This window comes from Vidua chalybeata, chromosome 2 (assembly GCF_026979565.1).
Source record: "Vidua chalybeata isolate OUT-0048 chromosome 2, bVidCha1 merged haplotype, whole genome shotgun sequence".
NCBI lineage: Eukaryota > Metazoa > Chordata > Aves > Passeriformes > Viduidae > Vidua > Vidua chalybeata.
The window spans coordinates 3,058,987-3,331,557 of record NC_071531.1 but is presented as its reverse complement, the minus strand read 5'-3'; the positions used below and the strand labels follow the sequence as shown (position 1 = coordinate 3,331,557).

Sequence of the window (272,571 nt, the reverse complement as noted above, 5' to 3'; positions counted from 1 at the left end):
CTGACTTCAATCTCTTTCAGCTGGAGCAGAGGACACTGAGGGCAGAGCTCCCCGGGATCTGCAGCTCCTCCCGAGGGACAGCTCTGAGCTCTGCTCTGGTACAGGGACAGCACCCAGGGAGCAGCTGGAGCTGGGCCAGGAGGGATTTAGGTTGGGCTTTAGGGAAAGGTCCTTCCCCCAGAGGGTGCTGGCACTGCCCAGGCTCCCCAGGGAATGGGCACGGCCCCGAGGCTGCCAGAGCTCCAGGAGCCTTTGGACACTGCCAGGGATGCCCAGGGATTGTTGGGGGGCCTGGACAGGGCCAGGAGCTGGACTTTGATATTCCTTGTGGGTCCCTTCCAACTCAGGATATTCTGTGATTAACCCCTCACCTCCCAGAGCAAACTCCCAGTTCTCTTTTCCCCCTCGTTGACTTTGGTCTGTGGAACGAGCTGTGCAAGCCAAGTGCTGGGTAGTGGCAGAACTCATGGCACCGAAAGTGAGAACGGAGTCATTTCTAATCACTTGATTCCTTTTGGCAAGTGACTGCCGTGATTTCACCCATGGATCCCTCTTACTGCATGTTCAGTGCATAGACACAGCCTCACAAAAAGCACAGCAGTGACTCTCGTTGTGGTCAGTGAATAAGAATATCCCTGTTTACACAATATTTTGAAATTCATTCCGGGCAGGTGCTGCGTGTTGGGACCTGAGGGAGCTGGGGTTGTTAAGCCTGGAGAAAAGGAAGCTCAGGGGGACCTTCTGGCTCTGCACAGCTCCCTGAGAGGAGGGGACAGCCATGGGGAATCAGACTCTGGTCCCAGGGAGTGAGAGACAGGACAAGAGGAAATGGCCTCAGGCTGTCCCAGGGGAGGCAGAGTTGGACATCAGGCATCAGGAGGAATTTCTGCACTGAAGGGCTGTTAAGCTTTGAAGGTTTGGAGTCCACATCCCTGGAGGTGTCCAAGGAAGGCTGGATGTGGCACGCAGTGCTCTGGGCTGGGTGACAAGGTGGGGATGGGTCAATGACTTTGGAGGTCTTTCCCAACTAAATGATTCTGGGCTTCTGCTGGAATGTGTGTTTTTAAGTTTGAAGAGTGAGGGAGAAGTTGGTGGCTTCTCTCCTGACCCAAGCAAAAATTCAGGAGTAGAGCATTGTAGTCAGGAGCAGTCACCCTACTCCATGTTGAGGATTTCAGCCTGAAGTGTCTCGAGCGAAAATTCATCCATTGAGTGACTTTGACTAAAATAACCCTTATGTCAGACCTACATCCTGTTTAATTGACCTCCTCTCCTGCTGGAAGGCTGTTCAGGCCTATCCATCAAGAAATCCAACCCTACTCCCACAGAAGTAGGAAGAGCGAAGGCCGTGCGAGGTTGAGCTGTGAGTGGATGAGTAGATGGTTGTGTCCACTGGTGCCTGCATTGGTAGGCTTGGGAAACTGCCTGTGTTTCATTCACTGCCATCTCTGGGAAGCTCTGTTCTATCCTAGCCAAGCTGGCTGTCTTTCTGCTGTTACTTCCCCAGGGGCACAGTGTCAAATTAGTCACTTTTACAAGAGCGGGGAGCTTTATAGCAGCCCCAACATACGTTCTCTAGAACACTGACAAGATAAATTCACTTTATACAAATACGAGCAGCAGTTGCTCTATCTGTCCTGGTTGCTTTTTCTTTTTTTACAATGGAGCAGGTGCAATGCCTGTATCTGTTATCAGAATCTAATATGGTTTGAGCAAACAAGGAATTGCTCACGTTGTCTAGGTGTTGCACACAGTCCATTAGTCACCCCGTCTAGTGCTTATCACAATTCAAAAAAACAACATTTGGGATGAGTCATTAAGATTCATTAAAGAATATCTTTGTCACAGCAGCAAATGAGGGAGAAGTATGGAAGGGATGGGCGGGGGTATGTTTAATATTTGTGGAGAACATAAGACATATGCTGTGTACCAAGATCTTGGGAACAATCCTGGCTTCACAGGCTATTATTAGCAGAGCATAAAGTGAACTTAGTCGTGTTGATCAACTCTAGGAAGCAAATTCTGTATTTGGAGTGTGAAATAATTCACTCTTTTGGGGAGGGCTGGGTTATAGGGTGTGATATCCCACACCAGTGTCCAGCTGGGGCCAACCCCTAAGTCTTGTTCCACCCTGTGTGCAGCTCTGTCAGTGTCAGAAGCCCCGGAGCACTGTGGTCCCCTTGCCTTGCTCATGTTCCCAGCAGAACAGACATTCCTGCAGGGTGTGACAGGGCCACTCCTGTGGCCACATGTCCCTGTCCTGTCCACTGTGGCCACCTGGTCCTGTGTGAAGCTCAGATGCTGCAACCACTCAGCAGGAGTTTAGTGACACAGAGGACTGATGGCACTGGCCAGCAAACACTCTGAGGGGGACGGGCTGTGCCAGGCTGGCATAAAACAAGGGGAAATCATTTCCTTAACCCATGAGAATCTGCTGGACCTTAGGCATTAGGGCTTTTTCCTCCCCTAGGAACAATAAAGTCAGTCTCAAAAAAAAAACCAAAAACAAAAAACCTTTGTGAATTGTATTTTGAAATAAACCCCAACAAACAAAGTAAACCCAAGCTGTGATTGATCAAACCCTTGTATTCTTTTTGCCCTTTTTAATCTTATTTTATTTTTTTAAAACATGTTTTCACTTTGAGTTGTCCTTTTTTTACAACCAGCGGGTTTTGGTGGAGCCCTGGACACACCAAGCAAAGGGAGGGAGCGCTGCAAGCAGTTCCTCTCCACACAGATCTCCATGTAGAGTCTTCCCCACTGGCATGAATTCCCCTCTGTGGGCCAGATGTGCCTTTCTCCTCACAGAACATGAGTGTTTCCATAGCTGAGCTGTCCTGCTGACAGCACCGAGATTTCTGGAGTCGCTGCTGACTGCCAGGTGTGAAGTGGATTGCTCTCTGGCCTGGGGCAGATAAGCAGCCACAGGACTTTGTTGCTGCTTTTCCCAGCATTGGAAATCTTTTAATTAGGAGAGAAAAAAACTGTCCACATTGTTTCTTTCTTTCCTGTAGTGCAGTCTCCTTCCTTTGTCTCAGTGCAATCTGGTTTTCTTAACGTGGCTGATCCAGAAAGTAAGCTGGGGGTTGCCCAGAAGTCTTTAAATGAGAATATAGATTTTACTGTGATCTTTATGGCAATAATTCAGTTTCTTTTTTATCAATGTGATAAGTGATTGCCACTCACATCCCAGCTTTCACTCTGCATGGAAATTGAACTTTGGAAGCAATACACTCTCAGGTCCTGTGCAGGGGAGCTCTGCTGATTCCCATTGGATTTCTTTAAGCAGAGCCTGTATTGCTTTTAGTGCTTCTGAGGAAACGCAGGAAAAACTGGAGTTGTGTGGAGCTTTTATCTCAGGGGAACACTTTGGCCAGGCAGGAAAGAAATTGAACAGATTTTTAAAGATAGGGATTTTGATCTCACCTTCTTTAAATTCCTTCTGTGCTTTCCAATTAACCTGGCATTCTGGGAACCCACACCCAGCATGTGCCAGGGTTTATGGCTGGCAATTATCCTTAAATACCCATTCCCTGGACTTGGACCCTCTGTCTCTTCCCAATGTTTTTGCCGTTTGCAGCCTTACCTCAAGCTGGTTGAGCTTCTGCTGCATCTCCCAGACACCAAACACATTTGGGGCAGAGTTGTGAATTACAGAATCCCAGGATCCCCGGGGCTGGAAAAGCCCTCCCAGCCCATGGAGTCCCAGCTGTGCCCCATGCCCACCTTGTCCCCAGCCCAGAGCTCTGAGTGCCACCTCCAGGGGACACCTGCAGGGATGGGCACTGCAAAGCTCCCTGGGCAGCCCCTGCCAAGGCCTGAGCAGCCTTTCCATGGGGAAATTCCTGCTGCTGGCCAAGCTGAGCCTGCCCTGGCCCAGCCTGAGGCCGTTCCCTCTCCTCCTGTCCCTGTTCCCTGGGAGCAGAGCCCGACCCCCCCGGCTGTCCCCTCCTGGCAGGAGCTGTGCAGAGCCACAAGGTCCCCCTGAACCTCCTTTTCTCCAGGCTCAGCCCCTTCCCAGCTCCCTCAGGAATTCTCCAGCCCCTTCCCAGCTCCCTTCCCTGCCCTGGACACGCTCCAGCCCCTCCAGGTCTCTCCTGCAGGACCAGAACTGGACACAGCCCTCGAGGGGCCTCTCAGAGCCAGCACAGAGGGACAGATGATACTTCCAGAATGGGACTTGCTGGACTCTAACCCATAAAGCCCAGCATTGATCTCGTAACACCATCTTGAAATAAAAAAAAAAACAAAAAACAACCAACCAACCAACAAAACAAAAAAACCCAAAAAACCTACCAAACAAGAAAAACCCCTGGAGGATTACGTAGAAAATGCCCCACAAACCCTTAGTAATGCATTGGCTTCCCACAGCTGATATTCTGACACTAAAACCTTCCCTCACCTTCCTCAGGTCTCTGTATCCTGTGTCGTTACATGCTCCAGTGGAGAGTTTAGTTGCTGAGGAAGAGGTGAAGGGATTTTAAATGAACACACTCCACTCCTTTTGCTGTTCTCAGGCATACTGAAAACACCTAAAGGAATTTAGTTTTTCTAGGATATTCCCTTCTCCCACCTCTGCATGTATTACCTTGAAAGAAGCACGTCCCTAAAGAAAAAGTTTGTTTACCAAGTGATTATTCCAGAGATTCTTGTTTTCTCTGCAAGGATGTGTTTTAGCTTGGATTGAACTTAAGGAAATGGGAGTCACGGAGTCACTCAGCTTTTTTTTTTTCTTCTGGCTTCCTTTTTCCCCCAAACAACTGGAAACAGGAGTCATGGAGTCACTCAGCCTTTTTTTTTTTTTTTTTTCCTTTCTTCTGGCTTCCTGTTCCCCCAAACAACTTTTGAACCATTTGGTCAATTTTAACCAAAGCTGGGAAGGATCTCCTGTTCTGAGGGAAATAAAGTTCTTACACATCTCAGAAATAAGAGGCAGCAGAGCAGATAAAAGACACCAGACCTTGTGCCCCCACAGAGATAAAGGCAAGAAACATGGGGTCGACTGTATTTGTTTCCAGAGAATCACACAAGAAATAAATGCTGTTAACAGGAACCTTTGATCAGGGCTCACATCTTACCAGGCTTGAGATAAGAATTTGTGTGTTATTAGAGGTGAGATAAGGCCCTCCAAGACTCAAGGCTTGGGAGAGCAGCATCATTTGTTCTCCTGCTGGCAGAAGGACGTGCTGCTGTGGTGAGGTGCAATATTTACCTCAGTTCAGTGGTTGCTCACCCCTCCTTGGGCTCTGCCTGAGCCAGTTCTCCCGTGGGGATGTTTGCTGGGGTATGACAGACCTTGTGTTGCTGTCTCAGTGCTGCCTGGAGAGCACAACCATGAGGATCAGCCTGAAATCCACTCCAAGCCTACAAGTGGTGGGGCCGGGTGACTCCCAGGCTTCACGAGGAGATGGCAGAGGGAAACATTCCTAGAATCACAGAAGTGGGGAATTATGGAACAGCTTAGGTTGAAAAGTCTTTTATTGTCATCAAGTCTTTTATTGTCTTATTGTCATCAATAAAATTGCCCTGCCATGGCAGGGACACCTTCCACTGCTCCAAGCCCCAGTGTCCAACCTGGCCTTGGGCACTGCCAGGGATCCAGGGGCAGCCCCAGCTGCTCTGGGCACCCTGTGCCAGGGCCTCCCCAATCTTACAATGAAGAGTTTTTTCCAAATATCTAATCCAGCTCTGCCCTCCTTCATCTTGAGCCCACTCCCCCTTGTCCTGTCACGACGAGCCCCGATGAAAAGCCTTTCCCCACAGGAGGTAAGTGATGACTGAACGTCCTGACTGTCTGAAGGCTACTCCAGTTCCATTAATGAGCGAGCTGGCAGCTTCACTTGGGAGCCCATTTGGCAAATGGCCACTGCTATCGATGCTTGGGTTTGCCAGATCTTACCAGGAATGAGTGATCAGGCGTGGAAAATGGGCACCCATCCATCCCTGGGGAGTGAATCACACACCTTATTTCAGGAATCTCATTAATGCCTTCTTGTTGATTTTTTATTCCTTTTTTTTTATTCCTTTTTTCCCCTTTTCCCCCCCTTTTTCCCCCCTTCTTAGTCCTTTTTTTTTTTTTTAAGGCTGGGATTAAACATTTGAGATGGTCATTTTTGTTTGGATTTAGATGTTTATTAGTTTTTATTTATGTTATAGTGATATAAGTTGTGAGTTTTAGAGTATTTTATTAATAAACTATAAAATGGAGTTGGTTTTTTTAAATAAGGTTTTTAAGGATAAATTGTTTAATTAAGAAATGATATTTCAAATTATTTTTATTTTTAATTTAATAATTAATTATTTGTGGTTTGTAATGTGGATTTTTTTGTTTAATTATACAATATTATTTAAATTTATGAAGAAGAAGGTGAAGAAGACAGTAAAGAAGGATTAGTTTTTGTTTTAACTTTTTTACTTTTTAATATATATTATTCTAATTTAAAACTTTTAATTTTAATGTTTTTATTATGTAATATTGTATATTTTTATTTAAATTATATATTTATAATTTTAGTTTTATTATATAATTTTGGAAGTTTTTTTAATGGTTTTAGGTTAAATGTAGTGTTTTCTTGGACATTAGTGTTTGTTAGTATAAAAAGTCTAACATTCTCAGCAACAAGGGTTCCAACACCTTCTTTTACTTTTTTTTTTTTATATATATTACAGTAATATATATTGCTGAAAATAATATATATTATGTAAGTAATGTGAGGACCTCATGCTTGACCATCCCAGTGGGAAAAGGGACACTTTTCTCCCTCCTAAATGCCACCAGTTTCCCATGTTTCTGGTATTTCAGTATGGATGGTCCATCACTTATTTCTACGCTATTTTCCATGCCCGTTAGTGGTGGCACAGGAGATGCATCCAGTTTTGTGATATTTGGGACACTCATCATGCAGGTGATGATCTCAGGCACGAGCTTAGTTAGCACTGTTGAACTTGGGACCTGCACATCTTTTGTCTCCGGGCTTCCAAAAAGAAAACGTCCCTGCTTATCTCTCTGACATCTTTTGTAAACAGCGAATTCAAGAGCAAACTTTGTAAAGCTCTTAACCCTAATCTTCCCTATAAGCTCCAGAGGTCGAATTACCAATTATGCCCTGTGTTTTCTTTGTGCTCTGCAGCTCAGTTTTCATGCTTGAGGACACTGTGAGGCTTTTAGGTCGGGCTTTACCCAAGGAAAGCAATCCCTTCCTTTTCCAAGGACCTGCCACGGAGTTTAAAAAGGCAGGGGAGTGAAAGAATAGGTGTACTTGGTGCCACATAAGTGGCAGGTTTTGAGCCAAGGTTTACAGGAGAGGAGAATTAATTAGTAGAGAACATCAGCCTGCTGTCTGACTCCCTTATTTAAACCCATTTTCTGTGCCCTCCACAAGAAACCCAGTGGATCATCAGCTGCTTTGCATTTTTCAGGCAGGAGAAGCAGCGAAGTCCTGCAGGAGTGCAGTGTGGGAGCAGGTGGGGAGGTGCAAAAGCAGGGATGGAGGAAGGATTGAGTCTCCTGAGTCACGTTCCCTGGTAAGGGCTGGAATCCTGTGGCTGATGTGATGTAAAACCTTGGGGAAAACGGTGTTGGAGGGACAAACCACACAGGTGACTTCAGTGGCAGCGTTTGCAGCTCAGCTCTGAGGGAAGGCTTGAAGGTGGGAGAGACTGGAACAGTCCAAAGGGAAGAGAAATTTGGAGAATTGTGTCTCCTGTTCTTCATCTGTGGGATAGTGGTGGTTTAAAGCCCAGCAACAGTTTCTGGCAGCCTGTTTCCCTGTGTTGCTCCCTGCTGGATTCCTGGTTAATTCAAATTTCTCTTTCCCTGAGGACTCTGACAAGGTCCCTCTCCTCTACCCAGTTGTTCATTTTCAGTAGAGGTGGGAACATAATTCATTCCTGACCTCCTGTCGTCTGCCAAATGGGACTGCAGTTGGGTAAGGGATAAAACTTTATTGTAGGAAAACAGCCAATCATGAGATATAGCATGATCACATATTTCCTTATAAAAATGTGTTTAAAATAGCAAAATATCAGAATCAAGTCAACAGCTTTTAAACATCTGTTGAATGCACTTTAGTGAGTCACATGCTGTATGTTTAACTTAAAAATACAGCATATTTAACCTTTTTTTTTTTTTTTTTTTTTAGCTAAAAACATTTCGACACGGCTTTTGGTGAACCAAAAATGGAGAGAAAAGCTCCGAGAATAAATGTATCATGCTGTTGGCTGATATTTTGGTTTCCTTCCTGGGACAACAAACTATTTCCACCCCAGGAATGACTTCTCTGGGTGATGGTGTTAATTCTGCAGAGCAGGTGGCCAAAGAGACAGTTTGAATATTTGATAGCACACACCGAGGTGTTTGGATGAGCTGGTCATTTAAAAACAAAATCAAGAGGCATGCATCTCTAGGGAATAGTAAACAAAGTTGGAGTCATTCCTAATTATTGGGATACAGCTCTGTCATCAGCTCCTTCTCCAGATACTATTATTTATAGAAATAATTATTATGCAGCATTTAAATTTGGGATGCGCACGGTTCTTTAATTGGGGGCTGAACTTGTGTTTGGCGATCTGGATTCCTAGCCTTACTCATCTGTCTATCATTTATAAAGATTATATATCTGAAACGTGACCTGTACGTAATTATAATTAATTAAGTCGCCAGCAGTATGCTGAAAAACTTGCATTTAAATCAGGGGTTGAATAATTAAGGCAATTAGTAGAACTGACTGTTTGCAATATGGCTTCTTGAAAATGTGGAATAATTGCTAATCTTCTAGGCAGAGAAGGACAGAACACCAGCCTGGTATTTAATTCTGTAAATACAAATTAGGTGAGGTGGTGCAAGTATGGAATTCCTTTTTTTTTTGCCCAAATTTCAAGAGGTCATAAACTGGCTGAGTGACACACAGCCCAACGGATTATTTCAGGGCACGGTAAGTTCAGGGCGTCCAGATGAATCCTCAAGCTATTAAAAAGTTCCCTTCTCTTGGCTTTCATAATTTTTGTTTATAATCCTTAATTTGTGTGGCCGGGAGAGTAACAGTCCTGCTTCCTCACCCCGCTGTGCCACCGGTGCGTGTCCCTATGGATTTGTCCGAGCTCCAGGCTTCCCTGAGCCAGCTCCCTGTTGATTATTTACCCCAGGAAGGAGTGAGGGGATGGGACACCCACGCTGGGCGAACTCAGCCCTCGGTCACCGCCGGAGCCGGCACGCCACGTGTGGGAGAAATCAGCCCGAGCGTGGAGAAACCAGAGCCGGCCTCCCCAGCCCTGCCCGGTGGCATTCCAGCCGCAGGGAGATGGCCTGGATAGGGCTGGCTGCCTGCAGGAGCCGGGCGCTGGCATCAGGTGTGCCAGCAGCCGGGGAAAGGCGGGCGGGTGACTCAGGGCACGGCTCGGTGGGAAGGTGTCCAAGGCAGCCTGGCAGGGCAGAGCTGGCCCGCCTGCCTCAGCGCCGTCGGGATGCTGTCACGGGCGATGCTATCGGCGTCTTTCCCAATCCAGGAGCTGGGAAGATGTGTCATGATAGCCACCAGTATCAATGGGGTGCTTTGATAAAAGGAGGGCTGTGGGGACACCAAGCCCTCCTCTCATGGAGGGGTCTCATGGAGGGCTGGGGTTCTTTCCTGTTCTTTTTTCTTTTTTTTTTTTTTTTTTTTTTTTTTTCCCATCCTGCTGCTTTTAGTGCTTCCAACTTCTCCTCTCTCTGTGCCTGAGGCATAACTTGGATTAGTGGATTTGTGTCTGTGTTGTCGGGGTGTGTGTGACATCCACGAGGTGAGCTCGCTGTCGAACAGTCTGGATTTTACACACATTTTTGATGTCTTTTTAAAGCCCTGTTGAGCTTGTGGTAGTGGGGACCATGCTACAAGACAAGTTGGTTCAACTATTTAATTGAAAGCTCAGTTAATTAATTTATAGCTTTTAAATTTTTTTCAGCTTTGGTGTTTATACCCCAAGAAAGTTGACAGAATATTGCCAAATTTTCCTCTCAGGAACACATATGCATTTTCCAGAACTTGGATAATTGCTCTCTAAGTTTTTCCTGTGTCTGGGGTTTTTTTGTTTGTTTGTTTTTGTTCTTTTCTCAAATCCCATTTGAATGAGGCACTCCAACACTGTGGCTTGTGTGGAATTTTTGCATGGTTTAACACTGGGCACATGCAGCAAACCATCTCCCTGCCTCAGGGCTTTGCCCAAGCAGGGTTTGTGCCTTTAAAGCAAAGAGAGTGATTCAATGTCCTGTAGGTGACAGGGACAGCTCCTAACAAGTCTGGAGGTATTTTTAGAACTTGATAAAATGACACTTCATAAAACACCGACCAGGCAGCTCGAAAGAGGAAATAAGAGTGAAGAGACTTTGGGAAAACATTACTGTATTTTTAATTATCAGCCCTTTTGATGTTGTCAGCCCATACCTTAAGCAAGGGGAATAATTGTTTAACTTCCTTCCTATTTAATGCGGTCATTTTGTGGCTCAGAGGCACGGCTTTTGCTCCTGAGTTACCCTTTACAGCTGTGGCCAGCCTTGGGGATGCTGTTTTGGGCCACACAGCTGCCCTGGCAGTGGTGTCTGCCAGGGAACAGGGACAGGACAAGAGCAAAGGGCCTCAGGCTGTGCCAGGGGAGGCTCAGGTTGGACAGCAGCAAGAATTTCTTAATGGAAAAGGTAGTCAAGCATTAAAAGGGGCTGCCCAGGGAGGTTTGGAGTCCCCATCCTTGGAGGTGTCCAAGGAAAGGCTGGAAACCCATGTTCTCCTCGTGGAATCCACTGGAATTTTATCTTTCTGGGACTGAAATATTCCCATTTATGGTATCGACACATAAATACCTGTATGCTGAGCTGGGGAGGGACCTGCTCCTAAACCCCCTGCTCCTGAAGGAACACCTTTCTCAAGGCAAAACAGAAGTCCAATTTTGTGGAAATAAATCAGTGCAAATGGGAATAGGATCTTGGGGTGTTGGGCTGCTGAAATCTACAGAAAGGCACAGGTGTAAATTTAAAGCAAGATTTCATCATCTTCTACACTGAATACTCAAAACAGCTGAGTCTGCCTATTCTGAATTGGTGTCTCCACTGAATTTTGCCAGTCCACACCAGTTCAAGTTCTGGCCCTGTGGATGAAGTCTAAATTTATTAAATGTATTGCTTTTTTTTTTTTTTTTTTTTTTTTTTTTTTACATCACTTACACTCACAAAGAAAGGAAAGAATTAAAATTCTTTCAGCTGAAACTTTTGCTTCTTCGTGAATTAAACTTGCTGAGAAGACCAGGAAAATATGATGTTCCCTGCTCAGTATGGCAACTTGCAGGTCACCACAGGGAGAGAATATGATACTCAGCAGATTCCCTTTAGGATGTGAGGTTTTCCAGTGTCTAAAGGAGCTTGGATAAATCCAGAAGTTCGTTTTCCCTTCCTGTTGACTGCAGGAAGGATGCTCTGAGGTTCTGACTCCATGTGAAATGCTCGGTCAGGGAGATTCACACTCATCCCCAGAGCTCTGTGGAGCTTCAGCAGAAAGGATAAAAGTTCCTTATGTGAGTGTAAGCAGCTTGCTCAGAGAGGGAATTCAACTCCTGGAAGAAAGCTGGGGAATGGTGGCCTGCAAGATGGCTCAGAGAATTTACCTGGATGCAGCTTCCCTTATCCACACATCCATCCTGGAGAAACAGAGATATTCTGGGGTTACAAACCCAGTGGTGCAGATATGCCACTCCACAAAGATCCCAGGTGTGGCAGAAGAATTTCCAGGGAGCAGAGTGGTCACTTTTATGGACCCTCTGTGTTCTTCAAGAAGTGTAAAGGGGCTGCAGCAGTGGCAGAAGATGGACTCTGACTTAAATTAAGGAATCATCCCCAAACTAGGAAAGGCCCAGCATCCCAGCAGAGCAGCGTGGCTGCCTCAGTTCTCCTTCATGATCAACAGTGAAGCTCTGGGATGACAGGAAAACACAGACTGGGAATAAAGGCTAGGAGAAGGTTGCCTGTTTTGAGAGAGACTTCCACATTTCTTGCAGCTTTCCCTTTTCCCAGGGATGCAGTGAAGGGCATCTGCCACAGGAAAGCTGTAACCCCTGGAGAATTCCTCCTGATTCCAATAAAATCCAGCCTGAGCACGCACATCTCTGTATTTGCAAACAATCTCAGCACATCTCTTCTTTGGGATCCACCCAAGCTGCACTTTACTCAAATGCTGTTCTGTTCCTGCTGCCTGATGCAGTCCATCACACTTTTTCTGCATTTCACTTGTTTTGATTGTCACCAGAGAATTTTCACTGAGCCAGTTTTTTGTTGTTGTGATGGCTGGTGAATATTGTGTTGGGGGAAAAATAAAAGCTGAAGTGGAAATTTTCTAATCAATGTTCTTTGTTGTTTGCAGTCTGGATGAAGACAATGCAGACGAGTGAGTCAGTGTAAGTGGTGTCTGATGCTCTGAAAGAAAAACTCCTTATATAAACACCTGAGTGATCTGATGAAATTTTCTACACGTATTCATGATAAATGAATTTTTAAAATACTAATTAAAGGCCTAAGAAATCTTTGGAAACCCTCTTTCAGTGCCACAATTCTAGAGGAATACATCTTTGGAATACATCTAGGTTGGTTTTTCTTTTTTCCTTTTTCCAATTTGGAAACAAATTTTAAAGCTGTGTGTGAGCACGCTTAGCTATGTGGAACTGGATTTAGAACAGTAATCCTGGCAATGGTTTTCCTTACCCTTTAAAATGCATATTTTCCATTAAGCAGTGTGGCTAATGAGTGTTGCTATTTGTAATGAAGCCTTTTTTTCCAGGTTAGCAGTGAATCACTTCAGGCTGTGACCTTATCTGATCTTGCATGTTCAAGAGGGCTGAGTCTAATCAATAATTGGTGAGGTTTCATCACGAGCCCGTGGGTGCTGCCGGAAGCAGTTTGGTGATTAAGGAGTTGACACTCTTGCCACTCTCAACCATTCATGAAACTCTGTCCCATCCAAGCCCTGGCAGGACTCTGCAGCCTTTTGGAAAACTGAGATTTTCCCTGCTCAGCCCTCATCACTATCCCGTGGTGGTTTTTATGTCGCACTATCCATCCAGGCAGTCCTGGCCAAATTCCAGTGCTGATAATTGTTTTCTGCCCATCTTCCTTCCATTTCAATTTAGACTGCTGCTCTCCTCTGTTCCCTAAGCCAAGGTGTTAAACTGCTGGGATGATTGCTTCCCAGGCCAGCGCTGGGAATGCTGCCCGGCACAGGGTGGGTGCAGCTCTGCTGCCTCTCAGCTTTATCAGGTGTTTTTTCAGCTTCTCAAAGGGCTCCCTCTGCGAACAACTGATAATGTCCTGTGGAAACATCTGGACGGGGTCAGCTCTTCAGCTTCCTGGGCTGGAAAGACTTCAGCTATTGAGGTGCACAGATGTAGTGTGAGCTGCAGTTTGATGTTTGGATCACAGACAAAACTCGTGCTTTTTCTGTCCTCTGACAGCCCCTGGGAATTATTAGTGTTGGCGTTAAAGTGCTCTGTCAAACGCAGAGGGGATGTCTGAATGCCTTTCTTGTTTGTTTGTTTTCCAAATGTGTAAAGGCAGCCTGGAAAGCTCCCGGTGTTTGTTGTTGGTGGCATTCCCTGAATGCCTGCGTCCCCCCTGCTCATCCTGGAGGAACAGAGGGGGTTTAGCAGCTGATCTCCTGCCCCACAGCTTCTGTTTCAGTGCTGCCCCTCCAGGAGCAGAGAGCACCCAGGACATTTCTCTGAGCCAACAAGGAATTGGGAGCTGGAAGAGGGAAAGGGCTTGATATTCCTGGTATTTCTGGGAATCGCAGACTCACTTCCCAACCAGCAATCCGTGCTGCTGGAATGAGCATTAGGTTTTGGAAATATCAGTGTTACACCTCCCCCTGGGTAGAGCAGTCAGGCCACAGAAATCATTCTGACGGTTTCTGTGGGTCCTGGGAGAGGCCAGTTCCAGTCCCCACTCCTCCTTTCCCAGTTCAGCTGCTGGTTTTGCCTGGGTTGGTTCTTTGCGGCAGGAAAATTCGAAGGGGTAGGAGGAGAGACTGGTTTGCTGGAGCTGGAGCTGCTCAGACAAAGCCAGAGCAAAACAAACTCATCTGAATGAGACTGGTTCAGGATGATGTGAGGGGTTTTAATTTCTGTGGGGAAAATAGGAATCCTAAACCCCTGGCTGAAGCCTGGGCTGTGGATGCACTCCTTGTCCTGCCTGCAGTTCTGCCAAGCAGAGCTCATCAATGCTTTCCCCATCCAAAATTATCCCTCCCTGCATCTCCTGGAGGACCTGTTCCTTGGCCAGGGGTGGGGATGGGAGGGCTAAAACCAGTTTTAGTCAAAATGAGCAGGTCACCTTGCACAACACACAGGAGGTCTTTGCTAAGTGGAGTCATGAAGTCCTCAAGGAAGGTCTACCTCACTCTCCAAGAGCTTCAACAAGTTTCACATCGAGTTTGGTGACCGGACAATTTTATGCCTTAACTTTCCTTGCAGATGAGCTCTACAAGGCAGATTGAAGCTGTTTCAGGGGAGGTTTAGGCTGGAGATCAGGGTGTTCTTTCCCCAGAGGGTGCTGGCACTGCCCAGGCTCCCCAGAGAATGGGCACGGCCCCGAGGCTGTCAGAGCTCCAGGAGCCTTTGGACACTGCCAGGGGTGCCCAGGGTGGGGTTGTTGGGGGTCTGGGCAGGGCCAGGGGTGGCACTGGGGGATCCCTGTGGGTCCTTCCCAACTCAGGATATCCCAGGATTCCATGATAGGTTCTGTGGCCACCCCCTTGCTGGCTGTGCTGGGTGGATTGACATCCTCAGCCTCCCAATTCCTCCCTACAGGGCCATCCTGCTGGGCCTGTTTGGGCACACGTTGTTTTTGTGGGGTATTGTCACCCAGAATGTCCCAATGGAAATTTTTGTCCCCGTGTCCTGTGTACCACACAAACACATGGGGACAAGCAGACCCTACCCATAAGAGCTGTAAATAATGAAGCCAGAGAAAGGTCATGGCTGTGTCTGAATGAAAAACTGAGGCTAAGAGGGTGAGGGATGAGCCTGGACCTCCTTCCAGTACCCCACAGAAGCCCTCCATCATTGCTACCCCAAATCTGAAAATGCTCAAATCCCTGAACTGGTCCCCAACACTCAGGACCAGTTATTTCCTGGTCCGAAATCTCCTGTAGTTTGAAGTCATGGCTTTATTTTTAGACCATCAACAGCACCTCAGCCGTAATTACACTCGTACCAATCAAGCATGTGGCAACACTCATGGGTGTCTGAGTAGTCCTGCAGTGTAAGGATTAATTTATGGGGTTGGAAAAGGTGGAATGGCAGGTGTTGCACAGGAGCTGACACTGAGGTTCCACCTGCCCCATAAAGCTCCTCAAAGGTGATGTCCCAAGAGAAGAGAGCAGCAACAGCAGGCACTTGGTCCAGGGTCGTTTTTCACCCTCTCCTTTCAGAGGATCTTCCAGCCCTGACCATATCTCAGCCCTAAGTCACGTCAGGAAGCACATTTTTAATGCTGCCTTATTAGAGAGTCAGAGGCATTTGTGGGATTGGTGTGGGAGTACAAAATTGTTTTCTGATGAGGAATTGAGTCGAGGTTTGTTGGCGTCTCGTGTAGTGGCTGTTTATGTGTAAACTTGAAACCAAACCAAGCAAAAGGAGTGAAACCATCCAAGGCCTAAAATGTCATCTGGCAGCGAGGAAAGGCTGCAAATACCAGATTAGGAGAGCCCAGAACCAGCTGGCTCCTGTTCATGCTGAAGTGACTGCTCACCAGACATTCCAAAGCTGGCCATAAAGCCTTTCTAAGCTCACTCTGGTCACTGCTACTCATTTCAGGATCACTGGCAAGCATGAAGGGGGCTTCTGTTTAGCTGTGGGAAAAGAAGGCAGGGAAAACAGCACCAAGTCCATAGTTTTAGTGTCCTTTCTCCTGTGGTTCACAGCACAGACCACAGTCCGGCTCCATCTGGAGCCAGCTCCAAGGGTTTTGCTGGTTTTCAGCAGGACCAGGGTGAAACCAAAGTGTAATGACAAGTCACAAAGGCTGCAATAAAGCCATGCTCCCTGAGAAAGCAGCTGTGGTGGTTTAGGAGGTCCTTGCCTCTCCCACCCCTCGGACAGAGGCTCCTGCTCCCAGAATGGTGCCAGCAGAAGGGAATGTGGGACCATGCTCTGCTTCACAACCTTCACATCACCCCTCTTTCCTGGGAAACAAGCCCAGGCTGTGGCCAGCTCCAGCAGCAGGGTGAGCCAGCCCGATGGGGTGATAAGAAACCCACAACACCGGGGCTTGTCAGAGCCCATTCCGGAGCCTGTCATTATCCATTGTTCCCTGTATTGAAAGCAGTTGTGCCTATTGCATGTCCCCATACTTCAAAAAAATCAGACCTGGAACACAAAGTCTGGGGTTTTTTTTTGCTTGGGAAGTGTTTCTTTTTATACATTCAAACCCAGGAGGAGGCTTTGTTGCTGCCGCAGCAGCAATCTCCTGACACACTCACCGCAAGTTTCGTTCTGAATAAAGCTAATCTCACACTAAAAACGTAACCCTTTGAGGCCTGGGGGCAAGCACCACATGTGAAATCGTCTCAACTGTCATGTGGAAGGATGAGTTTTAAAAGCCACCCTTGAGAGATTATCATTAAACCGAGCCTTGCGCAAGGCTGGACTCGGAGGGATCGGTGTTTGCACATCTGTGGTTTCTGTGACCTTGACAGAGTTCTTTCCCAGTATAAGTAAAATCAGAAGTGGAACTTGCAACAACAAGCAAATGTGGTTTTGCACTGTATTCCAGGCAAATTAGTGATGTCATGGCTGCTGTGTGCTGTAGTTCTGTCTCCTTTAAGGCCTTTTTTTTTTTTTTAATCTTGATGCTAATGTGGCTTAGAATTTCTTCAGCTAGAGAAGTCACAGCTCTTGGCATCCTGCCCCACAACATTTACCTGGAGCTCTTGCAACCTTCTGTGACATCAGTTTTACTGTTGAGGGTGTAATTGATCTTATCCATTCTTGAACATGCTCATTATAGCATTCATTGTGGTTCTTTTCCAACACTGGAACATGTCATCTATGCAATATCCACCTCCATGTACTTTCTTTATTTGTATGGGGGTTATTTTTCTAGGGGTTATAGAGTTTTTTTGATCCTCACAAGGTTTGAGGATCAGAACAGACCAGGGCAAGGAAATTAAAAAAAAAAAAAAAAAGAAATATTAAGGAAGAACTGCAGGCTGTGTTGTCTTTGTGAACTTAGCAGACTGAGTAGGTTTTTTGTGTGTTTCTTCTTTTCTAGTGATGCTGGTACCAGATGGCTGATTTACAAGTCAAAAACTTCAAGCATCCAGTAGTTCAGCCTCTTACTTCCAGAAGCCCTTGATGGATTATGCTAATGTGGCCCATGGAAATTCTCTTTGGATGAGAGACTGTGGGGTGGAGGCACTGAGAGATGTGTCTTGGTGCTCCTTTATGAGCTCTGCTGTGGGTCCCCTCCTGGTCCTTGGAAGTCCAGCAGCCATGGAAAACCTGAGGAGGTGTGTGGAATGTTCAGCAGACTATCTATAGGAAAATAGAATCCACTTTGCTCGTGGTTTAGGGTGAGTGCACACAGAGGAAGAGGGGATTTTCCTCCACTTCTCTCCAGGAATTTGAGACATGGTTTCATTTTTCTTACAGTTAAGCACATTCAGTAAACAGCATAACCATCACAACTGAAGTAATACCTCATCAAATGCTGTGAAAAGGATGAAGACATTTAGATGACACATAAATACACTGAGTTTTCAGCCATGGTGTACAGTGAACTACTTTCAATGGAAAATCAAGGCTTTCAAAGCCATTCATTTAACGTTTCCATTTTAACACTTCCTCAAAGTCAATTGCAGCAGAGAACATGCAGCTCAGTTTGCTTCCTCAAACCACAACACAAAATACTCCAGAACTTCTCCTGTGAAGCAACAAGATCCCTCCAGGATAAAAATGCAAATTTTTTGTCCTACCACCAATGACACGGCTTAAGGGCTTTTCCAGTTTGCTGTCAAAGAAAAGATATGTCTTCATTGCTGATTAAATGCACTGCAATTAACAAAAGTTTCGTTTGGTTCGACATTCTCCCCTCCCAAGTTTTGATAATGTGGATGAATAGTGTGGATAAAACAGCCCCTCCTTGAAATAAAATGTGGGCAGCTCAGTACAGCCTGGTCCTGAACTTAAGGGTGGCTGTGCTGAGGATGCTGAGGGGTTCATCCCAGGGGTCTCTGCAGGAATTTGACTCATTTTGTGAATTTTACAGTTGTATTATCTCAGCACACAGGGGAGCTGGGGGAAGTCAATAATCATGGACTTATAGAATCCCAGAATGGTTTGGGTTGGAAGGGACCTTAAAGCTCATCCAGTGCCACCCCTGCCATGGCAGGGACACCTTCCACTGTCCCAGGCTGCTCCAGCCCCAGTGTCCAACCTGGCCTTGGGCACTGCCAGGGATCCAGGGGCAGCCCCAGCTGCTCTGGGAATTCCATCCCAGCCCCTGCCCACCCTGCCAGGGAACAATTCCCAATTCCCAATCTCCCATCCAGCCCTGCCCTCTGGCACTGGGAGCCATTCCCTGGCTCCTGTCCCTGCATCCCCTGGAAATTGTCTCTCTCCAGCTTTCCTGGGGCTCCTCCAGGCCCTGCAATGCCACACTGAGCTCAGCCCAAAGCTTCTCCTGTGCAGGTGAACAATGCCAGCTGTGCCAGCCTTTCCTCCCAGCAGAGCTGCTCCAGCCCTCTGCTCATCCTGGAGCCTCCTCTGGGCTCTCTGCAGCAGCTCCATGACCAGTTGCAACCAAAAAGAAGAAGAAATTGTCCTGTGAGCAGTTGAGAATGTATTAATCAAAGCTTCAGCCTGTATTTCTTTTGGCTAAGATTAGTTTAAAAGGTAAAAAATGCGAATGAAGATCTTTATATCTCAGTGGGTCTCAACCAAAAGGCACCAAGTTCTGCAGCAAGGACAATCCCTGAGTATTTCTTTCCAAATTATTTATTTTTGTTTTATTTATTAAGTGCTTCACTGGAATTCCCTTTATAATCAGATTTTAGGGGAATAATAGTATATGATAGGGGGAATGATAGTATATTAGTAGTAGTGAGAAGAAACCAACCTAAGCAACCTCCCATCCTGTCCTTTAGAAGTAAAAATTAAAAATAAAGTCCACCAATAGCAGTTTGTTCTTTGGTAAGGGGCTAATGGGACACAGGACTTGGCATGCTGGAACAGCCACTGGAATGAAGATATTGTCATAAAACCCACTAAATCTTGACTTCATTAAAACCTGTTTAATAGGACCGACATTTTTTCCTGGCTAAAATTTCTAAAGTTATGTAATAAACTCAGTGTGCCTGATCCTCCAGGGTTATTTCCACACTCTATTAGCAGGCTATAGCAGGTTTTTAAAATATGCAGCACGGTGTGGTGTGTACCTGGGAAGAAGGAACAGAAAGTTCTTTCAGAGATTGTATGTACATATGTCTGTAGGCTGCATGAGCTTGCCTAAACAACTCACACCACTATTGAGAGGATCTTGGCAAAAACAAGAGAAAAAGAGATTCAGAGAGTTACATAACAGGCATGCATCTCTTTCCTTCTTGAGCAATGGCTGCTTCCACTTAACAAATGATATTTGAAGCACTCCATAAAAAGTGCTAACAAATTAAATTCCCGTGGCCTCTTCAGGAATGGAACTGGTTACGTGAGGGATGGTGAGATGCTGCCTTCAGTTGTTTAATCTTCTGGGTAATCCCAGATATTTGCATTCCTGGAGATTTCAAAATTTGTATCTTTAAATGTTTAGTTGCAAAAGGTGGATACAGGAAGCGTTAAGTTAGGAGGAAAAGTGAAAGGACAAATATTACTCATTTTTTTCAAGCTGAGACAGATCTGTACTGTAACTTTTAGGAGCAATCCTACTGAAAGTCCCCCCAAACACTCCTGACCATGGGAAAAAAATCCTGTATTTCTGGATGTATGTGGATATTTCAGAATTTTGGGCTGGCCAGATGATCAGACCTGATCACAGGATGGGTAGGTGGAGATGGTGGTGCCACTGCTCCAGCCTGACCACCTTCCCCTGGGCACTGTACTCACTTTGGGAGGTTTTTGCCTCTTATTCCTTTACCCTCAGATGCAGCAAACCCAAGATTCTTGGTAAAAACTGCAGAATTGGAAAGAAATTTCCTGAATGCTCAGAGAAATTTTTCACTGAGTTGACCAAAGGATGTTTAGGATTCAAATTCCTGAGTGCTGAACGTTTTGACCAAAGCATTTGGTGCCTTGTAGAAGAGAAACTCCAAACTCCACTGCAAGGGGACAAGGAGCAGCCACTTGCCTGGCCCAAATGTGTGCAGGGACGCCCAGAGCAGGCTGCAAGGAGGGACAGGCACATCCTCACATTTCCTGCAGCTCATCCTCCCCACTCCTGGCAGTCCCTGCACGGGGACTTCCTGGCCCAGAGGCCGGATTTGTGTTTCTGTGTTTTACAGCTCACCCTGGACTTTTCTTGCATGAACTGGGCTGAGTTTCCAGTTGTATTTCTGGCTCCTGTGACATCCGATGGTAAAGGATCCCCCAGTTGTGCTTTTTGAAGAAGTGTGTGTGTGTGTGTGTGTGTGTGTGTCTTTTAAACTATTTCCTCTTCCCTCCACATCTTGCAGAGTGAGAAACAAAGGACAAACATCCTGGTTTTGCCCCCTCCCAGTCACTCAGGTCACGCTGCCACACTCCAATTACTCTGTCTTGTGCAAACCAAGGGCTTCCCATCTCCTGAGAGCTCTTTTTACCCCATTTGCAGTAAAGCTGAACTTCTCAGTTCTCCTGTTGCAAAACCAAAGTTGTGGGTGTGTTTATATTTATATTATTTACATTAATACACAGATAATTATTATTAATATATAATATATCAATATAACATATAACTAATATATGAACATTAATATATTAATAATATATAATTATTAATATAATTAGGAATCACTAATATTAATATAATAGAGAATATATTAATATCTTATTAATATATAATATGAATTAAGATATATAACATATTAATACATCAAATATACCACAACATCTATAACATATATATGGCACATAGCATATATAAAAATTATGCCTATATAATATGAAAATCATGCCTATATAATATAAAAATATAATATATCAATTAACATTTCGTTCAAATATTAATTATTTGAAATATTAATTATTTCAATATTTATTATTTACAATTATTAATATTTCAATATTAATTATTTACATTAACATGCCCTGTTTTGTATTACCACAGTAGCCATGCTACATTTCAATGGAGCTGTACTTTTTTTTTGGTCTGTGTCATTTTTTCCTCCTGATCATGTAAACTCTCTCTGCTTTTTTAAGAACCACCTCGGAATAACAGCTCTGAAATTCAAGGCAGGCTTGAAGGGAGTCTCTCTTTTATGTGCTGAGTTTGCTCCTCTCCAGCCAAGACAAGAAAGCTCTGGGAGAGAAGTGCTTTGTCCAGAGGAGAAGAAATCTCTTCTATCCCTTTCCCACAGTTAAGAAACAGCTTTTGTTGAATTATGAGTGAAGCCACTTACATAATCTATGGTCAGAAAGCTGAGCTGGCATGTTTTTGGGTGACTGGAAGCTGAACAAAAAGAAAAATATCGAAATTTCCCAGCTGACCCCAAAACAAAAACCGCCCATTAGGTTGGCACTTACTGCACATCTGCTGAGTAATTTGTTTTTTTACTGACTGCTCACACTGAGATTATCTTCATGTAGCTGTCAGGCATTTGAGGATGGGTTTTCTTGTGGAAGATGCATCAGTGTCACAGCTCTCATGTCTGGAAATAAGTCATTTTGGGTTGGAAGGGACCTTAAAGATCATCCAGTGCCACCCCTGCCATGGCAGGGACACCTCCCACTGTGCCAGGCTGCTCCAAGCCCCAGTGTCCAACCTGGCCTTGGGCACTGCCAGGGATCCAGGGGCAGCCCCAGCTGCTCTGGGCACCCTGTGCCAGGGCATCATCACCCTCACAGGGAAGAATTCCTTCATATATCTAACCAAAATTTCCCCTATTTCAGTTTGAAGCTGTTCTCCCTTGCCCTGTCACTCCAGTTCCTGATGAATTGTCCCTCTTCAGCTTCCCTGCAGCCCCTTCAGACCCTGGAAGTCTCCACAAAATCTTTTCTTCTCCCAGCTGAACATCCCCAGCTCTCCCATCCTGTCTCCACTGGGCAGGTGTTCCAGTTCCCTCATCAAGTTTGGAATTGCTCCATCAGTTCCGTGCCCTGAGTTGGGAACACCAGGACTTTATGCCATGTTCCAGGTGGGGTCTCACCAGAGGAATGTCTTACATCCCCAAATGCCTTTTCCCAGCTCTCCACAGAGACGTGTTCTGCTTCCTTCCCTCTGACACCCCAGTTTTGCTCTGCCTATGTTTTGGAGGAGCTTTGCTTGGCTCTGCTGGATGCCAACTACTGGGCATTTATTTATTTATTTATTTATTCATTTATTTATTTCTGTTTTTAGGTCATGCCTAACAGCCTTGAGGAACTTTTCCGGATGCATGTTCTAAATGTATAATCCTGGTCTTCTGTGTACCTTGTGATGTGCCAGCAGCTTCCTGAGCTTCTGGAAGCAATCCCTGGGTCAGCCAGTGTGACTGTGTGGGATGGACAGGACAAGCTGCATCCTACAGGACACCCAGCAAAGATTTCCCAGCTTTTCTCCATTTCAGAAGAGATGGGATGCAGGAACCTCCTCCTCGCTCATGAGCTGCCCTCAGCAGCACCTCAGTGAGCTCCCTCAAAAGGCCACCAAAGTCTGGCACTATGTGATGTTTGTACAAACACACTGGAAGCTTTTGGTTTGTGCAAGTGAAGACTTATGTCATAACTGCAAGAAAAATCATTATGACAGAAGCTGGGAGAACAGTTTCAGTGGGATTCATTCAGAGCCTTGTGTGGGACTATTCCCAGGCTATAAATTTACCTATTCCTTAGGAAACTTTGCCCTGAAAAGGCCTTCAGTTCCAAGCTTTCCACTGTGCTGTTGGACATCTCAGGACACCAATGCCATAATTGTGTGTGCAGTGCATTTGCCTGACAAAAAGGTGCAAACCTCATTTCCTTACTGGTTGAAATTTGGAAACCACTGAGCTGTTTTAATGGAGCATCACCTAATTCACTGTTACCCTCCACATGAATCTTTGCCATCATTCTTCCTCTCCTCCTCTCCTTTCTCGTTCCCTCCCCCATCCCCAAACTCCCTTACTTGCAATTACAGTCTTTTTTAGTGAGGAGCAATGGCTTTTTAATTTTCCCCCCGAAATGGAAGTGTGCAATTATTATGCAAAGCAGCTATCTTTTAATTTCCCAAAATTTCCGGTGTACACTGTAATCAGTCATTTTCCTCTGTACGTTTTACTGTCTGAAATTGTAAGCCTGGAACATTAGAAAACTATAATAAATAATTCAGTGATTTCCTTTCAGCTTCATATTCTACTTTGCTGAATACGTTTGGAGGTGTAAATATCTCTCTGGAGGGGGATAATTTTAAGTTTAGTTTTCTAATTTGATTAAGGAAGCGGCGCCTGCCTGTTTCCTCCACAGGCAGGGTATGAGTGCACCAGGGAGATATTTGGATATCTGTGTAGGTGTGTTTAATACATCCCTCCTAATTGTATTTCCTTTTCACTAAATAAGAAAAGTTGTAAGGCAATGGGATTAATCCTCCCATATTCCTCCACCTCCTTTTTTTTTTTTTTTTCTTGGTTTAATTTCTTGTTCCTCACAGACAGAATCCCAGATTTGGAAAAGATTTTGATTGAGTCCCAGCTGTGCCCCATGCCCACCTTGTCCCCAGCCCAGAGCTCTGAGTGCCACCTCCAGGGGACACCTGCAGGGATGGGCACTGCAAAGCTCCCTGGGCAGCCCCTGCCAAGGCCTGAGCAGCCTTTCCATGGGGAAATTCCTGCTGCTGGCCACCTTTCCCTGGTGCAAAACATGTACAGTCTGTTCTCTCCATCTCATGGGTGAAGGAAGGACCATCTTACATGAACGAGTCTTCAATAAACAAAACTTTCAAACCTTCAGTTTCCATAGGGGGTTGTGGCTAGCAAAGAGCTGCAGCAAATGAACAGGTTTCACTTAGCAGCTCTCAGGAAATATTTCAACATATTTTGCAGAGGTGAATGTGATAATTCATTAGTACAAAATGGCCATGTGTTATGTGAGAGGAGAGAGAAAACAGTGCAGGGCTACGCAGAAGTACAGGTGGCCTTAAAATTGTGATTTTTTTGAGGTTTTTTTTTTTTTTTTTTTTTTTTTTTTTTTTGCTTATGTAAGCTAAGGGTTCTTCTATTTGTTTTCAAAATGTCTGAGATGAATTTGCTTTATCTTTCCAAGCTCTTCCTTGAAACCAGGAGAGCTCTAATTGAGGCCTTCCAGGACCTACAAGAACCTGGAGAGGGAATATTTACAAGGGCCTGGAGTGGCAGGAGTTTAAGATGAAGGAAGAAAGATTTTAATGTGAGATTAGGAAGAAATTTTTCCCTGGCAGGGTGGGCAGGGGTTGGGATGGAATTCCCAGAGCAGCTGGGGCTGCCCCTGGATCCCTGGCAGTGCCCAAGGCCAGGTTGGACACTGGGGCTTGGAGCAGCCTGGGGCAGTGGAAGGTGTCCCTGCCATGGCAGGGGTGGGATGAGATGATCTTTAAGGTCCCTTCCAACCCAAAGCAGTCCATGACTCTTGGATTCTATGAAAAAAAAACATGTAGAGAAAGCCTAAATTAGAACATTTAGGAAAATGCTCCACTACTCCTGCAGGTTGAATATTTTTTTCCTATTAATCTCTAGGTATCACTGTGCTTTTTTGTCTCTCCACAGGCTGTCGGGTGCTGTTTCCAGCCCTTTCCTTTCCTCAGCAGGTATGGATGTGCTGTGGCATTATTTAAAATTAAATCCTTCCGAGTAGCTTTGGTGAGGAACCTGGACCTGCTCGAGGTGTGCTGCGAGCATCCTTGTCAGGAGCTCCTGAATCCAGGGGAGCTCCTGAGTCCAGGGGGGCTCCTGAATCCAGGGGAGCTCCTGAATCCAGGGGAGCTCCTGAATCCAGGGGGGCTCCTGAATCCAGGGGAGCTCCTGAATCCAGGAGATTTCAGCTCAGTGTCTGGACACCCCTGGTGTCTAAGGGGGAGATAAAGGCAAAGAGAAGAGGCAGTGCTTGGAGCAGGGGGCACCAAGAAATTTTAAATCAATTTGTGGGACCGAATCCTATCTGAAGGAGGGAGGGTGTAGCAGTGTGGAGGAAGGTTTAGGTGGGTTTGAATTCTTTGTGTGCCAGCCCTTTGGCAAGGACTGGGTCACTCCACAGCTTCTGGCAGGTTCTTGAACCTGTGCTCCGAGGGAGGAACTTCCTCAAGGCCTCACCCCTCATCTCCCCTCTCACAAACCTTTGGTTCTGCACAGCACCACAACCAGACAGGCAAAAGCACCGTGAAAAAATGCAAGTGGAGCATTCTTGGCATGACTTGGCATGTGGGAGCAGAGAGATGGGGAGCTTGATAGGCTTCCAGACGTGCTCTGCAGACTGAAGAAGTGCAAGAAGCTGGATAAGCATCTGAACTTTTGTGTGTTTATCTGAACTGAACTCGAACTCCGAGCCACTTCAGAGTTTGCCTAGCAGTGGCTAGTAATTACTAGAAAGCTTGTTAAAATTGGAAAGTAATCTCAATAATGAATCAATCCACAGAAGGACATAAACAAACCCCCTCATTTAAAGTGTGCTGGCACAGGAGTTGGGAACAGACATTTCTTTCAGCGGACAGTCAAGAAAAACCTTTGAAAAAAGCAAAATATTACAAATTCTCCTCTGCTTTAAAAACTGTTGGGAGATTGCAGCTTAAAAAAACCTAAAAATGAAAACAAAAGAGAAGATTTGATAAACACAGAGGTGACAGGTCTGATTCCAGTCCTTTGTAAGTCAGCAGCATAACTATGGAGTTACCTGTGGGAGTGATGTGAAGGCAGAATGGGATCAGACTGTGCCGGACACTTCTTAAGGTGGAGTTACATTATCAAAACACAGGCAGTGAGTGCAGGCTCATTACTGTGAAAAATGTGTTTAGGATCCTGTCTGGGAATGATATGGTCGGCTTTCTCAGTAAAAGGCATTGTTTAATGAAATAAATAAAGCCTTTCTGGTTATGCAGGCTTAGTTGTCATTTACAACCTCTTTAGTGATGTTAAACTTTAACGTGATAAGAGCGTGGTGGGGAGCAGAGAGAGCAGTTTCCACCCACAAGGATAAATATTGATCTGGGTGATAAAGAAGAACAAACATTCTGATGAAGTGGTAGGAAAGAAACTGAACCTGATATGGGAGGGTTGTTTGGGCAGTAAAGGAAAGTTAGTCTTTCAACTCAGAACAGGGAAGGGCAAGGGGATGGCTTATCACAGAGTTGTTTACAGGATAAGAAAGTTTCTGCCTTCAAGCTGTAATATTTGCCCATACACAAACAAAGAGATGATGACCAGGGTGAAGTTCTGGTGGCAGGGGAAGAAGTGGCAGCTTTGCTGCTGACTCGAGGAGGGGCAGGTGTTTATAGCTGGAGGGCTGTGCAGGGGCTCTGATGCTCTGGGCAGGTCTCTTTTTTTGTCAGCAAAAGTGCTTCTTTAGGTCCCTCCTTGGCCAATGTCTGCTCAAAACCAAGCCTGCAGTTCTCAGCTCCACTGAACCTGAGGCTGATGATTAGTCTGACACTTCAGAAAATTTGAATTTTCTAATTACAACAAGGCTCTTTTTTAGGGGGAGTTGGTGGTTTTTTTTTTGGTTTTTTTTTTTGTTTTTTTTTAATTTAAAAAATTGATTTCAACTGAACCTATCCCTTTTGACACCTCACCTAGAAGGAGCACCTTGCTGCTGGGCCCCCTCTGCTTTGGTGAGTTTCACGTGAGAGAGCTTGGCTGGGGCTGGGAGCAGGGAGGGTGACACGTCCTGCATCACAGGGTCATGTCCCTTGTCACATGGCATGGCCAGACAGCACTAATTTCTGGGAGGTGAAGACAAATGAAAGCCTTGATTTACATGAGCCTCTAGTGACAGAGGACAAGAGGGAAATGCGTTCAAACTGACAGAAAGTAGGGTGAGATGGGATATTAGGAACAAATCCTTCCCTGGCAGGGTGGGCAGGGGCTGGGATGGAATTCCCAGAGCAGCTGTGGCTGCCCCTGGATCCCTGGCAGTGCCCAAGGCCAGGCTGGACACTGGGGCTTGGAGCAGCCTGGGACAGTGGAAGGTGTCCCTGCCATGGCAGAGGGTGGCACTGGATGATTTTTAAGGTCCCTTCCAACCCAAACCATTCTGTGCTTCCATACTTGATTTAGAGCCCCAAAACTCCTTCCAGGTGGGTCTGTGGGTTGAACTCCTGGGCCAGAAGCAGCCAGAGTGATTTGTGCTCTCAAAAGGAATTAAGGCACCCACCACACCTTTGGTGCTGAGGCACACGGGTGCTTGGACAAACACACACAGGTGGGATGGACAGCAGTGGGAAGGGATTGCTGTCACCAAAAGCAGTGTCCTTGATATCTGTGTCAGAGTTAGTCACCCAGGCTCCACCTGCACTCAGTGGGGAGGTTCAGACACCTGGAGGACGTGATTCAGCTCCTTCTGCAGGTCAGGGCCAGGGCAGATGGAGCAGCTCCTGCTCCCTGCTGTCCCCTGGCAGGGAGCAGGGCCTGGCTGATGCTCTCTGGGCAGGTATCTCACAGGTGGGTCACAGGAAATCCCTGCCTTTGTTTTGCCTTCCCAGTCACTTAGGAAATGTACAACACACTCGCGGGGCCAAATAAACAAAGCTCTGGTGTGGCATTTTCCAGGTGTAAACTCTCTGAGCTCCTCCTGTCTTATTGTGTGATTTTCTAACCAAAACCATCACATTTCCTAATCATTCTCTCTCATCAGGTCTGGCTTTGTACTGCTCACTACAGCGTGTGTGACAGTGACAAGCCCCTAGACACGATGTCCACATCTGTTTTTGGTACAGGTCCCCTAAGAGGGGGTTACACTCTCCTATTCCCATCATATTTTAGACCTCATATGCCTTAATCCATTTTTCTTTCATGTATAATCCTAAACACTTAATGTTGCCTCCTCTGCCTCCTGGCTTTTAGGAAGGACCGAGGGAGGATAAAACTTTTGGAATAGCTCTGAGCTGTCCCCAGCAGCTCCACTGGATTTTCTCCCTCCCTCCCTCTTTATATGAGCAGTTATGAGTCTGTGGGAGAGGCAAGAAAGCTCCTCTGACCTTTGCCTGTTAACTTTTGCCTCCTCCACATGATGCAGAGAGGTTTTCCAGCTCAGTCCAGCTACCAAGAGCTTTCTGACAGTCAATAAATCACACCACAGCCTCTTATCTTGATTGGAGCTTCTGCTGGTTACTGTCAGATTCTTATTGCAAATATTTAATGTTGCTATTGCATTAAAAGAGGTTTTAGTCACTGCCATGTGTGACTCCAGGGCAAGGCTGGGGGCACTTTTATGCCTTTTAAATGAATTTGTGTGGGGATAATAATACATGTGCCTTCCAGAAGAGCGTTTCCTTCCTGAAGATGATGGATTGGAGAGGGAAATGGTGGTTTGGAATCAGTAGATCTCTATATGGAAAACAAGCTAAGCAGTATTTGGCTTTGATGGGATTAACTGGAAGAGTTTATTTGTGATGGAAGTTATGGCTCCTGCCAGTTTTAAAATTAAGATTTTTTTTCATACCTGTTTAAAAATCAGTCAAAAAGGTACAGAATAAAATGATCACTTCTCATTCCACTTCTGACCTCTGCCTTAGATGAGCCTCATTCGTTCTTCATCTTTCAGGTTTCTAAATAATTTCTTTTAGGTTTATAAACAATGCCACAGCACATCCATACCTGCTGAGGAAATGAAAGGGCTGGAAACAGCACCCTACAGCCTGTGGAGAGTCCAAAAAAGCACAGTGATATCTAGAGATTAATAGGAAAAAAAAATTAAACCTGCAGGACTAATGGAGCATTTTCCAAAATGTTCTAATTTAGGCTTTCTTTGTATGTTTTTTTTTTCATAGAATCCAAGAGTCATGGACTGGTTTGGGTTGGAAGGCACCTTAAAGATCATCTCATCCCACCCCTGCCATGGCAGGGACACCTCCCACTGTGCCAGGCTGCTCCAGCCCCAGTGTCCAACCTGGCCCTGGGCACTGCCAGGGATCCAGGGGCAGCCCCAGCTGCTCTGGGCACCCTGTGCCAGGGCCTCCAGGTTTGTCCCTCCCAGAGAGACACCACGGGCACGAGGGCACTTTGGAAATGTCTCATCTCTGTCCTGGCTGCCAGCAGGAACATCAGAGTGAAGATGGATGTAGGATCAAGATTGTCAAATCTAGGCTTGCTTAGAGCCCTCCTTTGGGATTAGTGACCTATATCTGGAATGAAAAGGGATCATAATAACACACTTAAAGAACCTTCGGGCCAAGGGAGCTGAGCTGGTGTGTCAGGGGAGGCAGGGCTGTGCCCCAGGCTGTGTGTGAGGGGCTCAGCTGCATTCAGGTCTGCCAGTGCTGCCAAAGTGGGAAAGGATGACCCTCAAAGAGCTGCCAGATTTGTCTGTCAGGGCATCAAACTCATCCATTCACACTGGGATTGCATCCTCTGTCAGTCCCTGAGTCGTCATTTGGCATGAGGCTGCTGATCCAGCATGAAGTTTGCTGTCTTCCCCACTGTCCAGGACCACATGCAGCTTTCCCACACACAAACTTTTTAATTAGAGGTCTGTATTTTTTTTTTCCCCCCCAGACATCTTGAATGACTTTGTCTTGGCCTCCTTCACACTTTCAGTGCTCAGCCAGAAAGCAGCTCTTGGGAGCAGCCTCTGCTCCCTCAGCACAACCACCTACTTGTTCCCCTTTGGTTTCTCAGCGAGCTTTATCTTTCCATTTTTGCCTCTAATTTATCAACACTGAGAGCCTGCCTGGCTTTGGCAGCCTTTCCTGTAACGAGGCAGCTCACAAAAAGCTGTGTCACAACCTGGCTTGTTCTTGTCAGTGGCTTTTATCTTCCCTCTGCAGTTGCTGCTGCAGCTCCACTTTTTATTTTTGCTGTAGTTATTCTCGCTGGTTTTAGCTGAGGTTGCTTTCTGTGGTAGCTGGAGGATGATTTAACTCTGCTGAAGCCTGGCAATGATGGTACATAATAGCAGCATGTATTTTTAATCTAGATTCGGTTTCTATGTTTTACAGCACCAGGGAGAGTTTGGTTTTGTGTCTGAGGTGCCACTAAAAGATGTGTACGATTTCCTGAGTGTTGATGACTTCAGTGAATTATCCCAGCTCTGTTTTAGAGCTGTTGCTTAGGGACTTTTAGTATTTTAGTATTTATGTACAAAGCTAGCCAAAAACCAGTCTTCTCTCCTAATTCACAAAAAAAAAAAAAAAATCATTCTAAGTTTGGATTTGCATCTAGAGAGGGCAGAATTGATTCTTCTCCCTCTCTGAAATCTCTGATAAATCAGTGAAAAATGTGCCATGTGCAGCTGCATTGCAAGGATGGCACTTTGGCAAAGCTGCTCAGCATTGCCAGGGCTTCAGGGAGTCATCAAAGAATCCTTGTTCCCAGTGGCCACGGAGCTCTGTCATTTTAAAGAATCCTGACTCCAAGGAGGACAGGCCAGGAATTGTGATGCTGATGAAAACCCTTGGAACCAGAGGCTGAGCGAACACGGTGTTTCAGGCTGAGCAAACCAGCGCTTTCCTGAGGGTCTCTCCACATTGTGGCACTGCTCTGGAACCCTAAGGGTGAATTGGGCCCTGCCTGGGGATGCAATTCTGTGCTAAGACTGCACTCCAGACAGATGTGGTGAAATAAAGCCTGAAGAAATTTATTTATCTTGTTGTGAGCTCCCGAAAGCCCCGGATCGCCTGATTTTGAGGCAGTTCAGTGCTGGGTGTGTTCTGCACTGTGCTGGGATGAAGCACCAGGGATCTGGGGGCTGTCTGGGGGCATCTTCTGAGGCTTTGCAGACTCTGTTTCACACGTGGGCCTGTGGAGTGGGTCCATTGCAACAGTTTGTTTGGTGATGGCTGAAGATCATTTTGGCTCCAGGCAGGGTGAGCCTGCTGTCCCTGGGCTCTCCCAGCACCGTCCCAGTGCTCTCTGCAGGAGGAATGCTGCTCCCTGCCTGGCACAGGGGCAAGGACCCTTTGGCAAGCTTGATGCTTGTCAGGATCATTTACTGGGCACTCAACCAGAGTTTGCTTCATCTGCTCTGATCTGTGTGGGGAGGGAGCTTGGCCTGGCAGAGAGGAAAACTTCACTCAGAGGAAACAGCACTGAAACATTTTAAGAGGAAACTCTGTCGAGGTTGTTATTCCATTTTGTATCACAGCACATAGATTATCCTGAGTTATACGCTGTGGTAAGAGGAGGAAGGCAATGACCAAATCCAGGAAAAGAAATTACTTTTTTTTTTTTTTTTTTTTGTATTGCTGATAAACCAAAATTAGCAAGCGATAGTGGGTCTGAAAGAGAGAGATCTGGTGCTCCTCTTGTCAGCACTTACAGAAGAAGCCTGGCAGGGTGCAGCCAGTGATCTCCCCTGGGGGCAGATCCTGCTCCTGCCAGCAGTGAGAGCATAGGGAATCCTTCAGGGCAGATCAGACAGGTGAGCAGGCTTGGCTGACAGAGCAAAGCTTGGTTTAATTCTGTGATTAAACACAGGTTGGAAGGGACCACATATTCCTAAATATCCTCATTGCAGTCCTAGCAAGGAGAAGTCACCATCCCTGGAAGTGCTACAAAAATGTGTGGATGTGGCACTTGAGGACATGGTTTAATGGTGAATGTGGTGGTGCTGCTGGGTTGAGGGTTATTTGATGTTTGATGTTATTAATTGTTGATTTGTTGGTTTGATGTTATTAAAAGTCTTTCTCAACCTTAAGAATTTTATGATTCTATGAAAAGGACCAGAGCCCTCTGTGATTCTTCCTTATGGGCTCCTATTTTCATCAGATCACTGCTGGGAAAGAGAAAAGATGTGGCAGAGAAATTAAGGAGATGGAAAAAAAAATCAATCAAAGGGGTTGGACTTGACAGCCTTGGAGGCTTTTTCTAACCTAAATGATTCTGGGATTCTGTGAAATGAGTCAGACACAAAAAGGGCTTAACCTGTGCATTAAGTCAGAGGGGTTTGGGTGGTGCCTTGCTGCACAAGGAGCTCTGCAGGGGTTGGCTGCAGGACATCCCTGAGGTCTGAGGATGTGAATTCCTCACTTTGCCCCAGTTTGGTGATGGTGATGCCTTGTGAAGGCTGAGCTAGAGCAGAGGCTGGGCAGAGCTAAAGAATAAAGCAGGGATTTATGAAAAGGATCTCCTCCATGGATCCACCTTGGGCAGCAGCAGAGCCCAGCCAGGGCTGCAGCCAAGAGGAACCAAAATGGTCCCAAAATGCACGAGCGCTCCCGGGGGCTCTCACTGGGATCAGCTCTGCTCCATTTGCACCTTGCAGTTCATTGTCCCATTCCAGCTTTAGCCCAGGCACTCCCATCCTGCTTGTTTTTCTCTCTCCAGCCCACGCTGTTTGTGCTCCCGGGGCTGAGATTTGGATCATTTGTCCTTGGTGCCCAGCTGGAGAAGGAATTGTTTTGTCTCCTGCTCTGTGAACAGAGCTCACCATCCCATAATATGAAGCCCAGACCCACACACTAAAGCAGCACAGAATGTGAAAAATAGAAAAGCCAAAACCTGAGGCATCACTGGAGCATCTCCTGATGGGTCCTGTTGAGTGCTCTGGCTCAGTGAGCAGTACAATATCAGAGTAAGTGGAACCTATTTCCCTCCTGCTCTGCCAGCCTGATAAAGCCTCACTGAATTTATTTTCCCTACATTGAGCAAGGATAAGCCATCAAACAAGAGGAACCAAGTGGGAATGAGTAACACTTTGAAGTGTGCAAAAGTGAGCTCATGTCCCCATGAGGAGGGGTATTTGTCTCTGTTTTTCTTTACTTCACTGGGAAACCAGAAGTAATTTTTTTTTTCTGAGAAAAGCAAGAAGCAAACCATGGTTATATTTCCTCCTTTTTGTTTCCTCAAGGAAGCACTTAGTCAGTCTGATTATTCACTGTGAGACATATCCTCAGCTTTCTTTGCATTCTAGGAAGGAAAATCTAACAAAGAAATAAATAAAATGTGTGTTCGTGTGTTCGTGTACGTAGACAGACACACACACACATATCTATATATAATTTTTTTCAAATTTGTGATCTTTCCTTCATCTTGGTTCAGAGCATTTTCATTTCACAGAGGGAACTGAAAACAGCAATAATTTTACTTCTTGCAAATCTAAGGCAAGGTAACTTCCCATGTGGCCATTAGTCCAGGATTAAAAAAAAAAAAAAAAAAAAAAAAGGTGGCCCTCTGGAGTTTGGTTATTTTCAAAGCAGTGAATAGTGGTGATTTTGCAATAAAAAAAAGTAACTTTATGTAATTGAGAAAAATTATATATTTATATAAAAATGCCTATATTTATATATTGATATTAGTCCTGACATTGGTCTCATATCTCAGTAGCTGAAATGTCACATGTTGAAATCTGTGTAACCTCAAACAGGCTGTTGCTGTTACTAAACTTCAAATTGTGTTTGGCAACCCAACTTTTGACATTTCAACATGAGAAAGGCCATGGAAATTTTGACTGTATGGTTTTCTTCATGATTAAAGCAAAAAAAAAAAAAAAAAAAAAAAAAAAAAAAAAAAAAAAAACCAAAAAAACCAAAAAAACAGAAAGGAAAGGAAGATTTTGTATTCATTTTTAATCTGGACCGTTTTTCAAATCAGAATGGTTTCTTTTTACTGCAGCTTTTGATTTTACTACTTCCCTCCCCTTCTTCCCATTCTGAGGAGCTATTGCTAAAAACAATGTTTTGCTTGAAAATGACAATTTTTCTCAAGGTAGTTGAAGGAGGAGAAGAGCAGCCACTGCTGCGAGTGGATGAGGGCTTGGTCCTCAAACACTTTGGCACACAAGCAACTCGAGATATCTAAGCAGCCACATCAAAAAGTCTCATAAAGTTCTTTATATGAACAAGTGTTTGCAGGATCATTGGTGTAGTCCTGAGTTCTCTCATGTTGCCCCATCTGTAAAGCAGCAATGGTGCAGGATTGGTTTGGAAAGCACTCTGAAATCAATTGATTTAAAGCAGTAGTTGTGAATTTGGCATTTGTTGATGTCAGGAACGCTGGCCAACAACAATTGGTATTTTCCATTTTCCACAAGAATGATGAAATAGAAAATTTCAGAGATTAACCTGGGAAAGAGAGAAACAGTTCTTAAAAAGGAACAATCCTAAAAAGTGCTGCGAGAAGGAAGGTCAAAAACATCTGTTGAGGAATGGTGAAAAATGCAATTAAAGGAGGAAAAAATTATTAAGAAACTCTGTTGTTAGCCAGGGAATTTGGGTAGGGTGATGTCCAGAGGGCTTCATGCTTCCTTTTTCCCTCCAACAGCAGAGCACCCATTGTGCCTTCAGACATATTTTGGGGTTGATTTTCCCTGTAAACCAGGAATGGTTCTACCCCTGCACACAAATTCACACTTCTGTGAAAAGTCAGGCCCTGAACTTTTTGGTGTGACCTTAAAGGGGAAATATTGGCCACAAAGGCCAGCAGAGCAGTCAGACTTTCCTCCTGAATTTGTGACATTTGTGCTTTAGTTTGATGTTGAGCTCAGTGCTTCGTGTCTGATTTATTTTGATATATTTTTATATATTTTCAGATCCATGTGCTGGTCTTACTGGTGTGATGAGCGAGGTCATCCACTGGGATCCTCCCCTGCTATTTGAGGGTTTGGCTATTGTTTTGAAAGCTTTTTAAAAGATGCCATAGGACACTCTTGCTCTGTTTCTATTCACACACTGTTCATTCAGCTAAAGGTTTGGCAATTCATTTATGTTTAGCCATCACTTATGCAAAGATCTCTCATCAATTAAAATATGCAGTGGTGTAAAACGTTGTTACCCTGTTTATTGTTATTTTTTATAAATTATTTATTCAGTTATTTTATAGTTTTTCCCTATTTATACTGCCCTCATGATAGCAAGTGCTTATAGTGCCACCGTCTGGTTGAGCCACTTGCTGTCTCCACGCTCAGATTTTATCTCTAAATGAACTTTTTCCCATTACTACTAGAAAATCCAAGCCAGTTTTGTGCTATTTCTAACACCCCTTTCTCTTGTTTTCAGCTGTTGAGATCAAAAATTTCAAGACAGCAGCTAAAATGACTGGCACTTGAGAAGGATTTAATCACCGTTATAGGGCATGAATAATTTAATTTTTTCACTTTGAAAACTGTGATTATTCATCTATGCTAATAATTCAGGATAGAGTTCTGAGTTTTTAAATTGGTCTGTGTTTTGATCTTTATTTAATATCCTGGGGATATAGTTTAGGGATGATGATGGTGGTGCTGGGGTGATGGTGGGACTGGCTGATCTTGCAGATCTTTTCCAATCCTGATGATTCTGTGATGCAAAATTCTTCTGTGTGTATTTAGCCACTCCAAAAATGTCCTATTTTCCCCTGTGCTTCACGGATTCAGTTGAACAGGGCAATGAAATTACTGCAGATGATTTTTTTTAATTTTATTTTTGACTTTCCAGTCTGATCCTGCAGCTGTAAAAGACACATTAATGATGATTATGGGACTAAGCCTGCAAAATAAGAAAATGGTGTTTGTGACACCATTCAGTCAGATGGGTCTGACAGATCAGGGAAGCTCTGTACAGATGATTTGGGGGCAGTGAGTGTCCAAACAGGCTGGGCTCCTTTGTAATTCCATTTATTTTGGGACGTGTTTGCCATCCTGTGGGCACCACAAACACGATGCAATTGGTAAAGGCCAGGTCTGTGCCTGCGTGCTGGAATCCACCTGCTGCCAGCAGGGATTTCAGCTGGCCTGGGGTTTCAGTCTCAGCACTGGATTTGAGGATTTCCCTGCTGGTATCACCTCCAATCCAGCTTCACCAGATGCCTGAAGTCACCCAGGGTCCCTCCAGCAGCTGGGGGTGGTTGGTCCACAATGCTCAGGGAAGTTGTGGGGGCACAAAAGTGACTTCAAACCCACCTTTGTCCTGTGGCCAAGAGGGAAAACACTGCCTGCTGCTTTCTTGGGCTCTGCCTTCACCTTTGGAGAGCCTCGAGGAGGAGACAAACGCAGGAGCAGGTGCTTGCTCAGCCTGCAGTCCATCCCTTTGACCCCCTCTCCTTTGTGAATAATTCCTCTGGAGGGTCCTGCTGGATAGCTTGGTTCTCCTGTGGGACGGGTTGGCAATGTTCTGCTGCCTCTCCCACAGCTGGGAAAAGCATTTAAGGGGTTGCTTGAACCTTCTGGTTTTTGCACAGAGGTGAGCACCAGAGGACACAAAGCCAGGGATGTGACCTGAAGTCCTTCATGGGGTTCCTTCTCAACAGCCACGTTGTGCAGGTGCCACAAGCAATTACCCATTTTATAGGATACTTGAGTGAAACGTTTTCAGAGGGGGAGATGTGGGTAATCTCTGGGCCCCGAGGAGTTGTTCCATTTTTAATTGTGTGTTTTAGGGTCTGTGGGGCTCTGATATTTCAAGTTCAGTGCAAACAGCGAGCACACTGCCATCATTGTGTTCCCCAGCTCAGGGCTTGTGGCTGAATTACCTCATGATAGGCTTTTAAAGTCTTTTGGCCTCCTTCTTGGCCTCATATTTCAACACAGCACGTGAAAGGGATGAAGAATGAGCTAAAACTCGCTCCTGATTGTTGCAGAGTTATGAGCTATTTTATTTTTCATCCCATGTGTTTCTCTGCAACCTCTGGCTTTGCTGCAGCAATCCAGGCCAGGTGAAGACGGTGCAGAGGAAGGGAGCTTCCCCTCTGATGTCAGCACTTTCACTTATTTACCTTCCCCTAAAAAGGTGGAGTTTTGCTTCCGTTTGCTGCAAACAAAGGGAAGGTCCCTTCCCCGGGGTCCCTCTCTGCTCTGCAGGATCTGTTTGCAAAGTGTGGCCCACACGTTCCCCTGGAAAGAAAATTCCTCCTGACATTTCCCTCGCTGCACAAAAGGCTTTGCACTGCTTAATGCCAGTCAGTTTTTCACCCCAGAAATATTTTCCCCAGGCTGCAGTCCCTGGGCTGTGCCTGTGCTGGTGTCTCCTCCTTCAGCCAAGAGATGCCAAGGGCTGGGGATCACCCACAGCACTCAAAACCTGCCAGAGCTGGCGCCACCAGGGGCTACAGTGGATCAGCCATGGCCTTTTCAGCTTTTAAGGAGATTTTGGGCTGCCTAGGATTCCCTGGTTACGATTGTTCAGGAAAGAAAAGGGAAACGGAGCTCCAGAGCATGACTGAGACCTCTCCAGACACAGCCTGTCCCAGGCAGGGTTTACAAACGGTGCCAGAGGAGGGTGACTGGTGTGAATGGTGCCACATCCAGCTGGAGGACAGTCACAAGTGGGATTCCCCCAGGTTTGGTACCTTTACCAATGATCTGGATGAGGAGATCAGGTACAGCCTCAGTAAATAAATGGATAAAACGAATGTGGGCAGCAGTGTGGATGTGCTGGAGGGCAGGAAGGCTCTGCAGAGAGATCTGGGCACTCTGCATCCATGGGCTGAGGCCAACGCTGTGGGGATCAACAGGGCCAAGTGCCAGGTCCTGCACTTGGCTCAGCTTGGCCAGCAGCAGGAATTTCCCCATGGAAAGGCTGCTCAGGCCTTGGCAGGGGCTGCCCAGGGAGCTTTGCAGTGCCCATCCCCTGCAGGTGTCCCCTGGAGGTGGCACTGAGTGCTCTGGGCTGGGGACACGGTGGGCACGGGGCACAGCTGGGACTGCATGGGCTGGGAGGGCTTTTCCAGCCCCAGGGATTCTGGGATTCCATGATTCTGAGCAGAGCAGAAGGTGGGTGCCTCCCTGGGTTTCCCAGTGCACCCCACAGGCAGGAGCAGTGCTGGTGCCAGCAGGGGTGCAGGGGGTGGCAGGGCAGGGTTCAGGGAAGGACAGAAAGCAGCTCCAGGCTCAGCCCCTTCCCAGCTCCCTCAGGAATTCTCCAACCCCTTCCCAGCTCCCTTCCCTGCCCTGGACACGCTCCAGCCCCTCCAGGTCTCTCCTGCAGGACCAGAACTGGGCACAGCCCTCGAGGGGCCTCTCAGAGCCAGCCCAGAGGGACAATCCCTGCCCTGCTCCTGCTGGACACACAATTCCTCACCCAGCCCTTCTGCCAGTGGCCTCTTGCCCCCCTGGGCACCCCTGGGCTCGTGTCCAGCCCCTGGCACCAGCACCCCCAGGGCCTTTCCCAGCTTTCCAGCCCCTCTGCCCCAGTGGGAATGAACAGATGAGATCTGAGACCTCACTCCACAGTTAAGGTCTGGAAGGGTTGGGGTCTTCACAGAATCTGTGAAGAGCTAATTTAATATGGAAAAAAGAATAATTCTGTAAGAAGCTCTTGCAGCAGAAGACATTTCTACTGGGGGGTCAGTACAAACTCTGTAGCCCGTTCTCTGTAGCACAGGTCAGTCCAAATGCAAAAGAGAAGGTGGCTACATGGAGCTAGAAAACTTTGTTCCATGCTGTCATCTGGAAGTGGTTGAAAGCAAAGTACATAAAGATGAGGAGAGGATGAGAGACTTTGCTTCTGTTGGGTAATTAAAGGGGGAAAAAGCCTCATCACCATAAAAAGCAATGAGATAAATCCTGTCACAAAGAAGTTTGTTGCTGTGGTTATAAAAGTGTTCTCCTTTCACAGAAAGAAGCTCATATGTCTAGGATCAAGTGTGATCAGAGCTTAACTCCACAAAGAAAATAAAACCACAAAAACTACAGCAATCATAGAGGAAGAGTGGAGGAAGAGATAAAGGAGAACACAGGAACGAGATGTGGGTAATTTGTAACTTGGTATCGCGTTCAGAAAAAGATTTGGAGAGCCTGTGTCCTCCCAAAGGGGCTTTGGCATATCATTAAAACCTTTAACGTTGTCCTGACAACTCCTCTATTGCTTGTATGGAGCTGACTGATAAGGCAATATTCTTAACTTTAGCACTGCTGTCTTAAAAATTCCTCAAGACAAATGTAGTTGAGCTTGAGATGGATGGGGAGAAAAAATTCCTGGACCTCCTGAAATGCTTATTTTTAAAACACTGCAGCCAGGAATTCTTAAAAAAGCATTAAGAGAGCCTACAGCTTTTCTCCCTTTCCCACTTTTGTTGCTGGACAACATTTAATCAGATTTTTTTTTTTTCCCTGCAAAACCTGCAGGGAAAGAGCTGAGTGAGACAGAGAGAGCCTCGCTGGTGACTCGGGGTCTGGCTGTGCTGCCTTCAGCGGGGCTGCCGCTGTTGCTCGCTGGTTTTCAGCATGAGTGATGGTGTCACTGTGAGCCCATCAATTCTGGGTCGTTTGTAAAGTGCCTGTCACAACGTTATCTAAAGAGCAGTGGCACTTTGGAGACCGTTCTGGGCTGCTCAGGAGGGGAAGCTCCTCAATCTGCCTTTGCAATGAAGCTCTGCTCCAGAGCACTGTGCTCCTTTACAGTGTCACATTATCCTCATCTCAGGAGGAATTTCTGCATGGAAGGGGTCGTTAGACATTGGAAGGAGCTGCCCAGGGAGGTTTGGAGTGCCCATCCCTGGAGGTGTCCAAGGAAGGCCTGGAGGTGGCACTCAGAGCTCTGGGCTGGGTGACAAAGTGGGCACTGGGCACAGATTGGCCTCAATAACCCTGGAGGACTTTCCCAGCCTCAATGATTCGTGACTGTTGTGCCCATGATGTCCCTGGTTGTACAAACTCATGAGAAAAGAGTTCATTTATCACTTCCCAGTTTTTCTTTCCCATGAGAGGATTCATGGCAGAAAAGCTCCCCCAGCCTGGTGAGCACATGTGTGGAGTTACCTGAGCAATTAAATGAAGGCACTCGTGTGAGTGGTGCACGTGGGATATTCTTTGAAGATGTTCTGTGATCAAAGCAGAGAAAGGAAATAAAAATGAGAATGTTTGCTAAATATTGAATAAATTAAACATGAGGGTAGGTACTGCAACGAAAAGGTAGAACATGTGTTTGTGGGGAAAGGCTCTATCCACTTCATATCCATGATTAAATATTTTCTGTTGTCCCGTTCACATTCCTTCCTGTTGTTCCTGGTGGGGAAACGAGAGGATAAAGGAGGCTGAGACATAAGGGGCTTTGTGGGCAACTCTATGATTTATTGTGTGATTTCTGGGCCAGTGTCAGATTTCTTTTATCTCCCTCAGGAAGAGCAGAATTAAGAGGGCTGACAGGGCAGTATTGTACAGGGATGCAGGCACCAGGGTGGGCAGGTGGCAAGACCTTGTAAAGTATAAACCACTTATCTCTGAAGTTCCAGAATAGCAGTAAAAGAATCATACAATGGTTTGGGTTGGATCTGAAAAATCATCCAGTGCCACCCCTGCCAGAGCAGGGACACCTTCCATTGTCCCAGGCTGCTCCAGCCTGGCCTTGGGCACTGCCAGGGATCCAGGGGCAGCCCCAGCTGCTCTGGGCACCCTGTGCCAGGGCCTGCCCACCCTCACAGGGAACAAGTTAAAAGGGAGAGGTAAAAATCAAGATAGGTTAAGTTGGAAATTAACAGTTTAACCTTTCAATACAGTAACCATCAGTTTCTAAGCCCTTACAACTTACTTATTAAGCTTTCTGTGGATTGGAAATTAGGTTTTCATCTCTGTCCACCAGTTACAGACTTAGCAGTAGTTTAGTTCTTAATGTTCAGTCCTCACATATTGTGGAGTGAAATACACTGTGGAATAAAAACACTCAGCCCTCTGGTCACAGTTTCCATCTATTGTGAAGAAGCTCCCTTACAGAGGTGGGAAAAGATTTTTCCCAGGTTATAACTGGGAATGCAGCAGCACAAACCCCAGTAAACTGCAGATCAGATATTCAGTGTCAGAAAGGGAAAAAAAAACAGCCTGGTCTTTTGACTCACTCCAGTGTTCTGTCTAACTGTGATAAGGTGCTAGTCTTGTTTTAACTACTACTGGGCAGCCAGCAGCTCTTCACAGGAAGAACAATATTATGTGACATTTCTTAAAATATGCGATGACAAGTTTAGAGAAAAATATGATACTTGACTGTGCATGGATATGAAGTTGTGGTCTTGCTCAAATCAGTGATTCTACAATGTCACAGTGAATCTGAGTGTGTGTGTAAGAGAAACTCAGTAGTTAATTTTCCAAAGTCGTTCCTTCTGGTTTCTTTTAATTAAATCCAAATTCACCTTCAGATGTCAGTCTGTAAAATTCTGAACTAGGCTGTCTGTTAGGCCACCATAAATAAATTCAAAAAGGCTAAACTTTTGAGTACATTTTATAATCACAACCATAACTGCCTGATTGCTGTGACTGTTACTCATGAAAGATGCAAAGGTGTGCTTCTGCTCCTCAGAAATAAGGTGATGATTGTGCTGATCAGATTTTCAGATGCATGACATGCAGTGAAAGAAGAAAACACCTTTGTTTCTTTTTTCATCAGCTACTTTCTGGATAGGAGGGGCTTCCCACCTTCTAACGTGACCCCGTTTGGTTTCACTCCATCACATTTCTCAGTATGTGACAGAGGGAAGGCCTTCAGAATTCTCCTGAACATTAATGTCTGTTGCCTCTTCTGACTAATCAGGGAGTTTTCAGATTTACTAATAATTTCTCTTTTAGGCCGCCCCATTGATTTCAAACAAGTTTCCCCTAAAGGTGTCCTTGATTTCTAGGTATCTTTTTTTCTTTTTTTCTTTTTTTTTTTTTTTTTTAATGCTAGAACACTCAGACCTGGGATCCTAATCCATTAGAGATTGTGAGGGGCTTGAGAGAAGCACTGGGTGTCCAGCCAGGCTTTGTTTCCATCTACACCACCACAGCATTACAGACTCAAAGCACCTCAATAAAGTTTTAAGTTATTAAGCTATAATCTTCCTAAATACAAAGTGATGTCTCTAATGATGCCATCTAAAGCTTATTATCCAAAATGAATGTGCTTTTCAACCCACCTGTTTTTCTTTTTTAACTAAATAACTTTGCATTAGTGGGGTTAAACTTGAAAACTTCAAGAAATCCATCAGCTGTTTTTCTCAGAAGCTGCTCAGGGTGCCCTGAAATCTGGTCATTGTGGACTCTCAAAACAATTGTGCTTTGTTCTGTGTTAATTTCCTCATACATTTGCAGAATTATGTAAGAAATGTGAAGGATGAGATCTTTGTCTCCCTCAATGTGCGTTCCCACGGATGGCAGAAATTGTCCTATGTTCTGTTAATGAATTTTGTATTACCTGCAAGCCCTGTGATGTCTGCACAAGTGCTCTTAACCCTATTCAAGAAATTTCAAAGAATGAAAGCAACACTTCCTTATAGATTATATTGAGCAGAGAGTTATTAACACCTTTTAATTGTAAATCCTGTATTTCTTGGAAGAAATAGATCCCTCCACTGGGTCATGGAAAGACAAGTTGCTCTGGAAAACAGTAGTTTGGATATGGTGTTTCTTTCTGTTTTGATTCAAATGCCTGTGAGAACATTTATTCCTTCAATGACAGGTTGACACACAGGAAACATTTAATCATAAATACATGTTGTGTCTTTGAAACCTCAGTGCAATCTCAAACATTTATTACACAGTGGGTTACAAGACACACCGTGTTCTAATTTAAATTAATGTTATCCCTATCATACCATTTTAAAAGATGCTCTAAATAGGGGAACAAACCTGTTCTTTAGGGTCTCTGGGATGGGTATGGCTTTGGAGCATCTGACAGGAGAGGCTGGGAGGGCTGGAACTGCTCAGCCTGGAGGAGGGAAAGCCCAGGGGGATCTTATCCATGTGTATAAATTCCTGGTGGAGGATGACCCCAAAAGATGGAGTTCAATATTCCTCAGTGGTGCCCAGCGAAAGGACAATAGGCAAAGGGCATAATCTGAAATAAAGGGAATTCAACTTGAACATAAAAAAACTTTTACTGTTGTGGGGAAGTGTAACATTCACATTCTCTGGACAGAGAGACATAATTCTGTCCCTCAGGAGAAGCACAGAGAGAAGAAGAGAAAACAATCTTTATCTCAGCTCCTTTGTTTTCCCCATGTGGAATGTGGTGTGGAGATTGTTCACCTGCAGTGATTGCTGGGTTGGATTCTGGTGAAGGTTGTTTGGGCTCAGTGACCAATGGATCCAGCTGTGGCTCGGGCTCTCAGCAGAGTCACAAGTTTGAGTTAGTTAGAGAGGTAAGTAAGAAGTAAGTGTGTAGAATGGGATAGTCTCTCTTTAAAAAGTATATTAATGTAATATGGTATAGTTTTAATAAAGCTGTCCTTCAGCCTCCTGATCTGGAGCCAGACATCAGCATTTCTTCCCTGTGCCGGGGTCTGCTGCATTTTTACTGTAGGGAATAACTCTGGGAACAGGTTGCCCTGGGAGATTTTGGACTTTCCCTCCTTGAAGATGCTCAAAATCAAACTGGCTGACCAGGAACTCCCCTTCCTCCAACAGCTTCACTTATTAGAGGGGAGGAGCTTTTGGGTTTTGAGTTGTGTTTTCCATATTCTGTCCCTGTAAGCAGATTCCTGGCACACACCTGGGAACACTGCACTGGGGCACACTCTGAGCTTCGTGTGCTTTGTTCAGACACCAGGCAGCCTTTGCTTGCATTCTAGATGACATTCCTGTGTGCTTGATATTTTCTGGTCCAGAATTTCCAGTTCCAGAGCAGCTGCGTTAAGCAGCTAATTCCCTTTTCCTTGTTACCTCCATCTATGAATAATCTCAGCCTCAAGAATGGAAACATTCAGTATTTTCCCTAATGCAGCCCTCTCATTCAATCCAGATTAGAGTCCACTCCTCCACTGCTTATTTTAAGGTATAGCAGAGGGAAAAAAAAACCCCAAATAGAAAATAAGAGAGTGTTTGTTTAAGCATGTGGCATATTTTGTGCAGAGATTTTAATTCATGCAGAAGAATTCTTAAAGACTTCTTTGTTATTAAGGTAGAGCCTGAACAGTTTCCATGTCCTCAGTCTTGTTCCCTGAGCCTCTCATCTCAGTTACTTACTGGGAGTACAAGATCTTTTCACTGACAGAACTGGAATTTTTTTTCTTCTCATCTCACCTGCCAGGAGCAGCCTTAGCCCACGCCACAGTGTCTTGCTTTTTTTGATGCCATGCTTTGACTTCAGCAAAATATCTGCTCATGGGACTCTCCAGTCTGTCCTTCAGCTTTTTTTTTTCTCTCTTTCTATTTGTCTGATTGTGTGAAACAGAGAACAAAGAGACTGTCTGAGTCACCAGGTTTTGCCTGATGTTGCAGAAAGATTGAGACCCACCTAGAAACTACATTTCCAGCTCAGCTTCCATCCCAGAGCTGAATAAGAATTTATTGAAGATGGTTAGTAATTTCATTCCCTGGTTAAATTTACTTGTGGCCAGTTTGTGTTTGTTTTCTCTTTTGACAACTCTATTCTTTGCTTCAGGAGCTCAAATACCTCCCTAATTTACTTGTAGAAGGCACTTTTCTCCCTAGATCGAATTTTGTTGGAGTAAACAAACCAAACTCTTCCATTTTCCTGGGTGAAAATCCTTTTCTTTTTTTTTTTTTTTTTTTTTTTTTTTACCATCTAAGTGGCCATTCTCCACATCTGCTCATGTTTGGATGTTTTGAAGCAACATTTGCAGTATCAAGATCTTAATACAAACATGGGGGCATTAATATTCACTCTGTACTGGCAGGACCTTCTGTTTGGATTTGTCTCTTTCTGAGCTGTATCACAACGTTGGGTTTGGGGAATTTAATTTTCTTTCCTCCCTCTCATTTTCAGCTGGGAGCTGCTCCACATTTATGCCAGTTCTGTGGATATTTCTTGGATATTTGAGAGGACTGGGAAAATGTGTGACTTCTGGTTCCCTATATTGTGATCTTTTCTGGAGCCAAGCTGAGTTTGGAGAGACCCTTATATTTAACTTAAGAAAAGCCAAGTAGGATCAAGTTTGAAGCCAGTTTGTGAATCCTTAGCTCTTCATAATCCTCTGCAGACATGGATTCAGTTGGATATTTCAAAATAGCTCAGCAATTATAGGCATAATTTTTATGAACTATCTTAGCTTTTAAACACAGTCATTCAAGTGACAGAGCTCAGAACTGTTATTTTAAAAGGCCTTTTAGACATTCTTGGCCACTTTATTTGTCATGACTGTTGTTGGAATGCTTATCCTTAGCAGCCCAGAGCTTTGGCCTTTAACTAATGCTGAAATAGTCATGGTTCTGACCCAAAAGATCTGCTCTGAGCTCAGCTCCTGTTGCTGCTAAAGGCTGAAATAAATCAGGTGGAGCCTAGATTGGGTGTGACACAGGAGTGGAGAGTGCAGGAGCAATGGTGGCAAAAGAAAATCTTACCTATCCCCACTGGAAACTGAGAGGAAAATTTATCAGGGAGAAATGTAAGCAAAATAAATCAGCTTCAGCACAAAAGAAAAAAAAAAAAAAGGCAGAATAAAATACTTATAATCTCCTTGTAAATGTGAGAGAGGAGAACTTCAGACACGGAGTCACTGCTGACGTCCTGCACTCCTGACGGGGGAATAATCCCACCGATAAGGGATTCCTCAGCAGCTTAATGGTGCAAGTAAAGTAAAGAAAAAAAATGAACTGAAACAAGAAACAGCATGGGATAGATGTCCAACCCTGGAAAGGCTGGGAGTCTCCGAGCACTGCCAAGATTTCTGGTTAGCCAGGCTGAGATGTAAACTCGGTGTCACACGAGTGACCGCGCGGTGACCGCGTGACGGAGCACACGGGGGGCAGATGCTGCACAGCAGCACAGCCACTTTCCATGGATTTCTCCTCAATCCATGGCTGTGTCTTGCGTGTTGCAGCTCTGCAAGAATCATTCAGGGATCCCCCAGGCGTCCGGAATGGCAGTTCTGGGAAGTGGGGCAGTGATGAGTTACGCAGCGTTTCTGTGACAGCAACGGGGCCAAAAAATCCCTCCTGGCAGGGCACGGAGGGGGAAGAGGTGCTTTCTGCACTTTTGTTCTAGGTTTCATTCTCTCTCTGCCCTGGCAACTTGTGATCTGATCAATCTGCAGAACAGGAGCTGGAGGTTTGCCCTCCTTGGTTTCTTCAGTGTGTTGGACATTTTGGGCAGCAGAATATTCTCCCAGCAGCTGGGCTAAGGGGTGTGGCATCATTCCTGAGGGCTAGAACTGAAGAACAAACAGTGATCTCTTCATTTTGTCTCTATGTTTTTATATAAGAGGTTGTATCAGACTGAATTTCATTTTTATGTTACTATCTATCAAATAATTTTATGGGACTATTCTGCAGTGGGATGGTGTTTTGCCATTTAAAATTCAGGAACACAATAAAGGCTCCACACAACTTCCCAGTGGAGTCATCAGCACCAGCAAGAGAAGATAATCCTGTGTATGCTGTCTCTGTAGGATTCATTTTCACTTTTGGACACATTGAAATATTTATTCACAGCTCAGCCTCATGAATTTGAACTATGTAACTTAAAGAAATTAGAAAACATCCTATGTTTATGCAAATTGTGATAGGCTGGCTTTTAATTTCTATTTTTAAAAGTATCATCCTAGCAGTGTGTGTGTAAAATACTGAAAATGGATTTAGGAAATTAGAAATGAAAAGGAAATTTTCTGGTTTTGGCAGGTACATTTCACCTGAGGAGCTGTCAATTGGATAAATGTGTTCTGTGTATCATGAAACTGAAGCACAATGGAGTAAATGATACTCAGATGTGATAAATTATATTCTCAACATCTTTGTAAAATGTGTTGAAGACTCAGTTAGTTAAAATAAAAAAGAAAAATTATCAGTGTACAAAAGACTATAAAGAATAAGGAAGGAAAATACTTAATCCCAAACAATACTTGTCTGAGGAGGAGAAATATAAATGGAGTGATAATCAGGGAATCATAGAGTGGTTTGGGTTGGAAAGGACCTTGAAGATCATCTCATTTCACCCTCTGCCATGGGCAGGGAACCTTCCTCTAAACCAGGTTCCTCAAAGCCCTATCCAGCCTGGCCTTGAACATTTCCAGGGATTGGGAGTTTCCCAACCTGGTGGGAAATTTTCACTATTTAAAAATATTACCCAATTTCAAAATATTGCCCAATTTTATAAAGGAGTTTCTGGCTGCTGGTCTATCTCACATTTTTGTGGACACATTATGTGGATAAATCTGCATAACTTCTGATCAATAAAGTCAGAGAAAGTGGATGTGTCTGATAGGACAAGGTGGAAGTTTCAGCTGTTCTCGCCATCACTAAGCCCGTGAACATTTTTGTAAAATTACTCAATTTGGTCAAGACATGATGAAAACTTCTCCCACCATCCTGTTGCAAGTCCTTGGATTGTCCCTGTGTAGGGGACACAGCAGATATGTGGTGTTTGGTGTGTGAGAAAGGCCAGTGCCACACCAGGGACTCAGCAAAGCCTCTGGAATGGTGCTAAAGCTGCATCTGGCCCTTTACTAGCCTAAGGAACTAAAAAAAAATGGCAAGAATTCTTCAAGGAATTACAACATTCAAAGGCTGAGTCCCACTTGGTATGCCTTTAAAACTCCTACTCCAACTCCTCCCTATCTTGAGGATGTGTGGGAAGGATCTTTCCAGGCCAACAACATTCCCCCTGTCAAAAAAACACCCAACAAAACCCAAGCAGCTTTGCTGAGGATGACTTCCCATCCTGTTCTGTGAGCCTCTCACTCAGCAGAGCCCTCTGGTACCTGCTGAAATGCATCCCTGGTGACTCCAAAATGTGCTTTAAGGAGCAAGGGACCAGCCCTGCCTGCACTTTTGGGATGCTCAGGCTCCCCCTCCACAAGGCCAGGGAGAGAGGACAGTGGGAGGGAGAGCGGTTCCCTGCTGCAGGACTCACCTCAGCAGCCACCCTTGGTTTTGTTCCAAAACCCCACCAACACCCAGAGCAAAAGCAGGAGGTGAAGCTGCCCTGGTGCTGGTTCACAGAATCCCAGAATCACTGGGTTGGAAGAGACCTTCAAAATCATCGAGTCCAACCCAGCCCCAACACCTCAACTCAACCCTGGCACCCAGTGCCACATCCAGGCTTTTTTTAATCCTTTTTTTTAATCTTTCCTCATGGATGGAGGGGCAGCCTCCAGCCCTGGAGTCACTGCAGATCCAAGCTGGGAGATGTGTCACACTCCAATCTGTTCAACTTGGCTCCACAGGAGCTGTGGCACCCGTCAGCTTTTCCACCACCCCTCAGATCCCTGGCTGTCACACGAATCCCCTTTTAAATCCAAACCTGTGATTGACTCCTACATGTTTTTTTCCCTCTCTTGGAGCAGCCAAGCAGCATCCTGCTCAGCTGAAAGCTATTCAGCTCCCTCCACAGTGTGAGGGAAGCTCGTGGCCTTTCTTGCTGGTGGTGGCCAAATATGTGTGTAATGTGCTTATTCCTCTCCAGCCCACACAGAGAGAGACCCTGCTCCTCTCCTGAACTTGGGTGTAACACGTTCCCTCCACCATCGGCCAGACCAGCTCCAGACTAATATTTTCTGTTCACTTAATTACCACAGGACAAGTGCTGTACCCCCGTGGAAATTTGCCACTTGAAAAAGTGCCTAAAAATATATCCTGCAGTAAAAGTTTCTCTGTGTGATTGAGCGTGCACGCGGCCTGTGCTGCGCAGAGGGATTCCCAAAAACAAACGGTTCGCCGGAGCCTTTGGCAAGGCCTCGCTGGGTTTTTAACAGTTTATCTGCTTGTGTGTTATTTACTAAGGGCAGGAGTTACTCCAGAGTTGCCATTTAAACTGAAAATTCCAAAAGCCTGCAAGGATGAGGGGCCGTAAAGGTGAAAAGAGGAGGATGAGGTGAGGCAAAGAGTTTTGTTCCCGAGGGGAATAATGTTCCAGGGGTTAGGATATGGTGCTTGGACTATGAAAATTGGGCTCAATTCCTGCTTTTGCCTCAGCCTTCATGAACTCTGTGGGTACCTCACTGCTGGAGTGTGACCACCTCTGTGCCAGGGGACCTGGTGCACGGACCACAAGGAATGAGAGAATTTTGGAGCAAAGTCAATGTGAGACCATCCCAGGCTGCCACTGCTGAGCAGAAGGTCATACTACTGCTATGAATCACAGAATTAGGGAATTACAGAATCACAGAATGGCTTCAGTTGAAAGGGATCTTAAAGATCAGCTGGTTTCACCCCTCTGCCATGGCAGGGACACCTTCCAGTGCCCCAGGCTGCTCCAAGCCCCAGTGTCCAACCTGGCCTTGGGCACTGCCAGGGATCCAGGGGCAGCCACAGCTGCTCTGGGCACTCTGTGCCAGGGCCTCACCACCCTCATAGTAAAGAATTTCTTCCTAATATTTAATCTAATCCTACTCTCTTTCTCTTTCTCTCCCCCCTCCTTGTCCTGTCCCTGCATCCCCTGGAAATTGTCTCTCTCCAGCTTTCCTGGGGCTCCTCCAGGCCCTGCAAGGCCACCCTGAGCTCAGCCCAAAGCTTCTCCTGTGCAGGTGAACAATGCCAGCTGTGCCAGCCTTTCCTCCCAGCAGAGCTGCTCCAGCCCTCTGCTCATCCTGGAGCCTCCTCTGGGCTCTCTGCAGCAGCTCCAGCTCCTCCCTGTGCTGGGACAGGGCTGGGGCAGCTCTGCAGGTGGGCTCTCACCTCTGGGGGCACAGGGGCACAATCCCCATCCCTTTCCTGCTGCCCAGGCTGTGGGATCAGCCCAGGGCAGGGTTGGTTTCTGGGCTCCAGCACACATGGCTGTCCTGCTCTAAAGACAAAAAGAATTTCACTCTCCAAACCAGCGCTGAGGCCCCGTTCCAGAGCAGGTCTGGGAGTGGGATCACACCTTTTGACAGCCTCAAGCTGCTGGATTAGTCTGAGCCGTGTGTTAACCTGCCCTGCAGGAACTCTGTGTGTGTGCAGCACTGGAGGGGGGGTCCCAGCCCCGCTGGGGAGGGGGGTCCCGCTGAACGCACGGCTCAGCTCCCAGCAAGCGCTGCCTGCTGCACTTGATGGCTTGCAGATTTCTCTGAGAGAATATTGTGTAGCTGGCAAAAGAAAACACAAGAAAGGAAGGAAGCAGCATGGATTTCAGCCCTTTTACTGTTTGCCTTGTCTTTTCCCAAGCAGGCAAAGGCATCTCGCCGTGCCAAAGACCCGACGCGGCGTAAGGACGAAACATCACTTGGATCCCTTGATCACAGAGCAAATTTCAGTGTAGACCTTTGTATTTCCTCTTCAGACAGACTGGTGCAGATTGAAGGGCATAAGAGCAGCTGTGTGAAAGCAAGAGCACCCCCCTGCAGAAGCAGGTTCCCGTAAAATCTCTCCTGGTGTGCATCGTCTCCGAGCTGGATTCCTCTGAAGACAAGAAAGGACCATTGCAATTGCACCCTCTGAGACAAATTAACACAATTCCACCCTGTGCTCGTACAAGACTCTCAGTTCTGTGATCTGCCAGGGCTGCAGTGCAGTTAACCTCGGGAGCAGGGTTTTATAAAGGTGCTAACTGGTGTTTCACAGTGCCCCTGCGGTGTTTCGTTTTCATACGAGGCCCTCTTTGGAGGAATGCTGTGTGAGCATTTACTGCAGTTCCAGGGGCTGTTTGATCAGCCAGAATGGGTCCTCTGGGCAGCATTTTGGAAAAATAATATTTAAGAATTGCACTTTATAAAAATTCCGAGGATGTATATCCTGAATTGTCGAACGTCAGCACAATGCTGGTTTGAGAAACATTCTTGTCCTCACTTTAAATTGTGACAAAAGAACACAGAAATTAGAAGGAAACCCAACTGCACAACTTAATACAGTGACAATTTTTAACAGGGTTCCCACAGTTTTCTATATACCATGGAACTAGGATTTTGAGGTGGGCTGTTTTTATTTTATTTTATTTTATTTTATTTTATTTTATTTTATTTTATTTTATTTTATTTTATTTTATTTTATTTTATTTTATTTTATTTTATTTTATTTTATTTTATTTTATTTTATTTTATTTTATTTTATTTTATTTTATTTTATCCAAATGCACCTTCCTTCCAGAATGAAGTGTATCAGGCTTTTATAAGTAGCCACTGCCAGGGAGGAATTGTGTCTTCCTGCAGGGTATATCCATATGGAGATTTTGGAAAGGATTCACAAAAAAGACCCTGTTTGTGTTGAACCCCCAGCCTGCCTCACAGCTCAGTGCTGTCACTTCCCATGGGGGATGCACAAATGGAATCCTGCAGGAGTCTGGGCAGTTTGGATCATGTTCCACAGAAATTCAGAAGTCCCCACTTTCTTTTCTTTGGCTGTGGAGTTGCCACAGGGCAGGGAGAAAGGAGAAACTGTGTCCATGACTCCCAACTGCATTCAGTGAAGCTCTTAAAGGTTTGGGGGTTTTCCCCCCAGGTTTCAATGGTTTGGGGTTTTCCCCCTCAGGTTTTAAAGGTCTGCCTTTGGTGTCCTGGCTGTATTCCAGCTTGTGTGATCTTTCCTCCTGACCTACAGCCCTTCTTCAGTTTCAGCTAAATAAGCTATTCCTCATTTTCTGTCTGTTTACCTTTGCTGCATCCTGTTAGGGACTCCATCTGTGAGGTGTGGAGCCCTCCTGGGATATCCCAAATGCAAAAAAGGTAGCAAAAGCCTTTGGTTCCAGTAAATGTTACCAAAAATTTTCCTTGTTTTGAAGCTGGAAGAATAATGGGACAAAAATTTGAGTAGGGGTGTCCTCTGCTCGCTGTTAACCTGTGCTCCTCTGGGCTGATGGGAAATTTTATCCCAAATTGCAGAGGTGGCATTAGTAAAAAAAGGATTTTCTTAGGAGAAGTTTTGGTGGCAACAGCCTGCAAAGAGTTAAGCGGGTTTTTTCTGTCATTCCAAAATTGCCAGTGACCTCAGGCACTGACCTTTCCTTGGGCTTTGCTGGTAGCAGGCAGCTTTCCCAGCCAAGGGGATTTAGGTCCTGAGCCTGCTGCTGCTCTCCCTCTGGCTGATGATCTGCTCCCTCGCTCTGGTGGGCTCCGTGCCATGAGCAGTGTGGATCCCTCTGCTCTGGGCTGTCACTCCCTGGCCTTTGCAAAGGCCACTGCTCCTTCCTAACCCTCAGGTCTCCTGAACAAGCCTTTAGGTGGAGATTAAACCAGTTTTCCTGCTGAAATACTCACCGCTTTTCCCTTCTGCCTCATGCTTGAAGCTCTGTATGGTGCTATTTCTTCTGCCCTTTTTTCATTCGTTTGATTGGGTTTTTATCATTTTTTGTCCTCCAGCCTGCAGTTAGGTCAGTGTCAGGACTTTGTTAGCAGAGAGGCCTCAGTTGCCCAAAACATCCTCACTGGCCAGGAGCTCCATTTAAGCTCAGCCTGGGCTTCAGATCATCTGGATTCAAGATTTTCCTTGTTCTTTGGATGGGTCTCTCCCAGCAGATGTTGGGCCTCTCAGATTTTGGGAAAGTCTTCATACAGAAGCCATTTATTTTAAGACTTCCAGGATTAATCCATGGTGCTAACCTCAGATCCAGGGTCTTGCAGTCTGTAGGCACAATTCCAGGGAATCACTGATCACCAGTGCAGGACAGATCCCTGTTTGCTACTGTCACAGGTGTTGGAGCAACCTCCTGGGAGAGGTGACCCTGAGGATGTGACCTGAAAGCAACAAGGATGATAATTAAGCTTAATATCCTAAAAAAACCTCACCAGCTTTGTTATCTCTTGAAGTCACTGTAAATTGCAAACATCTCTGAGAGAGGAATAACCTGTTTCACATTGAGGTACAAATCTCCTGGAATGATCTGTCGGAAAGGAAACCAATGGAAAAAACATTCTGGATAAAATACATGGTTGAATATCTAAGGTGACTTCATCCTCTGATCCCTAAAATAAAAATAAATAACCAGTAAAAGCCACACAACCTGTGATTCCCACAGGGAGAGAAATATGGGACAACTTCTACTTTAGATTTGTTACCCAGGGCTGAAAAGGTTCAGGTGTCATGGTGAGATTTCTAAGGTACTTCATCAGAGATGTGGGAGCACGGTGTTCTAAATGTTTTCATCATCAAGAGATTGAGGTTATTCTATTATCTAATAAAAATTATAGATAAATACATTTATTATTATAGTGATATTTGTCTAAAATCTCAAAAAAAATCTGGTTTAAGACATTCATTTTAGGGTTGACAGGAAGAGCACATTGAGATACATGCTCGTGGATCTCAAAGAATATAGAATCATTGGTTTTGATTATATCGTATAATAATTGTATCTGATCCAGATCAGTAATAGACGTGCTTGTTAACAATTTTTGAAGCCTAAACAAAATGAGTAAGGCAAGTACTTAGCCCACCATCATAATGAACATCATTGCTCTTATTGGTAGTGATAAGACATAAGAGATGAAATAGAAAATTTCCTGTCCCATCTCCCAAACCTTTAATGAGATTCCTCCAAGCCAAATTCACTAAAGTGTGTTTTCACAAATGGAGACAAAAATTTTGTGGGTGGGGACACCAAATTCAAAAGAAGATCCCCTTTCTTGTGCCAAGGATATCATGGTAAAGAGAATACCTGTGACAACGTGACCTTGAAGTTTCATTTCTGATCCAGAAAAGCTTCATCAAGGTCTTCTGGCACCTAAATCCTGTTGAGCTAATTTCAAGTTAGGCATGTAAATATTTGGAATGGTCAGGGCCCAAATTTACGTTTGTTTGCAACTCTGATGTCTTCTGCATTTATACAAAATCTCTCAGTACAAAATTCAGTCTTTGCGAGTGAGGAGTGGCTGGGAAGGAATGGTCCAATGCAGTGAGGGTGAGACACCTGAGTGAACAGAAAGCTGACACTGATATTAAGATTATCTAATCATCAGCCTCACCTCTTGCCACCAGACACAGCTGCAGACAAAGCAAATTTTCGCATTTTTTTCATAAGAATTCAAAATTTATTAGTAATTTCTAGATGGTAACGCAGTAAACACTTACTACAGACCAGGAATCTTGAAAGTAACTTATAAGAAGAATTTCCCTCCATCAAAATCTTGTCCAGCTGATCCTGAGCTAGGAAATGCCCAAATCTGGAGGGTCTGTTTTCAGTTTCAGCCCCTTCTGCTAAGCAGACAACCAAGGGTTGGACGATATTTTTGGAAAAGACGTTGTTTAAAGCTGGCTGCAGCAAGAAATTAAACAAATAACTCTGATAATGGGAATAACCTCCAAGACAGTGCATTTTGTGGTGACCAGAGCACTTTAGAATAATTTACTATTGCATGAAGTGATGCAGCTGGTAAAATATTCCTCTCTTCCATATGGAGAGAGAGGGATGGCCGCAGGAAGCAGCTCTAGAAAGCCGTTTGCGTTCCCCTGTGGCTTGTTTTGCTAAATCAGTTGCAGCAAAAGGAGCCGCTCCAAATGGTGCATTTTTCCTGCCTTGGTTTGTCTTGTACTTGTTCAATAAAGCAGATTCCAGAAAATACAGGGTTGTATAATTTTTAATAAGATTTGTTAAAAATAGCGTGGCTGTGGCGAGAGGAATGACCAGAGGAAGCGATTTGTTTCCTGCCATCATTCCTCCCCCCTTCACCGGCGAGCACAAAATATTCACTTGATTTAAAATTCATCACAAGCAGCCAGAGGGTAGCAGGGCTACCACAACCCTCATAAATTACACCCAAGGCTGACCCTTCTGGAAGAGGAGGCCTTGCTGTGCTGAAGGACTCTCAGAGTTTGGTGCTGCTGCCTCCGACCGCAGCGGGACACAAAATACACTGCGGGGAAATACCCAGAGGAGCAGAGGCCAGCCTGGGTCTGTCCATCCATCCACTCCAAACCTCTGCAGAGGCTTAAGCTGGGAAGGAAGCCCTTGCCCACAATGGTTCCTGCCTGTCCTAAACGGGAACAGCCTTGATGTGGTCGTGGCTCCCACTTGTACCCACATCCCAGCTCCTCCACGGCAAACCTGGCTCCCTGGAGGGTCTGGCAGAGCCCCCATCCTTCCCTCCTGCAGGAGAGCTGCCCCTGGCCAGAGCAGAATGGTTTCCAACTCAAATTCTGCCCCATCTATTTCTTGTGTGGGTGATATTTCTCATGGACTCCATCAGGCCCAGGCTGTGCAAACAGCAAAGCACTTTTTTTTTTTTTTTTGCCCAGCCATAAAAGGGAGAATCCGAGGAAGGTCCTGCAGAGCACGGTGATGAAATAATCAGCACAACAACCCATATTCCAACTGGGAGTAGCTGGATTAGTGCAGCTCTTCCCCCTGACCTGGGGAAGCTTAGTCCCATGTCCAGAAAAGATCATATTTTCTTCTGAAAGACTTTTCTGCGTGTCACTTTTGCCAGATAGCTTGGCCAGTTGCTCCGTGCTTAGTCCGTTTTAACAATAACAACAGCAACAAAACTTTACAAGATGTTCTTTCCTCTTTGTCTGGAAGGATTAACAGTTCAGCCAAGGTCTGACTGGCCGCTGGCTCCAAGAGGGAAGGACTCAAAGGCACTCTGAGGGAATAGTCACATGGAGAGCCTGGCTACCAGAGAGGGCTTTGGGGATTGTTTTTTATTCTGTGCTCACCCAGACTGGCACTGAGGGCAGGATTGGGCATTTCTGCTCTTGGAGGAGCTTGTTCTGGTCAGTCTTCTAGGAAAAGTAAAGTCTGGGAGGCAGATGGACATATTGATGTTTCCCCATGAAAAATCCACTTCCATGGGTCTCGTTAGCTGGATTGAAATGGCAAATCTTTGGAAATAGCTTGGAAAACTGTTTTATCCCTTGGAGAAGTCACAAAATCACAGAACCACAGAGTCACAAAGTATTTAGAGTTGAAGGCACCTCTGGAGATGATCTAGTCCAAGCCCTATTCGTATCCCGTCTTTGAGCATTTGTGTTTAAGCTAAAAAGAAGAGCAGATGCCATCCAAAGAGATGGAAACAAAAGCATAACTCCATCAAACTTATCTCTGGATTCTTTTAACCCATCACTGGCAGGAGTGGGGCAGAACAGGAGCCATCAGCCCTGAGCCACGAGGTCAGGAGGAGGCGATGACAGGAGAGCTCCATGCTCAAACAACACAATAAATGAGATTATTTTTTCCCCCCCTCTCCTTTGTCCATGAGAAAGGAGAAACTTCTCTTTTAAACATCTCCTAGGCAGGATATAAACACACAACCTCAGGGCCATAGGTGCTGCAAATACCCAGGCATCTGCTTGTCTTTGCTCCCATGGGATGTTCCCCTTGGAGGTCTAAACCCCAAACCATTTGCTCCCAGCACACAAGCAGATGAGCCTGTGGATCAACCCAAACTTCCAAGGAAAGCTGGCTGAAGTGGTTCATGAGGAGTCAGGATTAGGCCCTCATTCCTCCTGCTTACATGCTGGATTTTCACCTTTCGTGCTCCTGCATCACAACCTCCTGCTAAATTTAGAAAGCCTTTTTTAGAAGTTGTTTTATGAACACACACACACGCACACAATAATTACATTGCAAAAAAAAACACACAAAAGGAAAAAAAAAAAACCTGCAGGCTTTAGAAATGCCATTTTTGAGGCGTTCCAACTATGTACGACTGGCTCAGTTACTGGCTCGCAGTTGCCATCTGAACATCTATTTTTCCAAGCATTTAAGAAAAGTGATGTGTACATTTTTCATGTGTAATTAGGCAGCGTAATGTGATCTCTTTCTGCAGTCAAGCTGCCATGTGCCGTAGCCTCACTGAATAGCTTCCAGATTTCAACCCAATCTCTTCTGTCTAGACTCTACGTTGCTATTTTTTTCCCTTTTTTTTTTTTTCTTTTTTTTTTTTTTCCCTCTTGCCTAGCTTAGAGCAGACTCCAATATAAAATGCCAAAACCAGAAGGTTTTGTCCCTCTTTCTCATAAAGACGTGGGACAGATCTGGGAGGCCCCGCTGAGAGCTGAGTCCCAGACTTTTTCATAAGACATGTGTCGTCTGAATCTGACATTAAAGATTGTGCAGGCATTTCAACAGGTCATGCACACGCGGGGGGAAAAAAAATGCCCAAAAATATGGTTTTCATTAAGAAAGTGAGTATTTTTAGAGAGGTGTGGTTCAGTTCAGATGAAAAGGGAAGAAAGAAAAATGAAAGCGGCGCAAGAGATCCCCAACTGCAACATTATTTATATTGCTGTTGAAATGCAGTGTGTTCTCTTTATAAAGCTGCTTTTGGGAGTGAAATAATAGAGACCCTGCCAGAACCAGGTGCATATCGTGGAGTTTGTTTATAATCCAAGTTAAAGGAGAGCAGATTTATACCAGAAAGAACTCTCCAAGGGGATCTTGGAGTTTAAGTGTCCTGTCTTAATCTATACATTACCTCCTCAACAAAGCAGTTGTCTTGAAGCGAAGCATAAAATACAGTTTCAATGAATTCACAGATAATTCCAGGGAATTTTATCTGGTGTGATATAGTTTCAGACTGCTTATTCTGTTCCCAGCTTTTTATTTGACTCTTAAGTTGTTTTATTTCTGCATCAAGAGGATGAAAAAGATCAGAGAGGGCTCGTTTCCACAGAAAGATGCTTTTGTACAATATAAGCAAAAAAAAAAAAAAAGCAAGGCTTTCCCAGGCTTGCAATTCCACCACCTTGTCCTGGGATTTGCTGCAGTTTGCACACACTTTTTCTACAGAAAAAGCTCTTGTTTTAGTCCAGAAACAGCTGTGCAAATTTCCCTCCACTTTTCTCATTCTTTTTTCTAAATCTTATCTTTTCATCTCTCCTGTTCTAACACCACACTTTATGTTTTCCTTTTGCTCTCCAGAAAATGGCTATTGTCCCACTGAGAACATGTCCTTCTGCCTGCTTTTGTGTGAATGGCAAATTGGTTGGAAAAACAGGAACACTTTCACTCCTTTCTGAAGGGAAGCATGCAGCATTTGCTAAAAATTCCCATGCTTCTGCAGAACCAACTGTTCTCTCCATTAAAAAAAAAACATCCACCTACTTGAGCAAACTTTTCAATACATTAGCCCAATTTTTCATTATGGTAAACTTTGAAATGGTTGAAATGTTGGAAATAATGGTGCAAATGTTTTCTCAAATTTGAAAAAGGGAAACTAAACCAAAAAGCTGCCTGAATCAAAATGGGGCTCTCCTTGAAATTCCAGATGATGACAGCAGAAAGTGCAATAATTCGATCACAGAATCACAGAGTGGTTTGAGTTGGAAGGGACCTTAAAGATCATCTTGTTCCAACTCCCCTGCCATGGGCAGGGACACCTTCCACTATCCCAGGTTGCCTAGAGCACTATTCAACTTTTTCTTGGTGACTGTGAAAGGCTTGCAATTACATTTTGAATAAAATTATTCTTTTTACATTTAAGTAAAAAAAAAAAAAATCTCTTGTCCTGATCTCTAAACTGATCACAGGAAGTGGTTTTCCTCCTTCTGCTCCACAGAATCACACCGTCAGTTAGGTTTGAAAAGACCTCTAAAATCATTGAGTCCATCCTATTGGCAAGGACTCACTTCACTAAAATAGGGATTTTCTGAGCTGTAAATCAGGCCAGAATTTTGACACGGAGGCTGAGGTGAGTGTTTGCAAGCTCCACATCACCACTAACAGCTATTTCACAGTGTGTCTCTCCAAGAATGTATTGATTTCCTAAATCTTTAAGCCAGATGGGACCAATTATCATAATCTATTCTGCTGAATGGTAGCAAAGATTTCTTACAGTTGTTTTGTGTCGCTGTCTTAGCATCATCTGCTGCCCTTTTCTTGACATTCCTCTTGGTATTTTCAAGAATGTGGAGGGGCCTTGCCCTGATCTTGATCCCACTCATGAGTGTCACCAAATGTGCATGACCAAGATCACCTCCAAGTCTTTCTTCAGCCTTCCTGCAAAACCATCATGGCCTTGGGAATCCACCACCCTTCAGGAGCCACACACACATCCCCATGTCCAGCTCTGCTACGTGTGTAGTTTGACATAAAATAAATCAGATCTTGGTTTGAATAACTTAACCTCATGTTTTGAAGGCCATGGAAATGTTGGGGCAAGTCCAGAGGAGGCCATGAGTTTGATAAGGAGTTGATAAGGAGCAGCTCCCCTGTGGAGATAGGATGGAAGAGTTGGGGCTGTCTAGTCTGGAGAAGAGAAGGAGAAGGTTGTGTGGAGACCTCAGAGCAACTTCCAGGGTCTGAAGGGGCTACAGGGAAGCTGGAGAGGGACAATTCATCAGGAACTGGAGTGACAGGGCAAGGGGGAGTGACTTCAAACTGAAAGAGGGGAATTTGGGTCAGATATTGGAAGAAATTCCTCCCTGTGAGGGTGGGCAGGCCCTGGCACAGGGTGCCCAGAGCAGCTGTGGTTGCCCCTGGATCCCTGGCAGTGCCCAAGGCCAGGTTGGACACTGGGGCTTGGAGCAGCCTGGGACAGTGGAAGATGTCCCTGCCATGGCTGGGGTGGAATATAATGAGCCTTAATGTCCCTTCCAACCTTTCTGTGATTTTATGATTTTATTTTGCTCTAAACCACAGTGTCAGAAGCAGATTTCAGGGTGAGATGTGTTTTGAATACTTTGGTTTTTGCAATAAATGCTGCCTGTGAGGCTGGTCTTGTCTTGACCTACAAGCATCTTTCAATGTTCTCCAGTGAGTTCAAGAGCTCAGATACAAAAACAAGGAAACCACATTTCTTTGTGGGATAATCCAAAGCTTTCTGGGGCTTTGAGTCAAAAACCAGCAGCATTCAGCATGTAATTTTTTTAATCTGTGACAGAACAAACAGACTTCACTTAATCCAGTCCAAAGTGCTGCCCTGAATGAAACATCTTCATTTTTTATCACCTCTGAAAAAAACGTGAAACAGAGAATGAGTCAAGGCTGGAAAAGCCCTCCAAGATCTCGAGTCCCAGCTGTGCCCTTGTCACCCAGCCCAGAGCACCGAGTGCCACGTCCAGCTGTGCAAACTGGCCATGACTGAGCCTGGGGACATGCAGGACACGTGCCACCAGCCAGGCAGCCATGGGGACCTCCAGGTGCTGCCTGTGAAGATCAACCACGGCACCTGCGTCCCCTCACCCCTGCACCTGCTGCCACTGCAGAGCTGCCACCCTCTGCTCCAGGCTGCTGGTTTAGCAGCTGGAAGCAGGGGTGGCTCATGCAGAGGGGTGACTCAGTGGCACATCTCCAGCCGAGTCACCTTCTGCAGCCGCCTCTCCCTTCCTGCCGGGCCAGCACAGAGCTCTCTGCGCTGAGGCACCTGCGCAGCCAGCTCTGCCCTGCCTGCAGACACACAAATGGCATTTCTCGGCCGTCCCTGGGACTTGTTTGCACCGCTGCCGCGAGGTAGGTGTGGGAAACAACGCGTGTTTGTGTGGCTGCGTTGGTGCGTGCAGAGCTGCAGCTGTGGAAAATCAAGTTTTTCCCATTCGTGTATCACGGAGGTTTTTGGAGCTTCAGGTCCTGGGGGAGGCTGGGTTTCTGCCTCTGACTATAATTTCAGGCGTTTCTCTGGTGCATGACACAGGCAACGAAGAAATGCTGTGGAAAACTTGTGAGAATTAGCCAAATAAAAGATAAAATGGTGTGATCATATACGGGAATAGCTGAAAAATGATTAATATAGAGAAATATCACCTTTCTTAGAGCTGTGTTTTGATGAAGATCTGTTAACAAAGCTGGATTTACTGCACTGCAGGTACTTGTGTGTGAACAACAGCAATTCCACAGACCTGAAGGGTAAATAGAAGTTTTTTCCAGGTGCCATGACAAATAGAGAAAGCAGAGAAGCAGACTAATGTAAAGAAGAGAGAGATGATCGTTCACAAGTTTAAATCCCGTAAAAATGAAGCTTCTCTGGATATTAATTCTGCATTTGATTACATCTGCATTGAGCTATGGCCTCCTCAGGGATCACCATGCACCATGGAATCCAAGGGAATGCAAAAATGTAAATATATAAGAAAATAATGAGCAAGTAACTTCATGTGTTTACACTTATGAATTGCTTTCTCTTGAAGTGTAAACATTTTATTTTTGGTCAGGCTTGTCTTCATCCATTATTCATCAGCTATTTTTTTACTCTGACAGAGCTCATTTCGATATACTGGTTATATTATTCACCAGTAAATATTTTCAAAATTATGACATTTTGCCATCTACCCTAACTTTGACTTCCTTTTTTTTTTTCTTTTTTTAATACTTCTACCTTTAACTTTCTTATTTTTAATTTTTGCCATGTGGCTGGAGAACTTTGCAGTTCTTACAAAGATGCTCCACTCAGCCTTTCTGTATTGATTTACTGTGTGAGATATTCCTTGAATCTCAGCAGTGATGCCAAGAAATGCCCCTTTGGAGAGAGGAAGGAAAATGCTTTGGTCAAAATAGGAAAAAACACAAATTCTGTTCCCCAAGCCCAAACTGAGAATGAGTGAGGAGTTACAGAAATTTGCACAGAGAGTTTATTTCACCATTATTCCAGTTTGCCTTTGGACAAATATGCAGCTTTGTCTCTTTTGGGACTTATTTGCCAAAATACAGGGAAAAAACCGAAGAGTTTCACCTATTTTGAAGAGTCAAGATATTTAGGAGGGATTTAGGTAAGCATCCCATCTCTCCAATCACTCAGATCAGACCTTTGGCATTTTAAATTTTTTTCCATCATTTCTTGTAGCCTCACAAAACCCCTCCTGAATTCATGGGAATTTCAAGTGTTCCCTGGACCTTCCCTGCCAACATATTGTTTTTTGAACTCAGCTATCAGTGTAAGCAGAAAAAAAAAAAAACAACCCTGAAATCTAAACAAATTATCTAATTTTCCTTTTAGCCCATTGCTTGGGGAAGAGTGTGAATTGTTGCAAATTGACACAGCAGTCCTGAACAGGCATTGATGCTGAATATCCTGGTGATCAATATCCCCTTCACCCAACCACGTTATCTAACCAGATACTTACACAGATAAGTTCCAAATTAAATCCTTTCTTTTGCCACTTCAGAGCTTTTAAATAGAAATGATCTTTCCTTCCATAATTAAAAGTGTTTCTCTCATAGGAGGGACACCAGAGTCTTTTCAGAGATTGCCAAAATGATATTGAGGTGCCCAGTCTGGGACTAAAACAAATCCATGAGTGCTGTAAAAAGCCATAATTTCTGCTCCTTGAAAAAGAATTTCCTGTTCATATCCAGGCAACAGGAGGTGTCTGTATAACTGCCTATCTCTCCTGAATTAAATGTCATTTTTACATAAGGGAACCTTCATTAGTGAATGTCACCCACACCTGTGAGAGGTAATATTTATAAAGGTGCCCCCTTTTTGTTGCCTGACTTGTTCATCCTAAATGGTATTTTCATAGGTAAAATGTTAATCCTTTCTGATCCTAATGAGAAAATCAGGAATTGCATCTTGCCAGTGGGGAAAAAACCAAAATAACCTGTGCTCTACTCCTGTTGTTTTGTATTAAAAGAAATAAATATCATTCATATATCTCGTTTCATTGATAACAACAAAGATGATTAATGTTCTGAAATTGGCATTATTATCCTTATTTTTTCAGTTTTTTCAAGTTAATTGGTTGTTTAACCTGGGAAAAAGGAGGCTTAGGGAGGACCATATTGCTTTCTACAACCACCTGAAAGGTTGTAGCCAGGTAGGGCTTGGTCTTTTCTCCCAGGTGACAAGTGACAGGACAAGAGAAAACAGCTTCAGGTTGCACCATGGGAAGCTTAGGGTGATATTAGGGAAAATTTCTTCACTGAGAGGGTGGCCAAGCATGGGAATGGGCTGTGCAGGCAATTGCTGGAATTGCTGGCCATGGAAATCTGCAAAAACCATGTGGATGTGGCACTTGGGGACGTGGTTTAGTGGTGAACACAGCAGCAGCTGAAAACCATAGCCAGTTCTGTATCCTTTACGTGCTTCAGTCCCTAGTTCAGCAATTAAGACTCAAAATTATCTGAGGCTGTGCCACTTGCTAAGTAAGTTTCTTCCACTGCTCTGGGAGAAATATGGGAAAAGCGCCGGTTATGGGATTTTTTCTTGATCTAGATGTGACAATTTGTTTGATTTTTATCGCTTGTTTCAAACTCGCATTTTGAAAATTGTGTTTAAAGAGATGGAAAATGACGTGACCACTTTTTTTTCTTTCCCCACGACACTCCTGAGCAAGAGGCAGCGCTCAAAGACCCACCTGCTCTGAAATGTCCTCTTTCTTCCTGAGAGAAAGCTCCAGGAACGAGCCTCTGGGGTGGATCTTGTCCCTGCACAGGACATCGAGGTCAGCTCTGGGGACAACTGCTGTGACTGAGCAACTGGCTGGGAGCAAAGAGCTGCAGGGCCATGGGAGCTGGGGCTGGTGGCAGGAAGGTGGCACAGCAAGGGGTGCTCCAGCCTCACAGAATTCACAGAATCCCAGAATCCCTGGGTTGGAAGAGACCTTCAAAATCATCGAGTCCAACCCAGCCCCAACACCTCAACTCAGCCCTGGCACCCAGTGCCACATCCAGGCTTTGTTAAACACACCCAGGGATGGTGACTGCACCACCTCCCCGGGCAGCCACTCCACAACTTTATCACCTTTCTGTAAAAACTTTTTCCTGATATCCAACCTGTATTTCCCTTGGTGCAGCTCGAGGCTGTGTGCTCTGGTTCTGTCAGTGCTGCCTGGAGAAAGAGATTGACCCCACTTGACCACAAGCACCTGGCTGGCCCTTCCTCCCTTTCCTGCTTCGTGTTCCCACTGCTTGCATTCTGCAGGAGCACTGGCTGAATATTTCAGTCACACAGATACGGCTTGAAAGGCCAGAAGATTGGGGTTTTTGGGCATGGGGTGACAATGTGGAGCCACTTTCCACGTGGGAGCCCAGCAGCTCAGCTGTCCTCTGTGCTGGTCACTGGTGGGGCTGCCAGCCTGTCCCCAGCCCCTGGGAGTGCCTGAACTCTGAAGGTGATGCAGAACATGGAGCCATGGGAATTCACTGAGAGCTGGACACGACCCCCACTGGCTTTGCTGCAGCTCCTCCATGCAAACACAACATTTTGGGGGCCCTGCCCTGGGTTCCATTCCTGCAGCCACACCTGGGTGTAGCATGAAGCTGTCAGCTCGCTCAGTGTCCCTCTCTCTGCTGTTTTATCTCATTTAACAGGAATTATGCATCACACTTTGGAGAATTTGTGGCCATCGTGTTACTGAGAGCTGCTGTGTGCACTGCGCAAAGATTTGGGGTGCAGGATTTCCCTCCCCAGCCCATCCTGCCCTCCTGTTCCCATCCTGCCAGGCATTTTCTGGCTCCAGGAACATCCTTGCTGGAGTCTGTAACCACCACACTCCTCTCGACCAGGAGTTTCTAACCACAGCTCCACTGGGCAAGCCTGGTGCCACCAGCACCTCGTAAGGATGAAACTGCTGCTGCCTGCAGTTTGTTTTGGGGATCAACTGATTTGGGGCTGTCTCCTGCTGGATTTATGTTCTCTGAAGAGTTAAGTACATTAGTGTGGGTAATCTCACTCCATTACCTTCTATAAAACTGAATCTATGATTTCCTCCCTGGTGAGCATTTACCACAGTGAAATAGGCTACTATTTTCATATTTAACTCATTGGTAACTCATAAAATCAGCTCAAGTTGTCTGCCCCAAAGAGCAGAAGCTGGGGCAAGATGGAGGGTCAGAGCTTTTACAAGACCTGCAGTGCCAGGGCAGTGCTCTCAGCATCGCCCTCACATCCCTATCCCATCCCTCCCCCTGCTCCTTTGAAATCCACAAAAATCAGAAATTTATAAGGCTTCTTAAAAATCCGAGATGAAGCAATTAAAACTCCAGACTGGAGGATGTGAACCTTTAAAGGCCCTTTGCAGAATATCAAAAGAATGAGAGGATTATATTTAGCAGGTGTGACAGCCCACGCAGGACATTTCATTGTGAAAGGAGCTGACATGAACCAGGAACCGATACTTAAATTAATATAAAACATCTTGGGGGAAAGGTGTTTTCTTTTCTTTTTTAAGCATTGGGAAATCACAATGCTTTCTGGCTTCTTCAAAAGCGAGAGGTCCAAATATACAGGAGTCATCTGGCATGTAAAAATAAAAAGTCTGGGGAGGGGACACACACATAAAAATGCTTTGGATGAGGTTGGGAGGAGAATGTTGAGGGCCAGGGGGCCAAGAAACACCATTGTGAATTTTCCTGTCCTGCCTCACCTGGCGCTTGCAGATCCAAGGATTTTCCCTGGGACAGGGTGCCCTGTCTGGCTCCTGGCACTGCATCAGCATCCCCTGTCCTGCCACCTCTCCTCGTCCCTTCCCTGGAGACACAACCCTTCATTACAGGGGTGCTTTACTCTGCACACTCCTCTTTCTATTCCTATCACACCCTACCAAGCCTTGGAGTGGAAAACTTGACTCAGGAGTTTTGTGGGGAGGCGTCGGCGACTTTCGTGCTTCATTCACTGCTGAGCGTTCCTAATTTTAGCCGAGCTGCTCCGTTCTGATTTTCCAAAGCTGCGGATTTAACGTCCAGAAGCTCGGCTTGTTTTCACGCCCACTCGCTGAGGGCCACACCAGTGATGCTGCCCATCCACAGCAGGGGAGGCTGCGGGGAAGGTGGGGTGGGTGACAATACTGTCCCCAACTCTGAGCAGGAGATCTCAGGAGATCTCCATAGGTGGGTGCTGCAGTAGCAGAGGGCACTCAGTGCCACTTTTGGGGGTATTTTGCCTCTTCACTCTGCTCATTCAAGCACTAGGTGGTCGCTTGGGACCTTTGGGTTCTTAGTCATCCAAAAAACCACACATTGGGGTGAAAAGCCCATCTTTCTTTGGGGCTGCCCCAAGGGAGGGAGGTGTGTGGTTGCCTGGATGTGCGCTATCAGGTACTCTTTGGCACAGAAAGAGTTAAAGGTCCTCGGCACCCACCAGCCCTGGTCTAGGCAGTGTCTAAAATCAGTCCTAGACCAGCTTTATTTTTTCCTTAAAAACAGGAAATGGAGCCCTGAAGGCTTTTTAACTGGAGAGGGAGAGTGAGGAGGGGGTATACTCGCTCTGCCCATACCCAGCCCTGAGCCTGACCCAGACTTGGGGGTCTCTGTGTGTGATTTTTTTATTCCTTCTCCCTTCCCCCCCCCCCTATTATTTTGGCAGACTTTTTGGAATGTCTGGGAGCTAAGGGCTTTGCTTCATGGAGCAGAATTCTGAAGCAAGAAAAAGAGAAAGTTATAGACTAAACCACAGAAATGTAAACATGTCTGCAGCTAAAATAACTCCACTTTCATTGAAAACACTCCTCGCTTACAATCAGACTTCTGTGTGCTATGCTCAATAAAACTGCATGCTAATGGCAACCAATTAATACATTATGTAGTCCCGCTTTAAAAACTGAGACGCTTTTAATTATTTTTCATAATTTTTTTTTAATTACTATTTTTAATTAAGGGACTACTGGGTTTTCTGCTGCGGAGGCCGGTGCCGGGCGCTGACCGCTGGCGGAGAGCGGCGGGCGATGCCCGGCGGTGCGGCGGGGGCCGAGGCGTGCCCGGGGAAGGTCGGGGCGAGGCGGCGGCGGCGGGGACGAGCGGAGCCCCGGTAAGGAGCCCCGGGGCCGCCGGCGGGAGGGACGGGATGGGACACGGACAAGGGACAGCGACGGGACGGGGCGCACCGCCCGCTTCCCCCGTGGGTTTCCTCCGTGCGAGGTGAGTGCGGATGGCACCGCCGGGTTGGGTCCCCTCTCCATCACCCCTGGGAGATGGGGCTGCAGCTTCGGCCGGACCAGCCTCCTCTGCTTCCCCCCCCCCCCCCCCCGCCCCACCGCCCCCGCTCCCCTTTTATTCCCGAGCATCCCGTTATTCCTCCCGCTGCCCTCCTCGCCCGCGCTGCCACCTGGTTTAGGGGCCAGGCTGGGATTCCCGTCGGGTCCCCGCCACAACCGCGCGCTTCTTCTCGCCCTTTCAAACGCGCTCCTGTTCCCCGCGCCGGGGGACGAAGCGGCCCCGCCGGGCCGGGCCGGGCCGAGCCGGGCCCCGCGTCCTCCCCCCCGCGGGTCCCGCTCACCTCCAGCTCCGCCCGGCCCCTGCCGCCCCCCCCCGGGCGCAGCCGGGGGAGGACGCGGGCACCGGGGGCGGGGGTCCCGCAGCGCCCCGGGCGCGGGGCCGCCCCGACGGCGGCGGGGGAGCCGGGCAGCGCCGGCAGCGGCGGCGGCGGCCGCGCTCGGCGATTGGAGAGAGGAAGAGGCGCCCGGAGCCGGGGGCCAGCGCGATGGGCTGAGCCCGTCCCGACTGAAGTGACTCACCGCAGTCGGCAACGCCGCCGTCCCCTGCCCGCTCCCTCACTCCCTCCCGAGCTCCCGCCGCTGGCGGCCGCTGCCTTCCCCCGTCCCGTCCCGTCCCGCCCCGTCCCCCCTCCCCGGCAGCCCGGACTGACCCCGGCCCAGCCCGGTAAGTACTTTCCCTCCGGGGCAGCGGTGGGGCGGGGGCGGCGAGCGGAGCGCCGGCCGTCGGGGCGGGAGCGGCGGGGAGATGGGCGAGGGACCGGCCGGGCGAGTGACCGGCCGGGGACAGGGACCGGGCGGGGCTCGGTGACCCCGAGGGCGGCACAGGGACCGGCCGGGTGTCCCCTGGCTGGAGCGGGGCAGCCCCGAGGGCTCGGCAGCCGCAGCCGCGCATCCTCTGCGCGAAGCGAGCCCGAGTTGCTCTAAGTTCGGAAGGATTAACGCGGTTTGTCTTGGGGCTGGCCGCTGGATTTTCGGGCAGAAACGATATTGCGTTCCCCCTCGCCATCACTTTCCCCGCCTCTGGATCGTAATAGCAGCGTTGGTGCCGTTGTAATTCTTTCAGCAATTCATCATTCAATTAACTAATAGCTCTATGGCTTTTCAAAAGCAGCTCTTGCACGTAGGAAAACCTTTAATTACCTACGTGGCTGAGGGGAGTCATGGTTGGGTTTGGTACTTTTCAGAGTAAGGGATACGCGGGGCTCTGTTTTGGTGTCCAGATGACTTCGCTGAGGAGTTTGGAGTGCACGTAATTGTATTTACAAAAGCTGGAGTTGCAAGTTCTGGCTAACATAAACTTCCATTCATTGCTGCCGCTGCTGAGAGCCCACGGTGCGAGGAAATGGCTCGTTCTTTAATGAAGTTTTTTATTTGTGTTCTAAGTGTCGTTCTGTGAATTAACTCTGAAGTAAGAGTTTGGAAATTACATTCTGCCCCGTTCTGCCCATGTAATTTTGAGTCCATTAGGAAAACCAGGATAGGTCTATGAACTGCACATGGAGAAATGTCACATTCCTTTGGTTTAACCCTTTAAGCACTTCCCTGGTTTCACTGAAACAAGTGAAGCAGGCAAAGACAGCTTCTCACTGGGGTATGAAATGTAAACTTTTGTCAGGATACATATGTGTGATTTCAGGCACACCTGAATTGATAGGAAAATCAAAGAAGAGAAATAGATTATTTGATAGATTCTCAATTAGAAGTAAATAAGTAAAGGACCTAGCCATACCTCATATGGGACGAATATATTTCTATGTTGATTACCTGATCTATTTCTTAAAGGGCATTTATAAAAACAAAAATACGGTACATTGGAATAGCAACACCAGTCCTTATTTTCTCTTTCGTATGCATATGTGGGGCAAACAATGGCAAATGCTTTGAAAAAGTTTGCAAGAAAAAAATCTACCAGCTCCAAGAACATTTCAGGGTTTAGGGCTTTGAACAGCATCTGTCCCCACCTCCCACAATTTAGTTCCAAAGTTAAACAAATCATATAGTAGTGGATAGAGTTACATGTTACAGGAATTTTATAAATGATCTGTCAGGGTAAGTCCTAGGTGTGATTAGTCGGACTTTTTGCTCCTGAGGTGTTGCTCCCTTTGGGTTGTCATTTCTGTAGCATTTGGTTCTTAGAGATAGATTCTAATAGACATGTATATATTACGCATGTTCTCTTTCTGATGGCTTTTAAACAGTAGTGCCTGTGGGGTTCTCTCTCTCTTTCTTTTAAATGAATCTGAGCTCTTTGTAAGGCATTAAAGAAATCTGGGTGTGTGAGTCCAGTGAGGACTCACAATGATGGCAACCATGAGCTTAAATCCCAGATTGCTGCAGAATTGGGAGCTGTGTCTGTCATCTCGAGGATGCTGGTTTGTTTGTCCTTTTCTGTCTGGAGCACCAGTTTGGATCCCACTGTTGTCGGTGTTCGAATGACAATTCTGCACAAGAGCCTGCCCTGTGAAAGTGTCTTTGCTACCTGCTCTGCTGTGGGAAGTTTATTTTCTGTGCATGCACAGAGCTGTGTAAACAAACAGAAAACCCTGGGACGACTGTGGCAGTGCCGTTGGTTTGAACAACACCCCATGAACAGAATACCTGGCTGCTGATGAGGCAAATCCTTTCCCACTGCTCTTTCTGCAGACCCCCAGTGCTGTGCTGTCACAGCGTGAGGCTCATGGCACCGCTCTCCCTCTGCAGGGTGTTTAATTTTGATGGCTTCGCTGTGATCCCTGAACACAGTGGTTCCTCCTCCCGTGAGGATCAAAAAACACGGGAGAAGCTTTTGCGGTGCTGATGGCATCTGGAAGCCCCAAAACATTACACATTACATTTAATTTCCTCGCCTGTGCTTTACCAAATGCTCCAGGAGTTACAAGCAGGTAACAACAAAATAATTTTAAATGGTTGGGTCAAAACAAACCCTTTCCCTTGAATATCCATTGCATTGGGGTTTTGTTCCACTATCAGGAAACTTGCCATTTTCTTTTAAGTGAATAGTTATTTTTTTTTTTCAGGAAAAGGCAGCCGTAAGGGCAAAACTGTACTTCTTTGAATCATGTGAGCAGCTCTGTGGAAATCTGTGTCCCGAACTCGAGGTGGAAGTTGTTGACAGGGGGTAAGGTTGGAAAGGGCCCTTTGGGCCTGATCCATATCATCTGAGGTCAGCGGGGCAGGCTTAGCCCTGAGTGCCTAAAGCTGCCCGCTGGTTTTCTGTGCAGCTGGGAAGGGATGCCAGGGATTAGTGTATGCTTTGTATGGCACTTTTCCTATACAGTTGATTTTAAATGGTTCTGTTTAAGGAAAAAAAAAAAAAAAGTTCACATGGGGTGAATATATTTTCGGCCTGAATTATAATGTTGTTTGTCTTGGGCTGGAAGAATTACCTTTTGTGCGATAACACCACACTGGTTTTCATTATACCCACAACTGGCTGCTCTCACAGCCACTGGAATATTTTTTACTTCCCAGGGTGGTTCTGGCCATGCCCTTTTTGACACGCAAGTTTCCCAGGAAAATCAAGCATTTTGTCTTTTTGGCTGAAAGTTTGAGTTCAAAAAATTTGTATCGATTTGTCATTTTGGAAGATAGCGGTGTCTAATCTAATCTATTTCCTTCACAGTGTAGTTAACTAGTGTAGGTAGAAAACTGGCAGTCTAAAATTACTTTGCTAAATTTAAATGTAAGTAAAAAGCAGGCAATAGGAAAAAAATTAAAGGGTATATCTAAATATGGAGTTGCGGCCATATCTGTTATATTTAAACTGCATTTTAACCTCTTCTATTTATATTCAGTGGTCTGTGTATAATGTGGAGGGGTTAATTGAATTCAAGAAACAGCAACTTCACAATGAAACCCAAAGAGTTTATTCTGCTGTGGACACAGTACACATCCTTGTTAATTCATGATTTATCAAAAGTAAAATGTGTGCAGCGAGGTATTTTTGTGTTGTTTGAGAGCAAAAATGAGACTTGATCTAAAGTAAGCATGAAGGGATTTGCAACACGCCTGCTTTTCCCGCACTGCTGTGGCAGGAGGATCTCCTGCTGCCTTGGGTGTCACTTTTCCTTGTGTGGAGTGTGAGATTCCACCACAGCAATTATTTTCCCCAACTTAACCCCGCTCAGAAATGCCCCTTTTTCATTTAGAAAGCTGCCATGGTAAGTGGATTGTCCTTGCACGCTGCTTGCATCAGCAGCAATCCCTCCTTGGCACAGCTTCATTCCAACAAGGAAAAAACCATTATTCCAGGAACAAAATACATAGTTATTTTTGTTTGATAATGCATCACATAAATATTAATCGTCTGCCCAAAGGAAAAACAATAAACACGTGTTTTCATTTTAGCTGGAGATACAACCAGCTTTGAGAGGGGATGGTTGAAAACCCAGGGCCTCGAGCTGTAGCCATGCAACTCTGGCTGACCACAGTGGGTTGGGGAGTGGTTGCTGTGCACAGGTGAGGGTTTGGTTTTGTTTGAGGCCTTGTGTGTTGATTCATTTTAAAATTTAACACATGATACAACACCCAGGTGCTTATTAAAGGGTCTTGGCAGCAGCGTTGTGTGGCAGACACATTCTTCTCTCTCTCAGGATTTTTTCAAAGAGGAGCACAGGGAGAAGAAAGAGAAAACAATTTCTATTTCTGCTCCTTGTTTTTCCCATGTAAAATGTGTTTGGAGAATTGTTTACCTAGAGTGACTGCTTGATTAAATTCTAGTGAAGATTGTTTGAACCTAATAGCCAATCAAATCCATCTGTGTCTAGACTCTCGAGAGAAAGTCATAAGTTAGTTAGATATAGTAGTTAAAAAAAGTAAGTATGTAGTTTTAGTATCTCCTTTAAATAGTGTACTAATGTATTATAGTATAGTTATAATAAAGAAATCATTCAACCTTCTAAACTAAAGTCAAACATCATCATTTCTTCCCCCCACGTTCACCTACATTTACAATAGCGTTGCTTCCAGCCTTCGGAAAGATGCCATGCTCGTGCTTGGGCATTGGTGGGATATTCCACCTCTTCCAGGTGCTTCTCCTGCCAGCAAATCTTGCCTTCAAGTGGTGTTTCAGGCCTCCTGAATTTGCCTGTAGCTGGGAACCCCGCTCACCTAATTAGTGCTGATTGGGGAGAGCAAGGCTGGCTTGATGGTGAGCACGGCGGCCCCGCGCGAGGCCGGTTCCGCAGAAGCCACCTCAAGTCAAATGTGGTTTCAATCAGCTCCGCTCAGACACCCAGGTTCCTCCAGGGGGTCCCTAATGAAACAGCCTTGTTTGCTTTTCCTTTTCACCTCGCCGGGGCACGGCAGCGGGGGGAAAGGCCTGACGGAGCTCGCACCGCCACGGCGGCGGAAAATTTGGGGCGCTGGGCTGAACGGGGCAGCACAAAGGCGTTGGGGCTGCAGGGGCTGGGAACTGGGAACTGGGAATGCTGTAGGTTGTGGGAATTGGGAATGCTACACAGGCTGGGAATTGGGAATGCTACACAGGCTGGGAATTGGGAATGCTGCAGAGGCTGGGAATGCTGCAGGGGCTGGGAATTGGGAATGCTACACAGGCTGGGAATTGGGAATGTTGCAGGGACTGGGAACTGGGAATGGTGCAGGGACTGGGAATTAGGAATGATGCAGGGGCTGGGAACTGGGAATGCTGCAGGGACTGGGAACTGGGAATGGTGCAGGGACTGGGAATTAGGAATGATGCACAGGTTGGGAATTGGGAAAGTTGCAGGGACTGGGAGCTGGGAAAGTTGCAGTGTCTGGGAATTGGGAATGCTGCACAGGCTGGGAACTGGAAATGTTGCAGGGACTGGGAATTGGGAAAGTTGCAGGGACTGGGAGCTGGGAATGCTGCAGGGGCTGGGAGCTGGGAATGCTGCACAGAGTGGGAATTGGGAAAGTTGCAGGGACTGGGAGTTGGGAATTCTGCAGGGACTGGGAGCTGGGAATTCTGCAGGGACTGGGAGTTGGGAATGCTGCACGGAGTGGGAATTGGGAATGCTGCAGGGGCTGGGAGCTGGGAATGCTGCCTGTGGCCAGCACTCAGCTCCTGCCCTGAGGAGAGCAGAGCGGGTCACAGCCCTGGCTGGAGCACAGGCACCCCGGCCAGGCTGTGCAGGTGTAAGTGGCTCAGGGGAAGGTTTCTCTCCTGCCATCCCAAACGCATTGCCTGCTGAATTAGCATCTTTTCCTCCTGCTTTTTACTGTCTGCTACAAGTGGTTGGTAAGGGTTTCTTTTTTTTTTTTTTTTTTTTTTTTTACTATTATGCTGTTAAAACATGCATTGATTTATCAGCTCTTCAGGTAGTTTCATTTTTCTGGTTCTGGGAGCGTTGGCATAGGAGGAGCAGCTTTTGCTGCCCTGTAGACGACTTAAAACAAAATGTTTTGTGAAATCTGATTGATTTCTTCTAATTTTTGAGGAGTGTAGGCTTCCCACTTCCATAATTTTTGCATTGAGTTGATTACTTTTGTTTTACTTTCTCAAGTATGGATATACATGGTATATTTGACCTGATTTGACTGAAAAAAAAATCTTTCAACAAATCACGTTTATTTTAATACTTAATAGTTGTAATGCATGCAGTGTGTGATTTTAATGCAATTAAATGTACATGTAAAAATCAGGGATTTAGAAAACTGCCCAATGTATCTCTTTCTGTAAATTAAACAAGAAAAAAATGACAAACAATTTTATGGTTTCTATTTTTCTGTGTAAGTAGAAAAGGGTTTTATACAGAAGGAAGTCTTGTAGTTATGCAGAAGGAAAGGCTTCTTAGCAAAATTCCGTTTTCTGAGGAGGCTTTGTCAGTTCTGAATAAACCCTGCAATAAATTTAAACCTGGTGGTTTAAAATTCTGTTTATAAAACGGACTGCTCTCTATAGAGTTCACAAATTATACACAAAGGATTAACTACTAAAGTAACATAAAGATGTTGCATTGCAGCATGCACTGAGACTAAGCTGAAAAATCTGCTTGGAAAAGCAGCTGATCTGCAGGACTTGCAAAGCAGACATGGGAAAAGTTCTCCATCATTTCTCTAAAGAACTGCTGTTGCTGTTCCATTGATTGTTCTGATTGTAGTTGGTTCTTCAAAGACTTAGAGAAGGGGTTTTTATACACAGGCTTGTGCAAAAATTTGCATTAAAAACAGGTTTGGAAATGGAAAAAAAAAAAAAGAAAGGTTTTATTACCACATTAAGATAAAGAAATCAAGATCTAGTTTAGTCCTGGTTGATATCTTGTGCCTTTTCTTAAATTTCATTACATTTGCCCAGGATGTGAAGCGGGGAATTCAGGCTGGTGCTCTTTTGCTGCATTTAGAAGTTCTCTGGTATTTTTATGTATTTATAGCAAACAGTCTGTAGCAGCCTCTGTATCTCTTGCAACCAAGACCAGCCAAATCATCTGTCACCAATATGTGTGTCAACATCCTGACACCACAGAGGGCACTGTCTTTTGTAGGCACCTCCAAGGCTTCATTTCAGCAGAGCAATTCATCACCCTCTTGAAATGAAGAGCTTGAAAAAACCTGAACCTGGCCTCTTCCTTCTTCCGTGCACAGAAGTCAGTTCTAAGTGACGAGACTGAAAAATGGCTTTAGGAGGGTAGGATTCACCTCACCTCGCTGTAGCCATCCAAAAATCCAGGATCTGGCTGACAGCAGTTGTGTAAATTCCAGCCTGGCCAGAGGACAGGTTAATCTTGCCAATCTGAGACAGTGATGCTCGTTTGGGAAAGGCACTGAAGGTGCAGAAGATGGTCCAGCAGCTTGGGTAGGAATTGAGGTTGCAGGACTGGGTATTTTGGCTTTGACGTGGCTGGCATGGAGTGCCCTGAATTCTGCATCCAGAGACAAATCCAGCCTTCCAGCAGCTGATCCTAGGGAAGCTGAGGGAAAAAAAAATGTAAGTAAAATATAGCAGAGAGACCAGACAAATAATACAGTCTGAGTGGAAATTATTATTATTGCTTATTTTTTATTTTAGTTTTAAAGTTTAATTTTAAGTAAACATAACAGATTAATTTTTACTGTCGAGCTTCTTTTTTGTTTAGAAATAGAAACATCAGAAATAGCAACAGAAAACCTTTTATGTTTTCTGCACTGCTTTCTTAACTTTCTTGAAAAACTGAGTAAGAAAACATTAGCCATCATTTCAGCTTCAGAATAAGACAGGAATGGATTAATGCTGCTGCCTTTTTCTTAGGGGTCTGTCCTGCTCATGAAGGAAATAGTAACAACCATTTAAAGTGACTTTTTTTTAGGTTGGTCCAACTGTACAGATGACAGCCTTGGGTCTATACTTTACTTAAATCTCTTGAAGCACAGCTATGGAAGGCTCATTTTGGACAGGCCATGAGCTTTTTTGCTTGTCAGGGGCAGTTTTTAGCCCCTTGATGACAGTGGTCCCTGCAAGGAGCGCAGCTGAGCTGCAGAGCTGCAGCCACAGCAGCTCTGCATGGAGCCAGTGGGGAAGGAGGGGCGAGCTCCGTGTTTGTTATTTGCTCGTGATTTCCATGACAGTTTACAGGAGACAGAGTTGTAACCAAATGTGAGCCCAGGGAGCTCGGCCTGTGGTCTGTCTGCAGAGCAGGAATGTGGGATGGGGGGGTCAGGATCAGGCTGTTGGAGGATGCAGGAGCCAAGGTGAAGGGAATTTGGGCAGCCCTCCACTCGTGTCACTCTGGGCTAACACCTCCCTGTGTGATGTGGCGTTTGTGGCACTGCGGTGGGGCACTGCCCCCTCAGCCACCCACAGGGGCACGTCCAGCCCTCCGTTCCGCCCCTTGAGCTCATCGTGACAGGTTTAGGTCCAAGATAGGATTTATATAACTCCCTCTTTGCTGTGTTGGTTCCGCAGGACTAGAGAGGAGTAAGAAGTACTAAAAATCTATTTTGGTCACTAAAGTAAGCAGACATGACTCAGAATACTCACTGGGAACAGATCTGCTGGATGAAAAGGTGCCATTTTTACATAGTCACTTTTCTGACTGTGCCCTTTAAACTCTTACAAAAATAGAATCCTTTCTCTGGGACTTCTTTTGGAAGGCAGGAACGGGAGTGACAGCGAGGCCGCTCGCTGCGCTCCAGCTCCTGCTTCAGAACCAGACAAACCGTGCATGTTTTGTGAGGCGAACGTAACATGTGTTTAACACCGGGAGGAGCAGAAAGAAGGCATTTGAAATTTCTGGGGAGGGGATTTGGGCTTGGATAATTTTACCACTTGCAGTGGAGAAGCGTGATCCCTCGTTCCTGCCTGTTACGCTTGGATGAATTCCGGCCAGCGCTCTGCGCCGGTTTCTGACATCCTCGCGTCCCTGCAGGAGCAGGTTTGGATCAGTGGGCTCGTCTGGAGCACGGAGAGGCTCCGTTTGACCACTGCCTCTGGTTCCTCTTGGGCTGAGTGGCCTCAGCTAAAAATGAGCCTGAAACCACACTGACGTAATCCGTGTTTATGGACCTGCGAGGAAACAAATCATCGCTGGCAACCAGAGCCCCAGTCTGCTTGTCCCTCACACGAGGGGCGAGTTCCTCCTGCACTGGTGAGCCCAGTGCCCCTCCAGCTCCTGGGGAGGCTGGTGGAGCCCTGTCCAGCCAGATCCCCAGCACTGTCGACTCTCATCTGCATTCCTTGGAAAGGATCAGCAAGCCAAGTCATTTCACAAAAAGTCACTCCCAGCTAAGTAGGTGATACTGAATTTTTGAACTCCTCTCGTCTCTTTCTCGTTTTTAATGGTTTGGTAGGAAGCTGGAGCCTGGCTGGTGCATGGAAACTCTAAACCAGTGGTGTAAGCTGGGTGTTTGACAGTCCTGTTGTTCTCCTTTGGAGCACTGCTCTCTTGAAAAGAAAAACAACGAGCCTGTTTTAACGTATTTACCACTTTCAGTTGGTTTTACATGGAAAAACAACACCAACCCATAAATTCCTCTTCCTCCTCTGTTCCAGAATAACTCGTGAAAGAGTTTGAAAACTCTGAATTTCTGTTCAGTGGATGAAATCTTGTCCTTAATGAAGTGGCTGAAACTTCTCTGCTGGCTTTCAAGAGGGCAAAGCTCTTCAACTGAAGTGTTTCTTCCTCATGATTCCTCTGGGGTTGGAAAGCCCTGGAAATATTCTCATTGCTGATTCCCTAAAGCCTTAATTGCCCCCAGTTACTACAGCATTTAAAGGCACGGTCTTTTTCACACAGGAAGCAGCCACTGCTTTTTCTCTTGATAAAATTTCCCTTGTATGAGCTCAGAGAATTTCCACTTTCTCTGTGTGGGCTCATCTTTCATAGAGGAAGAAACATGGGTCATATGCCTACAGGTCTCAGAACTCCCTCCTGCTCCATCTCTGGCCTCCTCCCAGACCTTGGCAGGCAGGAGTCAGTGAAGATTTTCTGTCAAGGTCTCCGGTCGTAATTCCTCGCCGGACCCAGTAGCTTCCTCTTGCTGGGGAATCCCACATTTTCTGGTTTAAATTTGAAAGGTGTTTTGGATATGATGACATTTACAGCCAAAGCACATCACCTCTAATATTGTCTCCTTCTCTTGAAGGAAGTCAGGTGATTTCAACAGGCAGGGAAAGGGAGGAAAAGCCCAGCTTGCTTGTGGGACACACAGGATTGTCACTAACCCGGCACTGAGCGGCCCTGGGGGTGCTCCTCCCTTCTCAGCCCCACTTGTGTTGTCTGAAGGGAAACTTTCAACTCCAGTGTTTGAGTAGAGCTGGTTTAGACACTTTCCGTGCTACAGAAACACAGAATCAGTAAGGTTGGAAACTTCGAAAATCATCAAGTCCAACCTGGGACCCATCCCCACCTTGTCCCCAGCCCAGAGCTCTGAGTGCCACCTCCAGGGGACACCTGCAGGGATGGGCACTGCAAAGCTCCCTGGGCAGCCCCTGCCAAGGCCTGAGCAGCCTTTCCATGGGGAAATTCCTGCTGCTGGCCAAGCTGAGCCTGCCCTGGCCCAGCCTGAGGCCGTTCCCTCTCCTCCTGTCCCTGTTCCCTGGGAGCAGAGCCCGACCCCCCCGGCTGTCCCCTCCTGGCAGGAGCTGTGCAGAGCCACAAGGTCCCCCCTGAGCCTCCTTTTCTTCAGGCTCAGTCCCTTCCCAGCTCCCTCAGGAATTCTCCAGCCCCTTCCCAGCTCCCTTCCCTGCCCTGGACACGCTCCAGCCCCTCCAGGTCTCTCCTGCAGGACCAGAACTGGACACAGCCCTCGAGGGGCCTCTCAGAGCCAGCCCAGAGGGACAATCCCTGCCCTGCTCCTGCTGGATACACAATTCCTCATCCAGGGACAGAGGGAATGAATGAGGCACTTGGCTTCTAGGTGAACTAAGTGTTACTGTTGTAGTGCTGTAATTACAAGGGTTTTAAATTAGGTATTGACAGCAGTTGAGAGCTGGTTCTCCACTGTGCTGCTGGCAAGCACTGAGATGTGTACCTGCTCCTAAGGGGAGCAGGCTGTGAGAATAACTCATTAACCAGTTACTCCATGGTGCTCTTACTCCCCATATGGTGTGAGGGCTGCTGGGGGTCTGGAAGACATTAAGACGTGGTCTGAGAAAGGGCTTGCACAGGAAAGGCAACAAATAACCCCACAGAGCCAGATCCCCATTCCCACACTGCTGCCAGGTACGTGCCCGTGTCACCCTGAGCCAGGGAGCTGTGCTGGGATCCAATTCCCTCTCCCTCCTGGGGTGAGCCCAGATAGCTGAACTGTGAGTGATGGCACGTGAGGGGAACCTTTGCTTGGCCACATCCACGTGGAGCAATCCCTTTACTGTTAAGGAGGGTGAATATTTGCCTCTTCTTCCATGTGCTTTTTCTGCACGGGATGGGCTGAGGGATGCTGTTACACATCCGTGTTTCCAGAGGTAATGAATGCTACGGGGAAGCGGACGGCGGTGAGCCCATTTCCTTCACAGTGGGAGGAAAGTAGTAATTCAGGAGACCATTAAACATTAGAAATACCTCTGCGAGGTCCCTACAAAGACACACTCCATTTAGATTAAAGTCCCATAGGGCCAATTACCTGGGAAGAACATAAGAACTTAAACAAAAGCCGAGTTAGGTATGCTGCCCACCAATGGCTTCGAGCAAGAATGGATGTGGTGAGGAAACACTCGTGTGTGTTGTGAAAGTGAGAACACTGAGAGTAGGTCTGTGTAATAACCCACTTTTACTGTTCCCCCAGGATCAGCGTGCACAGGAAATATCTGTGGCATGCTTGCTTTTCCTGGAGATGACAGCAACCCTTTGGCAACCACTTTGTTTGATACTTTTCAAAACGCTGGGCTGTTGTTTTATGAATGCGTTCTGACTTTTTGGCTGCCAGAGCCTTTGTGCTTGGCTTTCTACCCTTCCTAAAGTTGCCCATTCCCATTCCAACCCTGGATACTTCTCCATGAGTGCTCTTAGGTAGCTGTGATGATGCCTCTGTTTTTCTCCATGTCGCTGTTGGGATGGGGCTTGAAAAAAAAGGGAAGCCAACAGAAGTCCCTTAAGATCCTTGTGTGAAAATAACCTCTCTGGCCTGTGCTTGCCTGTGTGGGTGACTCTGGACTCCTGGAGATGGAGTATCCAGGCAACTTCGTTTCTGTGAATGTTTCCTAAGAGTGGGCTGAGTATTTTGCACAAGATTACAAGGCAGAGTTTGATCCCAGCACTTGGGTTAAAACCTGCCTTTGCTTCGGCTGCTAGACCCTGATTTTATTTGAACATTTAGCTATTTACAGTTAGACCTGAGCACCAGAGTGCACTGATCCTTCAGGCAAGGGATTTTGAAAATGAGTCAGTTTTAAGACAGTGGAGCAACATGTTCCTTAAAGTGTTTACTGATGCAAATTGCTGCCTGGTCTTGAAATGGCCTCCTCCCTTTAACATCATAAAAGAGCCCTCTTAAGAGAAGACACAATAAACAGTCTGAGGTCTAATAAGTGAACAAGCAAGGCTGAAAGGTTTTAAAATACTGCTTGCTTAAATAAGAGTCATTAACATTGTAACTGATAATGAGAAAAATGCTCATGCCATTAGTGGTTTACCACTTTGGTTCTGAGAGGATAAAAACAGCTTCATAAAAGAGACCGCAGCCTGTCCATTTTCAGCCTCAGTGCAGGGCGAACGCTTCAGGAAAAATACAAACCCCATAATTTAAAATAATAATTTAGCAGTTGTGTTTGGGAAGCATGCTCGAAATGCCTTTTGAACACAGGAGAGTGTAGTGTTGTGTGAGCCCCGGCACTGGGTGTCCTTGCCTTGGTGCCATGGTGGGACATTGGCTCATCCACCTGCTGGGAGCAGTGCAGGAGCAGCCTCTGCCTTCCTTTGGTATCCCCATCTGCATGGGGAAAGCTGAATTTGCATTTTGCAAAGTAGTAAAGTACCTCAGTAGGTACATGAGGCCATCCTGGGGTCCTTCCTGCAGTGGCCTTGCCGTTTCCTGCTGCAGAACTAGGGAAGTTTTTGGCAAGTGGTGAAATTTCAGACCCAGCTTGGCTTGCTGGTGGAGGGAATAAAAGGTGCTGGCTGTGGGAGGCCTCAGGGCACTGCTGGGACTTGGTGGCTGAGGAGCAGTGGCAGCAGCAGTGGTGGGACCTTGTTTAACTTGACCACCTGGGACAGGTGATCTCTTCTTTAAGGATGGTTCCTTCTTCTTCTGCACCTCTTCCTCCTCTGGGCCCTGTCTCCTGCTCCGTGTGTGGGGCCTTGTGATGACCTCAGCCAGGACTTCGACAGTCACAGAATGAATGAGTTGAGTTGGAAGGAACCTTAAAGATCATCTTGTTCCAACCCCCAAGAAAGCCTGGTGTTTCGTCCGGGCAAAGCAAAGTTTGGGATTCAGAGTGCTGCATTCCTTGTCTTTAGTAAGGAACTAGAAACGAGGCCAGGAGGAGGCTGAAATGTGTTCTCAGACTATCTCTGGTTGTAAATCCAACCGCCCTGGGTTTTACCGATGCCTCCTGCAGCCCCGCTGCATCGAGCACGGGCTTTGCTCTTACGTAAGGACGGAAAGTTCCCCCAGCTCCCCCCATGAAAGTGACTGCTGTGCCTTATTCAAAATGAGAACTCAATCGAGGCAGGAGCACAGCTGGGCGAATGACAAGAGAAACACAGCGGTGCCAGGGTGAATTTTTATGGAAATGCTCTCTGAATAGTATTTCCATGAAAAGACAACTTACTTGCAGATGGAGGCTGCATTGCATGAAGGAGAGTGTGTTGTACCACACCCTGAATCTGTCAAGGTCTATAAACTTTTCACATATTTTAAGTACAGGCAACAGAGAGGCAATATTTAAGACACAAAGGTTTTCTTCTTTATGTCAGTGTAATTATGTTATCCCCAAAGGAAGAAAACGTAAGCCAGGGGAAAATAAAAAGGGAAGTTTGTAGAAGAAAACATTTCAAATATAAAGTAAAGGTCAAATATAATTTGAACTAGAAAGTAAATTGATCTACGAGAAAGGACACTTTTCAGGATCATGGAAAGATCCTAATTTGACATTTCAACAGCATCCTAGAGATAGCAATGATAGGTCTTTGTCAGGGGGTGTGGTGGTCCTTTTAGAGAAGGGGCATGAGTGGCTTAAAAACTGCAAAAACTTTGCCCTGTTGATGGCAACGGCACTTTTCTTATTCACATCACCAGAAAAAAAGATGAGAGGAACTGTATAAAAAGCAAGACATGAAGGATGGTTGATATTCAGAAGGTGGAAGAGGGGAAAAAACCTGAGCCCAATCTTGAAACTGCCACACTTGGATTTACTTAAACACCTTTCTTTGAGTTGTGGCCTTCTCAAGGGGTTGGTTTCCAAACTGCCTGACTGATTTCATTGCAGATTTTGTGACTATCAGCAGAGCTTCTCCAAAAGGTGACTTTTTGCCGGAGCCTTCCCCGGATTGGGGTGACTCCGGATGGTGGTAAAGTCTCTCCTCCAACCCGTGCCTTCAAAGAAAGACTCAGTAGTCTTCAGTCGTCCGGTCTCAAGGCAGTTTATTGCATGTTATCTCAAGGCACACAGACTCCCTGACATTGTCCCTGACTCTGTCTGTCCCCGTCTCTGGCTGTCCCCGTCTCCGGCTGTCCCCGTCTCCCCTCCCCGAGGGGCTGGTGCCATCTTTTATATCACACATTACGTATTAGGTGTTTATAGTTTTTCCCCAATGCCTACTACCTATGTTGAACAGTGGCTTTCTACTCTAAACCAATCTGTGAGTGCCAACACCACCAAGAACATGGGGAATAGGAAGAAGAAAGAAGGAGGACAGGGCACGCCCAAATCCCTCCATCTTAGAACCTCTGACCCCCGTGTACAAAACTCAGACCCCCCTGTACAAGGCCTAAAACCCCCCTGTACAGCACTCAAAAATCCTACCTTTCACTTTGTGACTACTTCTATTATAATATCTAAACTTTTGTGATTTCTTGTTCTTCCTGCAAGGTTGGTAAATTGTTCCATGGGTCAAGCTCAAGACCACAGGGGTCCCTGGCCGCCTGCCAGGGCCTCAGAGGCTTCTGCCCTGGGCCCAGAACATCCAAGAGTGTCTGAGGGACACCTTGGGTTCCGACAACTTTTGAAATTAGTTAATTTCCCATTGTTTCTGGGACTTTTTCATGTCATACCAATCAAGTTTGAAATGTGCTGAGAGAGAAGTTCTTGAGACAGCCTTGGATTTTTTTTTCAGCCTTTTCCTGCGTGTAGCTTTCTGAAATAAATGGGAATGCATTTTTTAATTTATCATAGCTTATAACTTGATGTCAGGGCTGTTGTAAGAATAATAATCAAGGGTTGTTATACTGACTTGATTGTTTACATTTCCTTTTGGCACTGCCAGTGATACGCCAGAGGTAATAACACTAAACATACTCCTCTGTCATCCTCCCAAAACTTGTCACCACATGAGAGGATGACTGTGCCTGTGTTTTAAAGCTGAAGGCATTTGTCAGATCCCATAATGGCTTCAGAAAGGTCTGCAGTGGAGATGCCACTACTAGGAAAACTTGGCTCTGGGAGCTGGGAGTAGAGATGAGTGACAGCCTTTCTTAAACTGCTGGATTTGAGAAAATGGGAAAAACAAACCAAGAAGGAATCTCAGCAGGGGACTGTGAGTTTGTGAGCGGATTTGGTGGTGGCACAGCGGAGTCAGGAGATGGGCTCTGTAAGGGGCTGTTGCTCCCTCATTCTCATGTCAGTCTGTTCCCTGCATCCCAGTCAGACACGGAGTTGGGGATCCGCAGTTTTTGAGGAATTGGCAGTGAAATGACCAGGAATCACCTGCCAGCAGCACCTGGGAGCACATCCCCCTTGCTCAGTGGCAGTGGGACGTGTCCTTGCTGCTCTCCCTGAGCCCCCCAAACCCATCTAATAAATGCAATAAGCCAGGCAAAGGCATCAGTAGCAAGTGCTGACACGGGGGGAACACCCCTGGGGATGGAGCAGGGGATCCTGTTACCCCTGTCCAGCTGCACAGAATGGATGTTAACCCCTTCAAAGCTCTCCTGGTGAGCAGAGAAAGGCAGGAAAGTGCTGCTGACGTCCCTGAGGTTTGGCTTTAAAAGGTTTGTGTCAGCACAGAAGGGCCACAGGGAAGCCCAAGTGGCTCAGCAGATCTTGGGGATGGCCAAGGGTGGTGAGGACAGGGCTGGGTTCAATCTGCCACAGGCAAAAACTGTTGGGGCTGTGATTTCATGCCCTTACAGCCTTGATTTCCAGCCTGCTCTTCAGCTGGGGCTCTTCATCATCTCTCATGTCCTTACAGGCACATCTTGCTACAAGAAGCAAGTCAGTTCTTCTCCTAAAAAGAAGAAAAATCCATTTGCATCAATGCAGGACTGCCTTCTGTCTCTGCTGAACCCCACACACCCACAAACGTTGTCCTGCACCACTTACTTTGCACGAGAAAAGGGGATATTACATCTCCAGGTTATTTCCCCAGTACTTTTATTGTTCAGCCCACTACAGGAAGGGTTCAGGGAGTATATCCAGAAAGATGTTTTTGTTCCCCCACCATGGGTTTCAGTCCCAAGACTGCCAATTAAATTATCCCATAAATCCTCCATTATAGGTAGTAAAACCTAATTTTAGATTTCCTGCCCGCTCTAGTGTCCTGCCTGATTACTACCAGTTGGAGAGAGGCTCAACTTGTTAAGCAGACAATTGCAGTGAATTGACTGTTTCTTTCTGTGCCACATGTGGAGACCTTTTTAATATCTGGCATTTGGTCATAATTCTCCCTGGTTATTTTCTACCTTTTAGTAGCTCAAACGTTGGAGGTTTTTTTGTTGGGTTGTTTTTTTGTTGGGCTTTTTTTTTTTTTTTGGGTTGAAAAATAGACATCTGCAATTTATTCTGTTGTCAAAATGTTTGTGAGGGAAAAGCTTGCTATGCTGTAGATAAGGAACAATGTTATTCTGACTTCACCACTAAAATATTAATAGTTTAAAATAATTTTTTATATAATTCTGTCTAAAAGCACTATGTTAATAGAGCTAACACACTTCTGTGTAAGCTGAAAATGTCTCAGATTATCTAAATATTGTTTCATTCTTGTTCAAATACAAATACATTATTTAGCTGTGGTGCTGATTTTCTTGAGGGCAACTTCTGCTAATCAAATTATTATAAAAGAGCATTCATTTTAAATGCAATCTTACTAAAAATGCATATTTTACTCTGGGTATAGATGACTTCTTTGCTTGGTATTTTTCTTCCTAAGATTTAGTGAGGGCAACTAATAGATAAATTTGTCACAAAAAGTGGGTTTATCATGTGAATAAGGTGTAGGTGCCTTGGTCTTTGGACAGAAAGACATTTGTGTTTGAATATCCTTTTGTCTCTGAGATTGACATAGATTCATGAATCTGTGAGGAAAATTGGAGCCTAAAACACTACAAAAATTCATATTATTATTTTTTTTTTTTGTAACTTTGCTAGACTTGTTGTTAACCTTGTAAAATTCCTGGCCAAATCACAGCTGTGGATACTGTGGAGGCACCTGTGGATATCTTGTACCTCCACAAAGCACTGCCTGTATTTCCTGCTTGGATAAACTGGTGATGTTTTAACAACTCTGTGTCAGACAGGAAGGTGTGTGACAGTCAGGAAAGGACTTTTCCATCTCCAGAGTATGGTGGCAGGAAGATTAATTCAAGATACTGGGTGTGTATAATCTTAGAGGTGTTTGCAAGAGGGAAAAGTATTGCTAAGAGACCTCATAGAAGGAGCAAATGCTGCTTCTCGTAGAATCATGGAATGGTTTGTGTTGGAAAGGACCTTAAAAATCATCCAATTCCCCCCCTGCCATGGCAGGGACACTTTCCACTGCCCCAGGCTGCTCCAGCCCCAGTGTCCAACCTGGCCTTGGGCACTGCCAGGGATCCAGGGGCAGCCCCAGCTGCTCTGGGCACCCTGTGCCAGGGCCTGCCCACCCTCACAGGGGACAATTTTTTCCTGATATCCAAACTAACCCTACTCTCTGTCAGCTTACAGCCATTCATATCATCTCACACTAAAGTAACACAGGGGCTGGACCAGGAATTTGCTTGAGGTCCAGCTTTATTGATCTGTCACCTTTAGAATCATAGGATAATTAAGGTTGGATAAGACCTCCAAGATCAAGTCCAGCTGCTAACCCAGCACCACAAAACCAAGTGCCACCTTGCTGAACACTTCCAGGGATGGTTGTTCCACCATCCTGTTCCCATGCCTGACCACCTTTTCAGTGAAGAATTTTATTTCCTAATATCCAATCTAAACCTTTGCAGGTGTAACTTGAGGCCTTTTCCTCTTGTCCTGCTTAAGTCCTTGCCTTGCCCAGCTAAACTTCAGCTGAACCTGCTGGTGACAGCCCCAGCACGTGGTGGTGGTGCTCAGAGGGTGGCAGGAATTTGTCACTTAGGAAGTGTCCTTGCTGATGGGCAGGACTGTGGGCACAGAAAGGGTTTTGTTCAGGTGGGCAAATCCATGTTTTCTAGTGATTTGTGAGCTGCAAAAGGAATCAGCCCCTTTCAGCAGTGCTGCCCTGTGTGGATTCTCTGGTGTGCTGCTTTTCAGCTTTCCCCCTCAGCAGGGCACCAACTCTATTTGCTTGCCTCACCCAGCTGTTTGCTCCCCTCAGTCTTGATGGAATATAATCTTTTCAAGTCTATTAAACCCACTTAAATTTGGGCAAAACCAGGCAATGATTCCTAAGCTGATGGAAGAAAAGGTCAAGGAACACTCCTGTGTGTGGCATCTCAAGTCTCGTTCCTTGAAGAATGAGGCTAAAAATGGAACCCTTGTGTTCTCCTTGCTAAAGGGATCTTCTCCACCTCGCTTTGTTTATTGTACTGTGTCTCAGTGTGGGAAGATTATCATTTCTTGAGTGGTGCCTGAAGCACTGTATAAAAAATAAAACAGACACAAAACTAACAAAGAATGGAGGAAAGGAATTTAGGCCTCCCAGTCACAGCACTGTGCCTGTAATGGTTGATGAAATATTATGTGCATGTTTTCAGTTGTGTTATTTGTCCAGTTTAGGAACCTGGAAATATGAGGAATGATCACATCCATGCTCAGGACAGAGAACAGGCAGAAATTAGGAAAAAATCTATGCTTTCTGTACAAGTTAAGTGCAAGAGTGACAGGCAGGGCCTTTTGGGGTGCAGAGCTCTGGGAAATGCTGCTGAGCTGCTTGGGTGTAGGTGACATTAGGAATCAGCAGAATTGTGCTGAAAAATCAAAATTTCAGATCCCCAAAGACAGTGCCTATAAAAGAAGCCTTGAAATGACTTTAATGCATGACTTTAGACATGTTTACTTTAATGCATGTGAATTTAATGCATGTTTGTTGTACTCTAAATTACCAATTTAGATGTAGCAAGAACTCTAGGATCATAGAATGTTTTGGGTTGCAAGGATCCTTAAAGATCATCTCATTCCACCCCCTGCCATGGCAGGGACACCTCCCACTGTCCCAGGCTGCTCCCAGCCCCAGTGTCCAGCCTGGCCTTGGGCACTGCCAGGGATCCAGGGGCAGCCACAGCTGCTCTGGGCACCTGTGCCAGGGCCTGTCTACCCTCACAGGGAACAATTCCTTCCAATATCTGACCCAAATTTCCCCTCTTTCAGTTTGAAGCCATTTCCCCTTGTCTTGTCACTCCAGTTCCTGATGAATTGTCCCTCTCCAGCTTCCCCATATCCCCTTCAGACCTTGGAAGCTGCTCTGAGGTCTCCACACAACCTTCTCTTCTCCAGGCTGAACAGCCCCAACTTTCCCATCCTGTCTCCATAGGGAAGGTGTTCCTTTTCAACCCTTTATCAACCTCATGGCCCTTTCTGGGACTTGTTCCAACATTTCCACGTCCTTATGAAGGACACCAGAATGACCCTTCTTATGAAAGACATGGAAAAAATGAACACAATTTGATCCCCATCCCAGTAAGGCTGAGAGTTCTACACTGATTGATTGCACTGGGCACTTTCGTACTTATCTCATTTAAAAATATTTGCTTTTTACACCGAGCTGAGAATTTTGCTGAATATCCAATATCTTGCATGGGAATGCTCTTAATTCCAGGTATCCGGCTTCAGAATTTGAACAAGGCTTGTGTCAAGCCTGTGCTGTCTTGAATATGCTACTGTTACCAGGAAAAAGTCTCTCTGGTATGCTAAGAACAGGGGACATGCTGGGGTTTGCAATTTTAGCATTACAGATTCTTTATTATTAATAGATTAGCGGGGATTTTTCCAAAGACTCCTATGAGTCAGAAGAGTTCCTGTTACTAAATTTCATATATTCATTTATTTATACAACTATACATGTGGCCTTATGGTCTTTTCAGCCCCGAAAGAGCCAATGTACTGTAAGTGTAAATGCAGTTTATTGAGTCCTGGAAATCATAAATATCTCCTTTAACATCTGATTTATCTTGAACTATGTGCATTGAAAGAAGTGTCTCAGCATTAGGAAAGAAGGGGCATTTGCTGCTCTTTTGGACAGCCCGGGTATTCATACCTAGAGCAAAACTTTGGCAGAGAGTGGTTGGAATTAAGCTGTCACCACCAGGCCAATTTTACTTTATATTCTATGAGGTTATATGAGTTTTATAGGTTCATTTATTTTCCTGATTAACAGTCCAGTCCTGCTCCTGACAACGTCTCCCAGTTTTTTTTTCATTCCTGTGGCTTCCCCAAGACGAGCAGAAGAGATAAAGTCTTGGGCAGGGGGAAATGTGAGGAGAGGAATTTCAAGGGAGGAAATTCGCTCTCCCAACATAAATTTGCCTGGACTTGGTGACAACGTTCTGGGTTTGTACCATGGAGAAATTGTCCAGCCAGATCTCAGCAATGCAAGACGTCAGTGTACAAGGGAGCCAGCTCCAGACAGCGCCTCGTGGAGCCTCTGCCATGCTGGTAAATCATGGAATTATGGAAAGGTTTGGCTTGGAAGGACCTTAAACATCATCCAGGTCCATCCCCCTGCCAAGGCCAGGGACACCTTCACTAGACCAGGTTGCTCAGAGCCTCATGCAACCTGACCTTGAAAAAAATCAGTATATATCAGATATATCAGAGATATATATCTGATATATCATATCAGATGATATATATATAATATTTTATATATAAAGATAATGATATTATCTTTTTGTTTCCTTGCTGTCTCACCAGTACAGAAGTGAAATAACTGGTAGATACTGTTTTCTTGGAAACTAAAGCTGATTAGGGAATGCCTCTATTTTATTTCCTTCAACAATAATAAAATAGAGAGAATTGAGAACATTCTCAATAATTGAATGACTGTAATAGAGTGTTCTCAACAAAATGATATGCTGTGCTTCATTTTCCAGAAATGAAGGTGGTACATCAAGACATGCAGGTGATGGTGATAAAGCTGAGGAGAATTTACCATAAAAGTGTAAAATGCAATGACAATATAAAAAAAAAAAATCAGATGAAAATATATCTTGGGTTAAAATGATCAACTAACCTGGGCCTGCCATGAAATATTCCAAGATAGGATTTAAAAGGTCATAGGGTCATAATAACCTTTGGGCAGCCTGGGCATCCCAGACTGTGTGTGCTGCTGTCACTTTATCCCTGCAGTGAACTGAAGACTGGCACAAAGCAGGATATTAGTTATACTCCTTGATTTTCTGACAAAACATGATGTTTTATTCTGCTTTTCTTTTGCCATTATCTCTTCTTCTTTCCTGTGGAGAGCAACATCTCAGAAACAAGCGGTGTCCTTGCCTGTACATTCCCTCATATATATGAAGCTTTTTTCTTCTATTTGCCTTTTACCTGATGACTGTGTTAGAGGCAGCCTGTGTCCTGAGGGAATGTTAGATGAGCAGGAAAACTGGCTATGAAATTACTCCCAGAGTGATTTTTTTTTTCCCCAGTGATTATGGAAGATAACATCGTTGCATGGTGGGTGCACTGATTACCTGTTAATTTGTATGAGTGTGTGCAGGAAGAGCTTTTTGGCTCGTGGGGCATCACCTGTGCTGGTTTCCAACAAGCTTATGGTACCCCAGGTCTTGTTTTAAACCTGTAGTTCTGAATCCTTTGACACTCAGTTACCACAAGTGTCCCATTTTTACCACAAGTGTCTCATTTTTCCATAGTTGGGAAGAGAAGGGGGAGTATTTACAAGTGTAGGAAATTCTTTGTAAAGAGTTCTTGCTCCTAAGACCAAATGATTTTTAAATTAATTTCATTTGTTTCACAGACACTGTGGCTGTCTATAATTGTGCTTTAAAACACTTAGAGTAGTAGTTTTTTTTTGTTTTTTTTTTGTTTTTTTTTTTAATAAATTTAATCATAGGGTGGAAAAGTCTGTAGCTCCATGGTGGAAATACCTGGGAAATAGGATGTATCCATTCTAGTCTCTGCTAGGATTTTAACATCATCTGCTTCCATCTTGCTCACTTTTGATTTTAGAGGATGGGAGTGTGCTTGTATTTTTTAGGTAAATATCTTTGGTTGGATTGTCCTGCCTCAAAGCCAAACTCCAGAAAGAATTCCTTGGACTCTACAGGAGTGATCCCACAGTTTGCAATGGAAGATTTGCTGTTTATCCCCATGGAAGGGATTTTAAGCTAAGGCAATGCAAACTAAGCTGCAGAACAATTGCAGCTCCCAAGAAACTTTTATGTTGAGGCCAGTACCCATTTTTATCCCCAGTGTGAGGAACAGAAGGCATCAATTAAATTCATTTTACTTAGGGCTGAAAGTTCATGTGCAGACCCTTCCTCCAGTTAACAGCATGACTGGAGAGGAGAAAGTGTACTTTGCAGCCATACCTTAAATATTCATCTCCTTAAATGCCACTTCATTTTTTTCTTTATATTCCATGGCAAGAATTCCATGGGGAGAGAGGTTTCTAGATTAGGGAGAGAAGCTGCCCAAATGCAGCTATGATCCAAGCTGGGGATTTGGTTACTGTTTTAAAATTCTTTTTCTCCCCCCATTTAGTAGCTGTGATCCTGGCAGGGATGTGGGGCTTTGTGGCAGATGGTTGTTATACACACTGAAAGGACTGTATACTTCCAATATGCTCCATAAGCCATTAAATGCTGTAAAAGCCTGGCAGACTTTATAGTTTGCATCCTGCCATTAGAGTTCCCTCTGAAGTCTGTCAGAGGGATGTAATTCCACTCTAATTAAAGCTATTCCCCTTTTCCAAATGTGAAGCCCGCTTAATTAATGACTAATTGTTTCACAAATATAAACGAGACCTAATTGTTCCTTACCCCCTGACTACATGCCCTGCTTACTCCCAGAGCTGCTGTGAAGGTGTTCTATCTCCATTAAACTCCCCCTGGAGCCAGTGGAAAAGGGAAGATATTTGGAGCATGCCATTTTTCTGTGGATGGTGAGCATGGTCTCCCTGAGGGGGGATTTTTGTGGGTCCCCAGCTGCCCTCCAGGCCTCAGAAGTGGGATGAAGATTGTCAAATCCTCGTGCTTTGTGCAATTCTGGAAAGACCAGCTCGTCTCCTCCTGCCTTTCTGCCAGGAGAGGGGGAAAAAGGATATTGGGAGCAGCAAGATGGAATTAATGGAGGATCTGTAATATCTGAGACTGAGGCAGGTACCTGCTCCAAGCAGATCTGTGAGGTGTGAGCTGCTTGAATTATACACAACCCATTGTGGAAACACTCTTAAAAGTGAACTTCCAAGTTGCTTTGTTACAAAATCGTGCCACATTGCAGCTGCAATCATCAGACAGTGAGTGGAAGTGACAGTACTGATTTGTTCTTATCATCCCAACTCTACTTCATTAGCACAGGGATAAGTCAAAGCTTGGAGTGGTGAGGACAGTAATTTACTTTCTTATTTCTACTGAAAAGGCAGAGTCACTGCTGTTAGAGATTGAGGATTGACTTTTATACACACCTGGAACATAAAAAAGGGGAAGAAATTTGATCTGCATTTAAAGGAAATATTTTGCATCACTGAGTTAAATTCTTTGAAGTTGAATCTTGCTTTATTCCTTCTTTTAGGGTTGCCTTTGTTTAAGGGACAGCAGGACTGACATTACTGAAAACATAAATCTTTATCTACATGCTAACGTGCCTAATAAAAGATCTTTATTAGTGACATACCTGAGTTTTTCTAACAGTTAATAACTTCAGGGAACCCAAAATGAAGTTTTAGAGCTGCACCAGGGCTTTGAATCCTGCTAAAGCTGTGATCATACATTAGTTCTGACATGTCAAATCAGTGGTTTGAAGAATTGCTGAGGCCACCATGGCCACATGCCAATTTTTTTAATTTGGATGGCAAAAAGATATTTTAAGATGTAGGTGATAGGAGATACCTGTTTGGCCCTCAGAAATGGAACATAGCCTAATTAACTATTTTAATGGTTCATATGCTCTTGAAATAATGCCTTCACTTGTAACACCACACACATGTGCAGATGTACCCACAGAGAGGGACATTAAATCTCATTTTTTAGCTGTTCCAAATTGCTACAACAGTCAGGTAGTAGCCAGTGTAGCAGTGAGGAAAGAGGTCAAAAACATGAATGAAAAAAGCCCAAATTTTGCAGAATAGACAAAAAAAATTACTATTACTACCATCCTTGGCTGTGTATATACTGGGGAGGTGCAGAGAAGACAGAACTACACTTCTCTCAGAGGAGAGCAACAAAGTCCAAAGGGCTGCAGTTTAACTGACAACAGTGGAACTGTGACCAGGAATAAGAATAAAAACCAGATTGCTCTTAAGGGTGGCCACAGCTGGAACAGGTGGCCAGAGCAGTGGTGTAATTAATAGAATCACCACAGAATCATGGAATGGTTTGGGTTGGAAGAGACCCTAAAAATCATCCAGTGCCACCCCTGCCATGGCAGGGACACCTCCCACTGTCCCAGGCTGCTCCAATGTCCAACCTGGCCTTGGAATTCTATTCCAGCCTCTCCCCACCCTCCCAGGGAGGAATTTCTTCCTAATTCCCCATCTAACCCCCCTGTGTGACAGCTTGAAGCCATTCCTCCTTGTTCTGTCACTACTGGTGCTGTTGGAACGGGTCAGAACGACCACAGGAGGGGTTTGGAATTAAAAAATGCTGAATCATTTTTGGATTAAACATTTCTCAGCTCTCATGGAGTATAGGGATGGGAGTGAGACCTGGAAATTGATAATGTTTTAGACATCAAAAGCGAAAAAAAAAAAGTGAGCAGTTCCTAGGCAATAATGAGAACTGGGGAAATGTCCTTCCTAGGTATAGTGGGAGCTGGGGAAATATCTAAGTGAGGGCAACAGGAAACAGGAATGGGAATTACTTGTAGTATTAAAACATACTGATTGATCTTGCTTACAATTGCATCTTTGGGGAAGAGGGGCTGAAACACAACAAAAAATGCAAGGATGTACTTTTTTTTTTTTTTCTAAACTCAAACTCTGCAGTCAGGTTTAGAACCACCATAAAATCCCAACATTATTATGTGTCTATGTCTCATATTTTCTTGTAGTAGGAGAATTTGAGATGGGATCTGTTGCTTTGGAGGGAGAGTACAAAGGAAACATGTTGATTATGAAAGTAGTGGAAGAATCTAAACTATTTCAGGTTGGGTCTGTTGTGACAAGGAATCCAGTACCTGGCTGGACCAAAATAAAGGGTGGATGACCAGCTTGGGGTGCAGTGTCTTGTATTCCTGTGGCAAAATTCCCATGCGGTGTCACAGCCCTCAAATATCATCCTAAAAACACCATTTTCATGGGGCAAGGCATTATTTGGGTTTTCCCTGCTAAAGGAACAGTTGGAATGTTTCCTGCCTCCAAAACATCCCTCTATTTCGGCTGGTCCTGGGAATTAGTGATTTTCTGCAGCAGAACTCCTGGCTGGAAGAATTGCTGCTTCCTTCCAGGCATGGACCCCTTCAGAATGGGTGAAACACGTGTGTGTGCCCGTGCAGTGGTTGGAGTCTGATCCTTAGTGGCTGGAATCTGTGCTAGTTTTGCTCTTTGACAGCAGTGGGATGGAGCCCTGTGCTTGTTGGGTGTTTTTGTGAGCCCTCTTGGAAGGCACTGATTGTCAATAAATGGAGCAAGGTCAGAAACTCTGGCCCTGTTTCTGCAGCAATGGATCAGCCCATCTGCAGGCCGTATGTCAATAAAAACAGCTAATTACAGAACAACTAAATATAAAAGGCCCCACTGCTTAAGAAAACCCTCCTGTATCCCATTCCTGAGCTTCCTATTACATCTATGGAAAGTCTGGATAGTATTTGGTCCATTAAACCCTGATTTTGAATTCAAGCTAAGCAAGAAGGAAACTGCAGCCTTTTTCTTGCAAAGTTCTATTCATTCTTGCACAGAGAAGTTGGAGAAGCTGTGGATATTCCATTCCTGGAAGTGCCCAAGGCCAGGCTGGACAGGGCTTGGAGCAGCCTGGGATAGTGGAAGGTGTCCCTACCCATGGCAGGGGATGGAATTGGATGAACTTTAAGGTCCTTCCAGCCCAAACCATTCTGGGATTCTGTGATTCTATGTCTTTAGACTTTACAACTATTCCCATTTGATTTGGGGGAACTGCTTCTAAATGGTTGCATCTATATCTCTTTTCCATGCTGGGACCTTCCCAGGTTCTGCTGGAAAAAGGGGACTGAAACCTGCCTTAACCCTGGAATCACTTTTCTCCTCCAGCTGGAAATAAAACACATAGTAATTATAGTTAATAAAATAGTTAATATTTCTTTTTCACTTATCCACATGCAAACCCCTCTGTGCTGTTTCTGCTGCCGTTTTTTTTTTTGCTGCAGTTTTTTTCCCTGCTGTCAGTTCAGGTTGGGTGAACTAAATACATTCCTCTTCCTTCTGTTTTTAGTGTGTGAGGAGGAACAAAGGCATTTCCTTTGCCATATATATAGAAATAATGAGGGTTTTTTTCAGTGTGATTTTTTTTTCTTTGAATTTCTAAGTCAAGCTTGCATTTTTGCTTAAAAATTTGCTTTTTAGATTCAGTAATGCATTACAAATTTAATACTACTGCTTTACACTCACTATTAGCAAGTACATTTAGATCCTTAAAATATTATTTTTCTAAACACTGGACTTCACAGTTTCATGGGTGACAGGTCCATGTTTCATCTAGCAAAGTATTTCAAAATCCAGATGCTGAAAATGAGCATAAAATTATGCATTCAGTCAGTATAAGCTATTTATAGACATTCTTCAAATGCATTAGAAATAGAAAAATAAAAACAAATCCATGGAGGTCACAAATCAAAGCATTATTGGAGATGACTTATATCCTTCCAAGGTACTTTTCTTGCTAAGGATGTGGCATATTTCTATTTTTGTAATGCATTAACATTTTTTATTGATAAAGTGAGATTCAAGCTGTCGTGGAGGTGCCAGTCTTTCTGATCTGTATATTTCAACAGTTTTTGCAGGTCAACACTTAATGGAAGTCACTTATTTCTTAAATGCCTTGTGTTTATACAGCTGTTCTGTTTTTTGGTTTTTTTTTTTCCTTCTGCTTTCCAACATCAGAATTGAAAGTGCCACAAGTAAAAAGAGAAATTTAAGAAAAAAAAAAAAAGCATTTTGTGCCAAAGATGTACAAAAGGAGTAACAAAGCATTTAGTAACAGAAAGGAGGATTAGTCTGAGGAACTTCAGAGGGTGTTCAGTTTTGTTCTGTGGTCAGATGATTATTTCCACTGGAAGCTGGCTGTATTTACTAATATTCTGAAGAAGGATCACCACAAGTATTTACACTTTGTCTTAAGAATACTTTAAGGAAAAAAAAAATGGTGCTGCCAGTCATTTTGTTTGTGTTAATGTTCCCTGTGAAGGGTGGAGCTTCAAAACAACAGAAGAAACCTGTAGAGGGATTGTGAAGGAGCTTCCATGCTTCTGTCTTGTTAATCCTTCCACAGAGGACTTTTCATCCCTCCTGATACCCCACAAACCATCCCTGTCCTTCTGCCAGTGCAGGGGACACCCAGAGCTGCCTGGAGGAGGGAAGCAAGTGCCACAAATACTTTTGGAAACAAAGCTGTGCTGGAGGATGCCTCAGCCAAGTGTTGTTTCACTTTCACTGAGTGTCCTTAGCTGTGCTGATGCCTCAGGTTTGAGCTTTTCTATGTTTCACATTCTGTGCTGCTTTAGTGTGCAGTTCTGAGCTTCATATTATGGGATGGTGAGCTCTGTTCACAGAGCAGGGAGACAAAACAATTCCTGCTCCAGCTGGGCACCAAGGACAAATGATCCAAAGCTCAGGCCCAGGAGCACAAACAGCGTGGGCTGGAGAGAGAAAAACAAGCAGGATGGGAGTGCCTGGGCTAAAGCTGGAATGGGACAATGAACTGCAAGGTGCAAATGGAGCAGAGCTGATCCCAGTGAGAGCCCCCGGGAGCGCTCGTGCATTTTGGGACCATTTTGGTTCCTCTTGGCTGCAGCCCTGGCTGGGCTCTGGTGCTGCCCAAGGTGGATCCATGGAGGAGATCCTTTTCATAAATCCCTGCTTTATTCCTTAACTCTATTCTAGGTCAGCCTTCACAGGGCTTCAGTGCCAGGCTTCTTTTCAGGAAAGTTTCCTCACATGGGACAATTTTCACACTCCATGGAGCAGCTTAGGTCCAGCTTAACTTCTTTTCTTTTAGGTCATGGCTGGGGTGTGCAGGTCAAGGCTGGGAAACAACATCAGTTTATCGTGGTGTCTTGGAAAGGTGTGGGTTGGAAGGGACTGTAAAGATCACCCTGTTCCAACCCCCCGCCATGGGCAGGGACATTTTTTATAGATCAGATTTCTCCAAGGCCCTGGCCTTGAACACTTCCAGAAATGGACCTTTCTTGGGACAGATTCCAAGGTGTTCACTGGAGCTGCCTCATGGGTCACTCCTCCAGGATAAGCTCTGCACTTTGCAGCCCCTGGACCAACAAAAGTGACTCCATAAGCAGAGGAAAAAAAATTATATATATATATATATTTTTTTTTTTTCATTAAAACAGTGATTTTCCTCATTAGAATGAGAAGCATCCCCAGAAACCAGGGGGAAGAAAAAGGAGAACAACTTTCCAGGGCAGATTACAGAAACATTTGTTGCATCCCTAAAAGTGAGCGCTTGCATGCAACAGATTCAGTGCCAGTACATTCTGTTCCTGAACAACATATACATTTCTTGAATATGACAACTGAAGAAATTTATTGAAAGCAGAGAAAATGTTAACTATTTTTTTTTTTCCATTCTTGTGTGTTTCTAAACTGTCATTATACTTTAGGTCTCCCTAAAATTAATTGAAGATTCTCCAGTTTTTAGACACTGTTTTTCATTGTAACAATTCAGGACTTTTCTGGGTTTGACAGAACTGTTGGATGATCTGCAGTAAATAATATACAGGTCTAATGTACTCAGTAATTACTGAAAGTGCATGTGTATGTAATTTCTAATTATGCAAATTTAATCAAGTACTTATCCTTGAAAAAGCTGTGAGGTGTTCACACAGTTATTCATGACTTTTTCTAATTACTACTCTTTGCTTTTTAAGTCTGTGCCATCAACTTGTACTCCATGCTTAAATGTGGTTGAAAGTATGAATAGCTGCATGTGCTGTGAAAGTTGTCCTGATTCTGTACTCCCATTTTCCATGGGATTATTAGAAACAGATCTTCTGTGAACAAAATTAAAACTAGAGGCAGAGGTATCTGACAGCTAGAGAGCCTCTAGAGGATCTAGTCCAATCTTCTGTACATCAGCTGCGTTTCAGGTTCACAGAGGAACCTTCCTTGTCTGGAAAATTCAGCAATCAGGATCACAAGGCCTGCATTTGCCAATCCAGTAATCTTTTTTTTAAAAAGTGGCCCTGAAGTCCAACAAGCACAAGCCAAGGAAGGTTGAAGGAGCTGATAACACGCACCATGGGATGGTGATAAGAGACCCCACCTGCAGAGCTGCCCCAGCCCTGTCCCAGCCCAGGGAGGAGCTGGAGCTGCTGCAGAGAGCCCAGAGGAGGCTCCAGGATGAGCAGAGGGCTGGAGCAGCTCTGCTGGGAGGAAAGGCTGGCACAGCTGGCATTGTTCACCTGCACAGGAGAAGCTTTGGGCTGAGCTCAGGGTGGCCTTGCAGGGCCTGGAGGAGCCCCAGGAAAGCTGGAGAGAGACAATTTCCAGGGGATGCAGGGACAGGAGCCAGGGAATGGCTCCCAGTGCCAGAGGGCAGGGCTGGATGGAAGATTGGGAATTGGGAATTGTTCCCTGGCAGGGTGGGCAGGGGCTGGGATGGAATTCCCAGAGCAGCTGGGGCTGCCCCTGGATCCCTGGCAGTGCCCAAGGCCAGATTGGACACTGGGGCTTGGAACAGCCTGGGACAGTGGGAGGTGTCCCTGCCATGGCAGGGGTGGCACTGGGTGATTTTTCAGATCCCTTCTAACCCCAACCATTCTGTGATTCCATGAGTCTGTATGTAATTTGTTACTATTGAATTGGATCTTGTTGTTTCACTTTCTAAAACATTTTTATTTGCATTTAACTTTCAAAAGGAGGTAGGAGTTTTCCTTATCTCGAGGTAATTATTCATTATTTTGCAAACAAAATAATGTGTTTGTGTGTATCTTTCCTCAGATGTAATTTTAAGTGCAGCACCAGGTAAAATGTTTGAAACAAGTTTGGGCTTTAACCAGTGGAATGAATGTAAATTAGAAACTGCTCTTTGTCACTGTATATCTCCCCTGATGTCATCCTGCTTTTCCACAATGGGATATTTTTCTTTGGAAAGTGATATTTCTGTAGAGAACTAAGGTCCATAATTACAACCTGCAGTCAGGAATAACGTGGTGGTTACCCCATGGTCTTTAGGGCTGACTGGTGCACACCTTCAGCTGAGCTGGGACTTGAGCTGAGTTTGAATAATTAAACACAGAAATCTGCCAGGGCAGCTCTAGCATGGGACAGAAAGGTGGGAAATCTGACTGGATCTCAGAACTGTGCTGGTGACCTTTGTGATTTTGCACTTGGAAGGGCACAAAGTCTTGAATTCTTGCCCTTGGCATCCCATGTGTGTGTCCAAGTATCCTGCAACAGGATAAGCATCAGGGAGTAATCATTATCAAACATCCCTGCCTGGAATTAAGACACACAGTCAAAATCTTGAGCTGTGGAAAGTGGTTGGTGCAGTTAAATGTGTCAGACGTGACTCAAAAGTCTCCTTCCTTTCTGAAGATATTACTTCATTCATGTTAACCACATTTGTAAGTGGCCTGGGCTGAAGAGATAGAGTTTGGGGAATTCCAACCTCTTTTATATGCAGTTGGGAGTTTCAGGAATTGCTGCTCTGCATTCCACATTGATATATAATCCTCATTATGGCTTTGAATAAGAACATGGTAATTCGCCAGAAAAATAAATAAAACAAGTTATTGGTCAGAGGCGTACTATATAGGGAGTACTAATAAAACCAAATATTTTTGGCTGTAGTTTAAAGTTCCTACTGTAAATGAGCTAATTTAGGGCCATATCCTGCCCTGAGATCATGGGCTGGAATGTGAGATAAGCAGTAGCTGCACAGGCACTTTTGGGTGGCAGCACAGAAATGTGCCATCTCCATCCTTCAAGCGGGAGGACAGGGAATTTCTGTAGGAGAACTGACCCTTCCAAGAACAATGTACTCAGTAGAAAATCCATGTTCAGTGTCGGTGAACTGCTGCAAGGCCAGAGACAGACACAGATGGCAGAGACATGTTCCCAGATTGCTGCATCCCTTTGTCCCCACAGACTTTAGGGACATGGGAGCAGTGCTGTTAGTGCAGAGCCAGCTAAACCCTGGCCATCTGTGCTTTTCCAGCAGGTGCTGATGGTGGCTTGTCCCTCAGTTACTGACTTGCTTAGGGTGATATTCCAGTTGTGGTGTCATGGTCAGCTTGAGCCCACAGCTGCTTCAGCAGGGGCAGGTCTTACCTGCCTGCAGCCCTGAGCTCCCTCCTGCCTTGTCCTGAGGTCTCCAGGGCCACCAGGAATCTCTGCATTCCAGCTGGAAGGGAATCCCACCAGAAGAGGGGTTTGCTGCCAGTTTGACCAGTATTGGTGACCTGAGTGACAGAAATAGTGTTAACCTTGTGTGAGGGACAGAACTTGTCAGCATGGCCATGAAAACAAATCCTCGGGAGCTTTTCAGAAGGTGGGCTGGGTGGGGGAAGTTTTCCTTATTTCCAGAAAAAAAAATCTAAAAAACAAACAAAAATTTAAAAAAGAAAAAGGAGATTTAGAATCTCTTCTATGAAGACACACTGAGAAAGTTGGAGCTGTTCAGCCTGGAGAAGGGAAAACTCCAGGGTTAAGAGCACCTTCCAGTGCCTAAAGGAGCTCCAAGAGAGCTGCACAGGGACTTTTCACAAAGGGCATTGGGGGACAGGACACAGGGAATGGCTTCCCACTGCCAGAGAGTGGGGTTAGATGGGATATCAGGAAAAAATTCTTCCCTGTGAGGGTGGGCAGGCCCTGGCACAGGGTGCCCAGAGCAGCTGTGGCTGCCCCTGGATCCCTGGCAGTGCCCAAGGCCAGGTTGGACACTGGGGCTGGAGCAGCCTGGGACAGTGGGAGGTGTCCCTGCCATGGCTGGGTGGCACTGGGTGGGCTTTAGGGTCTCTTCCAACCCAAATTGTTCTATGAGTCCGTGATAACTTCTGGAGGTGTTTCTTGAAAGTGAAAAATCTGACAATTTATTTTGCTGCCAGAATTGAGACCAGCCCCACTCAGCTTTTATTTCTCCCACTGATTTTCTTAAAAAAATTATGCCATGTAATAAAAAAAATCCCTCATCCAAACTATCAGGGAATGCCATTCGAAAATTGCCAGAGTTACACTTCTGTTTAAATTGCTCTGAAGAACTAAGCACATCAGACAGTGCAGAGCACAACCAGTGGGTTCTGTTCTGCGAGGTCAGAGTGAGTACAAAAAGTTATGGAAAAAAGTTGAAGAAACCTCCTGGCTTGGCACATCTTTTTGTATTTTGGTTTTCTTGTCCTTTACTGTTTTATTTGTGGTATTCACTTGCAATCAAATCTTACCCTAACAGCAAATACTGACTGCATGTGAACAGTAGCATTTCTTGAGGATGCATTTCTTGAGGATGCATTTCTTGATCTTTATTGTTGATTTTATTGTTGAGGCTGTTAAAACGCTGAGAGGTTACAGTGAAACGAGAAATTAAAAAAAAACCCAAAAATTGAAGTGGTTATACCCAGCCACAAGTTAAACATAAAAGCTTTGAGCTCGTGTCGTGCAGCTCTGCTGTATCATAGCTCCCTGCCAGTGGAAGAGTTGTGGTGTATCACACTTATCTGCTTTACAAATGTGAATTATAAACATTTCTGTGGCGTTTCTTCTCTAGGCACTGCTAGAGTCTGCACTTGGAGCCATTTTTTCCAGAAATCCATGCCTGCAGGCACCGAGGGGCTGGGGCTGCCTCAGCCCCTCCTGGGGCAACCCTTGGCTTCTTGGCAAGCCCCAGGTGCCAGCAGGAGCTGCAGCACCTTCTTCTAAACCTGGAAATATTAGAGAAGGGAAGGCACAAACTTACAGTACCATGCTGGGCAGGAAAGTTATTTTGTTTGCTTAGCACTTCCCAAATTGCAGGCTTGTAAGGCTCCTGAGTTTTGCCCACATCAAGAAAGGCAGGGTGGGTGACTTATTTATTTCAGTTTATTTCAGTAGATGAGGATTTCACCTCTTACTTCTTATTCCTGTTAAAGAACTTCATTAAAAAAATAATAACAATGTAATAATTTCAGTAAAACCCTATGGTTTGAATAAAGCAGCAGCACAGGGGAAATAAGTGCACTCCAGTTTTCTCTTGGTGCATCCTTGGATGTGTAGGCTGCTTCTAAAGTGCAGCAAGCCTAAATTTGGTTTAAATTCACTACACGAGGGTTCCCATCATAACTGGAATTATTTTAGGGATCCAGAAAGGCTGAAAATCACATGCAGCATATTTATCTACCTAAGAAGTGCAGCTCTAACCTGCAGCATCAGGAGCTTATGCTGTTTCTTCACGTCACTGAGAGCAGGTTTATAATGCTCTGCCTTTGGAATATCCCAGCCTTTCTCTCTGGTACACACTGTTTGACCTGGTGGGACCTAAGCACACAGGAAGAGATTTCCTGACAAAAACAATCCATCAAGGGACGTCTCAAAAGTTTTCCAACAGCTGAAAAACATCAGTTCTTTAAAAGTATGTGACCAGTCCAGTTGCATGACAGTGTGAGGAGCATGAAAGTCCTGCAGGCACTGATTTGGGATATTCTGCATAGCTGCTCAGGGATTCACCTCCTGTGAGTAATGGTAAACATCCCAAGTCATGCTGGTAGAAGTTTGGTGTGATGCCAGTGTGGTTATTCACCACAGCAGAGTGTGCACCCCTGTGTGTGTGTGCCAGTCCCAGTGCTGGCTGCCTGCCACAGGAAGGGGGGCTTTGTGTTTGATTATTCTGTCAGTGCCACTCAGAGCTGTTCTCCTGTCTGCTATTCACTTCTCAGGCAGCAGGAATACAGGATTCCTTGGAGAGAGCCTGCAGGCAGAGCTGTGTCTCCCAGGCAGCCTGTGCTTGGATCCCCATTTAATCTTGTCCTTGCTTTCAGAGCGCCAGGAGTCGGGCCCAGCCATTCTGGCACCTCGTTTGCTGTTGATTAAACATCAGCCAGAACTGTTCATCAGCCAGAATCGGTGACAACTGTGGCTGTATTCTGATTGTTATTCCCTGTGCAGACAAATACTTCTAGCTTGGGTAAAAAAAAGGCTAAAGAGGGTAAAAAGAGGCTCATGGGAGCCTCTGCAATTCCCTGACAGGAGGGTGCAGCCAGAGCAGGGTCAGGCTCTGCTCCCAGGGAACAGGGACAGAACAAGAGGAAACAGCCTCAAGCTGTGCCAGGTGAGGCTCAGATTGGACACCAGGAGGAATTTCCCCATGGAAGGGGTGCTCAGGCCTTGGAAAGAGCTGCTCAGGAAGGTTTGGAGTGCCCATCCCTAGAGGTGTCCCAGGAAGGGCTGGAGGTGGCACTCAGTGCTCTGGGACAAGGTGGGCATTGGACGTAGCTTGGCCTCAATGACCTTGCAGGGCTTTTCCAGCCTCAGTGATGCTGTTATTTGTGATTTGGGCCACGTTCATTCCTGGCAAAGAGCAGCACAGGCCGTGTTTCTGTTTGCTGCAGCCCCGCTCTGCTCCACGGGGGCGTCGCGTTGTCGGAGTTCGGCCTGGAGCCCTTTTCTGTCAGCCTCGCTCACTGCCCGGTCATCCCTTTGGTGCAGGGTTTAGGACACATCAAGAAGAACCTGCTGAGGTTTTTAGGTGGGCACAGCATGCCAAGTCACTGAAAATGCACCTAATGTGAGAAAATGCACGAGAGAGGTTTGTATTCAGCCCCCATACAAAGGGCATGTTCAGCCTCAGTAAGTTGGCAATGTATGTGTCCATTAAAAAGTTTGATCCTCTTGATACATCTCTAGAAAAGAAAGAACAGTGCAGTCACATCTGGTGAGCTGTAGATGTACATGATTCCCCAACCCTTTGATGTATTTACAGACCTCCCCAAATGTGTGCTCAGAAAGACAACAGGTTCCAGAGCTTATCCATCTCCTCCTGCGTGGGGTAGCACTGGTACAGCCAGCTCTGGCTGGTTTTGTACAAGAATTTGTTTCTATCTTGATATTTTAATCTGTCCTGAGCATCAGAGGGGAATTCACATCTCCTGTCTCAAATATTGCTACTTCTCATTAGTGGCATCCTTCTGTGTGACACTTTGGGTGTGACAGAGGATGGAAACCAGTGCCAAAAACCTGTGCTGCTAAAGGTGGATTAGTAAATCTTGACTCAGGATGCCAGGAGGAAAACCTGCTCTGTGGCTACAAATTTATCCTCCTATAGAATCACAGAATGGTTTGGGTTGGAAAGGATCAACTCATTGCACCCCTGCTACATGCAGGGACACCTTCCACTATCCCAGGTTGCTCTGTCTTGTCCAGGATATCCTTCCAGGATAACCCTAAATCAGGAAGGCTGTTAAGCATGTGTTTAACTTTCAGTTTGTGTTGTAATATCCTTGTTCCAGTTTCCTGGAGAGAGATGTCTCAGCACACCAGGTTTTAGTTTTGGCTCTTGTTTAGAGTCCTGCTAATTTAGGGGATGCAGGGCAAACCCTATAGCCACAAGCAGAGCCTGTCACAGACCATCCAGCACAGACATGACCAGCATGAAATTTGGGGTGGGGGTGGAGGAGGGTCTGGCAATAGTTACCATCTGCTTCAGCAAGTTAGTACCAAATGTCTGGAAACTTCTGATTCCAGCCTGTAAAGGTGGAGCCGAAATAATGAAAATTGTATTTCTGTTTGGAACGAGCAAGGAAAACTGTCAGAGATTTTTTTTTTTTAGCCATGATTTCCAGAGGTGAAAAGATAAAAATCATATATTTTGCATACAAGGACTTATCCCACTTTAGAGTACCAAGACTGGAATATCCAGGTGAGAAGGAAGAATACACTGACAAAGGTTGAGTTTAAAGCAGAATTCCCACTTTTAAGTTCATAACAGTACAAGGGAAAAGTCAAATGTCCAGAGCCGTTGCATACTCATTTTTCCAACTCCTATTGGACAACATTTGCTTGTCTTTGATTCCCATTCCTTGTGGTGCAGAGTTGGCAACTGGTTTGCAAATGCTCTCTGTCATCTTCTCTTCCATAAAGGATCCATCTTATGGGGAAAAGATGTGAAATGAGTGGTCTGGAATAGCTCAAACAATTTCTCTTTAACTCTGAGAGCTTCAAGACTGAGCTCTGAGAGAAAGATCTGGTTTGAGTGTCACAGGGTATTTTTGGGGATGGAGCTCAACATGTATTTTCTAAGCTTAGGTGCTGTTGGAAGTTGAGCAAAGGCTTTAGAGAGACCAAAATAAATCTGGGTGTGGCGCAAATCCCCTTTCCTGGGTGGGCTTCTGTAACTGGGGGCGAGGTGCAGTTGTGGCATCACAGTGCTGGGAGTATAAAAACACTGAAAGCATGATCTAACGCTGGATTCAAAATGCTTTTCTGCCCAGTTTATGTGAAACTTCGCAGTTTCCAGAACTGTGTGTGATGTTTCGAAAGCTTCAAATATGAATCCCATAAATCCAGTGAGGATGTGGCAGGCATGGATTTACTGGGGAAGGGAGGGAATTAAAAGCACATCAGTGCTGTTGGTGTTTCTGTCTGACTTCAATCTGAGCAAAGTTGCTGGTGAAATTTTGCTTTTACTGAAAAAGCATCTCTTGCTTTTGAAGTTCTGTGGAAAGAAAAATCTTCATTTAAAACCATGACGTCAGTATCCCATTTGATAATCCCCAGATAGCTGGGAAAAGTGGACAAAATGGGAATTTGGCTTGTTTAGGGATTCCTTTAATAGGCCTTCAAATGAAATACTTTATTTTCATGGATTTGAAGGGGGAGAAGTTGGCTTTTTAAAGGAGTAAAGGGGAAGTGTGCAAAAATCTAAACGGCAATACCTTTAATTGCTCTGTTTAGTGCAATTTATGCAAATTATGCTTGAATAGTTCATAGATGGTCCCCTCTGTTCACTGTCTCTGGGGCAAGCTGCAGCTCAGTGTTAGCCAGGCAATATTTACCTAAATCAATAGGTAAAAATGCAATTTGATTTTCAAGTTAGTGTAAATGTGAGAGCAGATAATGAAATAAAAGAGCTGATGCTGAGGAAAATTACTCTTTCCCTGATAGTGCCTTGCTGCTTTAAAAGCTGAGTTCAACATCATGGGCAGAAGGAAATCTCTTGTGTGAAAAATGGAATTTTCCAGTCTTTTAAGGGAGAACGGAGAAAAAGACAAGATTACTTTAAATGATGCTCATATTCCCACATTTTTCCACATTTTCTGATTTTTTGGATGCATTTATCCCAATTTATTAGCAGTTATTTGGTGTTCAAGTTACTGAGTAGTACTCCACATTGTTTACATTAAAAGCTGTTGTTATTTTAAAGAGCTTTAATGGTTTTCCACCCCCTACACATGCAAACAAATGCACCCCACCTGCCCCAGCCCCTCTGCACTCCATTACTGGACATGGATAAAGGATTCCAGAACATCCCTGCTCTGAAGTGCTGTTAATTGAGGGTCTGGACCAGATTTGCAGCTCTTGTAAATGGGCACAGCTTCAGTGAAATGGTGCTTTTTTTCTATCAGCTGCAGATCTGTCCCAGTCCTGCTGTGTGTTTCTAAATTGGGAAGAATGGCTTGTGGAAATCTCTGATATCTTGGGTGGATAATGGGGCTGGGCAGGGCAGAGCATGTCCCAAGCTCTTATTTTGGGAAAACTGTACATTGCAAATAAAGAGCATTTTTCCATGAAAATTTCAGGGCTGAGTGTTTTCTCCTGCATGAAATAAATCCTCAACAGACCCTATGGAAGCAGAAGTGGCTTAGAGCTTCAGCTTGTGCTGAGTCTCGAGGAGGTCTGGGGAAGGAAAGATGCTTATCAGTCTATTAAAGGAGATTTCTATTGAAAATAAACATTTGAAGTACAATGATATGCCTTTTGTTTCTCTGGTTATGCAGCTGCTTTGGGATCTGAGCTCCTGGTGAACACGTTGGCCTGTTAAAGGACATGATTCAGACTGTCCCCGATCCAGCAGCTCACATCAAGGTTAGTTTCCTGTTTATTGTGAGTCCTCAGATGTTTGGAGAGCCATAAAATTAGAGAATATCTACACATACCACAGCTTTTCTTGCATGTTTATAAATTGTGCTACTGCCCAACATGGGCTTTTTTATTCCTCAATATTTACGTGCTGTTGTCTGAGTCAGCCCTGCAGTCTTTGTTGCTGACACCTGTGTGATCTGCTCTGAAGCACATGGATATTTTAAAGATAACTTTTTCTAAAATTAACCTTCCTTGATCATCCTTTAATATTTGGTGTGTTTGATAAAATGTACCTCCTTGAAAAATACTGGATTTCTATGTCCCTGATTCTGCTCCACGACATCCAGTGGCAAACATTAAATTCAACTGCAGAAGGAAAATGAACTTAATGCAAAAATTCAGATCCAAACAAGCATCTCTTACATATATTCATTGCAACATTTAAAACACCTTAAAACCAGAATTGGTGTGCTGTGTTTCAGAAGGAAATGTTTGGTTTTACTGTATTATGAATATTATTATTAATATTATTACTGTGGTTTTCTTATCCTTCTTTATGGAACCTTTGAGACCTGGCAGATGCAGCTATTGCAGAGAACAAGTAATTTTAGGGAATTGCACATAAATTTCATCAGGAACTGGAGTGATAGGACAAATAGTCATGGGTTCAGACTGAAAGAGGAGAAATTTAGGTTGGATGTAAGGAAGAAATTCCTCCCTGTGAGGATGGGCAGGCACAGGCTGTGGATGCCCCTGGATCCTGGAATTGTCCAAGGCCAGGTTGGACATTGGGGCTTGGGACAGTGGAAAGTGTCCCTGCCCATGGCAGGGGTGGCACTGGATGACTTTTAAGGACCCTTTCATTCTTTCTGACTGCCTTTCTGTCTGGTTTTCTTTGAAGTTGTATTTTCTGCAACTCCTTTCATGGAGTTTCTCCTCAGCTGGCTGCCATCTACCAGTCAGCAACTCGCTGTAGAAAAAGCTCCACTGTACAACTTATTTTTAACTGAAGCATAGAATAAAAATGAAATATTATTTTAAACAACTCCCTTTTTCTGTAAAACTCAGTGAATGAAAGAATCTCTCTCTCTCTATCCCTCTGTGTTGTTTTTGGGTCGTGTTTAGTTACTAGGATGAGTTGCAGTAGTGGGAGAGCTCGTTCTTTCCCCCTCTCCAGGTTTTCCAGACCCAGCACTTCCACAGCCTTCTGGTCCTTAGTTGTTTTTGTGGAAAGAGCAGAAAAACAAATCCTCCTCCCTCAAAAAACTGATGTTTTGCCTCAATGTTGGTTACAACCAGTAACACTTGAAAACACTGAAGGGGATTTAGTATCTCTTCATGCTGTTTAAATGCCCACAGCAGCAGAAATAACATAAAGAATAACTCGGTTCCATGCTTTCTGCCAAAACTGGTGCCCAGAGAAGGTTTTTGTAACCACAGGAGTTAGTGGGAGAGGGCAAGGCTGGGTATGAAAGTATCTTATTACAGCAAGAGAGCTGCATAAAAATCTCTGTAATGGTGTGTTCAAGGGAAATGGAGGAGCCTGTTCTCAGCAGAGCATCACCCCAAAGTTGCTGTTTTATTGAGAAAGGGTGTGAGGAAGGCAATTACTTTAATGCTGTGTTTGGGACAGGAAAGCTGGCCAACTCCACTTCAAATCCTTCTGATTTCTGTTTATGTCATTAGGGCCTGCTGTGGTCTAAACACATTCTTTGGAAAGCAGCCATGGATGCTCGGGTCATTTCGGCTTTAAAAGTGGACATAGCTGCATTCTTTAAAATAAAAAAAAGGGATAAAGTGGTGCAGGGGATGTGGGAAAGCCACACTCTTTGGTGGGGTGGGCTTTTCTGTCTGCACTGGTCACAGCTCTGGTGCTCCCAGCATGGGAAGGACATGGAAACAAGTCCAGAGGAAGTTGATAAGAGAGATTGGAGCACCTATGGAGACAGGATGAGAGGGTTGGGATTTTTCAGCTTGGAGAGGAGAAGGTTTTGTGGAGCCTTCACAGCCCCTTCCATTGACTGGAGGGGCTGCAGGGAATCCAGAGAGGAACAATTCATCAGGAACTGGAGTGACAGGAAAAGGGGACAGCTCCAAACTGGACCAGAGGAAATTTAGGTGACGATATCAGGAAAAAATTAATTCCTGTGAGGGTGAGCAGGCCCTGGCACAGGGTGCCCAGAGCAGCTGGGGCTGCCCCTGGATCCCTGGCAGTGCCCAAGGCCAGGTTGGACACTGGGGCTAGAGCAGCCTGGGACAGTGGGAGGTGTCCCTGCCATGGCAGGGGTGGGAATGGATGATTTTTAAGGTCTCTTCCAACCCAAACCATTCCATGATTTTATGATTTAATGATCTCTCATTGGTGTTATGATGCAGAAGGGACAAAGTGGGTTCATGACAATCATCCTTGATAAGGTTTTGTTTAATTAACTGTATTCTGTCACATGGTGGTGTTTCTTTACATCCTTCAACAAGCAGACACAGCCTCATCCATGCACATTTAGAGCTGGAACTTTGAAAATTCACCTTCTGGGAAGTGTCTGGATTCTTAAGATTTGGCAGATTTCAAGATGTAAGTTTTATGCCTGAACATGTGCAGAAAAATAATGCAAAATGTACAAGAACATGGCAAGATGAATACTCAGAGATGTCTTTTTTTTTTTCAGAAATGGGGATTTCATGTGCATCATGTGAGTTTTGTCTGTTCTGTTTTGAAATCAGCCTTTTCTGGTGCCAGAATGAAAATGTACCAAATCTCAATGTTCTTGTGCTCCATCCCTGAATGGGATAAGAGCTGGATTCTTACCCAGGATTGCCCATTCTGCACCCAGGTAGATCCTGTCCAATTTTGGGAATGTTTGGACAGCCTCAAAGTGCGTGTCCTCCTTCTGTTTGGGCAGCTTCATTCCAGAGATATCAAAGCTTAAGCTTTGCATTTTTCAGCTTGAGTGAAGCATCTGACATTGATCTGGTGACCCTGTGGCTCCCTAATGTGTAATTTCACCTGAGTCACGACCTTGTGTTCGGTCCAAGCGCAAAGGAAAGAAACATTTGATGCGGACAAGAAAAAGGATGGATGTTCTCAGATTTTCATTCCCAGTTCAGCAAAATATGGGGAATTCTGACCCTGATCTTTGGGCAGCTTCACACATTGAGTGCCTGTAAGAGAAGTGAAATAAATAAACCTTCTCACACTGATAAAATGGTGGTTTTGTATAGGCAAGACTGTTGTTTACACATATTTAATGTGATTTTTTTGTTGTTCTGTTATCATTGAACTCCAGTTCTTACAACCATAGTCAGAGAAAAACTCCAAAATGCTGCCCAAGATTTGCATATTTTGTTTTTAGGGATTTATGCTTTGTAAATGCTGACCTTTAAATAAGCCTTGTATTTTTTAATGGGTTAAATTCTGGTTTCAAAAGAGGTCAGTTGTTTGTTTGACTTTAGTTAGCTTGTGCCATCACTGTGAGGGGATTTTGTGGAACCAATTCTCAAAAAAACAATTTACTGCTGTTCCTTTGGGCCTCACTGGGAGAGAAGAATCCAAGGCATGGTGTAGGTAAAAAAAAAGACTGTATTTATCAGTAATGGTGTCTATCCTGGGACAATGGGTGTGATTTTCATTGAATCAAGGCTGCTGGAAGGTTTGGTCAGTTCACATTTAGTTGGTCTGATTTTTCTGTTCTTTGGTGATGATTTTGAGATGTGGGATGAAGAGTTTGGTGAATGGCAGCAGCTCTGGTTTTTCATTGCAGAAGGTGAAGAATGGGAACAATTTACACCCTAGACAGCTTAATCAAAGGGGACATTCTTGATAAAAAATACTCCAAGGGCATCAAACATTTCAAGCCAAGCTCAGCTGGTCTGTGTCTCTACAACCTCATTTATCCTGTGGATGTAACTGAGGTTGTTGCCTCTGAATCTGTCAGTTGTGGGTTATCAAATCTGGAAGCTGTTCCTGATACTACAATGAATGAAAACCTGGTTTCTTAGAGGAAATAAAAGAACTATTCCATAGCAGTTTCTAAAAACCACTCCTGAATTTAGCACTTCTCTGCTGGGATTGTGGTGGCAAATCCACATTTCCATGCAGAGCATCCCATATTGTTGCTGGAAGTATCACAAAACCTGACCTCAGAACTCCTTTTTTGGGCAAAGAATATGTTGGATTTCAAATTGTGGCAGTGTAGAGATGCTGCTGGATGTACCTAATCTGTTGTGTTATGGTTAAATTTGACTTTTTTTTCTTTTTTTTTATTTTGAAGTTGTATTATTTGTTAAGGAGTATATTCTGGGTCTGATATAATCTATTATTTTTCCTGGAATTGTAGAGTCTCTAAATAGGATCCAAGAGTTTGTTATGCTGGGAGTTTTGTATGCACAGTACAGTCTCTGCCTGAACAGGCTGGGGGGACAAGAAGGGAAGGACAACAGAATTATTATTATTATTATTATTATTATCATCCTCCAGGATAAGGAGGATAAAGCCTGGCTTTTACCTCCACCTCTTTTTGGGGTCTTGCCTGAGCCAGAAGCCTGGTCCTTGTGGATTCTTTGCATGGCTAAAGCACTTCTTTCATTGCTTATGAAGTGATATTTGGGCAGCTCAGCTGGGAGTGAGAGCATGGAAATCCGAGCCGAGGATACAAAGAGCTTGGCCCAAAGCCCCACGTGAGGGAAACTGAGACCCGCTGCAGCCTGCATGAGGAGGTGATCCATGTGGAGCATGGAGTTCTGCTGAATCACAGCCTGCCACCAGGTGATAACACACTCCTATCCCTTCCAGAAAATATGGAATGTCTGCTCCTGAGAGCAGCTGACTAATGAGCCAACCCTCCAGGTGTGAATCAGTGATGACCCCATGGGCAGAAGTCCTGCAGGGGCCTCTCGCTGGGAGAAGGTGCCTTCAGCCTCAAGGCATGGAGGTGAACAAGCTCCTGGATGTTACCTGGGCTGCAAATTGGTGCCTGGCAGCTCAGGGATAACTGCTGCCTGCTTCATGATAGATGTGGAAAGGTTTTAGTGTCAGCAGCCCCCAAAGCTGAACAGTTGTAGCTCCATCCCCTTTTCTTACCTCTCACTGTGGACTTCATTCATTATTCTGGTGAAACTTTAAAAGCTCTTCCTCTGTTTTAGCACTGACAGGGTAAAACCACACTTCGAGTTTCACTGTTCTTCTTTCTCATTGTGCCGGATTAGAGCCCCTAAATCTTGTTTGAATCACCACAGCTTACTCTGTGTCCTCAGAAAATAAAATTTACCATGGATGAGTTTATACACAGTGTTTACCGTGGATGTGGGTGGCACTCCTCCCTTCTCGTGCTCATTCAGAGCTCCCACACTGCCAGGATTCAGATCTGCTGTTCCATTTCCCTCCTGTGTCAGCACACATCAGTTACCTGTAATAATGCCAGAATCACTACTGGATTTGAACTCTAGCATCCCCTCCTAGGCAGAAATTGTGATTCACTTCTCAGCAGCTTAAAATTCTGGATGCTAACCAAATGATTGCCATAGAGTTCCAGTGAGTAAATTCTTCCTGCCTTTTTTTTTTTTTTTTTTTCTTTGCTCTTGAGCTCTACCTCTTCTGTCTGCCTGAGCAAATACCTCCTTGCTAAAGGAAAAGAGAGATAATGGCTTCTGTGTGCTATAATTGATGAACTTTCAGCAATTCGGAGCAAATCCAAGATTGCTGCCAAGAACCAGATGGAAAACAGTGTTAATGACATGTTCAAAGAAGAGTATGTTATTTTGATAGGGATGGTCTAGAGACTTTAATCTCTATTGTTATAGGGACTAATGGCATGGATAATTCCTTAAGTGGGGCCATTTTTAAACAAAAATTATCTTCTTCATAAGCAGGAAAGAGCAAACTAAAGAGTACCAAATGCATTTTAAGAGCTCTGGCTGATAGATGTGCTTTACACGAACCCTTTGTTACATGGAGTCAGACGTGTTTAAATCTCATTTCTGCAGTCTGCCAGACAGTTAAAAAAGTCTGGACATTTCCACTGGTGGTGGGTAGAAATCATAAAATGGATGGTTCTGGAAAGCAGAGCCAGGGTGGGAAGCTGAGGGTGGGGAGATGCTACGAGAAGAAGTTGGGAAAGATGGACAGGACAAACTGGAACAGGAACAAAACTGGTTATATGTTGGGGACCCTGAGAAAGAAGATCCTCCTGTTCCTATTGCTCTGCTCTAGAGCCTGGAGTGGCACTGAGGGCTCCCCATTCTCAGCCTGTAAAGGTCTCTCAAGCCCACTGCCAAAATATTTGTCCCCTCTTCCTTAAGTCCTGCCCACCCTGGCATATGGGGTCAGCAAATCCATGAGCCCAAGTGTCCAGTGCTGTTTTGTGCCTCCAAGGCTGTAATTTTTGTGTGTGGCTTCATGGAGATCGCTGAAGGGAAAGGGTGCAAGGAAGTCTGGCTCTGGAGCAGCCTTGGGACTCTCTAAAGGACTGTGTCCTTCTTCCTTGAAAGCTGGTTACAGAAACCACCTGCCCTGGACTGTCTTTGCACAGGTCTGCAGAGCAAATGCTAAAGATGTGTGGAGATGATCTCTGAGCAAGTCAGATTACTGTTTAATAGACACTGCATTTGTATTTTGCCTTCATCTGGCCACAAATATCCCAAGCAATGGGTCATTTTTCACCTTTCCTGAGGGATGATTCCCTGTGACTCGTATTCAGCTACTCTGTAGGGATTCAAACTCCTTAATTTCACACTGACTTTGCTCCTCCTCACCCTCCTAAAGAGGGAGATTTATAGGGTGAGCTGAGGGGAGGTTGCCAAGCACATCAGTTCTGCTCAGGGTCCATTTTGGGTGGTGGGGATCAGGCAGCTTTGCCCCTCAACTCTGCATCCAGCCCTGCTTTCAGCTGTCCTGGTTGTTTGGTCACAAATGTGGTCATAAATGACCACTTTGTTACACTTCTGGTAATGCCTTGTAGGGCTGAAAGGCATTTTCCAGGAGCTGCTGCTCCAGCAGCCCAGACAGCGATAAATGATTCCCTTGGACTTGGTGATGTGCTTCTTCTGTTCAAAAATGAATCTCTTGTCTCCCTCACTTTCTCTGCTCCTCCTCTCTCTCTTCCCTCCCTTTTTAGAAAATCTCATATTTCAACTTGTTCTAAGCCACATCCTCTTTAAATCTCAATTTTTGCTTCATTATTTCCTATCCATGTTCTTATATCCTCAAGACCTTTTTAGATTATTTCCCCAATCCTGTTGGTGTCCCAAAGCTGACTTTGGGGTGCAGTATCTTTGGCTGATGTGTTGTTTTATCCTCTTCTTTAGATTGTTAATACAGACATTACCTCATAAACAGTTATGGGCATTTGATTAGATACCTTTCACCAGCTTGCTATTTTATCATTTGCCATAAGTCTTTCCCTGTTGTTCTGTAGGATATTTTCGGGCTCCCAGTGTTCTTTCCCAAGACAATTCAAATTCTTGTTGTGGAAAATCTTCCTTGGCTCAAGTCAGTAGGGAATATTTGGATATTTCCATACACGTTTAATTAGAAAGAAAAACTGATTCTGTGTAATATGTGTTTTCCTGGTGCAATTCTGTTTATTTATCAAAAAAGTATATCTTGTCCTCACCTAGAAGAGCAGGAAGGGTAACTGCTGTGCCCCTAAAATCCCGTGTCTGTGTGGCCAGTGAGTTCTGTTCCCAAGAGGCTCTATAGTACTTTCTTCACTACCATGTCCTCCTCAGAATTTCAGCTTTTTGCTGCCTAATAACCTGTAAACCCCAAGTGTTGCCCTCCAGATTTACAGCAGTATTTAAATTCAACTCATATGGGTGACTTTTGCTGTAAGATATAAAATCCCAGAATGTTTTGGGTTGGAAAGGACCTTAAAAATCATCCAGTGCCACCCCTGCCATGGCAGGGACACCTCCCCCTGTCCCAGGCTGCTCCAGCCCCAGTGTCCAACAGTGTCCAAGCTGGTCTTGGGCACTGCCAGGGATCCAGGGGCAGCCCCAGCTGCTCTGGGCACCCTGTGCCAGAGCCTCACTGCCCTCACAAGGAAGAATTTTTTCCTAATATCCCATCTGACCCTACTCTTCTACATCTCTAGGCCCATGCTTCTGCTGCTTCCATTGTTTTTTTGTTTTTTTTTTTTTTTTTTTTTTTTTGTGACACGAAAGGGATCAATTTCTTCTGCTGCTGAGGCTTAAAAGAGTGTTTGGCATGTGTGTTGTATATTCCATATCATCTGTGATTGCCTTGGATCAAAGAGATAAACTTGCTGGCAGTCATTATCACCTCCTTGAACAGCAGTAAATGTTTGGTCGGACGCTGTAACCTGCTATTGCAAATTCAAATTACACTGGGAGGGAGGGAGGTAAATCTGAGGTGTGCTGTGAGCCTTCCAGGGTGGGCTGACACAGGTTTCTATCCATCCTCACTTGGTCACATAGAGAGATTTTCCAAGATCCCAGAAAGCTGGCATGTCAAGACTGTGAATGATGTGGCAGAAATCCTGGCACAGGTTACCCAGAGAAGCTGTGGCTGCCCAGTTCTTGGAAATACCCAAGGCCAGGTTGGATGGGGCTTGGAGTTGCTGGGATAGTGAAAAGTGTGGTTGATAGTGAAAAGGGGTGGTTGGAACTGGATGGTCTTTAAGGTCCCTTCCTTCCCAACCCCACTTTGAGCAGTATCTGAGGTCCCTTTTTAAAGAAAGGGGGAGACCTGTATTAGGAAAGGGTTAATTTCCCTTGGGAAGAACCTGTGTCTTTCCCCTCTTTCCATGGTGAAGTTATATTAAGCACAGGGGGACTTGTGTTTAGCTCTTTGTTAGATGGAGTGTTCAGCCTGGAGAGGAGCTCCAGCTGAGAGGGGCCTCAGCCCTGGCTGTCCCTGTGTGTCCCTGTGTGTCCCTGTGTGTCCCAGTCTGTCCCAGTCTGTCCCTGTGTGTCTGTCCCAGTCTATCCCAGTCTGTCCCTGTCTGTCCCTGTGTGCAGGAGGGCAGAGCAGCCCCAGGCTCTGCTCCAGGCCCAGCAATGGCCCCAGAGCCACGGGCAGGGGCTGAGCCCAGCAATTCCTGCACAGGAGGCACAACTTCTGCCCTGGGCAGTGCCCAGCCCTGAGCAGAGCCCAGAGAGGCTCTGGGGTCTCTTCCCTGGGATATTCCAGAGCCATCTGGACACAGCCCTGTGCCCTGGGCTCTGGGATGGCCCTGCTGGAGCAGGGAGGTGGCACCAGTGACCCTCTGTGGTCCCTTCCAGCCTGACCCATCCTGTGGGACACAGCTGGCACACATGTCCAGGTCTGGGACAACAGAGCTTCCCTGCCCAACAGCTGGACTAAAAGGCCCTCAAAATGAACTCAGAATGAACAGAAAAATGGCTTAGAAACCCAAGTGGAGGCCAACTGAGGATTCAGTTAAGGGAAGCCACTGACTCCTAAGTTAAAGCTTCAGAAAATCTCTCCAGCTCCCCCAGAGCTGTCCCAGAACTGCAGCCAGCCAGCTCACAGTGCCTCAGCCATGGCAGAGATGTTATTAACTGAGACAGAGAAAAATATACTTTCAGTTATTACATGCTAATAAAGCACAAACTAAACAAATTTAGGCAACAGGAGCAATTATGCCATTAAACATTTAACTGCAAGATTGATTTTTAAATTACTAATAATCTAAACCAAAGCGTGCACACACACAAAGAGGAAGGGGGAGGGAGGGGGAGGAAGGTAATTTTACCAATTGAATCTAATCAGGGCCTCAGTTCAAACGTGTGGCTATAAATGTCAAAATATGTAAGATCTGATGCAAGAGCAGAAGTGGAACCAGGATGGATGAGCTTTCCTCACTTGACCAGATTCTTCTGGCTGGGAGGAAGTTAAACACATGGGGTGGGGAAACTTGGGGAGCTGGGTTATCTCCACACCTCTCTTTGGATACTGCTCTGTGTTCCTTTTGGAATGGGCAGGGAGCAGTGAACTGAGGCACAAACTGTGGGCTCAGCCTCGTGCTTGCCTGAGCCCTTCCACATTCTGCTGCTGTCACCTGCAGAGCAGGATGAGCTGGATCACTCCTGAACTGGGAGGGAATGGAAAAATTCCCATCTTCACCTGGAAAAAACCTGTTTTTTGTTCCTGGGCTGCAGCAGAAGGTGGGTTTGAAGATCAAGGTGAGACACTCTCACAGCTCCAGGGTTGTATTTGTTTTCAGAGTTTATGGCAGGGCTGCTCCCTTCGAAAAAGGATAAATCTTAATCAAATAAAACTGATGTGCTGCCATATTTACCCAGTCTCACTGGTTGTCCTACATCATGTTTTAGCATATAAGTTACATGACAGAGTTATCCAGGGGTTGCCAGCTGACACAGAAACAAACCCTCATGTTAAATTGCCTGCAGATGTCCTCTTCCAACTCCTGTAAGGAACTTCTACCAGTTCTCTCCCCCCCCCCCCTTTTTTTTTTTTTTTTTTTTTGTGTTAAATAAAAGCAGCAGAAGAAGGGGAAAACAATCTCAGTTGAATCTCTGTGCTGGTGCCTCTGTTTGCAGGACAGGAAGCCTTTAGAAGACAATGCAATTTATAGGCAGGCGCAACAAAAATCCCTGTAAGGATTTCCATGAGCCTTAGTGGACCAAACGAGTCGTGGTTCTTTTGAAGGCTGGAGCTGACTGAATAATGCCAAGTCTAAGGCTGCCAAGGTGGGCTTTTCAAAAGATACAAACCTGAGGAGGTGAGAAGATCTTTATGTTCTGTTGGCTGTAATTTATCTGATTACTAGAATTTATGGTTAGAGTTTCAACCAGGCATGCCTTTTGTTTGGATATTAATCTAAAGAAATCAGGATTTTATCTGATGGATTTAAATTCTTGCTCTGTTTGGCAGAAATCCCACGTAAGGTTGTGACATTCTTGAAAACATTCACTGTTTTCATTTGCATAATTAGGAATCTTTGTTTTGTTTTCATTGTATGAATTTAGTGGAGTTTGTGAACTTTTTGCCTGGCTGTCTCTCTTGGTCGGGGAAATCACAGAATGTTGTTTCTTTTCCCTGGCTGGAGGAGTATGGGCTATTTATGCTTAGTTTTAAAATAGACTTTTCTGTGAGTGCTTGCACTGCTCTTTGCAGTGGGATATTTCTGGAGGATCAGCCTGGCCAAAAGCAGTTGCGAAAGGTTAGAGGAGAGCAGAGCTCCCGTTTAAACACCTACGTGGAGGAGCAGCCCTTCAAAAGCTGGGAGTGCCAAACAACTCCCACTTGGAACAATGGGAGCTGCTGAGTGCCGACAGCTTCCGAAAATCTGCCCTCACGTGGCTTCAAAAGGAGATTAATTAGCAAGTCCAGCTATTTTTTTTTTCCTGGTCTTACTTAATTCTGCATGGTGAATATTGCACTTGAAGTGTGCTCAGCAGTGGCAGGTGGTGGACGTTTCTCCTGGGAAGGTGTAGTTCCAGGTGGGTTGGGAGGCAGGCAGGGAGCTGGGCAGGTGTTTCCAGAGTTTTTTTTTCAGGAGAACTTCAGCCTTGAACTTTCAGGAGTGTTGAACTTTGCTGGGCAGGTAGTAGGAAAGCCCTGGGGAGCTCCCTCTGTAACAACCCCACATGGATTTTTTTTTTTTTCCATAGTTTTCCCATTTGTCTTAAACTGCTTCGGAAGTGACATAAATGAAACCAGAAAAGGCCTCTCCGGCATTACTGAAATAGGGATGTCCAGATGGGAAATTACAGTAATATCACTTGTGCATTCAGACTTCACGTCCTGTGCAACTTCCATGTCTGGGCAAAGGAGATAAATTTGCTCTCTGGAGCTACACGTGTGTTTCTCTCTTTTGATTAAGCCTGAAACACATTCCTCTTCCCTTTCTGTGATCATGGAGTGAGGTCTGCAGGAAAAATAGGATTAGAAATTCATGTTTTGGGGGCTGTGTTTCCAAACTAAGTTATCCTTCTGGCTTTCTGTAATGTATTTTCTTTTTTAATTATATTTATCACAAATCACCAGCCATTTTTCATTAATGCAAACCAAGAGCAACAAGAGTGTGCTAAAACGAAGGAGGATTACTTCTGAAAATCAAATAATGAGTTGTGGTTATTGTTGCTTTTCAAACATGGCAAGCAGGTTGGCGACCAATATGTTTGCAAACGACCTAAGTCTTCCCTTCCAGTGGTAATCCGTATTCTTTTGAAAAGCTAATAAAAGTGGTGTATGAAAGAAATTCCTGGGGCACTGCAGAACTCACCCTCCTAGGGAGAGAGCCAGATGTGCTGGTTAATAACCTTGCAGGCATTCAAAGCCAGGGCAGTAACTTGGTATCACCTAAGCCAGACCTTGTGTGTTGGTGCAAGGCAATATCACATCCTGGTCACATTCGCAGCAGAGAGCTGCAAGACATGTGGAGCCTTATTAAAGGAAGGGTGGAAAAAAAAATGAGGAAAAGAAAAGGAGGGGACAGGCAGAAGGAGAGGGAGACAATGTGTCTGTCCTGAGAAGCAGCAAAGGAGCAAACACACTGCTCCACATGTCTGTCAGCCTGGATTCTGCTCTCCAGATGTTGGGGTGGATCCTATGGCAGGGACTATGAAGGAAAAAAGGATTTTAAAAGAAATCACATTTCAGGGGTGAAATTAACCTCTCCAGGTTTTGCAAAATGCAGCCACTCAGTGTGATTTTTCAGAAGCGCTTTAGCGAAATAACGAATTTTAGATTTAATGGTTTTTACAGGCTTGCTTGGCAGCGCCTCCTCCAAACACAAATGTTTGTGTGCGAAACTTGTCAGTGGCTTTTAGAACCAACATGCCTCAGAGTGAAAAGCACATTAAAGCTGTTCTCAGACCAGTCCTACTGAACTGAAAATTGTTTGTGGCGGGGGTCCCAAAATCTGATGGATCTTTCTCAAGGCTCAATCTCTCCGAATCAAACCCTCTGAGAGCTTTGGCCATCACATCAAAACGGTGCTTGTGCATAACAAAAACATCTATATTTGCAGTGGCAATCAGAGTACATCAGCGTCAAGTTAAGATTTTTTAAAAAAACGCCAAATTTGCTTTCCCAGGCGCGGCAGAAAAATAAATCACTTATGGCGTTTATGGTATATTTGTAATCCGAAACTGGCGGCTTCGTGTTACCGGGCACGACGTGTGCGGCAGATAAACAAACACTGCACCAAAAAAAAGACAAGTCCCAGCTTTGTCTGCCTGACACTTCACCTCTGTGACCAGGATCCCACAACCAGGGCCACATGTGCCTTTCTGCTGAGCTCGTGTTTAGGTTGAGCCAGGCTCAACCCTGGGCTGGTCCTCGTGGCAGGACTGGGGTGTTCCACGGGACACCAGGGACAAGGTTTGGGACTGGCCAGCCGTGGCCATTGTGAAGGGAAAGGGGGAACTCCTGTGGGTAAATATTTATGTGAATGCGTTAAACAATGTGATTGTTCTTGTCTGAAGATCTTTCACAAGGCCCAGGAATGCAACACCAATGTGAAAAGATGGTGATACACAAATATTACCAAATGTCACGTTCATGACATACAGAGTCATTGCTTTCAGCTGTTGCAGGAGTGTGGATATATGAAAACTCCAATCATGGATTTGCAATCATGTTGCAAATAGAAATGAGGCAATTTTATGTCAATATTAGGACAGAGCACTCTGGAAGCAGTCTGGATGTTTTCATACATAATCATGGCTTCAGTAAAATTGTATATTTACAGAGACAGCTGGTGTGCCTTTTCCCGAGCTGGAATAGGATCAGCTGAGTAGGGCTTGTGATAAATCTCAGTTTGTAGTTTTGGTAAAAGCCAGAATCACAGATAGAGATTTCTTAGTGGTATTTTGCTGTTGAATACCATCTTGACTCTGTTGGGAATCCCAAAAATGAGTGCACCTCGGCAGTCCTTTCTCGCATCCACCACACAAAGTGCATGGGGAGGTGCAGCACCATTTAACCAGGGTGAAAATAATATTTTCCTTCCTGATACAGCCAGGTGGCATCTCCAGGTGTGCCCCACACACCTCAGATGATGTGAGGGCTGCTGGGGCTCCGTGGGTGAGAGCTTTCCAGGCTGAGCTTTCCATCATCACACACTGGAGTTTGTCACAGGGAGAGCCTTGGAGCTGGCCGGGTGTGATTCATCCCTCCCAGCAAGGCCTCTGAGGCAATCTGACATGATTCGGACTGATATCATTAATTAATGAGGGCTGGAAATTATTCTTAGACACTGGATTGAGTATTGGGTAGGGAAGCCTATGAAAGGGCTCTTTGATTTTGGAAATTTCCTACAGCACTGTCAAATCTGCTAACAAAATTAAATCATCTGCCAACTTTCCAAGTTAAGGAGCACATCCCTTCTGAAATCTTGACTGAGTCTCCTCGGTGCCTTCTTGGGATCAAGGGATTTTGGGATTTATATTCATGCCAAACGAAAATGATAGATAGCTTCCAAAAACCAGTCTTATTAAATCTACCAGGCAGGCTTTGGAGAAAGCATTTCTGTTGGTTTGCTGTAACACAGATTTGATCCTCCCCCACCTTTGTTTTTGGCTGTGCTTGGTTTAATGTGCTCAGGATAGAAAGGAACCAAATCCCAGAGTTTTTGTGGAGTTGGGAGTTGGTCACTGCTTCATGCCTGAGCAGTGTGACCTGCAGCCCCCCACCATGTGCTCATACAGCTCAAACAACTCCCAAATTTAATGGGGTTTCTGTTTGGAATCATAAAACATGCTCCAAAGCAAATGTAGGGAGCAGATCTCCTTGCTACCAGTGCTCCCACCTTCGGTGCTGGTGCTGCTCTTCTCTCTTGCAAGTGCTTTTCCTGCTTCTTTTCCTGACTGGCTGCTCCCTGAATGGACCCTGCAGGTGTCCAGAATTAGCCTTTGCAGGCCTCTGGCAGCAGATTTATAAATAAAATGCTGTCATTTCAACCCAGCCCCGGCAGGGCTGGGAGCGCAGGAAGCGCCGTGCACATGTGGGGCGGTCACACATGGATCCCATTGCAGCCCTAATAACGCTGGGATGGGGGGAGAGGGCTGAGGGCTGCTGCCAGGTCAGCTCCCTCCCTGCTTCATCTGTCTCCAGGATGGTGACTGTGTCACCAAGAGTCCTTCTGGAACAAGGTTTGGACCTAGGGGTGCTGGTGCCAGGGGCTGGACACGAGCCCAGGGGTGCCCAGGGGGGCAAGAGGCCACTGGCAGCAGGGCTGGGTGAGGAATTGTGTGTCCAGCAGGAGCAGGGCAGGGATTGTCCCTCTGGGCTGGCTCTGAGAGGCCCCTCGAGGGCTGTGTCCAGTTCTGGTCCTGCAGGAGAGACCTGGAGGGGCTGGAGTGTGTCCAGGGCAGGGAAGGGAGCTGGGAAGGGGCTGGAGAATTCCTGAGGGAGCTGGGAAGGGGCTGAGCCTGGAGAAAAGGAGGCTCAGGGGGGACCTTGTGGCTCTGCACAGCTCCTGCCAGGAGGGGACAGCCAGGGGGGGTCGGGCTCTGCTCCCAGGGAACAGGGACAGGAGGAGAGGGAACGGCCTCAGGCTGGGCCAGGGCAGGCTCAGCTTGGCCAGCAGCAGGAATTTCCCCATGGAAAGGCTGCTCAGGCCTTGGTAGGGGCTGCCCAGGGAGCTTTGGAGACCCAAGGAACACCTGGATGTGGCACTCAGTGCTCTGTTTGCCAAGGTGGGGATCTTCACAGGTTGGGCTTGATGATTTTGGAGGTGTTTCCCTCTGTGAGTGATTCTACGGTTCCATGATTCCGCGCTGTGGATCAGGTTTGTCTCTCAGCTGTAGCACATTGTGCTCACTCTCTGGGATACGTGTGCCTGCACACACACACAGCTGGGAGCAGAGCAGCAGCCACCTCAGCTGAATAAAGCATGAGAATGTTCACTGCTTGGGAGAAAAAACAGATCTGTTACAAATTGCGCTAATTATAAAGAGCCTTGGCGTGGTACCGTACATTGGGCAGCAGAAAGACCCGAGTTATTTGGATCCCCCATTTGGTTTGGTGTGGCTCACATCCATGAACCAGACTCTAATCTCCAGTTCTGGCTGCTGGAGGGAGGAGTTTTTTTAGGGATGTGTGTGACTTTCTGTAGATATCTGCTCTAGAGGCGCCCTTAAAGCATTTTGCTTCTGTTGCCAGGATCAACAGACGAAGTGCTGGAACAAACTGATAAATTAAATAGCAACAAGTTACCCAGACCTAATGGTATTAATCCAGGAGTTTTGAAAGGCTTGAAGAATGAAGTGCCTGAGCTGCTCACAACACAAATGTATGGACTCAGGGGAAGTGGGGAACTTAAGTGTGACAGTCTTTGTACTTAACTTCTAAAAACAAACACAAGAGCAGAGCTGGGAAGCACCTCTAAGCCTTACTGCAGGGCAAAAATAACACCTAACCAGTCGCAATAATAAACAATGGCAAAGTATAAATACACCTCCTCCATCAACCATATGAAATGGGATGTATTTTCTAAAGGAAAATTGGAAGTCTTTGTTGTAGCGCATTTCTTAGGTCGCACAAAAAAAAAAAAGCCGATTTGAAAGAACGGGTTTATTTTTTAAAAAAACAGCTCAAAAAGCTTTCTTGTCAAAAGAAAAAGTGACATTTGGTCAGCCATTAAAAATGGATAGGAAAGAAACAAGAAAAAATAGCAAGGAAAAGCCATGAAAAAAATAGTCAAAACTAATTTTTCAGGCTGGTACTCAAGATCAGTAGCAGAGTGTCTCAAATCGCATCCTAAATCTGGCGTTGTTAATCCATTTGGTAATGAGCTGGAAAACAGGAAGTGAGACCCCAATCAGACTGGAGATTATATCCATGGTCATGTATTTTTTAGGTTATTCAGGACAAACTGAAGGAAATGTTTCACCAAGCCAAGCAGAAAGCGCTGTGCTCTGACAAATCCATCTGAGAAAGTGATGTAAAAAAAAACCTGTGCCATTGAATAGCTATCACTGCAATTAAAAATCACTGAAAAGCATTTTGAGACACTGCATTAATCTTCTCCCATGCTGAAAACTGGTCTCTGGCTCTCTGTTTATCAGGTTCTAATTTATAGTGAAATATGAACCTGCATCCTATGACAACCATTTCTCTTTGATAACCATCTTAAAAGTTTTTCTGCACAAAGTCCTAAGCTTGTGGTACACTTGTATTCTGTCTGGGCCAGGCAGTGATCCATGTGGTGCAGTGGCTGACAAATGACGGGGGTGGTAATTAATACCATAATCAGCTTTTGGAGCGGCTGTGATGGAGTAAAAATGCTTGGGGGGGGTTGATTTGTATTAGAATCACACAATCAAAAAATGGGTAAAGGGAAGGCCTACAGTGGGTCACTGGTGTCACCTCCCTGCTCCAGCAGGGTCACCCAGAGCCCAGGGCACAGGGCTGTGTCCAGATGGCTCTGGAATATCCCAGGGAGGAGAGCCCAGAGCCTCTCTGGGCTCTGCTCAGGGCTGGGCACTGCCCAGGGCAGAAGTTGTGCCTCCTGTGCAGGGAATTGCTGGGCTCAGCCCCTGCCCGTGGCTCAGGGGCCATTGCTGGGCCTGGAGCAGAGCCTGGGGCTGCTCTGCCCTCCTGCACACAGGGACACACTGGGACAGTCAGGGACACACAGGGACAGCCAGGGCTGAGGCCCCTCTCAGCTGGGGCTCCTCTCCAGGCTGAACAGATTCCAGAAAGAAATAAATGAAATATAAAAACGAAACACAGAAGAGTAGGTGGTCAGTGATGTATTAGAAATCCATTTTGTAAGTCTCTCCTGGCCAAGGAAATGTCACTTGTTCAGTGACTGTGACAATAAAGGTCTCTGGCCATACCATCCTTGGATAAATGCTTAGAGGGAACCTCGTGGTTAGCTGTGGTCTCTGCAAGTTGTGTTAGGCAGTGAAATTTCTACTCAGGTTCCATGCCTACATTTGCTTGGAACTGGGCACTGGGAAGGGACTGATGATCCCTCTGGCCTGGGAGAACAGTGTGGAGCAGGAGGGATCCGTGGGAGCACCACCTTGAGCACATGGGTGCCTTCAGGCACAGCCTCAGACATTCGCTGCAGGGTGAGGGGATGGTGTGGTCCCTGTCCCTCGAGGAAGCCTTTTCCTTTCCAGAGGAGACTGCCAAGGCCTGGCTGTGACCTGAGGTGTGGACAACGCCGTGTTTTGTTGAGCCTGGCCTAAACCCACTGCTAAATAAGCACCTGCCTGCTGAGCTGGATTTAAACCGGTGGTGTGGATGTCCCAGTTCCTGTTTACAGCTTCCTCAGCTCTCAGATATATCAGCACTTGGGGAGCTGCATAAAGCACTGGCCACATGCTTCATTCAGAGTTTCCATCAGTACCAGCTGAGCAGAGGGAGCCAAGCTGATTTCTCAGTTATGTCAGTGAGATCCCAGGGTGCCGTGAGCTCCCTTGGATCAGGAGCTGCACTGCCTGCCCAGGGCTGTGTGCTTTGTAGGATGTGTTTTGTGCCTTCCCATCTCTGATTATTTCTGCTTCCTGGTGTCCTGCAGGTGAGGCCAGTGAAGCCCTGCTCTGAATTCCATGCCATGACTGTCACAGAATCCCAAATTACTTGAGATTGGAAGGGATCTCTGGAGATGATCTGATGCCTTGTGAAGGCTGACCTAGAACAGAGACTAGGCAGAGCTAAAGAATAAAGTAGGGATTTATTAAGAGGCTTCAACAGATCCACCTTGGGCAGTACAACCCAAAACAGCCACAAAAATGGATGACCAGTCACAGGGTCTCTCACTTTTATATAAATTGTGCTCCATTTGCACCTTGCAGTTCATTGTCCCATTCCAGCTTTAGCCCATGCACTCCCATCCTGCTTGTTTTTCTCTCTCCAGCCCTTGGGCCTGAGCTTTGGATCATTTGTCCTTGGTGCCCAGCTGGAGAAGGAATTGTTTTGTCTCCCTGCTCTGTGAACAGAGCTCACCATCCCATAATATGAAGTCCAGACCCACACACTAAAGCAGCACAGAGAATGTGAAAAATATAAAAGCTCAAACCTGAGGCATCACATCCAGTCCAACCCCCTGCCAAGGCAGGGTCACCTGGAGCAGGTGACACAGGAAGGTGTCCAGTTGGGTTTGGAATGTCTTCAGAGGGAGACTTTCCTCCATAGAAAGAAATTCTTCTTCATGCTGAGGAGGAACTTCTTCAATTTTAGTTCATGGCCAGGGCTCCTTGTCCTGTCACTGGGCACCACTGGAAAGAGACTTTATGTCTTTAGGATCAAGATCCATCTCCCCTAACTCTGAGAGCTAAACCTGTCTTGAGAGCTCATAGAAATTTTGGCATATCCTGAGGGTATTTAATCCCATTTTAAAATAGACTTCAATGGAGCCTAGGCAATAATTTTAATCTAGATGTTGAATTTTTGGGCAGCTAAGGTAAAGATAATCTCACTAAAGGATTTGCATACATCGCTGTTTCTTGATTCTGTAGTGGAAAGGACCATTCACAGCCTTGAAGAGTTCCCTTAAACGTAAAATAAAATTTGTATGCCAGCTTTATAACCATGAATCAGATGGAATAAAAGTTGTGCCAAATATGCTTCAAACAGCTGTCTTGGGTAGTTTTAGCATCCAGTTAAAGGTGTCAGAGGTACAGGGATTAGCAATTTGGATTTACAAATTACTACTTTCTTTTTTTTTTAATGTTTTCTGTGTGAGATAGGAGGGACAAAGTCTCTCATGTGACTGTGATATTTTAAAGTTTCATCATTCCCTTCTGTATATTAATTTTCTTTTTATCAGTACTTGTAGAATTACATATAATTAAAAAAATATATTTAATCCTGTCTCTTTAGGAGCTCAGTGAAATGTTTTGCTTTAACATTTTGTGTCTGCTTGCCTCTCCCTAAAAATTAAATAATTTTATCTTTATTTTTTCTCCGTGACAGACAATGTCCTTTAAAATAGGTCCAGGTGCACAACCCTCCAACCATGGTATCATTCCTAGCTAGGATCCTCGTGCCTCTGGCAGGTTTTAGCTTTTCCTGACAAGGAGGTACTTTATTCCTGGCCATTTGCACCATATGGTGAAGAGCTGCTGCTTTTATCTTGAAGCAATCCCTGAGTGCTTTTCAGACAATTTTTATAGGAGTCCCTTCACTCATGGCTGAAGCGGAGCCAGTGCTGGGGGAGGATGTGGCAACCACTCAGAGGAAATGGTTGCCAGGTCCCTACAGCCCCTGGAAAAGTCTGCAGCACTTCTGGAAAACTGGGACCACTCTGCAAATTGTTGGTAATTGTGATGGTTGGTCACAGGAGGCCAGGCCCTCAGTGTGAATAAACAAGGTATGAATAAACTGCAGCCCAGGCAGGCTCCTCACCCTTCTCACTTCAGGATGAGGGGAAGACAAAACAGGTTTGGTCTTGGCTTATCCTTGCAGCCAACACCAGGTGGAGGTAACAACCCAGGTGGGCTCTGTTCCATAGAAATAAGGAATATTCTGAGCTGGAAGGGACCCACAAGGATCACCCAGTCCCACCCCTGTCCCTGCCCAGACCCCCAACAACCCCACCCTGGGCATCCCTGGCAGCGCTGTCCAAAGGCTCCTGGAGCTCTGGCAGCCTCGGGGCCGTGCCCATTCCCTGGGCAGTGCCAGCACCCTCTGGTGAAGAACCTTTCCCTAAAACCCAACCTAAATCTGCCCTGGTCCAGCTCCCTCGGTGCTGTCCCTGTCCCAGAGATTGGAGCTGTCCTCAGGAGGAGCTGCAGATCCCAGGGAGCTCTGCCCTCAGTGTCCTCTGCTCCAGCTGGGCAGACCAAGTGACCTCAGCCTCTCTCCTCTCCTCAGTTGTTCTTCAGACAGATGCACATCTCTACCTGCTGCCTATTCCATCCTGAGCTCTCCCTCTGCTTCAGTCACCTGCTGTGCAGTGAGGAGATGGCACCTGGCCAGCAAAGGAGGCAGAAGCATTTTCCCACTTCATGCATCCTTTAGGAGGATGAATTTATCAGGGAAGGAGATGCCACATAGATGCAGAAGTTAAAAACAAAGAACAACCAGAAACACTTCTGAGGTAAACAATACAAAATCACTGGATGGAGGAGGTTGGGAAGGCCTACAGTGGGTCACTGGTGCCACCTCCCTGCTCCAGCAGGGTCACCCAGAGCCCAGGGCACAGGGCTGTGTCCAGATGGCTCTGGAATATCCCAGGGAGGAGAGCCCAGAGCCTCTCTGGGCTCTGCTCAGGGCTGGGCACTGCCCAGGGCAGAAGTTGTGCCTCCTGTGCAGGGAATTGCTGGGCTCAGCCCCTGCCCGTGGCTCTGGGGCCATTGCTTGGCACCACCAAGAAGAGCCTGGTGCATCCTCTTGTCACCCTCTTGGATGCCCAGTGCTAGAGATCAAAGCTTCCTGGCATAATTTAAGATAAATCAAGTTAATAATTTTCCTTTGTGAAAGTTTCTGAAAGGAATTTCTTTTTTCATGCCCCTCTGAAAATCTATGGGATGTTTGAGTCAGGGCTGTCGGGTCAATCCTGGCATCCATTGCCCTTCACAGCAGAAGGAAATCTCAATCTGAAGAAATGAACCAGCAGCTTCAAAATGATGGGTTTTGTCTTTAAAGGGTGCAAATTCTCCTGATCTTATAAGTACATGCCTTAAGTAGAGGCTTTCCAAGACAGGTTTAATGGGAACACTGGGATCTGGTACTGCAGAACTTCCCACAGCGTCAGCTGGGCTTTTCTGAAAAAATATGATAAAAATGAGGGCTGTGAGAGCCTGGGTGGAGCTGTGTGAGAGAGAGTGTGTGGCAGACAGCATTTTTCCAGGAAACTGGACAGTGGGCCTGTGATTTCAGATGCTTTACTAGTTCCTGATGAGCAAACCAGGCTGGGTGAGGCTCAGATAACGCCTGTCCCCACTGTTACAGACTTTCATGTGGTTTAGATATAGAGCATTTAAACTGTTTTGGATGAGAGACTTTAATGAGAAGGCAGTTTTGGAAGTGCTGGCTGTAATAGCAGCACTGTTAATATTACTGGTTTTGGCATGGCAGACATGAGAAAAGTATTTTTAGAGCCAGACATCTGAGAGGCTTGACAGGGGGTAGCATCTTTCTCTCTGTCTTGCTCTGCATGTGGCTGTAGCTTGAAACCATTATTCCCTCTGGGCCAGCAAACAGTTTTGGCTAAAAATTGCCTTGGATGTGGGAGACAAGGATCAGCTTCACACATGTGGGCAGAGCCCACACATCTCATTCCTCCCTCTTCCAGAGATAAGCTGTGAGGGAGTTTCCTGAAATATTTCACTAGACGGAGCAGAGGAAACGTTTTTTGAAGGGAGAGGTGCTTTAAAGAAAGGAAAGAATCTGTAATTACATAACTTTCATTGCTGTTCATTGATTTTCAGGTAGCAAATCAGTAGAAATCCATCCTCAAATCGTCTGTTGGCTGCTTTACTCCAAAGCATAAACATGTTTTCTTATCCATTCTGTATATTTATATTCGGGAGCAAAACTCTCTAAGAAATATCTTTGAAGTTTTTTGGGTTTTTTTTCTAAGAAGCAAAAAATTATAAATCCTTTAAAGAGACTGAGGATATGAAATTGCTGTTTCAAAGGTAGATATTAATGAACCCACTGTCAGGAAAGCAATGCAAGGTATTAAACTTCCCTGCTTTTAAGAGTTCTGCTCTCTGAAGGGAATAAATTTGAAGTAATGTAGGAGAATTACCTTGAAAGCTGGGATGATTGTGAAAGCTTCTTCCCACCTTGATGATGATGGTTGGTGCAACATCCATGGGTACCAGGTCTCAAAGGTGAAATTTTGCAGCACGTTCCAGATGGACAGAGCTGCAGACATTGTGGATGTGGCTTCTGGTTCAGGGCTTTGCAATAGAGGTTTACCAACAGGAAATGAGGAAAAAGCATAATTTTTTAAGAGCTGTGTGAGACCTCTTTTTTTCTGCCTGAAACTAGATATTAGACTGATATATGGACTGATATATGAATAGAAATAATTTTGTTTTCTGACTGAAGCTTGGTAGCCCCTTTTGAAATCTGGGCAAGCCTGAACTTCACATCTGAGTAGGTGGCTCCAGAAGGAGCCAGTCTGACCAGCCTGGAGCTTTCAGATAACCAGCACAAGCAGAAATATTTCCCCTAAACTCAGCTTTAGCCTGGTAGGCCAAAATATCTCCAAACTGACAGAAGTAGTTTAGTTTCGACACTGAGGCTGTTTTGAAATCTTGCCTTGCTCACACACACGTGCAGTTTGGCTGCTATTTATCACTTTAAATTGTCCCCTATCAAATATGAAAAGTGTTATGGGTAGCTGGGATGAAGTGCAGGCTCTGAAGAAGACAGTGATGAAACTCCCCTGGCTTTAACAAAGACAGGATTTAACCCTCACCCTCTTTTTTTTTTTTTTTTTTTTTTTTTTTTAGCTCTCTGTATATACTCGTATTGGTGCTGAACTGTATCACTCCTTGTTATTTTATTTTGGCAGGCTTCAATGCAAGATAATAGCATGTGTTTTTAAAAGTCAAGTTGCTAGCTTTGTAAAAGGAAATTAAATATTCACTTCTAAGCATATTTAGTCTATTAAAAAAAACCAAAAAGGAGGTAATAGAGTCATTCAGGGGAGATGACAAGATAAACTGGTGCATAGAGCTCTTAAGGCCAAGTGTTTGAGTATATTGTAGCAAGCTGTTTAAGTTCTAAATATTGTCTTTTTTTTCTTCCATAATTATCCATGGACATGGAGTTATTTCCGGCATATTTGTACAGATATATACAGATATTATTTTGAAATAATTCACACATTGAATCTGTCCATTCATAGCTTGAGCAATCCCCAGCCTAAATTCACTAAGTTGATTTAAAAACCTGTACTCAAACTGTGGGACTGGTGATCTCCCTGCATTTCCTGTAGTAGATTTTATTACTGGATGATCGAAATGGTCCAAGTTACAGGCCAGAAACAAATCCAGCAGGGCTCATTTTGGAATCATTCTGTGCAGAACTCCCACAAATAAATACTCAGTGAAAAATCACTTGTGTCCTCAGCCTGCAAAGCATCACAGCCTTGCCATAATTTCACGTCAGTCACTTCAAAACATGCCACATCAAAAACTAAAAATATTTACTTTTTTTACAACAGTAGAGCATACGGATTGGCTGTACTTATTTTGGAAGGCTGAGGTAGCACACAGGCTGGTAATTCCTTTTCTGTATGGAGTTATAAATACAGTCACTAATTGTGCCACATTTCAAAGGAGTGTGTAGAAAATTCTCCTAAATTTTTACTAGCAGTGTTTATTTACTCTTGAAGATAAGTGATTAAAAATCAGCTTGTGAAGTGTCAGAAATGCCAAACGGTAAATATTTTTTTTTTCAGTATGCAAATACTTGCGTGCATATTTTGACACATAATGATAAAGCATTAATGTGAGGAATACATTATACAAAACCATGATAATCACCAAGGTTCTGTAACATCTGTAACCAAAATCCAGCATGTGTAAACTTTGTTAAATTAGTAATGATGTAGTTTGACATATAGGAGGCTTGGGAGGTTTGGATGAAAAGCGTTAACCCTGGCACTTGAGATTTGTTTGTTTGTTTGTTTGTTTTTGAGGGGTTTTTTGTTTGTTTTTTAAAGAAAATGTATACACAAATTAATATATCTTAGGGGTTTTTTTGTTAGGTTTCATTTCACCTGCCTTCAGACATCTGTAATGTCTGCATTTAAACTATTTATCTGAGGCTCTCTTTGGGGAATCATAGTCCTTGAGGTGGGAAGAGCCCTCCAGGATCATCCAGTGCCACCCCAGCCCCACCAGCATCACACCAAACCCTGTCCCCAAGGCCACATCCAGACTCCTCTGGGACAATTCCAGTGACTCCAAACCTCCCTGGGCAGCTCATCCCAAGGCCTGACCACTCTGCCAGGGAAATTTTCTTTCCCAATCTCCACCCTGAGCCTCCCCTGGTGCCATTTGAGGCCATTTCCTCTCCTCCTGTCCCTTGGGACACGGCAGCAGAGCCCGACCCCCCTGGCTGTCCCCTCCTGTCAGGAGCTGTGCAGAGCCACAAGGTCCCTCTGAGCCTCCTTTTTTCCAGGCTCAGCCCCTTCCCAGCTCCATCAGCCTCTCCTCATCAGATTCATGTTTCACCCCTTCCCCTGCTCCATTCCCTTCTCTGGACATATTCCAACTTCTCAATGACCTTTTTTTCTGAAGTGAGGGACTTTCCTCCTCCAGTGGGAGAGAACCTGACATTTCTAAGGACAAAAATAACTGAAAGCAGTTGCTGCAAACGACCCAGGAAACCGGATTCCTACAGGACACACCCTCCTGATTCCCTGCACAGATGCTCTGGCAGTGGTTTTCCCCTGTTTTTTCCCCACCTGCAGGGGTGGGAGGCCTTTGGGAGGAGGGCAGGGTTGTCCCGGGGCGGTGGCCCTGGAGAAGCGGAGCTGTCCAGCACCTCCAGCTCCTCAGGGCAGGGCTGCTGCTCCAAGAGGGGACAGGAGAAACTTTCACCATTCTCCCAGCAAACACTTCCCTGCTCCACAGCTGCTCCCAGCATCGCTTTTGAAGCCTCCCTGTTGGCGGGGGCTCGGGGGGCACCGCGCGTGGCTGACATCATCCACAAATGTTCAACACAAGTGGAGCTGGGCCGGCGGAAGCTCTGCTTTGGAAGATGCTCTTGGAAGGCTGCAGCCTTCAAAGCTGGCTCCCGAGCCCTGCCCTGTGATACACGGCCTTTGTTTTGCATAAATGTTTGTTTTAATGAGGTAGCGCAACGCAGATCGTCCAAATGAAAAACATGTGATGCACCCTAGGCAAGAGAAAGGCAATAACTACACAGATTTTTGAGGGGGGCTAGTCATACCACAGGCTACCATTATAACTGAAAAAACAACAAGAATTTTAATATAGCTGTCTGGCCAAATATATTAATTTAAATTGAATGGCTTTTTCTGATATTATAGCTGTGAGGCACAATGTTCTACTGGCAGGCATCTTCAAAACCTTTTTTAGAAGATTTGCTTCAAATTATTTCTGTGCACCAGATCTTGATGGTATGTGCATTTCGGAGTCTGACCAAAGGGGGAAAAGAAAGCTTTTGATTAAATCAATGACCTTTCCTGGAGGTTGAAAGAAATGGAGATTGTAATACAAAAAGCTGCCTCCTCCAACAGTGTTTTCTTCAAAACATTTACTCTGAGCTCTCCTCCATTAACTTTGCCCTAAGTTTTTCACAAATGTTTGTATCCTTGTGCCAGCACAGAAATATTATTTCCCACCTGCAAATCCTTTAAAATAAATTTTAGTAATTTCCGTGATTATTTCCCCAAATAATTTCCGGACCACCAGTTTCCATTCTTTGCCAGAGAACCCTGCTGTGTTTCTCCAAAACCTGGCAAAACTGGTTTCCCTCAGCTAATTGGATCTCTTGGCAGACTAGAGACATTTTCCTGCCTGCTCGGAGAAGAAAAGTGTGATCATTTCTTAATTATTTTCCGAATTGATTTCACTTGATAAAAAGTAGCATCGACTTATCCCGGCAAATATCTTTGAACTTTGTAATTATTCCATGAAGCAAAGCTCTGGGAAGCCACTGAAGCTGAGAACAACGTGGAGCATCCTTCCCCAGTGGTTGATGTTCATGAAAGTTGAGTCTCACAAGGAGACCAGAACCTTGTAGAATATTAGGTTGCCTATTACTGGATTAGAATACAAAGCCATCACAAATTTCACCAAAAGACAGAGGCTCGATAACAGCTCCTGTGTGGAGCTGCTGGAGGAGAAACTTCGCTTTTGTGCTCACCTGGGTGGTTTCATTTGCACTTGGGCTGGGACAACCCACAGACAGCCCTGACACATCTTGGAGGAGCCTCTCAGTGTTTCTTCTCACACTGTCAGGGGTGGATTTTGGTTCTCTGCAGCCCAAGTTTTCTTCGAGAGCAAAAGAAATCTGAAGTGACCCTTTTTAGGGAACACACTACTGTTCTGGTTTTTTTGGGTTGGTTTTCTTTTTTTTTTTTTGGCCTGTGGATGTTTGATATACCATAAATCATAGAATCCCAGAATAGTTGGGGTTGGAAGGGACCTCAAAGCCCATCCAGTGCCACCCCTGCCATGGCAGGGACACCTCCCACTGTGCCAGGCTGCTCCAGCCCCAGTGTCCAACCTGGCCTTGGGCACTGCCAGGGATCCAGGGGCAGCCACAGCTGCTCTGGGAATTCCATCCCAGCCCCTGCCCACCCTGCCAGGAAACAATTCCTAATTCCCAATATCCCATCCTTAATCTTAAGGCAGTTCTCTAATTACTAATTCCCTAATGACTATTTCCTGTTTTCATATGCAATTTTTGATGAATTTGTCTACTTAACCTGAATGTTTATCTGAATTTCCAACCCTACCATTGGAGTGTTTGAAGTTTTTCTTCTGAATACATGCACTTGATTACTTGAAGCTCAGAGTTTTGGAGGACTCAGTGCTGTGGTTCAACTGACAGGGTGGTGTTCAAAGGCTGGACTTTATCATGGAGATTTTTTCCCAGCCTTAATGATTCTTTGATTCCACATCCAAGCCTTCATTGAATTTGAGCATTTCCCAGAAAAAAAAAAGTTCTAGTTTATAAGCATGGCTCTTATGGAACAGAGATGATTTTTCTTTTATCTGTGCCCCCAGGTGTAATTCTCCCAGGGCTGGACCTGGAGAGGTGCTGGTAGTCCCTCACGACTTTGGGTGGGAGACTATTTTTCTTCTAGTCCTGCTCCTCATTTTCTGGAAACTTTCTGTATAATAATTAACATTTTATTAGCTCCCCATCTGAGATTTTCGTTTCGTCCACTGATTCCTGCAGTTCCATGTATTTCTACCTGCATTTACCTACCAATCTTGGATTCAGGAAGCAGCCAAAGCACATGCTTGACTTTGAGGATAAGCTTAAAATTCACCAAGTGTCTTGGTTTGAAAAGACAGGTGTCTGCTAAGGAAAGCAGGAGCCTCCCTGGAAATGGAAAATGTAAAGCCCCTCCTCTGAACTATTACAATTTTGACATTAAAGCACTCTCAGGCAAAGATATGGGAGTAGGAATAACAGTTCTTTACTAGGAAAGTTAAAAATACAAATGCAGTAGTACAAAAGACCCCCAGAAACAGCAACAACAACAACAACAACAACAACAAAAAAACCAAAAAAAAAAAAAAAAACCAAAAAAAAAAAACCAAACCAACCCTGCCAGAGTCGGAACATGCCCTGGCAGCCTGTGGGTCAGGGAGGTGGCAGCAGTGCCATTCCATGGTGGCTCAGCCCTCCTGCAGTGCCAGCTGTGCTTCTGCTGGAGCAGGATCCTGGACAAGTCTGGAGTTTTCCTCTGAAGCTCCAGGGCTGCTGGAGATGGGCCTGGGCTCCCTCTGGGAATGCAGTGGGGAAGAAAGCTGCTCCTCTGGGAACGCAGTGGGGCAGAAAGCTGCTCCTCTGGGAATGCAGTGGGGCAGAAAGCTGCTCCTCTGGGAATGCAGTGGGCAGAGGCTGCTGTGGTGTTCCCCAGGTCAGATTGTATCCAGGTAGGAATGCTTGGCTCCTCCCCTGGGCAGAGCATCTCCCCATGGGATGATGGAATTTTCTCAGCCATGCAGGGACACTCACTGGCCATGAACAGGAGATAATTAATAATTGATGGCCCATGAACAGAAGAGATCTCCTGGAGGGAGGATTGGCTGTGGGAGAGATAAAGAAAAAACTGCCCAGGGAACAGCAGAGAACTGCCCCAGCTCTGACAGATGGGGACAGAACACACAACCCCCATTTCCAACCTAAGACACCAAGTGCAGTGGGGTTTGAGCATCTGCTTAGAGTGAAATCTAAAATTAAATGTCCTTCCTGAATAAAGATGTTCTCCTGAGTCAGCCCCTGCGTGCACTGCCTTAGAATAGGCCCTGGCTGTCCCCCGAGTGTGTCAGACACGCCGGATGCTCTCAGAAGTGGTTGATCTGATGAAAGAATTCATCTCCGAGTCATAAAGAAACCACAAGTTTCCTTCACTTTCTGTCTGCTGCTTTGATATCGTTGGTCAGCAGTTCTCCTCTAAAACCATCCCCCAGTGAAGTCCCGTTCCTAATAATCCGTTTTATGCAGCCTGATTTACCCACGGCATGAAGATGTTTGTCACCCTGCTGTATCTTCTGTATCCCCTTCCTTGGATATTCTAAATATTTGGGAAAGGAGGGTCTTCCCAGGGAATCTCCATGTAATTGAAGCCTGAAATAACACGGTGATTAGAGCATGGATTTTTGTGTATCATTTCCATAAGGTACTTTAGTGCATGGGATTAATTTTAATAAATTAATTTTAATCTGGAGGCGTTCCAATCTAAAAACGGTTGAGTAACTTAAAATAGATAAATAAATTAATAATTTTTTTTTAAAGTGTAGAAAAAAAGGCACCTGACTCAATAAGAAAATTAACCTGAGGGAGAAAATCCCTTCAAATGAGCCTTCACCTCTAGCAGCTGAACATTTTGTTAAGAGCTGAACACATGAAAATCATCTTTGTAATTGAAGAGTCAATTGTTTTGAGTTCTTTTGTACAGTATTTAGATTAATAACATAAATCACCACATATGATTTTGGATATTCATGGTGCACAGCGTTCTGTGGTTTGGTATAGGAAGCTTGAAAAAGCAATGTTTACCAACCTTACTTGAACTAACTCATATAATCTTATTTGTTGCCCCTGCAGTTCTTCTTTTAAAGGACAATTTCTGGAATGACAGCTGAGTAACATCAGCCTTGCTGTAACTTTTCTGTGTTTTTTTATATTCCTATTAGAAGCTCAAGCCAGAAAAAATACCCCAGTTTTTGGCAGTTGATTAGAACCACTGAGTCTCATTTTTGACTCTGCAATTATATGGTTCTGTGTCAAATAAGGCATTCCAAATTCTTTCCTTGTGGAGAGAGCTGTGTGGCTGGCAGTGTCTCCACGGACTTGCTTGGATCCTACTTGTGATGTTGGCAGATGCTTTGGTTCTGCACATGCTTGGCTTGAACAAAGCCTGCACAAACACGGCTTGGAGAGAAAATGCACTCCTTCATCACTTTATTCCCGTGTGCTGTTGATATTCCAACAGCAAACAAAGCTTCCCTGACCCCCAGGCCTGGGGCTGCTGATCTGCAGGACCTGGGGTAAGTTTGGGATTGGAGGTTCTGATTCAGGAAAGTGTCTGAGAAAGTGTCATATTGTCGTTCTGGTGTTTGCAATTCCTTCTGTCCCACTTCTCCCAGGAGAATTGAGGATCAGGGGGGAGGCTGAGCTCTGGAGGGAGGTACTGAGTGGTGAATCTTCTCCTGGCACTGCTGTGTTGGAAGGACAGGGATGCAGATGATCCCAGTGCTGAGCCTGAGCATGTCCTGGGCTACTGTGGGCAAAGGATTGGGGGTTTCCTCCTTGAAACCTTTGAGAATCATCCTCTTTCCTTCCTTTGAGAATCATCCTCTTTCCTTCTTTTGCTTTCACCCTGAAAACCAAGTGTGGAAACCACTTAAAAGTACCAACTCAAGGGAATGCTTGGCATTTTCAAAGCCTGTGTTATTTTTTTTTCGGGCCCAGCAAGTTTGTCCTGAGCTAACAAATGTCTTCAGCTGTCCCCAAAACCATTCTTTGGTAAATAACTGCATTGCCCATAAATAAATATGGTTTCACTGAGCTGTGATGGAAGAGAGGCAAGTGGTGAGAGGTCCTGGAGGGTCTGGAACCTTGGAAGGGTAGGAGCTCTGTGAGTGTTCAGGTGTTAAACCACCTGGCCACCCTAAATACCTGTGTCTACTTGGCAAAATAGGCTGATATGCTGAGAAACTCCTGGGGCTGCCCTGGCTCTATCAGTAGTGTCAGCAGCTCAGGGTGGAAGGTCAGTTTTCCACATCAGGCATGAAAGTCCAGGTTTTCTGAAATTTTTCTGCATTTTTTTCACCTGCTGTTTAAATCACCTGAAGCTCTGATGGCAGTGATAAATCTCACAGGTGACTGACTCATACTGGACATAAAACCAGTGGCTTCAATAATTTGTACATGTGGGGTGTGAAGGAACCTAACCAGGCTTGGTAACAGCTACAATGAAACATCTCATAAAAAGTGAAAATTAAAAAAAAAAATAATGCCCCAAACCTGTGAAACCACATCCATAAATTTGTTCCTTACATTTTATGTAGTCTTCACTGAACTCAGTGAGAATGTAGCGTTGTGTAAAGATAAGCCAGCTGTGAGTCTTTGCAGGACTGGAGTTCATGCCTGTGGTGTTGTTTTCAAACCCAAAATGAGATCATTAGGAAGAAATCCAGCAGTTACAGTCACCAAGTGACACATCGCAGGTACCAGCAGTGTCCTTTGTTGAACCTAGGAACTGAAAAGCTATGAAATATTACCACTCAACTGAAACATAAATCTCAGTTACTTTAAAGTCTAAGGAAATTTTTTCTACTTTTTCTTTCCTGTTCTCTTTTTTTTTTAAAGTGCCAGATCATAAAAGTAAAATGACGATGGCAGGAGTAACATTATTTCGGTCCTCCTACCATAACCTACTGGCCACTTACAAACCAAAATGGGTTGGGTTGGAAGGGACCTCACAGCCCATCCAGTGCCACCCCTGCCATGGCAGGGACACCTCCCACTGTCCCAGGCTGCTCCAGCCCCAGTGTCCAACCTGGCCTTGGGCACTGCCAGGGATCCAGGGGCAGCCACAGCTGCTCTGGGAATTCCATCCCAGCCCCTGCCCACCCTGCCAGGGAACAATTCCCAATTCCCAATCTCCCATCCAGCCCTCCTCTCTGGCAGTGGGAGCCATTCCCTGTGTCCTGTCCCTGCATCCCCTGGAAATTGTCTCTCTCCAGCTTTCCTGGGGCTCCTCCAGGCCCTGCAAGGCCACCCTGAGCTCAGCCCAAAGCTTCTCCTGTGCAGGTGAACAATCCAGATTCTCCCAGCTTTTCCTCCTCTCTTGGTTGCTAAAAGGGAATTGTGTAGGATGCTGGTTACAACTTCATGGGGGAAAAGAGGATCAACCCTCCATCAAGATTCTCACATCTTGCTGAAGGGACAGTCTGGGACAGACTTTTCCTCAAGGACATGCTGTCCAGATTTCCACTGCTCCTCTTGGGAAAATGCAGTAGGAATTTAGATCCAAATGTTTTAAGCAGTCTCTTCTGTAGACCAGTCGCTGTCCTGCGGTATGAGAAATTCTGGGCTAATTCTGGAGTGAGTGAAATCAAGTGATTCAAAGTCAGATCCAGAGAGGATCATTTGAAAATCCACCTTTCAGTTGAAAATAGAGATGCAGACACAGCATGCAGGTGCCTGCCACGAAAAATTTGGCATTTTCTAGGGCCAGGCCCAAAACACAAATCCTGTCAGAGTAAGTGCCCCATTCCGTGGAATCATGCTGCATACAGAATTTAATTCCTTTTCTACTGGATCCCAGCTAATTGTGAGTGGTTGTTGGGAAAGTCACGGGCTACCAAGGTAATTCAACACACATGTCGTAGCAAGCTTTTCACACATGTCTGGCAAGCCTCTCACAGTAGGAGAAGGCTTTAGGGATTCTTTCCCCAGCCTTAAATCGTGCATTAAATCCTATCAATTATTGGTTCCCTCCTTGTTTTCACTTCTGCTCATTTTTTGTTATTGCGCAGCACTTTTTTTTTTTTGCCTTGTAGCACGATTAACTTAGAGCCCTCTGAAACTCAGAATTTCCAGAAAACTGGAATATTTTGTGTCACCTGGTTGAATTCCCAGTGGGTTGAAACTTTACTCCCATTGGAGCAAAAGAAGTTTTGCCAATCATGTTGGTGGAAGCAGGACATTGTCTTTCTTTTCATTAATATGTATTTATTTCTTGATACTATATTCTTATTCTATATTTATTTATTAAAACACTGAGTGACCTACTAAGTGCTTTAGATATGGGTAAAAAGGTTGTGGTGATGATGACAAATCCCAGGTCTGTAAAAGCTCTGAGTTAGATTTAACTTGGCAATTAACTATATTCAGTGTTCTTTTTCTAAGTGCCCACAGTTTTTATCCATTAAAGTAAATGAGTAGTCCCCAGGAGAAAATATTTTCGTTTATCATTGCCAAGTCCTTTGATTTCACTGTAGTACTTTAAAGATAATAATCTCATTTTCTTATATGCTGTTGGAAATGTCTTTCTCTAGACGTACTGAGGTTTGAAAATACAGAAATCAGATCAGGTAGGACTTAATGTGGAATTTCTTGTGTGTTTGGAATAGTTGGTATTTGACACCAGGCCTTACAGATCCAATGTGATCAGCATTTTAATTTAATTTTGTAACTATTATAAAACCATGTAGCTAAGCAGTATTAGTTAAAAGTGAATTTTTAACTTTTTTTAAATTTTTTTACCTCACAGGGCATATGGTATTAGTGGGTCTTAGCAAGAGACAGAAATATCAGAAAGTTACAGAAATGTGTGAATTTTATCCTTTTTGGATCACATAGCCTGGTCTTGGGAATATTCCTAGAAGATGTAACATCACACTTCCCAAATGCTTAATTTCTAATGAGTTCATTGAATCTTATGGCAAAACAGAGAATTTCCCTTTGGTGGAGCTGTCTAAGTGGAAAGAGGCTGATTGACACTGAGGAAAAACACTTGATGCGAAATCCATTTTTTTTTCTGTTTTTCAAATATTTAAACTACACCTGAATTCACAATTAGCATAAAGGTGTTTCACAGTCCTGAGGGTTTCTGTTTCTGTCTGCTGGAGTGGGGATGGGCTTGTCCCTGAGTGTGGGCACGGACCTCAAGGTGCTCAAAGAGTGGCAGATTTCAGTTTTTAAGAATGATCTGGATTAGCCCTGGTCTTTCGGGGTCACTGAGTTTCAAACACTGATATTCCACATCTGTTTCTTGTTCACAGCCACTAACAAAGAAGTACAATATCAAGAGAGTCCCAAACAGCAGAGTGTGAGAGACACTTTAATAGGTTCCATTCTTGATGAAAATCTTGGAGCAGCCTCACTAATACAGGGTAGAAATCCAATATTCCAGACATATTTGCTGTGTGAAGTGGCCATCAATCCAGGGATGGGAGGACTTTGAAGGACACTGACAAATAACCACTTCAAACCATTGTGTAGTTCAGCTAAAATTACCTAAAACATTTGGAAGAAAGTGAGGAAAAATGTTGGCCTTTGCCCTAGAGGTTGCTTCTTTTTTCCGTGCAGAGAAGTTGTTTTTTTTTTTTTTTTTAAGTCTTTTGGTTTGGTGTTTTATCTTGTTTTGAGGATTTTTTTTTTTGTGTGTGTCCTGCATTATCATTGTCACTTAACCGTCTTTAAATTAGCATCAAACATAAAGGTTTTCATATATATTTCATATTTCACAAAGGTTTTCATCAAATATAAAGGTTTTCATATCAGTGGCAACTTTGAGCTGAAAATTTCAGTGCACTTTAATTTATCAATTAATTAATCAATCCACACAACACCCCTTTGGCATTTAGTGGTACAACTTGATATTTCAGAGGTAGGAAATTAAGGAAGAAAGGAAGGAAAGTTTAGGTGAGATTCAGCTCATATAAGCAGAGTTATCCAAAAGCTGAGAGTAGCAGAGGCTCCCTTTGTAGGGAAGAGAAGAGAAATACTTTAAAGGTGCAATTCATCTCATCTTTTTCAAGTAGCAGTTGTAGGTGAGATTGAACAAAATTATGAAGGTGGTTGTGTTGGGAATTGCAGAAATTTTGGAGAACTAGGGTAGTACTGACATCTGCATTTAAAGCCCTTCAAGTGTGATGAAGTGAATCCCACTTTGGCAGAGAGGATTTCAATTCCCTATCTGCAAATGAGTGTCTGCACTTCCCTGTTATGAAAGATGTGCATTGATTGTTGAAAATAATTCCAGTGTCATCTAAACAAAGCTTCTGCTTCATTTCCCAGCTCTGTGGTGTTTGTTTCATGTAGCCACTAAAGCTGGTCTCCAGAAAAGGTGGGCAAGCAGCGGTGTAGCCACCAAAAATATTTTGGCTGGTGAAATCTTAGGTAGCTTGAGGCACAGATAAAGAGTTGGTAAATGAAGTACTTTGATTTTCACTTGGAAAACTTCCAGGGTTTCTTTTCTGTAAAGCTTTTTTCCGTGGGAAAACAACCCATTCTTGTCTGCTGTTATTTCATGAAGCAATGTTAAATAAAAAAGGTGTCCCCAAGTCAGGTTCTCTCACATGTTTTCAGTTCTGCCAGTGAGTGAATTCATTGTGAGAGGAAGGAAGGTGGGGATGGGGGAAAATTCATGGAGGGATTGATGGTCCACATGGTTTGGAGCAGCTGAAGGGAAGCAAAAGTGGGAATGCACTAAGGACAACCAGCCCTGAGTGCAGGGTGATGGGGGGTGCCAGGGCAGCAGGAAAAATCCTTTTTTAAAGTATTCTCTTTACTGAAAGACATCAGTGCTGACTTGGGAAAGAGCTGTTCGTTGCCTGCAGTGGAGGATGCTCCTTTCCAGGGGCAGGGAGCACCATCTAGTGACCACAGGGCTGCCCACAGGGCAAGGAACAGGGAAAGGCATGGGGACATTCCCTGCTCCTCCTCTGTGCTTCCAGGGAGGGAATTGAGAGGCACAAAAGCTTGGAAGCAGTGCTGGAGGAGAAGATGCTTTTTGTGGGATGCAAGTTGTGTCGTCCCCGTGATCAGGTAGTGATAATTATTTTAATTACGTGCCTTTATGGGCTGGTGATGTCCATGTGGTGTTTGGATTTTGGGGAATGTGAGTGCCTGACTCTACTCACAGTGCCTTCCTCCTGGAGCTGACCTCCATCCCAGAGCTGGATCCCATTTATCCCAGGATGGAGTTTGTCCTGTGCCCTCAGACCTGGTGCTGCATCAAAGCCACTCAGACATGGGAAGAAGAGGTCCCTGCAGCAGCCCCAAGGGCACAACATTCCCAGGGTCAGGGGAACAGAACCCATCATCCCTGAGCTGCTGATCCTGCAGCCCCATACTGGAATTGCTTTCTCTCCCGGGCACATGTTTGTTTCACTGTTAAAACCCTGGTTGTGAGAACTTCCTTTGTGGTGAGGGAAGATTTTACCCCTCTGTGAGCAGATTCACTGATATTTTCATCAGAGCCCATGGAAAACTGGGAATTAGAGGGAATCAGTCCAGCTGAAGGGCTTGGTAAGAGTGTACTTGACCCTCACACAGCAAACTGGGCATGGCCAGACCGATTTTAGGAGCTGCATTTAAGCAAAATGCTGAATTTTTTTGAGAGGATAGAGACCTTTACGTGTCTTCATGTGCCATGAAGTAGCAGTAACTTGCTTGGACTTCTTAAAATCTGCTTCCAAAAACTGCAGTGCAAATTCTTTTATTGTGCTCCAGTTTTTTTGCTTTGTAGCCTTGTTCTACTTAGAGGAGAGTGTCCTTTTTACCTGGAAGGTTGGTGAGAGGAAGAAAACTCAATTCTTTCCTCTGCTGTCTTCTCTTTTACTACCCTCATCTCAGACACGGTATGTACCATACCAAGCACACCATAAAGGTGAATGTGTCTCCAGTTTTCCAACTACTTACCCAAAGATTTTTGTACAGTTGAAGGGATGAAGGTCACCTTATTACCATAGAAGTGTGTGTCTCTAATCTCTTGGTCAGCCCAGAGCAGAGTTCTTGCTTTACCTCCTTGACAGCAACAAGGATTACAGATCCATTTACACAGGGAATATTGCAATGCATTTCCTTCATGTTTCATGGAATCCTGGAATGGTTTGGATTGGAAGGGATCTTAAAGATCTTCTAATTCCAACTCCCTGCCATGGCAGGGACACCTTCCACTGTCCCAGGCTGCTCCAAGCCCCAGTGTCCAACCTGGCCTTGGGCACTGCCAGGGATCCAGGGGCAGCCACAGCTGCTCTGGGAATTCTATTCCAGGGCCTGCCCACCCTCCCAGGGAATAATTCCTTCCCAGCATCCCATCTAAACCTGCTCTCAGTTTGAAGCCATTCCCTGTGTCCTGTCACTCCATGTCCGTGTGACAAGTCACTCTCAGCTGAACCCATGTAAAATGCATTTTAGGTGTTTAGGTGAGTACACACATACTGAGCATATTTCTAGAACACCCTAGAAAGGATGAAACAAGCAAAGCAACTTTTCTATTTGGAATTTCATCTTCTTCATTTAGGACTGAGTCTGATAATTTTTTTTTTGCATGATCAAACCCAATCTTCAGGTTGTGTCCAGGGCTATTGTAAAATGCAGGTCAACCTGGTGCAAAGAAATGCTGATGTCTGACTCCAGTTCAGAAGACTGAATGATTTCTTTATTATAACTATGCTATAATACATTAATATACTATTTAAAGGAGATACTAAAACTACAAACCTACTTTTCTCACTACCATATCTAACTCACAACTTGTGACCCTCTCTGAGAGTGCAGCCACAGGTGGGTTGGATTGGCCACCAGGCTCAAACAATCCTCACCAGAATCCAACCAAGCAATCACCCCAGGGAAACAATTCTCCAAACACATTCCACATGGGGAAAACAAGGAGCAGAAATAGAAATTGTTTTCTCTTTCTTCTCTCTGTGCTCCTCTATGAAAAAATCCTGAGAGGGAGAAGACACACAGGGCCCTGTTGGTTTAGCAGGCTTAGATCAGCAGAGGTTGGATCCTTCATCTCCAGTTTGGAAAGATCTTCTCTTAAGAGGGAACTCTTGAGTCCTAAAGGTAGAAATCACTTCAATCAGAGTTTAAGGGTGTTCAGGAAAGAGTTTAAGCACAGCTGTAACTCTAAAGTATGTGCAACTGCCCTGCTTTGATCAAAACACTGAAGCACGTGTTCAGTGTTAACACATGCTGGGGAATTTTACTGCTCCGTAGTTTCCAGATGCAGGCTGAAGGTAGGAGAATATTCCAGCTGAAAGGAGGCAGGAAAAATTAGGGTGACAAGCTTCAGAGAGAAATTAGAGGCGAGCATTAGGTGACTTGTGTGGATTTTTTTTCCTGTTTTTATTCTGTTTGTGACCAAGTTTTTCAAGCTCACAGACTGTTGTTTCAGAGAATAACACAGAGTTGCCTAACAAAACAAAAGCATTTTTTCTTTCTATTTAACTTTAAAAAGATCAGAAAAGAGAAAAAAATTATAGAAGTGTTTGTACTCTTTTTCTTTTGCAACTGGATGATGGTGATTTGATAACCCAATATTTTCCTTGCCTCACAGTACTGAGGCTCTGCTTACAATTGGATCAGCCTCAGCGTAAGCACTCAGAAATCTGCCTGTGGGTATTAGTTTGAAAGTCAAATAAACTTCACTGGATTCTTTGGCACAGAATGTGTACCAGCTTAAAATGGCAAAATCCTTACTGGGCTGTGGGCTCTGTAAAACTTATATAATAATAATAGAGCCCAGCAGTTCTCCTTATGCTTCCAAAATCCTTGTGTAAACCAAGAGGAGGTTTGTGTATATGGAGGTGGGATGGAGAAGAATCATTACTAAAAACTGCTTGTGAATGAATTTGTTAGATCCTCTCCACTGGGGAGCTGGAACTGATACTTGCAACCTCTTGATATATTGGAGGAAAAACCAAAATATCAGGGGCTTAACTGGAGTGGAAGTCACCCAACTGAAACATTATACAATGCTTTGAAATTTCTAGAGAAAGGTTCTAATCTTTTGGCTGTCTTGCTCATTGTTTGGAGATGAAAAGGGAGGAAATCAACATCCCCATGAAATACAATTACTATAAATTGCTTTCTTTTCATACTGTTCATAATGAAAATAGGAAAGTTACCTACTCTGCAGGAGCACTGTAATTTGGTGGATGTAGACTGCGAGAGCACATTCAGCAGTGGAACACTGCATTTCTACATGAACCAGCTAATGGAGAATATAAAATATTCTATAGCAGTGCTGACTCCAGATTGCTCTGAAGCCACGAAAAATAATCTTTGCAGTGGAAGAATCCAGACCTCCTTGAAGTGAACTCTAAAACCAAACTGATCTTGTGCAGGGAGTTGATCCTGTGTCCCAAAGATTGGATTTGACCATCTTGGAGCTCTTTCCCGCCTTGGTGATTCTGTTTGCCACTGCTGCATCCAGGGATTCCCAGCTCTGTGCTCCCCATGGGACACCTGGAAATGAGAATTTCCTGGATCTGGCAGGGCCATTCCCATGAGCAGGGGAGGGTGGATGAGCCTTTGCTCTGCCCTGCTTTGGGGGAGATGGAGCAGCACCTGCAGGACAAACGAGTGAGGGGACTCTGTGTGCACCTCTGGAAAAATGCATTTTAACTTTCTTGGGTCAGGACAGGAGGGGCAAAGTGAACTGGGACTTTCTGCTGTCTTTGTGTGGAAAAACTGTGTGTTGAATGCCAGCAGTCATCACCAGCTACAGAACAACACTCCCATTTCCTTTTTTTTTCCCTAAGGAGCAGGAGAAGGCGGCGTTGGGAGAGGGTGAGGTCATCTGCTTCCACTAAATAATGCTGCAATGAGCCATTCACTATTTCTTGTTCTTTTTATCATACCAGAATCCCTGGTCAGAGGGCAGGACCTTACTACAGCTGGAATTCTCTTCCAGGCAACCTGTCCATGGTTGGATGTTGTCATAGGGAGCAATGAGAAATTAGAAACCTGTTAGAGTAGGACCAGCTTTATAAAATAGTTTTTTAAAAAGTGAATGAATTCTGACTTGTTCTAATTTTCCCTCTCATTTTTATGGGTTGTATTTTCAAGCTTTTCTCTTCAGGCTGAAAGCTCAGGATCTCCTGACACCAGGAATTGTATCTTTTATGAAAACACAAAAAACTGTGAGGCTCCTAAGTGTGAAAAGGTTGTGCCAGCACTGGATCCTGAGTGGAATACCCTGGCTGGTACTGTGGAAGCACTTTACCTTTCTTACTTTTTTTTTTTTTTTTAAGATCTGGTCTCTTTTACAAAGGCCTGGGACAGGGACAGTGTTTTATTTGCACACCTGGGAATTCTGGGGTGCCCCATGACTGCCAAGTGCTCCGAAAGGACAAATAAAAATATAACACTGAATAAAAAATGGCCATCACACTCTAACTAGGAAGGGAACTGCCCATGAAACCATCTCATTTCCATTCATGGATAGAGTTGTGAATTAAGGGAAGAACATGGAAGATTTAAGAATGTTTATGGCATTCAGGCATCTGCTTTTGAAGCTTTATGTCATTTTGTGACTTCCTCTCCTCAGTAAGAGACATCAAAAAGAAATTATTGTCCCCAACCTATTTGCTTCTTCTCTAAGGAAAAAAAAAGTGCTAAATCAGATAGGCTGGAAAGTGCCAATAGCTCAGGAATGCAGGAATGAGGTTCATGGACAAATATAGACGTGGAGTAAGCAGGGCCAGACCTCATTAACATATTTGGAGTTACACCCATTTTTACCCAGCCTGGCTTTGGCCCTGGATCAGCAATTCCCCAGTGAACAGCCTGCATCAAACCACTGCTGAATTTGGCCCATTTCATCTGACATCTGCATCCTGCCTCGAAGTGGCCTGTCACACTTACTGCACATCAGATCACACCTGCCCAGGCGGCCACGGGCAATTGACTTTTTTGTTTAAAAAAACACCAAAAAAAAACAACCAAATTTTTTTTTTTTTTTTAAAAATTCAGTCACATATCATCAAGAAAAACAACATTGTTTTAGGACTCTTATCTCTTCACTCCCAAATATCCTGTTTCTTCGAGCTGCGGTGGCCAGGACCAATAGAAACCTCTTCCTGCCATTGGCTGACTTCATTTCCCAGAGTTAGCACAATCTCATCCGCTCTAAACAACCTCATCAAAACTTCTTTCTGGTCAGAGCGAAGCAATAATTATTATTAGCAATTATTAGCGATCAATAATCTTGATCACATTATGGCAAGCACTATTAAGGTAAGGAGGGGGTACCTTTTTTTGTTGGAATTTTTTTCTCACTGGCGTGTTCTTTGGTTTCCTTTATCAACCTAGATAAGTTAGAATTGGGCAACACCCCCACTGCCACAATAGAGGACAACAAGATTTCCTTTGTACTGCCTAGTAAATTTCCTTTTTCCTACTCCAACCATCCGCAAGGCTTAAAAACTTCAAACTCGGAAAAAAAATTGGGTTTTTTAAATTCACTCTTCAGTGGTGTGGATTGCATAGGCGAAGCCCTTTTGTGAGAGCTTCTGAAATTTCTTGTAGGTATCCCTCGGACAACTTGGATGTGTTTGTGCTCTGCCATGAGGGGAGAGGGTGTGCACTGGAAGGAAAAACCGGGCTCCTAAGGGCACTAAACTTTTGGATACTTTGAAATGTTTCTCTTGCGGATGGGGACACAAATGGGAAGGAGAGGCACCAGCTCTTGTTTCTCTCTCTCATGCAGGTGTTAATTAATGTGCTTTTCTAGAAACTCTTAACCTTAAACTCGGGACCTTTCTGGATGTTATTTTAATGGTGGTGGGAAGATCTCACGGGCGTGTTCTTTTTTATGTTTTAATTTTTTGGACAATAAAAATCTCTTCTTGTTGCATAACTTTGATCTCGGTGCATGGTTTATTGGCTTTGGGTTTTTGTTTTTTTTTTAAGAATGGCTTTGCTGAGTTTTTTGCAGCTGTGTCACTTAGAAAGTTGAATAAATCTGTCTGTAGTTTTTGTTTCTCTGGACAGCAATTACCAATAGAGCAATGGCTGTGATTAATTGCAGAATGTAACGGTAATTAAGCGATTTGTGATAGTGAAACTAATTTTACATAAAGAGCACTGACAGGGAGGACTCTGCGGTGTTGTTTTATCAAGTTTGGGATCAAGGTATTACCAGATTCAGGACGGAGGTATTTGCTTTCTTCGTGGCATTGTCTGTTTCTGCACTTTTCTAATTATGTCAGAGATTTAATGAGGGGTATGGAATAGCCTGGCTGTTGGATAAGTAGGGCTGCAGTTGGATTTTTCAGTAAACTCTGCTCCAGTGTTTACATTTTAGAGATAATTTGATGCTTTTTGTTACGGTTTTGGGAATGTGACAGTAGTGCCCGAGGGCAGTGTGATTAAAAAGTCGAATGAACCTTTTGTTTTTGTAATCACTGATGTTTTCATGGGGCTATCAATAGAGACATAGATCTGACTGTCCTCTGCATTGCTGGCCAGCATCTGTTAAATGCTAAGTAGCTCCTGAAGCTGAATTCCCTTTGGTTTTGCCGTGCATTTCAGAGCACACAGGACATGACAGGCACTTAATGAAAATCTTGAGTTTCGAAGAGTCAAGTTTTGGCTAAAAGGAGGGCTGTGTACTGAGGTTTTAATGATGGGTTTGCTTCTATTAATCAGAATATTGATACAACATTTATTTTCAAAAATAATGGCACCCACAAGATCGGATGCCGTTTGCATTTTAGGTAACTCCTGCTGTTTATTTCCTTTATGTTTCATATTGAATGAATTTTAATAGGCTAGAAGATTGCTAAATGATACCTAATTGTTATTATTTGACCTCTGCCTTACACTTAGAGAACTGTTTTATACAGCCTGGTAATGCAATGTACTCAGCAAAATGGAAAAATGTACAATTCTCTCTCCTCATCTGGAGCGTGAATCTTGCAGGAGGTCCCAGACAACCCAAAATGTTGACGATTTTGCTGCCCAGGCTGCTGGGAAGGCCTTACATGCTGTAGCAAGAATTAAAATTTTCTTTGTGCAAGTGCAAAATGTGAAATGACTGGAAAGAAATGACAGAATGACAGGTGCTTTGTACTCGAGGGGCAGGAAATGTGCTCTGACATGAGGCTGAGACAGTCCAAAGATTTTCAATTCCTCTTCTATGGGGAGTGGATAAAGAAGCTTTTTAACTGAAGGGCTTCTGAAATAAAGACCTTCCGTTTGAAGGCCAGGCAGGTGCTTGTTTAGCTTTTGCTAAACTGTTACACACACACACATTTATTTATTTATTTATTTATTTAATCATCTAAATATTTAATATAATGGCTTGTGTTGTCTGCTGGCAGTGGGTAGCCCACCTCTCCCAATGTGCTTGAGGAAGGTGGAGAGCCTTATCTGGGAATTCACTGCCTTCTTTAGGGAAGCTGTGGAATCACTAAATTTCAGAATTAGGATGTGAATGGGTCTGTATTTGTTCACAACGGGGCAGAGACTTCTCGGAACCCTCACCCGTGCACAGGTGACCTTCCAGGCGGGGTGTGTGATTGATCCTTTGCCTCTCACCACCCTGCAGCAGGACCCGCGGGACGCTGGGGCTCGGCAGGAACCCGGCTGCTCTCACTGGGGCTCACTGGGCTCAGGGCAGGCAAACCCTGCTGTCAGTTTTTGGGTGCTGTCAGTTTTTGGGTGCTGTCAGTTTTCTGGGTGCTGGGTTTGATGTCCTGAGCAGGGTTTTCCCAGGGGACCACTCTCTCCTCACCCCGTGCCCTCCTCCTGCTGCCCCCTGTTCCTTTTTCCCCGGGAAGGGGAACGCGCCGTGCTGGGAGGTTTGTGCTGAAGAGGAGGAGGAGGAGGAGGAGGAGGATGAGGCAGCAGCACCTTTCCCCCAAGCTCTGGCATGGATAAATAATATTAATCCTGACTTCCCCACTGGACCATCCTTGCCCAGGCCAGGGATCTCTCCCTTGGATGGGGAGAGGTCAGTGCAAGAAGCTGTGGAGAGGAAGGTGGTGCAAGAAGGTGCCTGCCCAGCCAGGATTTTGGGTTGATATTTCATATTCCAGCACCTGGTGCACACTCAGCTGAGCTCTCTGTTATGTTTTTCTGGCATTTTGAAGGATGAAATGTGGTTTTTCAAGTGGAAAAAGTCTCCTTAGAGTGAAGATTTCAGTGCTGACAGGTTCCCCTCTGGCTCAGGTGGTGTCTGACAGCTCTGCGGTGGCACAGCAGTGCAGAGCACTGAACATTATCAAATAAATGCAATTATTTATATTTATTAGTCACACTAATTACTGTAAATACAGTTTTGGAACATACCTGATTTAGGCATCAGCCTTTGTTTGTGTTTTGCTTTTTTTTTTAATAGAATGGAGCAAAAAATTATTTAAGAGTTACCTTGAGGTGCAGTAAAAACAGTTAACCTGGAGGTCATTTTGGTGCTTTTTCCCATTAAATAGAAAAGTACAACTAGAATTCTAATTCCTTGCCATGTTCAAGCCTTGCTCTGTTTCTCTCTTCGCCTGCCAGTGCCATTGTTCTTATTCTTAGAAAAACTCTTCAGTAAGTTGACTTTATAATGATTTATTGGTTATACATGTGGCTATTTCTTTAACTTACACCTAAATACGCTCACAACCACTCATCATGATTATTTTCTGAAGTGATGTTCACATGGAATCTGTGATTTCAGGGAGAAAAAGTCTGTGTGTTTGATAAAGGACAGGAGAATCTTTGTGGTTTCTGAGGCTTGAGGGTGTGGATGCACTGATTAAAGCACAATATAGGAGGCAAGCTTAAATTTTTTTGAGGAATCTTATTCCGTGCTTGTCTCTATAGCATTACTTTTCTCTCACTTTCTTTCAGAAACTCCAAGTAGTCACTCAAATGCTTCTGAAAGCTGGAGACAGTTAAGAAATAAATCTGTTCTTGGCATATGGAAATGTTTAAGGCTTTGTTTGGAGGATTGCATCTGCACTGAGTCCAGCAGAGCTGACACAGTAATTTGTACATTTGTTTCTTGCATTAGAAACAATTATAAAGATTATTATCTTTTTTTTTTTCCTCATCTCATTTAGCAGCTGATCCAATGGCATATTTAACTTGTTTAACTTTTTGACATATTTAACTTTGTTAACTTTATCAAAGGCTGTAAATCCTTCCCTTGCCTTTGGTGATGTTGCACATTTAAACATTTAAATTTGGTGATCACACACCTGAGCGCTCTGGTGAACCAGAGGCAGCAACAGAGCCTTAAACACCCTGATCCTCCACTCCTTTCTCCAAACTTCCACCAATTTCATGAAGGTTTTATCCCAATAAAGGCAGTAGAATCAGAGCTATAATCATTTCCAGGTAAAGCAGTATCTCTGCCTCAAATACAAGCGTGCAATTTCAAGGCAGAAATGAACAGAAGTTATTCTGGGGGGGATTTTTGTGTTGTTTTCTTTTGCTTTTAATCAGCAGTCATTTAACTCAATTTGGTTTGTGTCTTCATATGCCAAAACCAAGTGAAATGTAAGGCTTTTGCTTTCTAGAATTAAGTCCCCAGGCAAGGAACAACAGCTGGAAAATGCATATGTTTGACTGTCTGAGTTTGTTGGTTTGTTTGTTTTTCCTGAACAAGAACTACATTATCCCTTAAGAAAATGTTTTTCAGCAAGTTCCCCGTGTTACAAAAGGCCTTTCAGAAACAATGTTCAAAGAAACAAGTGCTCTTAGAGAATGACTTGCTGAAAGATAAACACAGAAGCAGTTTTGCAAAATATGAATGCCAAAAAAAAAGATATTTATTTTCCAAGAGACGCTTTATAATTCAATAAGAATGTATAATGCTGTTTACTCAGGAAGAAGTAGCCTTTGTAATGCAAGTTTCTAAATCAAGCCAAGAGAATTACTTAGAAAATCAGGGAAGAAAAAAAGAAAATTTTATTTTGTATTGCTTGTGTTATGAATTTTAGCAAGGTAAGGGTGATGCAGTAGAAAATATCACAGTGCCAAACCTTGTCAGGGTAACTAATTCATTGACTGCAGTGGGATTTTTATCAGATCCATCTTTGAAAAATTAATTTCTTTGCATAGATAATTATACAGCCACCCTGCTGTTCTTGATACACATATATATATGATATATATTTGTGTATTACAGAGAAAGTTTTGAATTGAAAACATCAACAAAAATAGGAAAACTTTGAAGCACTTATGTGAAAATGGCATCAGTCCTTTCCTTGAGGAATGGATGTGTCTTTGGGGTTGGAGGGATTATTTTAAATGTTTTAACCAAGCCTGGCTGAGGTTGGAGAGTGCTGTGTCCCTCAGTTTATTCCTGCTCCCTTAGAAGGACTGTATAATCCTGTAAATATTTTATAATGATGAACAGAGGGAGAAGTTTTAGGAAATCTGGTGAGATTTGGCTTGCAAATATTACCTTTCTCCTTGAAATGCATCTTCAGGCGCTGGGTTAGCAGTTTTTACTATGCACAGAGAAAGATCGGACATTTCTTTCAGGAAAGGGATATTAGGGTTAATAAATAAAATTCACTATGGATTTTAATAACTACTGTGTATGAACCAGCAAATTACCTCTTCTGGTAATTATCATTATCCAATTCGCTTCAAAGTAAAGTGAATGAACTGCCAATTATTTGTCACAAGGATGTCATTGAACATTAAAAGTTAAAAAAGAATGGTGAGTAACAGTGAACTTTTTTTTAAGGGCTAGGCTGAGGGACTCAGAGTGGACAAGGGAAATGGTCTTTTGGGAATACTGGGTGGAAGGAATGCCTAGGATGTGATGTGTTCCCCTTGCAACGCTGTTTATTTGCAGTGTGCATCTCCAGCCCTGGGTTGGGAAGTGGTGTCACCAGGCTGGTGTGACCTTGTCACCCTGAGAGAGGAGCTGACTTGCTTAGTCAAAGGTGTGTGCTGCCAACAGATGACAGGGACTGGCTTTATGCAAATACCTGCAGGAAGGGGTGGATCCCTATTTTCGGGAAGTGGCAGGACTCTTTAAAGATACCTGCCAGATTTGACAGGGGTGAGAGGGGGGCAGACAAAGACACGGTGCCACAAGTGGAGAAAAAACCCCCAGGAGACTGGAAATGCTTTGTTTGACAAATCCCTCCTTGCAGCAAGGAGCAGCACGTTAATTCTATGTGGAAGGTTTTGCATAACTGCAGGAGGTTTTTTTAAGCCTCATTCTTCAGAGCTGGAAAACATCTTTTTTTAGACTCTCTGTTTATTACCTTGATAAACAGCAAAATGCTGCCACAGCAATTACCTTGATGATAAAGGGTCTGTAGACAGATACTTCCTGCCTTCATTTCCTACCCAGATAAGCTGCCAAAATCAGGGACTACCAATACAGGAAATGCTTTCAATAGGAACTTCCTATCTGTTAATATCTAATTCACTGAAAAGATCTAAGTCCTTCTTGTTTCATCTAAAGGTAATGCTCTACCTGATGCTATTTAAACACTCAAGCCCCGGTACAATGCATCTGTTGCTGTAATAAATTTCAAACTAATGCTGTTATCCTGGACTATGAAATATCAGTGTTTTTCTCTGCAGTGGTAGGAAAAGCGCCCCTGCATTTTATAATAATTGGGAATCAGGATGCTTCAAAATCCACTGTCATTCTGTCTGATGAAAAATAATCCTCCCTCAAACTCCGTGTTGCCTGAATCCTTTGCTCATTTCTGTACATCTCTGCTACATTTCAGTAGCAGTTGAGGTGGATTTCTCCAACAAATAGTTCAGAGCATGTTCTGGAGATCTTGAAGGTTCATGGCCATTTTTTGCAATCCACTGTGCTCTACATATTCATCCAAAATGACTGAACCAGAAGTTTTGCCTCACTGTGCTGGGAAATTAAAACCATGACTAAACTGTGTGTTTTAACCTCTGCTAAGGAAAAGAGAAACTCAGAGCTAAGGGAAAGGAAATAAAGACAGAAAACCTCCATTGCTAATTGTAACTTCAGGGTAGCTTGTTTCAGGCACATGAACAGGATGAATTAGGATTTATGAAACCTGGAGTGAAATTGGCCAAAATGAAGTCAACACTATGACTTGACTGGGGCCAGGCTTTCACTCAAGTTATTAAGGAGTTCAGCCCAAAAATTCTGTGTTGTTCTGCCAGTGATTCCGCTGGAGTCATTCCAGGTTTCTGCCACTGTGACTGAGATGGGTATTTTGGCCTTTCCCTGCAGAATTGAGAAGTCCTTTGCTGTTGTGGCTTCATTTATACCCCACCTTTTCATCTGGGATGAGCAGTCCCACATTCAGTTGTCTCCTCAGGTTGCTAAATTCGTGTTGTGCTCTGTATCTGGGATCTGAGAATCTGTCTGGGTTTATTGAGGCTGGGAGCCTGAGGCTGCATTCACAGGCTTTTCCAGACACCACGGTGAACACATCCCTTGGAGATTTCTTGGCTGTGGGACAGGAGGGCGGCTCCTGTGGGCACCTGACCCAAAACCCCAGATACTACAGAGGGTTCTGCAAGCTGGAGATTGATTATGACAAGTGGCTTTCCCAAGGCCATGGGTGAAGAAGCTTTAGGAAGTTGCCCCTTGGCTTTGTACTCACAGGGTTGCTGGGGAAATGCACACTTTGTCCTGAAAGTAATGTTCCTCAGATGTGGTTTAGTCAACTCTTATCTGCTCACATAAATTTTTATTATTGTTAATCTTTGGCGTACCCACAGCAGCTTTCCTCATGCGTCAGGTATTCCCTTGGAAGTGCTCAAAACTGTTGCTTTTTACTAATCAGATCAACTCACTAAAGTGGTGGCCAGAGACATTTTTCACATTATTTCCATGCAGGCATTACCTTTTAAAATATTTCCCTGCGATTTGTCATCGAGGCATCGTTACCTCTGCTGTTTTCATGGAATTCAGAATCTGATTGTTTAGTCTACGTAAAGGGGGGAAAACGAGGGGGGTCCTGCGCCTTTAATGTTGTTTATAACGGTTGGACAGAGCTTGTCAGGTGAAGGTTAATTGCTCTCCAGTTAAAGCAGCTCTCTGCACAGATGGGTTATCAGGGCTGAACACTCGTTACAAGATTAATCTCGTTTCCGACAAGACTTCCCTTTCCTCCAACTGATTTTTGCTCAGCCATTGGACCTGTCACCAGCCGTTAAGAGAAGGGTGGGTTACCTCTGGGATATTAATGCCTGCGAGCAGCGAAACAATGCAAGAGCGTGTGTCATATCGGCGGGGAACATCTTTAGGAGACAGCACATTTCAGAGCTCTTCTGAAGGTCGAGATTCATAAACAACAGAAACAATCAGGAGTGTTTGTGTTAACCCTCCTCGTGGACACAAACTCGTAGGCTCCTTTTTTGTGTCCCTCCTCATCTCTTTGGACTTGTTTTTTTAGGTGCAAAGGCGTATTTTTGGGTGAAAATTTTAGCCAGCAAAGCACCCCTGGTGAGATGTGGAAGCCAAGATGCTTCTGTCCAGTCGATTGATGGACGAGGCCTTCAGTTTGTGCTTAAATGAGAGGCAGTAAACCATGGTGACCACTGAAAAAAGCTCGACCTTTGAGAGTTCTATCTTGGGCTCTAAGCAAACCTGTTGAAATTCCCTCTTTTTTTCCAAGCTGGAGTCGTTCAGAGATGGATCCACTAGGCTGCAGAGGTATGAGATGGATGTAAAGTGTGAGGAGAACCAGGTGCATCATGTTCTTAGCACAATATTGCCTTCCTAGCCAAGGCTGCAGCAGCTCTGCCCGTCCGGGCTCATCCTGAGCGTTTGGATGGACTGAGTTCAAGGAGGCTGCGGCACGAACGCAAACGTCTCGCCGGAGTTTTTGGGTTTATTTCAGGAGTTCTGATACAACCAAAATAACACAGCTTGGCAGAAGGCTCTGGCTGCCAGGTTTCTGCCACGCAGCTTTAGTCAGTAAGTTCCGAAACACTAAACAAATATTCAAGGCAACAAACAGGGTAGCTCTGATGTTTCCTTCGAGTTTCCTGTCCTGGCTTGGGATCAGCTCCATCCTGTCAGTGGTGCTGAGTCTCTTCATTGACTTCTATGAACTTTTGGGTCGGGCTGGGTTGTCCTAGCCAAGAAATCCAGCTCTGTGGAGGGTCCTGGGCTGCGCAACATTCATTGGATGATTTATTTTCAATTTGTTTTATAAACATGCAACAAAACTAATAAATTATATAAAAACCAAGTTTTGTTTAAAAAAAAAATCTATCTGCAAGTTTCTGACAATTTCTTAATTTTCTTTTTTTAATTTTCTTTTTTTTAATTTTCTTTTAATCATCAAGTTGTTTAATAACGTTACTGTTGAATTCTTAGGGTTTCTCATACTAGCAAGATTAAAAATGCATTTTCCTTTGATTTAGAATCCACAGGGTTTAGGGAAATTTCCTTGCTCCAGTTAAAAAGCTGAAATGAAAGGTAGATAGGAATGTAACCTCTGGATGTCATCCTCTTCAGCACTGTGCATTCAGAGCCAAAGCAATTCAAGAGAGTGAATTCCATTACTGGTTCTAATAAGATAGGAAAAGTGCATAGTAAATCTTTACAATGCCAACTAAATCACTGGTGCTTTGTGCCAAAGGAGGCGAGTTTAGTAGAAAGTTTTTTAATGGGCCAGGTTGAATTATTTTTAAAAGAAGAGAGTCCCTAAGAGGTTGTTAAATCTCTGCTTAGAGCCCTGAATAAGGATCTTGTTTTTCAAGATGCTGATCGAGTTGAGAGTTCCTGCTGTCTGTGCTCAGTGAGAATTCAGATGGTTTTGAAGAGGGAAGCTTACACACAATTAGGAATTGTTGCGCCACTTACCTGATGTGAGAAAACTCCTCCTTGTCAATACCACCTTTCTAGAAAAAGGAAATTGAAAGTGGTCAGATCTTTTCTTTCCAAGGAAAGATCTTTGTTTAGCAAAATAATGAAATCTTTTTAATGTGAGGGCAGTGAGGCCCTGGCACAGGGTGCCCAGAGCAGCTGTGGCTGCCCCTGGATCCCTGGCAGTGCCCAAGGCCAGGTTGGACACTGGGGCTGGAGCAGCCTGGCACAGTGGAAGGTGTCCCTGCCATGGCAGGGGTGGCACTGGATGGTCCTTCCAACCCAAACCATTCCATGATTCTGAGATGATTTGGTTTTTTCATGTAGAAATGGAAGCTTTAGATCCAGGCGTTCAGCTACGAATTCCAGAGCTGTTTGTTGGGCAAGTGGGTTGCAGATTTGACAACTGTAACATCGTAAAAAAAAATTAAATAGGTGTTGGAAATATTTTGAGCTAAAGCACAATCTGTGAAATGTACATGCAAATTACTGACTTTAAACTCATTCTGTGTGAATTTTCTCTCTGCAAACGTGCCCAGATCCTTTTCAATCAGCATGAATGTGAAATCTTATAGAATCACAGAATCATTGAGGTTGGACAGGACCTCCAAAACATCCAAATCCGAGCTGTGCCCCATGCCCACCTTGTCCCCAGCCCAGAGCTCTGAGTGCCACCTCCAGGGGACACCTGCAGGGATGGGCACTGCAAAGCTCCCTGGGCAGCCCCTGCCAAGGCCTGAGCAGCCTTTCCATGGGGAAATTCCTGCTGCTGGCCAAGCTGAGCCTGCCCTGGCCCAGCCTGAGGCCGTTCCCTCTCCTCCTGTCCCTGTTCCCTGGGAGCAGAGCCCGACCCCCCCGGCTGTCCCCTCCTGGCAGGAGCTGTGCAGAGCCACAAGGTCTCCCCTATTTGCTGTCTTCAAATTGACTTCTTTTTCCCCACACCTTCATCCCATCCTTAATGTAACCTTTAAGGACTCAGACCAGACCAAATTCTGTTACAAATGTGTTTCTCTTCCGAGCTTGGGTCTTCATAAAACTGTTTTCCTTTTGTAGATTTTTTTATTCGGCCTCTGTCCATCTCATCTGCTTCTTGGAAGGTGCAATTCTTGCCAGCTCTCAGCATTTTTATTGGGAATCTTGTGATATTTACCAACTGAGGGTCGCTTCCTTGAGTTTTTGAACTTTTGAACATTTTGAACATTTGAAATCTTCAGTGTTCACTGGCAAAAGGCTCTAGTTCTAAAAATTTCACCTTAAAAACCAAGATACAGACCCAAAACTCATTGGGTTTAAGTACTTTTTTTTTTTTTTTCCAAGCCCTGATCCAAAACTGTCTGGTCATGTTTCTGGTTTGTAAGCTGGGATTCAGATGTTTTCTTGTCATCAGGTTAAATCTTATTCCTGAAGGTGGCAAGAAATAAAGCTGGCAGTTTAGCCTCCTGGAGAAGTGTATTTGCTGTGTAGTAATTGCCAAAAGCTTCAGTCATATTTTAAAACAATTGAAAATATTCAAATTTCGCATCACAAAATTGTGATTATATAATCACAAGTAAAGAAAATGCATTTCTATTTATATATTTGTAGAAATGTTCCCTCCAAATATTGAAATGTAGGGGGCTTGAAGGCTTTTATTATACTGCAGAGGATCAATTAAAGATGCTCTAGGTTACTTGAGAAAGGTCAGCATTAAGTGGGGTCTGTGAGCCCCAAGGCTTTGCTTTTTTCCCCTCCTAATTCTCTGTTTCTTTCCTTAGTGAGAAGAAGAGAAATTCAGAAGGTTGAGTAAGAAGCTGAGTTAAAATGTTGCAAAAAGTTTTGTATGAAAGTCTCAAGGTAGAGGTAGAAGGCAGTGGGATGTGATACTGGAATTAAGGTGACAAGAAAAAATGTTACATTTTCTGTCAGTAAAAATATTCAGAATTCAAAATGGCATGACTAAAAATAATGGAATTTCAGGGGAAAATATGTATATTGCTTGTCTTATCTGCCTTCTGATTCACAAATATTTTACTGAAAATGACAACCAACAGTGTTTTTAGCTGACTCCAGAATTTAGGTTCAGAGGGACATAAGGTTCAGTAAGATCATGAAAGTTGGCAGCCACCATTGTTAAAAAGGAAGCTTGATAAATCCTCAGAATTAACTCTTTGGAAATCCTAGATAAATAGGATTGGGATGATGCTGAAAATTAAATTTCTAAGCTTGATAAGGACACTAAAACTGGACTATCAGAAGGAGGAACTTGATTTAAATTTTATTTAAAACAATTTTCCCAGTATTCCATGAACAACTGAAGCAATTATCAGTGCCAGTCAGTGCTGCTAAAAAACCCAAACTAATCTGAAAGGTGGGTAAACAAAATCTGTCGAGGAACTTCTTTGAGTAATGAAATGTCCTAAGGACATTTCAAGGACATGTCCTAAGGACAGTTTTCAATTTTTTTGAAGCTGTCAGCTTCATATTGGAGAGACACTGTCAGAAAAGAAAAACAAAGTCATTATACTGTGAATTTTCATGGCAGTCAGATTAAACTGTAATCCCCAGTGTTCCAGAGACCAGGCTTGTTTAAATGAGTGAGAAGGTGACCAAGCAGAGGAGAACAGAGGCCCAAACGTCCAGTAAAAGTTTGGATTTTCAAACAGAGAAGTGCTATGCAAAATATTGCCTCAGTTACCTCTGGTTTCCCAGATTTCCCCTCCGACTGTTGTATTCCACACCTGCCCCATGCTCCAGCCACCAGCAGAACCCTCTGGCATCACAGACTTCAGCCTGCTTTTCATCATTCATGGTCTTCCCTTCACCAGGTTTCTTCCATCTCATTTTGGACTGCTTCATCTCTTCCTCCGTTTTCTTTTTCACTCCAATTGCTGCTTCATTTAATCCTCAGCTGCCCTCAACTTCTAAACATACATTTCTGAAGGACAGAGATGGTTTTACACGGTTTGCCTCTCTTGGAGGGGGACTTCTCACAAGGGATGGGGGGACAGGACACAGGGAATGACTTCAAACTGACCAAGGGCAGGGCTGGATGGGATATTAGGAATTAGGAATTGTTCCCTGGCAGGGTGGGCAGGGGCTGGGATGGAATTGCCAGAGCAGCTGGGGCTGCCCCTGGATCCCTGGCAGTGCCCAAGGCCAGGTTGGACACTGGGGCTGGAGCAGCCTGGGACAGTGGGAGGTGTCCCTGCCATGGCAGGGAGTTGGAATTAGATGATCTTTAAGGTCCCTTCCAACCCAAACCATTCCATAATCCTGTGATCTCCACACAACCACCTTACACCCCTTTCCAGCAGAAACACAGTTCTCCCAACTGGTCACATTCAGGTCTTGTTGAAATGTTTCTAACATTTGCCCGTGAGGGCAAATCTTTCCCTATGAATAATGAAAATAAGGGGGGGAAACAGTCCCAAATGTATCATCAGCAGCCTCTTGTTTAATCTTGTTGTTGCTGGATGGGACATTTTGGCTTTTTTACTTCCATGTGCTGGGTGCTGACTCTGGCAGAGGGCTGGGAGAGAGAATTTTCAGTTCCATCCACACATCCTCACTGTGATGTGAAAAAACCACTCTGTATTTTAAGAAACAGCTGCTTTATTTTCATGTCTTCATCTGAGACACTTTAATTGTGATTTTCAGAGCTTTTCCATTTCCCACAGAATTTTCATTAATAGCCTTTAAGAACTTTTCATCTGACTGGAAATGGGACATTATTCTGCTCAGCTGCTAAAATTGCATGGGCTGCCACCAAGCTCAGTTAATGCTGAAGCAGTTCTGGTGCTCTGAGAAATATCTATTAATTAGATGCTCTTAGCTCTTATTTGCAAATAGTTCTATTTATGGCAATAGAAGTGCTCATATAAAAGATAAATTTGTAATGCAGGTTTTCTAGCTACCAAGTTTTAAAATGAGCAGTGTGCTTTTTATTGCAAGGAATGATGATTTCACTGACACTTCAAAAATTCTGTAAAACTTAGAAAAATATCCTGAGAGATGTTCCTAGAAATGAAGAATCAGGAGCTCAGGACTTTGATATAAAAAAGAACTAATTTTTCAAATAACTGACTTAAAAATATTCTTTGTACATGCCACTGTAGTGGTTTTTTTGTTATATATTGGCACAATCACCAATATAATATTTAATGTACTCAGCATACAAAACCTATCTGTAGAAAAAAAGTAGAATATAAGAAGATGTGGCAGGAATTTTAAATATTTCTAGCAAATGTTTTCTCCACAGTTGTATCTGAAGCCTGAAGCTTCAGAGGGTCATAAACAGCTTTAAAACACGCGTGGTCAGTGGTGAAATACTCCACATGAGGAAACAAAAAACCTTACTGAAGCTTTAGATCTGTTTTCCATATTCTTACAAAAGAGTTGGTTTCTAAAGATCTGTTTTAGATTTAAGTCTCACTGGAAGTATCTTATAAGAAAGCTTTTATATGCTTAAAAGATGTTCTGAAGAGTCAGAGTTCCCTTGATGACACCAGTGAAGTGTTTCTGTTAACTCTGATGGAGCAAAATGAATTTGCTAATTGTTTAGGTGACATTGGTGTGTGAAATCCTCAACAATCTGTGTTTGGCTGGCTGAAAAATTACAGTCTTGAGAAATTCATGCTTTGAACAGATGCTCAGTTCAGACATAGATGCCAAAAAGAAAGATGGAGAGGGACTCTACTAAGGCTTGGAGTGACAGGACAAGGGGGAATGGCTTCAAACTGCCAGAGGGCAGGGCTAGGTGAGATTTTGGGCAGGAATTGCTCCCTGGGAGGGTGGGCAGGCCCTGGCACAGGGTGCCCAGAGCAGCTGTGGATCTCCCCCTGGATCCCTGGCAGTGCCCAAGGCCAGGTTGGACACTGGGGCTTGGAGCAGCCTGGCACAATGGGAGGTGTCCCTGCCATGGCAGGGGGGTGGAATGAAATGAACTTTAAGGTCCCTTCCAACCCAAACCATTCTGGGACTGAGGCTGGACACCTCCACGTGCATCATAATTAACTGCTTGCCTTGCCAGTGTATCAATCACACCCAACTACAGAAGCCTCATTACCTGCCTGTATTCCAGGTGAGCTGAATGATGTATTAATAAAAGAATAAGTCTTTTCTTGGTCAAAGTCCAATCTTTAGGCTGCCAAGCTCTCAGAGGGAAAACAAAACACAAAAAGCCCCCCTTCCTGCAGTCATGTCAAGAGAGCACAGGGTGCCCAGAGTAGCTGTGGCTGCCACATCCCTGGCAATGTCCAAGGCCAGGTTGGACAGGGCTTGGAGCACCCTGGGGTAGTGGATGGTGTCCCTGCCCACAGCAGGGAGTTGGAATTAGATGTTCTTTAAGATCCCTTCCAACCTGAAACTTTGCTTTTCCTTCCGCTTTCATTTGCCTTTCCTTCACCTTCATTCCACGTCTTGCCTGTCATGCGTAGTAGCCTATCATTATTTATTATTTTCTGGTCATTCAAATTAAAAAAATAACCTCTGGCACAGCTGTGGCAGTCACACTGCTCACACTTTAACTTCTGCTTTGTATCTGTTTCCCTCAGCTTGTGTCTCTTCTGTGTTAGCTGTAAGCATTTTGTGACAAGGTCTCTCTAATCCTTTGCCTTAGTTCTATGCCCAAGAGAGCAGAATCCATTTATTTCTTGCATTTAGCACTGCGTAAAACTCACGGTTAGTAAATACTTTTGAGGCACTGGAAATGTCCTTTTTGCTGCAGAATTGCAGCAGTTTAAGTAAAAGTGCACAGTAGGAAGTCAGCACATTGTGACATGAGTGTTGCCCCACAGCTCCCTCTCTGCAGAGTGCACCTTTCATGGTCATGCCAGGTCCCACTGACAAATGGTTGTGTTTGGGTTTTCATTGCACTGACTGCAACATCTGTGGCTTTGCATCTTTTATCAACAGAAGAAAAGAAAAGAACCACATTTTTCTCTTTCATTACAGATGTGTCTCTCCCTACCCAAAGATTTCAAAGCTGGTCAGATTCTTGATTTCATGGATTCATAGAATAGTTTGGAATGGAAGGAACCTTAATAATCACCCAGTTCCAACTCCCTACTGTGGGCAGGGACACCTCGCACTGTCCCAGGCTGCTCCAAGCCCCAGTGTCCAACCTGGCCTTGGGCACTGCCAGGGATCCAGGGGCAGCCACAGCTGCTCTGGGCACTCTATGCCAGGGCCTCTCCAGCCTCCCCATCCTCCCAGGAGACAATTCCTTCCCTGTCTAACCTAACTTTACCTTCTTTCAGTTTGAAGCCATTCCTCCTTGTTCTATCACTGCATATCTTCATCTTCCAGCTCTCTTGGAGCCCCTTCAGGCACTGCAAGGGGCTCTGAGCTCTCCCTGGAGCTTCTCTTCTCCAGCTGAACACCCCCAGCTCTCCCTGCCTGGCTCCAGAGCAGAGAGGCTCCAGCCCTGGGATCAACTTCATGACTTCCTCTGGGCTCTCTGCAGCAGCTCCAGCTCCTCCCTGTGCTGGCCCCAGGGCTGGGGCAGCTCTGCAGTTGGGCTCTCACCTGAGCAGGGCACAGGGACAGAATTCCCCCTTTCCTGCTGCCCCCTGTTTGGGGGATCAGCCCAAGGCACAGTTTGGGGAAGATCATTCCAATTGTGTTGATTCTACACTAGTTTTTTTCTTATTTGAATAGTCCTCATGGCCAGAAAGGCTGAAATTATTTGTTCCTTCCTTACTTTTATTCCCTCAAATACAGAAAAGGGATTTTAAAATGTCATGGTAGCATTTATCATTTTCTTTTATCACACATGTCTCAATTAATGGTTTTTATTCCTGTGGGAGCTCAGTCCATTTGTTTTCTTGGTCTACTGAATAGCAGGAGCATTGGAGATTGCTCAGGTGAGCCTGGAACTAAATGAACAAACTCATCTGGTTTTCCCTTCATACTGAACAACATCTATCATTTCCCTTTATTTAGTCCATGCTTTCATTTTATTAGATTGCAGAGAAGCATAAACGGTGTCTGTTTGCATTCCTTACTGATGCAGCTTGAAATGCTGACCAAGTATGGCTTGAGGAGTCTATAAAATAACGGGGTACTTTCTGCCTCTTAGACGTCTAAAGGTGTTCCTGGAAGCTCCAGACCCAGAGTGCAAATCAGTTAAGCCTCCTCGATGATTTTGAAACCTCAAATCCTTTGAAATAGTTGGCAACCTGCCTGTTGCATATTTACAGTTACACAACTCACAACTCTTCCCCTCTGTGACTTCTAAAAGTTCCTCCTTCCTTTTTTTCTCTAGGTCCCTTGGCAGCATCACAACAGCTCCTCTGCCTCCCTCCCGCTCTTCCCCCAGCCCTCCTCCCCTTTATCTCTCTCTCTCTCTCTCCTTAGTGTGGCACATTGTTCTGGGGAAATGAGTTGTTTGGAGTTCACACTTTGTTTTCCTGCTGTTTTTCTGGGAAGCTGGACGTGGCACGAAAGATATGGGAACAGCTTGTAGGAAATGGGTTTGTTTGGGGAAACAATAAAAGAGAAACAGCCTGCATACCTCTCTGCCTCTCCTGGATGTTGGAAGGCCTGGATTACAGTATGTAAAGACATTTTTTGGGGTCATTTTTCAATACAGCCCCCCCAAAAAAAGCAAACAAAAATATATATTTTTAGCAAATCTTAAGCTTTGCATCCACCCGGCTTCATTTCTTGTAGCAATGTGTATTGAACACTTGTTAGTGAGGTGTGGGGAAAAACCACCTTATAAAACCATCTTAAAGGTTTCTATTGCTGTGGTAAATGCAGATCTCACAGTTCTGGACAGGAGATTCTCTTCATTTGCATTGACATTCTCAGTTCTCTTTTCCATCAATGGCAGCAGCTGATCTTTTTTGTCTTTCTGGAGCTGATGTTGGTGCTGTTGCAAAAAACCAGTCAATGTCAGAGCTGCAGGGTCTGGAGTTTGACTGATAACTTTGATAATCACTAGTTTGGAAGAAATATTGCCACAGGGAAAAGCTGCAGGATTTTTCTTGCCACCACATCAAAGATACTGCCACGTGCATTTTCCTTTTCTTCTTCACGTGTAAAATTAAAAATGGGTCACAACCTGTTTCTGCTGCATGTGAGATTCAGCAGAGAGCCACAAGCTCCTACAATCATAAAATGGCTTGAGTTGGAAGAGAAAGGTTAAATTTGTGAGGCAGATCTCTAAAAAAAAAAAAGGAAAAAGAATTAAACAGTCGAAAATTTTCTGAAGTAATTGTTTATATTTTGTGATTTTGAAGATTTTATTTAGAAAGACGTTGCTTAAATGAAGTAATAAGAACTTAGTTTAAAAGCAAAAGCAAAGTGTAAATGGGATTAGATTTTTTTTACACTGTCACAAAGCAATTTGTTTTGTGTGTGTATGTGAGAGTTTCTTTTTGGGATGGTTTTGCTTTGATTTATTTCGGGACAAGCAAAAAATGTTCACTTTGTTGCCATAGGTATGAAACAACATTTTCTTCTGATCCATTGGTTTGGCTACTTCTCTAAATGCAATATATCAAAAACAATATCAATTTCTTGGACTGATTGTAGTTAATGTTTGAGCTAAAACAACAACATCCTTACTTTATATTGCTTTAGCAGAGTAAATTAAATATCCATGAAGAAAAGCAGGCACTTTATTGCACTTAATTAAACCCTCTCCTGCGTTTGCACCTAAAGAAATTACTTAATGCTGCGACATTCAACCCTGTCTTAATTTCATTAGTCATGTTTTGTGGCAGATGACTAAAATAATGTGTGCAGAAGTATGAATCAAGATATTCATTATAAACAATTATAGGAAAGTATGCTGGGCTATACACTGCAAAGGTTATCGTGACAGGAAGTCATATTTTACATACACAGTGGGCATATTAGGAAAGTTCATTCTGAATTTAGAAGGATTACCCATCTGAGCAATATTCCATATGCTCCTGAAATGGGGAATACCATGAGAGGCATGCAATACTACACATGTATATATCCAGTGTATACATGGGAGGTTCAGAGTAAAAGGTGTCTGAGGAAAAGGAAGGAGAAAAACATAAACAAAAGATTTTCTGCTGCAATGCTGTGCAAAGATGGAGAGCACTGTTAACAGAGTAAATTTATAAAAAGCAATATAAATTTGTGGTTTAATTCCAGTTGTCTAATGTGGAGAAGTCAGTAAAATATATAGAATTATAGAATCATGGAATGGTTTGGGTTAGAAAGGATCTTAAAAATCATCTTTTTTCCCACCCTTGCCATGGTAGGGACACCTCCCACTGTCCCAGGCTGCTCCAAGCCCCAGTGTCCAACCTGGCCTTGGGCACTGCCAGGGATCCAGGGGCAGCCCCAGCTGCTCTGGGCACCTGTGCCAGGGCCTGCCCACCCTCCCAGGGAAGAATTACATCAAGACAAAATACAGTTGGAAGCGAATAAAAACATCCATAGAAATAAAGATGGCTTGAGCAGCATTTCCAGAAGCTTTCAAGCAAGGAGTGTCACAAGAGTTGGATGTGGTCAGTGCTCTCTAAATAGCAAAGTGAAAGTTTTAAATACATGTGAAGGTGAACACAGGTTTCGTTGAGGTGTTGGACTCGATGGTCTTTAAGGTCTCTTCTGTGAATTCTGTGAACCATCTGAGATTTGCCAGCTGGTTGGACTTGCTCCCACACCCAGCAGAGACACCCTTTTGTTTTCCTGTGATTTCCTTGGGGCAGGGGATGCTTGAAGCTGCCCTGTAAGTGCAGAATTTCCAGCAGGCAGACGAGTGACCCCCTCATGACACAGCCACGCTCACCCTCGTGTGCGCACGTGCACAAACACCACGCACAGACCCTGCAGGGAAGTGATGGGTCACCGAGCAGCTCAGCTCGTGGCCTCCATCCAAGTGCTATTTCCCTAATGCTCTCGGGCATTCCTAAAAAACGAAGCTTCACTGGAAAGGAAGCTCGTTTGGATGCCTTTTTTTTTTCAGGTTTCCTCAGTGCAGTGGCTGTAAAGATCTCTTCATTCCTTCCCATACATTTTTAATCTCTTTGCTGATGAGCTTGTCCTTGGTACATGCTATGCCTTAGGGAAATGTATTTTAACGCCTGAGTTATTTTTACTTTAAAATTTCCTTAGAGATTGAGGGTGGGATCGTCTAAAAATGTTCATGTGTACATGTACTAAGGAGTGTGTGTATATAAATATATATTGTGTGCATATATATATATATATATGTATATATATTTTAAAAATACATCTACATTTTTAGATACGTATTTATATTTTTGTATGTGTATTTATGTATATTATACACATCTTTTTATATATTTATATATTTATATATTTGTAATATATATATTATATATATGTATATATGTATGTATAACACATATATATACATACAAATATATATGTCTACATATATATGCATGTATGTATGACATATATATATATGTCTACATATATATGTGTATATATATATATATATATATATAAAATAGGACCGTGTAACTATATATAAAATACATCTATGGTGGGTCAACCCACCACCATGAACAAATACTAAATGTAACAGATCAAGTCATAAATGTAATGTATAAACCTTGTAATTTTCCTTAGATAGCAGAGAAGAGGGTTTCAAACGTTACCATAATACTGGGCAGATCTTTTGAATAAGGCTAAAAAATGAATGTTAAAAATTTTCTCAGTAAAGTTTCCAAACTTTAGGGAGGGTAGTTACTGTGTACAAGGAAAAGCTTTAATTCTGGACAGAGAATAACTCTGATTAACACAGTAGTTCTTACAGAAACCCCAGTTGAACTGCTGGGGCTGGCCGAGATGCAAAGGATTTAAAAAGGAATAAAGAAATGGATAAGTCTGATGGTCTAGAATGGGATCAGTGCCTTGTTTTGGGCACTGCTTGGTCCCAAGACTCTCTCCCAAGGTTCTTTCCTGATACCATTTTGATCTGTTAGCTCCTAGCAGGTGTGTGCAGCCTCAGTTCCCTTCCTGTTGGGCTCTGGGCCACTTTACAAACCTGCAATCTGCTTTGCAAAACAAATTTTTGCTGGAAAGGTTGCTGAAAAAACACTCAAAATGTTTGTATTTTTAAACGGAGTAGATTGGCTGCTCCTTCAGATTGATACAGTCCTGTACTAGAAAAGCAAATTAGCAGAAACAGACTAGCCCTGGACTGAGATAGAAATTCAAGGGTTCTATATCAAATTTTCCCCAGTTTTCTAGGCTTTTTGAAGGCCTAGAAGTTAACAGCCAAGCATGAAGGAGCAAAAAACCTCAAGCTTTCAAAGTTTATAATTGACAATACTCTCAAGATGAAAAGAATGAAAAGTCTATTGTATTGACTGAAAAAAAAGTCATTCAAACGTTACTGCTCAAGCTCTTTCCATGGATGGAAGTGCTAAAATAAGCATACAAAGCTCCAGTTTCTTTAAAAATGCAATATATTGTATGCAATATACAATCTGCAGGATATATTTGTATTGTTTCCAGCCCTGGTGATTTAAGGTTGACATAATCATTCAGGAATACGTATTCTGATCATTGTGCTGCTGCAGCCCTGCGCCCTCTTCGTTCAGCTCATGGTGCAGCTGATAAAACCTGGTGCTGCCTCAGTGTTTCAAATAATTTTCCAGCACTTTGCTCATGCAGGATGAGATTTTTGAGGTCCACTTTCACTCAGGAGCCCGCTGCAGTCCTCTGGTCATTGTGAATGGGCAGAGCTGCTTCCAAGCAGCTTGAAGGCCACTCAGGTGTTGAGATGGGCTGAAATAGGTGCAGGGTGGAAGTTTTCATCTCTGTGGCATCTATAAAAGAGTTTCCTACTTCCTTATTTTAAATCTTGTCTTGGTGTTAAACTATTTATTTGCACTTTGCTGACAGATAAAAGCTGCAGGTGAAATAATTGATTGTGAAGTGACAACTCTTTAAATCAGGTGCTCGTGCCTGCTCTGGAAAGGGCTCTACTCAGAGTGATAATTTTAATGTGTGAAATGCAGGGTAGTCCCAAACACAGCACACAGCTTGGCACGAGGGAGATATGTTTTCTAAGACCAATTTTTAGTAATTCTGCCCAAAGTTTCACCATCTGCAATAACGAAATGGTGATTTTTTTTTATTTTCTGAAGCACTTGCAGACGTGGAGTTGAATGGCTCATGCTGCAAATATTACCTTATGGTTTGCTGACATTTCAGGAATGACAGTTTATGAGAAATTGTGATAAGGCACCGGGGTCTGCATTTAAATTTATAGTATTTCAGAATTTGTTCATTAAGACACAAAATATTAAGCCTTTGGGCTTAGCCACGAGGCCTCTGCTCACGTTAGCGGTGAAGTCAGAGTTACGCAAAGAGGGCTGCAGGATCAGGCCTCAAACATCTGCTGTTGTTTCCCAGAAATTAATCTAGCCTGCAATTCCATAACATCAGTTTGATGGATGCTTGGTTATTCCTTTTTTCAAGTGGGCCTCCAAACATCCTTGTATTTTTCTCAGCAAGAGGTGAGGAGAGCTGATAAGTGGCAGCACCGGGCCTGTGTTTGGATTAACACGGAGTCTCCAAGTGCTCCCTGAAAGGAGCTGGAGGATGTTGGCTGAGCTGGCAATCAGATTCTCATGGGTGGAGGTGAGGACAACATCTGTCTTTCCTATCTTGTACTTGCCAAGGCTTTTTGTTGTTCCTGAACTCTCCTCATGAATATAATATGTGGGTTTTTGTCTGATCTAATGAATCCAAGGCTCGGAGATTTAGAAGGAAAACATATTCCAGATGTGTGTTGCAATTCCTGACTCAGGTGACTGCATTTTAAGCAGTAACCTTTTCCAGTATGTTCCCCACACCAGATTGAATATCCTCCTTCTGCAAATGGTCAGGAGAGACTTGTACAAGCATCATGATTAATAAGCTACAGCAAGGCTAAAACATCAATCATTTGCCTTTTGTTTCACCCGGTTGCTGCTGGATGCAATGAATCCAAGGCTCAAAGGCTCGGCTTTGGAGCAGGACTGCAAATTTTGGCTCTTGAAGCAGTTCAACCCCAGCTTGTTCCCTCGTGCAGTGGTGCCTGTTGCAGACGTGAGCAGAGTCTCAGGCTGGAAGAGTTCCCACTGCTCGGGGAGGTTCTGGTGTCCAGCCTCCCTGTGCTCTCTGCTCCAGCCTGGAAATGACATTCCTGGCCTGTTTGGAATTAGGTTTTCACTCCAGATGAGCAGCTTCCTAGAGCATCAGAAGATGCAGTCTGAGGGAGGATAGGGTAGAAAAGCAGCAAGCAAGAAGAGTGACTCGCTCAAAACTTGTGCCCTGTGTACTCTCCTCCACACTTTCACCTGTCCTTTCTTTCAGTAACAGCTGTAATTCAATTTACAAACCTTCAACAACCAATGGTGTCAGGTATACAAGGAATACTGAGAGCACTAAAGCATGGAAACACTTAAGGAGCTAATTGCACGGCCTTGATGAGAACAATCTTCCCTCAGAAAACGCAGGCCCTCTCCAAATGTGACTGTTTATTAGAAAGTTTTAACATCTGCAGAACACACGCTGGTGTGTTACAATTAATCCTCATAATAAACAGTTTGGTGAAAGTTTTCGTATAACAGCTTTTGGTTTAATTTAGAATGAGAATGAGTTGCAGTATGTCAGAAGTCTTTTTAGAACAGAGAGGTTTTTCTGACCTGTAGACATCTGAGAAATGATAAGAACCAGCCCGTGTCTGAATGGATTGTGGCTGTGGGGAGGTCAAAGCTTGTGCTTACCTATGTATTATCATGAAATCAGATTAGAAAAGCAAAATGTGTTTACATCATTGAGGAGAAATATTATAAAACTGGTGTCAAAAAACAGATTGTATAAATGCAGTGCACATGGCAAAGTTAATTAAAAGTTCTTTATTGCAGTGTTGTTGTAAGCCAGGGGTCACAGGTCCTTTTGGGAGTCTGGGAATGCTGTCTGAAGAAGCAAAAAATGCATTTTATTTCTCTAGCACCTCAATGTACAATGAGGGGTTTTGGTGTGTTTGTGTCCCCTCACTCATCCTCCTCCGTGGGTGAAGTTTTTTGCCCAACTCCGTCCAACCTGGCCTTGGACACTTCCAGGGATGGGGAATCCACAATTTATCTGGGCTACCTGTCCCAGGGCCTCACCACCCTCACAGCCAAGGATTTCTCCCTAAAATAGAACATAAACCTGCTCTCCTTCAGTTTAAAACCATTACTCATGAAAAAAAACCAAACAGGTCACAGTTTAAAACCATTGTCCATTCTAACCCCTGGGTTAGAGTGGCCCCCAAAGTACTTTAAAATCCTGCTACTGTGTTTATTCCCCAATATCCCTCATCCCAAGCAAATTCTGCTGCACAACCAAACACCTTATTGTCTTGTGTAGCCATTTCTTAAGTTTAACCAAACTTTAGAGAAAAAAAAACAAGTCTTTGTCCTGAGTTCCTGACATTGCATTTGAAGGAGAGGGCGGCTTGCATGTGCTTCTCATGATGGGAACTACTTCAATCACATTTCCTGTAACTTCATGTTTCTAGGCCAAGTAATCTTGCATTTGATTAAGTAAACACCTTTGTCCTAATGACTTTATGCCTACTTTAAAGGCGTTGCTGTACCTATTGTTCTACAGATTTGTCAGTCTGTTATTCTTTTTCTTTTTTTAAACTTATCAGTGAAGTGTAAGTCAAAACCAAATAGAGAAATCGTTTTGTTCTTTTATCATTAGTACAGAAAGTCCAAAGGAGAAGCCAGGTTTGCCATAGTACAAGCAATTAAAATATAAAAAGAATATAATGAAGGAACACAGGTTTGTTTGGGTTTTGTGTGGTTTTTTGTTCTTTTGGGTTTTTTTGGTTTGTTTTTTTTTTTCTGTGATGTCATGAGGGGAAATATGTGGAGAAAGGAAGATGGAATAAAGAAAATTCATGTTCAGTATTGACCTCAAATACCAACAGCTCTGCTTCACAGGCTTGCATGAAAGACCCTTCCCACCTTCTCCTTTAAGCTCCATGTGTTCTTTTCTTCATATCCCTTTATTCCAGGCATTAATTACTAGAAATTAAAGGCTTCATTTCTGACATGTCATGAGAATATGTTGCATCATGTGAAATCCAGGAAGATAACACATTCACTGCAAAAATTATTGTCAAAAGGGTACAAACCTTTGCAAAAGTGAATGAAGCCTGTAATGCATCTGTTTTGTAATAATTATTAATGTTTACATTTCTTAATCCCACTTACGGCTTGATGTTGCCAAACTGCTCCAGAGACAGCATTAATATGGATGAGAAAAAGAGATTAACATGTAAATGAGTAATGAAAAGCATTTACTAGGAATAGAACTGCCATCCATATGTAATAAAACCTTGGCAAACATTGTCAGTATTAATAGCTTTGTTTACATTTATACGTGGCCAGACCATGCCTCTATTTTTTCGTGATGGTGAGTTCTGACAATTTTTATATTAGATTTGATCCAGGAGCTTGCATTTGTGATTATAACACAAAACAGATTTTGAAGTCCCTGTGTTTAGGAAAGAGATAACCCACACTGCTTTCTGTCAGCTGTTCCAGGACAGCAGCTTGCTGTTGGAGGCTTCCTTTCAGAGCTCACAGTTTGGGGACACCGAGTTATGCCCATTATCAGACATTCCTGTATAACTGAGAAATGCTTCCTGTTGCTGGCTGCTATTTCCATGCTTTTCTCCAGGATGAGATTCAGGGGTGGTTCTGCCAGGTTGGGCTCTGGTGGTTCAGCATCCCTGGCTCTAGCAGGGTCAGTGGGTTCAGAAAAGCCTGGGCCACAGATCCTCACCTTTTAAGTGGTCTAAGTTGATCCCAGGGGCTAAGCTGATCCCTCTGGGGCCAGGCTGGGAGAGCTGGGAGTGCTCACCTGGAGAGGAGAAGCTCCAGGGAGAGCTCAGAGCCCCTGCCAGAGCCTGAAGGGGCTCCAGGAGAGTTGGAGGGGGACTGGGGACAAGGCCTGGAGGGACAGGACACAGGGAATGGCTCCCACTGCCAGAGGGCAGGGCTGGATGGGAGATTGGGAATTGGGAATTGTTCCTGGCAGGGTGGGCAGGGGCTGGGATGGGATTCCCAGAGCAGCTGGGGCTGCCCCTGGATCCCTGGCAGTGCCCAAGGCCAGGTTGGACACTGGGGCTTGGAGCAGCCTGGGACAGTGGGAGGTGTCCCTGCCATGGCAGGAGATGGAATAAAGTGATCTTTTAGTTCCCTTCCTACCCAAACCACTCTTTGATTCTCTGATTTAAGATCACTGAGTGGAAAGAGAGGCTGAAGAGGACGTGAGGCTGATTCCAGCATGGGCCATGTTCTTTAGTTGTGCTGACTCCTCAACATCTTGGAAAGGCTTCGATGGCCAGTGCAGCTTTTGTCACCCAGGGAGGGGGGGATCCATGTCCTGCTGTCCTTCCAGACAGGCCACCAAGACCAGGGCGGGTGAATGTCAGAGGATGTTGTGGAGTGCACATTAATGAGCCTCCACACAGGGCCCGACCCACAGCACACAAAGCTGGCAGGAGCTCAGTGATTCCTCCAGAGCCTTCCCAGGCCTGTCAGCGAGCACTAACTGATAACCAGCAGGATGGAGTACAGATGAGTGCTATTAAACCACAGCTAAACTCAGGCTGAGCTTGCTTCCTCCATGAATTTTCCTCTGAAGCGTGAAGTTTAAGTCTCTGGGGCTCATTTATGTTTTGTCTTGTTTTGTATCCATAGTTGTAGATTTTCACACAGCCATAGGTGATTTGGTTTGTATTTCCAGCATTTACAATGCTCGTCAGGAAGTTTAGATGTTTGCATTTTCCCTCTTCAGGCAACATAATGGACACGCATAGTACAAGCAGTGTTTGTTGTCATTAGTAATGCCAATAAATAGAAAACCCTTTTTTTCTTGTTGTTCTTTACATTTATACTTACCCTAAATATCTATAAATTAACTTATATTAGGTGGAGTCATTTTTAATAGGAACCAGAAAAATTTGCTTTGTGTCACTTTTGTGGGGGAGAATGAGAAATAAATCCATTATATAGTGCTTGATGCCTGTTTTGAAAAGGTCCATTAGCAAATGGTTTACAGAGTTTTAATGTTTTATTTACAATCTGTATCAGCTTTCTCCTCTATAATTCACACTTTAATGTATTTACTGGAGCTAACTCTTTCAAAATTAACATTTTGTTATGTGTTTTTCATCTAATGGATTGGGGCAGAAAAGAGGGAACTGTGCATTCAGTAGTGTCAGGCATGGGATGCATTGTGATCATCTGGCCAGGTTGTATTTGTGTACACATATATATTTAATTTCAGGGAGTTAATTTGATGAAAAAATCTCGTGGACTGCTGAGAAGGAACTCTTTCTTTTCCTTCCAGTGTAATATCTTCTTTCTTTAGTTCTTGTTCCGTGATCCATGCTACTTTATTATCCAAGCACATCAAGTTCCCTGCTGTCTCTCAGTGGAGCCAGGGAAGAAACCGTGGGGAGCAAGGCACCAGTGGCCATCTCCCCCCTCACCTCCTTGGCCTGCAGGTTTTCTCAGAAAACGCTCTTTAGAAAACCTTCAGACCACCAACAGCAAAGGTTTCTGGCATCAGAGGCATGACAAAAAGGGGAAGTGTTATCCTGGCATCCTTTTTGTCTCACAGAACCAAAGAGGCAGAGGAAACTGGTTGCAGGTTGGTGGGAGAGTGTGCAGAACACAGAAGGAAGGGTGGTAACTGAGAAGTCACTGGTGGCAGCCCAGTGGTGATCTTTGCACTCAGGTGACATCTGAAAATCAGCAGTAAAAAGGTGCAGAGCACTGCCTGAGCCCTGTGTTAGTGTTAGTAATTCAGTCATGAGTCTCAGGGAGCATGAAGGCCTGAGATCCCACTCCCCAAACGCTGAGAATAAGGGGTGATCTCAGTTTTCACGAGCAGTAAGAAGCTGGAAGTGATGTCCTCACCTTTGCAACTGCAGAGCAAACTATGAATATCAGCAGAGTGTACCCCAAGGGCTCACAAACCAGGTGGATAAAAAGGAGGAATGCAGAATCACAGAATAGAAACCCACAAGGATGAAGCCCAGCTCTTACCCCTGCGTAGAACATCTGCAAGGGTCACACCATGGGTCTCAAAATGAACAAACACTGATTTTTAGGGCAGCATGTGACTGCTGCAGCTTGGCAAAGCCCTCTTCCCAGCAGCCAGAGAGGGTGGGAGCCTGCAGACAACCACCCACCCTCCCAGAGCTGGGGAACTCCCATCCCTTTTCTCTTTCTCCCTTCTCCTCTGCTGACAGGACCACGCATTTCTGGCCGTCAGCAGCAGATCTGGCAGGAGCACAGCCCACCCACGCTGCCTCACGGAGCTCCCTGCCCCGAGTCTGGCTCAGGATTCCCCCCACTCCCTGATCCTTGGCCCCCACACTCGCAGCCATGGCCAGCTGGCCCAGCCTCCCCCTCAGCTGCCGTCAGCCCCTGGGCTCACACGGAGCCTCCTCGCCGGCCCAGGGCTGGGGATTGTCCCCACTATGGCAGGGAGGAGGTGCTGGGCTGCCCCCCTGCTCCGTTCCGTGCCACAGGGCCGGGATGGCAGGATGGAGTCACACAGTGGGTCACTACTGTCCTTTCACAGAGTCACCGAGGTTGGAAAAGCCCTCGAGGCCACCGAGCCCAAGCTGTGCCCGATGCCCTCCTTGTCACCGAGTGCCACGTCCAGGCACTCCTTGGACACCTCCAGGGATGGGGACTCCAACACCTCCCTGGGCAGCCTCTTCCAGTGTGGTATTCACACTTCCAGTGCTTGAATTTGCACCCTTATGCACCTTGTCCCCCCAAAGTGACCCCTGGAGAAGGTGGATTTCCACAGAATTCTGCTTTTGGAGGGTGCCCCCTGAGCCTGTGCACCACCAGAGGACAGCAGGAGTGTGGCAGCCAAGACCTGCTCTCGTGGCTGGGGAGCCTCATCTCAGGTGGGATGTGTCCCTTCAGGGGTTTCAGCTCTTCCCACACTTCCTGCTGGACGTGGTGGCTCCAGGCACTGCCTCACTGACAAGACTCAGCTCCAGATAGCTCAGGGAAGGAATTGGTGCCAGCAGGAATGGTTGGCAGCAGGGATAGAGGGTCACTGTCCCTCTGGTGTCTGTCTGGCCTCCAGACAGATGTTATGACACAGAATCCCAGAATCACCAGGTTGGAAGAGACCTTCAAGATCATCGAGTCCAACCCGGCCCCAACACCTCAGCTCAGCCCTGGCACCCAGTGCCACATCCAGGCTTTGTTAAACACACCCAGGGATGGTGACTGCACCACCTCCCCGGGCAGCCACTCCACAACTTTATCACCTTTCTGTAAAAAACTTTTTCCTAACATCTAACCTGATTTTTTCCTTGGTGCACGAGACTCTTCACCTCCCTGTGAGATGGACAGGGCCTTTTTCCTTGGGGAGCACTGTGATGTCTGCCCCGAGCCGTGGCTGCACTGACCTTTCTCTGGTTTGCAGGAAGCGTTATCGGTGGTGAGCGAAGACCAGTCCCTGTTCGAGTGTGCCTACGGATCACCCCACCTCGTCAAGACAGAGATGACGGCCTCCTCCTCCAGTGAATATGGGCAGACCTCCAAGATGAGCCCACGTGTCCCCCAGCAGGACTGGTTGTCACAGCCCCCGGCCAGAGTCACCATCAAGATGGAGTGTAACCCCAACCAGGTTAATGGGTCAAGGTAATGAGGCCGGTGGTGGCTCAGGAACAGGGATTTTTGTGATGGGTGTGGCTCAGGTGTCTCAATCTGTGTATTTAGCACCATTTTAGGTGCCTCAGGATATCCCACCTGGCCACTGCTGCCATCCCAGAAGGCTCCAGGTTGCCCTACCTTGACCTGCCAGCTGTGTTCAGGTGTTACAGAGGGTCTAAAATGGTGCTACAGGCACAGACTTCTCGTGGGCTTGTGCAACACCTTTCCTCTGACTGCTGATAATTTTTGGATGTGAATTTGCTTTGCACACCAGGTGAAAGAGCACATATGAAAGTTAATAAAATGGGGATTTGCTGTAGCCTGGAGCAGCATCATTGATCCATCGAAGGGTGTGGTGTGTGTGATCTAACAGTCCGTGGAAGTTGTCAAATCCAGCAATTTGGGCAGTTTTCTTTGCTCCAAAGATAACCAAACAGGGAAACACTGGAAGTAAAATCTTGTCATGGCAGAGGGAGTGAAGTGTTGATCTTTCCTTTTGTAGTTACTGTAAAGGTAATGCCAAAAAGTGGAGCTGGATTTAAGAACTCATGCTGAAAAAACAACATAAATATGGAGGCAGGCAGGGGAGAAGAAAGGAACAGAAAAATAAATAACTCAACAGGCAGTAGCCACAGAAAGTCTGTGTATTGAGTGTTGTCTCAGGACATTTTTTTGGGAATGTCACTATGAGGGAGACTTGTATCAATTATTCTGCAAAGGTATTGCTCTGGATTTTTGGATATTGACTGGTGGCTTTCCCAAGCTTAGGAGCACCCTGTGGGACACCTGAAGAAACACAATGAAGATTTTTTTTTTTAAGGAAGCTATCCAAACAAGTGCTTTCCTGTTTAAAATGCCTGCCTGTCAAAACAGTTTTCCTTTGGTGTTGCTGAAGGGCAAAGGTCCAGAAGAGTCAGTTGCTGACAATTGTTGGTGACGTACCAGTGGAGCCCGTGCTTCACTTCTCTCTGTCACAAACACCTGAGTTTTAATCTCATCTCCCAGGATCAGTTGTTCAGGAAAACCTCAGCCCTGCGCTCTGTGGTTGCTGTTCACACTTGCTGTGCTGATGTGATGAGCACCACAAGCAGGGCAAAGTGGTCTGACAGGTTATCACACCTCCTCTGTTCTGTGGTGAGGATGGAAACTGTGCTGAAGTCAAATCAGAATTTCCAGTGAATGGTCAAAGATTTGAGATACATGGAAATAAATGGGGAGCTGAAGTTACCAAGAATTAGAAGAAGTCTTCTTGTAAGGCTGCTTATTCAGAAGTTCAGGTGTCTTTAATTTATTCCAGTGTCTTTTAAAATTTTTTCTTTGTGCTAAGCAAATGCACAGGTATAATCATAAGTGGTGTATTTATTCAAAATCAGTCTTACTTGCTTCCTAAAGTTGCCTCTGAAGTATTTGTGCTGGCATTTCAGTAAGAGAACTGATCACAGCTTCCGTCAGTGTAAATTCTATAAAGTGCATTAGAGTAGATAATCAGTTTTAATTGTTGCTGAGAGGTTTAGGTGGGGTTTTAGGGAAAGATTCTTCCCCCAGAGGGTGCTAGCCCTGCCCAGGCTCCCCAGGGAATGGGCACGGCCCCGAGGCTGCCAGAGCTCCAGGAGCCTTTGGACACTGCCAGGGATGCCAGGGTGGGGTTGGTGGGGGTCTGGGCAGGGACAGGGGTGGCACTGGATGATCCCTGTGGATCCCTTCCAACTCAGGATATTCCATGATTCTGTATTTTCTCCTTCTTTTTGCTATTTTCTATTAGTATGTGCACGCACTGAAGCACTCAGGATGACGCTGTGGCTCCCTGCACAGTCAGTAGCAGGAGGTGGCTGCGGTTTCAGCTGCCAAAATTCCCCTTTGTGGATAGAGGTGCCTTCATTTCCTTCAGAGCTGCCTGCACTATCCTCGTGAAATGCTTGTGCTTGTGGGGAGGGACCCTTCATCAGGAACTGGAGTGCCAGGACCCAGGGAATGGCTCCCACTTCCAGAGGGCAGGGCTGGATGGGAGATTGGGAATTGGGAATTGTTCCCTGGCAGGGTGGGCAGGGGCTGGGATGGAATTCCCAGAGCAGCTGGGGCTGCCCCTGCATCCCTGGCAGTGCCCAAGGCCAGGCTGGACATTGGGGTTTGGAGCAGCCTGGCACAGTGGAATGTGTTTGTTTATTAATCCTAATTTTTTTTCACAGCCTTCCCTGTTGAAAGATCAGTGCAGAGTTCCTCAATGGAGATAGCAAGGAAAATTTACACTTTAATACATTTCCTAAGGCATGACTTGCTGAAAAAGAAAAAAAAATTGCTTACAAGCTATTAAAAAAAAAAGATTAGCAGAAGAACAAAAAATATTGCATGCTCATACTATACACAAAAATAACTTAAAAAATCATTGTCATTAAGAAGCACTGTTTATTTCATCAGAGAGTTTTATTTTATAGGGCCTAACACAGGCCTGAAAAAATAGATCTTAATACTACACTCTTAATGGAGAACGAACACTGCCAATTAACAAAAATAAATATGTTGTGGCATTTCTAAATCTCACATACATGTGTGTATGTAATATGCCGTGTTCTTACACTCTGGGAATTGAAACGTGGTATTCCTGCCAGTTTTAGAGAAAACAAAGTGTACATCAGATTGTGCTACCTTGCCTTTCTGTAAGTTACTTTGCATTTTCTTTTCTGCAGAAGCCTTCCCCACTGCCCTCCTTTGCAGTCCATAAACTTACTTCCTTAAATGATATAATTAAATTATAATATTTCCTCACTTCTTAAAATGCTTTGCATGTTCAATATTACCACAAGCAGTACCTGGAGTGCTTGGAGCTGCGTTTCATTTTTATTAAAACTGTACCTGCTCTGTTTAGACCCATTTTAAAATCTGAGTTGTCCCAGAGGAGTCTAAAATATGACCCCACACTGCAGAGCTGTGCAAGTGCTGCCCTGAGGATCTCCAGGGTATCCTCTGTCCTCTCACGTGGGCACCTGGATCTGAATAATTCAGGATGCAAAGCAGGGAATGAGATCCCACAAAGTGGGTGGCCAGGGAGAAATTAACTCTGCAATTTTTTGCTGTTCAGTTCTCCCTTCTCTCTGTGTCAGTGCTTCCTGCCCATATATTTTGTGCTTTGGAGGAGGGTATAAAATTTTGGGAGCATACTGAACCCCTCAGACATCCCCAGTTAAGCACCTACTCAGAGAAGGAATGTGCCCCCTCTGCTAGGACTTTCCCCAAGCATACTTTGGCTGTAATTGCCCTTCATTAAATTCCAAAATTTAACAGTCTCAGAGCTGGCATTCCTGTGAATACCAGAGAAATGCTATTAGAATGAAATTAGAGGGTTATTTTCAGTGTGCTGCACAGGGATTAGCTACCCACCTTTCTTTAACAATAACAGTGTTTTTCAAGATAAACCCCGCAGCCCAGCACCACAAAATATAGCCTGGGGGCTCACCTTAAATTAAATAGAGCAAGAAAAGTTTAAATTAAAGCTGTCATTTACCTGGCTGTTGTTGCATGTATAATACAGGTTTTCACAGGTGGTATCAAATGGAGTTTCTCTAAGTACATTAATTCTATTCCTCCCAGGTACATAAATCTAATGAGACCTTTTGTGCTACCCTACAGTCAATCTTTCACCTGAATGTAACAATCCTGTTTGCTGCTATTTATTGCTCCTGGGTCAGGCCAAAAGATTCACCCTGTAATATAAATCTGGAGGTTGCATATGCCACACTGGTACTTTGCTTTTTATTGTCCTTTATGTATTCCATCAAATTAGGCATGAGCAATTCTACCACAATGAGTGCAATTCATGTCCTGCATTTAGGGAGAAATTCACTCTGTGGAAATGCTCTCATGAGGCTCTGGGTACTGCTTAAACAACATTTATAAATCCATGGATTTGCCAGTGATCTTGGAATACACTCACCCACGGGGCTTTGCCGTGCCCATGGGTGGCACTACACAAAGGTAGCTTGGAATAATGACATTTACCATAGGTAATCCATCTTTTTCAGGCAGGCAGAAGTGGAAGAGAGAGTCTTATTCAGGCCACAGATAAATTTCTCTTGCCATGAGCAGCGTGATGATTTCATTGTAGAAGTATTTTGAGAGTTAACTGCAGTGAAAGCACAGCAGAAGCTTTCCAACATCAGCTTGGCTGATAGAGAAGTTTTAAAGAAATGCCAGAAATAATTAGTTGTCCTTAGGATTTAATCATGTGCAAAATGTTGATTTAAGTGCTACCAGTTGTTGCTTGAAAACCATTTGAGAATGAAATTATCACTTAATACATCTTTTGTGCTGGCTCTTTTGGGAAATACCATTTTTCTTTGCATGTAACTGAATTTTCATCAAAGAGCCTCTGTACTCTCTGGGTTCAGAATGTCTGACACACTGGAGGACTTTTCAGAGTCCAGGGTGAGCTTGAGTTTCTTTGCTGGTGTTTTTTTTTCTTTTTCCCTTCATGCAAAGTCTCCTGAGAAGTAGATTCTTTGTGCTACAGAAGCCAGCAAATTGGAATGGGGAGCCCTTGAGGTACCTGGTACTATGAGAATGTGTGACAGCTGCACTGGGGAGGGAGAATCCATCCATGTGGAGCTCTGTATTCCAAGAGGTCCATCCTGCTCCCAGGATCCAGGCTGGCAGGCTTTAAAGCTGTAGGAGGCACCTCTGTGTCATGGTGTGACACTGGTGGTTCTAATTAGAGCATTTAAGCAGCTCCACAGAATCACTGAATCGTGGAATTGTTGGGGTTGGAAGGCGCCTCTGGAGATCATCCCTGTTGCCAAGGCAGGGTCACCTTGAGCAGGACACTCAGGAATACACCCAGGTAGCTTTGGAATGTCCCCAGAGAGGGAGGCTCCCTGTTCTCCCTGGGCAGCAGTTCCAGTGCTCTGCCACCCACAGAGTAAAGAAATTCTTCCCCCTGCTGAGGTGGAACTTCTTGTGGTTCTGTTTACGGCCATTGCTCCTCATCCTGACACTGAGAATTCTGGCCCCCATCCTCTTGACCCCCACCTGGCGAGCGCCCAGCCTGGGGAGGGACAGGGCTGATGTGCATCCACCCCCTGACATCACTTGTTTTCCCAAGGCTTTTTCCAGCCCTGGAGCACAATCCCACAGCGGGGGCGCGGTGCCACGTCCCCACCACATCTGGTGGCGCAGCACCGGCGTCCAGCCTGGCATTCCTGGGAAACCTCAGCTCAGACTAAACAATAAGCCTGGCCCAAAGCCCCCATCAGGCCATGGGGTTGTCTCCAGTGATGCCATGATGATTTTTTACCTTTTCTTTTTATCTACCTTTTATATATTCTCAATACCCTTAACATACATACTTGTAAATCTTTAAACCTAATATCTTAACATAATCCTAATATTCTACTAAGCCAAAAAACCAAACATCCTAAAAACTTCACAGTTAAAGACCAAAAAACCTTATGTTGTCTCCCAAAGCCCCCTCTATAACATATCATATAAACTGAAATTAAGCCTATCTATAAAAAACCCTTTAAAATAGAAAAATGTCACGCTATTCATTGAAGCCTCTCACTAAAACATCTTTGTTAAATATGCTAATTTACAAAATCTATACAATTCTATATGCAATCTACGATATATATACATTTCAACATATTCCACTGTAACAAGTTATTACACCATAAAAATCCTTGTTAAATACTAAAATAAAAAGCCTTTATCTCTTAACCATATCTAACTCTTAATACTAAAACTAAAGAAAAGGCATCACCAGCAGATTAAGCCCCTACTGCAGCCCAGGGCAGAGCTGGGAGATGTGTCCTAGAAGGATGATTCTCCTTATTGGAGCTGCCTTTGTAAAATATTATTAATTTTGGGTAAGAAGACATTGATTACCTCAGACTGAAAAATCTTTTTCCCACTGACTGGGTGGTTGGAGGAGTGGCTGCCTACCAAGCTGGAAAAATGGCAAAGTCAGGATGTGTGACTGCTTCAAGAAGCTCCTCTTTGCCCCGAAAATCCACCAGCTTAACACGAGCACTTGCGTGTGTGTGTGGGCATGGTTTGGCTCTGTTCTTGAGCAAAACATGTTGCCAAGGGGAAAAACAAACTCAGCTAACTAATGCTACAACTATTTTATTTTTTTGGAAGCTTTTTAGGGGTTGCTGGGCTGGCAGGTGCTAAATAAGAAGCTTTCCAGTCCGGGATAATGGGCTCATTCATAATTATCATTGCTACATTTGGGATTGACCACTGAATTCCCAGCAACCAAAGGCTTTCAGATGGGCAGTGAAATATAAAAATAATCTTCAAATAATGACATAGGACCCCACAAGAGTTGTGATTGCTGTCATTATTTAGGACTGTTGCCATCCTTGCTTTTTTATTCCCTATTTACTGTGTCCAGAGCACTTAGAGCTGGTGGTGAGGTTTCTCCTCTGCCCTGTCATTAGTGGGTGTTTCATTTTGATCAGGGCAGCATCAGTGGGGTTGTTCAGTATTTAAAGTTTAGGAATAGCTCTTTAAGACAAAACAGAAGGTAAGGAAAAGTGGCCAATCGTGGAGCTTTAGCATTTTGCACCCTCACAGCCCCTTAGTGCTAATCATGAAAATCAGCAGACATTCCACAGACATGGGGGATTATGGTTTCCATACAAGATGTCACTTCTGTTTATGCCTGGCATGCTCTATTTTCCTAACTTTCTATATGATCCCTGCCCACAAAAGAAGGCACGTGTGGTTTGGGAAGGGCCCCATCTCCTGGTATTTCATATTTTATGAAACCACAAATACAACAGCCTTAAAAGCTCTTGAAATGAAATACAATTTGAGAAATGTAATCCATTACCATCATAATAGAATTTCTATAAAAATAATAAAAGGAAAACAAGAGAAAATAGGTCCTGAAAGTTATAGGCCAACTGGGAAGTCGTTGTGGCTTTGGCCTAGCTATCACCATGTCAAACCTCAGCCTTGTCCCAGGCAGCAATCTAATTGTAAATTATGTATATACAGAACATCATTTCTTAGCTTTGGCTTTTCGTGACCCCCTTCCCTGCTTTCCCTTTCTTCACTCCAACCTGACACGTAAGAAATATTGAAGTGTTTGCACTAATGGAGAAATGACAACGTGCAGTCAAACTTAAACCAGCTGTTTCCCCATACTGGGAGCACAAAGAGCCAGCCTGGGAATATTTATAGCTTGACTGGCCTCTAGTGAGCCAGACTCTGACTGCCTGCATTTGCCACCATGGCCTTGAGGCTGGAAGCAGCTGTGGGTTGCAGGATAGCTGGGGAAAGCTAAGGGGAAGAAAATAAAAAAGAAAATGAAAAGATTGGATTAGCCAGAGTTGTTGTTCGATTGGAGATGAACGGCTGCTGTGTGTACAGCTCAGTAAAAAAGCACCTTCTGTTGTGTTTACAGAAAGCCAACAGCCCCGTCACAGCAGAAAGGAGCCAGAGCTGCCTCCAATCTCTGAGTGACCCTGGGCCAGCCCCACATAACCCTGAGCACCCACCGAGCCCAGGGCACCCCGTAGGGGGGTGTTTGCCCCAGGTTTGGGTGCTCTCTTTGCAGGGGGATGCCCCATTCCATTCCCCTGGCCATGGCTGCTGGGGCTGCTGCACCTTGCAAAGCCCTGCATGGAGCAGAGCAGTGCGTGACTGAGTGGCCATGGGGGGACTGCACTTTCCTTTTTTCTTTTGTCTTCTTAGGACTGCTTTTGACACCTTACAGCAAAGATTAGCAGACTGTCAGCGTGGTTTCAGCACCAGTTTAAGCAGCTTTGGCCAGTGGTGTGTTCCTGAGGGACTTGCCTGCCTTCCACAGACCTGGCAGCTTGTTCCCACCCTGGCCATCCCTTTTCCAGTTACTTACTCACCCATTTATTTAATTCTTTGTGTACAGCTCCCCAGCCCAGGTCACTGAGCAGCTGGGCAAGAGCCTGTGGGAGCACCCAGGGATATTTCAACCAGTGTGAATTTTCTGGCATTTTCATGCCTCTGTTGTGCTGGAGTTGTCTCTGGGAAATTTTGCTCTCACAGGAAGTCTTGAAAAGGAATCCAGAGGAGGCTCCAGGATGAGCAGAGGGCTGGAGCAGCTCTGCTGGGAGGAAAGGCTGGCACAGCTGGCATTGTTCACCTGCACAGGAGAAGCTTTGGGCTGAGCTCAGGGTGGCCTTGCAGGGCCTGGAGGAGCCCCAGGAAAGCTGGAGAGAGACAATTTCCAGGGGATGCAGGGACAGGACACAGGGAATGGCCTCAAAGTGAAAAATTACAGGTTTAGATCAGATATTAGGAAAAATTTCCTCTCTGTAAGGGTGGGCAGGCCCTGGCACAGGTGCCCAGAGCAGCTGTGGCTGCCCCTGGATCCCTGGCAGTGCCCAAGGCCAGGTTGGACACTGGGGCTGGAGCAGCCTGGGGCAGTGGGAGGTGTCCCTGCCATGGCAGGGGTGGCACTGAGTGATCTTCAAGTTCCCTTCCAACCCAACCCATTCTGGGATTCTGGGATTCTCTGACAAGTGCTGAGGCCTCCAAAACCACCCTGAATGTGCTTTTCAGAGTCTCAGCACAGGCTCCTTCTCACCTGGGGGCACCTGGCTGTCCCCAGTGTACTTGAAAGTAATAAATTTTGGGGAAGTTTCAGGTTTTTTCTTCATGGGCTACTTTTTCAGTGACAAACTCCCTGGGGAGGAAGCACTGACCAAATTTACCACCACCTGAGTGGCTGCAGTGAATGAGGATGAGGCTGAGCAAACTTTGCAGTGCCCTCAGTATGAGCTGACCTTGTAGCAGCCCTTTCATCCAAGCTGTGCTTGCTAAATAAACTTGTGAAGACATGTAGATATTTGGAGAATACAATTTTTTCTCATTTATTTCACTCTGAAACTCAGAAATATTGAACAGAGGAGTTTATATTACAGGAATGACATATGTAGGGTTTTGCTGATTTCTAATCTGAATTTCTCTGACACCTTGCACTTTGGCACAGCACAGGTGTTTTATGTCACCTGAGGAAAATAGTAGCATAGTGAAAAGGAAAAAATGTGTTTCATACACTTATTTATGAACTTACATCTGCTTTCATCAGAGTCAATGACTGGCAAAACTCCAGTCAGCTTTGATAGGAATGGATGATAAATTTAACTCTCAAATCAGCCTGATTTTAAGTAACCCTGCATAAAGGTGAGGCTTTCAGGTCCAAGGAGAAAATACTTCCTCAGCAGACATTTATCAGCTCAAGACTGGACAAAGTGTTCTTGGGTACCATGACTGTGTGTAGTCTTACCTCTTTTTAATTTTTTAATATTTTTCTTTTTTGTAAATTCCAGGTGTAACACAGTATATTTACAAAGGGCAAAAATAACAGGCAGCCGTGAAGAAAAACATCTCTGGTTTCATTTCAGACCTGGAGCTGGGGATGAATCACTGCAGAGCTGCACCCTTCATTCTGGGGACACTTTCCAAAAGCTGCTTTTCCACCTTGTTCCCCCGGTGGTACAGAAATAAAGCAGACTCACAGAAAGTCCTAAAAAACCTCTTTGTAGACAATCACTCTCTTGTTGTTCTGGGCACTAGAAACACCATTTTCTAGTGTCTGCCTGCATGTTCAGTTTTGCTTTCTGTACTGTAGAAGTTTGTTCCAGTCAGTTGAGTTAAGCCCTGGCTCAGTGGTTTAGGGCACACACTCAATTTGAAGTACCAGAGTAGTCCTGTTAAATCCCATGGAGTTGATTCCATGCCTGAAATTAAGCGTGGCCTTAGGAGATTTGATGGATGGGGGATTTGCTTGTCCACCCAGTGAGCTAAAGGGACAAAATTCTTGACCATCTGCTTCTGGATTTTAATGAAAAGTTATGACTTATTTATGATCTTCTTCCCCACCCCTGTGTGTTTATATTCAGATCAGAAAACCATCTCAGAAGCCCTGTCAGATTGCCAAAAGCTCTATGCTACTGGATCTTCCACATCATTTACTGCTCAGTGTTTACAAGAGTGTTTTTAATGCACCATTGCTTGTAGAAGTGCTGTAGGCTGCTACTGATGGGATATTTCACTTTGGAGTCCCTTTATCCCAAGTTTCTTCCCCCAGAAAAAAAACCCCAAAATTAAATAACTGTGCCAGTTAAACTAAAGGATGTTGCTAGCTCTCTGTTTCCTAAAAATTCAGAGTATGGGCCAAATAGTTCTTTGTAACAGAATTGCTTTTGAGAGTTGGGGTCCACATCTGCACAGGTATAAGGGCAGCTGGTGGAGGATGTTTCCAAATGTCCATAATTTAAAGTTCAGACTCACTCACACATTTATGCCATTTGTATTTGTGGAAGGGAAGCAGAAAAAGGCAACATTTCACCCACAAGGAATCATCACAAAAGCTCTCCTTCAGAGTTTATGTCCGAAAGAAAAAGCAGCTTTGTTTTGCTCTGTTTGGACAGAAATGGGCTGCACCCCAGGGTTATATTTAGTGGTGTGTGGTAGGAGAGCAAAACTAAACCTGAGAAAATATTGCCCAAGTGCTCTGGTTGTGAGAGGAAGGGCTGAATTCACCACCACGCAGTGGCAGGTGCTGACTGTGTTTTCCCTCGTGGTTGTTTTTCAGTCCTGGGGCTGACAGAGCAGTTGCAGGGCTTTTACACATGGCAGATTTCATAGGGGATGTCTTTAGAGGCATCCTGGAAAAAGTGTGTGAAGCCAACATTTTCCAGGCAACACTGAAGGCCCTCTTCCTTCTCCTAAAGATGATGTTGCCAACCATTGAATGATCTCTGTGATATATTTTATTTTTTAACTGAAAGTCAGCAGCAGTTGATTTTTTTCTTTAATATCTACCTTAACACAGAAGGGTAAAATTAGTAGAAATACTGCATAGAAAAAAGAATGCTTTGCTTTATATTTTCTTTTAGTCTTTAAGATGCACACTAACTTTTCAGCTTTCCAAGTGCTGGTTGTTTTCTTAAGGCACTCATGTGAGAATTATAACTGGATTAGGTCCTGAACCATGGTAGTGCTGAGCAGTCAACACAACTGAGTCACAGGGCTTAAAAGAGGCTCCAAGAGAACCAGAAAGGGACTTTGGAAAGGGCCTGGAGTGACAGGACAAGGGGGAAAGGCCTTAAACTGCCAGAGGGCAGGGCTGGATGGGAGATTGGGAATTAGGAATTGTTCCCTGGGAGCGTGGGCAGGGGCTGGGATGGGATTCCCAGAGCAGCTGGGGCTGCCCCTGGATCCCTGGCAGTGCCCAAGGCCAGGTTGGACACTGGGGCTGGAGCAGCCTGGGACAGTGGAAGGTGTCCCTGCCATGGCAGGGGGTGGAGCTGAGTGATCTTCAAATTCCCTTTCCACTCAACCCGTTGTGAAATTCCATGATTCCATGAATCTATGACTTGCCTCTTGTTTAGTGAGACCACAGCACAATTTCAGGAGTTAAATGGCAGGACTAAAGGAAAGCTTGTTAGTAATGAGGTATTGCTGAAGAAACCAAACCCCAGCTAACACCCTTCTTCCCTTGCCAAACAAACTCTTTACATTTAAAGGTATTCCCCGTGGCTGAGTTCTTTATTTTGATTCTTGTAACAATTTTTCTCCCTCTGATGAAACACGTTGTAGACATTAAATTAAGGGACAAATATGTCTGTGTCTGCCAGAAAGAAAACTGTGATGCAATTAAAATGCCATTAGGGAACCCCCTGTGGGATGTTAAACCTAAAGACTCTATTCAGAAAGCAAAGCCAAAATTAAAGAGGTGTCTGGTTGCAGATCCTCTGCAGATTTCCCTGTCTTGACTGCAGTACCATGGAGACTGAGCTAGTCAGGAGCTGAAAGGTTTTTCCAGTCATGCGTGTGGTATTTTGAATCATTGGCAAATGTTCCTTTTTTTGGTTTTTTTTGTTTTTTTGTTTTTTTTTTTTTGTGAGCCTTACGTAAAAATGTGAACACATTGCATTGACACGAAGTGTGGAACAGCGATGGCAGTGGAGGTGGGCAGCTCTCCAAGCCTTGGGACTGCTTGGACAATGGCAACTAAGAATAGTTTTCCCCCAGAAAATATGCAATAAGTGCATTGCTGTGTTTCCCAGTTGTCTGTGAGATGTTTGGAGAGGGAAATGCAGCTCCTTGCAGCCACCAGGCTGAACAAGCTCATGACCAAGCCTCCATTCTGTGTCTGGAGTTAAATTATTAGTATTTATGATTTCTGGAGAGATATGAGAGCCTGATCCTTTGGTAATAGAAATAAATATATGGTCCATTGAACCTGGCTGGTGTTTTTAGACAAGTGAAGGAATCTGCAGAGTCACTGGGTGGGGGGAATGGGTTTTCCAGATGCTCCACTCCCAGTATTCCATTTCATTCCAGGTGATTCTCTGCCAGTGATATTAATAAGGACTGGAATAATAATGGAAGCACACCTTTTTTGTCTGCCTAGGAATTCTCCAGATGACTGCAGCGTGGCAAAAGGAGGGAAAATGGTCAGCAGCTCAGACAGTGTCGGGATGAACTATGGAAACTACATGGAAGAGAAGCACATTCCACCCCCAAACATGACGACCAACGAACGAAGAGTCATTGTGCCAGCAGGTTAGATCCTCTACACCAAAATTGCAAGCTAAAAAAATCCGCATTTCCCTCAAGCCCACTAAGATTATTTGAGAGGGTTTGGAGAAAAGTAGTGATCAGGAGGAAAAGAGCAGTAATTTGTAGGGGTTATTGAGAGAATGAGCTGAGGAGGATCAGTGAGGACACCTCCTCAATCTGTTCTTCCCATTTCAGCAGCAGAATGGGCTGATAAGAGGCACTCAGATCTTATCTGACTCCTGTATCACCTTTTTGGAGGATTTCACCCTAAAGTGAGCAAAAGGAAGAAGCACGTCCATTTCTTATCCCTTGGACAACCTTGGTGCAGGGTGTGTGGGAGAGAGAGAGAAAGGATCACTGTAGCACAGGTTATCTTTGAAAATACCAAAAAGTAGCTTCTGTGGGATCAAACAGGGCATGAAGAGCCTTGATGTGGGCTATCCCATGAGTCTGGGCAGCATAAAACATTTTAATAAGCAAACTGACAGCTCCACTGCAATGTAAGAGCACAATTGAGAAATTCTCGGTCAGCCTTGGCAGGCTTGGCTGTGGGATTCAACAGTTGATGGGACAAGAAGGCTGCTGCTGCCTTCTTGTCACTTCTGGCTGCCTTGTGTTCCAAACAAATCTGGAATATTCTGCAGAATAATTAGCGTGCCTGTTTCCAAGTCACAGCATCATGGCATCTGTGGGTGTTCCTACACCACAGGATATGCACAGGGTAAACTCAACACCTGCAGCCAGGAGGGAATGTTTTGCTGCTGGTTCCTCTCCAGCAGAGAGGTGCTTGTGTGAAATATTTCTGCCTCTGCCATGTTGCTTAATATTATTACAGTTTTTCAGTTGCTTGGACGTGCAAGAGTACTGACTGTGGCCAATTTTGCAAGCTGTGATTATTTCAGTTATTTGTCAAGAAAGGTGTGGACAAATCTGTTGCAGTGTCCTCTGCAATGGTATTGTCAATTCTGCTCTGGAGACAGGACAGTGATGCTCTGAATAATAAATGTCCTGCCAACACTGACATACAGAGCTTTTGAATGTTCCAAAACATTTCTCCTCCTGGTGTTTGGCACTTTTTTAAAAAAGACCTTTAGTAATTCTTAACATGGCTAGCTCAGCAAGGGATTTTTTTTTTATTTTGTGTAGTCCTGCAGGTGTTTTTGAGGTGGGTTTGAATGACTATCAAGGAGCAAGGTGGTCACAGTCTTGCCATTTTGAGGTCACTCAAAGAAATAAATGGGCAAAAATCAGCTGGTTTTGATTATTGCATAGGCAGTGTGCAAGTCATGTCGCCAAGTTAGAAGTAAAATTCACATTTCCAGTTGTGGTAACTTCCTATTTATCATAACTAAGGAGCATTTAAAAATTACAGACATAATGAAAATATTTGGGTAAATTTCCTGGTGTTTGGTTGTTTACTTCAAAGAAAACCGAAGTTCTCAGAGTTCTTTGCTGTAGGTGTGGACTGTCTCATCCAGACCTAAGATTTACCACCAGACTTGTATCTCTCTAGATTCCTGCTTCTTTCATACCAGATGGAGGCATTATTTCAAGTGTTATTTGATGGAATTCAGGAGGTCTCTGCCTCTTTCAGACCAGCCTGAACAAGAGTGAAAATAGAGGGAATGGCACTGAAGTTAAGCCATAGAAAAGCTATTTAGGCTGCCATTCATGTCCCAGATTTTCATGGGATGAGCCTGAGGAGCTAGTTGACCTCCACGTGCTCCATTCTCAGCCTTGAGGATATCACAAAATCACAGAGTCACTAAGATGACAAGGAAGAAAGTCTAGAAGAATTTCTTCCCCTTGGCTTTAATCTTTTCTCTGCTCAAAGTATCAATTCTTCGTGGTATGAGCTGAGGGACCTTCATGTTGTTGTCTCCTTACTCAAAACAAGGAAAAATAGAATGGGAGGGGAATAGAAAATGAGGAGTTTAGAGGGGGAAAAAAAAAGCTTAAATTAATACTAAGGATTAATTAAAAAACATTTTGCTAGAAATCTCAACTGTCTGGGGCTCTTTTTCCCCAGATGGTTTTGCCAGTATTTCAGGTAATGAGTACAAACTCATGCAGGTGTAGCAATGTACAACACAGCAGGTGGGGGAAAAAAAAAACAGAATATTTTAATATTCTAATATTATTAACTAGAGACCCACTCTAGTTTGTGAACGAACTGCCTGAATCTGTGAGTGCTTATTTAGCCTGTACCCAAGAAAGATGCTACTAGACAACACAAGTGGAGATTTCACTTGAATAAAGGATTGAACAGAGAGTTTTGAAACTTGTTCGGCTCCACCTTGCAGTGCTGTCAGTGGGCCAGAAACTCTGTTAGAAAGAGCTAAAAACAATGAGGCAGAAAAGCTGAGTGGGAGAAGGAGCTCACTCACAGAATCACAGAATTCCCAGAATCACTGGGTTGGAAGAGACCTCCAAGACCATCGAGTCCAACCCAGCCCCAACACCTCAACTCAGCCCTGGCACCCAGTGCCACATCCAGGCTTTGTTAAACACACCCAGGGATGGTGACTGCACCACCTCCCCGGGCAGCCACTCCAGAACTTTATCACCCTTTCTGTAAAAAACTTTTTCCTAATATCCAACCTGTATTTCCCTTGGTGCAGCACAGGCTTTGTTGTTGACACTCAGGGCTCACAGCTGTCCACAATTGTTCTGCCTTGCACTCAGCACACCAAATTAACTCCTCCAGCAGTCAGTAAAGGGGGGGATTACTTTGCACGGGTCCAGTGCCTCAGAATTCCCCTTCCCTGCCTGATTTTCTGCTGTGTGTGGCCCCTGCAGACCCCACGCTGTGGAGCACTGACCACGTGCGCCAGTGGCTGGAGTGGGCGGTCAAGGAGTACGGGCTGCCGGACGTGGACATCCTGCTCTTCCAGAACATCGACGGCAAGGAGCTCTGCAAAATGACCAAGGATGACTTCCAGAGGCTCACCCCCAGCTACAATGCAGACATCCTCCTGTCACACCTACACTACCTCAGAGAGAGTAAGCCAGCCCTCCGTCGTGCCTGCAGCCAGTCCTGGATTTAGCGCTGCGAGTGATTGGGTTTGCAAATGTCTGTTGCAAATGTTGCTGTTCCTAAGAGCCCAAATCCTGTTGCGTTTGATGGAAAGATTCCCATTAATTTCACTCGTGTTTATCAAAGAGAAGAATTAGTGACTCTTTCTAGGTATCCATCTCAGAGAAAAATTGAGTTGAAGCTTATTGAGCAGGAAGAAAAATCACATGGGGTTCAGTGCTAATGTTTTTTCTGGTCACATACTCATTTCTTTCCATTTTAACTAAGCAAGAGTGCAAACATTGATTCATAAAGTGAATTCCAGGCATGATTCTAAGGACTGGCAGCAGTTTGCTGCACTCTGGGTAGGACCGGGAAGATTCAACTGAATTGAATAAGAAAAAAATTCTGTAAATTATGGAAAAAAAGGAACAGTCCCTGAAGTCCAAATGCAAATGAACTGTAGTGCATGGCTAGAATTTCAGTGGGAAAAAAGGGACTAGGGATTACCTGGATTGAGGGCTTTCACCTAAGCTTGAGGAAAATTTAAAGTTTAAAGTTTAAAGAAGTTAAAATGAACATGGTTTTTAGAGAAAAAAACACCAAGCATTGCAACACCAGTGCGGTGCAGTCTCCTCCACACGCACACTGTCAATAACCAGCCAGAAATTTTGTGCATTCATAACAATAAATGATGATATTGGATAAATGAATGCCCTAATTTACCCTGTAGCCCACACACCTCCCTCCAAACTGCAGGCTGTTGATAGATTCGCATTCAGGCAATCCTGTCAGGGGAAAATATGGTTTAAAAAGATAATTCACGATTTTTTTTTACATTTTGGTGTTGCTTTTTGTTTTGTTTTGTAGCTCCTCTTCCACATTTGACTTCAGATGATGTTGATAAGGCCTTACAAAACTCTCCACGGTTAATGCATGCTAGAAACACAGGTAATGCTGGCACTGCTCCCACTGCTGTAGGTCATCTTCTAAAAGCACAGGATTCCTTTCCATGGGCTGCTTGCTAAAAAAAATGGAAGTGGTAAATCAGGAGGGAGGCAAGAGAATCCCCTCCCTGCTGTCTGTGTGTTTTCTGCACAGACACACAGAGAAAAGGTGAGATCACACAGGGCCATGTGGTGCAAAAATGGTGCAGAAATTTCTGGTGTCCTCCAAAAAGAATGGGGTCCCTGACACAGCATAAAACTGCAGGTTTGGGGCCTTTTATCTGAGGATTTTTATGGTCCTTCTGTCCATTCTGCTGTCAGATCTACTCCATGGATCCCTAGAAGCTTCTTGGAGCTCAAAAGTGCTTTGGGCTCTGGGGAATAGGGATGTCTCCCCTCCCATGAGCTAAATGTTGTGGAAATAAATAAAATTGATCTTCAGGCAGTTAGCTCATCTCATTTTCTAGCTGCTGTGGGACTTGAGCTGGGAATTCCAATAAATCTGATCTGAATTTAAAATTATTTCTGTTGATATTCACCCTTCTGTTAATTTGGCCCAGGAAAGCGTTGAGTGTAGGCTGGGGAATGACACATGCCTCATCTGTCTTTCAGGATGCATCTTAAAGTATTTATGAAAATAACTCAGAATCTGTTTTAACTTGCTGTAACAGTTGTGCAGCAGAGGATGGCATGGAATTGTACGAATAATGTGGTTTATATCCCTACAAAAGTTGTTTGGAATATTGCATGATCATGCCTGAGGGTGTTAGTTACCTACAGTGACCAGAAATAACAATTCTCTATGAGAAAGGAAAAAGATAATACAAAGGATAATGCAAAAGAAAAAGAAAACAAAACTTGGATAGCAATATTTCTTTCATATTTTATTTCGTTTTTCACTCTGAGTGAATTTCACAGCAAAATTCAGTGGATTAGAAGATCTCTCCCTGACATTAGGTTTGCCACTGGTCATAGTGGCAAACAAAGTCCTGCTGTGGGCTCTAGGCCTGCTGCAAACCCCACCAAAGGCAACAAAAAAAGTTTCCATTCACTTTGACGTGGTTTGGATAATATTTAAGTCCTTTTTAAAAATAGATGGACCTGATGGTCTTTTCCATGTCTGACTTTAGAGATTTTCACTTGCTAAGCAGCTTCCACTTGTAGATATCCAAGTGTTGTTCAGCAGTTCTGCGTGTTATCTTTTTCTCTCTGTGTGCACTGACAATGATATTCTGAAATTCATTTCACCTAAATGAGATTATCTGTCATTGGGGAGTGTGAATAGTGTCGTGCTGATCATCAGCATATGGGAAATCACTTGTTCAATTTTCAGTGGGCCGCAAAAGAGTTAGAAAAAAAGTTCTTGAAATCAGCAGTAATTGACTTTTTTCATGTTCCTGGAGAGGGTCACGAGAAGTCCATTGGTGTAGTCAGAGCAATTTCAGTGCCTGAGAAAAGGGAGATTCCATTTCCTACATCAGGCTCAATACTTCTCATTTTTTTCACTCTGGGGAAAATTAATGAGATCTCCGAGGGTCTGACCCACAAGTCTCTGTTGAAAATATGAACCTTTCTGGGAAAGCACTAATGGAGGCAAAGAGGTTTCATTTCAGGGGATACAAAGCCACCTTCCCAGGTGGAGGTGGTTGTGGTAGAAGGGATTTCCTGAGCTTGACTGTCTCCTTCTTAAAACAGATTTTGCACAGACTTTTATCCAATAATTTGAATGGATTTACATAGATATAAAGATTATTGGAATGAACTTTTGTATATAACAGTCCAAAGGCAGAAATTAGTTATTCAGATTCTTCACTCATTCACTTTACAGGAGGGGAAAATATTGGTGGATTTAGGGACTGTGGAAATGAATTTAGGTGTTATGTCCTCTTCTTTCTCTTCAGGAGGTGCCACTTTTATTTTCCCAAACACATCAGTTTATCCAGAAGCAACACAAAGAATTGCAACCAGGCCAGGTATGAACAATGACCACTTTTTGTGTGCTGTGATCTTATTGATTTAATCTCTTGAAATATCTCATCCTTTTTCCCTTTTCATAAATATGAGGCTCTACTTTGAGCACACACATTATATACTTATGTCCTATATATATGTGTCTATATAATTGTGTAGAGTGAAATAATTAAGTAGAGTTTAATAAGTCCATTTCTTCCAAAAACCTCTGTCTTTGAAGCAATTGTATCAACTTTTTAGAGCAGCAGGGAGTCAGAAATCTGAGCTCTGTTCACTGCTTCTGTTGCACTATCCCAGCACAGTCACTTGTCAATGCCCTTCAGTTCTCTGTTTGAAAAATGAGGCTAAAATTCCCTTTTATTTGAAGTCTATTGTGGAAAAATACTCTAAAAATGCAGGATATATGCTTCTCCTGCTGTCTACATTTTATTTATGTCTGAGGCAAGCAGAACCCACAGCAGTCTGATTATGAGTTTAAGAGTCTTAAGTAAAATCAAAACATAAGGAAGTTCTTAATGCTCAAAATTTTGAAACGTGTGAAAGTTTTGTGGATGTGCTGATTTGTGAAAGGCTGATGGGAATAATTAAAGAAGGTGAGGACATGGCTATGAAGCCAAAGATTTTGTTTTTATCACCCTTCACCACAAAAAATGCTGGAAAAATGCCTAATCTGGACATTTGCTTTTCCAATAATGAGTGCAGAGTACTAAGGGACATCAAGAGGAGTTGCAGCAAATACTGAATTTAAAGGAAATCCATTACTGAGCCAGAGGCAAAACTCCAAGTGCTCAGAAGAGACATGCACTGGAATTGGCTGAGCTCTGGTGAAAAGAGATATTGGCACATTAAAAAAATGGAGTTTGAACAGGAATTATTTTATTTGTGCTCTAGGGTAGAGTGCAGGAGGGTACATACAGATATTATTTTATATAACCTTGTGTACGTGTATATATGCATGTCTGTAGATTTGGTAATTGATAATTAGAAAAGAGAGAAAAGGAAACAACTACCAGGCCATTACATCAACAAATCCAACTTGTTTGAATCCATGGAAATCAAACTCTGATAGAATTGTTTGTTTATATTAATGGCTAAAAAGGGAACTGCTGATCCAGTGCATACATTCGGCTTTCATAAGGCGTTCACCAAAACACTCCACAACTATTTACAATAGAAATTAAATCAGTGTATCATAAGAAACAAATTAAGAACTGGCTAATTATCCTGTCATCAGCAATGGACATGTTAAGTTAAGTTGGGATTGTTCAGCCTGGGGAAGAGAAGTTTTGGGGTGATGGAATTGTGGCCTGAAAGAGCCACAGGAAACATGGAGAGAGACAATTTCCAGGGAATGGAGGGACAGGACACAGGGAATGGCTTCTAACTGAAAAAAATCCAAGTTTAAGTGGGATATTGGGAAAAAAATCCTTCCCTAGGAGGGTGGGCAGGCCCTGGCACAGGTGCCCAGAGCAGCTGTGGCTGCCCCTGGATCCCTGGCAGTGCCCAAGGCCAGGCTGGACACTGGGCTTGGAGCAGCCTGGGACAGTGGGAGGTGTCCCTGCCATGGCAGGGGTGGCACTGGATGAATTTTAAGGTCCCTTCCAACCCAACCCATTCCATGATTCTTTGATTTTGTTGTTACTTAAACCCAGAGATTCCTGTGCAGGATTCCTGTCCAGGTACCCAGGAAGTTCATTAGGGAGAAACAACTTGGCAATCTATTAACAACTGAAAACACGAGTTGATAAATGCAGCACAAGGCACAAGTTATTTGCATATCTTACTGATGCCAAATTAGCCCCCTTCACTCATGAAGGAACAACTCAACACAGTCATCTTTATTTATGGCACAGTGACAGCCACTGCTCTGCTCGTGGGCCAAAGTGAAAGATGTGAACAAATGAAGAACCACGGTGGAGAATCCCATGGGAAATTTGGCTGTGCCACTGAACACCCCAGCAGTGTGGCCTTGCATGGGAAGCTCTGTCAATCATCCCTTATCAAAAAGGCTCTTTGCAGAGTTTGGAGGTGCTTAGAAACGCCTGGGAAAGCCATGGGAGTATGGAAAAAATCTTTGGAGCGTGTTGAGAGATACAGAAGTTTGAAATTGTTCAAATCACAGTCTGGGGTTGTGGAAACGTGATATAATTATCAAAATAAAGAGAGTGACAGAGCACCTGCTTAGTGTCAGTATAAGAAGCAGAGATATTCCAAATAAGTTAAACATTTTCATGGAGCATTAAAGCAGACTGGGGCACCCAGGAGCTCTCAGGGACACTGGGGAATGTCAGCACAAATAGGGATGAGAAAACAAAGCAGAACTATGGAAACAATCACCAAACATAAGTTCAGAGGCCCCAGACTCTCAGTAATTCCCAGCAGTAGTGAACGTGTAACATAAGACCAGAGGAACCTGGTGTCCTGCAGGAAAAGCTATGCCAATGGAGAGGATTTCAGGCAAAGGCTGGAATGAGTCTGTTTTCCTCTGGTCTTGAATGAAAATTGGGATTTTTTTGTTCCTGACAAGGTCGATGATATCCATATTTGTTTCATCCTATGTGTGATGGAAAAATGAAATGTAAATTTTCTCTAGAGGAAAACATCTTAAACCACATATCAGACATGGTGAGCTCCTTCATTTCAGCATTTTTATCTAACTCACATTTGAAATGACACGTAACAAAATGCTTTGTGTCAGCATCTTTCTGCATTCACACAATTACTTGTGGAACTGCAGTTTAGTTTTAGAGTATCTCTGTTCTTCTGTGCAGAACTAAAGATTTTCTTCAAAGAACTGTAGTGATTTTGGAAGTATTGTTTTATTTTATCTTTTACAATTGAAAGTTGACGGACGTCTTCAAAGTCAGAATTTTTATTCAGAGAAAAAGGGGGTTTTGCAGAAATTCAGTTTTCTTTCAGGAAACTGTTTTGTTGGCTTATTCTGTGGTTTTCCTTTGAGCTAAATGTCACATTTCAACCAGGCTGCAAAGGAGCTTTCCCATAACAAAGCACTGTTCATGTGAGAGCAAAAGCAGACCCTGGGGACAGCCACTTGATGACATGAAAAAGGTCAAAAATGAGGAGCAGGGGGAATAAATAACGTTCAGTGGGAATCAGCCAAATCCTGGGGTGCAGTTCTGGAGAGAGTAATTAAGCACTGCCATTGTTAAGGCACTACAATAGAAAATGGGAAATGAGCAGGGCTTGCAGTGCAAGGGAGGATTTCTCCAGTCACCTTTACAACAGAACATGGGGTTTCAGTGACAATGAGGCTCTCAGGAGCTCTGGGACACCTGGTTGGGGTTTGTCTCACCAAACAGGAGCATTCCCATCAGGGATCTGTCCCAGATGAGGACATGTTGTGCTGTTGTCTCATGGACAAGAACAGATCTGCTTATCTGCAATAACAATGTGTTTATCAAGGCACCATGCTGAACCAAGCATGAAGCTGGAGCTTTGCTCTATTTCCAGAAAAGCTGATAATGTGATTTTTCTTTTCATGGAGAGGGTGTAGTCAAAAGATCATCTTGAGATGTGATGAGTTAAAAGGCAAGACACTTTTCTCACAGTACTGAATTTGTACCAAGTACGTTTCAAGTGCCACCAAGTACAAGCACACACAGCATCTCCAGTGCTCTCAGGACACAGGTGTCTGATGATTTGGAGATCCAAAAATAGGAGAAAAAAAGGGAAAGGAGAGGAGAGGAGAGGAGAGGAGAGGAGAGGAGAGGAGAGGAGAGGAGAGGAGAGGAGAGGAGAGGAGAGGAGAGGAGAGAGGAGAGAGGAGAGAGGAGAGAGGAGAGAGGAGAGAGGAGAGAGGAGAGAGGAGAGAGGAGAGAGGAGAGAGGAGAGAGGAGAGAGGAGAGAGGAGAGAGGAGAGAGGAAGAAAGGAAGAAAGGAGAAAGGAGAAAGGAGAAAGGAGAAAGAAAGGAGAAAGGAGAAAGGAGAAAGGAGAAAGGAGAAAGGAGAAAGGAAGAAAGGAAGAAAGGAGAAAGGAAGAAAGGAGAAAGAAAAGGGGAGAAGGGAGAAGGCGGAAAGGAAAGAAAAAGAAAAGAAAGGAAAGAAAGGAAGAAAGAAGTGAAGGAAGAAAGAGAGAGAGAAAGAAAAAGAAAGAAAGAAGGAAAGAAAGGAAGAAGGAAAGAAAGAAGGAAAAGAAAGAAGGAAAAGAAAGAAAAGAAAGAAAGAGAAAGAAAGAAAGAGAAAGAGAGAAAGAAAGAGAGAAAGAGAGAAAGAAAGAGAGAAAGAAAGAGAGAAAGAAAGAAAGAAAGAAAGAAAGAAAGAAGAAAAAGAAAGAAAGAAAGAAAGAAAAAGAAAGAAAGAAAGAGAAAGAAAGAGAGAAAGAGAGAAAGAGAGAAAGAAAGAGAGAAAGAGAAAGAAAGAAAGAAAGAAAGAAAGAAAGAAAGAAAGAAAGAAAGAAAGAAAAAGAAAGAAAGAAAGAAAGAAAGAAAGAAAGAAAGAAAGAAAGAAGAAAGAAAGAAAGAAAGAAAGAAAGAAAGAAAGAAAGAAAGAAAGAAAGAAAGAAAGAAAGAAAGAAAGAAAGAAAGAAAGAAAGAAAGAAAGAAAGAAAGAAAGAAAGAAAGAAAGAAAGAAAAAGAAAGAAAGAAAGAAAGAAAGAAAGAAAGAAAGAAGAAAGAAAGAAAGAAAGAAAGAAAGAAAGAAAAGAAAGGAAGAAAAGGGTGGAATTTGGAATTGACAATGCCTTTCTAGCCAGGACATCTTGCAGGTCACAATGATTCATGTTCTGCTCAGATATGAGCCCTTGTAAAATTCACATTATTTTCTCTGAAGCTGTGGAATAGTTCTCAAGAAATCAGGGATAGAAGGTTATTCATTATGAAAATGCCGTACAAAAATCAGTTGCAAACCTCAGCAAAAGCAAAGGTTTTGAAGTGTAGGATTCTAAGAGGTGGCAGAGCTGGCAGTGCCAAACAGACTAAATAAATTAAAGGCAATTTGGTTGTGCATTTTACATTACACTTTATTTCCATGCAATTCTGCTTCTCCCAGGGCTTGGAAATGGGCAGATACATCTGCCTTGCACAGAGCCAAGCTGGGGCTGTTCCTTTGCTTTCTGTTTTCATTTCCAAACATGAATTCTGAAATAAAGCACAAGCAGTGTTGAGAGTCAAGACATCTGCACCAATTTAGTTCCACCAGGTGGGCACTGCTACCTTCCTGAGGCCCTGGAAGTTACAGAAGTCTCTGATTTTGGCAGTAATTTTAGCTAATGTGTTAAAGTCAGCCGTGGAAAAGCACAGGAAACTGCCAAAGATTTCTAAGAGTAAACCAAACATTTGAATTTACTACATTTGCTTTATGAAGAAAGCTTTTATGGTTTCATTTTTTCATTTTTTAATATGCTAAAGCACTGAAATAAAATAGAAGTAACAAGTAAATGAAAGAAAGGGAAATGAAAATTTAGATGCCTAAATTTAAGGAGCTTGTCCCAAGAAGCAGAAAGGAATAAATCAACTAAAGCCTGTCTTTTTAAAAGGAAACACTGTTAGATGCTGAATCTGGGAGGGTTTATGCATAAAATGAATTCCTGGGGGACTTTTCCTGCAAGATTCTAGCACAGATTATTCATGATGCCAGTGTGTGCCATTCTTTGGTGTGCTGGGCTGAGGAAGGGGACTAAAGGGAGTCCCCTGAACCTTTGGAAGTGATGAGCTCTGTATTGTCTCTGAAAATTCTTTGCACCACCTATTTCAGTGCAGCTCAGACTTCTGACAACAACAGGCACCTCTGCAGAGCAGTGCAGAGCACAACTGTTGTTTTTACTGCTGTTTTTAGAGACAATAAAGATGATAAAGGTTTTAACACAGAATTCCCTGCCTGTTTCAGTGATTTTCCAAACCCTGAGTCCCCTCAAACGTGCCCTTTTTGGACATAACCACTTTAGGCCATGTGTGCATGGATAAATGTCTTTTTCCTTCACAGATTTGCCTTATGAGCAAGCCAGGAGATCAGCATGGACGAGTCACAGCCACCCCAGCCCTCAGTCAAAAGGTAAAAGCATCTGCACAGCTGGGGAAGCATGGATTAGACTCCAAAGGGAATTACAGGAGCTCTGGAGGGGTTTTATCTGTGCATTTTTGGAAAGCCAATTGTATAGGCAATTCTGGGAGGTGTCACTGGGCAGCCACGTCCTTCCTTAAACTCAAACTTCATCAAGTCCATCACCACAGAGCCTTAAAAAGCTTTTTATGAGCTTTAAATCCTGTTGTGTCCATCCTGGAGCCGAGGGCAGCAGGAAATCCAGGCCTGGGGAGCTCTCATAGGTTTGGTGAGCAACTTCCTAACTGGAAAAATAACTACATGGTTTTTGGTTTTTTTTTTTTTTTTTTCCATTTTCAGCTACTCAGCCATCATCCTCAACAGTTCCCAAAACAGAAGACCAGCGTCCTCAGTTAGGTGGGTGTAATTTGGTTTGAATTCTGCCTGGATTTGTTGAATATGATGAGAAGGGCCCCCAAACTGCACAATCTGGGTCAGACCACGCCAGCTGGAGACCACCAAAACCCCAGATGTGAATGGGGTTTGCTCTGCAGCTGGATTTGGGATGAGTGTAATGTTTAAAGGCAGTAACAACCTTCCAGAATAAAAATACTATTAAAACAATCCATCTACAGTTTGGGTACGAAGGTGGAAGGTAGAGATGTCAAAAGACCCCAGTAGCTGAGATGCCAGCAGCTGGAAAATGTGCATGAGCCAAAAGGAAAAAAAAAAAAAAGGGGGAGTGGATTACAGCTTACAGAAACCCATCTGAATTTGGCTCCTGAAACACAACAGGAATGTTAGAGAGATTATCAGTCTGTTGGTAAACTGAGGAGAAAGCAGAAGTTAATGGGTTTGTAGAGCAGTGGTTTAGCAAAATGGGTGCCTGTTGTGTTTTCAGAGCAGCAAATCTGTGGGGTGGGACCTAATCCCTTATTGCAAATTCAGCTGTATTGTGGACAGGTAGCTGGAGAGCACTCCAAAGGTCCTGAGTCACTCATGGCTTTTGTTAACAGCAAAAGGTTAGAAGGAGGAAACAAAAGAGATTTAGGGGATATTCTTAGCTCAGAAGACTCTGAGCCAGTTTTTATCACATGGATTTTAAATCATTATTTTGGTTTTTGTTAGAGCTAAACAAGACTGTGCATGACTAGGTCTCATTAACTCATGCACAGACTGCCTGGAAAGTATTACACTGAATTTTGCCCAAACAGTTTTTTATCTAATCTGGCCTTCCAACCACGAGAATCTTTGTAGAAATATACCAATGATTTATCTAAGTCCTGAGGACCTTTTAATGGCTGTGTGTGAGCTGCACAGACTATTAAAATGTGTAAGGAATGTAATCTGATTGTCTTCTTGGCTGTAAAAGCCACAGGGTCACTCAGTGCTTGCAGCCCATCGCTTTGGCTTTAGTCGTGCTGTCACAGCCCTCCCTTTTTCCCTGTTGGACTTCAGGCCAAAGTTTTCATTTCCAGAGGGAAATACTGAGATGCTTCAGGCATTGTAAGGCTGACAGAGACTCTTCTGAAAACACCAGTTGCAGGATTAATCCATGGGATCCTTCACTGGAGCCCAGTGACAAAAGAGAATCACAGAATCCCTGAGGCTGGAAAATACCTCCAAGGTCATTGAGTCCAACCTGTGACCCATCCCCACCTTGCTCCCAGCCCAGAGCACTGAGTGCTATGTCCAGGGCTTCCTTGGACACTTCCAGGGATAGGGATTCCACCACCACAATGCCTCATAACAAAGCTTACATTCTGAATATATGCATCTGCACATTATTACAGTACAAAAAGCAAATGTATGTCTTTGCACACAGAGTTTGAAAATAAAACATGCAAATACTGCCATGCAGAGGGAGAAATTGGCTCAGGTGTTGGACCTGCTGTCCCATCAGGCGGTGCACACTGCCCCTTACAAGGTTCAGAAATGGCACCTAAAATATTTGACAATGCTGTTGCATGATTTTAAGTCTTTCTTTCACAATTCGTAGATCCGTATCAGATTCTTGGACCGACCAGCAGCCGACTCGCAAATCCAGGTGAGAAGGGATTTTGCTGATTTAGGAAGCTTTCCTTTCTTTCACTGCTGGTGTTGCCACTTCAGCTCTAAGACCAGACCTGGAAGGGGATGTCCCTGATTTTCCCACTCCTCAGGGGGAGCTGATGATATTCAGTGTGTTGCAGAATTTCTGAATTACACAAGGGTGGGACTGAGGAATTTAGAATCATTATGTTTGGAAAGGGCCTCCAAAAGAGTCCAGCCTTTGAAGCTGGAGTTCACTTCAGTTTTCTGAACATCAGGATTTGGTTAAGGGGTGTAAGAGACCCCATCTGGTCTCCAGTTACCCTTCCAGAAGGGTACAAATCTCTTCACCAGTCTCCATCAGCTGTGTCTCTGATTCTGTTAATCCACAGCACAATATCATACTGGCCTTGATGAATACAAAATTTTGGGATGAAATGTATAGGAAAAAGAAAACAAAAAACAGGAAAGTATAATCTATTTGCAAATAATAACTGGGTTAAACACTTCAAAAGTGTTCTCCCACCTCAAGAAGGCAATGGGGTGCATTATGGATGGGGATGTGTAGCTTAGAACACAATCACAGACTCACAGAATCCCTCAGGCTGGAAAGCACCTCAAGGATCATCGAGTGCAACCTTGGACCAGCCTGTTTTTGCTAAAGACAAGGGGTCTTCTGGGTGATTTAGTAGCTCTGCTTGGGAATTGTGCAGATTTCACTGCTCCAAGTCTGCAGGACATGCTGTGGCTGTACAGCAGCATGATCAACAGCACAGCCCACCACAATGGACTGACACTGTGTGTTCCACTTGTGTTCCTTGCCTTGACAGTCCCAGGGCACGACATTCCTTGTTCCACACAGATCTCCTCAGCCTTCAGTGACAATGGTTCTTTTTACAAGAATCTTACAGCTTTTCAAGGCCTGAAATTGCCAAAATGCTGATCAGTTTGCTTTCTCCCAAGTGACATCGAGCACAGTTCTAGATTAGCTGACTCTCTGAACAGTTTTGTGTGGCAGAGGAAAGTAATTAAGTAAGTGTTAAGAATAGGATTTTCCAAATGGCCTGAGGTGGTGGAGATTTCCAGGCAACGCTGGTCTTGACTGGAAGTGGGGCCTACATCCCTTCAATTTGGTCATAAATCACAGCTTGCCAAATTTTATCAAGTGTCCATTTGGTTGACTTTCATTACTGTGAATGACATTAACACAATCTGGATTGGGATGATTTTTTAACATTTGGGTATGGAATTCCTCCACGCCATCATTCCTGTGCTTTAACATGTTTTGTGTGTTTATAAATCGGTGGAATTACTCTCTCATTAAAAGGAAATTGACAGCAACCATTTATTTTCATAGGACTATATATTACATTTGGAAGGCAAGTGTTTATGTTAGAACATATGTTGGATTGCTTATTCAAAAATTTGTGTTTTGTCCAGTGCTGAACTGTTTATTGATTTTCAAAGCCTAATCCTCTTGTTATGTTTCGTGTATTAAAACTTGCATGCCTTGCTCATACCATGGATTCTTTTGTTTGTTTGTTTATTTAATGCATGTTAATGGAACAGAAGAAATTCATTAAGGCCAGTTTGGATAAATACAATTTAAATGAATATGGGTTTCAGTTGCACTGAAGTAGAAACTGCTAATGGGTTTCAGATGCTGTTCTAGCTGGATATTGTAATTGCTACTATAAGCTTTCTAAAGAAAAGCTTGTTTATTATACCCACATAGCTGGTTTGGATAAGAAGAAAAAAAAGAAAAAGAAACCCAACCGATTCCTGGTCAGAAACATAGTTCAGAGTTAGCACATCCAGGCTGGTTGGCAAATTCTGCTGACACCGTGCTTGTGAAACAGATTGCATCGCAAGCTGCTTCAGCTGCATTTTGCATCATTTCAGTGTTGCTTTGTTAAGAAATGCTAAGCTTCTAACATGACTATCAGTGGCAAGGCCCTTTGAAATCTACTTCCACTTGTCTAAAATGGACAAATTTTGTTGCCCTACCTCACTTTTGCAAAGTTTACGGCAGACTATTTTCTTTTTGCGGTGGAATTGGCAGAGAGTGAGAAAAATACAACAGCAACATTTTATGTCTTAATGTAAAATAGTCATTTAAACTCATTTGAAGCAGAATGATGACAAGGATGTATTTTATGGACCTTTTCACTGTTCCTGCAGTTGTTTTGCCCTCTGGTTGTATGCAGTGTAACAGCAAGCTAATAAGTTTCCGTTGTGCATTTCCCCAAACGCTGCAAAGGGATGATATGGTTTGGCACGGGCCCAGCTTGCTCTAAACTTCTCCATTTAGTGTGGGCTCATTCCATAGCAGGGAACATTTAGTTGCAACATAATGCTGTGAGAACAAGCAGAGTGTTACGCAAGTGAAAGCTGTTTGTGCTGAACTTTAGAGATTAGTTTCCTAAATGAGCGCTGTATTATTTCCCCATCAATTGTCTGCGCTGAATGACATTAGGTAACAATTAAATCTCCATGGAATGGCATTCTGCCACTCACATGAGGGAAAACACGACACATTACAATTATCCCTGCTCTTTAGGGTTTCTTGAGACAGTCCTGGGAGAACGGGGACTGGCTAATAGAAAGAATTAGGAGCCAACATCACAACATTTCCTAATGGGCTCCTCGGGGACAGCCTGCAGAATTGATGCCTTGACATTATTAATGCCAGCCCTGACATTCCCGCTTTGTTCCTCCCCGCAGGGAGCGGGCAGATCCAGCTGTGGCAGTTCCTGCTGGAGCTGCTGTCGGACAGCTCCAACTCCAACTGCATCACCTGGGAGGGCACCAACGGCGAGTTCAAGATGACGGACCCCGACGAGGTGGCGCGGCGCTGGGGCGAGCGGAAGAGCAAGCCCAACATGAACTACGACAAGCTGAGCCGCGCCCTGCGCTACTACTACGACAAGAACATCATGACCAAGGTGCACGGCAAGCGCTACGCCTACAAATTCGACTTCCACGGCATCGCCCAGGCGCTGCAGCCTCACCCCCCGGAGTCGTCCATGTACAAATACCCGTCGGACCTGCCCTACATGAGCTCGTACCACGCGCACCCGCAGAAGATGAACTTTGTGGCTCCCCACCCCCCTGCCTTGCCCGTGACATCCTCCAGCTTTTTTGCTGCCCCCAATCCGTACTGGAATTCGCCCACTGGAGGGATCTACCCCAACACCAGGCTGCCAGCTGCTCATATGCCTTCTCACCTTGGCACCTACTACTAAGTGGGGTGGGGGAAATAAGCGCCAGGCAAAGCAAAGACGCTTCTCACTGGGATTCGGTCCCTGGGGAGTCACAATGAACTCTGTTGGAGTACTCGAATTCAAAGTGCCTAAAGGGACAAGTGAAGGTTTGGCTGGGAGAAAAAAAAAAAAAAAAACACACCCAAAACCACGTTAAAAATAGGTGTCAAAAAGACTTTTTGTAGTAGGGATTTAAAGGAAATATCCAAGAAGTATTAAGATACTAAAATGTAATGTATATGGGCATCGACTCTGTGGACCAAACAACAATAGACTATGTAGGTAGAAGCATGAAATGATAAAGAAAACCTACGGAAGCTGGTGGTCTTAAAAAGTTGATAAGCTTGTGTGTAAAGTTTGATATCATGCTAGTGCAAAACTGGGACTATACTACAGCAATATAAGGATAAGTCTATAGTGACCTAACATACAGTATATGGATCATTACAAAAGAGAGGGAAAAGGGAAAAAAAAAAAGGAAAAAAAAAGCCTATCTGTATTTAAAAAACAGGAACATATCAGCAGAAGAGACTGGTTAGTGTGGAAGCTGATTTGGAATAGAACAGCAGTGTTGTAGTTAAAGTCACACGAGATCCATTCATCAGAGCAAATCAGCTACTCAAACTGTGAAGACAACCCAAACTTTCAGATTCCTTGACAGTTTTACAGGAACCCTGAGCCAAACGTGGGAAATGAGAATGTGCTGGAGGGCAAGTGTATGATTGTAGATCAGAGGCCTGCACCTGACAGAGGAAGCAGGAAGGAGAAAGAGTAGGATGAAGGTGGTGAGAAGGAGAGGAAAGAAACTTCTTGACCAGTAGAGACTGAAAAGACTGAAAACTTTGTAGTGTTGGGACTATGAAGAAACACTTGTTTGGACTTGTGAAACATATTGCTCAGTATTATACCATTCCCAGTATTTCAGGAGGAACAGACTTGATTCAGTAGTAATAAAAAGTGGGAAAAGGGAAAAGCAGAAGGAGTGAGAAATCAAAATATGCATCTCTCTTTTTTTTTTTTTTTAGGAAAAAAAAAAAGGCAAAACTGGAATTGTGTCTGATATTTAAAAGTTACCAGTTAGAACCTCATCATTACTAAGGGAGTTTGTTTTCTATTGGTTAGAGCAAGAGACAACCCCTGACTTCCAGAATCAGAAATCACCTGAGTATTTTTGTTAGGCGGGCGCCAGTTTTTCTTACCGAGTCGCGAACGCTGTGCGTTTGTCAGAATGAAGTATACAAGTTCAATGTTATTTTTTTTTTTTCCTTTTTATATAATTATTATATAACTTATGCATTTATACACTACGAGTTGATCTCGGCCAACCAAAGACACACACACACACACAAAAACAAACAAAAAAAAGGGACAATCCAAAAAAACTATTGTGGCCTTGAATTTTAACTCTGTATGCTTAATGTTTACATTATGAACATATTAGTCCTTAGATTGCAGAATGTATGTAATAAAATAAGCTTGGCCTAGCATGGCAATTTCAGATTGACACTGTGATTTGCATTTGTGTTTGCATTTTTTGTGTGTGGCACCCGTGCCAGATCTGCTACTCACCAGGTTAAAACAGGCCAGGATTTTTGGGCTGTGAAAATGTAGGAGCAAACGGCCTAAGTTTAAAGTGCACAGGTGCTGTGTATCTTCTTTTCCAGACAGTTCTGCTGAAACACTTCCAGCCCTTCTTCAACAATGCCTTGCCATCCCTGTGCTGAGCTTCTCTGGCCCAGAGATTGCAACCATCCCAAATTAATTCATCGACAGCTCCACGCCCAAGGCTGGAAATGAAGCCTAAGGGAGGCCTCTAAGGAAGAGTATTCGTGCTCAGAAATTATCTTTTGTTGAAGTTATGCTGCAGAATCTCAGCCTGAGATGTACCTTCCTCCTGAATCATGTGTTGAATTGCTTTGCCCCCTTGCCCTTAATGCATTCTGTATCATTATTAGCAAATAAAGTGAATAATGAATAATTTCCATTATTCCCCACTTCAGAATGGAGTGTATGGCAGCCTTGTTCATTTGTCACTGCAGCCCATCCTGGCTGTTTACAAAGGCCAGGGTTTTTTATTTTTCTCTTCTAGCTTTAGAGGCTTCCCACTCTGTACCCTGGGCCCCAAAACTGCATCTGGTGCCTACTGGCATAAATCCATTCTTTCCCAATACTATCTGAAAAACTGGTCTGGAAAATCATCCCTGACATTTATGAGTGGCTCTCCACAGTGTTTGCTGCAGGAATCCCAGACAGCTCAGCCCTCTCTATCCCTCCTTTTTGCTGTTCTTTTGTGTCCTTTTTCCCAGACAAAATGGGTGTGGTTTCAGGTTTTATAGGAAATCATCTGCATATCCATTTTTTGGGGAGCAATGGGACCCAACTCACCAGGCTTCACGTTAGGAGTGTTTTGGTGGCAGTTTATAAGCACAGGATTGTGTTACAGATGTGTGAGATCTGAGCAGGGAAATAAGCACTGTAAGTCTGTATTTCTAAAAAAAAAAAAAAAAGAAAGAAAAATATGAACTATTGGAAAAGGTCAGTCACTATTTTAGAAAGTTATGGAGTTAAGGCAGGCACACCTATGTGCAACTATAAAGATAATTTGCCTTTCAATGGAAATAAATCCAGAGATCCTCACTATCTGCTTCATGTGTACTTCCAACCCAAAATGACATGTGTATTTTTGATCCAGCTTTTAATTAAGCACTAGAGATCCAGATTTAAATAAGGTCTTTGTTTAGATGTGCCAGGATGTGCCTGGAGGCCTCCAAAGCATCCCCAGTGCTCACGGGGCTGCCTGCAGGATTTCCACATTGTGGTGCCTGGCTGCTGTCCTGTGCAATGGGAACAGCATCCTGGCATTGGGGTCCAGATCCTGGGACAGGGATGGAGCCAGGGCAGATGGCCTGATGGAGCCCCCTCGTGTGAAGAGTAAAATCCTCGAGCTGGCCATGGGAAGCTCACTGGTCACCCGTGGTCACCCACTGTAGAGCTACACCTTCCTTCAGGACCTGCTCCCTGCCTTCCAGGAGCCTTGGAAAACACAGATTTTGCAAGAGGGCAGTGAAGGATGGAGAGACCCTACTGCTGCTGCCTTGGGGTTGTTTGTAGGGTCTCCCTGTGACCATGGCAAGGGATGAGCCCAGTGCAGGCAGGGCTGAGGAGCTCCGTGTCCACGCCATGAGAGACGTTCAGTGAAGCTCAGACAGAGCCCAGGACCTTGGCTGGATCCTCTCTTTGCCACTTAGCACCTGGACAGCACGGCCCTGATGTGCCCACATTTGCAGAAATTGGTAATATTAATAACTTTAGCCCTTTATTTAAATTAGAGTTTCTTTCAAAGTCAATGGTCAGCCAAGCTGCAAAGTTCCAAAGAGTCTGCACTTGGTACCTCAAATTCCACAAGCCTTTTAAACTGCCCACAGATCATCAGGGATTCAGACTTCTCTTCTGCAAATTTTTCTATCTCAATCTATTTCTTCCCCCAGCTAAAATATAATTCTGAAATAAATTTCTTCTTACATGTGCATTAAAGGTAGAAGAAACCATTTTACCTATGTCATGTGATTAGTCATCCCATGATCTTTTTCTGTGCCACATTCTCAAGTTTTGGTCACATTAGGAAAATAGTCTCTGATGACCTAAATTGCTGGTTAGTCAGAAGGGCACCTCATCCATCCAAAGGGTTTGCTTAATTCCTGACTGAATTTTACCTCCTGAATGAAATCCTTCATTCCCTCTCTGGGCAGTGATGGGAGTGCTTGGATATTTTGACAGTAGATCCTGCCTGCGTCCTCCAAAGTGTCCTGGCTCTGCTGCTGTCCCCTGGGTGCTGTGACCTCTCCTTGGAGGCACTGGCAGCTGCAAGGACATCAGAGCATGACCCAGCATGAGCTCTGCTTGAAGAAAGGTTAATGAGAATATTTTGAGCTGGTTAATGAGGATATTTGGGCCAATTGGAATGGGAAAATTATTTCAAAATTTAATTTTATAGCATCACAGAGTGGTTTGGGTTGGAAGGGAGATAAAGATTCCAACAGGGACACCTTCAACTATCCCAGGCTGCTCCAAGCCTCAGTGTCCAACCTGGCCTTGGACACTTCCAGGGATCCATGGGCACCCTGTGCCAGGGTCTCCCCACCCTAACAGGGAAGAATTTCATCCTAATATCCCATTCAGCCCTCTTTTCTGTCAGTTTGAAACCATTCTTCTTGTCCTGGCACTTCAGGCTCTTGTAAAAAGTCCCTCTCCATCTTTCTTGTCAGCTCCCTCCCCAGCATTTTGTTTAAAGGGCACATATTTTCAAGAAAACTAACAAAACACCCAGGGTTGTTAGGCCAGGAATGGATGAGATGTCCTTTAAAATCACTGGATTGAGGGCTTTTCAAAACCAGGCTCAGAAAATATTTGGGTTGTGTGCCAGAATATTGGTCCATATATATTTTACAAAAACCTAAGGGGCAGAATAATTTTCTGTGCCCAATCCTAGAAGCAGTGAGGAATTCTGCTTGGGAAACCAAATCCATCCATTATAACATTATAACAAAACTATTATAACAAAACTATTATAACAAAACTATTATATTATTATAGCAAAACTCATTATAACAAAACTATTTTCTACCGTACATTTACTGATGTTTCCTTAACCTTCTCCTTTGAAAAGGTCTCAATTCCAGGGTATTTCCACCCATTCCCTTTACACAGAGCTCAACACATCTCATTGGCAAAGAGAGGTGGGTGGGGGTTTTTTTGTTGTTTTTTTGTTTTCCTGCCATTTCTGTATTTTGCAATTCCTTGTGATTGCACTCCTCATGCATCACCCTCCAGAGTTCTTTGCCTGCCTCAGTGTTTACAGCTTTCCAAATATTTGTGGTTTGTTATCACTCTCCCTCTGACTGGGTGTTTGCCAAGCTTAGGCATATTCCACTTTGCAAATCTATCCCTCTTCTTCTCTGACAATTGTTAATGTGCCCTTCTTCTTTTTATTTTGTTTTTTTTTTTTTTTTTCACTTCCCCCCCCTGCCATCTCTCCTGCACACTGCCAGATCTGATGTCTCCTCCTGTCTAAACCATTCCCATCTTGGAGTTTTCTGTCTGCACCTCCATGCCACTGGAGTCTGTTCTTCCCATCAAACAGTTGATGCACTTTTAGTCCCACCTGGATGAAAGGTGAGCAGCTTGAGCAGCTAAAAGATGGATTTCCATGTTTTTTCTTTGGAGTTCCCTTCTCGTGAGATGAAAAGCCTCCTTTCCTCAGGTGTCTCCACCAGCAGACCACTGGGAAGGTCCTTCCAAACTCTTGGAGTGAAATTGCTGCACTGGTTCCACCAGCTCATCCTGCCCCAAAAAACTGCCTCTTCATTTCCAATTTTCTTCGTGCTGAAGGTGTCATTTTTCTCCACAGAAAACTGAAAATCTGCTCTGCAGAGAATCAAGGGATTGCAGAATCATCAAGGTTGGAAGAAACCTTCAAGCTCATCCAGTCCCACTGACACCCCAGCAGCACCAGCATCGCCCCAAAACCATGTCCCCAGATTCCATATCCAGATGCCAAACTGGATACAGGCTTCTAAAACAGGAACAAGAACCTGGACTAAAGGCTTGCCATGATACTTTTAGGCTTCCAAGCAGTTCTAAAAGGATGTGAAAGGCAAGTTTTAAGTTTTAGGCACGTCTTTTACTCTGTTCTTTCGTATATTTTTGCAAAATTCACAGTTTGTGTCACAAAACAGCCGTGTAGATCCCTTGGCCACCTGACACACGAGCACAGGACTGCCAGGGATGAGAGAGGGCTTCAAAGACCACTTTTCTTCACCCCCGTGGAGAAAAGCTGGAGGCCTTGTGAAGTTCTCCAGTATTTGTGCAACCACACTGACACTGCAATGGTCAATTTTAGAAATAATGTCCCTTTTCCCCTGTGAGCTGGGGACAGGTATGCATGCATTAGTGTACTCAAAATACAAGGGGGAAAATGGGGGAAATCAAAATACTCATTTGTTTTATGGTTGAAAAATGCCCTTATGATGTCTAGTTCCCAGAAATTGGTCTGGTACATCCACACATTTCAGTTTTCTGGATGGGAATGAATTCGGATGACCCAGCCATGAGTCGGATGCCATTGTGCTGGAGAGGGTAAATACAGATCATGACTAACAGATGTTGCTTTGAAGTGCTCCTATCTTTAAATACACAAGGCTAATAAATGCTGGAAAATTCTGTATTTTCTACCAAGACTAGGCTGAACATTTTCCACTCTTTCTTCAAAGGTGGTGGGGGGGGGAATGGAATTTTTTTTTATTTCTTCCAGCATATGCTGAGTATAAATCCAGGAAATATGTGCAAGGTCCTTGGACATTGTGATGGGCTCATATCCTGGCACAGAGGCACAGCTCATAGCCTGGCTCCCCAAGGGACTGGAGTGTCTGAATGGCTGCTGGTTACAAATATGGAAAAATTCCAAGTGCCTCTGCATGGCTGTAAGCAAGCTGTAAACCTTCCACCACAGCTTTCCAAGGAAAAGACAGAAAATTAGGACTACAGCAAGTGGAACACAGCCTTTGGAGGAGGGTTTGAGTCTCAAAACAGGTGTGGAAATTACCTTGGCTCTCCCGGGAGGTGACAGGGGCGGGGACATACAGCCAAGGATGCAGAGAAATGAAAGAGCTTCTATCAGCAGGGCTTGGGAAGAGGAAGGGAAAATAGGAGAAAGAGGCAAAAATGGAGATGTAAAGAAGAAAAAAAAAAGAGTTCTGAAGTGCTGTCAGAGGAGTAGCAAAGTGCTGTGACACTGGCACCCTTATTAACAATTTATGGAAGGGGATGGAAGTGGAGTTTAAGACATCCTTGCAGGGGTTGCTTGGTGCTGTTGGACCTGATTTAATGATGGTGACACGAGGTCAGCTCAGAGCTGTCAGCAAACAGGGAGACAACCAGAGCGTCAGAACACGGGCTGAGAACATGAGGGCAGCAACCAAAGGGGTTGGCTTAGCTCAAATTCCCTCACCCGCAGAAAAAAGGGGAATTCCACAAGACAGGGGATGCCAGGGAGGCTCCAATGGCCAGGGAAACCCAAACAGCTCATTTTCCTGCCTAACCATGGAAAGTGATATGGATCTGAGGGATGTGGGGAAGGAAACAGCAACTGGATGCCAAGAGGTTTGCAGAAAGAGAGATGAAAGAGGAAGGAAAGATGACTGTGAGCCCGAGGGAATTTAGAGGTTCAGGGGAAGAAAAAGGAGGCTTAAAAAGAATATAAGGTCAGGTTTAGCTCAAAAACTGAGCCCAAAGGATGGGCTGCAGAGCAGCTGTGATGTGCTGGAGGAGGCAGGTCAGCACATCTGGGCTGAAGCAGCAGCCTGAGCGAGGAGATGTTGGAGCGGGAAAATGTTGTACTTCATTTCTCCTTCCGCACTCACCACTTTAATATATTTTCAGCTAACATTTCATTACAATTTCCACAAACATTTCATGTCACGACTTCATTACAATGCAGGCTGCAGACGGAACAGCTGTAAAATAGCCCTGCCAATGCTGGTAATTTGCACTGGGAATGTAATTTCCAGCTCCAGTCGCTGCCGAGTGCTGTGCAAAACGAGCTAACTGGCATTTTTCATTTCTTTAACCACTTACCTCAACAATTAAATGTATTGCAGTGCTAAATGGGTAGTATATAATCAGTCACTGCAGACTGTATAAAAGCATCAGGCCATACATCTCTCTTGTTTTGTCATGAGCTGTACAAAGTGCTGGCTTAGCACACTCTGCAAGCGGCTTTGTTCACTCCTGTTACTTCAATTGTACACCAAAAAAAAAGGGAAAGTTTCATTCATGCTCTGTGTGTGTGTCTCCTGCTCTGTGCCAAAACTAATATTCTCTCCTTTTCCTACTCAGTGCAGATCACAGAGGAAGGTTTTAGCACATCAAGCTTTGAGGTGGGAAACCAGTCACTACTTTAATATTTTTGACGTTCCACTGTCACTACTGGAACAGCTCTTGAGCTGACACAAGGGTGGTGCTCCCAGTTACTGCTGGATTTCTATTGCTCTACTTTGGACAAAAGCTGAGGTGTTTGGTTTGTGACCCAGTCATCTATTTCTCAAAAATGTCTGGTGGGTTTTACTCAGAATAGAATGATGGAATGGTTTGGGTGGGAAGGCACCCCAAAATTCATCTTGTCCCACCCCCTTGCCCTGGGCAGGGCCACCTCCCACTGTCCCAGGCTGCTCCAAGCCCCGGTGTCCAACCTGGCCTTGGGCACTGCCAGGGATCCAGGGGCAGCCACAGCTGCTCTGGGAATTCCATCCCAGCCCCTGCCCACCCTGCCAGGGAACAATTCCCAATTCCCAATCTCCCATCCAGCCCTGCCCTCGGGCACTGGGAGCCATTCCCTGTGTCCTGTCCCTGCATCCCCTGGAAATTGTCTCTCTCCAGCTTTCCTGGGGCTCCTCCAGGCCCTGCAAGGCCACCCTGAGCTCAGCCCAAAGCTTCTCCTTTGCAGGGGAACAATGCCAGCTGTGCCAGCCTTTCCTCCCAGCAGAGCTGCTCCAGCCCTCTGCTCATCCTGGAGCCTCCTCTGGGCTCTCTGCAGCAGCTCCAGCTCCTCCCTGGGCTGGGACAGGGCTGGGGCAGCTCTGCAGGTGGGCTCTCACCTGAGCAGGGCACAGGGGGAGAGTTATGCTACACAGTCATTGATTGCACCATGCATTTCCCCACCTATTTTGGCATAATAAAAGGAAAAGGAAAGAAATTTGAAGAAGTAAAGCAGCTGTATTTAGTCAGAACACCTGACAAAATGTAGTGAAGTGAATGTGAGCTACTGATGATAAAGTTTCCAAAAGACCAAAAGCAACTGAGGCTCTCAAATCTGATAGACTGATGGGATTTATGTTCCTGGGACATTCCAGAAATCCCTCCATGGTGCTTTGCCCTTTAAGAAAGTCACATTCTTTTGGAAGGGCTTGAAGCTCGGTGCACAGCCCTGGGGTGACCCTCCCTCCAGCAAAGGCAGCCATGGGGCTGGGGGGAAAATGCCACCATCAAAAGTCATAGAGTTGGCTGAGTTGGAAGGGACCCACCAGGATCATCCAGTCCAACTCCTGGCCCTGCACAGAACACCCCAGGAATCCCACCATGTGCCTGAGAGTATTGTCCAAATGCTTCTTGAACTCAGACAGGCTCCTAATGTCCAACCTCAACTTCCCCTGGTGCAGCTGGAGACTCTGTCCTCTTGTCCTGTCCATGGGATCCATCAGCTCCTGATTCATCAGTCCCTGTTCCTCATGGAGCTGTGGCTGTGCAAGGCACCAGGAACTTTTCTCTTCAGCAAGTACAACCAAGAAAAGATATGTTTTTAAAAGCACAGGAGTGGTATTGCAAAGGTGGGCTGACGGCTGGCTGGATGGGAGCCAGTGTGTGCCTGGGTGGCCAAGTGGCCACCAGGAGAGGACAGGGATTGTCCCTCTGTGCTGGGCACTGCTGAGGCCACCCCGTGACTTCCCTGTCCAGTTTTGGATTCCTCACTTCCAAAAGGAGATTGAGGGGCTGGAGCACGTCCAGAGAAGGGAATGGAGCTGGGGAAGGGTCTGGAAAACACATCACACACGTGTGGAGCTTCCCTGCCCCCAGTGCTCCCTGGCAAAGTGTCCCCATCATCTCCTCATTCCCACACCAGCACTCTGCAGGGTTTTACCAAGTGGTTTCTCAGAGGTGTTTTGGGGCCATGTTTTGCAGCACAGGCCTTCTTCAGCCTCTCTCCCCTCACCTTTCTCCCCCTGCAGTGGCTGCTGAGGGTTGGCTGAGCAGGACATTTCAGGATGCTCCCTGCAGTTTCTCCTTGAAGGCCTGGGCTGTGTCCTGCTCCCAGCCTGGCTCTGGTGCTGAGCCTGGTCCCCCAGGGCAGCTGAAGGAGAGGCAGAGGTGCCTGAGAGTGGGACAGGAAGGCAGCAAGGGCTGGAAATGCCAAAGTCGGTGCCCTGGGCTGCTTTTATGCTGCTGCTGTTGTCACTGCAGGTACAACTTCAGCCCCTTCTGAGGATCCTGCCCTTTTCCTGTCCCCTCAGCAGGTCCCTGTGGTGCGGGTGGCAGTGTGCTCACCCCAGGCACTCCCCAGAGCCAGAGCTCCCTCTCCTCGGATGCGTCAGGTCACATTTGCTGGCCAAGGCATATTCCCATTTCTCCCAAAAGATGGCACTAGGATTCACCGAAACTGAACTGCTCGGCTCCCTGAATATTTCATCCCTGAGAGAAATCCCACCAGGACCCTCCAGGCAGTGCCCATCCCTCACTCCCAAAACCCTCTGGAGCATCCCACCCTGGGCAGACCCTAATTGGGCTCAAGGTTGTGGGCAGCAACAGCAGGGGGAAAATCGAGTTATCACCTGCTCAGAGTGTGCAGCACTTTTCCTAGGATGCATCCTTTTCCTAGGATGCAAATATTCCTTCCCCCCACTCCCTCCCTTTACATCCTGTGTTTTATTTCCAAGGCAATGAGAAAAACAAATATGTAATATTGGAATTAATCTTCTTGCACGCTGATGTTATCTGCCGTAGCAAAATTGACAACATTAAGGTTTTTCCTCAGAAGTTAATTATTTTTTTCATATGAGCAACATAGCTCATAAACTTATGAACAGAGAATCTGCCTGGTAATTTAGACCACATTTTAAGGTTTGTTTTTTTTTAATGTGAATATTTCTATATAAAGATAATTATAGAAATATTTCCATGATTAAAAGGATACAACTAATGAAAGTAACTTTTGGTGAGATTATTTTTCCTTGCAATCTCTATAACCCATTGAAGAGATCTTTATATCTGACAATAACAATAATTTATTTTCTTGAAAAAAAGATCATTTCTTTTCCTGAAAAACAATCCCCATTCCAAGATAATGGACTTTTTGTATTCATTAACATCTCTGATGGAGCTATCACCTGAAGAGGTGGAAGTTTTCATTAAAGCAAATGATAGGATCACAGCTCTATAAGTGAAAATAAGTTAAAGTGTGCAGATTTCCAAAGACAGCAGAATTCCATGGCTGAAAGTGCTGTCTCAGTGCATTTAATAATGAAGGGAGCACCTTGTCCAAGTAGTTCACCTGCCTGGGCAGCTCAGCAGCATCCAAGGACCTCTGAATCCTACAGCTGCTCTAAAATCCTGCTCATTAGCAATAACAACTGCAGCAGTGACACTTTTTGCTCTTTCGTTTTGCAAAGGTTGGTGTCTCCTGAAAGATAGGTGCCTGATTTCCACGTGCTTCCAAAGGTTCGTGGGACCAAAGTTTAGCATGCAGCCAGAAAAGTTCTTTTTTTCTCCTCTGTGTGCTATCAGCACTAAAGAGCCATTAAAAACACGAGTGTGAGAGGCAGCTGAAGACTCTACTGAGCCCTGGTGTGAAAGCCCTCAAGGCAGAGCTGGGGAAGGTGATGTTCTTGCAGTTCAGAGCTTCTTCCAAGCACCTGAGCTTGGAGGTGTCTTTCCAGCACTTTACTGTCCCTGTCCATTTTCTTGTTTTAGAAGTGATCTGCACATCCCCCTCATGCATTTTTTTTGTGCTTTGCAGCCCATTTTTGCTGCTCGTGTCTTTGGGGCTGTTCAGTGATTTACAAATTGCCACTCACCGTTGCACAACTGCTAATTAAGCAGTAAAGTGGTAGCACACACTTGGAGGAGAGGACTGCTCCAGGATGGATTCATTTGTTGCCCTTCTGGAGGGCTGGATTCACCCAGGATATTCTGGAGGGATGGATTAATCAATGAATATTCTGGAGGGATGGATGAATATTCATGAATATTCAGAGGGCAGGATTCACCCAGGACATTCTGGAGGGTTGGATTTACACATGGACATTCTGGAGGAATGGATTCACCCAGGATATTCTGGAGTCACCCATTGCCATTTTTAAGAGGTGGATTCACCCAGAACATTCTAGAGGGCAGGATTTACCCAGGACATTCTGAAGGTCTGAATTCACCCAGGATATTCTGGAGGGATGGATTAATCCAGGACATTCTGGAGGGCTGGATTCATCCATGGACATTTTGGAGGGCAGGATTCATCCAAATCCCTCCAGGAGGGTAGGATTCAGCCATGACCCTTCTTTAGGGCAGGATTCATCCCTTCTAGAGGGCAGGATTCATCCAAATCTCTCCAGAAAGGCTGGATTCACCCGTAACCCTTCCTTAAGGCAGGATTCACCCCTTCTGGATTCATCCAAATCCCTGCAGGAAGGTAGGGTTCACCCGTAACCCTTCCTTAGGACAGCAGTTTGCTGCCTTTTATAAACTCAGGAGGCCCCTGACAAAACAAAACCAACCCCAAAAAACCCTCCAACCAACAGCAACAACGAAATGCTTTCCAAAGCAGCCCCCGAGGGTGGAAGGAGCGTCAGTCCGGGGTGTTTTGGAGGCACGGGTGCTGTAAGAGGCGCTGGCACTAGATGGAGCGATGGGTTAGCGCGATCCCTCCTCGCCGGAGATCCTGCTGGAAGCACATTCCAGGCTCGTCCTGGGGTTTGGCAGGATGGAGCATGTTTGTCAGCCTCCTCTCCAGGGGCACCGGGCCCTGAAGGAGCCGCGTGGTCTCGGGTCAGGGCTCACAGAGGTGCTCAGCTGCCTCTGCCAGCCCGGTCCCACCCCAGCTCCACTCCTCCGCTTCCATTAACAGCATCACTGCCCAGAAACTGCAGGAAAAGCCGCGCTAATTACCAAAATTAATCATCCCCAGAGGACAGCAGCCAACCTCCAGTGCCAAAACAGGCCCTGGGTTGAGTCTGGCTCTGCCGTGGGGGCTGATTTCCCTCAGCCTCCAAGTCCAGCTCGTAGTGCCACCAGCCAGGGGAGCAGAATTCCACATCCGTGGAATCCTGAATTCCACATCCGTGGCCATTCCTGGGCACTGGAGCCCCAGCTGGCACGGGCTAAGGTGCCACGGGGAGCTGTGGATGCCCACCACGCTGGCTGAAGTCGGTGGCAGCAAATGGGACACGCTGCTCCGAGGATTCCTTGGCACCTCGCTCCCTAGCAGGAGACTTTCACGTGGTTTTTGGGTGCAGCTGAAAGCAGCTTTTGGCCCAGGGGGATGGATGTTTTTTGCCTCTGCGTGTGCCCTGTGTGTTGTCGTGGCGGTGTGAAACGCGCCTTCTGGAGAGTGGTAATTAACAGGCGATCTAATTTAGCTTCAGAAAGTTTAGGGAATTTTTCAGGATCTTTTTCAGCTGCTTCTTTGGGAATCTGCATCGAAAATAGTGTGGCCAGCTGGAGCAGGGAAGTGATTGTTCCACCTTGAGGGCTGGGGGATCTCGATTCAAGAAAGACATTGGGGTGCTGGAGAGAAGGACAACAGAGCTGGGGAAGGGTCTAGAGAGTAAATCATGTAGGGAGTGGCTGGGGGAGCTGGGAAAGGGGCTCAGCATGGGGAAAAGGAGCCTCAGGAAAGATCTTTTTGCTCTCTACAACTCTTGGCAGGAGAGTGCAGCCAGGTGGGGGTCAGGCCCCGCTCCCAGGGAATAGGGACAGGACAAGGAGCACCAGGGGAGATCCAGGTTGGACATCAAGAGGAATTTCCCCATGGAAAGGCTGCCCAGGCCTTGTCAGGGGCTGCCCAGAGAGGTTTGGAGTGCCCATCCCTGCAGGTGTCCCCTGGAGGTGGCACTCAGAGCTCTGGGCTGGGGACAAGGTGGGCATGCGGCACAGCTGGGACTGCATGGGCTGGGAGGGCTTTTCCAGCCTCAGGGAATCTGGGATTCTGTGATAAGCCATTAATTGTGGTTGTTCAAAGCATGATTTTTTTTTTTTTTTCCTCTTTTGAAGAGATGGTTTGCTTTTCATCACGTGCCTGCAGCAGACTGGGAGGCAGAACAAGATCTCCTGGGAGGATTTCCTTCATGCCACCACGGATTAAGGCACATGAAATCCTACCAGTCTGTACCACTCCTGACTCCGTTCTTTTGGCCACTTCAGCAGTTTTGGCCACTCTCCCACAACCCCAAGAAATATTCTGAGTGCAACTTAAACCAATCCTGGTGTTTGATACTTATCTGCTTAGATCCTCTTCAATTATGTGCATTAGTGGTCAAAACTGGGGCACCACAGGAGAGCCAAATGTGCCTCCAGTCGAGGCATTGCTTTATAACTCACAAAGAACTGAAAAGAAAGAAAAAGTGATGCATTATAGGAACTGAATCCATCATAACTGTTGTTCATTAAGTGTCTCCTTCTGTGGTGCCCACAATGTAAACCTAAGCTTACCTTCCCAGAAGAACAAAGTTAACTTTTAGCACATGAAGGAGTTTTTAAAAGCCTATGGAAAAATAAGCATAGAAAAAATACAGGAAAATAATAACCTTGGGGAGGGAAAGAGGGATAAGATAATGATCACAATAAAAGGGTTGTGAGTGTAATTTCACCATCAGGAACCCTGCTGTAGGAATTTGAGATTTTTGTTATCATTCATCAAGAGGGACAAAGCCTAAACAATCGGGTCAGGAATATTTTTTGGGAACAAACAAGGCAAGCTGAGTTTGCTGTGACCCCTGCATTCAGCTTGGAGGTAAGCAGGGTCCGGTGGCTTACCTTGCCTGACCTCCTTCAACAACACAAACCTCACCATTTCATCCAGCTATTCCTGCAATGAACTAAGGGCACAGGTTCATACTTCTTCATTAATATCCAGAAAAAACCTACAGGAATTCTGTCACTTTCATCAGCTTTAGCCCAAATGTGTGCTCCTGCTAAAGTTCAGCCACTGCTGTGTTTGTTGCTGTTTCGTTGGCTTATTTGTTTTCTGTCTATCACAAACGATGTGCTCTGCCCTGTAAAAGTGCCCACGCGTCAGTCAGGGAATAAGAAACAATCCCACATCCCTGGGGTGACTCACACACCTCGTGGATACTGAATCACCACTGGGATGAGGTGAACATGTGGTGTGCAAAGCAGAGGCTGGAACGCTTTCAGCCAAAACATTCAGAAAGCACTGCTACAAATTAGGGAATTCACAAGGAGCAGCAGCTCCTGAGTGATTATTTGTAGCCCAAAGGGCTAAGCTAACAATTCCCAAATACTTCTGGCTGTCACCCCTATAAGAGGCTGTTCATTTTGTGTGCCCCCAAACCCAGAGAAATATAGAAAAGTCAGCTTGGCTTTGTCTAGCTGTAGTCCTGAGACCCTCCTGAGCAGTCCACACTCCCAGTCTGGGCACTATTGGGCTAAAATATTGAAATGATAAATATAATAATAAATATTATAAGTCCTATGACCACTAACCATAAAGGATTGTTCTGTAAAACCCCATAGACCACCCAAAAATCCTTGTGTGATAGCACAACACAACGTAGGTACCCTGCAGAGGCTCTGGAAACTCCATTCATGAGCGACCTGGCCAAGGCTATACTGGAAGAACATGAAATTATGGGAACTGAGTCACAGATCCCAGCACATACTGGATGCTTTTATAGGTTAAAAGTAAACAGTCTTTAAAAGACTTTTTTTTTTTCCCCTATATGAAGGTGATTTGGGCTGATTATTTTGTTCAGGGCTGGACTCATGACGTTTTGTTGTTGCTTGAGCTGAGAAGTTCATGTGTTAAAACGCTGTTCCAGGGCTGCAGCTGATTGTGTGCAGGTTAATAGACGAGCCTTTGTCAAGGACATTGTGCAAACACATTTCCACAAGACATTATTGTCTGGACACATGAGCAAATATTTGCCTAAAAAGTCTAATTAACCATTGTTCAAGAACTGCCACCTGCCCCTGGGTTTTCTGGCACTCTCCTGGAAGGGACCGTGTTGTACAGCAGTGCCTTTAGCCAACATTTCCACAGAAGCCAACTCCTGGCCAATAATTAAGTAAACATTCAGCTTGCTGCCTATTATTTTAAATTTCTTTTAATAATAAAGGAAGTGTTACGAAGAAAAGGAGTAAAGGCAACCAGTCTTGCTTTGACAGTGCTACGGGGAAAGGAGATATGTGGCCGTGGGGTGACAGAATCCCAGAATCCCAGAATCACCGAGGCTGGAAAAGTCCTCCAAGGTCATCAAGTCCAACCTGTGACCCATCCCCACCTTGTCCCCAACCCAGAGCTCTGAGTGCCACGTCCAGGCCTTCCTTGGACACCTCCAGGGGTGGTGACACAAGGGACGTGCCGGGGTAGCCGTGGATGAGCACAAAGGACGAGCCCATCTGGGTTGTAAAGTTCCTTTTGTCAGCTGAAGCCACGAGAAGTGATGACAGTCACGATGGCAGGGGATGGATGGACAAAAGAGGATTGTGCAGCTGTCCTGGAAAATGTGGTGTGTGACATGCCAGGAGGTTGGAGCAGGAGCCCTTTTGAGCAATGTCCTTTTGCATCTCCAGTAAAGCTGCCCCAAACTGCAAATAAATGGCTTCAGAGACAAACACTCGCCCACCTGCCTTAATCTTAAAAATATATTTATACAAAGATTTATTTTGGAAAGCTACCCTCACATTCAAAGTGGAAAACTAAATATTTTTGTTTGAGAATCTTGAAGTTAAATATTTTGTTGGTTAACATTTTGTCTTCTCAGCCCTTTCTGGTTGAAGTAGTTCAATGAATTTGATAGGAATTCAACAAAATATTTGGTCAATTAAAATAAGTATTTTTCTTAGTTATACCCTTTTGTTAGAAATTGTTTCAGGCACTTCCACACATGGAAACTATGACTGTCCAAACCAATTTTTTTTTTTTTTTTCATATTTAGATCATCTTTATTTCAAATTCCTTCTCCCAAAAATAAATGATGTTACTGCCCAGCTGAGCTGTGCCATGGGTTTTGTGGAGGCTGTTACCGGCTACAAACATGTGATTGTACTAGATGTACAACCTGGGTTTGCTCATAAAACATTTTGTTGCCAGTTAATAGAAATTATCATTACTTTTCACATCCCTCAGATTCCCCAGCTCCTCCAGCTCTGCAATTCTTTTGCCCTCGGAGCTCAGAGGATGAGTTTCTTTGCCCACTCCTTTGTTTCTTCCTCTCATGCTCCCACTACCGACTGAAATGATCCATGTTTTTTTCAGGACTTCAGCAAAATCATCATAATCCTGACCTATATGTTCCAACTTGTCCTTGTCTCGTTGCAGAAAATAAGGCCCATGAAATCTCTTCTCTGTTAAGAGCTGACTGAGCCACAGAAATAGAATTGCAGAATGTTGAGGAAGGGAATGGAAGGGATCTTAGAGATCATCCAGTTCCGACCTCGCCTGCCATGGGCAGGGACACCTCCCACTAGGTTGCTCAAGGTCTTGTCCAGCCTGGTCTGAGACACTTCCAGGGCATATAAGTGGCTTGAATTCACCCCATGCTCTTCTGCATTGTCACTGTGAGCCCCCCCAAGCAATCACAGCTCTTCAGAGACATAATCCATGCGTGGTATTCTGTACCTGAGGGTTTGTGGCACCTCTGTGCTCATCTTCTCCACCCTTGCTCAGCAAATATGACTGGCAGGTGAGGGAGAACCCAACCTACCCTATAAGGACAAGAGTTGAGTGGGGAAAACTCTGCTTGCCTGGGACACACACGCTGACCTGAGGCCCTGCACTGCTGTCACCTTCCCCCTTTGATCTGTCACTGCACTTGTGTTGTGGCAACCACCAGCGCTGTTGACGAGAGGAGTAAAATAATATTTTACCAAAACCGCCCCAAAATAGCCTCCTCGCCATCACTCGAGACGCCCTTTCCCAACACCAGCTGTCAACTGCCCGCGGCAGGAAATGCTTCCTCCGGTGTGTTTTCCTCCTGAGGGACTGCGAGCTCCCAAACACGCCATTGTGCAGGGCAGGGATTCAATACACAAAAGGCTAAAAACTGCACAGCATCCTGTCCTTGCTGTTGCTAAAGCAGAGTCCTTCTCTCGCTCCACGAGGTGCTGAGGGGCCCGCGGGACAAGCGCAGGTGCCTGGGCCGGCAGCGCCGTTGTCACAGCAGAGCCACATCCCCAGGGATGAGTCCTGCACCAGGGAGGATCACGTGGAAAACAGAGCAACTCACGGGGCTGAAATGTCCCTCCCTGCCCAGAAAAAGAGGGAAATGGGATGTGGAATGATTTCCTTGCACAAGGCCTGCTGAGCTGAAGGGAAAGAGAGATGCTGATGATTTATGGTGATTCCTCCCAGCAGACTGCCTCGTCAGCCTTCCAAAAAACACAGGCACGCTGTCCTTCACTGTGCTGGCTTTGCTGGCATCCTGCTCTAGGTTTGGTGTGGCAAAGGCCTTGGAAATGACTCTGTGTCCAGCCCTTTTGGAGAAGGGGGCAGAGGTGTTGGGCTGCAACAAATTGCAGCGGAGTCATCGGGAGCACGAATGGCGTAAGTGCCAGGAAATATCCTCCTGCTGCTGATATTTAGTTACTGATAAGGCTGCACCGACCCAGAGCATGCTGTGCCCTCTCCTGTGCCTTTCCTGCCCGCTGAGGAGCCGGGGGATGCTTGTGCAAAGGTTTCACTGATGAAAAAGGAAATAATTTCTCGCTGCATGCCAAGGTTATAATCGGGGGCGGGTGGGGGGATTTGCGCAACTGGGAAGAACCTAGACTTTCCTTCATCTCTCCTGAGGAAATTGAGAAGCTCCATTGCCAAATATCTGTTGGGAGAATCAAGAGGAAGCAGAGGTGTTTATCCTCTGGAGGAAGTGGGAGGGCTCAGGGGCTGCAGCAGTGACATTATCTCACTGCGGGCCATGCCTGGGGCCGTGCTGGGACTCTCATCCTGTTGCCTTGGAGGAGCAGGAAGCTTCCATCCCTAAGTCCTCTCTCCTGCTGATGCCCATGGTGCACTGAGCCTCTGGGAGGTCAAAAACCCCTGGGATCTTTTATTTTAACCTCTGCTTCAAAGACCATGTGTTTTACTGTGAGTTTGTGTGTGTGACTCGCTTCTCAGCCATGCCCTCCACAGACCCCTCACTCAGCTTTTCCTGTTCACCAAAGGTTTGATTTTTTTTCTCTGGATTAAAAAAAAAAAAACAAACCAAACAAACAAAAACACCAACACAGAAAAAACTCTCTGTCTTACCCATCCCTACTTCAGGTCAATGGAAATGACTCTCAGAACTTAGTCAACAGTTCTGTTCAGGCTGTTCTACTATCCATAGTTTGGGGATTAATCTTATTATCCTGCTTTTATCTGCTCAGGAGCCATATGTGGCTCCAGAAGTATATTATATCACATAATTAGCATATGGGGCACGTGGCATTCCTTTCCCAGAGGAAAAATGACTCGTGCAATGTTGTGTGTTGATTTAGTGCTTTCAGGGTTTTCAGGATTCACTTTGGGTTTTTTTTTTAACATCCTCATTCCTCTTGGTGTGTGTCTTAGAGGGTGACAAGGGCTCACAGCTCGTGTGCCCAGATGATTTCATGGTGCAGGACGAGCTCCTAGAGTTCCATTTTCTCCTGAATAGAGGAATATTAAATTTATAGGAGAAGTTTTGGCAACAGTGAGGTCATTCTGCACCTCAAAACTTGAGGAAGAATTCAGAAATACGGGGCTAAGACCTGTGGCAAGTGAGTGACCCCCAATACTGCAAAGCAGAGCTGCCACAGCTTTCTCTTGCAGCTGGTATTCCCATGGGCTTGATGGTTTTCACGGGATCACAGAATAGTTTGGGCTGAAAGGGACCTCAAAGATCATCCAGTGCCACCCCTGCCATGGCAGGGCCACCTCCCACTGTGCCAGGCTGCTCCAAGCCCCAGTGTCCAACCTGGCCTTGGGCACTGCCAGGGATCCAGGGGCAGCCACAGCTGCTCTGGGCACCCTGTGCCAGGGTCTCACTGCCATCACAAGGAACAATTCCCACCTTAGATCCAATCTAACCTTGCCCTTGTTCAGTTTGAAGCCATTCCCCTTGTCCTGTCACTCCATCCTCTTGTAAACACCTGGAGCTTTGTTTGAAATGCCCACAAACCCCACAGATTGCACCTGGAGGTGGTTGAACCCCAAATGGGGCCTGGAACAATCTGATCTAATGGAAGGTGACCCTGCCCATGGCAGGGGGTGGAATAGGATGATCTGTAAGGCCCCTTCCAACCCAGACCATTCTGGGATTCTGTGATTCCACCCTGGATTAGAAATGTGTGCACACAAGGTGGCTTTGCCCTCTGTCAGCTCTGCCAGCTCCTACAGAGCCTTTCTAGGAGAACTGAACAGGCTTTTAAAGCATCTGCCCATTTACACATAAAGCCAAATTACATAATTGTAGCTCCTCTCAGAGTCCAGGGAACACATCCACAGAGCAGCACGATTTGGCCTTTAAACAGGAGCACTTTCACTAAATTGAATGATGCTGGAGTGGCAAAATCTGTTGTAAATAATATATTGCACTTGTGTAACCACAAGAAAGGAGAGCAGGAAGGAAAGGGCACCTGCATTTGCAGCCAGCCAGATTGGCATCAGCCCTGGAAATGGATCTGAGCAGGGATCAGAATAAAACTGACAAAGGTTGTCCTTTGTGTATGCAAAATAACTAAAGAGGGGTGTAAACGCTGTCCAAAACAAACAACAAATCTCGTTTTTCTTTCAGAGGCACCTCGTGGTGAGGAGAGGGGCACTGGGAAGCTGTGGGGCTGCCACAGCCCCCAGAGTGCCCTGGAGGGGCACAGGGTGACAGAGACAACACTCTGGCCCATGAGAAGCATCCAGAAGAGGAATACTTTCCATCAGAGCCCCGTTGCTGCCAGAGGTGGCAAATGAACAACCTCTCTGGCCCAGGGAGACACAAACCCTGTCTGGACCCCTCTCATACTCTGGTCCCCATCGCTCCCTGTGCTGGGGGAAGCATCTCACAGGTCCCCCAGGTCCCTCCAGCCCCCCCCCCAGATCCCCCAGGTCCCCAGGCACTGCCAGCTGCAGCTCCAGGCTCGTTCTGCATGGCCAACATCCCTGGGCCCAGCTGGGCTTGTTCTGTGCCAGCCACTCTGACTTCAGTCCCAGCCCATCACCAGCAGGCACAGTCTTCAGAGGCAGCAACTTTTCCTTAAATCAAATCCACTTCCAAGGAAAGAAACAGCACAAAACCTAATTCTGGTCCCTTCCTAAGGCCTGACCATTCCTGCTTCTGGGGAGGCCTGTCCCATGGGATGGCAAAAGCAAACCCATCTCTTGCTTGTGCTTCCCCATCCTCACCTCCCAGCTGAAAGGAGTTTTGGTTCCATAATTTTTTTGTTTCCAAACTCCACTGATATCTAATTTTCAAGGCATTGGAGGCAAGACCTCTGAACCCAACAGCACTGCTTATGACATAACCTTAAATCACCTTATCCAGAAAACTGGAAGGTTACTTCCCTCTTTTTGTTTTCCCCAGAATAATTTAAATTAAAACATCCAATACCTGTCCTTGGACCCAGATACAGTTTATACAGTTACTCCTAATAGCCTTCATAAAGTCATTATGTTCATTACCTAATAATATATAATTGTGAGTCATAAAGTTTATTTACATTAGATACTTTTCCAGGTATGTGGAAAGCAGCTCAGTTCTGATAATCAAACAAATACCTTAAAATTCAGGAAGTTGACCAGCACACCAATTTTTATTTTATTTAATGAAGTGATATTCCTGCCAGGTCTGGGATATTTCTCTGCACTTTACTGACTCCCAAAAGCAATGTACTTTGTTCCTTTGTTCCCTTCATGCTACAGTAAGCAAAGCCCTTCATGTTTTCTTTCCTCTTGGACCAAAAGGAGCCAACTGAGAGCTGGCCATGGTTTCAGAGGGAGCCCTTGGGAGGTTGGGGGTGACTGAGTTCACGTCACATCAGCACAGCTTGTGCTGTCCCATGTGGGTTAGCACAAGTCCTGAAGTCACCCTCAGGTCACAGGTGACGTGCCAGGGGCTGTGCTGCCCTTGAGCACCCAGGGACACCCAAAAGGGACCCTGTCCTTGTCCCATCAGGGATCCTGAGCAGCCCTGCACAGGCCAGGGTGATGCCTTGTGAAGGCTGAGTTAGAGCAGGGGCTGGACAGAGCTAAAGAATAAAGCAGGGATTTATGAAAAGGATCTCCTGCATGGATCCACCTGGGGCAGCACCAGAGCCCAGCCAGGGCTGCAGCCAAGAGGAACCAAAATGGTCCCAAAATGCACGAGCGCTCCCGGGGGCTCTCACTGGGATCAGCTCTGCTCCATTTGCACCTTGCAGTTCATTGTCCCATTCCAGCTTTAGCCCAGGCACTCCCATCCTGCTTGTTTTTCTCTCTCCAGCCCACGCTGTTTGTGCTCCTGGGCCTGAGATCTGGATCATTTGTCCTTGGTGCCCAGCTGGAGAAGGAATTGTTTTGTCTCCCTGCTCTGTGAACAGAGCTCACCATCCCATAATATGAAGCCCAGACCCACACACTAAAGCAGCACAGAATCTGAAAAATAGAAAAGCTCAAAACTGAGGCATCAAGGGGGCAAAGCATGGCCTGACACAGCTCATGTGGTGTTGGGTCACCTCAGGTTGCTGATCTCATTTCTTTGCCTTTGGGTTGATAGGAAGGATTTGCAAATAAGGCAAACCTGCCTGGAAATAGACACCAAGGTTCTGTTCTGAGCTCTGCCACAGACTTCCTGAGATAGCGTGGGAAAGCCACTCCATCTCCTCGTGCTGGGATGGGGAGGGAGAGGGAATCTCTCATTTCTTCCTCCCTTTGTTCATCTCATCCTTTAAGACTTAATGGCTGCCTTTCAGTGGATGAGTATCCTGAGTTTGACCAGAACCCTTAGGTTTTACTTTAAAATAGACAATGAATAGTAATAAAAGTAGCCATGAAATTGCTATCACCAGATAGGAATCAAAAAGAGATGAAATAAATGGCATGCAGCTGAATTTTGTTAGTTCTCTAGGTTTTGTGGAGCTCTTATGGCAGGTAAGTGTGGCAGGTTCTTGTAATGGCACTAGAAGCCCCACTAATATTTGGGGTTTTTTTAAAACTTCATGTCCCAGATTCAGGTGGTTATAGCTGAGTCTCACTTCCCACTGAAAACCAAGTTTTTCTGCTTTTAATGGTCTAGAGTAAAGCTTTAGAATATTATTCCTGGAGGAAGGGAGAGAGGTGGAGAATGAGAGGGAAAGAGGAGAAAGGCAGAGCAAGAGAGGAAAAGAGGAAGAAAGAGAGAGGGAGAGAGAGAGAGAGGAAAGAAAGAAAAGAAAAAGAAAAGAAAAGAAAAGAAAAGAAAAGAAAAGAAAAGAAAGAAAAGAAAAGAAAAGAAAAGAAAAGAAAAGAAAAGAAAAGAAAAGAAAAGAAAAGAAAAGAAAAGAAAAGAAAAGAAAAGAAAAGAAAAGAAAAGAAAAGAAAAGAAAAAAGAAAAGAAAAGAAAAGAAAAGAAAAGAAAAGAAAAGAAAAGAAAAGAAAAGAAAAGAAAAGAAGAAAAAGAAAGAGAGAGAAAGAGAAAGGAAGAAAGGAAGAAAGGAAGAAAGAAAGGAAGAAAGAAAAGAAAGAAAGGAAGAAAAGAAAGAAAGAAAGAAGAAAGGAAGAAAGAAAGAAAGAAAGAAAGAAAGAAAGAAAGAAAGAAAGAAAGAAAGAAGAAAGAAAGAAAGAAAGAAAGAAAGAAAGAAAGAAAGAAAGAAAGAAAGAAAGAAAGAAAGAGAAAGAAAGAAAGAAAGAAAGAAAGAAAGAAAGAAAGAAAGAAAGAAGAAAGAAAGAAAGAAAGAGGGAAAGAAAGAGGGAAAGAAAGAGGGAAAGAAAGGGAGAGAGAAAGAGAGAAAGAGAGAAAAGAGAGAAAGAGAGAAAGAGAGAAAGAGAGAAAGAGAGAGAGAGAGAGAGAGAGAGAGAAAGAAAGAAAGAAGAAAGAAAGAAAGAAAGAAAGAAAGAAAGAAAGAAAGAAAGAAAGAAAGAAAAAGAAAGAAAGAAAGAAAGAAAGAAAGAAGAAAGAAAGAAAGAAAGCATTAAAAAAAAAGAAAATTGTTTTGTATAAGGTCTCATGATGTTTATGCCAGCCCTAAGAACTTCAGTGGGCTGATTCGTGGTTTCTGAATGGATATCTTTGGCAGCACAGGAATCTTACTTAAGACTCTAAACAATTATGTTCTGAGTCTCCAAATAAAACGGCTGTGCTTTAACAACAATGGAAAAGTGAAAGGTTTGGCTTCTTTCCCTTTTGGATTAACAATGGCATGAATGGAAAACTGGTGCTGTGTGCTGCACTGATAAAAAGAGCAAACAGATTTGTTTCTCGCAGTGCTGGAGCACATCAGCCAGGAGGACCTGAGGCAGATTTCATCTCACCCTGCTGGCCTGGGGACAGGTTTTGCTCTTTTTGCCAAAAAGTGTTTTTTCTCTAAACTAAGAGATGCCACCCTCATTAGTTTTGAAGACCTCCTATTCTTTTAGAGCGTGTAGCAGTGGAAGATCACTCTCCCCCAGCTAGACTGGGGCAAATCCCAGCCCAGGGCATAGTTTAGGTATCACAAAGAGGCAAAAAGTCACAACAACTGTTAAATATCCTTTGCTCCCCACAAGCAAAGCACTCAGTGGATCCTGTTCAGCATAAGAATTAGAAAATCAGAAGCCTCACACAGACTGTTTTTAGGGCTCAATGCAAGGTCTTCTGGTCATCCCGTGGGAACCAATGGATGTTGAGGGGATGCTCCATGTCCTGCTCTGCTTCCCATGTGCCCCAAATCTGATGAGAGCAGCTCTTTCACGAAGATCCCCCATCAGGCAAATCCATGAATTTTCCACTCCTCAATTATGACCATGAACTCTAGTCCCAGGTCAGCTTCGAGCCACAAACCAAATCTAAACTTAATCTGGATGCAGACCCAGCCCCTTCCCCCGCTCGGAGCACGCAGGAATTCTACAGGCGAATTTTGGAATTTTCCATGGTCTGTGATAGTCTCTGAGGAGCAGCAGTGTGGGCAAAGCAAGCACGGAACGGGGGCTGTGGAGGGCCAGAGGAGTGGAAGCAGTAGTTTGCTTTGTGGGCAATACCTTGGAAGTCCACGGGGCTCCTCTCTAGGGAAAACATGGGGAATTAGTGGTGGAATCTGCCTCTGTAGCATTCTGAAAGGACAGGGCTCAGCAAATGAGGCAGGGCTAGAAGGGAGCACCTGAGGGGCTGTGCTGAGACCCCTCAAGGTTCTGTTTCCTTCAGGTTTGAAACCTGAGGGAGGAAAAAGAAAAGGGAATGTCAGCAATTTCTGCCTGACGTTTCCATCCTTTGGATTGTCTCCCTCCTGGGGGAGTTTGAACATTTTAAGCAGAGCAAAGTATCCCCAGTGTGTGAAAACTCAGCCCTGCTCAGAGCTCACACAAAAGGCTTCCCCCAGCTACTGGAGCTCAGCAAATCCCTGTGCCTGAGCCCTTCCAGGTGGGCTGAGTGACCAGGAATGCCTCTTTCACCATGAATCCTCAGCTCTTTGTAACCTAAATGCCCCTTGGAGCGTGTTTTTCTGAACATATTTTGCAAAACTGCCAGACTTCAGACTTACAAAACCCAGTGGTGGGGTTGGTTTGGGAAGCCCTGGGTGACTTTGCCCAGACATATATTCAAATTAAACAGCACAAATGTTCAAATTCATTGGCTGCTTTCTGGAGTCCCAGGTCTTCACCTGCCTTCAGATCTGGATCAGACCAGAGCTGCTTGGGAGTGATTTTCCTTTATCAGCTCCTTTACAGGTAATTTACCAGCAGTCCAAGCTGCATATTTACTCTGAAGAGCAGAAACTCCACCTTTCAGATAAGATTACTCTCCTCTGAGTAAATATTGGGCAGAACACAAGGAAGGGAAGAAAACTGCAGACAAAATGGAAAGGAAATGGCTGATCAGGCTGTTAGAGATTTAGTTCAGGTTGAAGTACCTTTGGAACTGGTCAGAAAGGAGATTAGGGCAAATTTCTCCCAAATTTGCCCTAATCCAGGACAAATGAGAAAGCAGTTCATGGCTTTGCAGGACCAAGGGCAATGCTCTGCATTGGCCTGCGATCCTTTCAAAGTGTTCACCTGCCAAGATTGGTAGATTCAGACACTGAAAGTTAATTTGGAAAGAATTTGAATGTGCCTGCTCACTGTGGCATCCAAAGCCACCCCAGCTCCTGAACTGAAACATCAAAGCTGTAAAATCCTTTACTCTGTGGAGGGGATGCTGCTCTGCAGGGAGGCAGACACCAGGCTTGCCCACTGTTCCCACAGAGGAACTTCTGGAGGGGCAAACGTTTGTAACAAGCTCTTTGTTGTTGGAAGAGTGCAGAACCTGGGAGAGAGACAAAAGGATGACGAGCTGCATCAGCTGCAAACCTGGGTGCTGCTTTTCCATGTGGTGCTCGGCTCCCCTGGTGACAGACACGTTATAAATACCTCAAGACAGACCCATTTCAGAGGGGTGTCTGCAGCTGTGGGGAAGCTGCAGATTGGAAATTCCAACTGACTTGTCACAGGCATGAAAAATATTTCCCAAAGCCGCTCTGTGCTCGGGGGGCTTTTCTTGAGCAGAGGCTTCACTGGTCTCATCACTCTGCTGTTACAAAGGCTTGTGAGGGCTGCATTCAGCCCAAAATTAATTAGTGCTGCAGTCAAAGCTAGGGTGATGTGAGGCTTGCCCTTGGAGCAATACGATCAGACTGGTGGAGAACTGACTGTGGTTAAAGAGGTGTTTGGTGCTGTCGTGGGGCTGTGAAATGTGGGGGCAGCAGCAAGAGCCCTCATTGAATCACAGAATGTCCTGAGCTGGAACAGACCCCCAGGGATCCCCCAGTGCCAGCCCTGCCCTGCCCAGACCCCCACCAACCCCACCCTGGGCATCCCTGGCAGTGTCCAAAGGCTCCTGGAGCTCTGGCAGCCTCGGGGCCGTGCCCATTCCCTGGGGAGCCTGGGCAGTGCCAGCACCCTCTGGGGAAGAACCTTTCCCTAAAATCCACCCTAAATCCCTCCTGGCCCAGCTCCAGCCGCTCCCTCAGGTCCTGTCACAGGTCACACAGAGAAGAGATCAGTGCCTGCCCCTCCTTGTCCCCTCTTGAGGAAGCTGTGGACTGGGGTGAGGTACCTGAGCACTTCACCAAATGTGCTCGTAGGGCTTAAATCACCCGTGTGACATCAGCCAGCAGAACAGAGAGGTAGACACTCCCTGCGAGTGTCCAAGGCCAGCTTGGATGGGGCTTTGAGCAGCCTGGTCTGCTGGAAGCTGTCCCTACCTGTGGCAGGGAGCAGGAGCTGTGCTGCTGTGGTTATTTCAGTCACAGGACTGCTGGGGTGCCTTCTTTGAGCTTTATTTGTAGCATCAGCTCCATTACATGGCTGAGATAATAGGAAGATGGTAAAGCTCATGTGTAGCTAGTAGCAGCTAATTTTTTTTTTGTTGTTGTTACAGAGTACTTTAAAAACTTTCTGGCTAATTGCATATTGTTAAAGCTTGCAGATGATTGTTTTAGTTAATTACTAAAAGTACACCTACATTTGTTTCACACAATGCTTGTCTTTTTCTATTAACAATACACAATACTTCATTATTAAGCTTAAAACCTTCTACTGTCTTATTAATATATTTTCTTCTACCATCTTACTAATATATTTTCTTTCTATATATATCTTCTAAGTATTTATATTTATAGTCTTAAAGTCTATCTTAGCTAAGCCTAAGACTCAAGTTATTGTTTAATGTCTTAGTTTACTATACCATTATAACTTTTTTTTACTTTCAAACTTTACAGCTACAACTGGTTCTAAGTTTTCTGTTCTTTCTGTTTCTGAGGCCTGTTTTCTCAGCTTTCAAAAAAAAAATCTTCTTGCTTTTACTATTTCCCACAGGAACTAGATTGCCTTCAAGGCTCCTTCCAACCCCAAGCATTCTGGGATATGAAGATTATGTCAGTACTCCTGTCCCAGCCTAAAATCAGGGAGACTTCCACCTTCACTACCATGATTTAAATCACTCCCAGTACCGTGTCTGAAGCATCCCCACACATTTTTTCCTGTGCCTTGGGCTCCTCAAGCAGTGACCATCCCACCAAACCTGTCTGTGGCTGTCCCTACGTCATGGGTGACAGAAATGTGATTTTATCCTGAACTGTGAATCTCCCCAGTCTAAAACCTTTCTGGGGCACACTGGCATTGCCACAAATGCAGCTGTGAAGGCTCTTAACAGCCTGAAAGCATTTTCATTTTGAAGAGAGAAGGATTTATCACCCTGGAGTTCCAGCAAGCTCAGTTCCAGGCAGCGCAATACTCAGGACACCCCCAAAGGCCAGTTGTGCAAACAATGGGAAGAGAGGAAATGATGCTGGAGTTTGTGCCTTCCCCTCCACGAAGACATGAATGAGAAATTTCAAGGCTGAATAATTTATTTCTGATAAGCCACTCTGTATTAATTAAACCTAATCACACCAGCTTGGCTCCTGTTACCAGCTTGCTGGTGATGGTGCTTACGAAAAACAAATCAGGCCACATTTTTATTGGAGTTATCAGAGATTTCCACCCATCACTACCTTGTTCCTTCCTCCACCACAGATCCCTCACGTGCCAAGTACCACATTAACTATTTATGGGGTGGTTGTTGCCTGAAGGGGAAGAAATCTCAAAAAAAAAAAAATGTATTGCTAGGTGTTACACCTTAACACGAAATTAGAAGTGCTCTGTTTTAAAAATTCTGTTAAAGCTTTCAGGGAAGATATCTTTATTTACAGAATTTAAAAAGAACTTGTTTACAGAAGAAAAGAGGTTCAGTAAGTGTTTTTTACAAGGTTTTTCCTCCTAGCTGGGCACTGGTGGTGCTTATATAAAACAAGAATGAAATGGTGCAATATTCCTTTGCTTCCATTTTTCTGCACTACCACAGAATTCCTCCTGCCCAGACACACATTACCATAAGGTTTGCAAGTGCTTTTGTGGCCTTGATTACATTCACTGCCTGCTCTTGCCAAAATGTAAAGTAAATTATTTTCATATATATTTTATGTGTTCATAAAAAGCTATACTCTACTTGACATCTGTTATCTGGATTAAGGCTTTTTGTTCAGCTGGCCAAAAAGGAGATGGAAGTCCCTGGAGCGTTTGATCCACCACAATCCACAGATGATGGTCATTTGTCGGGATGCTAATATGAAAAAAATCCAATAAAACAAGCAATCAGCCTTTGGACTTAAATAAAACAACAGAAAGGGGAAGAAATACCAGGCCCTCCTCCATAATGCTCTCCCATTTATTATTTTTGTCTGTGTGGTCTTATGATCATAAATGTTGCCATTACAGTCTCCACGACTTTCTTGCATCTATCACCAAGACCTTCTGGAAAAGGGACAGCAAAATGCAGTTCTTTGGAGGTCCCCTCTGAATTCAGATGCCTGAACTGAAAATGAGCATGGAGCCAGCTCGGAATTGCTGCTACATTTACTAGAACCAGTAATGTCCAGAGTTATTTCCACCCTGCTCTTTTACAAGTCACGTGGTCCCATTTCTCCTCCACCAATGCTCTGGATAAATGAAAACCAGACTCATAATCATACATTCAATTTTATTAGCTTGCCACTGTGTGAACAGGAAGGCTTCAGAGATTAAATGGCATTTTAGATAAGGAGAGTGAGCAAACCATAACGGCTTCAACAACAACAGCAAGAAAGAGAGAGCATTTAAATAAATGATTGTGGGCAAGAATTATTTCATACAGAACATAATTGGGCCCATAACACGGCTGATACACTGATGGCCATGAAAATTTAATTACTTATGAGCCACTGAATGAATTATGCAGTCTCTGATCGCTGCAGAATAAAGTTTATAGCCCAGATTCACTGCTGGCACAAGTAAATGCAGCTACGTTGGCTTCCATGGAGCTGCCATCATTTGTTCCAGCAGTGAACTTGGCTCACCATCACTCCAGCGTGGATCCAGAGTCCCTTGAAGTCGATGGAAAGGGGCCTGGACTTCAAGGGACTCTGGAACATGTCTGGGGTACTTTGTGTTTTGCCAACAGCTGAATTAGTCACAGATCCCCACGTACACACACGTGCATTGTGGTGACACGTAGTGACCCAGGGGTGGGACTGGAAATGCATCCCTAGCAGCAAACACTCTATTTCTGTAACCCAAACCCGCATTTGGAGCTGCTCTCCTCACATTTAGAACATTCCCACTCAGTGCCAGTCCCCTGGTTTGTTTGTAGTTTAAATCCTTGGAGAATGTTGTTCCATCGCCCCCTCAAATCTCTCAGTAGCTGCCTGAAAATATTTTGGATGAAGCTTCACCAGAAAAGATATGGTTATAAATGAACATCTTCTTGCCCTGCACCAGCTGTCTGTTCCCTAAGCCTAACTGTGAACACAATATTCCCAAGAAAGCTCTCCGGCACAAGTTGGGCAGGAGAAAGATGATGAAGGACAAGGTCACACATTTTTATGGCTGGCTGGTAGAAGAAAGTTGCTGAGCTTTCCCTTCTCAATCTGGACATCAAATTTTATCCTCAAATGTTGTCCAGCCTTAGAGAGGATCCATCTGAGCAGTGCAGTGGCTCCAGTCACCACTTAACTGAAAAAATCCAAATGAAGCTCAACAAACTGATAGTGAGGCCCTGGCACAGGGTGCCCAGAGCAGCTGTGGCTGCCCCTGGATCCCTGGCAGTGCCCAAGGCCAGGTTGGACACTGGGATTTGGAGCAGCCTGGCACAGTGGGAGGTGTCCTTGCCCAGGAGTGTGGGAACTAAATGATCTGTAAGGCCCCTGGAAGAGATAAAAGATCTCACACACACCGCCTCTCAGGTAGCATCAAATGTATTAAAAACGCCTGATTCGACCTAACTGTGATCTCACCGAACTAAAACTCAGCTTTGACACCTCATATGGACACTCCTAGCTTTCATCTGCTGGGTCACCCGTGATGTTTTGCTCTTCTGTGCCACAGCTTCCCAGCTACGAAGAGGAATGGCTGTAAGTGACCTTGGCTGCCTTAACGAAGCACTAAAAGCCTCCCGTTCCAAAGGGCAGCAAAAGCAAAACCAGGCAGAGCTGCTGGTTTTTTTAGCAGCTGTATTCAGGGATGAGATGACTCTTTGGTAATGGTGGTGTCACAATGCAGGTTTAAAAATAGGCACTTTCAGAATATGAAAGTCCGCAGACAAACTTGTGAAATACCAGTTCAGTCACTGACCATGGATTAGCAGTGAAGTCTAAGTTCAAATTCCAGCTAAAAAGCCAAATTTAGGGCTGTAAAATATAATGTTTAAACAAACCTGTATCTGACACCAACTGATCATCACCACACAGAATTAGAGCTGGCTGAAATTCTTCTGGGTTAGCATGAAACTACTGGAAGTTTAAAGCTTTTACAGTTTTTTGTTCGTTTGGGGTTTTTTTGGTTTTGTTTTTTGTGTTTTTTTGGCTTTTGGTTTTTTGGGTTTTTTTTTGTTTTTTTTTTTTTTGTTTTTTTTTTTTTTGTCACAATCTTGATAATGGGCTTATTATGGGAGTTGTAAAATTTCATTGCAGCTCATTCGTCTCTTGAACAAAATGAAGCTCATTTTTCCAGTGGAAACAGCCTGGTCTTGATGATCCTTCCCTCTGTGCCAGAGAAAAGGTTCAGCTGGCTTTTTGGATCAGTTTTACGTCCTCTTTGCAAAGCCAGGATGCTGCAGAGAAGGGGAACCATGGAGCCAAGAATCTGGCCTCTGGATTTCAGTGACATTAACACCCAGAAAGAATTCCTGGGAAGGACCACTTCCATGAGGGAAGCTGGAGCCATTCCTCCCAGTCTGGGGCTTGTCTGCACATGCAAATAAACACATCTGGAATAAGAGGAGCCGTAAATTCAGAGTGTGAGAGTGGTAAAATGGAGAGAGTCATGTGGCAATGTGATTATTTCTTTTTTATTTCTGCTGGGATTGCTCAGTGAAGCTGAGGCAGGGAAAGACACCCACATTCCAGTCCCCCAACATCCACAGGCACTGCCACTGTGGACTGAGTTGCTGGGAGCTGTTAAATGATTGTGCTGGAATAACTCCATGTGAATAGGAGCTCTCATTTTGCTGTAGAAGTGGGGAATGGAAGAAGTCTATCAGGGAATAAACTCAGCTTGGTTATTTCCTCTCACAGTGAAAGATTTGCCCAGGTTTGTGAGGTTTGTACAAATAAAATTGCCTGGGTAAAGCAATCAGTGTTTCATTAATGGGCATTTCACAGCTGAGTAAAGTTTTTTTCCAATGTATCTGAAGGCTCAACCATTTCTGGGTTTCAAAACATTGGTTTGGAGTGGCTGTTCTGGCTTTCAGACACTCTGGTTGCAGGAGAAAGGATCAGCTGTCATATTCACCCAGGAATAAGAAAAAAAAAAAAGGATTTAGGACAATTTTCTAGCAATAAAGCACAACTTCCCTTATACTTAAGTGCAGTTTATTTGGAGTGGAATGCAAGTCTCAGTTCTGAAGTGCTCCTCACTGAGGGAAGACATTTATTTCACCCCCTCTTCCTTGTCTGTAATTTGCAAAGCGTTTTCCTTATTTTTTCAGCCATAAACTGTCATATTATACACTCAAATCTGCAGTTGTAGAGATGCTTCATGTTCATGCAGAGCTCATAGGGCTCTCATTTGCTGTTCACTGCTTTTTCAGGGCACAGAACAGCTCTGAGTCCATGGAAAAGAGCAGAGGGGCAAGGGATGGAAGAAGGAATTGGGAATTTCATTAGGAATCACACACTGACCTTCCCCAGCCTCCTGATGGTGCTGCACTGGAACCAGAGTGGTTCTGTCACACAAATATCAGCTGGACACACTTTGTGGAGCCAGCATTCCCTAAAACCTGTGTTCCTCACAGGAAAGCAGCTGTTTGTCTGCAGCTTTCCACTGGCAAACTACCCAGACTTACAGAAAGCACCTTTCAGAGGCACTTATGGTGTACAGTGTTGTTCCTGAACTTTTTCTGCCATCAGGGTAGCATTTAGGATTTTTTTTTTTTTAATGAAAATAACCATCTGGGTTTTTTTTCCAATAACTGGCAAGATCGGTCATTTAGCATGAATCACCTAATTCGTCCCAGATTTTGGACTTTGGTATTTATTTTGAGATATTTCTTATTTTGGAGCACAGCAAAGGGTACATTTCTCAGACCATTTTACCCATTTCATCCCGTAAAGAATGAATAACAATTACCTAACTTGAAGATTGTTGCTTAACCACAGTTGTTAAGTGAAATCATACTCTGCTCATGGTTCAAGTATACATCTTTGCAGCAAAGAAAGATAAATAACTTATGATCCTAACCAACATTGGATAATTAGATGCTTAATATGGGCAGGAGAAGGGAAAAAAAACATTGAAATTGGTCTATAGGAGTGAACAGTTTGTACTGCAAAAGCCAGTAATGAGTCCTGGAGCCATCTGACCTCTGTTAAGTCCTTTTTAATGTATAAAAACTCAACATTTTAGTCTGAGGTTGGTGTGTTCCCAAAGGGAGGGTGGCCAACGAAAGTTTCATATTGCTGCACCCAATGGACACTTTTTTTCTGCATGAAAATCATCAGAGCATCTCCACGGTGCAGGATCTCAGCACCAACAGACCTCCACCAGCTGGTTTTGGTTCCCTCAGAGCCTTCCAGCCACTTGGATTTCAGCTGGAGCTTTGGGAGTGCCAGGAATTGCTCCATTGTGCTGCTGGCCCTGAGGATGCTGATTTTGGGCAGAGCAGAGCAGGCAGGTAGAGCAGGGATGGGCTTTGTCCACAGGGAATAATTGATGGCAAGGTGTCTTTTGTACTCTTATTTCCATAAACATTTTCCTCCTCCCAGTGTAATTAGTGTCAGCCATCACGTCATGGTTTGTGTGGATAAATGATTTCAGGGAATGGTAAAGGATTGAAATCATCAATTCTGTGATCTGGTGAGGGGCGCAGCCAGCACTGAGGAATTTTAAAACTTCAGGGCCTAAAGAAAGCAGTGGAATCCCATTTCCCTGTGTGTACAAGAGCATTAATGTGCCTAAAAAGTAAAATGTTGGGGGGAGATGCAAAAAGCCCCTGCAAGCTGTGCTGCTGGTGGAATTCCCTTCCCTCTGTGCCCTGTGCTGACACAGGACAAAGCAGCCCTGAATGGGAATTTGTGACATCCTGGAAATGCTCCTGTCAGGCCACAGAGGTACAGGATGTCCAAGCAGAACCTTTGGCATTGAAAGGGCTCTGTTCTGGTAATCTCATATTTGCAGAGAGTTTCTGCTGGAGGCTGAGCAGCCAAGGCAGGGGGAGATTCCTTTATTCACATAATCCCAGCACCAGGAGGGCGAGCAGGACACAGCCAAGCAGGAAAACAACAATAGATAAGCAAGAGCTGGAGCACACACTGAGTTTTTTTAAACTCCTCCCCATCACGGATTTGTCAAGAGTCATCACAGAGTCTTACCTGTTCCCTCAGGAGCTCAGGCTGTCATCAGGCTGACACTGAGCAAACACACTCTCAAGGCATCAGGAACATTTGCTCAAATACAGGACTGGCATTCACTTTTCCCATGGCTTTGAGTCATCTCAGCAAATCTGGGAGTTGATTTTTGGTTGTTTTTTTTTTTGTTTGTTTGTTTGTTTTAACCTGGTAGCAAATGTTCGGTCACGTGGATGTGTGTAAGTGTGTTTGGAGTTTTTTTCTCTCTTTTTTCCCATCCCCTCCCCCAGTATATTTTACACTTAATGGCTATTTTCCCTCCTAGTTCTAGTCAGAAAATTAGAGAACCATGTTTTACTGGAGACCACTCTGTTCCCCTGTCAAATCCTTGGCTTCCCACAGACACTGTCATCCCTTTGGAAGATGAAGTGAAACTTTAGTGAGGGATGGTGGATTTTGACTCTGGCACACTCATCTTCTGCAAGGAAGCAACAGAAGTGAAACCATGCTTATTCAATCACCTACCTACAGAGAAAAAAAAGAAAAATTTTAAAGAAAGAAAAAAAAAGAGAACAATGAATTATTGAAGCCAAAGCCAAAGCAAATAATTCAGAGACAGTCTGTGAGGTGAAATAAGTTCTCATTCATTTGTGGGCTGTAAAGTCCAAACAATAAAGCTACTCTAAAAATGTTCTGCTCACTGATAGCTCATAAATAAAAGAAATGTAAGTATGTCATATTCCTCAGTAAATTTTTAAAAAGCAAATGACTGGATTTTTAAAAAGTCTGACTTTTAAATAGTGTCTGGAATGGAGGCTTTACTTTTTAGACACATTCATGCTCTGCTCACACAGGGTATTGGGATCCCACTGCTTTCTTTAGACCCAGAAATTTTAAATTCAGATTCAACAGTCCTTGCTCATGGGTGAGGCAGCTTTGGGATGCTCACCAAAGTTTTGCTTTTGGCTCCCCATCCCATTCCTTCTCAGGCAAGGCAAGTCCCCAGAGCTGAGGTTGCCACAACCAGTGAGAGGTGATGGTTTGTTGCTGGCTCCTATCAGACCCACGTGTCCTGACATTTTCCCACTGCTGCTGAGCATCCTGCTCCACTGCTGCCCTGCTGGGCTTGAAAAGGGCAGTGGAAGTTACACCTGCACAACAACAGGAGGGAAAACATCAGCTCATTCCAGAGCAAGGCTGCTTTCTCAAGCTGAAGTCAATAAATATTAATTTTATGTATGTATATAACACTGCTGAGCAGTCTCTCACTGGCTAATGAACATTAGTCTTGATTTTGTAAAAGATTTCCAGTGGTTTCACAGAATTATCAACATTGGAAGAGACCTTAAAATCATCCAGTCCCACCATCACCCAGCCCCACCAGCATCACCCCAAACCCTGTCCCCAAGGGCCACATCCAGGCTCCTCCTGAGCGCTCCCACAGACAGCGACTCCAAACCTCCCTGGGCAGCTCAGCCCAAGGCCTGACCACCGTTTCTCTGACTTTTTTTTTAATATCCAGTCTGAACCTCCTCTGGAGGAGTTTAAGGTCTTTTCCTCTCATTCCTTCCCTTGGGACACATCAGCAGAGCCCAACCCCCCCTCACTGACCCTCCTGTCAGGGAGTTGTAGAGAAACAACTTTATTCTTTCTCTCTGTAAAGAAACAGCTCTTTCTTCTCCCTTCCCTTCCCTTCCCTTCCCTTCCCTTCCCTTCCCTTCCTTCCCTTCCCTTCCCTTCCCTTCCCTTCCCTTCCCTTCCCTTCCTTCCCTTCCCTTCCCTTCCCTTCCCTTCCCTTCCCTTCCCTTCCCTTCCCTTCCCTTCCCTTCCCTTCCCTTCCCTTCCCTTCCCTTCCCTTCCCTTCCCTTCCCTTCCCTTCCCTTCCCTTCCCTTCCCTTCCCTTCCCTTCCCTTCCCTTCCCTTCCCTTCCCTTCCCTTCCCTTCCCTCCCTTCCCTTCCCTTCCCCCTTCCCTTCCCTTCCCTTCCCTTCCCTTCCCTTCCCTTCCCTTCCCTTCCCTTCCCTTCCCTTCCCTTCCCTTCCCTTCCCTTCCCTTCCCTTCCCTTCCTTCCCTTCCCTTCCCTTCCCTTCCCTTCCCTTCCCTTCCCTCTCTCCTCTCTTCTCCTTGTAGAGCCAAAAGCCCAGAGAAAACCATTTTTGTGGTTTTTTTTTTTTTTTTCCTCCAAATCTTTTGCTTTAAGATGCTTTTTCCTTCCAGGATAAGCTGATGACTGGAACACAGTGACTGAACTTTGGGATTGGTGTACAAAGGGATCAGGTCACAATCAGATGTTTCTGGAGAAGAAACAGCTCATTTGCTGTTGGTGAAGTTGTTTTATAGTCAATACACAGTTGTGACAATTATTTTAGGAATTATCCGAGTCCTTATCTGGATAAAAAAATTAATAGGGGTGCTTGTTTGATTATCAAAACATGGGTACTAGGGCTTGGCAGATAAAGAGTTAAGACACCTGTGCACTTTCATCCCAAAGTATCTTTGAGTTTTAGGACACAAACCTCAGATCGATGAAGTGACTGCAGAAATTCTCGGAGCACACACAATTTATGTGTGTGATGGAACAAGAAATCAGGAAAAGTGATGGAAAGTTTGGAACGAACAATCCATCATTTAAACACTTACATCCTCCATATGGGGCTGCAAACCCGTGTTACCACCCAGCATAAAACAACCTGGAAATTCTTTCCACACATGCCAGGCAGACCCTGCCTACAGTGGTTGGAGAGAACTTGTTCACTCTGTAGTGGGTAGAGAAACTCTGTGGATTAAGTGAAGTTTATCTTTTCAAACAAACACCTGGATGTTGCCCAGGCTGCCCAGAGAAGCTGTGGCTGCCCCTGGATCCCTGGAAGAGTCCAAGGCCAGCTTGGATGGGGTTTGGAGCAACCTGGTCCAGTGGAAGATGATCACTTCCAATCCAAACCATTCCATGATTCTATGATTCTATATTTTCCCATGCAGGACAGCTAAAAATTTACATCAATGAGCAGTTGTAAGTGCCTCATGCCCCTCCTCACCACCACCACCCTGCCCCACTCACAGACACCCCACAGGCCCCTGCAGTGTGTGCTCCTTTCATCCTGACATCCATTCCTGGTGAGCTGAGCTCTCTGCTCAGCTTGCTGGATTTATTTGCTTTACAGAACATTGCATGGCAGACTGCAGCACTGCATCCCACCAGGCCACACGGTGCCAGTAAGCTCAGCACAGTACTGGTAAAAAAATGTAAGTGCAGTGATGCCAAAAGTCACAGAATCACAGAAGGCTTGGGGTTGAAAAGGACCTTAAAGATCATCTGGTTCCAACCCCCCCCATCCTCTCATCATTGTCAGCCTTGGTGGCTTTCAGGCCAGACCCATTTAAAGCAGCTTTTCCTTGCCAAAGCTTTAGAGGAGCAGAATCTCTAGAACTCAGAGAGCTGCCAAAGTGATATGAGTCAGAAATAATTTCAAATTCCCATTAAAAAAGCCTCTATAACAGAGATGCTACGTGGACACCAGTGCTACCTGGTTTGCCACCTGTCCTCTGGCCACTGCAGTGACCTGCAGAATTCCCAGGGCTCTGTGCCAGAGCCAAATGCCTCCCTCAAGCACTTGGCTCTTTCAGCATCTCCAGGGTACTTCACCCTCTCCCCGTGCCACAAAGAGATCAGGAACTGCTCAAATTAAATTCATTTATTAATGGAATGGTTTTAGTAGACCAAAATTGATTTGGATGAAGGGAATGCTTGTCCTTTATGGCTGCCAGAAAAAGTAAATATTGTCTACAGACATTACACAGCTTTCTTTTAACCAAAATTAAATACGGTCCAGAGCAAAGCAAGCAATCTGTAGAATTGTATTGTTATGCTGCTGTTACAAACTATTTACATTGGATAAAAACCAGGTGTCTCAAAGCCAGCTATAACCCTAGTTGATTGCTGTTGTGGTCCTGTGTGTGTCTTGCCCTCATCTCCCCTTTTTGCTATCAGATATAAATCAGGCATTAGCAAGGTTAAAAAAAGTGAGTGATCCTAAAACAATCACAGAACAAGCAGCAGAGACAGAGAGCAAGTGTCCCTCCCCACCACCCAGCACTGCTCTGTCACATCCCTTCGAGATTTAAGAAGGAGTTTAACCCCTCCCTGAAGCTCTTCCCACATCCAACCATCTGTCTCTTCAATCAACTTACTTTCAGTGCCAGGAATTCCCAGGCAGGTGATTCCTGGTAGGAGAATATACATTTTAAAGGTACGTATTTCAAAGGAGCACGTTTTCCTCTAGCAGTGCTGTGTGCTGTCCCTGCATGTTCACAGTAAAACCACGTCAAATAAATATTTGAGGGAATCAGCACAGTGAGTCCAGTTTCACTTTCCAAACGGAAAGTGGCGTGTCTGCTTTCAGTGGTGGCATCAGGCAGAGGTTTAACACAAACCCAATTTTGCTAAGTCATGATCGGGAACAAAGAAATCCTGCCTAATTACAAAATACTTGATTAACAACCAAAGGGGTCGTTTTACTGTACAGCAAAGCTATTTGCTGAAATAGGACTGAAAAGAAAACAATCCTGAAAAGGGCTTCACTTCTGGTTTCACAGCAGACATACAGCACAGAAGGTATGTTCTTTTTCAGTTTGCAGAAAAAGGATTATTCAGAATAGTTTGTCCATCCAATCAAACATTACTCTGCTGTAACAACATCGTTCTCAGTTCCCTCTCTCTTTGGTCCTCCTGCCTGTATTTCTCCTCCAGCTTTTGCTTTTCAGAGTCCATACTGTAAAAAGTAGAATCTGTGCTTCTCCTGATCTTCTCAAACTGACTGAAATCGGCCACGTACTTTCCATTTGGAGAGAGGGAAACCACAGGCACGAACTCGTAGCCCCAGTGGATCTCCTCGGGGACGTAGGAAGTCCTGCTCTGGCAGACAGCACTGGTGGACTCCACCGTGGCATTCAGGAGCACCACGAGCTCAAAGTCCTTCTCCTTGAGGTTTTGAGGTGTGAGGTCTCTCAGAGGGCTGCTTTCATCCAAAATGTGGTAAAAGGTTAAAGGCAAAATGAGAAACGGACTCTCCGAAGAGGAGTCAACGTTGAATTTGACACTGGCTTGGTTCAGCAGAATCCTCTCCCCTTCCTTGGTTTCGTAGGTCTGAAGAAGCTTCCCAGAGAGCTGACACTGTATCAGGAGGCTCTTCCTCATGTTTGCCACTCTGATCACCAGGCAAAGCTCCCCGTTGTGTTTGGTGATGACAGCACAGTGGCTGAATTTAATCGTCTCTGCCCTTTTTTTCGGCCTGGCGATCTTGGCCAGGAAGGTACCTGTGATGAAGATCTCAATCAGGGTGGTGATGACCAGCTGGGCCACAAGCAAGAATATGGCGTGGGGACACTCCTCGGTGATGAAACGAAATCCATAGCCAATGGTTGTCTGGGACTCCAGGGAGAAGAGGAACGCCCCAGTCAGGGAATCCACATTCTTCACGCACGGCTCCCGCTTCGGGGAGAACTTGTTCATCTCCAAGTCGCCGTGAAGGAAGGCGATGGCGTAGTAGATCACCCCAAAGAGGAACCAGGTCATGACAAAAGTAGCAGCAAAGAGGGTGAGTTTGTACCTCCACTTCATGTCTATGACTGTGGTCCACAGATCCTGCAGGTAGAGCAGGTAGATGCCATCGACTTTGTCTATCCTGACGTTGCTGTGGCCGCTCTTGGACATCACACGGGGTTTGTGCGCCTTGAGCATGGCGCTGTCGATGCCGCCGTTGACCAGGGGCACGCGGGACATGTTGATCTTTGTGGGCTCCATCCTCACTGCTTCAGTCCTGGGGAGAGAAGAAAAGAAAGCTTGCTGCTTAATGAAGCCAGAGCCGACTCTGAGGAGTGTGTGAAAATGTTGATGGAGAGAAGCACAAACATCATCTAAACACAGCAGCAGTGAATAAAAACAGCTGGTATATAAAGTTACCACCGTACAGTATCTGACATCACAAATAATTTGATATTCTTTTTTTTTTTCCAGGAAAAAAAAAAAAATCATTCTTTGATTCTGACGCCTGCCAAGTACAGAGAACTAGGTTTCTTTTATGATAGCCTGCAAAAGAAATTTGTCAAAGCTGAAATTTTATATCAGTACTTTATTTCTGTAAAAGGCATTAAATATATTTTTTTTCCTTACGTTTCTCTAGAGAAGAGGCTCTTTTTGATTAGTGAGCAGGTTTTCTTTAATGCCCTGAAGAGAGACATCTGATCAGAATTAAAGTCGCTGGGTTCAGAACGCAGATCCAGCTCACCACCTCTGTCCCTTCCTGCGACAGAGGCAGAATGAGCCAGACCAGCTTTCACTGGGAACAATTAACTTCCACAAGTGATTTACTCAGTCGGATCTGGCTCTTTGTGACGGACCTACAACCAACCTAGAGGGAAACAAAGCAGACCTGAGCACATCAAAGGCGAGGTCTGGAATATTTACACCTGGGTGCAACACTCTGAAGCTGTCTGCACTGGACAGCACTCCCACATTTTAAGCTGTCTGAGGGGGAAAAAAAAAAATAAATTAAAAAAAAGAAAGTAATTCACAAAGTCAGCATTCTAAACGTGGGCCCTGACCTGCGCGACCCCAGCAATCATTGGAGCACCCGACTCCTGGATTTGTTTACTGGGCACCAGTCTGGATGGAGAGGGAGAGTGCGGGCACCCAGGGCTGGGCAGAGCCCCCGGGCTGAGGCAGAGCCCTGCCCGTGCCAGCTGGAGGAGGCACAGAGCGGGACCCGGCTCACAGGACCAGACAGAGATTACGTAGAGCAAGGACAGTGCATGTTATAGTCGTTCCCAACAACAAAACTTCCTGCTGACAAAAGCAACAAAGAAAAAAAAAACACATCCCATGCATCCTTTGTGCTTTGGCAGGTCTCACAAAAAGGCATTGTTTTGTCCCATTGTTTTCCTCAAAAAAGAGCCTCCAAGTCAGTGATTAGTTTTCGCCAACTGCTGGGAAAAAAAAAAAAAAAAAAAGAAAAGGAAAAAAAAAATAATGTCTTCCTTATAGCTACTTAAAAGAATTTTGCAGGAAGTACAAGATATATTTGTGGGACACACATGTGCCAGCCCAGGACATCAGCATAATTGCTCACTGAAGTACCTTTCCTGTTATGTCAATTAAGGAGAATTTTTGTTTGTGACTGTACTCATCACACTGTTGCAGGTTTTCTGGGAAAGGGTAATTAAACTTAGCCCTTATTAACAACTGTAGCTCATTCCAGTTTGGGTTTAATCACCAACATTTCTCTTCCACAGCTCTGAATCATTGCCACAGATATATATTTATGTAAGAAAGGAGTGCATCCATGATCCCAGTAGGAGATTCCTTATGTGACAGTCAAATCAACACACAGAGCGCAGCATGTCCGGATAACAAACAGGAAAAAAACCTTCAAGTGATCTGGAAAAGAACAACGGGAGGAAACGTGGGGGCTGGGAGGGGTAGGGCTGGGAAGGACTGCACATGCTACTGCTCTTCAGGCCAACCCAAACCCAAACTGCTGTCAGGAGGAGGTAAATACGTGCAGCCTCTAAAGGGAAACCTTTCAGCAAGTGCATGTTCCTTAGGGAAGAGGCTCCATTGCCCCACACCAAGCCTCTCCCTGGATAGGGCATGGATTTAAAACATGCCCAAAGTCTGTCCTGAAATCAGTACACCTCTCCCTCTCAAGCACACTTCCCCTTGGACTTCACTTGCACTCTGTCAGAACGAGTTTCCCTGCCACAAGGAGGTGTTTGGGATCTCTGCTCCAGTGCTGGAGGCACATCCCCATCCCACCCCCTGCTCAGCCTACCTGGGCAGGTGCTCCTGGGAAGAATTCCCAGGGCTGACAGCTCTTCCTCCTCTGGAGGTCACAGGGATGGGGACAGCCAAGGCTCCAGTTTCCCTCCTTGGAGCTCCAGCTGGTGGGTTTGGGCTGGAGGGGCAGGGACAGGGCTTGCAGGGTGTCTGAAGGTCAGAGTTACCTGTCCAAGGTCAGGGATGGCCCAAGGGCACTCAGCTCTCCACACTCACCTGGCTGTGCCACACCCAGGAGATCCCGGATCCTGCAGCAGGGAGGGATGTGTGGGACATGTGTGCGTGGGATGCAGTGTCAATAACAACAGTTACAGAATCGTGGAATGGTTTGGGTTGGAATGGAAGTTAAAACCACCCAGTGCCACCCCTGCCATGGCAGGGACACCTTCCACTGTCCCAGGCTGCTCCAAGCCCCAGTGTCCAACCTGGCCTTGGGCACTGCCAGGGCTCCAGGGCATAGCTTCCCTGGAAAACCAGTGCCAGGGCCTGCCCACCCTCCCAGGGAAGGAAAAGATTCATCCCTCCCAAGGGTCTGCTAAGCCTCCTTGCCCTCTCTCTGCTCTGCCCTGGAATCAGTTGTTCCCCGTCCAAGAGCCCCAAATGAACAGAATCCTGAAACTGCAGCAGCCTCCCACGTTGCCAGACCCGCTGAAGGACAGCACCACAGACACGACACCAAAATGCCACAGCAGAAGAGTTCCCCCCAAAAGATGGGAATTTTCAAGGAATTTTCAAGGTACAGTTTCTTCCCTGGGCTGCACCAACAGAGAGTAAACAGCTGTAAAATTTGCCATTTCAGGTTTTAAGCTGAGAAGTGAAGCTTTGGTGCAGCCCTGGACAAATCTGGCACACTCCAGGCTGCTCCAGCTCACAGCCAAGGCTGTTCCTCACTGTCCATCTCCCCTGTCCCATGTGGGATATTGAGCCCCACATGCGGCAGAGTGGGAAATTTTGGAGTCTGCTATAGGTGAAAGAGGCTTTTTTAGAGCTCCCTCATCATCTTTTGTGTCCTCCCTTGATTTGTGACAAAGTTACTCAGCTTCACAGCCACTTCCTGAAATGGATCCCAGCCAAATCCTGGTGCTTTTTTTGGTGGCAGGGTTTGTTTTTTTTTTTTTTTTTTGTGTTGATTTGCTTCCTCTTTTCTTTTCATTTTTATTTTCCTCTCACATCACTCTTTCCTGTGTGATCCTGAATTCCTCTAGTGCTCTTTTCCTCCCCAGGGAAATTCCTCTTGGTTTCCTTTCCCTGCAGAAATACTTCCCTTCTCTGCCACAGTGACATGGGAAGAGAGGATCTGTCACGCTGCCTCTGCTCCCCTCCCTTATCACTGGCAGAAGCCAGCAGCAATCACCTGGGGGAAGAAACTCTGATGAAATCATCAGTAGAAAAAAGAAAAAAGAAAAAAGGGCTTCAGACGAGGATTCTCTCCTGCCCCCACTTCCCCACTGCTTCTTGAGTGAAGTGACCGCTATAATATCCCAAAATGAATTATTTATGGATATCTGTATATGTAAAAAATCCACATTATAGCACCTGCATTGCTATTTCCCATCTTATAGAGGCACCCCACACTCTCTGCCCTGACAATCAACCCCAGCACCTGAGCCAAAATACTTTGGTTTGTTTGGTTTATGCTCACTCTAAATCACAAAGCACATCTACCACAGTAAGTTAACATGAGCAAACAAGCTTAATTAATAAGAGTTATATACATTTTTTAATTAAAATAACAACTTCTGTCTGTTCCCTAACTGATTTTACACTGATAAATTACTTTTTATTGCTGTATATCAAAGTGGAGCTGCAAATAAAACTGAGCTGAAGCAGAGTTAAGGAAACACACTTCAAGAGGGAAGAAAATGAAATTGTCTCAGGCTTGTCTAGCATTCTAATGCCCTCTGAATTACCTCCTTTCCTCACCAGCCCTTTTGGAGCAGCCAAAGGAGACTCCCAAGTTCAGCGCAGACAAGGTCAATAAAACACAGAGCTACATACCAAACCACCAAGCATGAATACCTTGCCATTAAGGTAATTCCAGCAGCCAGGGATCTAACCAGCACATTGCCACTGCTTCCAGGGAGCACATTATCAGGGAGCCGGGGCCAGCCTGCACACACACAAAAATGTTCCTCTTGCATGGAGCCAGCTTTGCTTGTGCAAGATCTCTCTTGGCAGACACAAGTGATTAAAAGCCTACAGGAGCATGACTTGTTCGAAGGGCCTCAGCTGTTTTCCTTTATTTTCCTTTTCCCCAATCAGACGTGGCTTTGCCACTGGAGCAAATCCTCACGCATGCTTCGCTGCCACTCCGATACGGGGGCAGAACTTGAGCTGTTTTCTCAAGCAGCACAAAAAACCATTAGCAGGCTTGGCAGCGGAGAAATGGAAAGCCAGGGGTGAGGAAAGAAAACACTGAGGAGGGCTGCATAATCTTCAGATCTTTCCTAGGTCTGATGTGGTTCAGTAGGTTACAAAAGTGCCTCCTGAATTCTCAGTGCTCTGCGTAGCATGAACATCCTCCTCCCTCTGGGCTGTGCACCAGGTTATGCTGTGCAACTGTCAACCAGCAAAATCCTCCTCAGTGGCTGAGCTGTGGAATTCATAGGAGTGGAGAGAGGGAAGGAGAGGCTGGAAAAGGGTGCTTTGCCTCTGGCACAGCCACACAGCTGGACACTGCTATCCTGGGCTCCAAAAGGAGCCCTTGAGTGCTAGGACTCACTAGGGAGTGGTGACAGGCAAGCTTGAAAAGCTGAACTTGCACATTTTTGGCTTTTATCACAAAAAGACTGAGGCAAGAGAACCGTAAATACAGCCTCAAGTCAAAATGAGCTCCCAAAGCTGCGCCTTCAGCTGCCACCTTGGAGCCACCCATCACACAGAGCAGCCCTGGGAGTGGTCACTCTTCCCAGTTTGGGAGTGGTCACTCTTCCCAGTTTGGGAGTGGTCACTCTTGCCAGTTTGGGTACCAGGAGCAGGTGGAAGCAGGGGCACGTCCTGGGCCAGCACAGGGAGGGCTGAGGGGTGCACTGGTAAAGCCAGGGATGGGTTTTACATCACCCACAGCAGGGCCAGGGCAACAACCATTCACAGAGCAGTGGTAAGGAAGCAAAATCCCAAATCCATCTGCCTCTACCTGCTGGGCATGGAAGATGAATTAAAGCTGGAGAAGTCCCATGTGTGCTGTTTCTGAGGGAGATTTGTCCAGGAATGCTGTTGTTCCCCAGGACAGGGTGCAAGGCTTTGCGGTAATTATGGATTTACACAGAGGAGCTTTTGGAACTACACTGATGCAAAGAAATAGAAAAACAACCAAGAAGGCAGAATGGAGGCAGAAGATGACTTAAAGCTTATTCAGTTAATGGAGAAGCTCCCAGTGATTCCCAAGGCCTCCAAGGGGAGAAAAAGCACATCCTGCAAGGGTGTGAGCAGTTAACACACTGCAAGTGAGCATCCACCCTCCCGAAATCCTGCCCTCCAGCCTTTGCCCTGGGCTTTGGGGATGAGCAGGGACTTGGCCATGCACATCCTTCAAGTACACAAAAATGTTCTTTCAGGAAGAAATTAATAAACTCCCCACATCATGAACCTCTCCTTTTTGTGCTCAGCAATATGGTTTATGCACAGCTGGGAAAAAAAAAAAAATAAAGAGAGAAAGTTTCCTCAGAAACTTGTTGTGCTTTTTCAATTTTTTTTTATGAAGGGTTTTTCTTCAGCAGGGCAGTACAAAATACTTTAGAATGCCTCCCTGGCTGGCACATTGTTGCTCCAAAATCTTTTCAAACACTGGGAGAGCACAGCTAAGCATTTAGAACCTGCCTGTGCTGTGATGCTCTTCCCACCCACAAACCCTTTCCTCATTCTTGCTGTGCAAACCATCCCTGGCTCTTTCTACACAAGACAAGTCTGAACAGACTCCTGGGATCTTGCCCTCTCTGTTTCTGGGAAGTTGGGTGCCAGAGCTGCTCTGCAAGGCTGAAAGGGACATTTACTGTTGCATTTTGCTTATCGAGCTCTCAGCCTGCACTTCCACTTTGAGTTACATCTCGGGCTGCTCTGGGAACATCAAACATCTCAGCACAGAGAAGGAACTAAGCTGGGGCAGAACAGGAGTGATGTCCTACCCCAGCTGAGCTTAGCAGCCACTACAAAGCCAGGACTAAACTTTCAGAGAGCTCAATGACAACTGTTGTCCTGTTTTGCAGTCATTGCCACTGTTTCTTCACTCTCCCCTTCCAGGATGACCCTGGAGACTTCCATCAGCTAAGTCCAGTCATTCTTCCTCCCTGGAGGTATTTCTCTTTACCCCAGGGTACCTCACTATCCTGCTTTCCCTCATTTTGTTTTCTATCCCATTCCTCTCCCCTTCCCACTCTCTGAATCAAAAGCTCCAAACCAAGAGTGCTTACCCCACCTCAAGAGAAGTGTGTAGCTGACTGCATAATGCTTTATGTTCATCAAAAATCTCCCTGTAGGTTCACACCACCTATTCCTGACCTCTCCATCACATCAGAGAGTAATGGAATCACAGAAGGCTTTGGTTGGAAGGGACCTTAAAGATCATCTCATTCCAATCCCCTGCCACAGGCAGCAACAACTCTGTTTTCAGTGGTTTCAAATTTTGCAAAGCTTCATTTAGTGCAAGGTGTCCTCTCCCCATCTTCCCAGCCCCCTTATCAGTCAGAAATGGGGGAACAAAGCCTCAGACTCAAGGAGGAGTCTCAGTTTCACCTCCAGGGATCAGATTTGGGAACACAAGTGGCAGCAGCCACACGGCTTGAGGAGCAGGAGGGAGGTGGAGAAGGAGAGCAGGGGATGTGCTGGGAGAAGATTGAAGACAAGCCAAGGAAAGCCTCATTTTTTTGGCTCTTCCTGCTTAGACACAGGATCAATTAATCCACGTGGTGTTTTGTGGCATGCCTGAACGCAGAGCTCCTGGGCATCCAGCAGGGTGAGGGTCAGGGATGGAGACACCTGTACACATTCCAGCACGAAACAGGAGCTGGGCAGGGATTTTCTGCAGAATAGTTTTTCACTTAGTCAACTCAGGCCTACCTAAGTCCTTCCTAAGTACTTAATTCCTTTTTTGAGAACGGGCCCTTGGCCAGCCAGCTGCTCTGGCTGCTGGGAGAGTGTTTTCACACAGCTCCTGCTGCCTTCCCCATCCCAGAGTGGGGACAGGCCACCTCTGGAGCATAGCTCCCAGGGAAAAGGCACCCAGAGAGGCTGGTGATGCCTTTTTTTTGTCTGATTCCAGGGCTGGGCTCAAGGTGGGTGAGTTGTTTGCCCCAAAGGCATGTTTTCCCTTGATTTCTGCCTCTCTGGATACTGCCTGGTATAAATTACGTGGCTGAAATCCTCCTGCACGAGTTCATGTGCCAAGAGTTTCATGGTTTTGTACCCAAATCAGGGGTGTCTGTGTTTCCGTTCAGTATTCTGCTCACAGCGTGGCAGCTTCAATAGGCAGATAGACAACAATTAGTCTGAAGCCATTTACTGCTGAAGTTATGTTGGAGAAAGTTCAAGGGGAAGGGAATTCCTTCCCAGTTCAGCAGGAGAACAAAGGGATTGGACTGGACTGCTGCAAGGGAAACCCTATAGGAGCCTTCCAGTTCCTAAAGGGGGCTGGAGAGGGACCTTTCACAAGGACAGGGTGTGACAGGACAAGGGGGAATGGCCTTAAGCTGAAGGAGGGCAGGGTTAGATGTGAGGAAAAAATTCTTAGATGTGAGGAAAGAATTCTTCCTGGACAGGTGGGGAGTGCCCAGAGCAGCTGTGGCTCCCCCTGGATCCCTGGCAGTGCCCAAGGCCAGGTTGGACACTGGGGCTTGGAGCAGCCTGGGACAGTGGGAGGTGTCCCTGCCGTGGCAGGGGGTGGGATGAGATGGTTTTAAGGTCCTTTCCAACCCAAACCATTCCATGATTCCATGATAAGCTTGCTGGGACTGTCATTGCTCACCACAGGCTGGCTGTGTGCTTGCTTTCCTTCCTTCACAGCAGATAAAGGACAGCACCTTGTTTTTAACCTCCCATCACTTCATCACTTCGAATAATAGCAATAACAATAATAAAGTCAAATTCAGAGCAACTGATTTGCCAGTCTGCAGCTGGTTTGAAATTTGCTGCATCTGTTTCAAAGCTGAAGAGGGGTTAGTGGAACAGAAAACTGCTCTGCTTTCTTTTCTTGTTTGCTTGCCTTTTCCCTCCAAATTCATTTCTTGGCCTAATAAAAATCTGGATTTGTTTAAAAACAAGCAAGCAAACAAACCCAAAAACAGACACTTCCTCTGGATTTTTAATTTCAGTTGTCAGCAGGTGGTTGAAAATGAAGAGGAGCGTGCCAAGTCATGGCAGGGACAAAAGTTAGCGCTTTCCTGGTCGTTCAAAAATTTGGATTAAACAGCTGCAGGCTGCCTTCCCCAGGGCTGCTGCTTCTCCCTGACTCTCAGCTGAGACAGGGAAGACATTTATCAGGCAGCAGTGGGGCATTTCAGACCTGTCAGAGCAGACAATTTACAGTGGGTTTTGCCCCTGTTTATTTCTTTTTCATGCCAGATCCCCTGGCACCCCCCAAACCCAACATCAAACCCCAGGTTGCAGCACCCCAAGAGCATCATCTCCTACCTGTATCCCACCCCTACCAGGAAAGGAACACATCCTGGGGCTCAGCAGCTCTCTTTTTAATTACAATATGTGGTGCCAGTTGGTTGCTGTGCGTCCCAGTCAAGTTGGGGTTTGTTTTTAATTAGTCACTGCACACCAGGGCTCTCTCAGAGCTGGGTGGAGGTGTGGCCGTGGGGGTGAGGCTCCCTGCAGGGTGCTGGGGCAGAGTTTTTGCTCTGCTTTCTCCCCATAAATCACATTTCCAGTAAATCACAGCTCTCCTTTAGCCCATGCCACGAGCTCGTTAAGAATTGCTTTCATGCCCTGTGAGTACCCCACAAATATTATGTACACATACTCTGCACAGATAAACCTGCTCATCATTTTCCATTCTCTGTGCAGCCACTAAATCTCAACACTGAAATGTCAGGCTATGAGAAGAGTTTTCCACCAAAAAAAAAGATTTAAATTCCTGTGCCTTTTAAATATCTAAAAACCTTAATAGTGTTGAAAGTAATGATAGAGTGCAAAAGGCCATGAAGCTGGTAAGGGAAAAAAAAATTATTTAAAGGTCTGTATATTGGTAACCTTCTTTTCATCTATTCCTAATGTGGACAAAATCAAATCTAACTGGGGAAACAGCACACCTTCACTCAGCAGGAAGGTGGATGCTGTTACTGGAGTAAAGTTTTTCCTATTAAAAAAAATCCCGGATACTTTTAACCTGTTTGTTGTAGCTGATTTGTGCTGCCTTATGTAGGCAGAGCAGTGATAAATACAGAGTAACCAGCTAAATAATCCAAATTTCTGTCATCTCTGCATGGTCAGGACACAGCAGTGAGTTTGGAGGGATGTCTGCCATCATACAAAGCACGTTTCCAAGAAAGGATGGGTTTGTCAGGGTTTCATCTTAAAACTTGTTGCAAGCTGATTTTCTCAGGAAGTTATTTGGTTATGAAGAATTGCCCTGCCTGTGTGAACAAGTTCACGCTGTGGAAAATGTTTTCAAAAAGAGACTCTTCACTTATGCTGGCAAAATGCAGCCTGTGAGACAAAGTACCCAATTCTCTCACCCAAACCTAAATTATTTTTACATTGGATGTCTCTCTCTCTTAGGCAAAGCACAGATGATTTTACTGGCACATGTAACTGACTTATTTTTTGATAATTAATTGCTTTACAGTGAATTACAGCAATTGTGGACAATATTCTCTTTGAGGGGCACAACATCTTCAAAAATGTTCGTTCCTACCCCATTTGCTCTGCACTACAAAGATTTCAAATTGCATAAAGCATCAATTTCCCTGGATTGTCAAGGTGTGATAAATGGAGAAAAAGCTATGTTTCATCTTAAACAAATGTTTGGAAGCTACTTCACCTAAACAAAACTTACAAATTTTTAAATTCTGGAAAGAAAATTCAATAGTGTCCAATAGATTCAAGATGTGATATTTCACGGGCAAACATTTATATGCACTTACATAGAAGTCAGAGATTTATTAAAATACTTTATTGAAATACTTTTATTAAAATTTAAAAGTATTTCTTAAATATTATTATTTTTTATTTAAAAATATTTATTAAAGTACTTTTTTATTACAATATCATTCCATGGTGTGTGAGCTCAGCTGGTTGGAGTCTGGTGCTAAAAACACCAAGGCTGGGGGCCATTACCTTAAAAATTGGGTTTGATGTCCTTGTGGGACCCTTCCAACCCAGAAGATTCTGTGATTCTGTGATTCCCAGTTCTGCAAAGCACAAGCAGTTGCAAACCTAAAACACTGATGTGGGAGATTCTGCCCTATCTAAAGTCACTTGTGGATGCATCTTCTTCCACACACATCCCCCTTTGGGCTGTTATTTCCCTGAATAAAGGCTCTAGATCTTGAAATAAAATAATTTCCTCAAATGCCCAGTCTTGGAAACATCCACAAGGACCAGGAACCACCACCTGGGGCTGTGCTCTCAGAGCCAAGCCCTTTGCTAAAACATCTCCCAAAGGTGTGCTGGGCTCACCCTGGGGCTCACACACCCTGTCCCCATCCCTGTCCCCACTCCTGTCCCAGCCCTGCTGCCCCTCACCAGCTCCAGAAGGGACAGAAGGGGTCCTCTAAACCACCAAAATTCTGGGCTGATGTACAAACCAGGGCCTTTCACCTGCTTCCCTGAGGTGGTCAGGCGAGAATTAAAGATATCAGTGACACTTCCCCATTGGTGTAGGGTTACTTATCCTCAGTGCTGCCCAAAAGTTTTGTTTCAGGGCAGCTTTCTCTCTTTTTTTTTTTTTTTTTTTAATTTAATTTTGCTCCTGACCAATCCATGGATGTGGTTAATTTAAGGTTTAAAAGGCTTTTGCTCACACATACACACACACCCATATATGTTTTCCACTGAAGTCTGTGCTTTTTCCTAGACCCACCCAAATTCCAGTACATAGCTCACTCGTGTGCCAAGCTTCCCTACTCTCCTTGCAACGAGTGGAAAAATGCCCTTTTTTCCACTCCTGCACATTTTAAGGGGGGGAACCATGTGGAGGAGAAGGGAGGATTTAGTTGTACCTGTGTTTTCAGAGCAGAAATAGGAAAGAACCTCAGTGTTGTCCATGGGAATGCTTTCTTCCTAAGGTTCATGAGGTCCCGAGCCCCAGTGCTTTCTGAGCAGGAATTGTGGAGTGCCAAGGAGATTTAAAAATGAATAAATGTGAAGCAAAAGTAGCTGCTGGTTGGTAAAACTCCATTCTGTTCATATGGAGTACTTAACACTCCTGAATGTTCTGGTATTTTAGGTGAGCACTGAGAGAAAATCAAAGATTAATGGTGAGAAACACTGGGGAGTTTTGAGTGGAAATGGCTTCAGTCGTGTCCTTTAATGGGCTACCAGCAAATTCATGGAATCCCAGAATGATTTGGGTGGGAAAGGACCTTAAAGATCATCCATGCCATGGGCAGGGACACCTTCCACTACTCCAGGTTGCTCCAAATCTTGTCCAACTTGGATTTGAACTTGTAGAAAGCTGGTGGACCAAGGGCTGTAACAACACACGAGCTCCATCCAAAGCCTTTTCCATTTCCCTGGCCTCCATGGGGATTCTCTGATGCCTGGTTAAGGCTGGTCCCCCTTGATTTCCTCTTCTCAGGAAAGGCATTAATAAATCCTCTCTGACTTACAGAGCTCCCTGCTTTCCTGGAGCTTGTTGGAACATAATTTCTGAAGCCTCTGTTCACCTGCCAAGCCAAGCTGAAATTAGCCCATGGATTTAAAGACGTGGGCTGGTTTGTATCCCTTCACTCTTAGGTGATGGAAATTAAAATAGGTCAGGTTAATTATTTATCCTTTCCATCAGCAACATGCTAACACTGTACAGGAGCTTATTGTCACTCATATATCTGCAAAAATTGGAATAAAAATTGGTATTTTTTAAGAAGAAGCTGTTTCCTGAGTTTCTTGATTGGGAGGTTACACAGCCCTGCTCTGTTGTGTCTTCCAGATAAACTCCCAAGGAATCAGAGGGAAAAGAATATTTGTTTTCCTCATTGCTTTCCCAAATTGCTTGATCCCTGCCAATTTCCATGACACAGACCCCTCAGTCAGCTGCAGAGACTGTGGCTTCAGAAAGGGAGGAAAGTTCTGGTGCACGTCGATGTTTTTGGATTTTCTCGCCAAACCAGAAATATCAAAACAAAATTAAAAAAAAAAAAAAAAAAAAAAAAAAAAAAAAAAAAAGGAAAAAAAAACTTTCAACTTTTTCTGGTGAAATAAAAAAAAAAAAACCAACAAAACAACAAAATATAAAAAGGTCATTCTGCCTGTTTGTTCAAACCAAAACTAAGCCTTTCCTTTTGAGATTTGCACAGACGTGTGTGCCTCATTTAAATCAGGTGAGGAACAAAACATTCCTTGGAGTGACAGATTGTGACATCTTGCTTCCACAAAGCCAAAATACAATTTTTTTTACTGTTCAAAATTGTGGGGTTTTTTTTCCCATCTAAACCTGCATTTTCAGCCCATAAGGCTTCTGGTTGAAAAGTCTCAGCCAACTGTAAGGACCACGTGGGTTGGTTTGGTGACGAGTGACACTTGGAGGGACACAGCCTGTCCTGCTTGTTGGGATCTGGGAACACAACTACATTTCCCTCCTCCCTGTTCTTTTCCTCACAGTTTCTTAGGAACCTCCATAAAAGCAGTGATAATGTGCCCAAACAAGAGAAAAAATCTCACGCTGCTTTTCAAAGCCCCTGCGTTTCCTTACCCTCAAAGGAGCCTGATTTCCTGATTTATTTACACATCCCTTATCTTTATGGCTGCTCCTTTATGATCCCGTGTCATCTCCAAAGCTCCTGCAATCTTTTACAGTTGGGAAGGTCCAGCTTTGATCACTGGAGTCATCAGGCTGAATAGAACATTGTTCCTGCTCCGCCGAGAATTTTTTCCGACTGCGCTCAGGACACCGCAAACTTATTTTTACAACACTCAGCAGCTCCTCTACCTTGTTTTTCTGTGAGTTTTACAGATGCCGTGGGTTTCAGGAGGCACTTTGATGTTTTCCAAGCTGCCTGATTTACGAGAACAAAAAATACCACCGTTCCCCAATTATTTTCTGTCGCCTTGTAATAAGGCTCGATGCATCAATGGAAATTCAGTCTAGGCACAAAGAATAACTGGGGAATGAGGAAATCAACTGCATCTCCCACAAGAGATCATTCTTCCAGTGGAAAAATCAACCTTTTTGATCTCTAACCCTCTACTTTTCCTGTAATATTTAATAAAGCCTCCATTTTTATTGGAAAACACACTTGATGGGAAATGTGTAACTGCTAGACCTTTCTGTGTTATTTTAGTGCTGTTTATATTCTATTTTAGTGCTGTTTGAACAGAATTTATGTTTTGTAGGTAAGTGCTGAAGATAAGTGGTTGCAAAAAAGCAGCCGAGCAGGGCTGTGAATATCTCCAGTTGCAGCAGATTTCAGAAGGGGTTAAGGTCATGGCACTGCTGAAAGTCCAGGGACTGTCACTCCACCAGCCAGGTGGCAGCTCAGTGGCAAAGCAGAAAACTCCCCCATTCCCTGTTCTGGTGACACTCTGTTAAACCCAACCTTTCCCAAAGTAAAAACTCTTTCTGAAAAGCTGTTCTCCTGCTCCGTTTGCTGTGCAGCTCAGACTTCTGGTCTGCAGGCAGCTTGGTGCCACAGCATCTCCAAAATCCACCTTTTCTTCCAGTCCAGGTTTTCAGTTTATTAATTAACATTTCCCACCAGTCCTGCTCACAGTTCTTCTCATCTGACCCACTCAAAAAATCTGGGATAATAAAAAAAAATATTATTTATTTTCTGCTATTTTGACCATTTTAATTTCTTCTTCATTAATTCAAACACATCTTTCACTTCTTTATACCCCTAAAGGTCACAGTCTAACCTTTCCACAGCTGCTGCCATGACCCCCAGAGCTCTTCTTTCTTCTGCTCTTTGTTGGCATCTCATTCCTCTTTGTCCTCAAATCAGTCCCTGGGTTTTTTTTTACTCCTTTCCTGGTTTAGACTTCTCCCATTCCACAATAGCTTCCCATGTGACATAAATAAAATTCCCACATCCTGAAAATCCACCTGTGTGAGATACAACTTCCACAAGCTTCTCCCCATCATTGTGTTTACCTACAGAGTCCCTCCTGTGTGTCCTTCACTGTTAGATCTGAAATAATTTACAGCAGATCCAAAGTTTTCCTCTTTGTTCATCTGACTGCAAAGTGTGTTGAGGACCTGCTGTGCTGTGAGAAATAATTTGTTCTGACTGTAGTCTTTGTTCGGCATCAGCATGGATAATAAGTGATTTATTTCCTTGGAAGCACTCATTTTTCCAGGATAGAAAGCTGGGATACCTTGGGATGTGCCCATCTCCCTGCAGTGCCTGATTACCTGAGACCAGATGCTGAACTTTTAGACAGCTGAATTTGTCTTTTCCTTACATCTCTATAGCAAGGCCAGAGCTTTTGAAAGCTGCCAAGTTTATTTATTCCATGAAAATCAACTGTTGCAGTGCATGTGGAGGCACCCCTCTCCTCCTGGAAAGATGAGGATTACATATTAATTACCTGGTACAGGTGTGCATTTGAAGTTGGAATATCCTAAATAAATACAGGTCAGTCTGAGTTGTACTGCTGAAGCCTTTCAGGTGAAATCCCATGGGAAATGCTGTGCTGTGTGGGATCCCAGGTGAGATCACACACCATGATGTGCCCTGTCCATCACAAACATGGTTTAGTTCTTGTAAAAAATGCAAATTATGCATTGAACATTATGAACAAGTTTCTTAAATAAAAACAACCCATCTAGGAATTTAAAATAGGGTGTGGGATATGTCTGCTCTGTTTTAAAGGTTCTTGCCTCTGACATTCCCTGCCACAGGTCAGCTTGGTTATCCCTGCCAACACAGAAACTGTCACAACCACCCTCACCAAAATATGGATTCATCAAGCCTGAAGGTTTAAAAGGCTCCCTCATCCGTGATCACAGAATCCCAGAATCATCAGGGTTGGAAGAGCCCCTCAGGATCATCCAGTGCCACCCCAGCCCCACCAGCATCACCCCAAACCCTGTCCCCAAGGGCCACATCCAGACTCCTCTGGGACAATTCCAGTGACTCCAAACCTCCCTGGGCAGCTCATCCCAAGGCCTGACCACTCTGCCAGGGAAATTTTCTTTCCCAATCTCCAACCTGAACCTTCCCCTGGTGCCATTTGAGGCCATTTCCTCTCCTCCTTTCCCTTGGGACATGGCAGCAGAACCCGACCCCCCCGGCTGTCCCCTCCTGGCAGGAGCTGTGCAGAGCCACAAGGTCCCCCCTGAGCCTCCTTTTCTCCAGGCTCAGCCCCTTCCCAGCTCCCTCAGGAATTCTCCAGCCCCTTCCCAGCTCCCTTCCCTGCCCTGGACATGCTCCAGCCCCTCCAGGTCTCTCCTGCAGGACCAGAACTGGACACAGCCCTCGAGGGGCCTCTCAGAGCCAGCCCAGAGGGACAATCCCTGCCCTGCTCCTGCTGGACACACAATTCCTCACCCAGCCCTGCTGCCAGTGGCCTCTTGCCCCCCTGGGCACCCCTGGGCTCGTGTCCAGCCCCTGGCACCAGCACCCCCAATGTTTTTATCTGTGCAATTCCAAAATCCCAAGGTGGGCTTGGGCTCTTTCTCCAGGAACTGACAGAACCAGAGCACACAGCCTCGAGCTGCACCAAGGGAAACACAGGTTAGATATCAGGGAAAAGTTTTTTACAGAAAGGTTGATAAAGTTGTGGAGTGGCTGCCCGGGGAGGTGGTGCAGTCACCATCCCTGGGTGTGTTTAACAAAGCCTGGATGTGGCACTGGGTGCCAGGGCTGAGTTGAGGTGTTGGGGCTGGGTTGGACTCGATGATCTTGAAGGTCTCTTCCAACCCAGTGATTCTGAGATTCTGTGAAAATATGAACAGCCCACATCCTACACCTCTGTCACAGCTGCTTCTTTCAAAGGTTCCCCTTTTCGTGGTGGGATTTCAAATCCTCCTCTCCTTTTCACCATGGTCCACCTACCATTTATTAGCAAGATGGGAGCCAGCGATCAGTCCATAAAGAGCAAAAAGCTGAACCAGAATTATTTGGTGGCAAAATATATAACAATAATATAATATAATGATATAATATAATAATATAATAATATAATAATATATTATAATAATAATATATATTATTATTGTAGTGCCTCAAGCTGAGCAAAGCTGAAGTTCAGGAGCAATTTCCATTAATTTCTGTTAAGCAACTGCAGTTTTAAGAACTCAGATAAGCAAATTCTTGTCCACTGTTTCATTTTGAGGCTGGGGAATGAGGATCTGGTCGTTCTTCCAGGTTTTTTTGCAGATTTCACTCTAAATATTTCAGCTGATGTAGAAAAGTGCTTAAATCCAAGTTTTTTGTGAGAACAGAAAGGTTGTTACTGATTTCTAAGGCATTTTCAATATTTATGTGACGTCTTGGGTGATGAACAAATTTCTTGTATTTCTCTGCATTCCTTGTGATTGTAAAGCAATCACAGACAAAAAGCTTTTCCTTGATGATATAATCATTATTTATAAAATCTAAACAAGCACTGGAACACTTAAAGGCATGGTGTCCTCTCAAACATTTTCACTGTTTATCAACCAAAAATACCCCTGCAAAAGCAGAACTGAGCTACAGCAGGATAAATCACTGGGGTTGCCCCACTGAAATGTGTTTTTTTGCATTTCTGCACAAAAAAAAACCCAAAGAAATTTTCTTAAAATAAGATTTTGTGTTCCCAGGCTGAGACCTTAAAAAAAGGCAGAGATATTTACTACCAATAATATTATTTTGAGTCATAATCAAGTCACAGGTTTGGACATTTTATTCTGACAAGACGTAAATACTAAATTTTGCATTTTTTGTTCAAATTATAGTTAAATTGTATCCATTTTTGTTTCAAAATGATATATTTAAGGTTCAGTGTCTTTTTTTTTATGGTTTGGAGTTTCTTTGGATAATTTTTGTGGATTTTTTTAGACTGCAACAACAGAACAGAGTAGGGAAATACTTCAAGGACCAGGAACCCCAACAGACTCCCTTACAACAATTAATTTTCTGGCTATTCTTAGGGAAAATAGAGTTTTAATATAAAAATACTAAGATGGGAACAGTCCAGAGATCAACTACCAAGTGCCACTAATTGTGCCAGTCAACCAAACTCAGTGTAGGGCTAAATTAAAATGTTGCCTTAAAAGGTTTTCTGGTTTTCATCCTTTTTTTGTGAGAATTTTTTCCCATTTGCATAAGGAAATGAATCAGGATTGCAACTCCAACACCTCCTCCCTGATGCTGATACACTTTTGGTCTTCTCTGAAAATCAAAGTCTGTTTGCTTGGGTGAGAGGGCTCAGGAAAGAACAGCTGGCATGGAAGTGTCAGGGTGGGCAGCTTGGAGTGGATCATTGCTGAGCAGAAAACAAGGGGGAAACTTTGGGGAAATTTCACAGGCAAGGTCAGAAAAATCACAAAAAACATTTGTCTGCTTGCTATTTTCCTTGGGAAATTAAAAATGAAATTAAAATAATTTAACCAATAAAATTTATTCACTGGTTAAAATGTAAACCTATATTTTATCCTATTTATTCTGGTTATTTTGTTTTATTTTATTTGTATCTATTTTATTATATGTTTTTGTCAGGCTGTGTAATTCTAGAGAAGAAAAGGGGAAAATTTGATCATGATATATTTTACTCTTTTCTCTCCATCGGTTTGAGCTAAGAATACACCTTTTAAAGTAAAGTAGGTGCATTGTTATATAAATTCCTTCCCTACAGATTTATGGTAATATATTGAACAGATAACCATTTTTATCATACATTCTCAGTGCAAAAGTCCTAATTTTAGATATGGAAAAGTTCATGATGTGAAACCAGATTGAACCAACAGTGAAACCCCTCAGTTAAAACAATGGAGATTAAATTAATCTGATCAGGCTGTACTATTGTCCCAGTCAAAATTTCTTTTATTTTATGATTTTTGAGTCATGACAAAGAGAAGGTGCCTCTCTGAGCACAGACAAATCCAGCTGAGGAGCTCCATGAGAAAAACCAACCAGAAAGGAGCCAAATATGATTTCAAATTGGACCAACCCTTGTCCCAGCACTTCACTTTCACCAGAGGCAGCAGAAGCTTTGCAGAAGGTTCTGCTGGAAGATGAAATTTGCCAAACCCGTTTTCCCCCAGTGGATGTAAAGAACTGCAGAGGTCTCAAAACTTTGCAGATTTATCCCAGAACTGCAGGATTATCCCAAGAATCCCTCCTCATGTCCAAGCAATATTTGTCCAGTGAAGGGTGACAACACCTATATCTTCACTCCTGTCACTTCTCGTTCCCTTTCTGCCTGGCCACAATCTCTGCCTTGCTGTAAACCCCAGGCTGTGCTGGCCACACAAAGACAATTTCCTGCCCTGGTCAGACAGGACAGTTTCCTGCTCTTGGGAAGAGGCAGAGATGCTCTGGTTTGTGATGGATCCACGTGCATTTCACAGCACAGCACAGACAGGCAGAGAGTGAGCAGGAGTTTCAGTTCATGCACAGCCAATCCTTGGGAACTGCTTCTTCCCTGCTGACTCCAGGAACATGCACATGATTTTTGCCAAATTCTTTTCCACATTAACACCAAACTCTTTAACATATTACCACCAAGTTGTTAACACCAAGCTGTTTGTCCACATTAACACCAAGCCCTTTACCCTATTACCACCAAGTTCTTTTCCATATTAACGCCAAGCTCTTTGCCACATTAACACCAAGCTCTTTACCATATTACCAACAAGCCCTTTACCATATTAACTTCAAGTTATTTGCCACTTTAACATCTAGTTCTTTACCATATTAACACCAAGCTCTTTGCCATATTAACATCCAGTTCCTTGCCATATTAACACCAAGCTCTTTGCTATATTAGCATCCAGCTCTGTGCCATATTAACACCAAATTCTTTCTCATATTAACACCAAGCTCTTTGCCATATTAACACCAAACTCTTTACCATATTAACACCAAGCCCTTTACCATATTAACATCAAGTTATCTGCCACTTTATACCATATTACCACCAAGTTCTTTACCATAGTAACACCAAACCCTTTACCATATTACCACCAGGCCCTTTACCATATTAACTTCAAGTTATTTGCCACTTTAACATCAAGTTCTTTACCATATTAACACCAAGCTCTTTGCCATATTAACATCCAGTTCCTTGCCATATTAACACCAAGCTCTTTGCCATATTAACACCAAACTCTTTACCATATTAACACCAAGTTCTTTGCCATATTACCACCAAGCCCTTTACCACATTAACATCAAGTTATTTGCCACTTTAACACCACGCTCTTTGCCATATTAACATCCAGCTCCTTGCCATATTAACACCAAACTCTTTCTCATATTAACACCAAGCTCTTTGCCATATTAACATCAATTTCCTTGCCATATTAACACCAAACTCTTTACCATATTACCACCAAGCCCTTTACCACATTAACATCAAGTTATTTGCCACTTTAACATCAAGTTCTTTACCATATTAACACCAAGCTCTTTGCCATATTAACATCCAGTTCCTTGCCATATTAACACCAAGCTCTTTGCCATATTAACATCAAATTCTTTGCCACTTTATACCATATTAACATCAAGTTCTTTACCATATTTACACCAAACTCTTTACCATATTAACACCAAGTTCTTGAACACCAAGCTCTTTGCCATATTAACAGCCAAGTTCTTTGCCATATTAACTCCAAGCCCTTTGCCATACTAACAAACACATCCAGACACACTGAATGCTGAAATGATGCTCAAGCCTGTAATAACTCACTCAAGTCATTAATGACTTCTCTCACCCCAAGGGGTTAAGGACAGCTCAGCTTTCAGATATTTAGCATTTAGTAAATTCCTTCCTAGTAAATTGACAAAGTTGATTTTAACTGTTTCATACAATCATCAATAATTTTTATAATTTTCATACGCATGTAAGGTGCCTCTAATGGTAAAGACTTTTCCTTCCATCAAGCAAACAAATAAAAAAGGCATCACCCCAAAACCTGCCTTGTTTTACCTTGAGGAAAAGTGAATCAAAATTTATTTCAAAAGGCTCTGAGGTTCAGCATGTAAAACAGTAACATTTCTGTTTTTCTTGGTCCTTCCCAGGCTTGGTCTCCACCTGTTCCCAAAGAACACAGCCTGTCTCTGTGGACTGTGTGTCTGAGGAGAGGGGAACAGGACAGGAGGCAGAAATAATATTCCAGACAGCTTTAATGAAATCTGGATAAATCAATAAAAAATTCAGCTGCAATCAGGGCTGTGGGCTAATGGCTTGTTTGCTTCATTGCATGAGGAGCTAGGATAAAAAAGAACTATTTGCTTTCATTTGAAATTCTATAAAAAGTAACAGACTGAATTACTGTATGTACGTTGGAAGACTGAAGCCCAAGTCATCTGCTGCTGTTTTTGTCTCTAGGCCATGCCTCATTTACTGGGATGAAATTCCTGGGGAAGTTTTTGGTCTGGTCTACAACTCTGCTTTATAAAAGTGATGCCAGTTTGTTCTGTACAAGCAGCACCGTGTTACACTCCAGGCTTGCTTTCTCCCTCCTGTTATTAGGGAGTGCAGGGAGCATTGTGACATTTTACAACCAGGGAAATAAAGAAGACATTTCTTTAGCAGCAAATCTTCTCCTTCCCCCTCAATTAAAAAAAATCACAAGAAAACACAGACCTGGTAGGTAAATACACAGGCACTGTGATCAGAAAGACCCTGGAAATCCCTCTAAATACAATATGGGAGGGAATCAGGTTAGTTAAAAAGTGCTGTGGATACTCCTGGTTCACAAAGGAAAGCCAGCTTTGTTCCTCTTCACAACCAGCACCTCATGGAGAAAAAGAGATTTTATCTGTAACTCTCACTGCAGCACGATCCCAGTGTGAAAATAAAAAGGGAGGCAGTAGAAAATAGAGGGAAATTTGCACCACGGGCTTTGATTGTGATCATGAGGAAAAGCCAGAGCTGTTGAAAACAAGTTGTGTGAAGACACAGGCAGAAGTTGGAAGACAATGCCTGAAGTTCTCCAACTCAGACATGTTTACATTCTTTACACCTTCCACAGAAAACTGACATTCTCTTTTCTTATACACAAAGGTAAAAGGGACAGGAGAAAGTTCCAGGCAGGTTTTCCCACTATGCCAATGAAAACTGATTTCTGAACTGGAAAAAAAGAGCAAGAGCTGGCTGAAAGTTCTGATTCCAACACTCTAAACAGCACTCTGTATTTCTACAGGCAAAAAGTCCTGGCAGGCAAACAGGGACAAAGACAAGTTCAGCATCTGTCCCCCTCCCCAGCATATAAAAATCTCAGCCCCATGCATTACAAACCCCACATTTCAGTGCTTTACATCAGTAGAAATACCAAGCCGTGACAGCTTTTGTTTAATTGCTGAACTGTCTCTATGTCAAAATCCAGAAAATGGCACAATTTTATAAACATTTTTTTCTCTTACACATGGTTTTTAAATCCTTAAACTCCCAAAATACAGAAAAAATAGGAAAAGCACCTACTCCTTAGCTTCCAGCTCCACACAGCTCCCAAAGCACTGCTAAGCATGTATGGATTTTTGACAAATACCTCTTACCTGTAAAAGAGCAATGTTCAGATTCCTTACTAGATGTTATCGTCATGACAAGTCAAACAATCTTTTTTTATAGAAGGTTGGGCGGCTTTTCAATAAAGCATTTGTGCATTAAAAAAAAAAAAAAAAAAACAACAAAAAAAACCCAGAAAAAATTCAACATACAACAAACCCCTCAGAGAGTCTCCCTTCCCTCGCTGTCAGTCAAAAACAAGTTGAAATAAGCCTGAGTTGGAATTACCTGAATAAAGAAACTGGAGAGAGGGAGGGAGGAGAGGGAGGGAGGGAGGGAGAAAGAGACGAAAAAAAAAAAAAAAAAAAAAAAAAAAAGAAAAAGAGTCCAAGAGGAGACTCAGTGATGTCAGCAGTGTGTGTTAAGGAAATCTACAGCTGAGCCCAGCAAACTTTATAACTGCACAGCTCTCAACACCCAGTTACGTGGTAAGCAAATACCTGCTTCAGAGGAAACTGATTTGCTTCTAAAGAAGTCAGTTAATCTTTGAAGAAACTTCAGCCAGGCTGATCAAAGTCCCTGAAAGGCCTTATTTCCTAAATGAATAAGGTTATGAGTGGTTGTATAAAGCTAAGAAAAGAGGAAGAAGGATAAAAAGTCAGTGTTATTGATTACCCCTTTCCTGCTGGCAAAAGGGAGATTGAAACTCATCTGAAATAAATTCTAAATTCAGGTTATGGTTTGTCACACACTGAGCTGCAGCAGCTGAAATCCCTGACCACCAAATTTTCCAATGTATTTATCCAAACACTCCTTTCCTTTGATGGCTTTTTCTGGTTTTTTTTCTGGGCACCTTTCTGCTTTTGTCTCCCAGTTGCAGAGAGCACAGGCAGGGATGATTTGAGCAGGATGGAGTCAGGTACCTTGAAGACAGGGTTTAGAGCCTGTGCACTGCCATTGGTACCATGCTGGAATTTGATGGGATTCCCTGGGAATGCAAACAGCAGCAGGGGAAGGGAAGTTGCTGCAGCACTGGAAAGGCTCACGTGATGCCCTTGGATCTGTAATTCTGATGCACTTATACTGTAATTCCTGGGAATTCCAAATCCCAGCAAGCTACTCCAGGACAGGCAAGCTCAGCATCACCTGCAGGCACATCCCACAGTGCCTGGATAACTTCCTTCCCTTTCCCTTGGGAGAAGGAGCACATCAAACACTGGGATGAGTCCTTCACCAACCAAACTCATCCCACCCCAAATTCCCAGAGATCACACCAGCCAGAGCCAAATCCCTGCTAAACAGGGATCTAAATGCTCTTAACAGATATTAATAATGTCACGATATGTGACCAGAGGAAAGCAGGAGCTGGAATTCTGCTGTCAAGTGCAGCACTCAGGCAGTGCCAGTAGGCAGCAGCTGTTTTGCATTTAAAAGGGCAACACTCAGAGGTGATTTTTTTTTTTCCACTTTGCCAGAGACTAAAGAATTTCACAGGACTTGGATTGTTCCCTGAACCATGAACCTGTTGCACTGGTGTCTCTATATTTACTATGAGGGAGATGGCAACAGCTATAAATATATTTATGTTTATATATAAAAATACTTGTGAAAGTTTTTTCCTGCTTTCAGATGAGCTGTTCTGTTTGCAGAGCTTCGTCATGGGATGAAGCACCTATACCAGGATTTCTCTTTCACTATCCAGTTAAATTATGTTTAGCTGGGGTTATACATTATTAAAATTTTCCAATTAAACCTTTCCCCTTCTTTCTTCTCGGTAAAGTTTGACAAACTGCCCTAAGCATAAATTAATAATGTGCTATTCCCACACATTCCCCAAATCAGGATTTGTGGCAACATGGTGACCATGAAATCCACTGTAGTGTGAGGGGCCTTTGGAAGATCATAATATGAGGATATGCTCTGAAAGATGCACAACAGTTCTGGTTTTAAGCTTTGTGTGCATGATTTAAAAATGTAAATACCTCTCTTTGCACAGTTTTCCACCTTAAACAAGTGTCACTTCCTTGTGGGTCCCCACAAGCTGTGGGGCTTTTCCCACACTGCTGCTGAGGTGAGACAGAAGGAGAAGTTAATTTGTCAGTCCGTACCCTCCAAAATGCGTAAGTTCATTTTTTTTCCCCTTCAGATTTACCTTCACATTTACCAGGGCTAATAAATCTCTTTACTTGCAGCAACAACATGTGAGTTTAAAAATGTGGGCTAGAGATGTTGAAATACTGATCCAAACTTCAGCATTCAATAAAGCTCAGCAGCAAACCCCATGGTGATAAGAGGCTTGCTAGGACATTTTCAGATTTTATGTTGTCTCTGGATGAAGTTAAGTAAGGAAAAGAAACAATAAAACTGGATCCCTGGCAGAAAAGTTAGCCTTACTCATCAGATCTGTACCTGCAACTTGATCTAAAAATCAGTTATTTTACTGAAAAAGTGCTTTGGGCTTCTCATGTGGAATATGATCCAGCTCAGAAGGATGTGTGCAGTGTGCATGGGGAAAAGCCACAGCCACTCTTCAAGCCTTATTTCTTTTTTTCTGCTCCTGGGAATCCCCAAATTATGAGTTAAAAATCAGATACAGGATATAAAGAAACTGGCATTGTTATAACAACCACAGCAATGGTTCTTGCCCAAAACAAGTTCAGGATGTCCTGAGCAGGCAGAGGTGTCACATGAGAACCTATTGTGCTTTTGCACAACTAAATCCATGTGTAAAGCTGAGGCTTGTCTTGGTAAACACAGATATTTGTGCTTTATATACTCTATGTTTTCAATTGTTTGAAGACTGCTCTAGTTTTTGTATTTTTCTTATGTGCTTTAGAGTATTCATCTCTTCATCAAACCATTCACCTGATTCTTACTGATGAAGTTCATGATAAAAACAGAATTGAGAGGGTTAAAATTCATTACGGAGATTCCCATGAAATAAAGGTAAAACAACGGGCCTGAAGGTGCTGCAGAAAATGCAATTCAGGGAATTGTAGAATGGTTTGGGTTGGAAGAGACCTCAAAATTCATCCAGTGCCACCCCTGCCATGGCAGGGACACCTTCCACTGCTCCAGGCTGCTCCAGCCCCAGTGTCCAACCTGGCCTTGGGCACTGCCATGGATCCAGGGGCAGCCCCAGCTGCTCTGGGCACCCTGTGCCAGGGCCTGCCCACCCTCACAGGGAAGGATTTTTTCCCAAAATCCCATCTAAATGCATAAATTTTCAGTTGGAAGCCATTCCCTGTGTCCTGTCCCTGCATCCCCTGGAAATTGTCTCTCTCCAGCTTTCCTGGGGCTCCTCCAGGCCCTGCAAGGCCACCCTGAGCTCAGCCCAAAGCTTCTCCTGTGCAGGTGAACAATGCCAGCTGTGCCAGCCTTTCCTCCCAGCAGAGCTGCTCCAGCCCTCTGCTCATCCTGGAGCCTCCTCTGGGCTCTCTGCAGCAGCTCCAGCTCCTCCCTGGGCTGGGACAGGGCTGTGGACACTAATGGGGACAGGAAACTTCACACTCCAGAAAAACCAGACACCACACTCTCCCCACTTACATGTGCTCTCAGCATGCTCAACACACATTTTTCCACCTTTTTTCTTTTGTCACATCTTTGTTGACATTGCAGCAGTGGCCACCCCGAGGAATTCACAGCCCATTTCCCAGCCTGCTCCGGGTTAACGCCGTGGTTTGGGTACAAGCCCTCCACAATATGCTCTTTGCATTATGAGAGGTTGTGGCTGACACTGCTGCTCCTGGGGGAGATTTGTGCACATGGAAAGCACATAATTGGAACAGGATTTTATTCTGCTTGATGAGCTCCACACAGAAGGATCTGGCTGAGAAGAGCCCAGCTCTGTTCTCAATGAAGCGAGCGGTGACCTCTGTGGAAACCCTGTTACCGCAGCTTTCCAAAACTTCATCCCAATGAGTTTGGATGTGAGAAGGCTGCAGTTGCTGAGATGTGTCTTATCTGCTCACATTAGGTGGTTGTTCTTCATCCAGCTGGCTCAAGGTTTCAGACCCCCAGCCCCACTGCTGTCCTGTGAGGGATGGAAGGACTTTTACAGCCTCCAAATTTAAGCTTCTGCCCAGAATTTTTGCTTCTTGATGACAGCAATACGGATACATTGCCACCCAAGATAGCAAAAGGATTTCCAGGTAGCAGAAAGCTCTGGAGGAAAAACAGCCTCCTTAGAAAAATCACTCATTCCCAGGCACATTTGGCTGCCTTCTCCCTGGCTGTGGAAATGAGCATCTTCTGGGTTTCTTTCTTGCCCAGAGACGGGGAAGGTTCACAAGCAGGAATTCAAATCCAAGCTGGCCTTCCACACCAGAGTGAAAATGACAATGGGCTCCAGATCTAAGAGGGATTTTAATTTCCGCTCCTCCGCCAATCTGGTCAAAATGTCCAAAGCAGCAAAAATTCACCTCAGATTCCTGGAACTGGTCCTTGTATCTTTGCTTTGTGATACTCTGTGGTGGGTGCATGCTCGGTTTGCCACATCACGAGCCAGCAGGACGCATGAAAGTCCCCATGGGGATGTTCTGCTCACACTGCTGGGAGCTTCCCAGCAGGCAAAGCTGCTTCCTGCAGCACTTCCAAGAGCAGACAACTCTCCAGGTCCCTCAGGTCATAGCTGTAACATGAGGCTGGATTTGTTGCCGTAGGATTGGATCCACACTCACGGAAAACTACAGTCTGCAAGACATAACCCTCAGTATTGTTCTCAGCTGCAAGCAGGGTGTCTGGCCCAAGCAATGACCCAGGGTTATGGTCTAGAAGATCTGCTCCAGGGGATGATGGAGAGGCAGGGCTGGAAGCAGCCAGCTGTGAGAGCCACTGACCACAAGAAACAGAGGCAGCTTTGCCTGGTCTGTCATTTTCCTCCCCTTGACCCATGGTGGTCTCTCTCTTGGGTGTTCTGTGATTTCTCCTCAAGTGTGAATTTCCCTAGTTAATAGCTGCCCTGATGACCAGGAATCCTTCTGGGAACTGCTGGAAAACTCCAGCTCCTCAACCACTGGATCCCTCCTGTTGATGTGACACAACGAGCAAT

General features: G+C 44.6%; 2 protein-coding genes across 6 annotated transcripts; one reads left to right on the top strand and one right to left on the bottom strand.

Moving 5' to 3' along the window:
* The first annotated feature begins 66,606 nt into the window (after nt 1-66,606).
* ERG (ETS transcription factor ERG) lies at nt 66,607-207,170 on the top strand. 4 transcript variants are annotated; one of them, XM_053935340.1, is made up of 11 exons: nt 66,607-66,682; nt 105,767-105,854; nt 175,661-175,878; nt 188,291-188,442; nt 191,239-191,442; nt 192,326-192,406; nt 194,304-194,375; nt 200,314-200,382; nt 200,731-200,787; nt 202,370-202,417; nt 205,126-207,170. In XM_053935340.1, exons 2-11 carry the CDS (start codon nt 105,816-105,818, stop codon nt 205,644-205,646), a joined length of 1,461 nt encoding a protein of 486 aa, XP_053791315.1. In that variant the 5' UTR covers nt 66,607-66,682; nt 105,767-105,815; the 3' UTR covers nt 205,647-207,170. The 4 variants fall into 4 exon arrangements, with proteins under 4 accessions (XP_053791315.1, XP_053791314.1, XP_053791317.1 ...); XM_053935339.1 differs by lacking the exon at nt 66,607-66,682 and adding an exon at nt 67,181-67,423; XM_053935342.1 differs by lacking the exons at nt 66,607-66,682; nt 192,326-192,406 and adding an exon at nt 67,181-67,423.
* A 36,445-nt stretch (nt 207,171-243,615) lies between these two features.
* KCNJ15 (potassium inwardly rectifying channel subfamily J member 15) lies at nt 243,616-249,910 on the bottom strand. 2 transcript variants are annotated; one of them, XM_053934960.1, is made up of 2 exons: nt 249,789-249,910; nt 243,616-245,754 (listed from the first exon to the last, which is right to left on the bottom strand). In XM_053934960.1, the coding sequence occupies exons 1-2, from the start codon at nt 249,908-249,910 to the stop codon at nt 244,608-244,610; spliced, it is 1,269 nt and encodes a 422-aa protein (XP_053790935.1). In that variant the 3' UTR covers nt 243,616-244,607. The 2 variants fall into 2 exon arrangements, with proteins under 2 accessions (XP_053790935.1, XP_053790936.1); XM_053934961.1 differs by lacking the exon at nt 249,789-249,910 and adding an exon at nt 246,108-246,217.
* Nucleotides 249,911-272,571: the final 22,661 nt, after the last annotated feature.

Bases quoted from the DNA above. Each gene is read 5' to 3' on its own strand.
- ERG (XM_053935340.1), top strand. From the start codon at position 105,816: ATGATTCAGACTGTCCCCGATCCAGCAGCTCACATCAAG. The intron at 175,879-188,290 runs GTAATGAGGCCG...TTGTCTGCCTAG, and splicing joins AACCAGGTTAATGGGTCAAG to GAATTCTCCAGATGACTGCA. The intron at 194,376-200,313 runs GTATGAACAATG...TTTCCTTCACAG, and splicing joins AAGAATTGCAACCAGGCCAG to ATTTGCCTTATGAGCAAGCC.
- KCNJ15 (XM_053934960.1), bottom strand. From the start codon at position 249,910: ATGCAAGAGGAACATTTTTGTGTGTGTGCAGGCTGGCCCCGGCTCCCT. The intron at 245,755-249,788 runs GTATTCATGCTT...TTCTCTCCCCAG, and splicing joins GGAATTACCTTAATGGCAAG to GACTGAAGCAGTGAGGATGG.